Source organism: Nyctibius grandis, chromosome 8, assembly GCF_013368605.1.
Source record: "Nyctibius grandis isolate bNycGra1 chromosome 8, bNycGra1.pri, whole genome shotgun sequence".
Classification (NCBI taxonomy): domain Eukaryota; kingdom Metazoa; phylum Chordata; class Aves; order Nyctibiiformes; family Nyctibiidae; genus Nyctibius; species Nyctibius grandis.
This window is the reverse complement of record NC_090665.1, coordinates 49,616,386-49,893,882: the sequence shown is the minus strand read 5'-3', so window position 1 is coordinate 49,893,882 and position 277,497 is coordinate 49,616,386. Positions and strand designations below refer to the sequence as shown.

The 277,497-nt window shown below is 46.8% G+C and overlaps 5 protein-coding genes and 1 long non-coding RNA gene across 8 annotated transcripts; 3 read left to right on the top strand and 3 right to left on the bottom strand.

The window, feature by feature from the left end:
• Nucleotides 1-47,389: 47,389 nt before the first annotated feature.
• On the bottom strand, nucleotides 47,390-52,813 carry TYW3 (tRNA-yW synthesizing protein 3 homolog). Of its 2 annotated transcripts, none has more exons than XM_068406671.1 (6): nucleotides 52,599-52,813; nucleotides 52,022-52,102; nucleotides 50,293-50,391; nucleotides 49,717-49,788; nucleotides 49,302-49,435; nucleotides 47,390-48,483 (listed from the first exon to the last, which is right to left on the bottom strand). In XM_068406671.1, exons 1-6 carry the CDS (start codon nucleotides 52,770-52,772, stop codon nucleotides 48,261-48,263), a joined length of 783 nt encoding a protein of 260 aa, XP_068262772.1. In that variant the 5' UTR covers nucleotides 52,773-52,813; the 3' UTR covers nucleotides 47,390-48,260. The 2 variants fall into 2 exon arrangements, with proteins under 2 accessions (XP_068262772.1, XP_068262773.1); XM_068406672.1 differs by lacking the exon at nucleotides 52,599-52,813 and adding an exon at nucleotides 52,245-52,400.
• A 99-nt stretch (nucleotides 52,814-52,912) lies between these two features.
• Nucleotides 52,913-62,000, top strand: CRYZ (crystallin zeta). Of its 2 annotated transcripts, none has more exons than XM_068406700.1 (9): nucleotides 52,913-52,996; nucleotides 55,291-55,415; nucleotides 55,748-55,900; nucleotides 56,996-57,159; nucleotides 57,805-57,856; nucleotides 59,849-59,998; nucleotides 60,412-60,513; nucleotides 60,606-60,701; nucleotides 60,959-62,000. In XM_068406700.1, exons 2-9 carry the CDS (start codon nucleotides 55,305-55,307, stop codon nucleotides 61,118-61,120), a joined length of 990 nt encoding a protein of 329 aa, XP_068262801.1. In that variant the 5' UTR covers nucleotides 52,913-52,996; nucleotides 55,291-55,304; the 3' UTR covers nucleotides 61,121-62,000. The 2 variants fall into 2 exon arrangements, with proteins under 2 accessions (XP_068262801.1, XP_068262802.1); XM_068406701.1 differs by lacking the exon at nucleotides 52,913-52,996 and adding an exon at nucleotides 53,975-54,062.
• Nucleotides 62,001-72,036: 10,036 nt separating this feature from the next.
• ERICH3 (glutamate rich 3) lies at nucleotides 72,037-95,207 on the top strand. Its single transcript, XM_068407133.1, has 14 exons — nucleotides 72,037-72,071; nucleotides 73,044-73,169; nucleotides 73,782-73,853; nucleotides 75,577-75,705; nucleotides 76,199-76,282; nucleotides 76,768-76,923; nucleotides 77,930-78,148; nucleotides 78,802-78,982; nucleotides 79,312-79,498; nucleotides 82,058-82,353; nucleotides 83,797-84,018; nucleotides 86,894-87,439; nucleotides 90,788-90,937; nucleotides 92,932-95,207. Exons 2-14 carry the CDS (start codon nucleotides 73,095-73,097, stop codon nucleotides 95,205-95,207), a joined length of 4,593 nt encoding a protein of 1,530 aa, XP_068263234.1. The 5' UTR covers nucleotides 72,037-72,071; nucleotides 73,044-73,094.
• Nucleotides 95,208-101,787: 6,580 nt separating this feature from the next.
• Nucleotides 101,788-153,283, bottom strand: TNNI3K (TNNI3 interacting kinase). Its single transcript, XM_068406307.1, has 25 exons — nucleotides 153,244-153,283; nucleotides 152,502-152,610; nucleotides 148,390-148,475; nucleotides 146,749-146,846; nucleotides 143,204-143,314; nucleotides 135,519-135,617; nucleotides 134,281-134,419; nucleotides 129,829-129,973; nucleotides 129,637-129,741; nucleotides 128,893-128,987; nucleotides 128,103-128,252; nucleotides 126,888-126,974; nucleotides 126,333-126,389; nucleotides 125,199-125,291; nucleotides 125,056-125,113; nucleotides 124,746-124,940; nucleotides 124,306-124,410; nucleotides 112,496-112,548; nucleotides 111,387-111,439; nucleotides 110,652-110,784; nucleotides 108,186-108,295; nucleotides 107,559-107,618; nucleotides 106,148-106,317; nucleotides 105,578-105,657; nucleotides 101,788-101,864 (listed from the first exon to the last, which is right to left on the bottom strand). The coding sequence occupies exons 1-25, from the start codon at nucleotides 153,281-153,283 to the stop codon at nucleotides 101,788-101,790; spliced, it is 2,508 nt and encodes an 835-aa protein (XP_068262408.1).
• A 2,455-nt stretch (nucleotides 153,284-155,738) lies between these two features.
• FPGT (fucose-1-phosphate guanylyltransferase) lies at nucleotides 155,739-163,721 on the bottom strand. Its single transcript, XM_068406309.1, has 4 exons — nucleotides 163,643-163,721; nucleotides 163,272-163,439; nucleotides 160,803-160,895; nucleotides 155,739-159,987 (listed from the first exon to the last, which is right to left on the bottom strand). Exons 1-4 carry the CDS (start codon nucleotides 163,719-163,721, stop codon nucleotides 158,537-158,539), a joined length of 1,791 nt encoding a protein of 596 aa, XP_068262410.1. The 3' UTR covers nucleotides 155,739-158,536.
• A 4,308-nt stretch (nucleotides 163,722-168,029) lies between these two features.
• Nucleotides 168,030-276,495, top strand: LOC137666831 (uncharacterized). The gene is made up of 4 exons (XR_011048703.1): nucleotides 168,030-168,190; nucleotides 268,051-268,227; nucleotides 269,710-269,851; nucleotides 276,286-276,495. It is a non-coding gene; the product is annotated as an uncharacterized lncRNA (long non-coding RNA).
• Nucleotides 276,496-277,497: the final 1,002 nt, after the last annotated feature.

Below are 277,497 nucleotides of genomic sequence, written 5' to 3'. Positions count from 1 at the left end.
TGTAATCAGACAATTCCTCATTAACCCTTTTTTCTAACCTACCATTCCCTTATTGCATCATCATAAACTTCAGTATGCACGCATTCATTTTTCATTTGAGGACTGTAACATAGAACATTTTATTGCAGCTAGTGGAAGTTTAAAATTTAACCTCTGAAGTGGACTTTCTACAACCTCTATCTACATCTTTAAGACTCTTGGATAATCCTGACCGTGTGGGGGCAGAGGTGGCGGTGGGCAGCGCAGAAGGCAAGTGTTGTCACCATTCCTGCTCCTGGCCCCCTCTCCTTTTGCTCCCGGTGGGATTCCTTGAACCTGGTTCCTCTCCGTGCCTGGCCTGGCCTGGGGCTGTCAGTGGCTGCTGTCAGCAGAGCCCGGCTCGGCCTGGCCTGGCCTGGGGCTGTCAGCAGTTGCTGTCAGCAGAGCCCGGCTCTGCCCGCCCTGTGCAGGTGCTGCAGGGCTGTGCCCATCAGTGGGGACACGGCCCATGCCGGGGTCGCCCGTGGCTCGTCCCTGGCACCGGACAGCCCCGGGCCTGCTGCTCCCGGCAGCTCTGCCCGGGTGCTGCTTTGCCTCGTGCTGTGGCTGGGAAGCCGGACGGGGAAGGAGGAAGGCAGGCAAGGGAAGGCTGCTGTGTCCAAGTTTGGGGACAAAATACAGAGAGAAAGGTGACTGTGGGGCCCTGTGCTTTCGTGAGGAAAGCCGTGAGCGCTTGACAAGCCAGGGAGGCTGGGCCGGGTGAGCTGTGCGCTCTGTCTGGGGATGTGTCGAGAAGAGGCTGAGCAACATGGAGCTCAAAGCTGCCGTCTGAGGAAACAGTGCCAAGAATGACACACCCTGTGGAAAATAACAGCGCCCGAGGCAATGGCTGTCATCTGGAGACGGCTACGGATTGCGTCTGGGCAGGACTGTGTAGGTGCTGGGGAAAGAGCGTGGCAGAGACGGAGGGGATGAGAGGAGCGCTGGGGCAGCGCAGCAGCAGTGGACAGGGAGACCGATGGCCTGGAGGCCGGTGTGGCTCCGGGTGAGCTGGAGGCCGCTGCAGGCAGCCGTGTGTTCCTAGACGCAGTGGCAGGCGGCAGCTCAGTGCTCGCAGGGCTAATGCCTGTGCTGGGATACAGGAAGAGAAACAGACACCTGCTGCTGATCAAGTCCTGAGTCCTGCACATCAGGTACATTAAGTGAAAAGGTAGCAGTTCCAGGTAGCAGGGCACAGGAACAGGATTCCTAAATCGTACTCCTAGAAGTTGCCTCCCCCAAAGGCAGAAGCCAGATGTGAAGCTGTTTTGCCTTATTGGCTGGAGATCGGTGGTGGGCAGAAGAGCTGCAGCAGGACCAGGTGCCACCCATGGGGAAAATTCAAGAAACTGTCCGAAAATCCGCATTTCCAATCCGTTTGTAATACATGACAGGTCAGGTTTTTAGTGTAACTACTACAGTTACAGCAAGAGTTCCACCCTTAATAGATCCCAGAGACTCTCCAAAGGAGTGACAGTTTCCCTGAACACGGTGCTGACTTGTGCCTTGGCTAGGTACAGATTTTCACCAAAGACCCCATAATGCCTCCCTCGTGTGAACCCTCAGATGCTGGAGGCAGGCTTTTGTTGGACTTTCTCCATCAATAAGAATATTAGTAAGATCCTTCTGCTATTTGGCCACCTGATTTCACTGAGAATTGGGGAGATGGCTCTCTGTTCCTCTGTCAGAGCTAGCTGAAATTGGTGAGGGGTTACAAGCTGGTTAAGTGGGAACTGGCTGAGAGACTGTGCATACATGAATATACACAGCTGTGCTTTGCTAGTTAGCCTTATTTGTTAGGAAACTGAACTGAGTACTTGGTCCATTTTTTCCTGAGTAACTTTGCAGAGAGAACACTTTCCATTTCCTGGAGCGGAAGAAATTCAGGAGAGATGGCCAGTGCTAAAAACCTGGTGTTTCAGGTTCTGCCAGGTGCCTTTAGAAAAACAGATCTCAGATTTGTGCATGCTCAGTGGTTCCTCTGGGAGATGGCAGCTGCACGCTGCTGCTTGTGCTTGGTACCTGAGAGACGTCCCCACAAAATGCAACAGGCTTCTGATGGTCTTGAGGAAGAATCGCGGCTCTGGATAAAGGTAAGCAAATAATATTCAACCTTACGTAAGGGAAATAACAGACCTGGGATAGGTGTGAGCACAGCAGACTTTGAGAGGGTGAGACTTGCTGGTATGTGGTATCAATGGAGAAGAAAGGGATGCCAAGGTACATGATGAAGAGTGCAGGAAAACCGGTGTCTTTGATCTGGCTGCTGAGAGAACCACTGTGCGAAGCTGTCCTAGCTGAATGAAGTGTTTGAGGAACTGGAGGAGGGCAGCACTGTGTCTGAATTAGCTGTACGGTCAGTGCTGAATGAAGTTCTCAGAATAGTGTTGACACAGCCAGCATGAATGTGTTTATTGCTTGACAGCAGTGAAAAGCAAGTCCGTGCAACTGTGCAGGGTGCCTTCGGAGGCCTTTTTAACTCTGTCCTTAGTTTTAATTTGCAGGTAGCTTATATGTTCTTGAAATTCTGTCATGATGATTGATTGTTAATTGTTTTTATTCCTAATTTTGTTAGGAAATGCTGGTATGGGAAATCAGAATGAATTAACTGGAAACATGCTTGTTGCTCATGGCAGGCTCTGTAAGTCACTTAGAATTGAAACACTGGATGTAATAGGCCAGTGGCTTACAAGGTGATTACTTGAACAACTCCATGGGACTCAGCAGTCTGTGCAAGTGGCTTCTCAGGCACCTGTTGGGACTGAGCCAGGCTGCATCAGTGGCAGAAGAACAGGCAGAGGTGTCTGTGGGTGTGGGTTGTTAAGGAGAGGTGTACGTTACCAGAAAACCTGGCTCTGCGTTGTGGAGCTGTGGTTGTCTCCACACAACCTGGGGCACAAGGGTGACGTCCCACCTGGCAAGGCAGAAGGGCCCTGGGCTTTGCACTCTGGGAAGGGATTTCTTGGGCATGGAGTGATTCCCATGAGCTGCCCAGGAGATCAGAATCCATGTAGCACAGGACAGTTTCTGTGGGTTGCTGGGATGTAGAAAGCATGGAAAGTTCTGTAGTAAATTCAATACTATAGGTTTTGCACCCAAGTTGTGCAGTGCTTGTTACCCCTCTTCTGTCGTGAGAGCACCAGAACATCAATATATCCTTTAGTTGGTTGGGCTGAACTACTAAGGTGACCATGGGGGAACTTTGCTTTTCCTATCATGAAACCTCATGGGGTTATCTTTGGTGCACGTGTGCTGTTTAACTTTCTGCCAAGTGGACGCTGGTGCACAAGAAGCCCTCTAACAGTTTTCCAGCTCCGTTGCTATTTCATTCTGTAGAGCTGTGCTGCTTGGTGTCCGAGGCCCATCTCTGCCAACGAGGACTGCTGATGAGTGATGGCTAAGGCTATGAACTCCCCGGATCCCAGGGGAACGCCTAGATCCTTGGCACTGTGGCCAAGCTGGTATCACTGCATCTCTAGGGGCTGTGGGTTTGTCTGTTTGCCTAGTTCATTGACTTACATCAACAAAAAGTGGTTGAGTTCTGAGATAATTATACTTCTGAGAGCACGGATGTATGAGAGTCACCACACATCTCATTCCAGATAAGCTGAATAAACAGATTGTAACTGATTCCTGTCTCTGTTGCTCTTTTGCTCCTGCAGCTCACCTGACTGCACTCGATGCGGCACGCCGTCCGGCGGGAACGGCACACGCGCTGCGTGGCCTGGTGTTACACTATCTCATAGCTCCTTCCTAAGAGGCAGGAATGTGGAAATCTGATGAAACTGAGACAGGTCTGTCTGGCTCAATGAACGTTACACTTTCTGATTCCAGTTCACGAAGCCTCTCAGGAAAGGTTCTTGCGTGCATGCTTCAGTAACGCTGAAACCCATGGGGTTCAAGGGCCCATTACATCCTGGCCTGATTGCTGCTTGAGTTCAGCACGTGCTTGGGCTATTTTAGAGCTGGCAACTGGGCCACATGTTTGACACATGTGGTTATTTATCAAGAGAGCCAAATATATTCTGCTTGGGGGCTTCTGCCTATTCCATTCTAGGTTCAGGGAGACTTTTTTTCTCCATAAGGCAGCATGAAACTTTAATTAAATTTCACTGGTTCTTTAAAGCATATTAGCTATGTCTGAGACAAAATTCTGAGTAAACTGTGTTGGGTTTCTGGGGAAAACAAAGATATTCCCCTCGGATGTTGGTCTATCGGGTTTTGCCGCAGGCTCGTGATTCTAGCAATCATCAGAGCTGTGGTCTTCTTAAAGCAGAACCTTTTTGCATTATTTGCCTCCTTTCACAACCCTTGGTATGCAGCTCGGTTTCTGAAATCAGCTGTGTAAGTCTCTCGTATTGATTTCCTGCAAGCGTAGAAGTGTCAGGCAGAGGTGGCATGATCTCCTTGGTTCTCTGTTGGTAGCATGTGGTGTTGGTGGTAACATTTGGCTTAAATGGAGCCTTTGTTCATATTATAGCAGATACGGATGGTACCTTTTTGGGCAGTGATATGATAGAGTGAAAAGCGATCATTAATTGTCACTCTGTCTCTAATCTCTATGAACCTCTTAAATCCACCATCCGATGACATTTATGGCACCCTACGAGGGTGTGGTAGGTAGTACTCTAGACTTCAGCAGTGTGCATGAAAACAGGTTTTTGTCCAGTGTTTGTGTGGAACCTCCTAGCAATGCAGAAAGCAAGCAGTGGAGTGGGTGGAGGTGAAATTCGGTGTCGTGGCATCCGGGCAGCCCCAGTGAAGATCTCAGTCTGGGCTTGATGCTGCTTACCTGTGCCTTTAAAAATCCCTTATTAATAAAAGTTGAAATTTAATCATTAGTAATTATGTCATCAGCACCATCTGTTGGAAATAGTTGAGACTCAAGATGCTGAAGATTTTTGAGTAATTTTGTCTTTCTGCACCAGAAAGCGTGTGCAACGAATACCTCCTGTGGTTGTCTTTAAAGATCTTTATCTTCTCTTAATATTTCTTCTCTATCTCTGCACCAAAGTCCTATAATTATTGCTGAAGAGGAATGAGAAATGTCTAGTCTTTAACAGGCGTTACATAAATTTATGCATAGAGAGAATTATTACTGGAGATGGTACAGGAGGAGAGCTGTATTCCTCTTTAAAAGATCTACAGATGCATATTGAAAGTAAAACCTAAAATAAAAATCCTTGATACAGATGGGAATTTCATGAATGACTTTCTTTTCCTTTTTCCCTCTTCTTTAATGAAGAACACAAGTAAAATTGCAGATTCAAACACTTCTGAGTACTGGGGCAGGCAGGGGGTTGATTAGAGTTCTCTAATTATAACTAATGACAGAAATAACATAGGCTCCTGTTTTGCCTAGATGATACATGAATTGAGGCACCTCATATAAATACAGCATGTCTCCCCTTATTTTCTTATGGCAGATGATACAAAACCGACTTAGTAAACCATGCTGCTGCAGATCCTCGAGAACCAGACACCTCTGTCTCCCAATCCTGGGCCCGTTCAGCAGATTCTTGGCGATGTGAAACTGTATTCTACAATGATGTAGCAGCAGGCATTTGAGATTAAAGCTGTTCTTGGTGTACTTGCTCTCGTTTCAGCTGCAGCCTGTTCCTGGGCTGAGACTGACATCGTGCTTACGGCTCTGTGTAACTCCAGTTACTCTGACTTGAGCATTCTGGTGCTTCCATATGTTGTGCTGCATTAGCAGTTACAGGTAGACAGAATTCCTCTGACTGGAATTGGGAGCGCGGCTTCTGTGGTGCTGTTCTGAGACTCCTGGTGTGCATTTTAGTATGGACTCAAACTTCAGTCTCTGTGCAATTCCTTAGGAAGCGTGGGCCAGGAAGAATTGCTTTTTGTTTAAACATAGAACAAGATCCTGACAGATGCATTTATTAGCCTGCACCCACCCTGATCAGCACTCTCTCCTCGCTCCATCCAACAAGCGGAGCTGTCAGGTCCTCCAGTGCAGGACAGCTGCGGTGCCAAGGTGTGGGGAGCCAAGGCCCTGCTCTCAGCCCGTCCCTGGCAGGTGCCTTATTCTGCTCAGTGACTCCTTGTCCGTGGGTATCAGCCTGATACCGGGACTGTTTCTAAATAAGGGCTTGCATCAGCAATCCTATTTAAAAACATATCTTCTGATCCTGTTTGTTTTGTCTACTAATGAACATACTCACTGGAGCAGGCACCTTGTGCCCTGAACCAAAACCCTGAACTGAGGGAAACAAAAATGACAAATATTTTTGTTATGTATCATTCTCTGTCAATATTTATATAATTCAATTCCCCTGGTAGCTGTGGGTGATATTACAGAGGAGGAAAAGAATAATCCTCAAACCTGTACCTGACTCCAAAGGAAACCAGCCAGTGTGCGTTTGTAGCAAACTAAAGAGCAGGATGAAACAGGACAGTAAAATGCGAGGTGAGGAAGAGCTGTGAACAGAGCAGGGCTCTGGCTCTTTGTCTCACAGTGGCTCTTCGAGCACAGTTATCACCATCCTTCCTGGTGCGGAGGGGCTGCCCAAGCAGACGTCGCTCCGCTCCCACGCTGGGTCTCAGCCCATCCTTGTCCTGGGTCCCAGCCCCTCTGAGCGGTGGCCCTGGGGATGTGTGTGGGGCAGCCAGGGTGCGGGGCCCCTGAATTAAACAGTTGCAATGTAATTAAGTGTTTTTCTTGTTTTCGACATCTACATTTTAAAGCCCAGTCTGACCTTTCCTGGCCGTGGAGCTCCGGGCGCCTGGGTGCGGGTGTCTGAGCACAGCGGGGCCCCTCGCCGTGGTACTCCCCTGGTACTCCCCAGGGCTCGGCAGCCTCCGAGTACAGAAGTGTGGCAAACTCGTGGGTTGTGCTCCTGTCAGCAGGACCCCACTGCCTGTGGGGGACAGGTTTTTGACAAGGAAGGCAGAATATGGGAGAAAGAAGGAAAATAAGGGGTGGTAAATCAAAAAACAAATGCAATCTTTCAAAAGTTAATAATCTTGTCTCCTTATTTTCTTGTTGCTGTTTGCAGACTGAGTTAGAAAGAGCTGTTTATTGCACCGAACACGAGGGGTAGCTCTTAAAATGACTGCATTGGAAGAAACACAGATGTGTGTCACCTGTGGTGTATCATTGCAAGTTCTCATGTGTTTTCAGGCACTGGGTCACGTCTGCAGATGCAGCTGATCAGCGTGGGTCCTGTGCTGGGTGATTTTTCCAGGAATAATTGTGCATGCATCCCCTACAATGACAGTGACTGCTAATTAATCTTGCCATTTGGCAGAGTAAATTACAGGATGTAGAAGTTACGGTGTGGCCTGATGGCTGGTTAAAGCTGACATCCCCTAATAAACTGTAGTTACCTTAGTGGTCTCATTAACTGTGATTAGCGGGCATTTTGCAAATTAAGGCGACAGTGAGGGCAGTTCAGGTAGAGGAGATACTGACAGTAGAGAAGGCAACTAAATTTTAGAGGAGTCTGATTCTTGTCAGAAACTTAAAACATGAAATGTGCCTTTAATTTAATTCTTTAGTCTCTTTCAGATTAAGGCAATACAACATGCAGCTCACGTTCTATTCAACGTGCTTTCGTTCAAAGCACGTGAGCTACATACTCTTCCTCAGTTATGCCCTTGCTTATGCCCTAAGGCCATATGGTTTAGATAATAAGGGGTGTGAAATGACTCTTGTATTCAGTGAAATAGTTGTTTTGGTTTTGTTTTAAAGTCCCCCGCTTAGGGTCTCAAGATGGGATAAATGGCATTTCTGCTTCTGTGGTCAGAGGAACTTGAGAGACACATATCTCCATTAAAAACGATGTATTTATTAAGTTTCTATTAAATAGACATCTATTTATTTGTAATTTATATTTATACTTTGTATTTATTTGTATTATATTTAGAATTTATATTTATTTATAATAGACAATTCTATCAAATAGACTGGTGTGCCTTTGGGTCTTCTTGTAACGGGCGACTGTTGTCCATCGTGCTGGAGTTCCTGCGTGGTCTCTGAGCAGTTCTCTGTCTATTTAACTGGTCATGAACGGTCACGGAAGGCTGAAAGACTGCAAGTGTGAGCAGCACGTGTTGTAGGTACCTTCGCTCCCACCAGCTGAACCTTCACAGACGGCTGTAAGTAGCCTGTTGCCCCAAAGAACTCTAATAGTCTAAGAATTGATTAACAGTTGATAGAAATGTTTTTAATCATTTGCCAGCTTTTATGAACTACTCATAAATGGAACTTCCATATAAACTCCTGACTTTTTTATTTTTAACTCCCTAGTAGGAACTTAAATTCCATGTTTAATGGGAACTGGTACAGCATAGAAGCAATTGCAAGACAATAAAAATACAGTGATGTGAATTAAAAGCATAAAATCCTGGAATAGAGCGTGTAGGGAAATATGGTGTAGCTATAGGAAAAGGTTAGGATTTGCCTGGAAAGGTTTCAGTTTTTGGTCTCTGTTTTTGGTCCTGTACTGATCTTCTGTGTGCTGTAAGGAGTGTCATAATGCAGAAAGTAGCGTATTAAAATGGAGATACGGCTTATCTGAGTCTGTAATGGCCTGCTGTAAAAAGCCCTTTGAACATACAACCACTGATCATCACGGCAATTCCTTCTGTGTTTACTTCTGCTTCAGGCCGCATTATATTTCTGGGAGGAGTATCCAGATATTTCCCCAAGCTTTTATGTTTGCTGTTACTCCATTCAGTTGACAAACAGTGAATTCAAGTTGCGCGTGGTCCTTATTCTTGTTGTTTAAAATCAGTTGAAAAGTGGTGAGAATTCTGCCAAGTGGGACAGCTCGCTTCTTTAAAGCTGCCCATTGTCAGACCCCGCTGTATCAAGGCCAAGTACATCTGATGGTCTCATTCTGGCTGTACCATTTTACAGTTTAAGGGACGAGTTCTGCTGAGCTGTGTGATTGTCTCCTCCTCCTTCCTCTTGCCTTCCACCCGCAGGACTCCCTTGCGCTGTCACGTGTGCGCACCATCCCGTGCTGTGCTGCCGCGGGGGGTGCAGCCTGGGCTCCCCGCAGGAGCAGCTGCGAGCCAGCAGCGTTCTCCTGCCGCAGCTAGAGACAAGGCAGCGCCCGTACCTTCATTATCGGCCAAATTCATCAGTGCAAGGGGACTCTCTGGGCTGCCAGGGCAGAATTCTTCCTGTGTTTCTGATTTTGTGATAGCAGAGTATCCTGCTCTTGTGACTCTGTGACACTATTCTCACACTCACTGAACCATATAATTATTATTCATGGTAAACATGGTTGGTGCCATTTTAAGATTCACATAAGGACTAGGGTTCATTGTGCTATGCAGGTGAATCAATATACACAATAAAAAAGATTTCCTTGTTCCAAAACCATAGCAAGGGAGACTGCAGGGGGTGCTTGAGATCATCTTTTCCTACCTTTCCAAAATATGCTCCCTCTTCCATTCCTGCCCTTCCTTTTGGCTTTGAGACGCAATGCCCTGCAAATGCCTTCAGCACTTGTTAATATTTAGTGTTACTTGTAGGGCTGAGGAGTGACACTGGGTTGCTGATCGTGACGCAGACGTCAGTTGCCAATGCAACATCCCATTCCTGCGGGCTCCCTCTGGCTTCCCTTGGCCTTCTCTTGGCAGCGAGCTCTGCTCCTCTCTGCTGTGGTTGCTGGAGGCTTTGGCAAGGAGTTCTGGGATGACTCACCAGCGGAGCAGCAGAAACAGAGAGAAAGCAGATGAGAGATAGATGACTTTTTTTTTTTATATCACTTTACATGAGAAATTACTGTCTATCGTGCTGGGAAGGAAAGCAATGATTGGAATTGTGTCCTATGGCTGACTTCAGTGCCTGCCCCTTCGTTACAGGGGAGGGAATTTGGTTTGAAGCAAGACAAGGCTTCCCATCCAGCTGAGCTTTGTTATCCTCACTAAGTACTGGGTGTGTTGAGGTTTACTGGGGATAGCTCTTCATAGCCCTCCGCACAAAATATCCAGCATTTAAAGAAGGCATAAAGCTCTATATCTATAAAATTCTCTAATGCTGCGTGACTGTGAAGATCCAAGTCCTTAAAGAAAGGAGGTCTTGGGAAAGAAGACCTGTCTGCAATCCTGTTGAAGGTCTTTCAGTATCCATGAAGACCTGTCTGCAATATATCCTTGAATGGACAACGTATTGAAGGACAACATCCTTGTCATCCAGCACCCTGTGCTCAGATGTTAAGGGAAATTTTCTGGTGTGGACTGCACCAGCCAGCTTCCTGGGTGACTAGCCCTGGGTTTTTTCTCTTCCTCAGACATATAAATGCAGTTGTCAACTGCTGAAAATTTAAACTTTGTCCAAAAGTAATTATTATAAACAGTAGATATATGATAGAATAATACAAAAGGAAAGAAGAATAATTATTTAGCATTGCAAGTAAAATATACATCAGTGACGCTAGGGATATGATGTGTTTCACTCCTGGTGCAACCCCTCCAACAACAGGTGCATCTGGTCCGAAATATTTCTATTTGCCAGCAATAACACAATGCATATCTACAGTGCTTCCACTGTCAGCATTTTCTTCCATTTCCATGTTATGATTCTTTCATGGCTAATGTCTGCACGCATCAAGACACAATAAAATCTTTCCTAAAAAGGGGAACTTTGTAAATAGAAATAACCCAGCCAGGAAATGGCTCCTAAATATTGAAGAGGTCTCAGTCCTACTTACATGTCACGTCAGTAGGGGCCCTGGGTTTTATTCGTAGCCGTGATTTTGCCAGCGGTGGTGTTGCAGTGCCAGCTGGCGGAAGGTGCCAGCTTGGGCCAGTGAGACCCTCTCGTTCCTCCACCCGTTGTATTCTCTCCTAGAACTTGGTCTTGGAGTCCGTGGTTTTCAGTGGTCAGGAGAGCCAGCAAATGCAAAGCAGAGGTCTGGGAGCGGCAAACGGGAGCAGCTGGCTTGGGACCGATGTGGGAGCAGCTTCTGATGCCCTGGGGAGCGTGTATGTGTGTGTTAGTCTGGGATAGCACGGCACACTAACGCCCGGTGACTATAAAGAACAAAGAAGGGCTAATGTGTACAGAAACCAGAATTAGTCTGAGGCGAAATCATTTTGGGAATGATGATATAAGAGGCTTTACTGGGGTGGTGCTGGGTGTCTGCTGAAGGCCCTCGGGGTTGGATTTGGAAGTGGAGAGAGATCTCCCCGGTGTTACTAGAGAGATAAGTAGTGCCAGTAATTGTATCATTTTGGGAGACTCTTAACTTTCCAGATATAGATCGGAGAGCAGATGCTACTAGTAATTACAGATGCTTCTGCTTGTGTTGGTCTCTAGGTTCTTTGCATGTGGAAGAGCTTTGGAATTTCTTTAAATCAAAACTGTAAAAACTATCTGGAATCTGTATGGCAGACAGAGAAAAAAATGTCGTGGGGAATGACTCCAGACTGAACTGGATAAATACCTCAAAAGGACACTATGAATGAGTAAAGAGCCTATAATGAAAAGAAAAATCCAACAAAAAAGTCACGCCTTAGAGATAAAAAGTGCAAGATAAAGTCAAGATTACCAAAGGTTATGTGAGCTATATTTTTATGAGGGAAATTCTAAGTTTCTTCAATCAAGTCTGCACTGAGACTGGAAGAAGAAGTAAAAGGGAATTTAAAATATATTTTAAATATATTGATCATAAACTGATGCCCTAATAAACTAGCGCTTTGTCCAATTTTGCCATAAATACTGTCTCAGCCTTGTGGGCAGATGCTGGCTGGCTCATGAGGCAGAAGGACAGGGAGAAAGACCTGCGTTAGAGACAGCCTGTGGTGGGTTAACTCCAGCCAGGAACTAGGCACCTACCAGCCTCTCGCTCAGTCCTCCTCACCCCACAGCGGGATGGAGAGAATCAGAAGGGAAAAAGACAGAAAAATTAGAGGGTGTAGATAAAGACAGTTTGAGTTTGATTCTGTGAGTGAAAGGAGGATTGAAAAAAACCCCAAAAACCCCTAAGTGATGCAAAGGCAATCACTTAGCACCTCCCTCCAGTGGACTGATGCAGTGTGTTTAAGTACAACTGCTTTGTTGAGGCAGTACTACGGGATCAGAGACTAGTGGTTGCGTAACCCCGGGCAGAATGAGGAGGGGTGCGGAGGAGGTGGTCAATGGCTGCTGGCTTGTCAGCTGGGCCAACAGAGCAGAGTTAGCTTAACTTTGTAAAGGGTGGTAAAAGGTGTGGAGCTGAATGCCAAATGGGATGAAATACAGCATGAATTTAGCAAAGACGGGTCATCCCAGACTGACGTGGTATCTTTTGCTTAAAGAAGGATCCTATTCCTTCTTGGTGGAGTCTCCATCCTTGGAGATATTAAAAATCCAGCTGGACATGGGCCTGGGCAACTGGCCCTGGGTGGCCCTGCTTGAGCAGGGAGGTTGGACCAGATGATCTCCAGAGGTCCCTTCCAACCTCAGCCACCCTGTGGTCCTGTGGGAAGGGGCATGCTCGGGGTGAGGAAGTGACATGGTCATCGGGCTGGATGTGCTGACCTTGCCAGCCTCTTCCGAGGGCTGCGTCACCATCCGTAGAGATCTCCCAGAGGGATGGGTTGTCCCAGGATATGCAGGACTGCAATGGTATTGCGTAACCAGAAACTGGCAGCCAGCCTCGTGCAGACCGTGTTTGGGGTTATCGCTGATGTTAGCGGGTTTTGCAGAAGGGTGTGAGGGGTAGTGCCTCGGTTCAGAAAACTGCTGTCCCGGAGGCTCTTGGTGACTCATTTGCTGACGTTGGAGCATCTGGGCGAACTCCAGGCCTGCTGCATCAGTTCATCCTGGCTGTGGTACGGAGGGTGGCATGCATGACTGCTTCCAGCCCAGGTGCCAAGAGGTGCTGGGTGAGGTGCATTCATACCCCACGTCTCTATCTGAGCACTTTTATGAAAATAGAGAAAGAAATTAGCTAGAACTGTTTGAAGTTATTTGTTCAAAGTGGTTTTTTTTTGGGGGAAACATCTTTCTTCCAATTTTTTCCTCATGCTAAAGTGCAAGTTTACACAGGGGATAGTCACTTACAGTTAAGTTCTAGGGGTGTTACCACTGAGTGGAAAATATTTCTTCAATGATTGAAAGATGGAATGTCTTCTGCTTGGGTATTTCAAAGAAACCCCCAAAACTATTGAAGAAAAACATTAAAAGAAAAAGAAAACTTTTGTCACTTTCATCGTTTCCCCTGCCCTGGGAACTGAAAACAACCCTTGGCCAGCCTTAGGACTCCGCTGTCGCCTGCTCTGGCACAGCACTGCCACGCTCTTCCCAGAAGCAGAGCCTTGAGCAGTAACGGTTACAGGAATGTCCAAAGCCAGATGGTGGCATTGGAGCCTAAATGACTCACAACCGAAATGCTTTAGTCTTAAATTCCTCCCTGATGTTTCTCCATCAAAGCCAATTCATTTGGCCTCCTGAGCCAGCATCCTCCTAAACTTTGCCAAACCTCTTTGGCTTGTTACTGTTGCTTGCGAATGGTTTCAGAACAAGTCCTCTTCCCATCGCCTCCAGACGTGTGTTCAGAGAGCGCGGTCAGTGGGCAAAGACTCGTTGTTAGAGGAGTTGTCCCCGCCTAGAAATTTGCACTCAGCCTGAAGATACTTTTTATTATGTGTTAGCAGTGGGTCTGATAAAGCTGGAAGGTTTTTAGAGACAAATACCTAATTTTTACCTGTTTGAATTTGCTACTTTTTGCTTGCATCAAATTCTGCCAGCTGATATGAATGCTGTCTTCTCTGGAGAAGGGAAAGTAATGTAGCGAGAAGACTAAACCAGCACAGAAAACTCTCACATGACTGTCTTTTCTTAATTATTTTTTTAAGAAAATTTGCTGCTAGAACATTTATCTTTTCAGTAATTCCAGTGTTTTTAAAAGTTAAGGATCGCACTCACTGAGGTCCACAAACATTTGGCAGCAAAACTTGTGCTCAGATTAAGCAGCACTGGATGGCTCAGCAAACAACAGCCCGACAAGGCCCTTCTCTGCCGGCCACTGGTCCAGATCCAGAGCAGATCGATAACCACCAGCTGCTCTCTCTGGGGGAATGTGGTGTAGCTACCCAGGGTGAGCCAAGTGCTGTTGGAGCACGAGTGGTCCTCCCACCTACAGCCTCTGCTGCTAAGCTGATCTTCAGTCTCAAAGGCAGGGCCGTGGGTTGGAAAGCAAGTGGGCTGGGAATCACGGGTATGATCGGGCGAGGGTCAGAGTGGGGCTGGAAAGCTCTCCCTGCCAGTGCCACACTTTAAATTTATTATTTCCCTTGTAGATGCTTTGGTAAGCAGCAGTGTCCCACTGAGAGGGTGCTGTACAACTGTGTCTTACAGGCAGGGAGAGAAACAAAGAAGCTGTTTCCCCCGTCGCTTTTTTACTCCCACTGAGAAGTAACTTGAGTGAATTCCTGGAGTTACTCCAGTTAAAAACTGGAGAAATAGGAGAGTCTTTGTTTAACGCCGTTCTTCAGAAATGCCATTTCTTACGGCTTGTGTCACCTTACAGTGCCACATTAATAATTATGCAATGTAGTGATATTGGTTGGAAATATTTCTAACACTATAATGCTGAAGTCAAAGTAAAGTGGAAGACAATGTGGAAGGCTGAACATTGAACGTGTCTTCAGCCAGGCCCGTGTGTGGGGTGAGGGCGTCTGTCCTTGCGCCCGGTGTTTCCGCAGGCTTCAGTTTGGTTGTGTTTAGACTTGTACCCTGCCAGGCATTTCAGGTGGTTTTTCCCCGTGTTCCAGGAAGGGATACAGAAGCACAGCACCGGTGCCGAAATGAGCAGCAGACCGAAATGTTTTGGCAAGGAGTCACCCTTCCATCCAGAGAGCCAGGGCTCGTGGTGGGGGGTCAGGTCTCTGCAGATCCCGGTGCCCCTCACGTCCTTCTGTAATGCAATGCTGCATTTCCCTTGTGCAGGGGGAGAATGCCCTTACATCTGGTAATGATGTTGTTCTTATTGCATTCGTGTGTTGCACTGCTGTGCAGACCTTGAAAATATACATCCAGCCATCTGATCCAGCTCTTTTTTTACTATGCGCATTCACTTACTCCAGCTCTGAGGCATATTGACTTAATTCCCTCTGTTTTCTGATGCTGTGTGTGGTTTAATCACATCCCCAGGAAGAGGTGTAATTATTAAACCACAGGAAAGTTAATGACTGGTATTTACTCTTCAGCATAACCCATTTTGGTGTCCAGGGTTTGGCATGTCATCCAATGGGAAAACCATCTTGGAGACATAATCCTCAAACGACGCATGATTTTCCAGTGATTTATACGTCTTTTTTTCACATACTAGTTAAAACAATGGTTTTGCTGGTTGTTCTGGACAAGCATGGGGTTTTGATCAAGCTGTGCGGTGCTTACCGTGCGGCAGAAGGTAGTGCCTGCTGAAAATGCTCACCTGGAATTATCCTGTGTTTTATATGGGGGATGGAAACTTCACCATATGCAAACTAGATTTTACCTAAAATTTGCATACTTCTGTAAATGTTGCCTACAGTACTTGTCATTACAGAAATGCATAATTCAGGGGTTTTTTGTTAAATCAAGAGCTTCTAATGTACTTTGCTTATTATGTATGAAATCCCTAGGAAATTGGCTAACAATTGCTCAACATTTTCTGTACTGAAGGGATTTCCTGGCAATCTCGCAGTAGCAGTTGGTTATTAGTAACTCTCTGTGTGTCATATGAATTCTGTTTAACTAAAGATCCACTAAACTATATAAAATTTTATATTGGTCAAAAGGAAAGGAATAACAGCATTTCTGCATTTGGTTGGTATTTTATTTAGGAAACGATGATCTGGAATCAGATCTCTGCTTTTTGTCTGTGAGGTTCATTAAATGATAATGATAATAAAAATAAAAGCTTAGAAACAGGCAGTTTAATCATCTTTGTTAGTCCCCACACAAAGTCTGCAAACCAAAAAGAGATTTGTGAGCTGTGAGTGCTTGAAGAGCTGCTGCACTGATCCCATCGCCGCTGGCACACCCTGAGCCTGCCCCTGCCCTCTGTTACCCGTTCGGATCAGTAAATCAGACACTGGAGAGAGCCTCTGTGCGTAGAGGGTTAGGGAACAGCCCGAGTTTTGCTTTAGGGGTGAAGGAGACTCGTGCAGGGGTTGTGCTTTGTTCCTTACGTGTGAAGCCCTAAGGGGAAAAGGGACCCGTGGAATGAGGTGCTGTTGTGTGTGAGTAAAGGTATGAGAACTGCAATGAGTAAACTCGAAACAACCCTGTCTGCTTGAAGGGGCCGCTTGGTAGTTCTGGAAGTGGAGGACTAACAGTATTTTCGGGAGTGAAAATGACTGTGGTTTGCTTTCTGTTTCACGGAGCTGAACAAACTGGAATTCAACCGTAAAATTACCCAGTTGCACGCCGATGGTTCTGCTTCGTGAGCATTTGTGAGACTTCTACTCTTACTGTGCATGAAATTCACCTTCTGCCCTTTTTGAGATGTTTAGTCTGAGCTTTATATGGGACTGCTCTTAAAAACTGCAGGAACTTTAAAGGGCTCGTTCTGGGTTCACGCACAAACTTGACACTGGTGGTGTTTTACTACATTGGCTTTAAAAGACTGTTTCTGACTACATATATTTCAGTTGAAGAATGTCAAGATTCCTGATTTAAGCTGGCCTTCACGTCAAAAACAGGCTTTAAACTTTTGCTTAGAGATTAATGGTCATGTGCGGATTGAAGGGGACATGAAGCCCTTCAGAACACAGTGGCAGACTCTGCGTGGGGTGCACAGATTGCACATGACCTGGACACTGGAGAATCAAGTTGTGGGGTGGAAATCCATCCCCCCTCAGCCGGAATGCCTCATCCACCGCCTCATCCGGGCAGCTTAGTGAGGACAGGCAAAGTGGCCCCACCACTAACAAAACGTCCCCACCCTCTAGGTCTAGGTGAATTGCGTCAGTGAAGGTGGTCCTCAAAGAAGGTCCTTCTTCCCCACATGCCCTTTGACACTGGCGGGGGCCCAGAGAGCTGACACGCGGTGAAGCTGGCTGCAGGCTCTCAGAGGTATGTGGCAGAGCAGAACCTTCACTCGAGAAAATCAGATGATTTCTCAATGAAAATGTGAGTGGCATGGGAATTGTTTCCATCTTTTAGGGGAGATGACATCTAGGAATGTGCTTTTGTTTTTGTACAAATGGGGCTCAAAATAAAAGAATGTCATTGGGGAGCAGGGAAGCAGTTGTTCAGTTAGAAAGTTTGAAACTTGTTTTTGAAGCAAGAGCACATATTGGGGTTTTTTTTTCCACTCTATAAATAACTCTTGGCAGGCAGAAACAACCTTGATTGCATGAGATGAAGTAGAGCAACCAGCAGGCTCTACAGCAGAATAAATGGCACTGTGCCAAGAGCGTCATCAAATGAATAATAGTTTCCACTTGACAATCAGTGAAGTGCCTCTTCTCCTGTGGATTTAGTTTTTAATGATGATTAGAGAGGATGGGCCCCTAAAATTTCTCTGGTAGAAATGACCTCCTATTAATTTCTGTTACTTGAAATGCTGAATTTCAAAGCTATTTTACAGCTGCAAAACCAAAGGCACTGACATAAAGGAACTATTATCTTTGTAATTGTAGCAACAAGTACTAAATTTGTCATTGATTAACAGAGACTTTTTAACTTTGTGATCCTTCTGTTGGCTCTGTCCCTTACATAATGTTCTGAGCTTTCCAGATTGCCGCCCTTTGGAAGTAAAATGTTGTTAGTGTGTGAAAGTGTATCTCGTGGACTAGAAACCCTTTCTATACTACTGCCTTTTTCTAATTTAATTCCTTCACGTGTTTCTTTCTAACATTTGGTGTTGATCCTTGTGGGTAGCAAAGGGCGTGTTTCAGTACGTGTGGTGAGTCCTTCCCCGGTGCGTGTACGCAGGGGTGGGTAGGTGTGCTGTGTCAGTGGGGTGCCTCACCGACAGCGAGAACGAGTAAGTAAATCCCAGTTGTTGTCTCCCCAGGAACAAAGGGATCTTCCCTGCTCTGCTGAGTAAAGAAACGTGGGGGGTTTAATGCAGGAGGAGTTTAATTGCCTTGAAAACCTGGCCCTGCAAACATATCCCACGCCTCCTTCCCTTGTTTTTGTTTTGTTTTGTTTAAAGCAAAGTTGTAGAAAGACACTTTGGCGAGTGCTGTTAGAGCCTCCATGATGCTGTTTTAGTGGGGAGTTATAAAAAAGGCTGATTAGGTCTTACCTCTTGATTAAAATGTAGAAGCAAATTACAGTCTAGTCCAGGCTTCTGTCCTTGGGCTGCTACTGCTGGTGGTTCGGGACAGCACATGCTGCACAGTGTTTAATAACACAGCGTAATTTTACAAAGCTATAAACCGCTTTGTACGATCCCCCCAGTGTCGGCGATGTCCTGGAGGTGCCCATGTCCGAGCTGAGAAGTACCCCAGCATTGTCATGGGAAATTCTGGTGAGTGCAGGTACTCGGATGTGGTACACACGGGATGGGGCTGCCTCGGTGTGTCTGGCCTGGCCACCTGCATCCTGTCCCCTCTGTGTCTGTCTGAACTGTGCTAATAGGAAGCCTTGACAGCTATTGGTGGTACTTCGAGGAATGCTGCAGGGAAAATATTATGGGAGAAGACTTAAGACCACTGTCTGGATTTCTGGTTGTAAGGTTAGGATGTGAGGAACCACTGAAAAGAAAAAAATTAAGGCAGTCAGTTGTAACCACTTGCTTAGAATATTTTAAAATATTTTGTGCTGCATTTCATTTTTGTGTTTTATGTTACATTTTACTATAAGTGATCACATTTACATAGTGAAAAACTGGCTTTGAACAAAAAAATTGGAACTTTTCATTTAGACTATTGAAACTGAATTTTGAATTGAATATTGAAACTGGCAATTTGTCATAACTGACCTTTTTCCCTACATAAAAAGTCAGTGTTGATGAATCAGCACATTTTTTAAATAAACATTTCTCTAAGAAGTCTTGGCAAGCAATGTAAGTGTCCAGAGCAGAGCATGCGAGCAGAGATAGTAATTTATTTCTGGAACTGGCCATGCTATATGTGTACCATGGGACTTGGGATTTTCTTCAGCTTTGCCAGGAGTGAAAATTACTTTGCAAATCTTTTCTGTAGATACTTGTTTTGGCTGCCTTTGTGTGTTGCATGATACTGTGTTTTTTTGCCAAGCCAACAAAATAACTCAAACTAGGCATTTTGGAGTAAGAGGGGGTTTTGCAAGTTCAGATGCAGGGTGGTGTGAACCGTGCCTGCTCTTTGCCCAGAAGGTGCCGTGTCTGTGGTACCTGCTGCCGTGCAATCACACGGCGTTCTGTAGGGGGACATTTCTGTAGTGATGAGCCTCAGCTCTCGGATGCCCCTTTACTGCCCGTGGTCTTGGGGACCCCTGAGCGCAGCCGGGCAGTCGGCAGGTCTCCAGCTGTTGCTGTGTGCAACACCTGGGTGTAACGTGGAGATGCTCAGGGCAGTGTGCGCTGTGATGAGTTTGCAACAACGGGACGTGGTGTCCCGGGGACGTTGGTCATCCCAGCAGCACCTCTGCTGGTGGGACCGTGCTGTGTGCCTCCACCCAGTCTTTGCAACGGGATTACACGCTGTTTTTTTCTCCTTAGCTACTGGGACCTGTATTAAACACTTTTTATGATTATTGGCAGAAGTTGGCTTTCACTTAGCAAGTAGTGCCCTATCACTTCATCTAGAGTTCTCTCACAAACGATGTGTGATCAGCTAAAAGAGTTTAAATTACATTTCTATGCTATCACACATGGACTCCAGGGAGTTTTCACTGAAACTATTGCAGCTCTTATCAAGGCTTGGAGAATACAATAGAATATCCAATGCTGACAACACTGAATTGCTTTTGTGAGATGCCACAACACTTCAAAAATAATTTCCTGCTTTAAATTCATGGGAACGTGGCACTGTCTTGGGCATTGCTGTGCAGTGACTGTTAGCAAATACTTCTTCTACCACAGTGACCTGTGTGTGGCCAAGGCTACACCAGGCAGCATCGAGACAGTAATGTTTGCGGTTGAGGGGCTGGGAAGGAAAGCAGAGGCAAAGAAGTGTTCAGAAAATCAGGTGACACTGGTAGGAAGGACTTGTTTTCTCTTCTCAAAGGCAGAGGCTTTGTAGCATACAAAGTTCATACTCAAACGAGACGGTAGCAAGAAGAGTGCCTTTACAAAGTCCCTCCTACTGATAAATGTCCTTTGCATACTCATGCATCTTCAAGAAAATCCAGCATTTTATTTAGAAATTCATGACCCATTTGTCCTTTCTTTTTATGCCTTCATCACAGAAGGGCTTCCCAGTGTTTACACTGGGGCTGCAGTGTAAATGCTGGCACTGTCAGGACACACTTGGTAAGGCAAGGCAGCCTAATGTTTGTGCTTTTATGTAAAATTAAGTATACCTGGGCTATCTCAAAGGCACCAGCATTGTCTGTGGAGCTTTACATCGCTGTACATCTGTGAAAGGCAAATCAGGTTGTAGATAATACCCTACCAGGGATGCTGCCAACACTCAGACAAATTCAGCCCAAATGTGTTAAGAGTTTATTGTTTGGAGTTAATGAGTATAGCTTTAACTCAAGACAAAGGCAAGAGCTAAACCAGGTAAAGGTGGCTTTAAACCACACAAAGAGTTTCCCTTGTGTTTTTTTTTTCTGTTTAAATTTAGTTGAATAAAATAATCAAAATACTCTGTAAGAATGATTAGCTTTAAAGTGTTCTATTCCACTAGTGTGGTTTGGATGATTTGTGGCAGCCTGGAACTCAGAAAGTGGTCAAAATAATTTATTGCAGGTATAAGGAGTAAAAATTAGCTTTAGAAACCACCCCCTTGAGAAATTCTTGTGATTTCATCTTGTGGAAACTAATCAGACTCATTTAAAAAGCTTTGTCACAAACGTAGATGTCTTTTGTAGGTGATCAAGTTTTAGAGATAATTCATAATTTTCCACAAGAAATCTAACTCTTCTGTATGTCTTCATACTCTTTATAATTGTTAAGAACAACTGTAATTATTTTTCTTGACGATTTTTCACTCTTCCAGTCTCCATTGTCTAGCTACCTTAAAGAAAAAAAGCAATTGGTGAATTGTTTCAAAGACTTGTAAAGTCCTGAAGTCCTCTGAAATCTAAACAGGCAAGAAGAAGGAATCAAGAATTGAGCTTTCCACAACAATCCTACAACAGCCGGCTCAGCTGGAAACATGCTCAGAAGTTTTGTACTGCTGCAAGTTGTGAGCTGCTACACGTGTTGCAAAATAGAATTAGAGTCTTGAGGTTCATTCTTTTCTTAACTACAGCTAATGATTTCATGTTATGGGGCAGATCCTTCTCAGACAGATGGTCATAGTCCTATTTCATCAGCTGGAGATCAGGCCACGGATATTTCAGAAAATCTGCATGCAAGTGCAATTGAATCTACTTTTTATTATTTTGGATTTAGCACATTTTCTACAGGTTTTATAGGTCTGAGCTATATTTAGCCACTAAAGTGAGGGACTTTCTTCTCAGGGAATGAAATATGTGTTAACAAATTACAATAAAATGCTCCAGCGGAGCCTCTGCGAGGCTCTGAAGGGCTGCTTGATCATTTTTGATGCCTAAGACTTTCATTTCCTCTTAATAGGCAGATTTTTTTTCTTTGCAGTAGGCACAAGATCTTGAAATTAATAGAAATTCAACCAAGTAAAACTAAAGACAGAAATGAAAAATGGAGGGCCAGATCTTCAGCTGCTGTTAATTAGCTTGTGTCATTGGACTTTGGTGCAGCTTGTGAGCTGAGGGAGGTGGACTCTAGTGTGTCTGTTACCTGGAGTGCCTACATCTGCCAGTGAATTAGCTAGCAAGCTTCACTGAAATGAAAGCCAAATTATTTATGCATCTACTTTGGCACAACACCTCCACATCATCTCCAGAAGCATTTCAGATGTGAACTAGAACCCTGGAGAGCTGCTGTCGCGTTTGAAGCGGACGTGCCCTAGATCAGCAGTGTCTCCTTCCTCTGAGTGGCCGGAGGTGAATCCTGCCCTTGCTGCTGAATAGGGGATGGAGATTTGGCTCCATTGAATAAATGGCAGCAAAGTCTTCATTAACTTCAACGGACTTTTATTGGTGATGCAAAAGCTTCTTTTACAAGACTGCTTATGAATCTTGGCTTCTCCAACGTGGTGTTCCTGAAGAAGTGCCTAAAAAGGTGCTTAAACCACATTGAGGATGGAGTTTAATCCTTGCTGTTCTAAAGTGATCACTTCTTCCTACAAGACAATTGGCTAAAATATCCTAATATTTTCCTGAAGTCAGGGTGAATTTGTCTTGAACTGGTGAACTGCAAAGCTGTAGTATCTAGCAAGTGGGATGGAACAACAGTTATTCCAATATTCCCGAGGAGCCCTGAGTAACAAATGAACATGTTCAGGGCTCTGCTTTGTTAATATGGGAATAATAATAGATGTTCGTTGTGAAATTTAAGATCAGAACTTGCTGCCCTTGCTCTTGCTGTGGTAATCACAATGATCATATTTCCCTGGTATCATCATACTGATCTTCCAAAATGTGAAAGCAGTACATGATGCAGCTCACCCCAAAGAAAACAATACTTAATTATCTTTAATAAAAGCTGCATTTTTCAGGAAATTTAAGCCCCAGAACAGCCATGTTGAGGCAATCTGGTATTTATCAGTGAACAAGGTCCCTTGTGGGGCGTGTAAGTGTTTGCCACAGCGTATGGGGAAGAACTGATTGATCCCTGACCGTCCGCATCCGTGGTGGGTCTCTGGAGGGTGCTCAGCCCTGGCCCACCCCTGGGGCTACCAAGTCCCTGATCTGATCCCGGTCTTTGCCCATGTTTTAGTGTGCGTTTCCGTGAGAGCACAGACAGCAATGAGCTGTTAGAAAATCCTACTCACTATGGAAAGCTGCAACCACTTGAAGACCTACCAAAATTTAGGCTAATTATTTGCTAATTAATTAGATGGCAGAGGTACCTTTGAGGACAAAATGCATATCCAGGACCCCCACTGACAGCAGGGCTGTAAGGAGCTGAATTCTGCTCGTTGTGGCTGTGATGCGCTAGCACCTCTGTGAAAGGCTGGTGTGAGACCTACCTGTCACCGTAGCCTTATTCTAAGGCTGCCCAGGTATCTGAGACATCCCCTGCCCTTTGCTCAGTCACAGGTACGAATTGTTTGGTAGCAGCAGTACGTGACCTCTTTTTGCTACAGACGAAGCTGATGTCTCCTGCGCACCAGACATAGCTGGTTCCTCTTGCTCCCGGGACTTCCCTTTGCCTCCCCCTGCATGGTCCCATCCCAAACCGCTCAGACCATTCTCCTTGCTTTGGCACTGATTCTTAGGCTGGGGCATACGCTTCCCTCTTTGCTTCAATGGGACTTCAGTATGTGTTTAAGGTTAAGCTCATGCTTAAGCCCTTTCCTGGGTTAGGAACCATCGAAAACAGATAAAATGTCTTGTATAAGTCTGTGCAAGCCAAAAGCATGGTTGGCATGGCAACAGCGGAAAAATTCCCCCAGTGCAACAGCTGGAGTACGATGAGGAGGGGAATGCTTCTTCCCACCTTGCTTGTCTGGCTGATGGCTTCAGGCGTGCTCAGCCAGCCTCTGGATCCTCCTAACCACGTAAACGTGGCCAGCCTTCACACCTTGCTCAGTGCTGGATGAATGGTTAGAGACATCAGTGTCTCTTTTTTTTGGTCACTTTTGCTCATCACTGTATTATATTTATGTAATCTCCAAGTGGACCCAGTTTAGCCTTCACTCAGGAATTTTTTTGTGTTATTGCTCCTGCCTATTAAGTTATTTGTATGCGTTTGATCGTGGCTTTGTCTCTAGCCAGAGAAATATCCAGTGCAGCTCCAACAGGTTCTCAAGAAGACCACTATATGTCCTTCTAAACTGACAAGTTTCCCTGATTTTTAAACGTAGCTGTTGTGGGTACTTTTATCTTTGCCCAGCAATGTGTGTAGAATCATAGAATATCCTGGGCTGGCAGGGACCCGTGAGGACCATCGAGTCCAACGCCTGACTCCACACAGGGCAACCTAGAAGTTAAACCATATATCTAAGAGCATTGTCCAAAGACTTCTTAAACACTGACAGGCTTGGGGCCATGACCACTTGCCTGGGGAGCTTGTTCCAGTAACAGCAATTTTTTACGTAGGGCGTTGATTTTGATGGATGATTGTAATCCAGAAAATCACTTCAGCAAAGCATTATCTAAGCAAAGCTTTACTTAAGCCTTAGATTTCTTTATTTAACTCTTGTCCCTCTGTAATATGCTTCACACGCACAAAAGGAATCTTTTATCAGTTTGCTGAGACCTTTTAAAGAGAGTGAAGGAAGAGCCAAGTTTGCTTTAAAGACTGAGACCCTGGGACAGCATTATTGACCCAGCCGTGTTCCTCTCCTGGAGATACGATGCAGTCTCCAGATAGTCTGGAGTGACAGTCTGACAGCGTGAACCCTCATCTTCTGAGAAGCACTTATGAATTCTCCAGGATCGCTCTGCTGTCAAACGGGGAAGGTGGAAGAGATGTGCTGAGTCCTGTAATTCATCTCTGCTGGGTTCAGGTGTGAACGGCTCCTTTTTAACATGGATTTTGTAATGCTGTTTGTGCACTACTGTGAACAACAACACGACCTCAACTTATGTTCTCTCCCACTGTTGGTTCCATTTTTTTTCTTCGTAGTGCCCTGTAGCAAAGATGATAAGTTTTTATGTTTGCATTGAGAAACAAACACACAGGTACAATCTCTCACAGCATTAGTAACTAATAAAATTGTTATTTTTGTTATCGTAAGTAGCAAGTATGCGATGTTCCGTGTTGGTATTAGGCAACTACTCTATAGGTAAGGTTGCAGCACTCAGGAGTATATAGTATATAGTATATTGGTTTTAGAACCAATAGAAATAATTAGTGATGACTGAGGATGACTCTTTCGTTCAGCTGTTAACGTTAACTTTTAACACTGAAAAGCAAATAGGGGCCTGGCAGTCAAAAATGCTGAATAAATTGAATTTTACAGGAGATGCCATGATAAACAGTGCTATCGTGACCTTGCTGTTTATTGGGCTGGGTTTGCAATACCACGGTGTTTTGGAAAAATCATTTCCATATGAGTATTGGTGTGAGATTTTACTTTCTGGACATATCTTCCTCAGTTTGTCATGGTTTTCACTGCCATGGAGCTATGAGTAGGAACCTCTCTGTTTTCAATTGGTCGCCAGAATGCTCACATGCTTAGACTGTGCAGTTAAAATTGATTTATTTTGTGGATATGAAGTTGCAGTTACAAAGTTTTATTGAAGAGTCATCATTGGTAAAGAAAAAGCTCAGACACACTGCAGAGAGATTAAATACCTCTGAACCCATGGGCTTTGGTCCGAGTGATGAAATAGAGAGCCGTCTTCTGTCATCCCAAGGAGAAGGGCTGGGACATTCCATTGTCAACCTGCTAGGACATCTCAATTTCGTACTGAGTGTTGTGGTGTGGGTGGTAATGGGCGTTTGATGGAATATTCTGAATAAGGTCAAAATCACCCTTGGCTTTTCTTGCCGCAGTCCTTTAGAAGGAGCTCTGTTCGATAGCCAGGATACCACCATGCTACGTGTCAGAGTAATCTGAGGTGGACCACTGATGGTTACAGCTAGAGGGTAGCGTTAAACGTTTCTGTGCCTCTGCTTTTCTGCTGTTCCTTGCTGGAGTGCACATGCCTTAAGGCACAGATTAGGTGTGGAGAACGGGCTTGTGTTTGGCCAACAAGCCAAAGACTCTGGACATCAAAGCTCAGTCTGCTGCTGTGGCATGACTTCTCGTGTGCCCTCGAGTAAATCGTGCAGTCCCTCGCTATGCCTCAATTCACGGTCTGCAAAATGGCGCGCAACCTTGGGGGTTTTATAAGGAAAAATACACCAAACATGGTGAGTTGTGCAGCTTCTATGGCAATGCAAAGTACTACACAAGTCCTGGAACCGCGGTCAGGCCTCCCCTGGGTCCCCTGGGCGTTTTGCTTCTGCTGATCGTGGCAGGAGTTCACAGTCACTCAGCGCGGAGGAAAGGTTCAGATTAACAACTGTGTATTTCTTGTGCTCACATTCATCTGTCATCTTTGCTCAGCCTCCCAGCATGATTAAGTCATCCAGGAATGGGTTTGTAATTAAAACGGGAACACATGGCTGAGCTCGCTTTTACCTGTTGCAGAACATGGAGCGAAGGGCGTGTAAGACACGAACTGGATGTAAACTTCCAAGAAGGATTGAGTCATCATTTAGCGATACTGCCTGCAGCTTGCTCGCTTGCTTTTGATACAGCTATAGAGTTACCAGAGGACTGTGATTGTTGGGATCCTGGGATTCTGATGACATTTCCTTTCACTGTCTATTTCTCTTCTATTAATTTGTAAGAGCACATAATTTTTTAGTTTGTTTAAAGGAGCCCTAGTCATGTTTTTCCCTCAGATTCTTTCTTAAGGAATCAAAACCGAAAAGAACAGTCTTGACAGCATTTTGGCTCCAGTCTTTGGCAGATATTGAGTACAAATGCAGTGTGAAAAGGGTAAGCTCATACTATTTACATCTACAGTGAACAGCTGATAGTAATGGATTGCAGTGTCAGGGTTGTTACCTTTGAGTATCAGTTGCCTTTGGCAGCTCAAAACTCACCACTCGCACATGTCTCAGTGCCGGATTTTTCTGGGTCAGGTTTTGTCCACGGAGGCACAGGTAGGTACCCAGTCTGTAACTCCAGCTGGTATTTTCCTGGGTAGGCAGCAGGAGCCTCAGGGACGCTCCCTGTTACGTGTCTGTGTCAGCAGGTGCTCGGTGCCTGCGCCTGGTGCAGAGGTGGTGCCGTGTTTTGTACCAGCGTGGAGCGCCCGTAAGGTGATGAGGCCACCCTGTCTCCTCGTGGGTGGCCCTGGGGTTTCCCAGCTGGTCCCCGCAGCCCCATCCCAGCCACCCTCCACTCAGGCTGACCCACGGGGTGTCCTCAGGTGAGACTGTAATTTGGATGCGCTTTGTAAGAGCTCTGCCTGCCTCGAAGACCTCATTGAGCAGTTCTGGTACCTGATGCTTGCAAAGCAGCCCCCCGAAGCTCTGCTCTGAAGACGTCTTCACAGAGCACCGTGCCAGTGCGAGAGAGCTGGGTAAGGCGAAGGTGTCTGGTGCTGCGGTTGTTATTAGCATGTGTTTTACCTGCTGCTCTGGGTGTATCACTGTCACCCTTCGAGAGTAAAGCTCATGGTAAAAGGGCGACTGTAGATTGCTGTATTGAAAGACGGGCAAAATCCAGCACCAAAAAATGGGGAATATATTTAAAGTTGCACAGAGACTCTACAGGAAAGCGAAAGACAGAAATCAAGTCTCCCAAGTCCTGGCCTCAGCTAGAATCACAAACCTGTTGCACTCTCATTTACTTGTATTGTCATCAGGAGCTGATTTATTAAAATCCCTAAAGGTCACAGTGCTCCCTATAGCAAGAATGAGACAATGCAACAAATTACTGTCTGCTGCACTTGCCATGATCTGATATAATTGTTTGTGTTAGCATTTACGTTTATTTATATACCTAGGAAACTCCTTTTACAGTTTACTTTTGCTTGCTCCAGTTGTACATTCTCAGTGAAATAACTAAACCTTGATATCCCACTGGAAACCACCATCTATCCTCAGTTTACTCAAAGAATGACCTAAGCACGAGGGGTGTTTTGGTGTAGACCCCGGGCTCTGTCTCCGTGGAAGCGTCCCTCACGCTGACCCCGCCAGTGCTCCAGGTTGGATTTAGTTCTGTGTTCCAGGAACTCAGGTGCATGTGCTCTGTTACAGTTGTGTCATGATTGTTGGTGGCGCACGGATTTAGGCTGCTAAAGTAGCTGAAGAATTCAGAGCCATCCTTGTTAATGTCAGGCAAAAGATCAGTCAGATTTACCGAGCAAACATATATTTGTATTTGTGAACTGTCCTACTCTTGGTTTTGTCCTTAATCCTTTTTCTGGCTATGAAGGAAATTGTGTTTTCCCCTTCAGAAGGGCCCTGTGCTCAGATACCAGAGAATCCTGGTCCGAGGGCCCCATCCCCGTGTGTGACAGCCTGTGATGTATTCTTTGTGAATGTGAGTAGCTACTTTCTGAACCTACGTTGAACGCATCTGTCATCCAGAGCCACACTGGCTGCAGGTTCCCTAGAGAACTGCATGGCGTGTGAAGAGCATCTCCATTTGTTTTTTGGAGCTTGCCACCCGGTGATTTCACTTAGCCCTTGCTGCCTTGCTGGTTAACGGAGGCAGCGGGTTCCTGGCCTCTGGTGGCACTGCCTTGCACGCTTGCTGGCATGCTGCCCACCCTGCTCAGAGGTGGGGCCTCAGACTCGCTCTACCTTACAGCGTTCTTCTGCCTAACTGCTGCTTAGGAAGTCACCTGTTTTCCTACGAGCATTTGTAAGCTTGGAGAAGAAGAGACGGGAAGAGCTGGGGGGCTCTGCTACGTCAGGCTGCACGGGAGTTTAGTCCAGAGGCTGCTCCAGACCCTGAAGCTCTAAAGAGTCAGCAAAGATTTTGTTGCTTTTTATTGATTTCAGTCACAGCTTTCATTTTCATTGATGACAGTGGGTGACCCGTGCTCAGATGCAGGGGGAAATAATTTTACAGAAAATGCACGTTAGCTGAGGCTGTGCTTTGGGGTGGTTCTCGCCCTGCACAGCCAAGATAACCGGCACAAAGGCAGAGTTAGGAGCCTCGGGGAGAAGGGGAGACCTCACCCTCTGCCTCTCCGTTCTCGTTTGTTATGTGGAACAGTTACACTTTCCAGAGTCGCAGCGCTGTGCTGCTGCCAGGACCATTGATTTCCTTGACATCATTTCTACCCAAGGTTAATAATATCGCACTTTTTTGTTTAAAACTACTAACAGCAGTCTCCGTGTGCGCTGGGACTCGGATGTCTGAATTACAATGTCAACAGCCTCAGCTGTTTTACTTCTGTGGAATGAGCTGTAGTTACCAGAACTCAAATTACTCCCTCTGCTTCTGCTTTTCCTCAGGTCTCTCCTGTGCTGCCTTCCTTGAAAACTGAGCTGCTGGTCCTTTCCGTGGTGCCTTAGAGCCCATTCCTGAAGCTACTGTGGACATAACTGTGTGAACTGGGGATGATCACACAACTGCTTTGTTTATTAATTAAAATCAAATGACGTAGGCTGCAGATAGTGAAGACAAATGATGATAATCATCAAGCTGTTTTTCCTTCTTTTCAGCCATTTATTTCTGTCCATATTGAAACTTGGGATTTGGAGCTGAGACACGTTTGCTGTGCAGTGGTAGAACGAGCTGGCATGCTTAGGGCACAGCACGGTGGTTTGCTTTTTGTTAGCTCAGTTTTGGACATAGGTTTTGTATCTCCATATGCCGCTTTGATTGATTTATCTTTATTGTTTGCCTCTTGTTTTTTTTCAAAAGTTTCTACCTTACTACTTTCTGACCGTGGAGAACACACGTGCTAGAAATTTTCCATGACAGAAAGTTCAAACTCAGTACAAAGATTTCTTCTCGGAAAGCGCCTGAGGAAATAGGTTTTACTGTGTGCCCTGAAGATCAACAGACCTGCATCCCCATCAGTCAATGACAGAAGATAATTCCAGAGTCAGGGGGCTGAAAAACTCCATCTTCTCTCCCAGAATAGTTAAATGCAATGGCAATGAACAATTAGATGGCATGGAAATCCCAGGATCTCTCAATGCCTGTGCTGTGTAAGACCCTAATTAGATTAAAACAGAGTGAAGGACGAGGGAAGATGTTTAGGGGAACTAGGCTGAAATGAGTCTGCTATTGACATACTGTCTTGAAGAAGCTGTGCTGTTTAGTGAACGATAACCTTAGCTGAGAGATTTATAAAGATATATAAGAACATGTCTGGCACTTCAGGCTGTCTGAAATTTCTACCCTGAATTTTTTATTGGTTCCAGGTCTAAAATAGCGTAAGCCATTTATATAACTCTCTGAACACTCCTGGTATGGAGTAGCTATACATCCTATTCCTAAACAACTCTGCATGAAAAATGTTTTTTATTCGTCTCTGCAAAGGGGCTGGAGAACTCCACAATGATATGTTGCAGACCCTTAAAAATTAGCGAAAGTGGAAAAAGAACAGTAATGCAACAGTAAACCACAGATTCAAGGGGAGTGAGCTACAACAGTAAATCCAAAATTATTGAATGAGGGTTCATTTCTCTGTGCTGTGAGTGCTGTGTGATTAAAGAATTGGGCCAGCGTTCCTGTGCTACGCTGGTGTAATCACCATGATTTTGTCACAGCTGTGCCAATATAATGCAAAGGAAAATGTGACCCTAGAAATGTTTATGATTAGACATTAGCAGCTCAAAGGGAACAATCAAATTGTGTGGCTTCTAACGACACAGCTCCTGGTGAAGTGAGCAATTAAAACTGGTGTGTGCTCCGAGGGGTAACCTCTGCGGGTGGGAGTGTCGGGGAGCAGCGAGGGCAGCTGCTCCGAGTGCCTCGTCCTGTTACGTTTCTCTTGCATCAGGCCCCTGCTCCCGACCCCGACAGAGAGTTTTATGCCTGGTAATACTGCAGGGTTCAGTCCTTCAGCTGCAGATGAAGAGTGAACATCTGAAGTGAGTTATTCAGAATGGCTCTTCACAGACTGGCAGCATCTGTGCAGCATTCATGAAATCACAGAGTTTTCAGGGCTTAGTTTTCAGTCGTATCTGTGCTTTTCTGTAAGATTGCAAAGTTGCAACAAGCTGTCCAGCACTTTTGCAAGTTTTTACGTTAAATTGGTTGATAATAAACCAAAATCTTTTAGGAGAACCGTGCATGTCAACACGTTTTTGTAGCAACGTGCCTCCGTACCTCCTGTTCCACCAATAATGGAATTTCAGCAACTGGCTTTTAGTGATACCAGCAGTTCCTTGTGTCTGTAGGAAGCCCAGTGAACAAGAGTGACACGCAACTGTAGACAGCTGTGATTAATAACGTCATTGGTGTTACATGGTTGGCTGAGGCATACGTGTTCCTGTCTTACATTGCTTCCTCAGACCTGTGTGTGCAGTGACTGTAGAGGCACTCAGGCAACGTGTTTATTAGATCGCTTTGCTTGGCAGCATGAAGGTCTGCTCACTAGGATAACCTATAACCCTTACAAGGAGTTTTCAGCCTTACTCGCTGCATGTCCTTCTGGAAGGAGGCAGGCTAGCAAACAGTTACTTTTTCAGTCCAGTATTAACTAGAAAAGCTGAAACCAAAGGTGAGAGAATGGATCTCTCAAAGTCTCAAAAGCAAAGATTCGTGTTTGCTTATGTTTTAGCTCCCCGAGGACTGGTCAGTTTGTTCTGATCAGCAACTGCTGTTCATCTGATATCCTGAACCTTCCTGTTGAATAACTTTTCCTCCCTGATTTAGAGTTGCTCATTCTTTTTCTAAGCTCAAGTTAACTCCAGCTGGCATTACATGCCACTACATATTATGTTAGAAGTTTGTTTAACTCCGCACAGAAATGTGGTGACAGATTGATCCTCAAAGAGCTCATTGCTTTCACCTATTCTCCAGCTTGACGCTTTGCTAGCTATTTGGAGACCTGTTTTTCAGCGGGGATTGTAGGTGCTACCGGAAGAGTTAGGGTATCTGAAGGCACGAGTCACAGTCTCGTGCTTTGCCAACTGGGTGCAGTGCCAAAGCACAGCTGTCATATTAAAGGCAAACACACTCTAGACTTTTTCACATGTGATTTAGTGAAGCTAGGAATGACCAGTACATTCAATGGTGGAAAATATGGGACTAAACTCTGTTCTTGTTTTCTTCTTAAAACACTTTGTGGCCCTTCTTCCTAAGGAAACGTTCTGCTGTTGTGCAGGTTTCAGCTGTTGGAGCTCTGCCTCCAGGTGCTCTCAGAATCAAACGTTCAACGCTGACCCTCGTTAGTGCCAACGAGCGCTGCTGGCCAGGACCTCCACGCTGGGAAAGGAAGGCAAGTGGGCTTGGTGCAGGCAGGCTCCTGTCCTCGGGGGAGGCTCTCGCAGGTGCCTGTGGTTGGGAGAGACCCACAGCTGGGGAGGGAGGAGCCGTGGGTGATGGGCCTCCCGGCGAGGAGCCGTGGGCAGGGAGTTGCGTGCTGGGGTGCTGCTCCTCCGTGCTGGGGTGCTGTGGTGTGTGGGTGTGCTGCTCCCTGCCTTCCCCTTCCATCTTCTCCGGACTGTTCACCACGGAGTGCAAAGGAGTATATCAATCTGGGACACTGGACTCTTTCTCCTGCCTTTCCTGGAAAGTAACGTTTGTGGTGCTGGCAGCTGCACGTGGGTAAGTCATCCTCTGCGATGGGATGGGCGGTCCTGGTGCCGAGCATTCTCACCCAGCCCTGCGAGTGATGTGTGTTCTGGCGATGGCGTGGGGTGGTCTCTGCTCGGGCTCATCTGCCCCCTTCGCTGCGGTGCCTTTTCTCAGCAAGGGGAATTTTCACTGGCTGGTTTGGATTTTGCTTTGTGTGAGATTTCCAGTCTTGGGCCGTGGGTAACCTGCCTGCTCTAAGCAGTGACAAGTGCTCAGTGCCTGCGGTCGTGGTTGCGCCCTTACCTGTGTGAGCTCTGCCTCGCTGATGTGGTAATTACATTGTTATAACTTATTCTGGCAAACTTCTTTAAATGCTAATCCTCACTGATAAAACAGAATAACCACCTAAGTTGTGCCAGCCAGAGGGGTCCTGCTGGGAGCTGCTGCGGTTGAAGGCAATAAATTAGCAAATGACACAACAAATAACGTTTTTTTGGGTCACTTCTCGTGTCTTTGAACTTTGAATGTTTAGATACTGTCACAAGTGAACTTTTTTGTTATGACAAAAATGAATTGTATAATGGAAAGTTGCCTAAAAATGTCTGGATTGGGCTTCCTTAATGTGTAGAACACTGTCAGTGGAGAAAAAAGTGGAGGACACTAATTGATTTGGCAGGTCTGATCATTTGAAAGAATGTCTTTAATGAAGAGCAGCTCAAGAACTGTAACTCGGATCACAGAAAAGCCTTAAGTCTCAGACTTCAGAAACTGGTTGAAAACAGCACAAGGACAGATGACAAAGGACTACTGCCCTGACTGCCGGGTGGGCTTGAGGTGACAGTCTGGTTCTTGTGGCAGACAGGTCTTTAAAGCCCAGAACTTCACTGAACTTGCTTAAACCGTGGTAAACTATGATAAAAATCAGGTAATATATTAATAATAGCTTTAATCGAGTGATTCTGGGGTAACGCTTTTTATTCCCTCTGGGCTGGACCGATGCAAAGGGAAGCCCCTCTGCCCCTGGGGAGGTGCCTAGCAGTCAGAGTTTGCAGCACCCGGCTGCGTGTTACCTCGGCTGGGTCCAGGAAAGCGTATCAGCAACGTGTTGTTTGTTAAATGAAGGTTTGTGCTCTGTGCCAGACTGCAAAAGTGTCTGCGTGATGTGAGTCATCCCACCAGAAATAGACCCCAAACGACCAAAAGCTCGTTGTACTGTGTCAGGAATAACGTTTGGACAGGAAACAGAGGGTTTTTTTGGCTTCAGCAGACAAAGCGAACCCCTTGTGAAAAGGATTTGCAATTTCAAGTGGAAAATGTGGAAGGAGGGAAGAATGTACAAATAATGCCAAGAAACAGACTCACTTCTTTGGCACAAAATATGGAGAAGTCTTTCCAGCTGATGGTGGGGGACCCAAACGCAATGTAGTGGTCAGAAGTTAGTAACCGAGTTGTCTTTTCATTCTGGTGAGTATGAGTAGTTTTCAAGTAGGTTTTGAGGACCCTACAGTATGTTATAAAATCCCCTTTGGGTGACAAGAGCAAGAACAAAAAGCAGATTCTAAGTTTGTCAGACGCATGTATTCCTGTTTCACTGGTGAAAACAAACAGAAGGAACAGATCTTTTGAACTTGGGTGTAGGTGTATACAATGAGCTCATGTAGACCCAGGTGCAGCCGTTCAGGAAACATTCGATACTGCTGAGCTCCTTGAACTTCAAATGCTGGTCCTTCCAGAAAGGGTGTTATTTGATGTGAGCATACATACCAGGCGAGAAAGGGAACTGCTTTTTGTAGCTTGGGAAGCCATGTGCTTTCTCAATGATAAATGCAATTAACTATTTCATACACTTTGCACGCAGGAAGAGGGTTTTAATGGTGTAGGACCCGTGACGCTGTCCCCCTGTACGCTGCTGGTGGGTGACGCTGTGACAGCGTTGCTCACCTACCAAACACCACCCTTGAACTGTCTTCTGCCTGCGAACCCCCCGCTTCTGGGCTGTTCCCGGTGTGTCTTTGCAGAACTCATCTTGGTTATTCTCCTGCGTTTGTACCTCTGAACTCCTTCTTAGAACCAACTTAGAAAAGTGTCAGATTCATGTACCATGCCGACGGGTGGCTGCCGAGCGGGACGGTGGCTGGGCAGCCCGGGGTGGTGGTGGTCCTGCCGGGGCCCCGATGGCTGTGCCGGGGAGGACCAGCACTGCGGGGCGGCTTCCCCGCCTGCGGCAGGGGCTTGGCGTGTTGCTGCCAGCTCTTGGGTTTCAGCGTGGGGCACCCGGTACGCTCCCTGTAAGAAAACGCTGGTGGCTCATGTTCATGAATGTGTTGAGAACCACTCTTTGATAAGGAAATTACTTCGGTTCGGGCTAAGCAAAATATTAGTACAGTATTAATAAGGAAGACAGGCCTCCTCTTGCACGCCAGATTCATTTGTTTCAACATTGTAAAGCAGTAATTCATTTTTTTTTCACTGTTTTGTCTTATTTTAAAAATGATTTCCAACTTCTAGCAGCCTCTAAAGTTGGTAAAGAATTATGGCAGTAAATGGTCTACCTCTGTAATGGCGTTAAGTGTTGGGGGCATCAGCATAGTTTAATGTGTTTGTGGGGGCAATTACATGAAGGATAGTTGGTGAACAAAACTTTAAACCAAACTCTACTCTCCACAAATGTTTATGCTGTGAAATGTGGACACAAAATCTCTTCAGATTTTAAAGGCTGTGTTTCACGCTTCAGTTTCTCAGTTTCTAGTATTAAAGACAACTTCCTCTTAAATATTGCCTGAAATCCTTACATTCTCACCTTCGTTGATGTATTTAGATCCTGAAATGTATTGATTATATCTCTTAAGTTCCTCTGTGCAGGACTAGAAATAAATTACCCTAGGTCAAGTTCTGTTTATACAGTGGGCTGTTCTTGCAGAATTACCTTCTTGACTTAATAGCTTCCTTTTGGATGACATTTCTGCCAGAAAGAAGACAAATTGTCTAAGGTCAGCGTGCAGATCGGCTCAGAGTGTAGGAGGAAATTGTAGCGGATCAGCTAAATTGCATCAGGCCGGGCCGGCAGCGGTGGGCAGCGCGCCCCGGCCACGGGCAGGCACCGCGCGCAGCCCCCTCCCCGCACAGCAAGAGCCCTCCACTTCCCGGGGCTGTCGTGCTGCTGTTTGTCTGGTTCAGGCTGTTCTCGAGTCTGACGAGTTGGGCTGGCCTGGTGATGGTGAATTAGGTCAGCGTAGCAGCCCTTGCAGCCTAGTGTTGGCGTGTTCAGTGCTCCCCAGACCCCTGGCATTAAGCCTGGCAATTACCTGGCCGTGTTCAACATGGTCACGTTTCTCTGCAGATGTTACGTGGAGCAATTTTCCTGGCACTTTCCCACCCACTCGCTCCTGCGACCTTCCTTGAGGTCGTTATTTTACGAACAGTTGGGAGCTGAAACCTTGCGGCCAGCTCTGCTCTCCGCTGCACGGGGGCTGTGGTGTTGAATTTGTTCCCTGGTGGGTAACATCGGGGACAGGGATAAAGGACCTGGTGCACATCCCATAATCCTTGGTGAACTTGATGCTGTTCTATATATGTATGTATGTTATATAGAACACATTATGTTATATAGAACACATGCATATGTTATATACATAACATATTATTTGTTTTACGTATATACATAAACAGATATGAGTTGATGGAGAATAGCTCTGCTGAAGTGAGTGGCTTTATATCGTATGAAGTTTATGGTAAGAGAACAATCAGGGCTGCAGGCACTGATCAGAGTGGCACCAAATCCTGGGCACTTCGCAGATGTGCTTGAAAAACTAAGCTAGAACTTGACTCGGTGCCTGTCTCACCATACACGCTGCTCACTGAGGCGGGGGGTAGCCTGTTTCTCTGTTGTGTCGCTGGTTACTGCACCTGAGCTCTCTTCAAAGTGCACCTCCAAAGCCCTCGCACGGGGGAGAAGCCTAAAGCACAACTGCGTCACATTTAAAACGATGGAGTTACCTTTTCTCTTTGCAAACTCTCCTATTTATTCTATGTTCTACAGGAGAAGCAATATAAAAGTCTCCTTTTAATTAAGCCCTTTATCCTTTGAAGTTATTTTGTATTTTTTTCACATTGGTGATGTAATTTATGTAAATAATCATCTATCTATGAAAGGAGTGCGTCTGTCAAAAGCTAAAATAAAAAACATCCGTCATTTTGAAGTGATTAACATTCTCCAGATGTTTAAATCATCGGATTTCAGGAGTTTCCCTTTGTTGTGATAATGATATAGTATCCAGAACAAGAATGTTTACTTTTTTGTATGGGTCAAACACAGATTTTTCACAATCCTATTAAAGCATGCAGTTTATTGTAATTGTATGTGCAGATGAAAGCATATGCAGTTATTATTATTTCCCTTAATTGTAAACTGCTGCTGGTAATTTTACTGTAAAGCTGAGACAAAAGGAGCGTACTTGAAAGGACCACCAGTGCCCACTTATGTAGTCAGTTTATAGATGTCGGGTTTGTGCCGAGATGGTTATCCCCCTGCGCTGGAGGACCGGTGACATGCTACCACCCTGCAGCGCGCTCTCCCCTCCCGCGGCGGGGGCCTGCCCGGGCGCGCAGGAGATGTAGCTGGTAATGGTAAGTGACAGCTCTGAACCGCCGTAGTCAGATGTGCTCAGCTTTAGGCCGCGGGGAGGAAGTGGAACAGGCATTCCTGGCTAATGCCACGGACCTCGTGGCTGATCAAGGGAGCTTTACCCGTCCTCCGCCGGCCAGCTCGCTGCGGTAACCGGAGCCACAAAGCCGTGCTGGAGGTTCAGGGGGGCTTATAGTCAAGGAAAATGGCTACATGTGTATGAAAGGGATCGTTTCCTTTCCCTTCTGTAGTCCTTGCAGAGCAACACCCTTCGATTCATAAAACTAGCCAACGTACGAGAGAGATGTGTGGATCTTGCGTGTCGCCACACTGGCAAACTCTTCTCAAAGCTGACAAAACGCACCTGGGTAAAACTCTCGAGTGGGCTGCTGGGGGATGGCAACTAGCTGGCATGTTTGTTGTTAACAAAACCTCTCCTGGAATACAAATTTTGAAAAAAATTCCCTCAAAAAAAAAAATAGATAGTTGTACCAGATAAATAACTGCTTCTTCTTCCCCAAGATTGCATTTGAGCTGAAACATCAACCAAATGATTGTTCAAAATTCCCACCCAGGACTCGCGTTTCCCTACGGCCGCGCTCGGATGGGGTCTGCACGGGGGGAGTTCAGCCCTTGCCGATCTCTAGCACGTGCTGTGAAAAACGTGCCTGTCCCCGAGCGTTATCTCATCCCCCTCACTGGCCTTTGCACCTCAGGAAAATGGCAGATAAGGGAAAGCTGCGTTTTGTGCAAGATGAGGAACCAGAATTTCTCTCTGTTTCTCTCCAGGGGGGCCCCTAAGATACTGTACACGATTAAGTCTCTAAAATGTTTGTCTGTTTTTTTTTGTCTGGCTCCTCAGATTTGACCTTGCCTCAGGCAAGGGGAAAGAGAAACCTCACGGCAGTACAGCCTGTGAAAGGTCTGAGCCAGCCTGCAGTAAGGACCTTTACAGGGTCCTCAATGTGCTTGCTTAGGATGGCCAAAATAATTTATTAAGGACTTTTAAGATTTAGTTGGAAATAAAGAGCTTATTCCACCAGAGACTCGCTCTGCAGCCAAAAGACTCGTGCTGCAGCCAGATCAGCCGAGGACCTGAGATGTGCAGGGAGAAAAATACACACACGTGGTCAAACCCCTCCGAGTGCTGATCCCGGGGCGGCTGGAGGGAGGAGAAGGGACGTGGGACAGGAGAGCAGGGCGGTGGCACAGGGGGTGGCTGGCTGGCTGCGGTGCCAGGGTCACGGGCAGCCCCCCGGGGTCACGGGCAGCCCTGCTGCTCAGAGCCAGTGCCGGTGGTTTTCCAGAAGTGCCGAGGAAAGCCTCCGACCAAGAAAGTCGGAGCCTGGGGCTTCTCCCCAACCGTGTTTCGACGCTTTGATTGCTCTCGTGTTATTTTTGTCATGCCAAACTTGCTTGTAATTTTACTGACCGTAGACAGGGGAGAAGGACAAAGGGCAATTCTTCTGGGTCATGTTTTGCATCGTTTTGCATCCTTTTTTCTTCCCAGTCCATTGCCTGATGGTAACGGATGCGTTAGGGCAGTGCACGGAGCGAGCAGTGAGCGGGCAGAGCTCGCTGTCGCTTCCCTGCGCCCGTGCCCGTGTCAGGGAGCCTGGCAGGGGCTCGGTGCCCCGCTCTGCTGCGTGGGTCTGGCTCCCCATCCCCAGGGCTCCTGCGGGGCTCGGCTGCTCTGCCAGCTCCCCGGGCACACAAACCTCAGCGGTGAGCGGGGGCAGGAGCATCGGGCCAAGCTCCTCACCCCTCCCAGCGTGCTCGCATCCTCCCCGAAACCAGTGCACTTCAGAATGTGTATAATCAATTATGCAAATGCTCCCGTTACAGAGTAGGGGAGCCGCTCAGATGGGCGAGTGCAACCAGGCACATTTGTGTAAGTGCAAGGAAAGGGGGTGGATTGGTTCTTAGCACTGGGATCGTCTGGGAATACAGCAGTTCTCGCCTGGAGAGCTGTGTTAGCGGATCTGGCGTCACTGAAGGGTGAGCTAAAGCCAAAGGCTCTCTTCTGCCTTCGTCCTACCCTGGTATTTTCACGTAACAGTCCTGTGCCATTCGCTCTGGCCTCTCTGTTCTAATTAAAGAGGTAAATACAACGCAGCACAGTTTTCTGAGTCTGTATTTTGGGTTTGAGTGTGGTTTGTTAATTGCTGTAACGTCCTGCTCAGAATACGCCTGTTTCACCACTGGTTCATCGTGTCCTGGTTGCCTTTCTCTGAGCTGGCTCCCACGGCTGCTCCCAAGGGTTGGTGGCACTGCTTGGCCCCCCGGCAGCCCTCGGGGCTCCTTGCCCGCCCCTCGTATGTGCGAAGAGCGTGCTGCCCTTCGGTTGTGGGAGCCCAGAGCCCCGGCCCCAGCCTGGCAGGAGTGAGGGCAGCAGGATGCCCTGGTCCCTGGGTCGGTGCTTCGCCCAGGTGCTATCGGCTCCCTCCCTGCCGCTGCCCTGCCGCCGCTTCCCAGGAAAGGTGCACGTCGGTGCTCTACAAGAATGTGCTGTAAATACACATTTAAGGAAGCAAATGATTTCTGCTGTTACATTTTGGCTTCGCTGTGTGTTCCCTCCGAGTCTGACTAACGTGGGGTTTTTCCTGGATAACGCTGAGATTCTTCCCTTTTCTGAAGTAGTTTCTTTCTGTGAGTCTTCCATTACCTCATTCACACCAGCTTGCTAATCGGGCTGGAATACGGGCCGGCTGTGGAGCTAATTGTCTCCTTGAGGCACTGGACCCTCCAAAATGACGGCTGTGGAAAACAAATGACTGCTGAACAGACCGGGAGTGACAAACCCGCACTAACGTACCTGTCCTGCTGCGTTTGCGGTCTCTACACCCAGAAATGTTGGTTCTGTTGGTTTTACTCTTCCTGGTTTTACACACAGTGGCACGTACTGCCTTTCTAGTGCAGCACTGCGTTACAGAGCATGGTTGGGCTTCTGTCACGCTGCTGCAGCCGTGGGCTTGGGAGCGTTTCGGTGCCAAACCGCTGGGTTTAGGGATAGGCCAGTGGGCCACGGAAGGATGTTCTGTTAGTTGACATAGAGTCTCTGCCTGCAACATACTCTGAAGCAAAATTCAGGTATTTCAGAGCAGGAGCAATTAATTAAATAGATTTATTTGTTTTAAAGGTATTTGTGGCTTTCTACAGCTGTGTGTACGTGCTGTGTGTACGTGCATTTTGCAGGCTGGCACCTAGAGTGGGGCAGCCCCGGCGCAGGCTGTGCGGCGTTTCTGTGCCGGCTCTGCCCGCTGCTGCCATGTAATATAGGATATACCAGCAAAACAGATTATTTCTGGGAATACAAGTTCTTGGCTTGAATCTGGTTTGGGGGCAAACAAAACTCTCAACTCCAGCACCCAGATGCCCGCCAGTGCTCTTAGCTGGCCTCAGTCATCTGAGCAAGTCACTTCATCCCTGTTCCTCATGTAGCTGCAGGTTTGCTATATGCTGTGGAACCCAGGTGACTCCCCAGCCAGATTCAGCTGTCTTCTTTCAACTTCATACTTGGAATTAAAGTTCACACAATATTTTCATTCCCCCCCACCGAAAAAAATAAAAAAAGAGGGTGGAGGGGGAAGGGAAGAAAAAGGGTGAGGAAGGAAAGGGGCTGGAGGAAGAAAAGACAAACACAAAATGCCGTTCACTTAAAAATATCTCTGCTTGATGGAGGCTAAAAGGTGGCAGCTGTGCCAAAGTAGTGGACCCTAAATCGCTGAGCAAAAAAGAGCAGGGAAAGCTCTGATTGCTCCTGGTACAGTAGTGAATGTGTGCTCTCAGCCACAAATCAAGCAAGCTTAAAAAAAAAAAAAAAGACTCAATCAAGGCAGTAATGGCCCCCACTTCACAATCAGACAAGTGCTTCTACTTCAGAAATCCTACCGTTTATGGCTGATTGCTAACCCTGGCCTCATTTCTAATCTAAAGGGCGAGCAATAATTTGGAAAAGGAATTATAACGACTTCCCAACCATTTGGTAAATCGTTATTATTTTAAAGGGGTGTTGGGAGGCTGTTACTGTTTGTCAGATATTTTTTTCCTGCTGCTGCTCTACCCCTTCCACCACACCGGTTCTCGCTGGTGCCGTGCTAGAAGGACAGTAACGTTACAGCGAAAATATGTGAGAAAGGAAAGCCCAGAGCGATGTTCTGGGATTTGCCGTGTTAGAAGTGTATATGAAGGCACACAAAGGGGTGAAATGATGTGGCAGCGGTGCCCGGAGCCCCACGTCGGGACTGGGGCTGCGCGGGGGGGACCCTGCGCCCCCCCGGGAGCTCCTGCGGGTGGGTGTCGGTGGGAGGGCTTCGGCCTGGGAACCCTCCCGAAGGACGGGGCGAGGGGCTCTCCGCGGAGGGGCTGCCGCACAACCGGCAATGGGGCCCCCGGTGCTCGCCCTCGGCCGTCGGGCTGCCCGGCCCGACGGAACCGGAGCTTTACTGGCCTCATCCTACGAGTGCTGCCTTGTTGTCGGCAGTGTAATGAGCCAATATTAATCATCTAACCGACAGGGAAATGCCCGGTATATCAGTCTAGAACCCTGAGACCGTAACTGCGTTCATTGCGCTCGTTTTCCCGTTTCAAGCATGCAGAACTGCATATGTAAATATGTCAGTATTTATGTAAATATTTATTCAAACATCTTCTGCGAGTCTGCTGGGATTTCCACACATGCGTTTTCTAGGGAGAAGACACGGAACAGAGGATTCAGACAATGTGCCCCCAGCCATGGACCCGAGGGGTGCCCCGTCGCCCTGGGCAGAGCGCAGGGTTCTGTCCGGTGCCGCTGTTGTAAATGACAAAGCGTTTAAAACCAGACAATGGGATGCGGAGCAAATAACCCGGGGGGGACCCGTGCGCGGCTTCACCCGGGTTAGCTAATCCTGTTGAAATCATGATGGTGTTTTGACAATAGCAGGCATTTGTGATCAAAATACCTCATATTTTAGCGAATCGAGGGCAAATGGGATGCCATCATTTCCCCCAGGAACGTGATACCTTTTACGAAAGGGACGATCAGTGTATTTTGCAGGATGGCAAAATTTCATTCACTGCCTCGGGAGATAAAGACAGCAGCAGCTTTAATGCAGCAGCGTACGCCGTGTCTCTGGTTTGTGTTGAGATATCTGTGGCCACAGTTATTTAAGTCTGTATTTTAAATATGATTTGAAGAGAGACAGTTTCAAAAATTTTCAGTGACCCAGTGAAATCTGAACTACTATTGCAAGACAGAAAGTATAATGGTTCAATCAAAATAACAACTTGGAATGTGTTTTATTAAACGGAGCTCGTTTAATATTACCCTGGAGTGCTGTGGGTTTGAAAGCACATTCTTGAATTTGAACTTTCAAACGGGAACGAGGGAAAATGGTCATGTGTAATATTGCACATTTTGGGCCAAATTCTGATCCCATGTAGAACAGCCACGGCGTTCCTGCATATATTTTCCAAAAGTGCCATGTCCCTGGGTCCTGTCTGTCGTTCTGAGGTGAAGATGGTGCAGGGAAAACACGTAGATCCCGCACAGAACTCTACCTAAAATTCTGCTGTATTTTACTTTGTCATCACTGCTGTATTTCTGCAGTATTTCGGAGGTGAGTGTATTTTCAGCGAGGGAAAACAAAGCCACACTCAGTCTCAGTGGAACTGAAGAAAATTCTGTCTAAAATATGCCACTGAGGGATGCAAAATAATGGAAAAATGTCGATTATATGTATAACTCTGGGCGCATTTCACTTATAAATATTCCTTGATTTTTGTCAGCAATGTTATGCAAAAATATTTAAATTAGCAGATTGTAGAAGAGCAGTACTGTCAGTTTAACATTGCTACAGCATTGATCACGAACGGGGAAAGTTTCTTGGAAAGCAAAGGGATCCATTTACATCTCTATTAGTGGCAAAGCGGTGGTCATTGCAGGGAAAGCGCGTTTCCCAGTCCAGTATTTCAGGAGTTTAACCGACTCCTGCTGCCGGAACGCGGCGTATGTGAGAGAAATCACAGGAACTGAGTTTTCTCTTCAAAGGTAGTCGTGTGAGTAAAACCGACCCCGGAGTACATCAGGTCAGGAAAAGCGTAACCTGGCGATGAAATGGGAGTGCCGTATCGTTTGGGTTTGTGGGTAGCCCTAAGTAAGGCTGCAATAATCCCTTTACCTGCTCTGAGAGTTCACAGCTCCTGTAATTCGAAAGGTGTCTTTTTCTCTCGCCGTAAATACCGCACCGGTGACTGACTCTGCGGGATGCAGCCCCGTCTGCAGCGGGGCTGGGCTGTGGCGTGGGCGTCTTGGGGTACGCAAGGGGACAATGTGGCATCAAGCTCCCTCCGTGGATGATGGACCCAGAGAATTAGGGCAATTTCAGTGGAATAAAATAAAAACCGTGTCGGTTTATTTAGATGTCAGTGAATTACAGGTGCTGGGTGTAACAAGGAAGTTCCGTATCGCTTGTGAGCCTGTGTAAGGGAGAAGCGGGTTGCAGACACCCCTGGTGTCGGTGACCAGCCCCTCGGCACGGTGCCCCGCTCTGCGCTTGCCCGTGCCCGGTGCGTCCCGCGGGCAGATGCGCTGCTGCGGGCGGCGGTAACGCGGTGCCCGCCCGGCTCCAGGGGCCACCGGCGGGGCTCGGCCGGCTCCAGGGGCCACCGGCGGGGCTCGGCGGGCGGCCGGCGACGGGCAGGGAGGGGAAGAGAAGGGCTTTCGGGGGCTGCCCGCGGCAGGGCTGCGCCGGGCAGCGGCATCGCGGCTGCCGGGGCTGCTCCGCGCCGGGCCCCGGGGCGCAGGTCGGTCTCCCGCAGGGCCTCTCCGGGGCGCAGAAGGGGGCAGCCGGGGCCCGGCAGCGGGGGGGGGTCCCGGCCGTGTCCCGCCGCGCGGGCCGGCCACGTCAACCCAGAACCGGACAGTGCCGAGAGCCCGGGGGTGCCCGCAGGGACGGAGCACACGGCTCCGGGCCGGCACCGCACGGATCGTCGCGTTGCCGGTGTGATGTTAAAGACACTGTGAAAATGCATTTGAAAGGTGCGTAATGAGAGAAATGAATCAGCCTGTTCTACACGCGGAGCAAGCCCCGGCACGCGTGCGGACCGTCACACGCCGTTGGTGCGGGCTGTTCCTCACCGGCTGAACACCGAGCGCCCGGCGGTCGCTGCTCCCCGGCCGCCGCGGGGGTAATAACCGGGGCACGAACGTGTCTGCCGGCGGGCAAAGCCGTCGGGCAATCCGCCAGCCAGCTTGGCCGCTTTTAGGATTCTTCTTCAAAAAATCCGGTTACCGTAACTATAAAACTTGATCACAGCGTTGTTTGAGGAAAGGAATTATGTTCTTTTCGATAAAAATTCACTTGGTTTTGAGAAAAATATTTCTCTTTTCATAGGGTCGTGCAGAAAATGAAAACAAAATATGATTTTTTTTTTTTCCCCAGTATAAAATTGACCAAAGTCTTGTATCTGCTCCGTTATCATAAAAACCCTGCATCCAGAAAGCAGAATAAAAGCTTAGGTGTGATTTCTATATGGGATTTGATATTGTTCTCTGTTTTTAAAAAAGAGCTGAAGATTCTCTGATCTTGATGTCCAGGTAGTTGTCTGCTGTTGTCGCACCAGAGCTGGCAGGTTCCAGACAGTAATTCTCACAGGCTTTGCTTTCTCTTGGTGTAAAGAAATTAGGCGGGCAGGTAGGAAAATTTAGGCACATGATTATTTATTTTTTTAAAGACTCAAATTTCCTTTCGAAGGTTCTTTTAAACAATGCACCGCATGCTGCACTGGTGGTGTTTTCAACTGTTGGTAGAGCAGAAGTTAAACATCCTCCTTAATGTCACATGATGTGAAATCAAATTGAACAAGATATTGCAAAGTAATTGTGTTATTTTCAGTAACCAAAAGTACCAAGGACCTTCTGAAACTCCAGTGCACGGTATATTTAGTAGTACAAAGTTATTTAAAAAAATTGAGACTAATTTTATATGATTGCATGTTGTTAAATGCATAGACTCGGGGAAATTCAAGTACAGCATTACTAGGAGTGGTGGCTGAGAACTGCTAACTCTCCTATCCCCGGAGTTGTAACTCCATTTGGAAACAATGATTTCCACTGCAATCTGATGCTGTTACTGTTACGTTCTTGTAAACTGATTTAAGTGCTCAAGTTTCGGAGGAAGAAGCTGTTTCAAGCAAATACTTGTGACATCTGTGATTTGCACATAAAGAATTGTGTTGGTGGATCAGTCAGTGACTTTCATGCTGAAGTGCCTGCGGGATGCCATTTGTGAGCACAACCTGGTAACGCTTTGGCTCCAGTTTGAGGAATGACAACTTAAAGTGATTTTTTGGTGTGGATGTTGAATGTTGTGGGTGAGAAAAGATAATCAGTGACTAGAGGGAATGAATACATGTGCCTCCCCAGAAACTACTGAATGCAAAGTGAATGAAATTATAACCTTACATGTTCCAATATTTGAACACGGCAAAAGCAAAAATGAAAATTGGGCTGAAAATACCCTTTCATTAATTAAGTGGCTAAGCACACTTACAAATGGCAAAGATTTGCCAATTTTAGGAATCTTGTTGCTTATCAGTAAATTTTTCTTCTGCCACGAACCCCAGAATTACCTTTCCCAAGGCAGCTGCCTCCTGTTGCGTGTCCCCTTTCTGTCCCTGGGATCCTGTAGTCTGCAGCTGGATGTGGCATTTAACAGAACCAGTTACAGGAGCTGGAAATAAAACACAGCTTGACAAAATGAATCTCAAAAGGAACTTGTGAAATTTGGGTAAGACGGGAAAAGCGTGGTTATCCCGGGGTGGTGGTGCCTGGAGTGGGGTGGTGGTTCCCAGCAAGGCTGCAGGACCAGTGAAACACAACCTCAGTATCACCCTCCGAAACCTTGAGGGGGGTTAAAAAGATCAGAAAAACCTTGTAAAAACTGTTCCATATTTTAAGCAGTGAAGTAACACGATTCCCTAATGTTTCACGGAGAATCACGCGACTGTTTATTTTTCTTGTTGTTGGGTCTTGTTTTGTTTTGTTGTATGAGGTTCCTAACAGTCTCCAATAATTGGAGTTAACAGGTATAAAGTAACAAGATGGCAAGAGTTAGGGCAACCTTTCTAGGTTAAGACTGTCAAAAAAAATCTTCCTGAATTTGGTGTCACTTTTAAGAGGAAAGTGGGATCATATCACACGTCAGCTTCTGACAAACTGTATTTCTAAGAACACAAACCCTGTACACTCTGTTCCGTACTGTAAAGGTTTGGGCCATTATTGCAGTGCTTGGATTGAATTAAAAAAAAAAATAAAAGAAAAAAAGCAGCTTCCCAGGAAATGGAGTAGCTGCACTGAGTACCCTTTCCTCCCCACACCGGCTCCCCAGTGCTGCCCCTGCAGGCACACCGCGCTCCTGGTGCACGCACACAGTGAGCATCTGGGATCCCTCTGTCCCCACACAGACCACTCGTGCCTGCGCGTGGCTGGGGTTAACCTCGGGGCTCTGGAATAGCCTGTCAGAAACACGGGCTCCTTGGGCCGGGGTCTGGTGCAGTTTCTTTGCATCTCTGCTTTTTCAGCACTGAATTTTGTCTTCCCACATGGATGCAAGACGGCAGCACGGCAAAGCGCGGGGAAATGTGACGTTGGTTACCGCAGCTCAGCCCTTCCTGACAGGCTGGAGCTGGGCCCTGTGGGGCTGCTTTGAACGCAGGAGATGGTTCAGGCTGTTCTGGACAAACTCCATGAAATCCACCCCCTGCTTTGAACAGCATCAACTGCTGCCTCTGTGCAGGGAGGGTGGCGAGGAGGGACCCCACCAGCGGGACGGGACAGCCAGCCCATGGGCCGCTCCCCAAAGGAGGAGGCAGCAGAGCCGGCTCTTTGCTCGCTGTGCTGGCAGCCAACAGCTCAGGGCACCGTCACCCACCCAGCCTTCCACCTGACACCAGGGCAGTCTTCTTGCAAGGATGGAAACCTGTTGGCCTCACCTTCCCATGCCCCAGGCAGCTGCTGAAGTCTTTCAGGCCACCAGAACCAGGATGAAAGCAAGCACCCCGTGCTGTTCAAGGAACACAAACAAGCAACACAAAAGGCTCGGGTTTATTTTTGGCACGCTTGCCACTGGAAACGCAGCCTAACGGGTCTTACAGAATCTATTTAAAGCCCCCAGTTACTTCTCCCTTCAGCTGCCACCTAGTATGTCAATTTTTTACAGTGGAACTAAAATGTCCCCAAGACGTAGTAGCCTTATGTAACGGAAACAATGACAACTCCCTGCCTGCATGAACTGGGAGTCACTGTGCCAAACAAGCCGTTTCCTTCAGTCAGGGTCCTGTTTTGCAGCGCTGGAGATCACTCAGTCACAGAAGGAAAGGCTCAGAATCAACAATTTACAAATGCACCATTTTTCTGAAGAACACACTACGAGTATGGAGTGACTGTCCCAGCGGTTCAGTCCAGGAATGCACACGTTATTGAACGGTTTCACATTTAACATTTATTGCCCGCCAGCGGCTGGCAGCCTGGTGAGGAAGCCCGTTACTGTACGCTGGGTCGGCTTTCTCCCAGCCGCTGGGGCTGAAGCTGGGCGCTGGCCCCACGGGGTGGTATGCGGGTGAGCTAACGAGCCATCAGCACACGGCGCTGGCTAGAAGATGCAAAGGAAAACGACACTTAATGGCTGCTGGCCAAGGGAAGCAGAACACATAAACACGGCGGGGCTGGAGCCCGAAACAGAGCGAAGCGCAGGGAAGCAGCATCAGCTCGGCTGTGGGCGCAGAGCCAGAGGGATCCTGGACGCGGCGGCTGGAGCCAGCACGGAGCAGTACGTAACTTTGGCTTCTCTGTTCTAACCTCCCCAGCAGACGCTGTCCTTGAGCTGACTAACGTGGCTTTGCGTTGCTCTGAAAGGGCCGTCTGTACTGCTGCATGCTGTTCTGCAGAGCTCCTACAGGGATTAAAACCCTTCAAGGATAACAACCCAGTTTTTAGAGTTTCTGTGCTCTGGAAAAATCAGAAGGCCTAAACGCAGCACTTGGAAGTGAAATGCTTCCACAGAGAGCATGGCCAGAGGCTGTAGCAAACCAGTTATTTCTGTGGTAACTGACAGAGTAAAAGATCGTTAATTCAACAGTGCTGTTAAAAAAAAAAATCCCACAACATTCTGAGGTTTTGTTCTCTGTGCTTCTGTGTCATTAAACCTGTCCACAGTTCTGTTTAATTACCTTTTTTTTGGGTAAATCTCCATGAGAGTGTTACTATGTAGAACAGAGCAGTATTTGTATCTCTTACAAAGAGCATTACAATTATTATAGTTTGCCATTTGCTTTCAAATGCCTTAGTCTATATCACGATTTCAGCAAAAACATCAAGACTGCTTTCTGTATCGTCCTCAGGCTCCAGTTGTTCCTTGTGGTCCTTCGGAGAGGGCTGAACGCCTTGTTCTCGAATGGTCTTTTTCTTTCTCCTGTGCATGTACACAGGGCGGCTCTTCTGCGTCTCCTCAGCAGGCGAGTTGTCTGTGCTGACAGCAGTTTGCAAAGCTGACTCCAAGCCTTTGTAGAATCTAGAAAGAAACGATTGTGTACTTGTTATTTTTGTAGGTTTCCTCAGAACCTGCAAACCTCAGAGAAACACGTGCTTTTGTGACACGGTCAAAATGCGTTTAAGAGAATAAAATTGTTACTAACATTGCAACGTTCTAGCCAACACTGGAAGAAAAAATAGAAATACCAGCACCCGTCCTTGTGTTTGCCACGCCACTTCTCTGTGCAATGCTTCTACGTTACAGAAACCATAAAATGGGCTCAGGTTAAATGTCTGATGAGTGACAGCACTAACGATCAGATGGGCTGCTACTACGAGCAGTTCCTTTAACAACTACAGAGACTTTCAGTGGGCTTATAAAAAGAAACTGGTGGGTCTGTCTCCAGCATCCTTTTGGTCCTCGTGCTCTTCAGCTCTTCTGCCCATTCTGTTCCTCAGCTGGAGACACACGTAAAGACCCAAAGTGTGTGTTACCTTCCAGTGCCTTCATAAATCATCACTTCTGGAAACTACACAAAGCATTTGGCAGATTAAAGTGGGCACTGCAATCTGAGTGCTTCGGAAATGGTCACTGTGTTAGGATAACAAATGCTGTTGTCATTGAAAAAGAAACTTAAACCCTACTCAGTAACAAAGTCTGCAAACTCATGTTGTTCATAGGTTTTTGCTTAAATAGTTTATAGTCTTCAGAGCTCAAAAAGTAACTTAAGTTGTATTTTAGACTTCGAGGGGGTTGTCTAGTTTTGTTTGGTTGTTTGTTTTTTACATAACCTCTCCTATGCATTTTTCACTTTTGGATTTAGATGTCATGAACAGGATTGGTGTAATCTAACAGACCTGTCAATCCTCCTCATGTTCTCTTCCATTTTCCGATTAGCTACATGTATCAAAAATTCAATATATTCTTCAGAGACCATCAATTTTCCTTTGTGGCTCAACGGAACTTCTAGGCAATGAGTGCTCCGGACAGCCTGAAAACACACAGAGAAGGATTTATCTAGAATGAAGTTTTTTATTTTATGAAGGTTATTTAAATAATATGGGGAATTCATTAGAGGAAAAAAAAAAAACATATCCACCCAGTTGGTTAGTTCTCTGTCAACTAAAGCAGAAGATATTTCTTTGCTACAGCATGCCCTGTGATAGCTGTCGATCACATTACAATTCAGATCTTGGCTTGTAAAAAAAATGAGGTTAAGGGTAATGATGTAATTTTGTTACATTCCTTACAGGTAAGTAGAAAAGTCCTTACCATGATAATTTTTCCTCCTCTGCCAACCGTAATACCAGAGTTCCTGAACCCAGAATCGACAGCCACTGAATGCTGCAGAACAAATAAAAGCCTTAAACAGGTCTGACACACTTCCACAGCAAGAAATAATTACAACTCTCTCCTATGTTAATGAAGGAACAAACGCATCACCTGTTACTCCCCAGCGTCGTTCTGGAAAAGCAGAAGGCAAAGGTGCTACTCAGTTAGTTACAACACCAGAGCCAAGTGCCCTGGCTGGTGGCAAAGTGACATCCAGAAAAACTGTCTCTTTCAGCCAGCGAAGGCAAACCAGGCTCACTGGGAGAAACTTTTTACCAGGCAACCTGCTTCAGCTTGAAGAACTGTAGTTGAGTAATTTTGTTTTCTAAAATGTAAAGCAAAATCTCTACTAATTTTAAAGCTGTGTTTTCTTCATCAGCTTACTTTTACTACCCCAGTTATTAAACATACAGCACATCTGTGACTATTCAAGTGCTAAAGCTTACTCAGGAGCCAGCACTTTTACAGCAAGGAACATAACAGAACACGTAGCGCTGTTACGTGATGTGATTTTACCAGAAGCTGTGCATCTCGCAGCTCTCGACAGAGCACGTGAAGGACAAATGGTTCAAACTTGAGCACAACGTCACCAGTGGCTTTCTCTAGTGCTGTCATCTGGAAAATACACCGACATATTTATATTAATATGCAAGTGTGTACAGTTACTACAAAAAAAAAAAGAAAATAACAGCTAGTTAGTGTGAGAAACAAGCATTAAAAACGCAGCAAATGAGTTCCAAGCAGTCACGCTTGTTCAGCTGCTTTTCATTTTTCATTGCTCACAATACATAGAAATTCCACGGATCCCCATGATTCTGTTTGCTAAACTGGTTCGGGTTGACAGAAATTCATGGCAAAACAGGCTTTAAACACTTGGAGAAGTTTGCTTCCCTGTTTATTTCTCTGTACGTTCAAATGGATCGATACAGTCGGTACAGCATGGGGAGGGGACTGTTTTACTGCAATCAGCTGGAACCTGAGCAGCTTCTTTTAGTTTTTTTTTTTGAAACTGTCCTTTAAAATCAAAGACATTTAGTTTCTGAAGTACACTCCTCAACTTCAGAAAAATTTCTGGGGTTTAGCAGATCAAATTCATGACCCAGTGTACTTGTTCACACTTTAATCTTAGTTTAAATAATAATGCACAGCCTGCTGTATAAGATAAAAAATTCAGAGGTTGAAATTAGAGGCGTAAACCCACAAGACAAGAAAAAAAATAAAAGTAACTTCATAATTATGAAATTCAAGAGATTACCTTCAGACCCATCAGTTCTGCTGGAAGACTGAGGTGCTAAGTGGCAATTTGTGAGTGTGGAGAAAGCTGTGTGACATTCTGCATGGCTTACTCTTACAATTGCTCTACTTTTCTATGCTGTCTTTATGCAGAGAAACCTTAAGGGCCGATATTACTTTCTTCCATTCAGAAAGGTCGCTTTGAGGCAGTTATATATTACTTCATTGTATGATTATTTAATCATAAGCACTATTTGCCCCCCCTTCTTGTTTGCCTTCACTTGCTTAATTCACAGCACTAAAACATTTGCTGTGTTAACTGGAGAAATCTCCTGTTTTCCCATACTTTGTTGTTTTGTCTAGCCATTCTCATCTTTCTTGTAAAATGAAAATGTTCGATAAAATCTTCAGGAAATAATCAAATTCACATGCTTTTTAAAGACATGATGGCATAAAAGAGAATTGCTGACGTAACACTCTCTCCTTTAAACACTGAAAAGTATTTAGATGTATTTATGCAGCCTCCTCTCCATAAATGTTCTTATTTTATTCAGGAAAGGAAGAACACTTGCTTAGAAAAGCGTTATTTCTGCTTATTCTGAATAAGACTTAGAAAAAAATAGAAATCACTGTGTCTTAGATGTTCAGGAATTGTTTTTTGAAAGAAAGTCTTCTGCTGCAGAAGCAATACAAATTACTGACTTCTTGTTGCACTGTTGTGATATGGAGATTATGTGGCTCCAGACAGTCAGAAATTATCCAGGTTTCATATTAGCTGCTTTACAACTATGGAGGGAATTTGGTATTAAGATTAAAAGCATTCTCTTCAAAACAGGTCTTAAGAATTGATTAAGTAGAACACCTAGAGACAAGTTTATTTTGAAATCAGAGTGTCAATTCATCTCAGTAACAGGAACAAAAAAACTAAAAATTTCTTTATATTTTACGTGATGTTTTCCATTACATTAGGAACATTGTGTTAAATAAATACAATAGTTGTATTGCCGCTTACCACGTCGTCTTTGATGCACATTTCATGTGTAACCATGAGCCACGTGCAGTTTTTCTTCTGGATCTCACAGCTGTTTATATCCTAGCAGTGAAGAGAGATGATTACACTAGCACCGCAGAGAGGTGACGTTTGATCTTGTGCTTGTATAAAAAACTGGTCCGTCAGAATAAATAATGTCGCTTTTAGAAAAGCACGTTTTCTTAAGGTACGAAAAAATATTTACATAAAGGTAGTATAAAGCTGACATCCCTGCTCATCTATTTCTCCGCCGGGTGAAGCCGCAGGGCTGAGGTCTGTCACGGGAAGGATTTATGTCCCAGCAACCGATACGGAAACCGCCCCGGGGCCAGCGGCCGCCCCCCGCCGCTCTGCTCTCGGGGCTCCCGGGCCAGCGCTGCCGAACCCCCCCGCACCGGCACCAGGGAAGCGACGAGCCCCCCCGGCCCCCCCGGAGCGACCGCCAGCGGGCACAGCCTGCGGCCCGGCCCGGTGCGGAGCGCGGCCCGGGGGAGGCGCCGCGGGGCCGCCCCCGCCGCCCCCCGGCCAGGCTCCCCCGGCGCTGCCCCAGCGCACCCACCGCGCCGCGGCCCTGCGCCAGGACCAGGCGGCCCGAGCAGGAGCTGGTGGTGCAGAACCGGGCCCGCCCGTTCAGGAGCTGCACCACGGCGGCGGCGCGCTCGTCCAGGGCGCCCTTCCTGCTGGCGTCCGCCCGCGCCAGGCGCTGCGCCTTCCGCTGACCGAACGCCGCCATGACCGGGCCGCGGGACCCCGACCGGCGCCGCAATGGCGACCCCCGCGCCGCGCCGGCCCGACGGGCGCCCGCGAGGGCCAAACCTCCGCACGCGGCGGCCAAGGGGCGGGCGGGGCCGGGCGGGGCGGGGGACGCCCATCGCCGCGCCCGCCCCCGGCTGCGCCCGCCCCCGCCACCGATCGGCCCGAGCCCGCTCTCCGCCGCGGGGGCAGGAGCGCTCCGAGGTAGGCGGTGGGCGCGGGGCTCCCCGGTGGTTCCGGGACGCGGGTTTGCCCCGGGCGGCGGGGCGGGCGCTGCAGGGTGGCGGGGCTGGCGGCTGTCCCCCCGCGCGGGGCCGGGCTGTGCAGGCCGAGGCGCACACTGGCGCGGTGCCCCGGCCCGGCCCGGCCAGCGGGAGCCCCGGGGCCTCCGGCGGCGGCGGCTGAGGGGGCTGGCGGGGCGGGGCCTGGCCGCCAGGGGCGTGTCGGAGGGGCGGGGCCCGCCCGCCGGCGCTGAGGGGCCGCGCTCCCGGCGGGCCCTGCTGGGCCGCCGCCGTCTCGCCGCCGTGGGGCAGTTCCGCGCGGCGCTCCCCTCCCGAGCAGCCGGTGAACCTCCCAGGAGCCGGGTCCGGCCCGGCCCGGCCCGTCCCGTCCGGCTGGGCCCCCGCTTGCCACGGAGGACCAGGCTCCGCTTCCTGACCGCCCCGGGGCCCGGGCTGCCGGCGGCTGCTCTGAGGGGGGGTGCCCCGGGGCCGCCGCGCCCGCGCTTCCCTCCCGTCCCCTGCCCTTGGTGCCGGGGCAGTCGCAGAAGCCCGTCTGGGCGCCCTGCAATTCAGCCCCCGCTGGCCGTGGCCTTCCCGACGCCCTCCCCGCCTGCCCGGGGGCGCCTCCCGGGTCCCCTCGGGCTGCCGACCCCCGAGGAGCCGCGTTTGCAGGGGCCCGGGCCCGGGCGCGTTCCGGGGTGCGCTGGCCCGGAGGGGCCGCTGAGCTCGGCGAGGTTGCGCCGTGGCTCTCGGCCGCCTCTCCGGGGCTCCCCTCGCCCCCGTGGGGCTCCCTGAGGGGCAGCGCCCGCCCTCCTGCCCGGCGGCTGCGGCCCCGCTGCCGGCCCGGCCCCCGCCGCACGGCCCCGCGCTTCGCCGCCGCCCGGTCTGTGGCGGGGGCAGCCGCCGGCCCCGCATCCCCCCCCAGCCCCGGCTGTGAACGCGAGGGCGCCTCTGCCCTCCCTCTTCCTCCACCGGCGCCCGGACGCCGTCGCCGAGGCTCTGGGGAAGCCGCCGGGATCGCCGGTGCCCGCCCGTTGCCCCTGCAGCAGGTACCGGGGGTTGCTCCCGTTGTGCAGAGACCCTGTCCCCACGGTCAGCCCTCACCCTCCAGAGTCATTTACTAAAACCTGCAGGTCCAGTTTTTTTTCTGAGCAGAACAGAAGCCTTCTTTTAATTTGGTTTATTATCACGATGTATAAAAGTGACTTGTACTTCAGAAATTACTTTGCAGTATAGATTTTTGTCGTGTCCCAAGGGAAACGTTAGTAGTTTATACCCGCGTGACTAATACTCTTCCGGACTTGAACAGGTAACCAAAAGTGTGAAGCCTTACAGACTACGTCAGTTAGGAGAAAAAATTAGTGATTAAGTGAGGTGCTTTTAAAAGCTGTAATCATCTCTGGGAAAAAGCCTACCTCTGGCTGCAGCCCTAAAGTTCTGTAGCTGGAGTTGGCCAAAAGCCTGATCTCCTGGTCTCTGCGGTCACTGTGTGCCTGTTTGCTCTCCTGTGATTGTTTGCTGTGTACCCAGTAAGGCCCCTCTGTCTGAATCCATCGAATTCCTGAAAGAATTGTGTGTAGCTTTTCCTGTAGTAGGAGTAACTTACGGTGTTTTGTTAGAATACTTCACAAATTCATGCAGGGCTGTGAGCTGTGGCTGCTCAGGGCTGTGCTTCGTGGGCTGTCGCGTACGGCTGCGCGGTGAAATCCAGCTGGGACTGAGGATCGGCGTCTTGAATGTCTGCACTTCAGTTGTTCCTGCTTGTTTTAATGTCCTGGGGTGTCTTCTGGTTTTGATAGCTGATGAGTAGTTTTTTTGTTGATTTTTTACATACAAGTTTAATAGTAACAGGAGCAGTGACTGGAGTGTGGCTTGGCTGGATGACCTGGTCAGCCACTGTACGACAGGCTGTTTTGTCATAATATAATAGTAAATTCTCAAAGTTTTTCCCCAGAGTACATGTCTGCATAGGTGATAGCAGTGCAGTGTTCACAGGAGCTGCTGTAGAAATACTTCTACAGATAAATTATTTGTGTGTGATTCTCTTAATGCCCCTAAAGCCTTGCAAATGGTAGGGTTAATTTTCTGCCTTTTGTAAGACTTGGGAAAAAAAAAAACAACAAAGAAAAACCTCCCCCCATGCCAAATTTATATCAGGAGTGAGGCTCTATTTAATCAGTTGCTTGACAGAGGGTTGTTTGATTTTTTTATTTTGAAGATGCAAAATAAATTATGAAGGCAATACAATATTATTGTGGGTTTTTTTTTGTCCCCCAGATATTCTCATCGGTATGGCAGCCACAAGAAACGTGATGAGAGCTGTCAGAGTTTTTGAATTTGGTGGCCCTGAAGTGCTTAAACTCCAGTCAGATGTCATAATTCCTGATCCAAAAGAAAATCAGGTATATGCGAGTTCTGTGAAGTGAAATGATGATAGTGAATGATAATAGGTACGCTCAGAATTAAAAATACAAACCAAAACTTTCAATCTCAAATGTGTAGTTTTTGATCAGTGTATTCATGCGACCTGAGATATCATGTTTAACAAATGTGGGCTTTTTACTGTTATATGGGCTACATATTCCATATAAAGGATTTCCTGACAATAGCTTCAGTTCAACACTGAATTTTTGCTGACTCTGTTTAAGAATTAGTTAAAATGCTGTGATGCTGTGCCATGAATTCAAGTTCTAAATCTTTTTAATTATTGCTTAAGAAGCATCTTTTCATTTAGGTGTTAATTAAAGTCCATGCCTGTGGGGTAAATCCTGTCGAGACATATATTCGTTCTGGAAGTTACGCTAGGAAGCCAGCTCTACCCTATACTCCTGGCTCAGATGTGGCTGGTGTCATAGCAGGTGTTGGGGAACATGTGACTGCATTCAAGGTATTTATACACTTGTTTTAATTCACTATTGTTTGTTGGATCTTCTTTGGGTGATTGCTATACTACTGCTCCTGTTTTTATTGCTTATAATCATGGAATCTGTTTGGGGGGGTGGTGGAAGTGACCTTCACTGAGTGGTAAAGGCATGCAGTGAGGTGGTGTTGGCAATCCAGTCTGCAGATGAACCGCAGGGAAGTCTTTAGTGCTGTTGACCTCTGAGAGTTGAAAGGTCTCAGAAGAGGCACTTCAGTTTGTCTGCTTTAAGCAATGATACCAGGTGTACAAAAGTTGTGGTTCAGAACTATTCTTATGGCAGAAATATTTGAAGTTGGATGCTTCCTGTTTGAGAGTATAATTTCATGCAGAAATGAAAAATTTTCTGTGAAGTGTTTTTGGGAAATGGAATAGGACTTATAAAACCCCATAGATGTATTTGTTGTTAAAGCTGTTCAAATACTTTATTACTCCAGTCTAGTAATTTTACTTAGATTTTGTCAGGGGGAAGGTCCTGGGACAGGAGAAGGCAATTATCAGTTTGCTGGAAGATATCTAATGACATTTATTTAGTTTTTAAGTCTGTTCTTCCTTTCAAGTCACTAGACTGTTGGTCTCAGGCAAACATACAAATTGTAGTTAAAATGAATTTCCTGGCCTGGAATTTATTGTGGAAGAGATGAGATTTGGTTACCTAGAGAGAAGAATCATGTTTATTCATATTTTCAACAAAAATAATTGAGAAATGTTTCTTTTGTGTTTGTAAAAGCTTTTGGGGTTTTGCATTTGGAATCTGTGGATGGAATTCTTTATTGTTCAGGTTCATTAAGGTTAATATTAATGAGACGGTAGGTTTGTGTGTTACACTAGAGCGGGGTTATAATTATGACACTTTAAGGATATGAAATTACATAGTTTGTGTTGCATTGATTGTATGTATTAGCATTTATAAAAATCTTCTCTGTGACAAATATAACTGGTTATTTTTAATAGGAGAACTGTTAGAAATAGCCTAGACTTGTGTGAACTGGTTCTTAATGTGTGTTAAGGAAAAAATAAGGGAGATGATTAATTTCTCTATTTTCTTTCCCTCCTTTCTAGAAAGGTGACAGGGTTTTTACCACTGGCACGATCTCTGGAGGATATGCAGATTATGCCGTTGCTGCAGCTAACAGAGTCTTTCCTTTGTCGGATAAGCTGGACTTCAGGCAGGGAGCAGCGATTGGAATACCCTACTTCACTGCTTATCGCGCTCTTTTCCAAAAGTAAGGGGCCCAGTCTGGCTTTGTGCATTTTGCTTTTCAAGGTTTAAAATACTGAAGCCCGTATTTTCATTGTCCTGTAAAACGAGGGGGGATCAATGAGTGGGAAATGCTTAAAACACTTAAATTTGTCATACTGATGGAACTGTCAGATGGTTGTTACCTACAAGCAGCGACTGTGTTTTCCTCTTAAGTATTTCTTCTGAAGAGAACAGACCTGGAAAGGCTTCTTCGATAAGCATCATGTAATAAAATGTGTAACTTCTTTTCAGCACTTGTTGGTATTTTAGCTAGGGGAGAGCTTAGGACTGGAGATCTGGTTTAGTTTGATAGAACAAATGGTTAGAGCTACTGTGGTTTATTTTAAGATCTGTAACAAGTGAAGATCTTGATCTGAGGTTCAGTACCACACTGTTCCTTGCTGCTAGTTGCATGTTGACATAATTGCATATTACTTAAATTCATAAATGATACGGTTTATTTTGCGTCCTTGTTTTCCCAAAGAGGCTGATTATACCTGCTTAGCCATAACATAAATTGGAAATATTACTGCGTGAAAGGTGAGATTTGATGTCAGTGTGTGCGATCTGATGCTTAATGATTATGTACTGCAATCATAACACCAATATTTTCTGTTTTTCCATCCAGAGGGCGTGCCAAAGCGGGGGAGAGTGTGCTAGTGCATGGTGCCAGTGGGGGAGTAAGTATCTTGAGAAGGCAGGTTATAAGAAATGCTGCTTTCTGTCCACGTACGTGCTTTTGTCTGTGATATGATTTATGGTCACATTTATATCATTTAATGGATTAGCAAAATTAGGTTTTTATTTCAGACACTTTAGGATACTTTTTTTCTTAGAGCAAACCCTGTTATTCCAAATAACCATGAAACTGCACGAGTGATTGTGTGAGGCCCCTAATACAGAGGGTCACATAGTAAACTCATTGCTGCAGTTGGAAGTTGGTCTGGAAGCTTTATATCCTGAGAGAAAACTAACAGCAGAAAGCTGTAATTTTACAATGTGTACAAGTTGTTTTTAGTTCTATGAGCAGTGATCACTGGTGCATAGCAACTATGCTTTTCTGGGATGTTTTTGCCTATTAGCTAGCTGCACAAGGAGAGGTACTGGAACATACTCATTCGTGACTGAATACTGTGTGAAACTGAACATAAGTTTTCTTTGGTTTTACACGACAAGCTAACTTCAGCTCTCTCTCACACAGCATTCTGGTTTAATTTATCCCCCATACTCTGCACATTGTTGCTCAGCTTCTGCTGATGCAGGAAACAGCTGCTATAGATGGGCAAAGTTTCCTTAGTTATTTGGTAGACAGCAAAAAGGTGATTATGGCAGTCTCATATGAGGGGGAATTCAGATCTCATTCTAAGACACTAGAATGACATTCAGCATTGTAGCCTCTTTTTTTTTCTTAAACTAAATGTAATGTTTCTATTCTTACTTATTTTACGTTTCTTGAAAAGCTATATTGCCTTTGGTTTGCAGAAGTGTATAATGCAAATCTGTGGACCTGTGACCTGTTACAGGAATACTTGTAAGAGCAGTGAGATATGAATAGGTGTGAAGCACGTGCTGAAGAGAAAAGATGGCTTGTGCTGCATCTTTTCTTTCAAGTGATGCTGACTTCCATAATGATTCTTAAAAATGTGCCTCCTTTTGAAGTTTTCTCTGAAAATCAGTCTGGCCATGATCTGTTTTAATTAATGCTGTTTGTTTTTTAATTTAGTTGAAAACTGATGATCTGCTATTGAGAAAACAAGGTCGCATTTGGCAAGCACTTTGGGTAGATCCTGGCCAGACAGAAGGTCACGGTAGATTTTTTTTGAGAAGCCTGTCCATTTATTTTGTGTGTTGTTCATACATACAAATTTAAATAGCAGAGCCACAGAACGGAGTTTTTATGATCGTCGTTGTTTGTGTATTTATTTGCTTGTCCCCCCGCCCCCCAAAATATAAAACCGTGCATATGTGACCATGTCCTGGAGGAGGTACCCAGCTGTACCCAGCTGCTCCCTCCTTTGGCTTTGGCACTCTGTGCCATGGCACAAAGCAGACCCAAGAGGTGGCATTGGTGTGCCCCAAGTGATCACTGGCTCCGCCGAAGGCATCCCTCACCAGCAAACATCCTCTGGAGTGCAAAGCTGGTGTGAGACACTGAGAATTTGGGTTCTAAAGCTATCATTTAATCTCTTTGTGAAAGATGCAAAAGTCGTGTTAATAAAATTTGTGCCTGCAGATTTTCTTTGCCATATATAATGCTGGTATCAATAGCAAGTCATTCCACGAAGAGAAGAATTTCCTTGGCTTTGTATCAAATATATATGGCCAACTTTAACAGACAGACAACATTCTACATGGATTTATATCAAATGCTGATAGCTATTAAAAATCCCACAAAACTTTACTATGCTTCTGTAAATCTCTTTTTTTAAAAGACTATTTGGCTATCTTTAAGATACGAATTATTTACTATGGCCAAAAAATAAATGTTACCAGGCCAGCCTTTTAAATGGGTAAGTTCCAACTTGCTGGTAGAATATATAAAATTTAAAATGATAAGAAAAAAGATAAAAGAGAAAAAAGCCTTTTTTTTCTTTTCTTTTTTTTTAATTTTCCTTTTAAGTTTTTTTTAAATTTTCTCTTTTTATTATTTTCTTTTTTTTCCCCCCCCTCAGGTAGGAATAGCAACATGTCAGATTGCCAGAGCTTATGGTTTAAAGGTTTTGGGTACAGCAGGAACTGAGGAAGGCATGAACATGGTTCTGAGAAATGGTGCTCACCAAGCATTTAATCACAGAGAAGCTAATTACGTTGATAAAATTAAGGTAAGCGTGTATGAGGGCTAGGTGATGCAGTATGTGTTTTTCTTACTAACAAAATGTGAACAGTTGTTTGCAGAAGTTTTTTAAAGCAGATTTATGTAGGAGCAATACAAGTACTGCCTTTTTCATTTCTACACAAGGAAGAACTTTTTCTGGCCAGAAGAGCTGAGCTTTCTTCACGGGCAGTGGCATTTAGAAGCTCTTGCATTCCAGCAAGTTCCAATACGACAGCATATCATAATTCAGCATATCAAAATATGCTAAAATTAAACTTAGCTGTCAGCCTTAGTACAAAGGCTGTATTTAAAATTTAACATACATCTTACAGTTTCTTGTTTATCTGTAGCATGTGAAATAAACAGTGGTACCCATGCACTAATTGGAGTGATTTAAATAACTTGTTATGTCCTGTATAGGAATACACAGGGATGGAAGGAGTTGATATAATAATAGAAATGCTCTCCAACATCAATCTTGCTACTGACTTGCAACTGTTGTCCTGTGCAGGAAGGGTGATGGTGAGTATTTTTAGCACTGACTTTAGTTGGTGCATTTAGCAATGCAATTCAGCCGTTGTAACCTGAACTGTCTCTTCACTCCTTTGCAACAGGTTGTGGGCTGTAGAGGTCCCATTGAGATAAATCCAAGAGACACTATGAGTAAAGAATCTAGCATCATTGGAGTCAGTCTGTTTCTTGCAAGTGAGGTAAGAAGCATTTTTATTTTAAAGCATGTTTTATTGGCTTATTCCAACACCTATTTCCAGTTAAAATCATTTGTAGGGACAAAAGCATAATTTCACTTTAAGTAACTTGTTTGTTCATTCCGTTACATTTTGATTTAATCTCAGAACATCATAAAATATTTTTGGGTTGTGAAATTTGGTTTAACACTTGCATAAATAGTCAATAATTTTCTAAAACGTAAAGACCTTGCGGTAACTGCTGTCTTTATTACACACAGGAGGAGAGGCATGAATGTGCAACAGCACTGCTCGATGGCATAGAAGCTGGCTGGCTGAAACCAGTTGTAGGCTCTGAGTATCCACTGGAGAAAGCAGCTAAGGCTCATGCAGACATTATTCATAGCAGTGGAGCTCGGGCGAAGATGGTGCTCCTTCCGTAAAGTCTTTCTTCATTTATTTTGCAGCTGTTCCAGCTGCACCTTTGCTTACATGATTCATTGAATGGATGTTATAAAACATACTTTTGATCAGGTTTGACAGTAACAGCAAATGGTAACGTACGTTAATTAATTAACAATCTGTTTTCTTTTTGTAATAAGCAGAGTTGTGTATACTTTAAAGTAATTTTTGTAGCTTTTTTGGCTGATGTGAAAATAATACATTTTCTTTGCTGATGTGGCCTTGTGATGCAGGGGAAACTAATGTCTAAGGCAGAATTTGGTATCAGGCTCTGTGTGAAGTTAGACAGAGGCCACACTAGGTAATGCAAAATGAAGCCTGCTTTTTAAGCAGGTACATGAATGGATGTAGCTAACTATATGCACATAACTAGGACTCTGTCAATTCTTTAGCCACAAAATTTGTCTTATTCATCTTTTGTCACATAATTTACTTGGAATAAAAGCTTTTACTGCCAAAATAGTTCACTTTCCAGCTCAAAAGATGGCCAAAGAATCTCTCAAATATGAGCTGTTTGGAAGCAGAGGCAGTTTCATTTTGCTGTGTCTGACTTGGTGTCTGAGGTGGAAGTGTCCCAGTTAACCCAAAGGGACCTGAAGCTGCGTGCTGGTGTTTGCTGCTTTGCAACTGACCATACTGGCAGAAGCAGCTGATTCCTTGATGGTAAATGGCTGAGTAGTGAGGATTTAAATTCTTCCTGTGACCTTTATTAAATTTAAAGTCACCTGAATCCCTGGCTACAACGAAGAGAAAAGAGAGGCTGCTCTGCTTCCATGGGTACTGAGAATTCGTGTTATTTCACAAATGAATGTGTATACATTGTTGACTTGTTCCAAATACAATCCAATTAAGGAAGGACAATTTCTTTGATATGGTGACAGTTTTTACACTCAAAATACTGTTTGGTATTACAGGCACTTCCTTTTAATGATATAATTCTCTAATGAGCGCTGAAGTCATCACCTGCAGAAGAGTTTTCTCAGCTTCAAGGATAAAGAGGAAAAGTGAGTCCTTACTTAACAGAAACTTTTTAGAAGTGTTTTTGTCTGTGAAGGTTAATTGCTTTTTAACATTCGGTCTGGATTCATTTGGTGCCATGCTATCATAAATCAGCACACGTCCTCTGAATCCCTGTACAGTTTCCTCAGGGTGGTAGCTTCATCACACTACCATTTTCTAAGCTGTGATTTTTTTCTGAACAGGCATTTATTTCTACTGACATTGTGCTTAATCTAAACTAAGAAAATAATTGGCAGAATCTTTTGAAATGTCTGGATTTCTGCTCTATGTTTGTGATCCCTTGTTAAAATATTAAGGTAAGAGAGAGCCACACGATCTCTCTATAAGCCTCTTGATCAGATCTTAACATTTTATCTTAGTGCTTCATCGACCACGATTGTTCTGTGTGTGGTTGGGAGAAATCAAATCCTGACATGCTACTTGTCTCGAGTCTGAAAGTGAGTAGTTATTTTACCTGCGTGTCCTCTAGGAACATTTGGCTCCTTTCAGAAAACTGGACACTATTCATGTTGAACTCTTGCTGACATTCGAGTGTCTTCTGTGTACTTGGCAGACGTGTTTAAAACAAACAAAAACCTGTGCCTCATCTCTGGTTTTGCACGGTGGGTTTTTTGTTGGTGTTTTTTTTTTTGATTAACATAGTTGGAATTGAAATATTTCCCAAGCTTGTAGACATGGTAGCATATAAATACTAGGTATACTAAAAAAAAGTGGTAGAAAATTGTTGACATATTTACACAGAAAATGTTGCAGGATGTAGCATCTGTCACCTGTAAGATCCTTCTTCTTGCCAAGTGATGTCCCCTTGGAGGAAACCAGGAATAGTTGGATCATTACAACTGCTGCAGTGCCAGCTTGTTTAAAATCTGTCTCAGAAAATATCCAGTCTTTCTGCTTGATTTTTATTTTGTGCGTAGCTATGCAAAGAGATGCAAAATACTTGCTTGGAAATGAGATAATACAGCTTTACTTCCTCAATAGACCCAGAAGTGGGTCCTGGGCTTCACGTGGTCTTCTCCAACGGCCACGTCCCTTGTGCTGTCACTGCTAACTGGATGAAAATATTTTGGCACCTTGTTAGCGGAAAGTGGATGACTTATGGTAAGTGGATGGAAATCAAGAGAGAGTTTTCTTTAGAGCTCTGGCAAAAAGACTTATTTTTGTGTCGTTGTAGCTGATTTGGATAACAATAGCTGAAGTGACATGGAATCGTAGAATGCTTTGGGATGGAAGGGACCTGTAAAGATCATCTAGTTCCAACCCCCTGCCACGGGCAGGGACACCTTCCACCAGACCAGGTTGCTCCAAGCCCCATCCAACCTTGAACACGGCCAGGGAGGGGGCAGCCACAGCTTCTCTGGGCAACCTGGGCCAGAGTCTCGCCACCCTCATTGTAAACAATTCCTGCCTTGGATCCAACCTAAACCTGCCGTCTTTCAGTTTAAAACCCTTGTCCTGTCAATACAGGCCTTGGTAAAAAGTCTTTCTCCATCTTTCTTACGAGCCTCCTTTATATATTGAAAGGCCACCATAAGGTCTCCCCGGAGCCTTCTCTTCTCCAGGCTGAACAGCCCCAACTCTCCCAGCCTGTCCTCACAGGAGAGGTGGTTGTTGCGTGCATCAGCCTTCTCCATGCCGGTTGTCACCAGCTCTCCTGTCTTATTGACTGAGGTGGTACATTTCCTTTAATCTTCCTTTTCTGGCCAGCCTATCTGTAAAGGCTGTTATTATTCTTTGCATCCCTTGCCAAATTCAGCTCCAGCTGTGCCTTATCTTTCCTAATCCCGTCCCTACACATCTGGGCAGCGTCCTTGTGTTCTTCCCAGGATACCCAGGGAGTGTGTGTGCTCATGCTACTTCAAACCTAGCTAGCATAGTTAATGAGGCTGTTGGGAACTGTTCTTTGCCCAGCTGCATGTTGTTACTTTCTAACTTGAGAGAATGTGAGATAAATCATAAACATTGATATTTTTCTACATAACTGAGTATAGATGCTAATCTTCTTCATATTCTACATTTTAAAATTAATCCTAATGCTCACTCTTGCTTTTGGGTTAGGCATCAATGATAGGAAAAATTGGTGTCAGATGGAAGACAGGTGGCATCTGTCCTTCAGTTACACCTAGATTAATATTTTCTTTTTATTAAAGGCCCTGGTAAGGCCTCACTGGGTAGTATTTTCATAATTTCTCTAAACTGGGAACTGAGGCTTAGGTCTGAGACAGGTGACATCCTGGGGACAAATATTGTTGTGCAAATCGTAGTGCGCTGGGGGAGGAAATCAGCATGGTTTTCAAGAATGTGAACTTGTGAGCAATAACCAGGCACATACCACAAAAAAGGAAAGAAGATCTTTACAGTGAGGCTTATGAAACTAATTCAGTTAATACTGATGATAAAAGAGCAAGGTCTTAGTGTCAAATAGGGAAGGAATGTTTTTCTAGTGCAAGGTTAAGTAACGTAAGGAAGGCTTTGTCCAGCACTAAGTTGGTCCCTGGGGAAGTGCATCCCCTGTGTTTTAAATTAGTTTCTTAGTACATAGGAGACCACTTTAAGTTCAAGATCCAGGTTTGCAATGTCAGGCTTTTTCAGGTGTGGAAAGGTCTCTTAATGCCATGTTAATTTTATTTGGGACTGCTGCTTGAGTGATAATTTAAACTCACAAGTGAATGTTTTTTGTTAACATACCATAAGTAGACACACATCTCTACAAAGATATACATACTTTTTCCAACAATATTAATTCAGCAGGATTTAAGTAAGTATTTCTATTCCTGGTGGGGGTGGATGATGTTAAGATGTTATAGCTTTAAGTCTTGTTATTAAACACAGGACTAAAGGAATACGCTGGATCACTGAGCTAAGTGCTCTTTTCTTTCAAGCAGTTTGTCATATAATTGGTTTTATGAGCTTTGAGCTCTGTCTTCCAAAGCAGAAGATGATGCAGGTAGGGAATCTGCAATTCCACTTGACAACACTGTTAGAAGTAAGGTACTAAATAGCAGGTTAAGAGTAACAGTTGACGATGGATATGATTATGGAGCTGATGCACATATAAAAATTTATGTTTTCTTTATATATTGCATGTTTTCAAATATTTATTTCTTTTTAATTTGGCCTTTGGTCGGAGGGTATTATATGAGTGAGAGGCTTATGTTTTACAATGACTACTTTCTTCCTTAGTAGCTAATGCTTGGAGATGAAATTCAGACTGTGTGTGCATCGCTGCCGTTAACAAGGGTAGTGTTTGCTACGGGGTTGCTCACCAGAAGGTGTCAGAGTAGTTCTAGTTTTATTACATTGCAGGCTTCTCTCTGCAAAGGTAACCTGGCAGAATAAGACAGCATGACTTAGACTGCTTTGTGAAGAATTGTAATGTAACATTTAATTCTTTTGTCCTTTTTTGTGGTATGGTACAAGTGGAAGGGGTTGTTGTAGTTTTGGAAAAAGTAGTGTGAATAAAAATAATGACGTAGCCCTGAACACAAAGTGTGGGGCGGGGTGTGAGGCAGCTGCAGCGGGTGCTTTCATGCTGTGGGCAGGAGATACATATTTGAGACCCAGGTTATGCTGCTGGTGGTGGTGCAGAAATAAGCTGGGCTCCAGCTGGTGGGTGTAGTTGCAGCAGTGTGCGATCTTGTCACCGTTGTCATGCCGAAGGTGGGGGGCCATCGGTGTGCCCGTGTGATGTTTCTGGCTGACTTCATCTGTGCAAGCCACCCATCCAGAGACTCTGTCCACCTAGAGGGTCCTTGGTTCAGCTCTCCTTGTAGGACACGCCAGCCCCGTGGCAGAGCAGAGAAGGGTGCAGTTGTGTACACGTGCCATGGTCTGGAAGCTGCTGCTGTCCTGTTGCTGAAACAGAAAAGAGTGGAATTGTTCTGAAAAGCAGCTGCTATTTGTTAATCTAATTGTGCCCCAAATAAGTGCTGCCTATGGTTTCTTGTCATTAGAAGTATCCCCTCCCCATTGTAATCATGTGGTCCCCTGTGTGTATTCCTGATTCCTTATGTGCTACAGCATGATACAATAAATTAATGAGACTTTAATCACAGGGTTGGGAAGAGAAAAAATCCAGAGGATATTTACGTTCTTGATAGTTGCTTCCTTTTAAAGACAATTCAGTATCAAGTGCGGGTAGCTCATGGCACTGAAGGCCTGAGGACAGTGGAAGTCCTGTAACGTTTTGGAGCAGGTGCATCAGGGAGGGAAGGCTGTCCCTGCTCTTGGTCACCCTGAGAACCTACACTCAGTTGTGCTGTGGCCCTCGAAAGCATCACCTGTGTGTTTGGGCTTCAACTTGAGCTCACGGGAAGTGCAGGAAGAAGGGAAAAATAGGAGTGTGGAAGGGTGAATGTATCTATCTCCTTTGTTTGAGTAAATCCGGAGATCATGGAGATGTGTACGTGGGAGCTTTCCTGTCATTTGTGGTGAAGGGATGGAGATCAGGATGGAGATCTGAAGTGACTGGGCATCCCCTCACCGCGCGCTGGACTGTTCAGTTCATAGGTCTGTGTTGTGTCAAAATGCTGCCGCCATCCTCCCCTTCCCCTTCCCCGGCTCGGAGCTGTCGCCCTGCAAAAGGCACCGTGCAGCGGGGCTGGGCCGGGCCTGCCCCGGGGCTGACGGCGGGGCTGGGGCGGCCGGGGCAGGCGGGCGTGGGGCGGGGCGCGGAGCCGGGCACCGGGACCCCCCGGCGGCACCGGGACCCCCCGGGGGCCGGGCAGCGCGGCCGCCATTGGCGCGGGAGCCCCGCCCGCCCCGCGGCCGCCCCGCCGTGTCCTAGCGACCGCCGGGACGCGGCCGGCAGCGCCGGGGCCGCGGGCAGCGCCGGGCCCCTCGCAGCCGCCCCTCGCCGGCGCCATGAGCGGCCCGCAGCCGGGGTGAGTGGGGCCGGGGGCCGCGGCGGGCGCGGGGCTGCCGGGCCGGGCTGGGCCGTCCCTTCCCCGCGGCGTGGCCCCGCGTCCCTCGCCGCCCGCCGCCTCCGAGCAGGGCGGCGGCCCCCGCCCCGGGACCGCTCGGAGCCCCCCGCCCCGGGCTGTCCCGGCGGGCCGCCCGTGTGCTGGGGGGGGCGCGGGGCCGGCGGGTCCCGGAGCCGTGAGCCGGGCGGCCGCTCGCCTTTACCGAGCGTTTCCCTTTTTGGCTGTGTGAGAGCGGTGACACAGCGCGAGGGGCCGCAGCCTGGGAGGCCTGGAGGTGTTTTCTCGCACCGTGGTCGAAGCGGGGGTTTGGGATGTGGCGCTGGTGTGCGGTCAGGCTGCTCCCACCCGTGCGGTTTAGGAACCGGGATGTAGCTGTCGGCCTGTGCAGGGGTGAGCGCCTTCCAGCCCGCGACCTCTGAGCTCGGAGCCCTCCGCCACGGTGATACCTTACCGTGGGCACGGGTAGATGGAGTCACGGGGAACGGGGCCGCTGACTTCAGGCATTTCCCTTTGTTGTTGTCTAACTTTGGAGCTGCAGGTTGTGAGCTTCAGGGTATCCAAACTTCCCCAAGATGTGAATTACAAATACTCCAGCAACCATGCTGGAACACAACTACTGCACCAAAACTTGCTGAGGTCAGCAGACGCCTTGAAATTTAGACGGGGCTTTGGAGTCTAACAATAATTAATTGGTTTATTTCACCCCTTAAGCGCATGTGCAGTTTTACTCAGGTGACAGCCAAGGAAGGGAGAGGCCACAGTCTGTCCACAGCACATTGCATCTCTCCGTAAATATTTGCAGGACCCCCTCGGCCCTGGACATCTGACCTCAGTGAGACCACCGGTCGAGGCAGTGAGGATGGCCAAGTGATGTCCTGGGCCGAACTGAGGGGCACGGGCAGTAGGACGAGGGAAGGATCGTCCTTTGGCCCTCCTCAGACCCCATGTGCACGGCTATGTACTGTTGTACCGCCTGTGGATTCCCAGGGCCACGTGTGCCTGTTCGGCCGTTCCCAGCTCGGAGTCACGGAGTCCCTACCGTTGGGATTTAATGCTGAATCCCACTTCTGCAGAGAACCACTTTGTCACCACCTCTTACCTCTCTGGAGACCCTGACAGCGTTGTTGGTGGAAGTGGGGTATACTTCATGGTGGCTGAAGGGTTTCCTGAGGGAGGGGGTGGCAGAGAGCGGCCGGGTATCTGGGAAGTCTCCTCAGAGTGGTCTTCTCCCAGACGGAACGTGCTGAGCAGGTGCCCCTGCCTTGGGGGATGTTGGACTCGCTGTTTGTGGCTGGCAGCCTGTGCTTGGATTTGTTCTGCCTGATGAGCCTTCTTGGTGATGTCCAGCAGAAACAGTGCAGGATCCAGTAGGTTGTGAGTGAGGAACGGTCTCTGTCGGGGGCAGGACTTGGTTTGGCTGGAGGGGCGATGAACTCCGGCTGTAACATGCAGCACAGCGGCTGTGGTTCTCTGTGGCTCTACCAATCAATAACTACAGCTTTGGTGCTCTCTTAGATTATTTCTTTGGTGAGCAGTCACTGATTTAATTGCACTGTAAATTATTAACTGTGAAGATTTGCTTTACAAAACTAATGTAGGATGCCTGCTGTGACTCTGTCCTGATATCCTTTCAAATGAGTAAGAACGGTCTTAAAAATCATAGCGATGCACAGCGCTGGCTCTGCAGACGGTGCGTTGTGCACTGTAAGCTGATTAAACCCAGATGCTGTTAATAAATAACAACAGTGGCGATGATAATGCAATGAAAATCCTGTCGGATACAGAGTTCCAAGTGGACAGTTCCTTAATTTCACCCTAGTCATCATCTCTAGCGTGTTCTGTGGTTGCGTGCTCTGCCATCTGCACAGCTGGGCTCCCGCAGCTGCAGACGTAATCCTTCCTGGGCGTCTGGGACTGATGTGTGTACTCTGGCCCTCAATAAATTTTTTAAAAGCAAAGTAAATCACGGCCCTTTTGGTTTCTCTGGCTCTGTTCTCCCCGTTCTTTGGGTATTTGTACTTGCCTTTGTTCATTTATTACTTTTGTTAACGGGGAAAAAAGAAGAGCTGGCTCCAGCGACAGCGGTTTGTTTTTTTCTGAGTCAAGGCATCGCCCCGGGGTGTGAATGATACCGAAGGGTGAGTGTGAGCACCCGGGCTGCTGCGGTCTCAGAGGGGGAGGCCAAGCTGCCCACGCCAGGCACAGCAGATCTGGGACTGGGACACGTCTGCCTCGAGGTCCCACGGCTGGTCCTGGAGCTGGGGCGCTTCCTTCAGGCAAGGAGTTTCTCCACGGACGTGGTGGTCGTTGGTAGAGGGTGTGCCCTGGGGAAGGACGTCCCCGGGCGCCTCTTCCTACCCTTCTGGTGGTCCAGAAAGGCTTTGTGTTCAGGTGACTTCGTGGCTGCCCCTGATGGGAGAGCTCCTTGGCTCCTCAGTTAACTGAGCTCCAGAGGTTTGCTCCGATTCAGTGGTTATTAAAGGTAAATTGGGGAATTTTCCTTTTTCCTGTTGTCTGTGGTCCCTCACTGAAATTCTGGTCGGGTGAGCAGCAGAGGGATTTTTGACAGTTGACTCTCTGCTTTTAGAAATTTGGAAAATGTAACCTCTAGTGTAATGTAAAGTGTATTCTCATCTGATAGTAAGCAAGATGAAGAACATTTATTTAAAAAAAAGTGGATGTCTATTGAAAAGTTATTGTTAAAATAGGATGTTATGTTCCTCAGTGACTGTAGTGAAAGCCCTATGTCTGTAACACCCGTGTTGGAGAATTTGGGGAGGTTGCTTCACTTGAATCAGTCTTGATTGGGCATGAATTTGGGGAACTTGGCTCCAATTTAGATGCAAGTGAGGGAGGATTTTGAGCAAATCAATGAAAAAAAAAAGGAACAAACTGTGTACATCCAGGCAGTCTAAATAACTGTAAGTATGAAATTACTGCCCTAACAGTGGTATGTAGTCACTGGCTGTGATACCAAAGAAACAAATGTGATACTAATTTTGATAAGAGCTTCAAAACTAGTCCTGGAAACTACAGATCAGTCAGTCTAGCTTCTGTGCCAGGAAAATTGTCTGCAATTCTAATAAAAGCTAGAGTTTGTGGAGAGAAGAATAAACACGATAAACAGGCAGAGAAAAAGGAGTCCCAGAAATATCCAGAAAAATGGACTTTTTGGGCTCGTTTGAGAGCACACATGTACAGAGACTTCTTTGAAACTCGAGTTGCTCCATCACGGTGCTCAGATGGGAGTTGCATTTTAACTAGTTATATGGTCCATGAAATATTAGATGGGAGGAAGCAAATGAAAAGGAATGGGATTGTGTTTCTCCTCTGCCTCCGTATGCAATTGCCAGGTGATACCATAAGTCAACGCTTAGCACAACTGATGTAATCTGGTGGTTTCAAATGCAAAAACAAACAGTGGATTAAAAAAGTAACGTAGAACAGTTGCTATAGTACCGGTGTTAAATCAACATACGTAACAGGGTGAGCGAAATTGCTTGTTTAAGGTTTAATTTGTTGTTGGTAGGCTACCTGAGAGCAGTGTGAAACCCCAGATAAAATTCCTGTAAATCCATGATCTCTTTGGGTTTTTGGATTTCTTTTTTTAGTTGTCCTTTCTTTCCTTGATTCTGCTTTTGTGTGGGTAACTCAGCCTAGCAATAGGCATTGGTCTTGAATTGTCCCGTTGAAAGACATGTAACAGAGGTACAGTGGCTTTAAACTTAAGGGCAAAGGAAACAAGAGATCAATCTCTTGTTGTGTAATTAAAACATACCCTGCCTAGAGAGCGCGAAGGTCAGGCTGAACATATTATGCAATATGTATCTGAGTGTGTAGATTTTACAAATGCGAATGGATTTAGAGCATTAAAACCTTAAGCCTACTGTCGTTTGCTTGGTTATTTGTCCTGTTTTCCAGAGGGCGAAGTCAGATAAGGCTGTGCTAAGGACTGTTTGAAAATGTGTCTGCTACTTATGGATGCTTCAGTTCTTGTGTTCAGCTCTCGTGTACGAGGTTCAGTTTTTGGAAGCTCTGGTCTTTGGGGGCTGCGATGCTTTGGCTCTGTTGGCTTTGCAGAGACGCGTGACGTTTCTTGGGCAGAGCAGGGGAGGGCCTGGCTCCGACGGTCTCCACGGTCTGGTTCTCCGTGGTTGTTGGCCCTACAGTTTTCACCAACAAATAGAAGAGAGATGCAATCTGTTCACTTTGGTTTGTTCAATGTATGCATTAAAGAGAACCTTTAGTACATAGACTTGGGAACTGGCAAAGCTTGAGAGGTTCTTGCGTGTCATGTCGGGCCCATTTTTATTGCTGTGGGTACGGAAGAGGACTTGTGCACCCCTGCGTGAGGCGTCTTCAGGGGGGAGCAGGTGAGCAGGAGGTAGCGTAGCCCGGCCGTTCTGGCCGCTACCCAGGAGCTGTTTAGGCCCAACGGCCCGCGGGAGCCGTCGCAGCACCGGCTGGTCGGTCTCTTCGAAATCCTGGGAGCGCGGTGTGGTGAAAGAGAGCCGGGTCTCTGGCTTTGACGGGCGCAGGCTGGCGCCGGACAGAGCTGAGCTGCGGAGCTATCTTAGGTAGAAGTCACTTGTTTCTGATGCGGATCTTCTGGAGGCAGCAAGATGTTGCTTTTACATAATGTAACGGGCATTTGTCTGACAAACTGCTGGGTGTGATTCATCAAGACAGCATTTTGTGCAGCAAACTATTGGGTAAGTCTTTGTAACTTAAGCTGTAATAATTTGGCTGTCAAGGGGATTATATGCATCTGTGTTGATTTTATTTCAGATTTCTTGCGACCTACAACAGCCTTACAGACAAACACCTGGTTGGATATTTCAGCAATACCAGGATAAGACGACATCTTCAGAGATCAGGACTGGTGAGATCGAAAAGTTTCCTTTTCTGAGACAAAAAGAAGAGAATTCTCTGTTTCTTTTAATATTGCACAAGTCAAACCACTGGCGGTTCTGTTGTTTATTTGTTAGAGGTGTGTGTTGTCATTGGTAGCCAAACACGTGCAATGGCGCGGGGGCTGCTGGTGGGTGGTGATTCCATACTAGTGACATGCTAACTCCATAGCATGCCAAGCCTTGGCTTCCTGCACCTTCTGTAACGCAACAGTCGCAATGCTGATCTGCGTGGGGCTGGGGGCAGTGGCGGCCGTGGACTGACGACGTGTGTAAATATTGAGAGCCTTGGCTTAGCCCCGAGCTTCTGCTCAGCCACGCAGTTCCCATAAGTGGTTACATATGGCACTGTATTACTGCACAGTTACGGTGGTGGGAGAACGTTTGTCCATCTGCTCGCATGTCACATCCAGGCAGAAGATATTTCAGGGCGAGGTTTTGATAAATTCAGAATGTTTTTGTGTTTTTGCTCCATATTTCTTTTTGCTCATTGCCTCTGCAAAACCTTTCAGTTTGCAAACATACAGAGTCGTATTGATTCTCTTAGGTTTTTTAAACTGTGAAATCTAAGCATCTTTGACTCTACTAGCTGTTTAAATAGCTTCAGTGTTATTTTTCAGAAGTGTTTAATGGAAAACTGAAGGATTTGGTAAAGGTGAATGTGCTGAATATTTTAAAAAATACTTAAGCACTCCTGGGTGTGACTTTAGCACAGGCAGATGCAAGCCTTACCCAGTAGGAAGGCAGGTATTTCATTCCCCTCCACTGACTTGGGCAAAGGCCCATGAAGAGCAAGGCTGAGCCCTCACCTGTTAGAAAGTGTGACTGCTGCTCTCCTGCTTTCTTCATTTGCCTGACGGGGTCCACGGGGTCAAAGAAGCTACAGTTCTGTGCTGGGAAGGTGAGTTCCAGCACCATGGAGGGAGCAGAGGTGGTTGGTAGCTAACTGGGAAGAGAAAGTAGTCTTTCTGGGAAATTGCACTCTGTTTAAAGACATACTTTATTCTGTCTTCTCCTCTTCTTTTTAGTTATATTATATTTGTTTATGGCAGATCACAAGGAGTGGAAGAATAATACCTGAGAGAGAATACCGGCTAAACGCTATGAGGAGGGATCACCAAAGATACGTACAGGAGTGCCTGGCTCGGGCCATATTTCACAAGGTCCTTGACATGGAGGTACGCCTTCACTGGGGATGTGTGAGCCTTCTCAGATACTTCCCTACTGACAGCCAGTGCCTGTTAACTCGCACTGGGCTGTTTTCCATAGCTGTGGCCTCATGCTCCCCCGAAAGGCTCTCCTCTGCTGGGAAAAAGGGCAGCCTTTGTGCTTGACGTCCCCCCCGTGAAACCTCCTGTGGCCTCCAGCTGTTAAACCGTGCTCTGAGGAGAACATACACTGTCCTGGCTCCCTCACTGCCCTGTGGCAGTCATCCCATGATGGGGTGATAGTCACAGGGCCGGTTTGCTTAAAAAAATTCTCATCAAAACAAAGTAGTTTGAACACAGTTACATGTCTTATCTGAGTACAAAATTTGGGCACATTCCTGTTACGTATCAGGAATGGAGTTGGTCCCTACAGCTGCACAGATGCTCAGTTGTTCCCTTGCCAATGTCAATATACACAGGTGTAATGTGAATGGGTCGAATCACTGGTAGTTTCACAGTAGGGCTCCATGAGGGATCCCAGGGAGCAGGCAAGCGATAAGCAGGACAGAAGCAAGTGTGCTTATATTCACTGCCATCTCATAGTGCCCACTAATGAGATTTCTCTTTCTCTTACATTGATAGTGTCATCATCAGCTGGAAATAAAAAGGAAACTTGAAAATTCTGTGAGGAAGGAGAGGGTGCAGAAAATCAAGGTAAGGCTTGAGTGCTGCTGAGTACTGATGGGAGCTGGCAGTTTTGCCCTGTGCTAAATAAGCTGTGAGTCAGGCCAGAGATTCGTTGAGCCAAGTGTCCTGTCTCTGATGTTTATGGAAGAAGTACAAGAAACAGGCACGTGGAGGATGATCCTGCCCCAGGTTACATCTCCTTCTCCCTCTATCCAGCAGTTTGGGAACTTCCATTCGTGCACATGATTCCTTCTGAATCTACTTATTATTTTGGTTCTGCTGTGTTCTTGGTTGTACAATTTAATTATGAGTGTATAAAATGGCACTTCCTTGCATTTCTGCACAACAATTGATGTATCTGCTCTCTGATTAGTCTGTTTGATGCTCCATTGTTCTCGTTATGAAAAAAGTTAATAACTGCTCCCCTTTCCCAAGGCACTTGTGGTTTTACATACCTTTTCCATATTCCTTCTCAGTTTTCCAAGCGGAAGACCCTCAGACTATTGAGTCTTTCATACATGAGCCATTCCAGGGTTCTTCAGTGCTGTTGCCATTTTTTCACCTTTTCTAGTTCTAATATTTCTGTTTTGAAACGGGGAACCAGAACTGGATGAATAATTTAAGATACGTGTTGCAGTTCTTCTCCTTGTAATTCTAGACACTATCTGCTTTTGACTGCTGCTGAGCACTGAGCTCACGTTTTCAGCTGTTTGCCTCTCCACATGATGTTTAGCAGAACCAGCATGTGAGTAATGAAAAGAGGTTTCAGAAGTCTTCACTTTGGCGTCGTGTAGGTAAAGCTTGCTCCTGTCATTGTTAGTGTCATGGAAATCCCACAGAAGTCAATGGTTCTTCTCCCCATGAAGTCGCTTGGACTCACCTGGGAAAAGTTGTTCTCATTTTGGCTGAAATACGCTCAACATCTTATTTATTAGGAGCCTGCATATACTGAGAAGAATGCATTGAGAACCTAGCTGCTGCTTTGAGCCATTGAAGAACAATGTAAAATCTTTTTAATTTTAAATAATACATTTATTAATTCATCAGGTAAAGAAAGGAGGAGATTTTAATGAAAAACACTGATTGTTATGGTAATTACAAAGGCATTATTTACTGGCTGAGCTGCTGCTGGTAAAAAGTTGCCACGGTGGAAGCAGCACCTGAGGCACCCTGTCAGGGGATTCTGGACTTGGATAATTTTGGAACAGAAACCAAAACTGCTTCCTCCAGTGAGAAGAGTAAGGGAGAAGCTGCAGATATGTGATCTGTATCTTTGCTGTGATGCCACACTGGGACACAGGAACCTGGCTGGAATTAGCAGTGTAATTTAATACTCACCTCATACACTCAGTAAACTCGGCCGAGTAGCTCATCTAAAAGGACAGGAGAAAGACAGATGACTGGCCAGGGGAGGATGAGAAACACAGGTATCAATTTCCAGAAGGGAAGGTAGGGAGGGGCAGCAGTCAGAGCAGGGAAGTGGCAGATGCACTCAAATTTAAAAAAGAAAGAGACCTTCAACCCAACCAAGAACTGCAGGATACACAGAAACAGGCAGATGAGTTGAATCTGGGGGGATCTGCAGCTGGAGAGGGCTGCAGGGGAATGAATCAGAGATGGGAACAAGTCTTCCCTCTCTCATTCTCCTCTTGGTTTCCTTTCCTCCCTTAACCAGGTGCTCCATCGGGTCTAGGCGATTTGATCGTCAGAGTATTTAGTACCTCAGAGACACAAATTTCTCTTCTTTTAGGTGGGACAGTCCAGAAGACCAGTGGAAGGTGCTAGCCTTATGCATTGTCCACATCCACCACGCGCTCCAAGAAACCATTATGGGCTCCATCCTTTAGTGGCTGGAGAGCCAGCTGGTCGCTCACAACTGGTGAGTTTCACCAAATGCTCCACGTGCTCTGATGGAAGCACACCCAGCTGGAAGCGTGCGCATACACCTGTGACGTCTGGGCTTAGTCTAGAGCATTGGCTGCCCTGGTGGTTCCAGACTAGGGCCTCGTCCTTCATCGCTTGAGACTGATTTCCTCTCTGCAGGACTGTGTCATTAAAGAGAAATCTCAAGAAGCTGACGTTGCAGGAATGGCAGGCACATCACGTCAGAACGTTGGAAAAAATAGCTTTGCTTGTGATAAATCTGCTTTAATCTTTCCTTTTTATCTGCCTTATCACCCAAGGTTAGGCCAGTAACCTGTTAACAGGCAGAGAAGGAGTGTTAATATACTCTTGAAATATAATGATGCTAAAGTCAAAGGTCAAATATATAGTCCAGTTTTAGCTGGTTCTCCATTTCAGTAATGATAATTGGTGCAGACTGAAGAGCGACTTTCAGTCCTGAATGACCTTTTCCTCTCCACCCCATACAGAGGGCACCTGGACCTGTACCTGAGCGTGATGCTGAACGTCCTTCTCATCAACACCGAGCCAAGGAGCCTGCCTTTTCTGACATGGTGAGTTAGCTCAGTTAAACAGTTTTCTTAGGTTTTAACATTTTAAGGTGGTGTTCTGAATATACAAGGAAACAATGAAACAAAAAAGTCAGAGAAATGCTGAGTATTGAACAAAAACAGGCATGTTTTTGTCATGTCTTCTGTCTGTCCATGTGCTGAAGTCACCAAAACACAGCACACTGCTACGGTTTCTATGAGTGAGTTGTGTTTGCTTCAAGGCTGCACTGTGAGGAGACAGTAGCAAAACCTAGATTTATGCCCAAGAGTTATTTTGGGTGCTCCAGTTTTTGGATGCTCAGAGATGCCTAAAGGGCTTTGGCTCTTCAGAGGCAGACTAGAAAATTTCTTTTCCTGAAGGTACCTGAGGATTACTCATCATTTCCAAATGCCTTGATCAGTGCTGGTTTTTTTTTTCCTTATGATGCAGCTCTGCACTGGAAACTATACACTGAGATTTTGTAACTGTTTGCTTTTTCCTTTTCTAGACCTCCTGGCGACCGAACACAGCTCCAGGAAATATGCAGCACCCGTTCCGCCTCCAGCCGCTTCGCAGCTGTGCTGCAGCAGGGTCTGTACCAAAGACTTCGAGCTCCAAGCAGAAGTGCCATGCACTTGGAAATGATCAGCAGTTTGCCACTGGGGTGAGGCCATATTTCATTCTGAAAAGAATATCATTTTAGGGACAGCTTTATAATACTGCGTTAGGATTGTAGTACCCAGAGCTGTATACTGCAGGCAACATGCCTATCAGATGGTTATCAGCTTTTATCTAAACTCCCCTTTTTAACCTCCCCTTAATTTTCAAGATATTTTCTTACTGGTCTAACGCAGTTACTTTCAGGTGAGATTTGGACGTGTTTTCTGTTCTCGAAAACGTTCTGTAACTGGCTTTGTGTTAGGAGCTCCGTGGTACTGCAGGATTTTGGAACGGGGCTGTGACCTGCTACCCTTGACTGGCAGACACTGTATGACCAGCTCCCTTCATTTGCTCTGTATTGTGATGGTCACGTTCCTTTCTCCAAGAATTTGCTGCCTCTAAGTCTACTCCCATTATGGGTGATTTAAATGGTTTCTTTGATGCTCTCTGCTGACAAAACAGCTACATCAGATCCAGAGCATGCAACATTCGGAGAATTTATTCTCCAGAGATGTCTTGCTTTTCAGGGCCCTGGTTCTCTGTTTGCATTTCCTCCTAAGGAGGACTAAACCTCCACTGCAAATGGGAACAAAGTGTTTTGAACCACATCTTGTATAATTGATGCTAAACGATGTTACTGCTGGAAGATTCTGTCTGCTTTGGAATTTGCCAGCTGAGAGAATGCAGCGGTGCTGTGGGGTTGTGCAGTATTCTGTCTGTGTGAGATCAGAACTCTGCATGGTTACGAGTAGTACATGGTTTACAATGTTGTATATATCTGTGAGGGTGACATTTTCAAGCAATCTGCCTGTTGCTTTGCTAATTAAAAGAGAGCATTTTAGCACAGAAATGTTTTCATGAAGAAAACTGCAAGCACCAAGTTAGGGGTTTGTTCTAGAAGTATGTGTGTGTGTTACTAAATGTGAAGAGCAGTCAAAGCACAGTTAGTTCAGTGTGCTCGGTAGCTATTTTTGCATAACCTATTTAACCTAGTTAAAATGTTTTTGCAGGGGGAGAGGAGCGGGTTAAGACTTATGAATTCAAAGGAGTACGTGACTGGTACATCCGCATATCGACTCCCCGTCATTACCGGTTGTGTGATACCAGTGCCACCTCCCCCCCCGCAGAAAGGAGACAAGGGCGTGAACGCAGTGAGGAGTGGGGTGCCCAGAGGCAGACGGTTTCGTCCCATCACTGCACCAAATGGCTTAGAGCAACAGTCCACAAGTGTAAGTTCTCTCTGTCTACTTCTCAGTTTATGTGTAGGTGTATTACCTTCCTCATCGATGTATTCGCCTGATGGTGAAAGATGTGTGTACCTGGTTGGCATAAAGATTCACTGAATTTCTGAAAGAAAGAAAATTTATAACTATTAAAATATATAACTGCCACCCATCTCTCTATATACTAAAACATTTGATGTTTTTCATCAGCTGGGGAAAGAAAAGGTGCCTGAATAGAAAAAGCATAGCAACTCTTATGTAAAGCCTTCCTCCTTAGTCCGTCTGATGCTGTCTCTGACCATCTCTAGTGCCAGAACTTCAGAGGGGTGTATGAAATGCCCTGAGTGTGTGAAAACTTCATCTGCTACACTATAGCTCCAGCCAGTTTTGACCCTGTAAAGGAACCCAGGATTGGGAGGGACGATAGGGGTCATTAAACCTGGTCCCTGCAATTCTGGGCAGTTCAATGAAATGGGTTTTCAGTCCAAAATAGTTTCCTGCCCTTCTGCATCTTACAAAGCACTTTCCAATTTAAGCGGCTCAAGGCCTGTCTTAAAAGCCTGGAGGCCTCAAGTGTTACACCACACATACGTGATCTTTGTGTTCACCTTTGGTTAGAGTTGGAAGCCAAATGCATTTTTGTGTGTTTCCTGCTGCAGAATTCTGGAGGATTCCCTAAGCCCTCGTTACGCAGCAATGCACTTGTTACCATGGTCTTCCTAGGGAAAAGTGTGCATTTATCTCACGATGGTGCTGACTACAGAGATGAAATCAAAGTCTATCAGCAGCATTGTGGGGGAGAAAACCTTTGTGTCTACAAAGGCAAGCTGTTGGAAGGAGGTAAGGATAAAGAGTCAAAGAGTTCATAGTGATTCTGGCAACATCTTGTTTTTGGCTAAAATGTTGACATGATATCAAAATGATTTCTGCTGAGCTCAGGCAAGATATATGCATCCAGGGATTTTGATACCATCTGCCTCCACACTAAATCTGGATCCACTGTTTCATGATTACAAGTGAGGTTACACTTACTTTTGCTAATTAACACAGAAACAAAGTACCTGACCTCAGCAGGCTGGGTGCTTTGGTGGTGATGCAGATGAGATACAACTGCAGTAGGCTGACAGTAAAGCATAACCTTTTTCTTTGAACCCTCTCTGTGATTGCAGAGACCTTTCAGTTCGTCTCCAAGAGGCACCATGGTTTCCCGTTCAGCCTCACCTTTTTTCTCAACGGGATGCAAGTGGACAGGCTGAGCTGCTGCTGTGAGTACAAGCACCAGAAGCGTTCCAGGCTGGGAGGCAGACATGGATACTTCGGGTTTCTCACTGTGGAGGGAGCATCTCCCTGCTACAGGTATGGAGACAAATGCACTTTGCTCACACGGACTTAGCAGCCCAGTTTTTAGGGAGTTTATAATTTCTTTCCTCTTTTTTAATCTTTCTGGCACCCCACAGCTCTGTAGAACCTCGTCTGTTTCTCATCACCCCTCGACATGTGCAGAATTGAGCTTATCCCTCAGGGCCCCACGTCCAAGGCTGCCATCAAAGTCAGCTGCTTTGGTGCTGCCTCCTGAGTCCCTCCGTGGCGTACACACGGCGGGGGACAACGTGCTGGCTCTGTCAGCTGGTCAGGAGCTCAGCTCTCCCTCAGCAGCCGAGGAGGGAGGGATGGGTGTGGGGTGGTACACACATGCCACTCGCGTGTTTCTGGTGGAAGTGATAGTGAGATAAATATCAAGAGTGCTGCTGAGTTAACTGTAGTTTTCAGGGTTTTCTTTGTGACTGTGACAAGAAGATAATTTATTTTTGAACAGCTCTGCCCCTGAGGTGGGATTCTGCTGTAACACCCCTGGCTGCAGAATAAGACAGTACTGACTGTTAGCTGTGTTTCAGGCAACAAATCTGTGCAGAAGATTCTTGGTTTTGGGCAAGAGTCAATGCTGTGAGCAACAGCTGTGGGGTGCCAAGAAGCTTTAATTTTAATAAAAATCTTCCTTTTGTGTGATTGTTAAGTCGTGCCAGACAAGTAAACTTCTGCACACATGGATAATTTTAAAACTTTTTTGTTCTTTTCGTAAGTAATTTTTAAGAGAGCAGCAAGCAGTTGGAAGAAGAGAACCTCCACAGAGCTATACTCTATTTTTTAGATAAGGATCGAATTCTAGGAAAAAAACTTCTACTTTATTGTACCATATTTTTTCTACTCCAGTCTAACATTGAACATGATTTATGTAAATGTATTACTTAGTATGTTCAAAGTAGTGTAAAGCACCTGAATTCAGAATGGATATAGTGGCTATAGAGCTTAGGAAATGTCCAAATCTCAGCTTTTGTGCGATGTCTAGAAAGATTTGAAGTTAATTTTCTGTATTAATACAGTCTCCAGCAATTGGTTAATTTTTTCCTGCGTCACCCCCACCTTCTGTCCACCTTCGCCTCTTATTTCTAGTGATATCTCTGTTTCCCTGCCTCTTGTCAGTCCAGCCAACCTTATTTGGTGACTAAAAACTGTCTCCATTAACCAGATTCTCCCCGTAAATGGCAACTATTTTCACGTCTCCTTCAGGCCAAATGCAGTTGCATCAGTTTCCTGGTTTGAGTAGGACACCACATCCACACAGTCAATACCCACTCTGGGTCTCAGTGAAGATCCCAGGTGATTTTCCCTGTTGGGTTAAGGCTTTGGTTCACACAGAGGTGATGCCGCAGTGATTTCTACACCGATGCTGTGATCCTTGCACAGAGTTTTCTGCTGGCCTAGGTCCAGCATTTCTGTACAGTAGAAGTGCTTCAACAGCTCAAAGGTCCCTGAAAAAAATACCACAAACAGACTCACAGAATCAATGAGGTTGGAAGAGCCCTCTGGGATCATCGAGTCCAACCACTGCCCTGACACCACCATGTCAACTAGACCATGGCACAGATAATTAAAAGGTAGAGCTCTTTTCAGAAATGGTCACATTTACATTTTGTGCCAGCAAAACTAAAGGATTTCTAGACTGACTGACTGTAGAATATTTCACAGTAGCTTGTAAACAGCTGGGATGTGAGGGGAATTGCAGTCAAGTCTTACATAACAAAAGCAGTTTTGGTGGTGGAAAAGTTTTTAAGTCATAGTTGTCTGTGAAGAAAATACGGGTTTCCAGAGAGACTTGTGATGAGCTTAGTGAACATTGTGGTTTTGTTTTCACCCTCTGCTTTCAGATCTGAATCAACGTACTACATCCAGCACAGTGTCCTGACACCCAGGAACTCTGCTCTCTTGCCTGAGCCTCCTAACTGTGACACAGAGAGGCTGTCACTCCAGTTTATACAGGAGGAGCAGTCTCAGCAAGTCCTTCAAAATGCTTTGGTTCCCAACTGTTTGGGTGTCTGTTAGGAAGGAAAAACAGGACAGAAACTGAAAATAATTCAGTTTCAACCTCTGTCTTCCCCCGCAGTTATTAGACCCAGCAGACAAAAAAAAGTCTTATCCACAAAACCTGAGTTACCACTTTACTGGGTGTTACAGCAGGACCTGGATGAAGCTCACCTCTGGAGGTGGAGCTTGGCTGCCTTCCTCAGTGATTATATCTTCACAGATCGTGTTTGGTGTAGCTTGAAATTAATGGACACATGATAATTTTGATTTTAATCTGTTTATACTTCACTTGTCACCTTTATGTGCAGACAGTGTTACTCTCCTTCAAGGAGGAACTGCATCTGTGTTTGTGGAGCACTTGAGGATTTTAGGGTGCTTCTCCCAGTCAGTCATTATCAGTAACCTTGTTGTCTGAGTGGCAGTGCAGAGGCAGATACGTACCTGGTTCTGCTGCTGGTAGTGAGCTAAATAGCTGGCTGTGTCTGCTGCCCTTCCATTGTTCACAGCAAGGAAAATGTGATACTTTCCAGTTCTCCTTGTTTTTTTTTATAGGTGCATTATTGCAATGGGTCTGGACAAAAAGCCATCCCCTCCCAAGAGAAAGGTGGAGAACCATGAGGAAAAGCATGTGGGTTCCTGGAGGGATGGAGTGCGCAGTGAGCCAAGTAAAAGCAGTGTTGAGCAGAAATCAAGGAAAACTTCAGTGTTAGTCATCTTGCCAGGTCATGAAGCGAGTGTGGAAACTATTGAGGACAAAATGGAGACCAGCCAGGAGTACGGAAAAGAAGAAAGGAAAAAACTATCTGATCATGAGAGTGAAGATAGTCAGGAGGACACCAGTAAATGTGGTACAGTATTCCAAAATGCAAGCAGGGGATAAAAAATGGGAGAGGATGATTCTGGAGAAGGTATGGGATTGGGGGCCTCCAGCTTCGCCTGGAGCATCCTTTCTTAGGACACCTTGTGTGAGAAACGTGGTACCTGACCCCTGCCCAAACCCCCAGCTTCCTCGCTGCTCTGAGCACTTGTTCCCTCTGCTCCAGGTCTACCAGCTCACCTTTCCTGCCTGCTCTGCTCCCACCCCGCTGGGGCTGCCCTCCTTTCCCTGCACTGAATGCTCTGTTGCCCACCGTGGCTGCCTGACCTTGCCCCTTTGCTCCAGTCCCAACTGTTCCTGTTGACAGATTTAAAACGAAGGACTGGAGAGGGGCTGCCCTTGCTGAAAGTTTGCCCAAGGGGCTTATTGGGGCAGACAAAGATAGTATTTGTGGTATAAAAATGATGCGTGGCAGCCCAACTGCGTGCTCAGAATGTGCCATCTCCCCAGGCCACCTAAGGGCAGCCCCTGTTGCCATCGGGCTGCTGCGGGACGGGCCAGTGAGCCCAGCCTGCGCCTGCCCTCACTCCTTGTTATAAAGCCTTTTCCAGAGTAAGTCAAATTTAGAGGGAGATTTTAATGCCTACTTCCTATTCCGATTTTTACTTTCATAATACTGCAGTGCTACTGCTCAGCCTCCTCGTTAGTCCCTGTGCATGTGGTTTGTGATTAACCAAGCCTTTTCCTTCGGGAGGTGGGCACCTTTCCGACGCTTACCCAAGGAGGCCTCACTTCCAACAACGCAGGTGGAATCCCAGTTGGTTTTTAATACAGAAAATAAATCTCCTCATTCCCTGAATTCTCATTGTCTGGGTAACTGTTAATTTGCCTAATTGGTTCTGCATCAGATACTCTTCATTCGTGTCTGTGGCATTCTGTCACTTCGGTGCGTTAGAAGCGCTGATGGGAAGGAGAAGGGGTGAGTGGTAAGATCTGAAAGGTGAGGAATTGCCACGGTGAGGCACAGCCGGTGTGTGGGCAGCGACAGCTCTCCTCGCAGCTGAGGTTTGCTGCCTCTCTGCTGCACGTGCCGTGAGCTGGTGGCACGTGGAAGTACTGAATCTTAACTGGGAACCGCTGCCATCGCCGCGCGTGCTGGTGCCTGGGCAGCCGTGGCTGGAAAGGGAGGGGTTCTTTAATGCACATGCATGAAAACAGTCTTTGCCTGTGGATCTGAGCAAAGTTATGCTTTATTGCATTTTTGCTATTCTATCTATGAAGAAAGTGATGCTTTTTGTGATAATGTGCTTTTATGATTCCTGTCTGGCTCTGAGATTCTCTCATGGCTTTAAAAAGACTGAGCACATGCAAAGGCAAAAGGAGATTAATTAAGTTAACCTCTGTCTGCTTAAAAAAGAACTTTATTAGTTGTGAATTCAGTGTCCTGTCTCACAGTATGATTCCTTTATTTTAGAGTATGATGAAGATTTTGAAGCATATGAAGAAGTTAATGAAGAGGGACAGACTGGTGATCAAATGAATGGAATGTCAAAGTCATCCTCAGATGATAAAAACCATAATTTAGACGATGTAAAGGAGAGTAAAAACTCGTCACCGAAGGCACTGCAGGCCTCTGACAGTGAGAAGGATGAAGGCGGTGGATATTCTGACAGTGACTCAGAGGATGATAAACAAGGTTAGTTTTTTTCATGATGAGCCTTAGGGAAGTTGGCCTGATGCATGTTTTACATTTTGTGCGTGTCCGGTACGTATGTTGAGTCTGCATAGGGGAAACCATGCAATTCCTGCTGAATTGGTAAAAGATAGCTATTTTATCTGTTCTTACTGATTCTACCATGTGCCACTGAGACACAGCCAAACCCACTGGCAATGTGTGTGCCAGCTCGCAGCAGACATTGCTGACTACTGAGTTGCAGCAATGGAGCTGGAGCCACTCAGCGATGAGCTCTGAATACTCGGGGCAGATCAGCGCTTTGTGTCGGTGGTCACTGCCATCCGAGAAGCTGTGACCACTCACACCTGCTGGGGAGACGCACTGTTACCTGAGAAGTCACCAGGAAACCCAACACACCACCTTGTATTTTAGAAGTGCTGTCTTTAATGGCCCTGAATGACCAGAACCTCAGCTTTGTCCTCTGGTGCAGGCTCGGGGAGGAAACGCCGCCAGCTCAGGTGTCCGTTCCCCGTGCAGCGGTGGGGCACTCTGAGAGGGTCCTTGTTCAAGTCTGGCTGTGAATGAGTAAGAGTCCCAAGTCAGTAAGATCGTCTGTGATTCTTGATCCAAATTTAGATACAAAAGTGGGCAATGAAGTGTCCAAGACCATTATTATTATTAATTCAGAAAGATTAAACTGCTCTGGAGTAAATCTTTGTAGAATAAGTAGCATTTTCTGTCATTCACTTTTTTGGATCAGCACTTTTAACGTCTAGTGTTTTAACTGTTGGCCTTTGTGCAGTCCAAGCCTTGCATCTTCATAAATAATCCCACAGAAAACTTGCAGGCAATTTCTCATTTATTAGACAAACAATAGAACTCCATCCACCACGTGGTGAATAAGCCAAAAGCGACCTGCCGCTTCCCTCTGGCACCGTGTTTTATTTCTCTCTAACATTCCTCCTCTATGGCTTTGTTGGATCTTGAGCTGACTTATGTATCACTTGCTTGTCATAATGTACCAGGATTTCTCCATTTACTGCGGTTTTAAAATGAATTACTTTGTTTTCCTTACGTTTGACACTCCTATTGTGCAAACTGTTTCTCAAGTTAAATGGAAACATTACTTGCACATTTGTATTTCTAGGTGAATTAAGCAAAGGTAATACAGCTGTTTGTGAAAAGGTTGCAGCTGCAAGAAAGATCCAGTCTTTTTATAGGAAGTATAAAATCCAACAGGAAGTCAAATCAGGTTTGAAACATCCTTGCTTATAAAATCATTGCAGTGATCAAAAAGAATCTTAATTTTTGTTTCTCGTGATAATGAGAAATAGCTTGTGATTCATGAATAATCAGTGCAATTAAGCATTCTTTCCTGCTGCTGGTGTATGGCATTGCAAACTCTTTTGTGGCTTTAATCAGCTGCTGGTCAAGCTCTAGCAGCGTGTGTGTTAGTGTTGGTAGACCACGATTTTGGATAGCAAGCTTTTGGGCATAGACACTATGTTTTTGTGCTTCAGTAATCAGTACGCTAATCCACTGGTAACCTATGAGTACTGCTATAGTGGAACTAACATGCTGATAGTAATGGGATCTGGATTTTTATGAGTACGTGCTGTGGACAGATTTTCTCCCATCTTAGTTCAGCATATCATTACACTTGTTCCAGAGTGTCTGAATCCATCCGGCCCCTTGGGTCAGTTCAGCCAGCATATAGGGTTTTAGAATAATACCCAGATAACTGAGGTGCCCAAGATGTTACTTCTGCATGCAATATTATGAGTCAGACATAAATGAGCATGCAAGAGAGACCCTGGCAGTCAAATGAATTGATAGCCTGGCATCTACACAAGTCCATTGATTTAGAATTGCGGTTTCCATTCAAACTTCACTTTCTTTGTTCTTATTTTAAAATTAATGGGAGTACTTGACATATTTTAGGGAAGTTTTAGCTTCCATATTTGAGGTTTTTTTAAAAGCAGTCCTGCAAAGTTTTTGTAATACATTGCAGATGAAAAGGATAATTTAAAATATTACAAAAAATTGCAATGAGCCTTCCTCAGATCCCCAGAGGAAGAAGAGGCATGGAGGCTGCTGGAAGATTGTGGGTGCAGGAAGAAATAACGTGGCACGGACTGGCTGCTGTGGCTGTGAGAGCAGCTGTTCAGGGACGGACCGTGGGTCCAAATTCAACCCCTGGCCTTTGGCCAGCAGCGCATGCCTGGGAGAAATATAAGACAAGAGCAAGAATACTGTGCTGCTTCCTGCTGTGTCTTCCCAGCCCTGTAATTAGCTGGTGTCAGGGATGGTCCCTTTTACTTATTAGGCCTCACTGGGTTTTTCTTCCATGAGTTTGACGAGTCTCTTCTTGCACCCATGTGAGCTTTGGACACCAGCAACGCTGTGTAGCAGTAAGCTCTACTGTCCAGCTAAATGTTAGATGAAGAACTATTGCCTTTTTTTTCCCCCCTCAAATTTTCCATTTATGAATTTCATATGATGGCCCCTGTATGTTTTTTTAGAGGAGACAGTGAACTTCATCTCCAGTTCAGCTTGAATGGTTTACACATGATTTTGGAGATCTTTGTTGTATTCACTGAGATAACAGGAATGCACTAAAGGGCTGTTGCTGTGGTTGAAATCTTTTATCGAATGGAGCTCAAGAAACTGTTCTACAACCTGTCTGAGTCATATTTAGAGGTGCTTTTGGAGGTGTATTTCTGTGTGATTGATGGAGCTAATCTGGGTCATTTCCATTATCAGAAAAAGATGTGTTGAATGGCATTGATTATAACACTTGGACACATCTGGGCAATGTTCTGTTACGCTTACTGGCCGATGAATGCAGATGTCCAAGTGACAAATACTAAACCAAAATTATGTTTGCTATTTCTAGATGGGAAGCCTGCACACTCTCTCTCATCCATCAGTACTCAGTACAGCAGTGAAGATGACTCTCATCCTGAAATGATGGAAGACAGTGTTAAGGGCGAAGAGGAGTATAATATCAAAAGGGCATCTGATAACACAGCACATGCACAATATGGAAATGAGAATGGGGACAAGAAACTGCTCAGAAAGGAGGAAAATCAAGAACCTTCTGCACTGGAAAAGGAAGGAACAGAAGGGGCAGAAAAGGCAAAACCACAAGATCTAGCAGCAAGGGAAGATACTGGAATTTTTCATGCCAATATAATGGCAACACAGCATCAAAGTCCTGAAGTTCATGGGGAACTCAAACAGGCTGGGCCAGTAGAAGGTAACACAGGGGAAGATGGGGAGAAGAATGCAAGTACCAGGAGGGATGCTGGGGAGGAGAGTCGTCTAGTGCCTCTGGAAAGCGGTGTGATGGAAGCGGAGGGCGGCGAGGAAGAGTCTCCTCGGAGTGACGAAGGAGGTGGGGAGTACAGTCCCTCTGCCCAACTGAGAGGGGCTCGTGCACGTGAGTGTTGCTGTATTTGCCTTTGCACTAAGTCACGGTGCAGCACGGGGAACGCAGCTGCTGGGCTGTTCTCAAGCTGCTGGAGAGCTCTGTACTGCTGTGAGCTAAATAACCACCCAGAACGTAACCTGGGTTTATGGTCTCTGCTCGTGTTTCCAGTGTAAGGCCTTGGCTATTCTTTTTTAGTCCAGCAGCTGAGTTTCACATATCGTGCAATTATTATAAAATCCAAATAATTTATTACCTATAGGAGAATCTATATGCCAGATTGGGGGACTCTGTATATCATGTTGAAATACTAGATTAAAAAAGAACACAAAAAACCTACCACATGAATCATGGTGCAGCAGATGAAGATCAGAACGATGTCAGTTGGTCCACGGTTGTGTTGCTTCACTCTGGCATGGATTTGTAGGCAAGAAGCAAGTTCCTTGTGCGACACCTTGTTTTTACTGTTGATAAAATGGGCATCTTGCAGTTTCAACCTTATGGCTAATGGGCAATTAATAAAAGGTTGGCCACATGAGCAAGGCTTTGCATTATCGTATCTGGGGAATGGGAAAACATGTAAGCCCTTGCTTTGCGATGTCACCCAGGTCATGGGTGAAATGTCTTGGATGCAGTTAAGTCAGGCAGTATAAAAGAATAGTCATCTGCACTGGTGCTGACGAAAAGGAGAGCCACAAGCCACGGCAGATGACATTTCCAGTTGTCTTTCTGTATGCTGGATTTGCAGGGGCATGTAGAATGCTCTTCCTTTATTTTAATAGAAGTTTTTGGTTCTGTTTCTATCGCTTTCTGTTCACTGCAGTGCATCTATCTAAGATAGTGTGTGTGGAATAAACAATTTTAATGCCAGTGCTTTAATGCTTTTCAAGTGCAGAAGTAATTTATCAGAGAAAATTGTATATGCTGAAGAAAGCAGAAGGCGCAGAATGCTCCTCTGGGGTTGCTGAGTTGCAGGTTGAGTCTGGGCAAATGAGAACTGGTGGTGTGACAGGATCTGTCACGAGTATGGAAGCACCTGGGGCGGGCTCCTGCTGCGCGTCCTCTGGTCTTGCTGTGCTCTCTGTGACAAGGAGGTATTGCTGATCCCGAGGGAGAGAGTTACTGTGAGCAGTATTTGTCATCCTTCCCTGGGCTCTGTGCTTTGATAGACCGTCCGTTCCCTTGGTGGGATGTTACCAGGCAGTACGCTGCAGAGCAGGGGAGCTGCCAGCCAGTCAGCCCGCAGGCCTGGGGCAGGTCTGAGTGCAGTATGTGCCCTGTGCCCAGCAAAGCGCTCGGTGTTTCAGCAGGGCAAAGAAAGTGCTGCCTGTAGCTCTGCGTGAGGCAGCCAAGGGATGTCCTGGAGCGGAAAGCTTCTTGTCTTCTCTGCAGAGCTGGAACGTCAGAGTGATTCGAGCAGGTTGTGCTCTACTGCGCAGAGACCTTTGTCAGGATCTCGGGTCCCAGGAGGAACCTCATAAATGCTCTCCTGGGACCTTCCCTGCTCAACCTTCATGGTTCCTTGGAGAGCAGATCCTAGTGCTTCACCCAGGTGAAATGTGACAGCAAGGAGTGAAGCCATCACTGCTCTGTAGGACCTGTGGTGTAGGCAAAAAGGTGTTCATGCTGAGCAAGGGCCTTTTGTGCTGTAGGCTGAAATGGTCTTTTAAAAATTTTCTCACATTTCTGTTCAGAGCTGTGTGGGTGCAGAGTACTGATGGGGTAGGAAGGATGGGCGTATGCATAAGGTAGGAGGAACCACGGGAGGAAGAAGAAGAAAAAATGAAAACAAAAGTGAAAAAAAGGAGAAAAATAACATATACAAGGGTGAGCAGAAAGACAGAATCAACAGTGTAGAAAAAAACAACCTCATAGGAAAGGTGAGAGAGCACAGGGTGTGCGTTGGCAAGAGAGAGGCAGGGATTTGGGAAGAGGTGTCATACTGTGTAACACCTTCTTATCTAGGCTGTGAGTCACGAGTGAGCCAGAAGCACGTTATGTGGTTTATTGTGGCAGTTGGTTTCAGTCCCTGTATTTTTGCAGAAGGCCAAGTCAGGATTCAGATCTTTTTTTCTCACTGGCTAAACCCTGCTCCTCTACTCACAAACAAAATGCTTTGTCTAAATAAAATGCCATAGGCTGGTTCTGGGAAGCTCATTGGTGAGGATATTGCATAGCTGAAGCTGACCAGTGTACTGCTTCATGTCACATACAGCAATAAGATCTAGAAATGTTATGATTGTCTCCTTTATGATCTGGAATTTATGCTTGACATGAGTATCGAGTACAAGTAATTGACTGAGTTACTCCCTTTTGGTCAAAAGCTTGGTTGTTCCAAGCTGCAGAGGAGCAGTCTGAAGCACGGACCGCTGGTGGCACCATCCAGGCAGCAGCAGGAATGAGTCGCGTCTCACACCAACAGCCATAACACAAACAAGAGCAGGCAGCTCTTTCAGAGAGGTGCCTGAAGGTCTGTGGTTCCTGATGGACACAGCACACTGGCAAGAGAGGCCGTTTGGCAGTAAAACCAACTGCGAGATTTGACTTTGTGCTGTCAGTCCAGATCAGTGGCAAACTAGCAAGATTTTGTGTAAAACACTGAGCCAATGACTGCGACAGAAAAGGAAAGATACAGAAAACTGGTGGAACTTGAAGGGAGAAGCCTGGGTTGCTGGAGAGGAGAGCTCTCAGAGATGCTGAAGGGGTCGGACTGTGTACGTAGCTGGAATACTGCTCATGAGGAAGCTGTTTAGTATTACCAGCTTAAAGCCATTCCCGTCATCGTCCAGCAAATCATAAAGCAAAACTGGAACTGACAGCACGATCTTAGCAATAATGTCAAATGTGTGACTTGGCGGTGAAGCATCACAATCATTTACAGAGCAGAAAATACTCCCCCCCTTATTTATAGATAAGCACAGGCCTTCAGTCACTTGTGTGGGTTTGGGGAATTGAGGAATCATCAGGACTGTAGCTGGATGCTTAACATAGAATTTTTTTTTAACGTATTCATAGAACAATAACAATTTTATGTCTACAAAACAATGTTGTTGTGTGTATGTTGAACCCCCCTCAGACTGCCTGACAAAAGCAATCTCGCTGTTCTGTGAAAATGCTGAGGAAGGTTGCTGCTCTGTGTTTCAGTAGATGCTCCTGCGTGAATTTTCCCTTGGATTTATAATGGTTGTCTCCATTTGGTTTTAATCTACTTAAAAAAAAATGATTGCTGGTGAGGATTTACATGGCTCCAGTCGGGTCTGCCCTAACATTTCAGATTTTAAACCAAGCTGAGATAGCTGGATGACTTCTACTCCCCTTCTGCTTTTTAATGATTTCTCTTTCTTGCTCCCTCTTTTGTAGCTGTGATAGTTTTTGAAGATTGCAGACCAGTCCGGGAGGAGATAGCAAAGGCAATTGGAAATGATCATCATGTGGATGCTGAACCTAGGGATTCCCGTGCGGATGAGGAAGAGGAGGACGTAACAAGGACAGAGCATGATGCCAATGAAGGTGAGGTTGGCTGTCGATCAGGACATGGATTAAATGTTACTCATCTGAAGTCTTTCTATAGAAGTGTTTGCCCTTTCCCTTCTGGGCTATCAAACCCTCCTTTGCTCTTTTCTTTCCTAACTTGTATAAAATTGGGTGATGACTAGCTGGCTTCTGTAGTCATGTATAATTAATGCTTTTTTGGCAGCTATAATGGTCCTAGGTAAAGAACCCAGGCCATGAAAAAACTGTCTGCCAGTCAAGAAAATAGCTGTGGAAAGCAGGAATCTAGTGTGTTTCCCTTTGCTTGAGGCAGCACGGGGCCTCCTTGGGAAGCGCGTTGTCAAGGCAGGGTGGGACTGACAGACTGGGAATGAAGCTGCGCTGCAGACTTGGTCTCCATGCTCTGCCCTGCTTGTCTCCCAGACTCATCTCCCTCTTAGCAGTTGGCATAACTGACAGTGAGGAAATTTCAGCTTGATCTTTGTTCCCTCCAAGAATGTTTCTGGTCCTTGCAACCCTAGCCGTTTATTGCTGGAGAGTTGATCTGCCTGGCAGAAGAGCCTTGTGTGTCCTACAGATGGTGTTAAAGCCAGCCGTCCTGCTGCAGCAGTGACCCGTAGTGAAAGTAAATGTTAACAAACATTCCACAGTAACAATGAGTCTGAAAAGAGGAGAAAACCATAGGTTAAAACTGACTTCAGTCCCCACTGTTGCTCTTACAATTCCTTCTTCCATCCTCTAAGAGTCTTAACACCTGGCAGAACAGGTCATATATACTGTTTTTACATTGCTAGTTGTGCGCTGTCTGGTACTTTGGCACGTTAATCCAGGGTGCTCCAAGGTTTTCTTCTGGTCAGCTGGGAGCCTTTTGATCTTCTTCCTCTATGTAGTCTAAGAACATAGTCCTTGAAGGTCTGTTGTCTTTCATCCAGAAGGTGTATAGAGGAGGCTGGAGGTTCCTTCTCATCTCTGCCCTGTCAGTAATTGTCTTTTTCTTGGTAATTCTTTCTCAGATGAGATTGCTTCTGCCTTGGTTTCATCAGCTGTCTGTGAACAACTGTCTATAACATTTAATTTCAAAGTGCAGTAGTCTTAGTGTCTTGCTCTTCACAAGGATCTATGTTTCTGATGCATAGACCAGGGTAGAGAACATGTGGTTACTGGGCAGCCTGTTCTGTGTCAGTTGTCCCTCCAAATCAGGGTTAGAACACGTTTGCTCCCCAGGCAGGTGCTCTGTGCACTCTCCTCGTTGGTAACTTCTCAGGTCCGCGCGGTGCCTCATTCTGAATACTTTAATGCTGAAACAACCTCACAGCTGCCGTTATCGTTCCTGCCCAACGCAAGACCTCACTTACAGAAGGGAGCCCTTTTTGTGCTCCTTTCAGTGGCACAAACCTCCTCGTTTTCCAAAGAACAGGAACCTGTCACGTTTGGACAAGGCACTGGTGCGGCGGAGCGGGGTGCTGGGGGAGCCTGCCCAGGGACAGATCCTGGGGCCTGAGTTCAGTGTGGGCATTGCATTAACTCCCCGGGGCAGGAATCGACCTGGCTTGTTCCTCTGGTGTAATTACAGAATCTATAGGAAGCAATTACCCATTTTACGTGAGCAGTGGAGTGTTCTTCCTGTGTGTGCATATTTGACGTGAGCAATTTCCCACCTCTCTCTGAATTTTTGTACATTACTGTCAAGCTTACAGCATTTGGTACCCACACCTGAGCTCCCTGCTAGGGGGAGTAGGCAGAGCAGGCAGAGCCGTCGGAGCTGAAAGCTGGTCATGCATCAACATTTTTACTCAAATTAGTTACGCCAGATGCCAGAACGGCAGCTCTGGAAACGTGGGCAGAGCACAGGTGCGTGATGAGAATCAGCACAGCAAGTTTTCTTCTCGTCACCACGCTGATGATCCTTCATTCCTGGGGAGCGATAGCATCGTTAATAGTAACCCTGTAAAACAGCCTTAGCACTTAACACAGTTCTCAATAAAACTAATGTTTTTATTATTTCTTAATAGCACCAGATGGAGCTTTCTTGGCAGAAGGAACAAGAACACTTGACGTGCAGAAGGCAGCAGAGCAAGTGGTACGAGGAGGGCAGATGGCAGGGGAGAGACACGCACTTGAGCAGGAAGATCTTGTTGCTGAGGGAGGAGATGCTCGCACTGAAGAGGCAGGAGGAGAAATGGCACGGGCGGGAGATCTACTGCCCGGGGAAGACACAGAGGCTGTGCTGGCAGCGGAGGGGCAGTGTGCGGTGGAGGAGCCTGCACCTGAGGAGAGCGCCATGGCAGAGGAGGATCCCAAAGAGAAGGGGGCAGGGAAGGGAATGGAGTCTGGCACAGAGGTGGCACCTGGGGAGCAGGGAGTTCTGCTGGAGGGGACAGAGAACGAGGTGGCACTGGGGGAGCAGGCGACGCGGGGAGAGGAGCCGGCAGGGACACTGCAGGGCAGGGAGGCGGACGGAGCCGTGTCCGAGGGGGAGGAGGTGGCTGGGGAGGTCTCTGAGGGAGGAGAGGCTGCGGAGGAGGCCTCCGAGGCAAAGGAGGCTGTGGGAGCGACAGGGCCTCCGATGAAGGAGGTGGAGGGTGGGACAGTGTCTGAGGCAGAGGAGGCCACGGAGGAGGGAGGGTTTGCAGGGGAGGGCGTTGTGGTGGGTGCTGTGGCTGAGGGAGAGGAGGCTGTGGAGGATGCCAGCTTGGCAGAAGGAGGGATCGCCGGGGTAGTTGGCCCTGAAGGAGCAGAGTCTGTAGGGGAAGCTGTTTCTGAAGGGGAGGAGGCTGTGGAGAAGCCGGGGGCTCAACTGGAAATGTTAGGGGATGCAAATGTTTGCACAGGAGAAGCAATGCTTGGAGGAGAAGACTTTGTAAAGCCAAATGAGTTTTCCCAGCTGAAAGCAGCAGGGGAAGAGTGGATGGAGACAGGGAAGGCCTCTGTGGAGGCTGGCATGGGCCCCGTGTTGCAAGTAGTGCCTGGATTAGAGGCACTGGTGGATGCTGGAGGGGATCCCATCAGCGAAGGGTTGGTGGGTGCTGGAGGAGATCCCATAAGCAAAGGGTCATCTCAGTTGGAGGAGACCACAGCAGCGGAGGAGGAGGAGGGCTCAGCAGAAGCACTTTTGGGTGGAAGCCCATCTCCAGGCAGCAAAGCAAAGGCAGAGTGTGCAATGGCAGAAAACCCTGATGGAGGGGTGATGGGAACACCTGCGGAGAGGGCCAGGGCAGGGACAGGGGCTGGGGAGGGGGTCACCGGTGGAGCCGCAGGTCCGAGGGAGCGGGCAGCCGGGACGGGGGCGTTGCTGGGGTGTGCTGAAGGGAGAGGGCAGGAGCAGCCTCCCGGCGAGGGGATGGCGGGCGAGGCCGTGCTGCCGGCCCTGTGGCTGTGCGTGAGCCGGGCAGCCGAGGCCGGGGTGGTGGGGGGCCGGGCAGGGCGGGGGGCTCTGCCCGAGGGGGAGCCGGTGGGGCAGGAGGTGGCGGTGGCTGGGGATGGTGGGGCAGCGGCACAGGAGGGGGTGACAGGAGCAGGGTCGGGGGGACAGAGTGGGACGGGGGCGGCAGCGGGGGTGTCAGCTGATGGAAGGAGGGCAGCCAGGGAGACTGGGCGGGACGGGGACACGGTGGGTGATGGAGCTGCGGCCTGCGGGCGAGGGCAGAACCAGGAGGCAGCGGTGGGGTGCGAGGGAAGGGGGCCAGCGCCGGCGGGGGCCGAGGGCCGGGGCAAGGCAGAGCAGGAGTGGGGCACAGCGCGACTCCTGTCCCCACGGCATGGAGAGCCGTGCCCAGCGGTGTCCCCTGGGGAGCAGCCGGCTGTGGAGGCCTCCCCAAGCACCCCTGCACGTGGGGATGGGGCAGCAGAGCCGAGGGGGACAGGGTCCGCAGGAGGCGAGGGGCTGTGCCCGGGCTCCCCGCCGCAGCCGGCAGCTCCCGGGACAGGGGCACAGGAGGGGACAGAGCAGGCGGGAGTGAGAGCCAAGGGGGACCAGCCAGGCCTCTGCGAAAGCACGAGAGACGGAGAGGTGGCGGGTGCCTCGGAGAGTGCACGGAGCCCTGCTGGGGTCAGGGAGCAGAGGAAGGACAGTCCTGTTGGAGGGAACCCGGACACCCCGGGAGCCGCTGACACGGGGGACAGGAGCTGTGGTCCCCGTGAGGTGAGTCCTGCGGGGGTCTCCCGCTGCCCCCATGCCCGTTCGAGTCCCCAGACTGGTCCCTGCCAGAAGCAGAGGATGACCACTTCGTCCCGTTTCTTACACCATTCTCAAATACCGGCTGCTGGTAGCTGGGGAAAGGCGGGATAAATCCTTTTGGGTGGCAGCTTCGGCATTCCCTCCTGTCCCAAAATCTCATTGCAAATATCTTTGCTCTGGCACTAACGCTTGCAGCCCCTCCATCGTCTGCCCCTCGGGCCGTGCCGAGCAGCTCCTGGCACCCCTCGTGCTGCTGCCCTGCCCAGCCTTGCCTGCCGGCTCCGGCGCTCCAGGCCAACGGCAGCACTCAGCTCTCTGGTTACTCTGGCATCTGCTTGTAGGAAATCTTACAGCAGTACCTCAGTAGCTCAAGGTTTAGCACGTTTTCTGTAAAGCTAACACTTTTCTCGTTGTTCTGTAGGATGCTGTAAACCCAGACACAGTTGTCGTGCCCTCAGTGCAGCCCCAGGATGGGGAAGAAACTCTCCTCTAAGCTTTTCTGCAGCTCCTTCAGTGCTGTGTCCTGTGACATTTACACAAATCACTGTAGGTTTGTGCTGGTTGGGATGTTCACTCCTCTATTTTACTCCACGAGTACCACAACCGTCTGTCACGTTTTACTAGAGTAGCTTCTCGGTGTGCAGCAGACAATGGAAATAAGCCTGTATGTACCAGCCAAGGAAAGAGCAGCCCTTCGTGACTGTGAAGACAGTAATCGCAAGGACTGTCCCACAGCTGTCGTGCTTGTTTATCCCAAAACACAGAAAAATGTTGGACTGGCTGAACCCTCCCTGCTCCCCCAGGTCAGGGAGGGCCGAGGGTAGCTGTGCTGTACGTGATTCCGCGGGACAAGATGCGTGTCTGCGCAGAGCGCCTGTGTTTGCCTGTGCCTGTGTCTGCGTGCTGCCTGTGCCTTTCCCAGCTGCAGACTCCACGGCGAGCTGGGGCTGTGGCTTCGCTGCTGTGCATGTTAGTGCCTTGATTCTGGTGAGAGTCTGGGGGTGTTCGGCAGAGATGTGGGACGGCAGGATCATGGGGCGAGTGGTGGCCACTTCCACCCCGCGCTATGGGGAAGCGAATGTGGGGCGGGCGGCGCGCAGGGGGCTTTGCTCTCCTCGGGGATCCGGGCTTGCTGCTGGCCACGCTTCAGGGCATTCTCGGGACTTTGAGATGTTGTTGCAAGTTGTTAAATCAGAACAATTCTAACGTGTATTCGTAAATGAATAAAGCGTGCCCTTTTGCCGTCGCTGGTGTCTGTCAGGAGTAACTCCCTGGGCCCACGGCGTCTGTGCTGAAACTGCGGGGGCTGCTCGGTGTAAAGCTGTGTCAGCCCAGCGCTGGCTGGATCTGTGCTCCCAGTCTCCCTTCCAGCTCCCCCTCACCGCCGAGGGCTCCCCGAGACCCTGCCAGGCTGCGGTGCCCAGGGCGGGTGTGTGGTGGCCTGTGGTCCCTGGCAGGTGTCGCTCGGGGGGCTGCAGGATGCTCTGCCCCTGCACAGGGGGAACGAACTGCGCGTTCGGATCGGGAACGGAACTGAAATGAGCAGGATTGTGCATGGATTGTTACTGAATGTCACTTAAGATCAGTATACATGGGATAGGAAATGTAAAGGTGATCGAGTAATTCATACATGTTCCCTCCTATACTAAAGGTTGTTGCAGTTGTATATTCAATCCGGATACCAGGAAGTGCTTTGAAAGAGAAAAGCAGGCAAAAAGGAGTAATAACAGCTTTACAGTGCTCAGCAGTTTAAGTGAAAGCATTTCATCAACTGATCCTGAGCGGTGCGGTTGGAATTCTGGGCAAGATATGCAAGGTTTGCTTACAAAGCACCTGTTTGACTTTTGTCCATTCAACAGTGGTGTTTTCCTTTTAACCAGGGAGTGTCTGTGAAATCAGAGGCAGCTTATTCACTGGACCAAGACATTTTCAGTGTTGGTCAATATAAAAAAATGCAGTAAATAGGTAACAGGTGTTTACATACTCTACAGCTGAATACACCTGGTATGTGAAGTGTTCAGAGTTTAAACTCACGCTAAGTTGTTGTTTGATTCATTTCTTGTAGGCAAGCGCCAGAGCATCTCAAAATTCTCTTCAATAACACTCTTGGTCTGCAAATGGAGAGCACCGGGGGGGGTCCCCCGCTCCAGCCTGGCTCTGTGCCGCGCTAAGGGAGCTGCAGCCACGCCGGTGCCCCGAGCAGCCCTGCTGTGCCCCGGGGACAGGTCCCCTCCGGGCACGGCCCTGCAGAGCGTGTCCCTTCAAGGGGCTGCCCTGCAGCGTGTGCTGAGGGATGGCAGGGCCATGCGGAGGGGGGACAGTAGCACCCGGGGACAGGTAGTCCTCAGGGCTGGCAGCGTCGCTGAAGCAGGTTTCTGCTCTTGGGGCAGCCTCTCGCCAGCCCCGCTCCCAACACTTCAGCCAGGAGGGAGGGTCCTTTCCTCGGGGGTAGGAGCCTCCTGTAAAGGAATCCAGCATCAGGGCGTGCTGAGGCTGATGAAGCGGTGGTGGGAGTTTGCAGCAGCCTTAACGAGATCCACATCAGCCCTCTAGAAAAGAAGGCAAGAGCTGTGACCAAGAGGCAGATGAGCTCCCAGGGCACTCGGGCTGCAGAAGACCTGGGGCATCAGGGAGGTCCCAGGGGAACAATGCAGTAGTGATTGTAAGGAATGGGAAAGCTGACAAGTCATTATTTAAAATACTTAAAATATTTATAAATGGCACTTGTGTGTGTGATTTTAACAATTAGGGAAATGAATGATTTGGTTGGGAACATGCCAATTTGTACAAGTTCTTGTATTGCTCGAAAACAACCACACTTCAAATACTCTGGTTTTATATACTGATAGGAAAAAAAGAAATCAAATTTCCCAAGAACACTGTAATTTCTGATCTCATATCATAGCGATGAGATAATCTGGTTTCTCTCATGCGTCTCTCTCTGATGGCTGTACTTTCAGGATCGATCCAGGCCAGCTTTGATCTGCACCATTTGTGCACTTTCAAAACACGGGCACACCTGTAATCGGAGCAGGTGGAGGGTTGGTGAGAAGCAAAACCATTGAAATGGGTAATTTTGTGGTTTTGGAAATGCCACAGTAATTTCTGCTCTCCTACCCATTGCTAGTTAGTGATTAACTTCAAAGTGAAAAAACGTCGGTGGCACTTGGGGAAAAACAAGATGTGCAACAACAACAAAAAAGAGACTAATTATTGGACTGAACATATGGGAGCAAAGCGAACCGTCTAACAGGGTTGCCACTGGCAAAACTCATTTTTGGCTCATCACAAAGGCTGTTTTTAACTCCCCGAACTGTCAGGTGTTCTCTAGCTTGTCCTGGATGCTGATGGTTGTGCCTCCAATGTGTCCTTACTGGCTTACACAGCTGCAATCGCATGGGCTGCATAGGTGCCTCTCACCGGCTGACAGAAAATGCCAGCTGGGCACTGTGGACACGGTATGAAATAGATTATCCCAAGTCCAGCTCCTGGAAGTGGCGCCGAGCCCCGGCATCCCGCGGGGTGTGAGCTGGTGACCTCCCGCCGTGGCCGGAGCGCTGGCCAGGGAGAGCCGTGGGGGAAGCCTGTGGCCCCATGGGCTGCCCCGGCCAGGTCTCTGCTGGCACAGGTCTCTCCTGTTGCGGTGTGAGCACTTGCTTGGCTGGACACAGTTTACTTTGCTCTAGATCATCTGTTACTGACATGTTAAACGATCAGAAATACTGCCACAGCTACCAGGAACTGGCTGGTCTTAAAAGCAGGGTAAGAATCCTTGGAGCGCCTCATTCTCTATGAATATTTCAGCGTGCTGGGCTCCTTGGGCTTCTCTGGGAATGGCACAAACGACTGTCATTCCTGCAAACAACTTCAGAGCAGCATGCTCTATTCAGTAATTGACATTTTTCAGAGTTTTCATTTGTATTAATAACTGATCACTCCTATGAAACATGCTTTCCCCCTAAGCCTGATGTTTCTTCTATAGACACCAATTAACTAAGACATTGTTTTCTTCAAGGATCCAGTAATTTTAATCCCTAGTGAAATTATTTGCAAGCAGTTGGCCTTGTAAAGAGCTTTCTAAACTATAAAAGTTGTGCCTTCAAAAGCTTTGTGATGGTTTTGTTGTTTCTGCGTGTCCGCTTCTGACGCTTTCCAAGGAAGAGCTCAGAGATCCCATGGAGCAGCTCATGTCAGCCAGGACGTAGAGGTATGAATGCAAACAAAGTCTCCTTCCCTTGCTGTTTTCTGTTCTCTAATCCAGTTTAGTTCCTGGTTTTCAGGTACAGCTGCTGTATTAATGAAGAGTCATGGCATGATTGTTTTAAGCAAGGGAAAAAGACATAGTGCAGAGGTTTTGTAAGACAAAATTCCCGTTGAAAAGGAAACTTAATGCTGGAACTGATTTTTCAGGTATGACAACTGATCCTTTCTGCCCTGTTGGTCTCATACATTGGCCAGTGCAAACCCCAGGGAATGAGCTCTCAGCTTTGTCCACCCCTCCCTCCTTCAGCTGATTCCCTGCCTGTGCTGTGGTAGCTCCACTGCCTGGAACATCTGGTCAATGAGATGGTCAGGCAGGGAATATTCATCAGTGTCTCACACACACCTTGTCCCCTCTGCTCTGCACACCCCTCCCCAAAGCACGCCCAGTTCCAGTGTCACTTTTGCTGCTAGAAAGAATACAACGTGTTTCCTCCAGCTGCAATGAGATCTGGATGTTGTTTTGTTGCGGTTTGCAATGGGGACGTTGGATTGTAACGGTGGAAGGGCAAGAATGGCTGAGGTCAGCGTGTGCTGGTAACGTCGTGTGTGACCTGGAGGGTGCTGGCACCAGGGTCAGAGCTGTTTGTTTGTCAGCAGTGAGCTGGAATTTGGTCAGGGGACACCTCCTCTTTTCCCCGCAGTGATTTATCTGAGCAGGCAGAACACTAATGTCAGTGTGTTTTAAGCTGTTCTGCTTTCAGGAACTAAAAATGGGAAATGATGAAGGAGGATGTTTTTAACCTGAACAAATTCTGGCTGTTTGTGTCCTGTCATGCAATGTGCCTTCCCATCAGCTCGGACGCTGCAGGGTTAGTGGAGTCCTGCATCCCAGACCTTTCTGTGTATTTCCTCTAACATTCCCATCACCCCAGCAGGCTGTTGGTGTCAGTGAGGCTGCAGCTGAAGCGTGAACCAAACAGGACAGAGGTACCCGCTGGGTGGCACCAGGGGTGACAGCAGGTCTGCAACACCCGAGGTACAGCTTTAGTTCCCTTTCTCCCCCATCGAATCTTTCAGAAAGTGAAACAAAACAAATGAACAAACACCGGTAAGCTTTGCCAAGTGAAATCTTCCCGTTTTTATTGCTCCAGGCCTGTGAAATTAATGACGTGCACGGAGGATGTGAGGCGGTAGAGACCACTACGCATTTATAGCTCACGTGTGTCGCACTGCACGACGCCTCGTCACAGACCTCGGCTCAGGGATCACGGTCGTAAGAAACCAACACCCTGAGTAACATCCACAGAGCCACACACAGCGATCGTGAACGCTGATTTCTACTCAGCCAGGAAGACAGTTGTGTCTGAATACAGGTGAGGAATAATATTACAGCAGGATTGCTTGCAGCTAAATTGTGCTTATTTGAAGAAACACCCCAGAAAATAACAGCATAATTAACTCTGTAATTGCTTCTAGACGAAGAGTTCAAGTTCACCTGCCCTACCCCTTTTTTTGTTGTTGTTTTTTAATTCCCAGTGACCAGAGCTGCTGCTGCAAAGCCCGCTCGTGGCACTCACCCAGCTCAGCACGTGCGAGACGGCACTCTGCTGCCGCTGTGCTTTGAGGCAGCTTTGTGCTGCGTTAAGGCTATCACACTTGGGACACAATTTCCCATATTTTTCCTTCTGGTTTAAAGTTTGTTTTGCAGTACCTGTGTGGCTTTGGTGAGCAAATGCCTGAACGAAAGCTTACACTCTTTGGGGAAAATAATCACTCAAACCAAAACAAGAAAGTGGATAAGAAAACACAGATTGAGATGGTCACGCAGGTATGTCTATTCGCAGCGAGCAGGGACGCATCCAAAGATCAGGGCTCTGAAGAGCTGCAGCCATGGGGCTGCTGTGCTGGGGACCTGCGTGAGCCCGTGGTGATGACAATGAGACATGGGATGTGTCTGGGACTGCGGGGAACTCAAAAATGAAACCAGATCTGGTTCAGAAGCTGGGAGCAGGAACAGCTTTGCCTCCACGGTGGCCTGGATGGTGGTGGGGAGTGACAGGCTGCTCCTCAGCTTGATGGGGCTGGGCTGGCAGCTCCCTGGCACCTACCAGTCAGGGAGGGCTGACACCCCATGGCGTAGTGCAGTCCAAGGCGACAGCTTGCCTCGGAGCTCTGGGACTATAACAGATGCATTTTTACTTTCATCTCCTCAAACTATTAATGCTCGAGATGAAAGTGCAGCATTCCTGTGGCCATTGGCTTCGTTAAAGCGTAGCTGCACACCACCAAGAACACCCAACCCTCAAGGAGGTCAGCAGGGAGAGATGCTAGAGCAGGCCTTAGGGCAGGGACACGTGCCACCAACAAACAAAGCTGTTCGGTTTAGGGGTCCTCAGTGTAACACGCAATGCCCGGGCGTTAGGCTGGGACGGTGGGAGCTGTGGCTGCCGGGGGATGGCGAGTCTCTGCGGGCGGACGGCTCCTGCTGTCAGCTGCTTTCTTCAAAGCTGCCGCTGCTGCTGCAGGAGTGAAACCTCATGGTGCTCAGGGGGTCCGACACGTAGCCTGCAAGACACAGAGAGCAGTTCTTTCTTGATAACTAGGCATTGCACAGAGATATTCGTGCTTGGGAAACAAGAGAGCAGAGAGACTAGAACACGAACGCTTTCTGGGGTGCAGGGTGGGATGGGAGAAGGGTTAGAAAACATTGCTGAGGCTCCTGCACGCCAAATGCCTGTTGCCAAGCCAACATATCCCATGTTTTTTTCTTTTCCTTGCAGTGCCTGTGAGTTTGCCCACGAGGCTTCGTGGCTCGCCTCGTCCCTGGGGCCCTGCCTGCCTGCCAGGGATGCGTGGCTTCTCAGAGGGATGGTGCCCGGAGGGGTGACACTGTGCTGCCCCACAACAGGGCTCGTGCTGTCACGTAGCTCCTCAGCGAGTGCAGCGCTTCCCCGTGCTGCAGGACAGCTGCTGTGCTGCCAGCCTGGCCCGTGCTGCCTTTGCCATCGAGGGACTCCAGTGACTGTTGCAGCAGCACCATGAGCTTGTCTGCCAGCATCTGAGAGCTGTGGTGAGTAAGAAGCCAAAGTTAAACTCTGTGTTTGTACCTATGTTGAATTTTAGAGGATATACTGTTTTCTCTGGGCATTGTGTACCTGCCCTGTGTGATTTCACTGCTTTCAACGTACTGTTTAACTCACAATTGGTGAAACTTCCCCTGAAGAGCAGGTCCTTTGCTTTCATTGAAGGAGTCAGGGATGTGTTTGTAGAATTCCTATTTTCAAGTACACTCAACAAGGAAAATTGTTCACTATCAGAAAGGCTCTTGCAGAAATGGGAGCAGGGTGCTTTGGGGGCTTTTACTGAGAAAGGAGAACACTGAACGTAGTCTTTGTTGTTCACAGGCTGCAAGCACAAATGAGGATAATGGAAAACATTAGGCAAAAAGCAAATAGAAAGAAAAAAGATCAAAATGGACATGAATGGGGAGAGACAGCAGTGAAATTGGTTTATGTGGCTTAAATAGAGAGTGTAAATATTTGCTATGATTCGACCAAGCACTCTAATAAAAAAGGGCTCAGGGCTCCGTGCCTCCTGGGGTGCCGCTGTGCATTGCAATGGCTCCATCCCTCCACCAGCGCCTGGAAGCCTGGGCTGCAGTCAGCGCGAGGGGCGGTGGGCTGCAGAGCTGTGTGGGGCCTCCAGAGCAGCTGGGCCTGGTGCTCTGCACCAAGGGACGGTCATTCTGCTGTGCCTCGAGGTACACGTCCTGGTGACACTGCAGGACTCAATTTGGGGCTGCCTAAGCCTGCTGAAAGGGAGCGCGCGGCAAGGAGCAGCTTTTCCAGTCCGGTTGTGTCCAGCAGCCAGGACCTTCACTTTCCTTTGTACCTCCCCGGCTTGGCAGCTCTCAGCTGTGATCAAGCTGGGCTGCACGATGGTCCTGGTGTCCTGAGCAGCAACGCGGAGGTCTGGCTGGTGACGCGCTTGCTTTGGGTCCCTCTGTGGAAGCTATCACTCAAGGAACGGGTATATTTGAAAACAAATCTTGAGGTCTCGTGAGTGCAGTCTGAAATCACTCCTTAATCCCACAGTTTAAATGGAGCCGTGGAGAGTTTCTTCTCCACCAGCTCCTCATTCCCTTGTGTCCCTTTCTAATACAGACTTGAGAAACCCTCTCCAATCTTGCCTTGGAGTTCACTAAACATTTCTGTTTCGTTCTTGTTTTCTTCCTCCTTGAGTTTTCCAGTTGCCAGGTGCCTGATGAAAGCTGTGCCACGAGGAACTGCTTTCTGCAGCCCTGGAATCCGCAATTGACAAGTAATAACAAAGTTTTTGTTCTTTTGTCAGTTTCAAAGGTCATTACCTCACTACTTGTTATGACAACACCACTGCTGTTAGTGTTGTACTCAGTAAATATTTATATGACCAGGTTTTCTCTTTTTCTCACCCAACTACTCAGGTCAGAGGAGAGGAGGGAGTGCAAGAGTCATGCTGAGGCCAGTGAAAAACAGTAAAGACAATGAATTGATGAGCATCTGATAGATGCTTCAGGCAGACCAAACCACTGAATTCTCCTGGTGACAAAACAGGTTGGAGAGTGGTGGAAAAGGGAGCAGATGGCAGCAGAGGAGAGAGAAGGCCCCAGGGCAGGGGACAGCAGCAAACTCTGGATGAGGATGGCAACACTGTGAAGTCAATGGGTTCACAGCTGCCATGTGAACATACAGAAAAATGTGTGTAAGCATAGAGCAGACAGAGAAACATCCCTTTTCCTTGCACGTTCTCAGCAGGTGTGCCTTGGAGAAACAGAATTTACGCAGCACGAAACGCCTCTGCTCATAGCGAACATGGAGACACCTCCCTGCTGGGGCAGCGGCTGTGGCGTGCGTGTCTCCTCAGCAGTCGTGTGACCACCAAAGCCAGCCTCGCTCCTCCGTACTGAGGATGTCGCTGTCGTCCTCCCCCGTGTCAGCCTCACGGCTCCTGACATTTTTTTTTGCCTCCTTCGTCCATCACATCCCAAAGCCTGATATGAGTATTGATGAAAAAAACCTCTACCCAGCTTTCAGAAGAGACGTGGCCAGCACGGGCAGTGCCAAAGCCTCGTTCCCTGCCTGCTCTGTGGTGCTGTTATGAGTGTGTTGGAGTCTGGTTTTGCATCTGGTGTCACCGGGTGTGCTGCAGTGCCCTGGTATGGCGATCCCTCCAGCAATGGGTCCAGAAGACACCTTCTTGCATTGCTCTGTCTCCAGGGCTCCCTGGACCTTCACGTCTGTCCAGGGGGTGACGAGATCCAGAGCGTCTGCATGGTTTGGGGCAGATGGTGGCAGCACAGTCGTGGTGCTGGCATCAGGCAAAGGTAACTGCGGATGCTGTGCTGACGTGTGCTCAGCAAACACAGCAGCCACGACAGGCCCTGTCCGTGGGTCAGCGCTGGAACGGGGCAGTGCCATCCTGCTGATGTGGCCCTGGAGCAGCTTAGGTGTTCAGGGGAACCACCCTAGTGTCAACTACCTTTTCATACACTCTTTATTTTAAGGTTTTATTTATACATTATGCTGCTGGGCTGAAAACGGCTCTAAGCTGATAACTGTTCTATGCTTGGGGAACCGTAGAGAACCAGGCAGTGAGTTTGGAGCTATTTAGAAAGGGTGGATGAGAAACAGACTCCCAAGGAGCTCCCTGCGAGACAAGGCTCGAGCAAAGGCTGTTTAGCAAGAGGGGTTTACTGGGGATCATTGCAAACGCAGGGGCTGGGAAGTGCTGGAAAGCTGTTTGTGTGGTGATTCATGAACATACACTCGACTGTGTCAGGACAGAGAGCCAGGGAGGCAAGAGGAAGAAGCAGTCAGGGCATCTCTGTTCCGGAGGGGAGCAGAACGGCGGGATGCCGCTGAGAAAGGAGTGCAAATGGTGAAAAGGAGATGATGTGTCATTTCATGCTCCCGTGGCACTCCAGAAATGGGGCTATCTTGCCCCCTTTTTGCAGACACAGCCTTGAGGATACAATGCCACGTCTTCTCCCCATTCACAGACCCATGCCTGTAGATGGAAAGGGCCATCCCAGCCCCGATGTGCATGGGGAGCACATGCAGTGAAAGCAGCCACGAGCTGCAGGGAGCCCAGCGTGAGACCTCGCCGGCGCTGGCTGACCATAACCAGCAGCCTCGCTGTACGTTAGTTTTCTCATGAGACTTTTTGGTATCTCAGGAGACTGTAGCTCTGCACTGGTTGACCGCACCAAGGTTCTCAGAGGCTATTCTGCATTAACTCACCGTTTTTGTCTATGGGCGAGCACTGGAAGTTTCTCCTCATGTCATCCAAAGACAGGCCCTGAGAAGGGTGTTGCCCAGTGCTGCAATTAGAGCAGAGGTGTCAGTTTAGGTAAGACAGATAAAGTCCCATCTCCAGACTACAAGAACTTTTTCTACAGAGCTGGAAGGAAAAGGCAGTAACAGGGAATACATCAGCCTGACACGCAGCCACTGGCATTTGTGGTAAACAAAGAACAAAAGAAAAGTTATGAGAAGTCCTCCCCAGCTGGCTGCAGCTCCACGGCCCCGCCGAGCCTCAGCTGTCCCGCAGCGCTGCCCGGGGCCCTCTCCTGCGTGCGGGCACTGCTGCCCCGGCCTTCAGCCTGCTCGCGGGGAGTGGGAGAAGGGGATGGGCGGCACCGCGGCTGGGGCCTGTCCTTGAGGCCTGTCCTTGAGGCCTGTCCCGTGGGGCCTGTCCTTGAGGTCTGTCCCGTGGGGCCTGTCCCGTGGGGCCTGTCCCGTGGGGCCTGCCAGCCTGTCTGTCCCCTTCAGCGCAAGGGCTCTCCTCGCCCTGCGATGGCGGGTACGTACCTCTGCGACCAGGCAGCGTAAGCTCGTGCATTCAAGGCGTATTCCAACTCAAACCGACTGCGCAGCGCTGCGACGTGGCTACGGCCCGGGCCTGCTCGTGCCACGAGACAGTCTGAAGATGAGGAGGGAGACAGAGAACCGCTGCTGTTGCTGGAGGCTGGAGACATTAACTGGATTTAAAAAAAAAAAGCCACTGTTATTACATATTTACAAGTCTTTCCTCAGCTCTTTCTCATAAGTTGTGTGTCCCACATTCCCTTTACAGTTTGGCTGAAAAAAGCAGTGCCTTCTGACTTTGATCAGGGACCTAGACTTGCTGGCACAGAAGGTCCTTGCCACTCCTGGTTGCAGAGGTACTTAAAAGGGGCAGAAATGATTTGCTGAGAGAGGAGAAGAAAAAAGAGAGGAAATAGGGAGGTGGAGAGAGAAAAATCCACCTTCATCCTTCATCAGCTGCAGTACTTAACTTACTAGAGGTCTTGTTCTTTAAAACTCTCAAACAAGGCTTTGCCCTGGGCACAGGGAGCTTAGGTCTCAGTCCCCAGCTAAATAACGCTTGCTTTCTTTCTTTTTGCACGCAAGCTCTTGCCCCAGATCTCCTCCTGCATGCACTGCTGCCTGTGTATCATAGAAGCCAGGTCTCCCATGAGATGACACAGTTTCTTGTGATATAGTGCTTCGCTTTTGTTTTACACTTAAAAGCTTCCACCTACGCCTAGAGCAACCGGCTGCAGTCAGAGCATGAAGAGATGTAATAGATTATGGGTGTCTTTTCTGACCCTTAAGCTAAAGAGCAGCAATCCATTTTAAGAGGGTGTTTTTGGTTTTTTTTTTTTTTCTTTAAACCCTTCAATGCATACACACACACAGAGAAAATACCGTATCAGGAATCACAGCCCTGAATCATTTACTTTCTGTTTGACCACTTATCTTACACCCAGCTGAAGGCTGATACAACCATCTGTGTCAGCCACAGTCCAAAGCAGGAATTGCCTTTGCATTTATCCTTCTTATGTTTTCTCTTTTTACCTTTCTCCCAAGGGCCTTGGCCAGTTTGTCTTTTCTTCTTTTTAAACCAAGTGCTCTCGAATGGGATGAATGGGAGTAAAAGTTCTGCCCAGGACTCCTGTGAAGCACATCCCCACAGCCCTGGTCACGCTCTCTCTTCTGTGTCCCTCTCTGATCAGCTCCTGACACTCACAGCAGTATCTGGTCCCTGCCTCCTCCTCCTCCTGGCACCCCTATAAACCACCAGGGACAACGTGCCTTACAAACACGGGGTGTTGGCCAGCAGCAGCACAAAGCAGCTCGAGCGGCTTGCAGGCTTGAAGCCCCCGCTCTCCTCAGCTCCTGCTGCTCCCCCCCGCGCAGCACACACACAGACACGCCGCGGTGGAAGTGATATCCTTACCTCAACATTGCACAGACATTCCTCTAATTTCGTGACCACTTCTGAAAACTCTGGTCTCCCCTGTGAACGCAATAGAAAAAGCAGAGCTGTGTTAAAGCAGAAGGGGACACACCTTCTGTGATTGAACTGACTCACAGACGCGTGGTGAACCACAGCTCCCCTCTGCTCCCTTTCTCTGGATTTCATGGCATTGCTTTCAGTCTGCTTGGGAATCTGATGGGAACCGCCAGTTCCGTACTAAGCTGTGAAACCAAGAGGTGTGTGTATAACAACTTCAATGGCATTATTCTTCTCTTTTTCTGTAACAATTAGAGTTGAGCTAATAATGACTAGATCATAAGATTACAAAAATACTAACAATAAATTCTTGGCTCTGCTTATATATTAGGTATGCTAATGGCTTCCTCTTTGCCTGAAAATACAGAAAATATGCTACAAGTTTTGGGTAATGTGAAGAGCAAAACATACCCACATGATTAAAAAGTGTGCCAAGCTACACCTGGCACAGCCAGTGTCCTCGGCTCTACAGAAAATGGCAATAGATGGCTGGGCAGCGATACCAGCCTCCAAACGAACAGTGCTGTGCCCACGGGCAGGATTCCCAGGCTCCCCAGAGCGGGCACTCACCTCGGGGCAGGCGTTCCAGCCCCGCATCAGCAGCGCCGAGATGGGCTTGGGGATGGAGTAGCCGATGGGCGGGCGGATGTGGTGGTACGCCATGTCGGCCGCCGCCGCCGCTGCAAGCCAAGAGCCCCCAGAAACCCGTTAGCAGCCAGCAACCACACACACGCCGGGGAAAACACCCCCTGTTTACCATGAAATACACCCAGCAGGCCCAGAAACGCTGAACCCTGGACGGAAACACATTGCTGGTCCGACTAAGCGTGGGTGAAGACACTCTGATTTGGGTAAAACCCTAAAAAAAAGGCCTTTTGGGGAAAAAATGAGTTACCTTCAACTCACTTTAAAAACATTCTTCCTTATTAAGACAGGATTACAGGTATACTCCAGTTGCAGATAAGTTGGTAACAGACTCAGATCTCTTAAAATAACCCATGGTAGTTTCTTACAGCCTAAGACTAAAACTAATGCTAGGTATTTCTTCAGTAAAAATCTAGTGAGTGCCTTTTTATAAGTGAGAGCCACTAGTGACAGACAAAATTGCTAAAGTGTTTTCCTAATTGGGTTTACACGTTTAGTGAACCCAAATACATGGTTAATCCCTCTCATTCCTTTTGAGCAATATTTTTTCAAGTCAAAACAAATGTATTTTTAACTAATATAAAAAGTTAAGTAAAAACCTTTGTTTGCCTAACGCTTTAAAATGATGTGATCAGGGATATGCAGGGTAAGACTGCAACAAGAATGGTCTAATTTTTGTTAACCATATCCCATTCTCATCGCAGCATTCATCATAAGAATAGATTAATTTCAGCCATTGTCTGGCCTCATTGCAGCTTTTGTCTGCGCAGTGGCGTTCCAGAATGTGAATATCAGATGAAATCTGGGATATTGTAACTGATATTGTGATATGTAGGCAGGAGGGGCAAACACAGTTTGCCTAATTTTGGTTCCACTCTAACTAGGAAAAGAGGGCAAATGCAAATCAGATTAAGACAGCAATGAAAAATGCTCCTTTTTTTTTCTGCCAAAGGAAGAGCAACGTAAATGATATATTACCTGTTGGCAAAGTCTCATCTTACCAAAGCTAGCACGTATATTGTGCTCTGTGCTCACGGCGTCTCAGCCTGCTTGTGAATCCCAGCCATGTCCTAAACTGGCCACAAACCTTTGCAATGTAGCCCGGGCCTTAATTATGTAACGATCTGATAATGATGCAATTAATTATCAGCTGGCTGCCTAACTGTTATATTTGAAGTATATGCAAGCTCTCAGACTGTAAAAACCTCAGCAAAGATGTAATATCTGTATTTAATAAATACAAAGTTTTGCATTCTCCAGTTAATTCTGAGAACCATCATTCTTTATGGCTTTTTCACCTTGTCTGTTTGACAGGCGATTGCTGAGCACATTCCAGAGGTTTCCTTACTGACTAGAAAACTTTGGTTCAATACCTATAAAAATGTTTCTTCATATTCATCAAATAGAAATCTGATGAACAGATACCTTATTCTGTATAGAGTACACTCTTATATAATTGGATATTGTACTAGATTCAGTAGAGAACATGGAAATGCTTTTAATGGGGTGACTACTTTTATTTCAATGGGTGATGTCTAGTTTTTGTTATAATTAAATTTTATAATCATATATTCTTTTCAACACCTATTTCAATAAACCTCACCAGAATGGCCTCCTGGACCCCTAAGCCTGCACAAAGGTAACTATAAACCAGAAAAAAAAAAGTCAGTGATGCTTAATTAGTGTTCTGCAGATAACATACAAAAGTTTCATAAAGAAAATTCCTCACCTTGAAATACATACTTTGAGAAAAATATGGGATTTGTATTTAACTGACTAGTCATTATCTGAAGATATATCGTAAATGTGGGACTTTATATAGACTATAAAGCATGCAACATCCTCAAAGCTGCTTTTTTGCAGAACATGTATGTAAATCAGACATGCACATTCAATATATTTTTTTTTGTGCATAAATATATCTTTCACAAGCAGAACAGTTTGAGGTGCCACAGAGATTAGGAACCAGTTATAAACCATGACTGCTGCATCTGAAAAATCCCCTGCTTTGTGGCCTTGTACAAAGTCTCAGTTTCCTTATCCACAGAAGAGGGGAAATTACACTTAATTAGGCCACTGAAAGGACCAAAATTAGGTGCTAGGTGGGCTAGTGAAGTAGGCTTTTTGAGAAGGCTGACTCACTTTAAGGGGAAGAGACCTGGATCAGACCTGAGCACTTCTGAAAACTGCATTGCCATGTTTGTGGGCACCAACATGGTCTTTGGAAAATGTGTTTTATATAATTTGTATATGTATTTTTCAGTGCTTTTCACTGAATGCATTATCTTAGCACTTAATAAGACACTTCAGTAAAATATTGGTTAATATTATTCAGTGTATCTACTTCTCTCGTTCAGGTAAATTTAAATATTAATTCATTGAACATCTTACCTGGTTTCAGGTGAGCAAATGGAATTTCACCTGTTAACAGCTCCCAGAGGCACAAAGCATAGCTGAAAACATCGGCTTTTATGGTGTACCTTGTGCACTGCGTGAACACCTCAGGGGCCATCCAGCGTAGGTTCTGCGCATCAGGAAACATCAATAACACATTAACAGTGTTTACTTCCTCATATACGTGTCTTTTCCCATATTTGTATGTTTGTTTTCCTTTCTTTTCTTATTCCCTTGCTTCCATTGCTCCATAAAATAACTGGTAAATTTGCCAGGAAAAATTGTCACTAAAGCTTGCAAAATTTAGGTAGCAAATTATTGTGTATTATATGTAACAGCACTAGCACGGAAGCTGTCTCAACCCCATAAACCAGAACGATCAGGCTTTAAACACTAATTCCCTATTAGAAATAGGAACCACCTGCCAGCAATGTATGTATGTGAGGGGGGGAAGGGTGGATTAAAAAAATGACATTTTACTAAGGACTTTGGGGGCAATAGAGCCCCAAAGATAACCTTAAAAAGCCTTATTTCCTGTTGCAGATGTTCTATATTCACTCATCTCTGCCATTAAAGAGGCTTAAAGGAAAAAAAACCACACAAAAAACCTGAGAGATAAAATACTACACCAGTTCATCTTTTCCAACAAAAATATTGTGATGTCATTTTCTCCTAAACCGAGTTTGCCTCTACGTTTTATACTAATTATGTGCAACAAAACAAGAAACAAACCCCAGGTTGTTTTGTCATATTGTCTTCATCCAGGGATTGCAAAAATCTGGATTCTGAAACACACAGAACAAAAAAAGAAAATGACTGTCAAGCCAATACAGATACCCACCTTATTGTACAAAAATCTTGGCTAATAGGTTTTGTTTGTGTTTTTTTTTTTAAATAACCCTGGGGTTTTGAAAGCCCACGTGAACTGTGGTAGCTGTTTTCAGCAAGGGTGTGTACAGACAAAGAGGCTTCCCAAATCCGCATGCCAAGTTCAGCACTGGCTTACACCTGCAAAGCTCCATCGACATTAACAGCAGCTGAGGACCCACCTCAGGATTCGTGACCTCACGGTTATTTGCACTGGCTGCTATAACTGTATCCAGATTTACAACAAACAGTCGCTGAGCCCTGCACTAAAATGCAGCCCCACAGGAGCCTGTCAGTGTTATTTAATGTCAGAAACGCAGCCCACCTCAAAACGACAAGGTCTTGCACGAACACAGTGAAGGTGGTAGATCAGTCAGTCCCCAAGCAGGACTTAGATGCCTTTGACACATCAGAAAATACACTTAAGCGTGTGTCTGCATGAGCAGGAGCATCGTCAGCAACGCGCCAGGGAAGCAGCTGCTCCCGTGGCCGGAGCCTCGTGCTGTCCCAGGCGGGAGAACAGCAGGTCTGGGGCAGCGCTGGGCCCCTCGCAGACAGGCTCGTGCTGCTCTGTTAACTATAAAGAACGAACCCTGTCCCATTGCCGTGGGGCTGGCGGCCCACAGTAACGCTGTCCTCACATCCTGAGCACTCGCCATGGAAGAGGAGGGCACGTCTTCTGTCAGAGGCATTTTCACTCACTACTTGCCCTGTCCTACTGCTAAAACTCAATCAAATGGAGACGCATCATCTCACTGTCCCCTGGGCCTCCTCCTCAGATAAGCACTGGGGTACTCCACAGCACCTGCTAGCTTAGACGAGCAAAAAATAGGGGCATTCCCATCCCTAAAAGCCTTTTGTCTCCTGTGATAACAACAAAATGAAATCCAACCTCCTCAGCATTTTATTAGTCAGCATGTTTAGTTTTAGAGAATTTGAGGTTATTTTATAAATGTTTCATAAAAACTCCTCACCTCCAAAATCAGCAACAACCGCATGACCATCCTCATACAGGAGGATATTGTGACTGGGGAAAAAAAAATATGATAGGTAATTGTTTAATAGTGTCTAAAAGATTGTGAAAATTTTACAATTTTTGGTTCATAGCTAAACTCTTGAGTTCAGATCACCTGCTTAAGCAGATAAATGTCTACAGATAAACCACTTCTAGCTGCATCTCATATTTATCATTATGAAGTACACATTAGCTCTGAGTAGGCAAACCCAATAGCTTCATAAATGAGAATGCCAGTTTCTAATCAATACTAAACCAAAACCATTTCTGTAATTAGTTACAGATCAAGGGTAACAGCTTTATTCAATACATGAACTGAATGGCAGTGATGAAGTGAAAAAGGTGGTGTTTGAATATAAACACAGTGACGGCCTTTAAATAAAATTACATGGACTGATTCTTTTCTCTTTAAGGCTTACATAAGTGCAAATTCATAGTGGTAATTTATGCTGATGTGTAGAAGGGAAGGAAGAGATCTGAAGAGTCCCTATAGGATGGATCACTGGAAACCACTGCATCACCTTCGCCCCAGTTTCAGAGTTAGGAAGGAGGGAATAATGCAGGGAAATTCCTGTTTGGGCAGCACACGTGTGGGACGATCTGGGTCAGGACATCTAGAGAGCAGAGAAATGCTTTACCAAAGATAATTACTTGTACTGACACCTGTGAAAGTGTTTTGACTTCTGTGAAATCTTTGAAACCATAGCAACTGCAGGCCTCGGTGGGTGTGAGGGGTTGGACAACCAGACCTTCACCTTAGATTGTCAGCAGAGATATTCGGAGGCTTAAAGTTAAATCTACTGGATTTGTCCTAAAACTACTAGAACCAGAGAGGTGAATTAAGAGATTTGTGTGGTGGTTTAAACCCATTTATTGAAGCTAATGTGAAGAAAATTCAGCTTTATTTGTTCAAAGGCAGTGAGGGATATGGATAGCATCTGGGAGGAAATCTAACCCTACACATGCATCTTTTCTATTAATTAGAGGATTTAAAAGAATAAACTTCCAAGCATGAACAACTGCCTGAGACTATAAATATTTCTTACCCATTTTATACAAGTGTCACCTTGTGAGCAGGTAAGCAGGTAAGCCCAGCACATGCATTAAATTTGCAACTCATAATAAATCTGCAGCTGAGATGTCACCGCTATGATCTACAAAACAAAATTCCTCTCATCGCCTGTGGTCGCAAAGTCTAAAACGCTCATGCAGGACACATACACAGTCTTCTGGGACACCTTCTACATACACCTGTTTGATAAATACTCCAGATGTTTTGTATCATCTGCTCAAAGCCCATTATCTCAACACAACTACCTAGGAAGAGCACAACAGCACAAGGATGACAAGAAGCTAAAGGGCTTCTTGCTGATTTTCTGCTACCCGCTCAGCTTTACCCCTACGATGCATATGCAGAAACGTTAGAATCATTAACAAAAGGCCACTGGTGTGGTGGCATTTGCAGAAAATTGATAGTACACAAACAGAGACTAGGTTAATGTCCCAGGAAAAATTAAGCCTCAGAGGTCTCCAGGTATTTCTGGAAATTTTCAAGATTCAGACTTTTGATTTTGTCCTGAATTAAGATGGAAAGCAGACATTTCATAATGTGCTGTGCAAAGAAAATGACATTTTTTTCCCCCTGTAAGTAACTAAATAACCTGGCAGAAGTGTTCCTTTCTGAATTTACCCTCGAAGCTGCCCTACGTCATGGAGTAGGGTAGATCCTAGGAGCCTACATCCAACTATCAAACAGCCGCACGTAACAAGGAAAGTTTTGATAATTCCCAGGGAGAATTTCCATGAACTTCACACACGACTGAAAACGAAACAAACCCACAACTTCTCTGACAGAAAATACTTCCGATGGGAAGTTTCCCGTCAGCGCCCCAAGGTCTGTGTGCAGGGTGGTCACTAGAGGGGGATGCAATGCACAGGTTGGGAGCGCGTCGCCTCCGCTGAGATTTCTGGCATTGTGGCTCCCTGTGACACGGATCAGTTACGCCCTTTGGTAACACTTGTTTTAGCTTAAATGCACATGTTCGTTCTGGAGAGAGAATTCAGATTATATTTACTTTGCCAAAAGTATAGAGAAAAAGAGCAAACAGTTACAGAGCATGGGAAACATTGGAGCGGATAATACTTTCTTTTTGCCAACTGTGTTGTCTTACATAGCACTAAAAATTAAGATAGTTTTGTATGCTGCTTGTGCTTGTCAATATGTTGTGGAACTAAACCACTTGGGAGTAACAGGCTTTATCAGGTATACATCCTTTTTTAAATCTTATTTTATTTTTATGTGCCCAGTCCTTAATGGACCAAAAAAAAAAAAAAAAAAAGGAGAGATCCCTTTCCTCCTGTCAGTGTCTTTTAAGCCCCAGTGGATGGTGGTGAGCATTAAATCAGATCAGTCTCTTTGACAGCCTTGGTTACATCTCTCAAAGCCAGACACGTCCCTGGTCATTTAGGGGCCACCACTGCTTTTACGAGCACTGTGACCCTGCAGATGCGGCTTAGTGAATCTTCAAAACTTTGATCCTTAAAATCTCTCTCTCTCCTAGCAGCAGTCCCCATTTCAGGGCTTTTATTGGGCTGGGGAACCTGAAATTAGAGCTGTTGGCAACAGCCCGTCCTCTGCTGCGGTGCTGCTGACGGAGGGACAGAGAAGCCAAGGACTGAAGCTGTGCCAGCCAAAATGACCAAACTGAACCCAGCCCAGAATGCCTCCTCTGTGCTTTGTAAGGGCTCGGTCTAGTCTGCTGGGAGGGTTTGCTGTACGAAATGAAAGTCTGCCGGCAACAGGGTGTGAAGTGGCTTTGAGTACTGTTACTGGATGTCACAGAGGCATTTCATTTTGAAGCCAGTCCAACTTTGAGGAAGAGTTTGGACTAGATGATCCTGGAGGTCCCTCCCAACTCAACCGCTTTGTGATTTCATTAACCGTAGTTTTCCAGTGGTCTCCCTTTAATGTCTCAGCATGAAGCAGCTCATCATTCAACAAATGACACAGGGATTTGCTAAGGGAATTCGTTAATTCCCCAAGCATCGAGTAAACATCTCTATACGTATTTATATACATATGGGCTTTTGCTCCTGTGGATCCATAAATGCCTTCCAAATACACTTATTTCCCGCTCTTCTTTTTACTATATTGAGTACACAAACGATGTGTCATTTTACTACACAGCACACAGCTACGAGAACTGAAGAGTTCCCTCCCCACATACAAATAAATTTTAGCTGCTCATGCTCAGAACTGGCTATAGAAAGACGACTCTCTTCATGCCAGTGCAGCAGATACGAGCACTTTTGCAGAAGGCAGCTGACCAACAACAAAGAACCAGCACCTACGCTGTAGTCACTAGGAGAAAAAACACAAAGCTTGTCTAAGGAGAGAGAACACAGCTGCTTTGGAAGGCCCTTACTTTATGGTAAGAGAATAAAAGTCCTATGATAAGGTGAAGAAGCCAGTTGATAGCTGTTGGTAGATCTAGGGCACTTGCAACTTCTAAAGTGAAGGTAAGATAGGAAAAGATTGATAGATTATCTGTTCCTTAAAGTCTTGACTACATAGTGGTGTTCCAGCCACAATGCACGCACTGCTCAGCCCAGGTTACAGCCCACATTACACGTACCAGACTCCGAAATGGTTGGTTCTAACAGCAGAGGACTGGGTTTGTTGGCTCACATAAGGTCTCACAGTCCTAAGCTGAGTGGTGACTAAAATGATTATTTTTTGGTTTTATTATCTGCAGGGTGGGATGAACGAGAGACTAAGCACGGTGTTTGAAAAATACCCCCATATGAGAAAAATGATGTGCTTTCAGTCCTGGCTGTGTAGAAACAGACTTTTTTGAGTTTAAGTTTGTTTTCCCGTCTTCAGAATTATTTCAGGTTCATGTCTTGTTCAACATGACACTCTCAATTGAAGGTTTTGTAGAAAAGAACCTGAACTGTAAGATATGAGGGTTTGGGAAACCATAGTTTGAGGGCAGTAAATTGCTACAAATAAGGGTAATAGTTTTCAAGTAAGGGTAGCTACTAGCTAGACTAAAAGGTGATCTGATTCACTTCACTCCATTTACAGCTCCTGAGATCCTTTATCCTTAACCTCGCAGTGGATCATTGCAACAGCAGCGCAGAATTACAAATGGTTGTATCCTGCAATGGGCATTGATTCCGGGGTATTACTCTACACAAACTTCTGATGGGAGCCATAGTACTTATTGATTTCGTCAGTGTCCAAATTACTTTTCTTGTAATATTGACTTTTTTCTGCAAAAGCATATACATGTGAGCAGAGCAGCCTTCACATTAAAGAGTCTGGCTTTCAAAGCAGTTAAAAACATTTCTGTGCTGCCCTTCCAAACCCAGTTTCTGAAGCACGTGTCACCAGACTGAGTGTGACAGAGACATCAGGTTAAATAAATCATGAGCCAGTGCCTGTCCTTTGCCTCACGTACAGGAGTCCCAGCGAGCTCCCTGCGAGCTGAGGTTTCCAACACCTCTCCATCAGCCACCACTACGAGAAGTAAACATACACCCAGTGAAGAGGGAGCATGGTTATAGCTCAGGATATGCAGGAGAGCTAACATTTACTTCTGGGCTCTCTAAAAGGGCTCAATAAAATCCATTTATTGTGATGGAACAGCAACAACGGATCAAAATTCATTATTATGCTGGAAGGCTGTCTGGAGATGTAAGCTTTTCTTTCAGACTTTATGGAGCTCAGTTTCCTGGGAGAGGCTTTGTAGTAAGTACATAAAACAGAAAATGGAAGGCAAACTTGTGAAGAAGAGATACCAGGAATTAACAAAACTGAAGCTTTGATCATTTCTCTTTCTTTGTTTCTATGTTTGATCAAGATGAAGCACAGGCAGCAGCCAAGCGAAAAAGGAACTCAGGGTGTGTGTTCTAAACAAAACATCACATTTACCCCATTTGGAAAGATCAACTCGAGTATGTCAAGATTTTGTGAAGTCAGTAAACACCGAGGCAGCGATGCAGCGCGATGCAGCACAAATTAGGATTGCTTAGAAGGTGCCTGTGACACTAATCACCAGGGGAGGTTCTACATGACTAAGAGGAGTTAAAACACCTTTAAATGCGGGGCTAGGGTGAGTGCGAGCCACGCACGAGCACATCTTTGCACCCAGGCTGCCCTGAGCAGGGTCAGCTCTGCACAGGGATGAGACCCCTTGTACCCCACAGTGCGACCGCCCTCGGCTTTGATCCTGGCAGATCCATGACTTGGGGATCAGCGGTACTTTCCCAGGCAGCTCAGAAATAGGCTGAGGTGTGGCAAATATCACTGTTTCTGGGAGAAAAAGAAAATCCTGCGTTTCTACGCACTAATTCATTTGCTTTTCAGACCACTGTGATACTGTCACGAATACGTATTGCTGCAGGGAGAAGACGCCTACCACAGATGCTAGCCATCAGAAAAGCTGAAAAGAGCTGGAATAACATCACCTCCGCCCTTCGCCCTTAACTACGTCTAGCTGGACGTCTGGCTGAGACAGCCAGACACGGTGCAATTACTGTCACCCTTGCTAGAGAAAAGAGGAGGTTCTGTACCTGGTACAGACACTTGATGAGAGAGGAAACCTTTAACGATAACTGGACAATTGAGCTATTGCTACATATACAATCTTTTACAGCTCTATAAAAGTTGGAAAGAATCAAGTTTAGGGACAAAGACAAAACACTTGCTAATTAAATGTTTGCTAATGTAAGACATGTACTGTGTCCAAGATGCAGTGCAAGAATATAGCTCATGACCACACAGGCAAAGTATCTTTTGCCTTCTGCAAAATGTCATTTAGCAGGAAAAGTGTCTATAAATCTATTGAAAATTGATTTACAGATTCAAGAGAGCTATTGCAATTGATTTAATTTTCAGCAAAGAACACACAAGAGGAAGCAGAAAAACACCAGCTGCATGCAACAAATCAAGAGCAAGGCTTTGAGAAATTAGCATCACAAACGCAGATTTTCAAACACTGGGAATGTGGGGAGAGATTCACAAAATGCTTTAGCTAGGTCAAAAGCTTCCAGTAGCTCTGAAGATCAAGGTTTTCGTACACCAGTCACTATGCCTTCACGGCACATGGCTTTTGAAGGGCTGAGCAAATTACAACATAAAAGCATATGAATGTGGACACCACAATGCTTACATCGTATTTATCAAAACGTTGACTGATCCAAGTGCATTCAGGAGAGTGAGAAGTATATGGAACAAAGAAATGAAAAAGTTGGCAATGGCTTATGTGATGAAGTGAAAATAAAAGTGATATTGATGGTCTCAACAAAAAAAGCATAACTTGTCCATATTAGAGCTGTGGATATGAGCAAGAACAGTCAAGCGAGGAACACAAGTTTCACCAGATAATAGTTTTTAGGACAGAAAAAATTGAAGCTCTCCCAACCAGGACTCCCACAAATCACTGTCTTCAAGATGTCTAGCTTCACCTAAACCCAAACCTTGGGATGATAAATGTAATCATAAAAGTGTAGTGGGTTCATACAATGTAGCCACGACTCTTTTTAGTTTACATTTAATCTGATTTTAGCTCCCATATAGACTTTCCATAAAAACATTTAAGTGATTTGAGTATGAGATGTGGAATTGTTTTGAGACCCCCCCCACCAGATGTCAAACGAAAATATTAACGAAATGCAAGGCTAAACTAGAGAGCCTCTTGAAGGCTATACCCTGGGCTGAATGTAGGCACACGGATCATACAACACTACAGACTTCTGTGTGGTCTTGGTTCAAATTTGACCTCTGTCATAGGGACAAAAATGATCACCCAAAAATACAACCCAGAGAAATAAGGCTTGGAAGGTACAGCTCACAAAAGCTACTATTGCCTCAATGGCACTTGGAAATTTGAAAACCACAGATGAGAAAGGAACTCTTCAGCCTCTGCTTTAGGAAATACGGCAAGATAAGTCTGATCTGAGCTGAGCTGACAGAAGGTTAATAATGGGCTCAGCAGAATCAGAAATTAATTGTCTTCTGTTAAGGCCACACACAGTTTGAAAAGGTGAGACCAAGCATCGTTCTCTTCTTGAAACCAAGGAAGGCAAAACCCGAGGAAAGCACCAGCAGTGTGTAACGACCCCGGGTTTTACAGAAGGCAGCAGCTCCGTGGGCCTGCCTGCTGCAAGGGCTTCTCAAAGCTATTCAGTGCGTGTCCCCTTCCCAGAGAACAGGGCCGTGAAAAGATCCTTCCACCTTGAACACGCTGTGGGTTTAATGAAAGGCGACGGCTATTTTGAGATTTCAGAAGGGATTTTATCACAAAGAGGAGCTGCAGACACCATCCCCATTACCACCAGGCTCCCATCCTCTCTTTCATCGTTCTCACTGAGCCAGCTCCCAGAAACTTTTGCAGCTAGTTAGAGCCATCAAATAAAGGTTAGTCGCTCAAAGGCTTGGCCCAGCCATGCTCAGCTGTTATGGCTCAAATTAAGCTGATACTAAAATGATTTCTTTTTTATTAAAGTGCTATAATCATCGTGGCCACAATCCCTCACCACAGTGTAAGTAGTAATAAGCTCATGCATGTCACCATTGCTGATAGCTGTCAGAACTTCTTTTTCCAGAATTGAAAGAAAAATAAAACTCCCAATTATTCTCAAAATGGAAGGATAACCCCCTTTCCAAGGTAGGGGCATGAAAGATTCATTTTCTTCTCTCTTCTGTCTGGCCATATTGCAGATTTATTTAATGCATTATGTGCATTGCATTAGATTTCAGAACTCACAAAGAGGGTTACAGGCTATGTGAAAATTTAAGGTAAAAAATTTAAGGCTCCTGTGAAGCCACTGGCAAAACTTAACACAAGAGGGTCAGAATTTTACTCTTGTTTTTTTCTTTTCATCTGTCATAAAGATTTTCATCTAGTAATTGCGCCTGTGGGCTGACTGGGACTCATGCTGAAAACACGACTCCTGCTTTCACACTGAAAAGTTTCAGAAGTTAAGCTACTCTCAGCACCACACATCAACCGCGCTGATGTCCTTGTAGCAAATTATCTTTTGACCCTCACAAATATGATCTGGTAAAAGCTCTGTGAGGCAATGACGTGCTTTTTGCCTCTCTAGTGAGTTACTGGGTTTGCTTTTGTGGAAAACATCATTGAAAATACTTCAGTGCAGGACTATTTTTCTGACAGCCCGTGGTGACAAGGCAGAAAGCTGAAACACAAGGTTTGGCTCTTTGCTGTCCTAAAACAGCTACGCAGCCTGCAGCATCCAGCCACGGGGCTCTTGGCTTGCACCACAATGGGGCAAGAACTGCAGCTTCAGGAGAAAGCATCTCCTGCTGAGCTCCACAGTCTGGGGGGTCCGAAGGACCCTGGGAAGGGGGATGCAGGTGTACGAAGGAGACTCAGGGAGAAAGTGGAGGGTGCGTGAAGTCAGAGCCAGGGGAGTGAGGAGAAGGGAACCTTGATGGCAAGGAGGAGGAGAACAGGTCATGGACATGGACGGTATGCAATGGAGAAACGAGGCAAGCACGAAAAGACAGATGAGGTAGTAAGGAGGCATTCTTCCAGCCTGTCTTTTTTGTAGGTTGAGATCCAGGTTGTTTTCTGCACAGCAAATCCTACTGACAGGATACCTTATACTTGAAAAACTGGACACTCACTAATAAGGTCCGGCCTTGACAGCTTTTCGCTGTAACCTTTCCAAAGGCCTCTCGGACTGGCAGAGGCACGTTGCTGCTACCAACAGCTATTTATTCCTTTTTGAGAAAGGGTAATGTAGAAAACCTCTGTCCAGTGCCAAGCTTTTCCTCACAATTTAACGCACTGAAAGTTTGTTCCACCAGCAGTTTCTCCTTGCTCCCAATCCAGACCGTGTCGTACAAGACGGGTTAAGATCCATTTGCCATAAGAGCAAAGGTACCTCATTAGAAACCGTTAGCAATGCAGACTTGGGGCAAAGCTGAAGAGCTGGATGTCCACCTCAGTACTCAGGACTGACAGGGGATGCCTTGTAACAGCAAAAGAGATGGCAGCAAAGGTCAAGAGCTGTGCGGGAGGAAGGCTCAACTGTGCCCAGCTTGGATGATGTGCCCTTCGCGTTAATGGGCGAGCAGAGCCGAGAGTCAGGCTTTGTCTGCACCAAGAGGAGGCGTTTTCATCTAAAATCTTACAGTCCGATACAGTGAGGTATTTCACCACCCTTCCCTGAAATACGCACACCCTGAGACTATTTCCATAGCTAGAAAAGCAAGAACAGGTTTTCTCTGCGTACGTCAAGGTCTCGGTGCAGGATATACTCAGGTATCAGCACAGAAACTGTGTGAGTGCACACACCTGCACTGGGTTTCAGCTCTTAGAAGTGATCCAGCCAGAGATGCTTTTCTGTAACAAATGGGCCAAACAACCCGAGAAACAGATTATGGGAAAATATTTGAGGTAAAAAAGACAAAACAAACAAAGAAAAGGAAAAGAAATAACAACAGAAGGCGACAAGGCGTTATTTGAAAGCACGGTGCTATGCTGAAAAGGAACTGAGAATTCCCAAATGGAAAATAGAAAAAAAAAAACAGAACAGATTAAAGAAGTATTTGTAGCCATCCTTCAGGACAGCAGAAGAAAGTATTTGCCTGTGTGGGAAATCCAGTCAATAAGGACAGAAACCAATGAACTAAGTGTTCAGCATTTCATCACGTCAGTTATTAAAAAAAATTAGAGTCTTAATGACAAGATGTCAGGGCCGAGCGTGCTCTGCACTGAGGAGGAATAGCAAGACCAGGAGACAGAAAATGAAGGAGCCGTAGCTGACATTACCCAAAGGTGACTTAATTCAGGGCGTCCCCCTAAAGACTAGAAAACAGCAGTATCATGCACCACTAGCACACCAGGAAATCAGAGAGCATTTTTGTTTTTCAAGATTTATTTGATAAGTAGAATTATATTTAAAAAAACTTGGAATTTGAATGAGAATTAAAAAATAAAAAAACCTAGGAAGAATAGAAAAAATAAGTTGAAATGTCAAAATGAAGCATTTCAAAGGCCTCTGAAACGTGGGTTCAGGCTTTCTTAGGCTAAAAGAATTTTGATAAGTGGCATGGTTTTTGAAAGTATTTAGTCAATCCAAAATGCATTTAAAATACTCAACAGACAAAATTTATGTATCTCTGCTACAGTAAATATGGCTTATAGTCATATGCTTTGATTAAGCCTCCATATAGTCAATATACAGGGATGAATACAACGCATCAGCAACGTCCTTCTAAACATTCTACATCTCCCATACCCCTGCAGAAACACCGTGTCTGTGCGTTCAAATAAAGTAATTGGGTGTGTAATTGGCGATGCTTAACGTGGCCATTGTGATGTGCTTGCAGCAGTTGTAACAGGAGCAGATGGATGCACTCATACATCGGAGCTGATGAATAAAGCAGTGTGCTAAAATCTGCGGCCAGAGTATAAGCAGAATTTGTGGCAATATTGCCAACCTAGGGCACATAAATCCCAGAAGACGGTTTGAAGTGATAGGGTTTGTAGACTGCATTTTTCAGACTAAAATAAAGAAATATGCGGTTTCTTTTGCACTTAGTGATCTGATTTTCTTCTTCAGTCTGCAAGGATATTTTTCCTTTCATAACCACAAATAGAGTTATTCTTGTGTTTAAAAAAAAATGTGACTTCAAGAGCAGGTACTCATTTTTGAAAATACCCTTTTGAACCCAAAAGGACCAATACTGAACAAGCACCGGCTCAGCCCCACGCCTCCCTTTTCCAGCCAGACACCTAAAGCAAACGGCAGGGATTGCCTCCTGGGAGGCTTTCGCAGCTCTGCACTGACCTCAGTGGCACTAGTGACCAGTTTAAATTAAGCACTTAATTCTTAGAGGGGCAAAAGTAGGTGAAATGAATTAATTAATGGTTTGGATTCCAAAAAGATTACTGGGGAAATACACTAGATAGATAGCAGAAATTGTACAAAGGCTATCTCACAGCTCTAGTGTATATGCAGACAGGGGGGTAAATATTTTGTTCATTTCAGATAAGGTACCTGCCCATGAAATTATTATCAGCATGAAGTTGACCACTGCCTGTCAAGCCATTAAACTAAAGTGTATTAAAGCCGCCAGTGAATGTGAAAGCATCGTGCCTGTCTCTGTTCAGCCTGCACCCAGGGCTAAACACTAACCAGTTGTTCTATCACCCCAGACCCCTCCCCAGCTGAGAAAGGGAATTGGGAAAAGGAGGGAGACTCGTGGGTTAAAATTTAAACAGATTTAATAAAATAAGAAAACCAACATCAATGCTAATACAAAAGACACAAAATTATACTCAGCCCAGAGTGGTGGCAAGTTCCTTCTGGGATCACAACCATTGAGGAGAAAGAGGGAGGGGAGAGCAGAGCCAAGAGCCCCCATCCCCAGCACCTCTCCCATTTATAGTGCCCCTGGGGTCAATGTCACAGCACACACCTGGGGCCAGCCTGGGGCAGCTGCCCTGGGTTTAACTGCTCATGGCCTCCATCACCAGCCCACAGCTGGGCACACACTGGAACAACATGGGACAGAAAAGGGATTCTATAAATTTTATCCCCACAAAACCAGGACAATGCCCCAGTTCCCCAGGCCAACTGACACAAGCAGACCTTCCTCCAAGCTCCATCAGTGGTAGTGAGATACCCCACAACGACAAGAGCCTGCGAGTAGAGGTGAGACTGCAGACGACCACTGTCGCTTTGGGGCTTCATATTCCCTCAATTTTTAGGATAAAGAAAGAAGCTTACCTGTTCAAGTCACGATGTATGATAGGTTGTGTGAGATTGTGGAGGTACTCCATGCCTTTGGCAACATCTACAGCAATGATTAATTTAGACTGCAGATCAAGAGTTCTATATTTTGAAAAAGAAATATTGCTCAAAGTTATTAAAGAGACAAAAAATATCTGTAAATCATGGAATCTTTAAAATTGTTTAAAATACAAACTAATGTTATATAATCTATGTAATGTAAATGTATATAATGTAAAATAATGACTAAACAACAATTTTGTAATTACTTATTAATTTCCCTTGTACACCCAATAATCTGAACCAACGCTAAAATTTTTCTAGTGTGTTCCTTTCTCCATTGGTCTATACTGAAATGAATAACACTTCCATCAGCGTAGACTTACTAATCTTCCTAATTCTGTACCACGAGGCCAAGCAGAGAACGAGCGACATACCTCTTCTGCTCGTGAAGCAGGGAGAAGAGCGACCCTCCAGAAATATACTGAGTGACGATGGCAAACTGACTGGGGTCGTCCAAGCAAGCTCCCACGAACTGGATGACACATGGGTGGTTCAGTCGGCAGAGGATGGAAACTTCACGGCAGAACATGTCCACATCAGATTTGGAGCAGTAGGTATTGGCTCGATAGCTTGGCATTTACATGAGAGAAAACAGCAAGGCAAAAATATAATAAAATATGGGTTTTTTTAATGCTTCAAGCTAGGTCATCAACCAAACAAGGCGGAAAAGTCTGACAAACTCACCGTTTGATTGCGACAATTTTATTTCTGCAACGTCCTTTATATACCTTCCCAAAAGATCCTAAAAGGATTTAAAATAGATATGCACAAGGCTATTTATTATGACCATCAGACATCTAAAACGGATGCATTCCTATTCCCGGTACCTGAGCCGATGATCTCATGGAACTCTATTTCCGAGAGCTGAAGATGGAAATGGGATGGCAAACCAGCACGGAGGAGGAGAACGTCGGCCTTCTCTGCAAAAGAAAACACTTCTCCTGTCGGTAAAACGCGGGTCTCGGGGAAGGACAGGCTGTAAGCATTCAACTGCACAAAGCATCGCACAGTGAAAGCTGATTTTCCTCCTGTGAATTGTCCACTGGCAATCCTGGTCCCTTGTCCTTCGGTACCCACAGTAACCCCAACAACAGACAAGTACTTGCAGCGCTACGGCTGCCTTGGGCTTGGCTTTAGAACCTTATGACCGATGAACCCCGTTCCATAAGCACGTTCTGCCTGGATCATGGGATGGTCACGTAAAATTCTTTATACAGAGAATTAGTTCCCTTTTTCCCACATGGCTAGTGCTCATTGCTAATGCCAGGGATGCTACTCCGGGTCTGACTGACTCTTCAGTGACATGTGGAGTCTAAATTTTGCAACTTAATTTAGTTGGCAAACATCTCTACCTTGTTGATCTTTTTGGTTTGTTACTATAAGGTTCATCGGAACATTTCTAACTGGAACATTTCAGTGCTGCTGTGTAAAGGATGTAAGGATTTGATTACATCCAGAGTGAATATTTGAAGTGGAAAATTGAGAGCACCACAAAAAATGAAATATTTTAAAGTACAAATATTCACCTGAATGTTTTATCTATGTGTGTTTCAGATTAACACAAACTATTTTTGGGGAGAATTTTTCTTGTAATGATAATCCAGGCATTTTACAGTGGAATTCAATATGATATTTGTTTGCATTCATGGATACGTGTGTATTTGATTAGTATGAATGCACAATCACATCCTTTTCTCCAAAGAAATAAAAATAAATATATTTTTTAAAGTAAATGAACATAAGATAAATGCAGGAATTATCATGATGCTGAGCAACAAAGCTAAGTATGTTGTTTCCTAAAATTATCCTAGGGAAATATCACTGCTGCTTATGCACATCATTACATTTCTGAACAAAGAAAATTCCAGGAAGAACGAATCTTGTGTACTGTGTTTAGGCGGACAAACACCTTGGGTAGAAAGAGCCTAAAAGTTCAAGTAGTCCCTTGCCATTGAGAATACCTTTAGTCATGTTTTTAATCTTTCCTAGGGGGGATGGAACTGACACATAGGAACCATCTGAAATGAAAGAACAGAATGAGTTTCATGGAATTCAAAGACAGTATAAGCATCTGTGCTGATAAATTAACGAGGCAACGATTGCTTAAAGAATGACAAACAAAGGGGGGAGAACACACACACGCACACAAACACCCGTGATCGGGATGAGGCCTTGCATGGAGAAGGATCTTGACTTCCCTGGTGTTAAAGGTGGCCAGCGAGCCTTTCGTATCAGCTAGATTTTGTAAAGCAGCTCAGATGGGATTAACAAATTCTGACAACTGGGCTGTGACCATATTGTGCTGTCTAGATTTTCCTAAAGAAAAAAACGTACCAAAAATTTAATCTCTTGTTTTTCTGCTTAAGTGGGAGCTGAGTGCTTTTTGTCATAAATACGGGGAACCTGGCAAATGGGGATTCTCATGACTCTAATTTTCTCTGTGCCAGTCAGAATTGCTCCAAAGTCTTTGGATCTGACCCTTTAGGTAGAGAATAAAGTGATTTCTCAGACCATACCTCCTCCAGGTTGTGAGTATTCGTTACAGGGTGATTCATCTTGAGGTCTCTTATAATGCTTCAGAAGGGTCACAATGGCATCATGACCTATGAAAGAAAGAGGAAATATAAGGATTTGCAGATAAACGCAATAGTTTTTTTTTAAAAATTGATTTATACAAAATAAGGGGATTTAAAAAAAAATGTACAATGTGCCTATAAAACATGTAAACAAAGACACAGCGATGCTAATCTAAAACATACTATGATTCTTAACTACAGAAATATAGGGAGATACCTGCCAATAAAAACAAGCATGTTATTTTCACGAGTCCATTAATCCTAAAATGTGATATATGGCAACAGAAAAAACCCTGCTACAGAAATCCTTAAACGGAAGTTGACAATAGTCTTCAACGCACCTTACAAGGACAACTGGTGCCTGAAAATATTCCAGTCCTGGTGTCCTAAACCAGATGAAATTCGCACGCTGTGTTGCTGCGGACAGCGGCTGTACTCATCGTGCTCCTTCGCAAGGCACCAGAGGAGCGGGGCGTGCACAGCGTGCTCACCCCCTCGGATGTTTAATGCACAAACTTCTGCCTGGCAACATTCAAAATTCTTTTCCAAACCTTTCAAGGATGAGTTTTCCCTCAGTGATTTCCTACAGAGTATTTTGCCGATATCAGGTTTTTGGAAATCCGTAGTTTTACTATATTACGGTCATTCTCATAATACGTGGTGCTGCAATGCTTTTGGAGAAAGGGGGCATGTCCCAGGAGTCATGGAGTTAAAAACAGGATAGAAACCTGGCACGTTACTGTACCTGGAGGACAGTATAACAGGAACCATGAAAATGCCTTGCTTTGACCCATATTTGCAAGAATTTAAGGTTACTGACTCTGATTCATTGTAATGCCTCCTTCAGTAATAAAATTAAAACTCCTCAGGCACGTACCAGAGGGAGAAACAGCCTTTCTGAGCAGGCTGTATGGTTTCTATTTTAGCAGCATGTAAATACTCCTGTCCATGAGTTTGTGTTGAATTAAACTGATGTTTAACAGAATATCTGAGAAAATAAATAAAAGGGCTGTTTTTTATAACCCTTCATGCCAGGAACTGGAAAGCAGATGGTGAGAGCTGTCAGTACAAGGACTGAGGGGTTATTTTGTACTATTCTCTCTTTCGTGTACTGTTCCTATGGATTTTGTAGCAGAAACTAGAAAATTGAAATACCTTTCTCATAAGCCCACATCAGACAGGTCTGCTCATCCTTTTCTCCACTGGACCTGCTGGGATCACAAGCTACCAGGTTCATATCAGCTCCATTATCCAGTAAGAACTGTACCAGTCGAATATGGCCATGGTAGCAAGCACAGTGTAACCCTACAGCATCAGAGAAGCACGGTAAGCACAATGGTCAGAACAGCACGACAGGGCTTGCGGCAGCCACTATAAAGCACAAATTGATTTCCTCAATAAAGGAATATATTATCAAAAAATACTAGAGGCAATAGACGAAAATAAAATATTAAGGCTGCAAGAACAAATCTATTGCCTGCTACACACCATGCCAGCATTTACTCTGCCACCTGCAAATCACACGTAACAACTTTGTACGTGAGGAAGAGTAAGTAGAAACAAGGGCGGCTCGTTTTCATTGCCTGTAGTAGGGACACGGAGGCGTGCAGCCCGTCAGACACTCTAGCCTACATGCTCAGTCTCTCGCAGAGTACTGCTTGGGCCAATTCTTAAAACTACTCAGAAGCCTAACTACGGGAGAGTCAGTTCACATCAGGTTTTGCTACTCATACACAAGCTAACGAGCCTGACACAGCCTCACTGCACTCCTATCACTTCTATGCCTGCCTGCAAACATTTCAAGAGCTGGGATCTGTCTGAAAGGTAATTGGACACTGATCATCGAATTATCAGGGAATTACCCTGGAAGTCCTGATCGTGTACGGCTTCCAAATTTTTTAGTGCTGGTGTATGCACTCATACACAATAAGGGTGATGACGTTACCTGTATGTCCATCTCTTCCCTGGTGATTGATGCTTACAACATTCTGGTCAAGAAGAAATTTTACAAGTTCTATGTTCTTGCCATAGGTGCAAGCGCTGCAAAAATAAAGGGGAAAGTGAATGCTGTAGTCCATAAAAGGACAAATACTTTGGGGAGCCAAAAATTTAAAAAGAATTACACAGAGATAAAAATGTAGCAATAGAATAAAGGATCTTCAGAAATGTGCAAATGCATCAAAGCATGTTCATTGCTGTCATTTCAGAAACATTCTAATTATTTCTGTATAAATTAATTTTGTACAGCTATGCAAAATTAATACAGACTGTTTTGCAAAGTGCTTCTTAAATAAACACTTTACAAACTTACAGCATTGTGACCAAACCGTGTTCTGGCACCTCAGTTCTAACTTAGAGTACTTAGACTCAGCAGGTTCCTAGGCAGAAGAGGCTCTAAACTCAGCTTCCAAACTGGACAGAGAGAGAAGCCGTTACTGATCCTGGTGCTGAGGAGCCTCATGCCTTTCCTACCTCACTCTCACTTGCTCTCTCCCCACTCACTCTCTGGTTCTACCTCCCACTTCGCGTCCTCTCCCGTGTCTGAGGACAGGAGCTCCCCATCCATGCCGAGCTCACCGCTTGCCTTGTTCCTCCTCCGGCTGCTGCCGAGACATCTGTTATTTGGGGTGTTGTGCTGTGTGCACGTGCCAGTGGAATCGTGTCGATAACGGCGCTTTAAACATCTCACCTGTGGAAAGCTGTTTCGCTGAATATATTTTCCTTAGTGAGACTTTCTGTTCCCGAGAGCTGAATTATTTCCTTGACAACTTCAAACTTCCCATTGTAACACGCACTGAAGATGAAGCCAGTAAAGAGCTGTTACCACCACCAGCGTTCTGAGGGGGCCCAAACCACGTAAACCAGCCTTCCCGTGACTCACAGGTGCAGAGGTGTGTCCCCGTAGATGTTCACCACGTGCGGCTGCACTTCGAAGCTGCTCTGCAGTAAGAACTTCACAATTTCATGGTGTCCAAACCGACAGCAGAAGTGCAGAGGAACGTGATCTTCGTTGTCCTGAGCGTTCACTGCCATTTGACCCAGAAAAAGACCAAAGAAAGTATTTTACACTCAACACAGCTGGTTTTGGGTATTTAGCAATGCTTTATGTGCTGTGCATCTATGTTACAAAATCTCCTGCTAAAATATTTATGGTCCTATTTCTTTAAAATTGAAACTTCTCTGAGATTTTGTATATCAAAACTACATTACTTGGTGTCATCTGTAGTACACTGTCAAGATGATTTTTTGGACTTAGGGTATAGTTGCTTTCTTCCAGTAGCAGATGTGTTGGATGTTTTGATGTAGCTTTCCACGAATGAATCACAAGTTACAAATGACCCTTAGAAAGAACAACTGCTGTCAGTATGTCATAATGTGAAGCAAAAAGTAAGCTACATAGTCACTATATGGAAGAAAGTAATTCACTGAGTTATTCCAAACACGTGGAACAATAGTCATTAATTACAAATACTAGAAACATACTTCACTGCTGCTCTTAGGAAAGGAAAATCACGTTGGTTTTAGGGTTTATCTTACCTTCCTTGAGTAGCAGGGTCAAGGACTAAAATTAGTTATACAGTGATAAAAAAGAAATTTAAACAAAATAAAGGAGGCACAGTAAAGATGTAGTTTTTGTAGTCATTATTAAAATATAAATATATATGAGGCAAGAAAGGAAGAGGAGAACTCATTCAAACATCTGGATTTCCAATGTTTTCATTTTGCTCAACGTCTCCTTTCACCTGCAAGGATGATTATGTATGTGCTTCACGTATTTGAGAGGGTGGGAGTATTCTCTGACATAACATGAAACTATATAAAAGAATGGGCAAAATTGGAGACACAGTATAGTATTGTTGGGTGGGAATGGTAGTTATCTCTGTGATTCTTAGTATATTTCTTGCTATGTTTAAGGATAGAACAATCATAACCGGCTGATACCATAACTGATAGAATTGACAAATCCTGTCTGCTGAGACCTACATTCAGGTCTCAGTTCAGTCTAGCACCAGGTCTTTGAGACAGTTTACAAGGAATTAGCAGACTACTAAGGAATACTCTGTCCTTTAGAGGTGTCCACACTTGTGCTACGCAGGCTTTTAGGTACAACTTTGACAAACATCTCTCAGGACCAATTCCTTCCTCTAGCTGAGCCTCCTTGGGACAAAGGGTGAACCAAACACGTTCTGAGGTTCTGTCTTCTTTTGATTTCTGTGAGTATAAGGAGAAAATGAAAGTAAACCCCTGTTTTAAAACCTCGCTGAAGTAATGCTGAATGCCCACAGAAATGACCAGTCCTTTAAAACGAGCAGAACTGACAACTTCACTGATGTCTAGTGACAGATAGTTCCAAAGATGAATTATGTTTCAGGTAAAAAAATAAAAGAAAAAAAAAAGGAATTCCTGTAACTTATATTAAGCTTGTGGCCTGCAAATTTCATTAACTGCCCCCACTAACCTTCCTAGCAGTCTGATATTAAAAGGAGTAAAGAAAACTGTTTTATTTCTCTATTCTAAAATAATTCTTCACTTTATAGATTCATGTGACATGTTAGCCTTTAGTTTTTGTTATGATGCGGTACCAGACACAGATTCATTCTGAAGTGCAATAAATAAGAGGGGAATAAATGTCAAAGTCTCATAACAATAAATGTCAGGGGTTTAGAACATGTACCGACAGAACGGCCTGAAGGACATCAGGGGTCTGAGGGCCATGAGCTTCTACAACACAAGGTGCAAGAAGGAGCAAGGCAGGAAACGTATATCTTCTGCTTTGTTTATGCGTTGGAAATGCTGTCAAATGCCTGTAAGCCATTTCCTTTGCCTCTGGAAGGATATATAACTACAACACGGGATGCTGGGTTTTGTTTTAATTGATAGCTTTTTGATTCCTAAATGAAACACAACATTGTCTTAAAAAGAAGTAGTTCAGAGTCAAAACAAAGCAAAATCAGTCAAAAACACTTTAGAAGAGAGTTATGGCAAAAAAGTACATCATATTGATTCAGGAATTACTAAAGAAGAGTACGGGAGAGTTCTTCAAATTGAGATTTTAATGTATTTTTATATTAAATAGAGGATAGATAGTACAACTGTCGTGGTACTCAGAGACTAAAAATTCATGTTGCCTTACCAGTAAACAGTAAAAATGAGCAAATACTAAATTCTTGTTTGGAACAAAATTGAGTACTGTAGAAATTATTCTTAAGACTGAGACACTACGTAGCTAGAAAGCAGCAGCTGAAGCCATTTCAGCAAGCAAAAGGATGAAAAAAAGACAGTGCAAGTCTGTTTTAAAGAACTAAGGGAAACCGATGAAGTCCCGGTGAGTGATAACTGTTTAATATTCAGAGATGAATGACTGTATGTGCCTGGATTTTTAATACCAAACCCTGCTTTTAAATTTAAAATTGATTGTATTTGGCAGAGGTGACAGTGGCTTTCAAAGCTACTTGAAAAAAGGAGCTGCAACTCCAGGCGGCTCCGTACTCCTGCAAGCAGACAAATTTCATTAAAAGACCAATGTCTTTCCCTACAGTGTTTATGTTAAATCAAACAATGAGATTAGTATCTGGAGAAATGTACTTGAAACATGTTGGGTTTATATACATGCACATGTAAAATACAAACATTTGTGATGATATCTACATGAGTAGTACGTTTCTTTGGCACGATTGTCTCACATGCCGTGGTTGGGTTGCAGAAGAGCTTTGGCTGTTGGTAGGCTCCAGGTGTTGCTGTATTTCAGCAGTGTTCTGACCTTTTCAGCCTGACTCAGTGGTCACTTTTTCTGCAGCTGCCATGGCCTTGGAGCTGATCAACGAGTCAGTTGGGTTACGTTGAAATAAATAGTTCAAGTTTATGACACCAATGACTGCTCTGCGCAGAACATTGCCCAAGTTTCCTCAGGTTCTTTCACCAGTTACTTTCATTCTGGGGCATTTTAGAGTTGTTCCTCCACTGCTATATTTAAAACAGGTTTCAGAGTGTGATACTTTGTGAGTAAAAGACTTCCCGCTTCCAGCCTCCTTTTTCTTTCTCCAGTGCTGAAGATACTGAATTTAAAGAAGAGAATCTGAAACGGTGACAGAGTCACACCGAGGACTGTGGGCTGTGGTGCCCCTAGGTAAAACCCTAACCCCACGGAAATTAATGGGAGTTCTGCCACAGACTTCAAGGGGACTAACATTTTACCTCGTATATTGTGGGTATGAGTTAACAAGAGTAATGTAGTCCAAAGATGTATTAAAAAGCAGCACTTTTGCAAGTAACATACTGTTCCTTTTCAAAAAACTTTTCTTCTCTTATTCTGAGGATAAGAAATTAATTTCCAAATAATTTTACTGTTCTTTAATATTTAAGAATCTCTACATTAGTAATCATAATATGCATAAAATTTGACCTCTTAGGTTTAAGGTTTCTAAGACTTTGTAGGATGTGGCCACAAGTGTGCATGCACATGCCTATGACGCAAGTGTCACAGCGATGGAAAAGTAAGGCTGGAGTGTGATATGTTTTGTGCCTTCTACATTACTGAAACAGCGTAAGGAGAGGGAACAAAAGAGCAAGCGCAAGAATTCAGCTGTACTACTAGTTGCATGCTACTACTAATTACAATGGGAAATATTTTAAAACGCGGCACATGCAAAATACACAGCACTGAACTGTAATGTTATAGTCTTAGTGCCATCAGTGGAGACCACCTGTAGGGAGAACACCCAGTTTCCTAACTTCCACAGAACACCAAAAGCATGCCAATAGATTTTGTACCTGTCCAACCCATTATGTGCCCCCCCCTACACTTCTTCCTACAGAAAATGTCCCACAATGAAGCGTACGAAGCTCGTGTAGCATAATAAAGCACGTGCTGAAAAGGTTCCATATTCTGTGGAATTGTTTGTGAACCATTTGCAGTTTCCCATCTCAATTATTTTAAATTACTTGCTGTATAATTTCGACTTAAAATCCTTCATCTGTATCTCATTCACTAGGAGTTCACTTTGCATTGAAGTAATTTTGATTGGAGATACCTACCACATGGCCACGTGTTCTTTGATTGCATGAGTGTCTCAATAGCAAGCTGCCTCTGTATATTAATCTTCATTCTATTTTCTGCTGCTGTTTTTCACCTCTAACTTATTAATGGAAACAGAATGCACGTGCGATGACAAACCAAGCATACTTAACTGCTATTTTTTTTGTTTCAGTTGCCCAAAAATGTTACACAAACACACACAGAGTACATGTTAGGAAGTTAAATTCAAGATTCAAGGCTTGACTCTGTCTATAAAATACAATGTTAAAGTTGATTTTTTAAAATATCTTTTCTTACCGTCAGCTTTGCTCCCCTCTTCCATCAAGAGCTTTGTAATATTGAGAAAGCCTTTGGCAGAAGCCAAATGGAGAGGCCTGTCTCCAACTTCACCACTTGCATTCACATCAGCTCCAAACTTTAGTAGGAGGTGGGTTACCTAAATATTTGATCAAGGTTAATTAAAATACCACATGAAAATAAATCTTTTGACAAAATCAGGTAGAATATTGCATTGGGTAATATTATAATTGCCATGTCTTTAAAGTTGAAACAGGGAGAGGAGATCCCATAGAAAACTCATTTTTAAGTTACATATCTATAAAAATATTTAAATTCTCCAAAGCAAGTGCTCATTCATTCTCTCAAATGTTATGTAAGGTAGAGGACTAGGCACAAGACACATGTATTTGTTTCACTGACCAGCCAGCACAATAAAGCAAATGCCCTCCAAGTCCACCTACCAGAGCCTTGGCTCCCTTTCTGAACAGCATCTCACCACACAAGCACCGTGTGAGCTGCCAGCACAGTTTCACAAGACTCTGGCTATTTGTTCAGAAGTGGCTTACGGCAAAGTAGCAAACTAATCTCTCAGCCCGACACACAAGGAGTTTCTCCACATTACTGGGTGATGAGGCGCATGTATACCAAAGGAAGGATCTCAGGAACACACCCGTGGTTCACACCCTGGCTGTCCCTCAGCCACAGACGTGGAGCACGTTCAGTCATCTGTGCTTCTGGGCTCTGCTCTTTCAAAAGCTTCTCCTGCAACTCGTCAATGCACTCGAGGTAACTCGCACAGAAATGAAGAATGCACTCTACCTAGGGGTCATCCTTTGAAACGGGAAAATCTCCCAGAATACAGGCTTTTAGCTAAAAAAAGGTGCAGGGAATGACCTGCATAAGCCAAAACAGACCCATCATTACATTGTACATAAAAGGACTATTCAGGGCAAATGACTGGGCTGCTAGATTAACCACATGCCAATTATACTTCACTAAAAGAAAGAGAACGGGAAGGTCCAACGCCAGCTTTGGTCAGAACTTCACACTGTGTTTCAGTAAGTCCATGATCTGTGTGAATGAAGCAAGTGCAGTTGGACTCGGCATGGGCACGGCACCTCCTGGAAAATCCTGCTCTCTAAGTGATCACTTTTTCTGTTAACTTAAAATTGGCCCCAATTTAGTTTGTGACCTCCAGGGAAAAAATATCTAACACTAAACCCATAGTTGCCTCGGTGCAACCTGTTCATTATTACCTGTTCATGGCCATAATACGCAGCAATATGCAACGGGGTGAAAAAAACGGCGTCCTGAACGTTCACATACGCTCCGTGCTGCAAGAGAATGTCAACAGCCTGGAAGGAGACAAACAGAAAATTCCCATTGGAAGTACCACACACACGTGGTCAGCTGGTGAAACAAGATTGCGAAACCTTACATCACCGGTTAAAAAAAAGCAAAAAGCCTCAAACAAGCAAGTTATAATGGTGAAAAAACACGTCCAACGTGTAAAAGTGATTGCCTTACAGTTCTTTAACTGAACACTGCATGTCACTGATGCTGTATGAATGAGCCTGGAAGTGGGTTTGCCAGTAAACAGACTGATTTATGAAGTAAGAGGCACAGAAATGACTGTCTGGAGTTTCTCAGAATAACCTTTAATTTTCTTTTAACTGTTATGAACAAAGAGCAGTAAACATATCAGAGCTTTTAGAAGTAAAAAAAAAAAACAACCAAATGAAAGATCCTTTTAAATGCAAATGTGTGAAGGTAAATCCTCCAGCATAATTCCCTCCGTGTGTAAAGATTTCTTTGTATTTTAGAAGATAATAGCCCTTTCGCTTCAATAAATAACCCTAAGTGTTTTCTTTCAAATTTCCACTTGTTTGGTCTTCGGAGGCCAGTGTTTTCCTGCACAGCTATGAATTATCAAACCTGGCTTTCTGAATAACTACCAAAATATGAGTCTGAATGAAACCGCTCTGTGTTGAATATTGACGCCTAAGGGCTGCTAATTTTTTGAAGCACGAGGGAGTCTGTGCACGCTAAGGGCTTGTGCCATGGATTATTTGAGTAGTTCTACATATCCTTTTGATGGATGTTAATTTGAGTCTAACGATGATGAAGGATGCTGGGCCGTGCATCACCCCCAGTACAGCAGTGGTGGGCAAGAGCTCCCTGGCAGCTGGCAGCAATGACGCAGGGGAAATGGCCAGCTTGGTGCAATGCTCTGTGTACCCGCACCTCCCCGTGGAGGCTTCCACCGATGACACCAATTAATGCCAGCCGCGATGACGCACATTTCTGTCAACTGCTGTCTAAGCTGGGACCACCAAATCATTTCACACCTGCAACAATAGGGCCAGTCATTTAAATCCGTGTCATTTGCAAGTACTCGGAGAACGAGAACCTGTTACCAGGCAACATTAGTGTACAGGGATTATTTCTTCACACAATTTAAATTGAAATACATTTTTTCCATGAGACTGACTGAATACGTTCTCCGTGTAAGGTCCATTCCCTGACATATTCCAGAGTGTCTATTTCCCATCAGTTTTAACCATTTCACTGTGGTATCAGCTGTAAGCCTCCCCTGGAAGCAGCACTGCAGGGCCAGCTCTGTCTCTTCAAAACCCAAGGGCTTCAACAGGTCCAGCACATTATAGGAGCCACGTAAGTGTTGGCGAGGACTAAGCCCTTCTGTTGAAGGGAGGCTGGAGGAGGTGAGGATTGCTGTGTTGCTATGGAATTATTCTTCAGCACCTCTCTGAGTACATTTTTTTCTATCATAAAACTGAAGTTGTAGCTGCAGGCTCTGAAAAGAGATGTTTGGACCTGTAGCTTTGACAAGAATACGGCTGAAACTTCTTTGGATCAGTTTGGTTTTAATTCAGGCGTGCACCTGTGAGGCTATAACACACCCACAGAAGTGACCACAACTCCGATTCTCCTTCATCTCTTTGGAAGCTGGAATTCAAAATGTAGATTCATCTACAAGCTTCAAGGTGTGTCTTCAAGATGTAGAAACTGTGTTGAGCAATGTGGATCCGCCTCTGATGGTAAACTTAAAACTAGATGAATTTTGACACATTTTTCCAAGCTGTAGAAACAGGACCATACTGGCTACTTTGTGATCTCCTGACAAAAAGAATTTTGTGAGTCATATTAAGCAAACTCAACTGTAAATGATGAGAGTGGTACAGAGACAATCTCGCTAGTCTCACAGACAAGCTGCCTTGCTAAGAAAGAAGAACGGAATCTTAGAAAACACTGAAAATTGTCATAGGCTTTACAAGGAGGTGGGTATGCTGGAGCGGTGTGCAAGGATAAAATTATTTCCGAAAGCAAGGGGGAAATTTCTGATGCAAAAAGAGCTTTGAATTCTTATAGAAAGACCAAAAAAAGACTTTTATCCTCAGAAGACAGACTATGACTAAAGGTGCAGCTTGTAACCTGTGGGAAGTTTTCAAGCTTCAGAGAGAGCAGCTCTTGCTGACTGTGTTTAGTGTTGCAGGGGGTCAATAGAGCTGGAAACTGCAACGGTCAGCTGAGGTCTGTAGCCATCATCACAGCCCAGAGGGGAGGGGAGGGAAAGGAGGGGACGGGAAGGGAAGGCAGGGAGCTCCTCAGTGGAGCAGCTCTGCTGGAAGGGACCTCGAGACCCCGGCCGACAGCAGGCTGGAGGGCAGCTTCCCAGGCTGGGCTCACAGTGGCACAGCCCGGAGATCAAGGGGAACAACTGCTCCCCTTTCCCTCACATAGCCAACTTTTAATTCAAAATGATACTTAGAACAATACTCTTACTTTGTAATTTTTCTTAAAATTCACTTATGAAAGGTTTATTCAGAAGCTTTTGAACATTCAAGTCAATTATGTTCGCTTCAAAGACAATTAATTAAGCTGCTCTGAAGGTTAGGAGTCAACAAAATAAAACATAAGACAGACTACATAAGGACTTTGTCTTTTGGACAAAGGCAAGGGATAAGAAATCCTCCGAGAAAATAAAATCAATGATTATTGACTTTTTAGCAGATAAAATTTAAATGAGAAGACAACTTCAACAAGTAAGGCCTTTGCACCAGTGCTAGCCTCTGTACAGCCTTACACTAAAATATCTACAGAATCTATCAGGATTTTCTGAGTTCCTTTATTAACTAAGCTATTAAAATAAAAATATAATTAATGGCAAGCATTTGCCTAATTCCCTTCAATTTAGCAAATGTAGATATGATCAGTCATGTCCTGCAAAGTGTTTTTGCACTAAATTATTACAACTCCCAACTCTCCGTGTAGCTGTAAGAATTTTAGGACAAACTCTATCAGGCTGAATTAATAAATGGCTAAAGGGGGTTCTGAATGTTTTAAATACAACTTGCTGATGAATGTACAGTTAATTGTCTGTCTTAGGAAAACATCTACTGAAATTTTTAATACATGCTCTTCTGTAAGACACGAGGGCAGACATCAGACCAGCAATAAGCTTTTGCATCTGCTTTTATCTTCGCTGTTCCAATCAGACGAAACACAGGTCACAGATAAATCATTAATGAAAGATGCAGGTACTGGTGTCTTGAAATAAAATGCTCCTTTCCTGAGCCACAACTCTTTTGAGGCTTCTTAAATCATTCGAACGTACTCCTATTACTAGTAAAATTCCAGTGAAGACAGGAGGTGACAAGCATGCTGATGTAACACATGTCTTTAAGTGAAAAGGGATTTATTACTGTAGAAAATGTGTAAGATGGGACTAACTCCCTTTCCCCAACAGGTCCTTGCTACAAACACATTCACGCTTCAGATTCTCAGGTTTGCAGATGGCAAAAATTAAGTAGCACTGGTCCATCCTGACTGCAACCCTCAGCCAGTTCACACACCCGGAGGTGGTGTAATCTCAGAATGACAACTTCAGTTTACAGAATGAAACAAGCATTGATACTGGTTTTCCAGTGCAGTAATACTGGACACCACCTAAATGTGCACGAGGCACATGCATTATTTATTCAGCAATGACCTCCTCGGGCTGGAAACACTTAATGTTTTCAAAATAGCAGACTTAATGAGAGATTTGTGAGACTTATTTGGTAATGTTTCTAGTACGGTCATCAGCTTATTTTATAATTTTTCATTAATTTTTCATTCTTCCCACTGAGAACTGCAATTCCCACTAACAGATAAAGTAGGCAAACAGCATAGTTTTGGTGAAGCAAAATACAGCACTAAGTCAGAGAGCAGATGAAATATTTATCCACCCCACTAGCTCAAATGAGGTGGAACATCATGATGCTGATGGCCTTCGGTACCCTAATTTCAGAGAACTGACCACTCCAGTGGTTTCAGGTGTGGTGAAGAGCAAAAGCCATAGACTGACTCTTCAGGGAAATGGGGAACAAAGCAATTTTTTCCCCGATTCTCTCTTTCTCTTAAATATAGTCATTCCTCTTCTGTAGTAAAGGACTATGTTGCACAGATTGGTGTGTGTACCTCTGCTATTTATATTTCTTATTGGAATCTGTTTTCTCTTTCTTAAATTTATTCTGAAAAGATCCTTCCATATTTCCATGAAATTGTGGACAAAATAATCTATTTAATCTAGCAGAGGAGCTTCTCAGCTGACTGAAAATTTCAAAGCAATATAAAGAAGGAAAGACAAAGCTTGCACTTGGCCTATAAATCTTGAGTCCCCAGCCCAGCAGTTTAACCAGATGAGTCACACAGAGTGCCACTCCATCTATGGAGAATCCTTCTGATGAAGATCTGATCATTCCCAAGGAAGAAATAAGGGGCTTTTCAAAACCACTCACAATAAGTTATTCCTTATCACGTTAATGGTCTTAGCTCGTTGGACTCTGAGAACCCTTATTTTTCAATAAGCTGAGCAGGAGCTAAAGACATGAGACAAACAGCAAGGCTGTCCTTTGACATTTGCAGGACAAGGCCCAGACATTTTAAAAATTACTTGAGACCCCAATGCAGGGAAGAGTACTTTGCATTTCCCACCGAGGAAACATTAAATACATACTCCATAAAAGTGAAAGAGATCATTAAAGAGTTAAGACTCTGGTTAATAACTACATTATAATTCTTGCCTAGAACAATTAGATATGGTGGTTCCTCATCTGTTTTTTAGTAATAGGACACACCAGGGAGGATTTCCATAAAGCTAATAAGAAGAGCTGCGTGAGTACGTGGATGTCCCGATGCCCTGGGCGCTCAGGGGTGCAATGCCACAGCGCACACCCCCCATCCCCGCCTGCACACAGACACACCGAGGGGCCTGGCTCTTCCACCCGCAGAGCTGACCCGCCAAACACCAACGGCCAGCTCGCCCTGCTGGCGTGTCCTCACTCCCCGGCGTGAACAGATGCTGCAGATGGATTTGTCCCGATCCCTGCTGGAGCTGCTGACTGAACACTGAAGGCTAACAGCTTTTTAATTGAGTTCCTTGCTGGGACCACCTGTAAATTAACCTTCTTTCAGTCTAACCTTCTCCACACACACAGACTCTCTACGTAACGCAAGGTTGTCACCAGCTGTGTCTTTTACAAGAAGTGCAAACATACCTGTTGGATTTAAATCATTTTGGAACCAGTTTGGAGGCTGCAGTGTAAAGCTCAATTCACCAGTGTCCTCAAGCCTGGGAAGGGTCCCCAGCAGACAAAGTATACATACACACCCCCATACATACACACACCCCCATACATACACACACCCCCATACATACACACACCCCCATACATACGTATAGGAGATATATATATATATATATATATATATATATACCTTCAGAGGGTGAAACAGCATAATGTATATTTCCATTAGAAGTGGGGGGAACTTTTGCACTGACACAACTTCTCCCCTTCGTGGCACTCACCATGTCCTCATTACACTAGCTAGCACTAAAACTGCTGCTCCAGTAGATCTCTGCCTCCTTCCCTCTCACTGCAGCCTTTTGAGCCAAGTGATGGTACAAGATTTACTACGGGTACACAGTTCTCACTCGCAGGAGTGCTGGTGTGCAAGCTGTTCAGAGCTGGATGTGCAAAGCGGGGCTTGGTTCTCCCAGTGACCACTTCACCATTGGTACCATTATTTGTACCAGTGTCCACAGAACCTGGAGCCCTGCAATGACTACTGTGACGTTAAGCACTGTCTCTATCTATGTATACGTGTTGTTAACACACAAGGTGAAATACTCAAAGGTATTAACTGCAAAAGTTTGCAAAGACTGCTTGGTGAAATTTTCAAAAGCTTCAAAGTAATTCAGATATGTAATTAACTTAATTGGAAATTAAAGTCCTGACTGCACATTCCAGTAGGGATCTATCAGCATCTTTGAAAGCCTAAATAAAATGAAAATCTGGTGCATTGTTACTGACCCAGAGATTTGGTAATTTATCAGACTAAATGGAAACAATATGTTAAAGAAAATCCAAGCTGCATCAGTGAAGGAGCATCGCCCTTCCTCAGCTGAGCGCCAGTGGCCAGCCTCAGAGTTTCCCAGACCAGGTATTTAACTGTTGGCAGATTTCTTGAGATGGTACAGAAAATTTCTAAAGACTCATTTCCCCAACAAAACTGTCCATTTGAAAAGTGTCTTTTCTCCCTTTCAATAATTATGTAACCATTTCTATATGCATATGTAAATAGTTTGTGTGGGTGTGTATAAGGTGGTTGAAAATGCAGCAGAGGAGGTGGCTTTGCATCAATAACCTCAGTGCCTGCTCTAACTTGGCAGCTCATAAGCCATGTGTTCTTTCTTGCCATGTACATACACAGAGGTTCTTCTTTTCTGTTGGAAACTGCACACACGCTTTGTTCTAGTCAGCCAAACTTATTTTTGAAGTGAATTTGTAAGTCTAAGATGCACAATGGAACTCATAGCTTAAAGGCAAGTATTAATATCACCGATATTTCCCCCTTTGTTCTTAGTTATCTTTTCTTGCTGATTATCTCTCTTTAAAAAATCCTGATGTTTCTGTCTCCATAAATCAGTCCAGCAGTCTGTGTAAGTTAAAACCCTTACTCAAGCAGAAGACACAACCTTTGCTTGCTTAATGGACCCAAAGGAGATAAAAAGCGAAGTACCTGAATTCATGGCTACGTTTACAGTCATAAACCCTTCATTACCAAGGTAATTTTGCACACCCAGTACTTGAAGAGATTAAAAAAATAAATAAATTACACTGAGTGAGCTGTTGCCAGGGTGACAGAAATGAGGTGATGTGTGAAATGACTGAACTGAGCTGGTAGATTATAAGAAAACACATTCATGACTGACAGCATGTCTAGAAAGGGAAGGGCTTGATTATAGGCACCCAGGGGATCTCATCCCTCTCTCCCTTCCTCTGTTCCCCGTAGTGATGTCTCCAACCCATAGGAGACATCAATATGGATGTTTGAGACTCACGCTATAAATGACTTACCCTGACAAGTTTTCTGTGCACTAATCCGAAGGATAAAATAGCTCTGGACTGAGAACCCCTGTCCCTTTCTGAAGTGAAAATCACAGAGCTATGAAGTAGAGCCTGTGACACCCAGAATGGGGAATAAAGCTCTTTTTCTGTGCTTCCTTCACACAGAAAGACAGTATTTGGAAGCCTCACTCCATATCCGGGTTCAGAAATCCTGACACGTACCAGTGTTTCCTCATGTATTTATTGGTTAACGCTTTGATATTTAGAAAACAATGCCATACATTGCTAAGACATTAAAGACATTTATATAAAGGCAAGAGATGTACAAACAGATCTATGACCTTTGATCAATGCAAAAATACATGCACAGATGTGGTTTTCCCAAAATGTACAAACAGATAAATAAAATTTAGCTGTACTAAACCAATTCTGAGTTTTGTTTTGAACGCCATTGACCTAAAATGAAACGACCTGCTAATATTGGCACTCACTTATGTGATTTGCTGTACAGAAAAGGAGAAACGTACCTTGTGATGGCCGGCGATGGTGGCGATGTGAAGGGCCGTCAGGGCTCCGTACCCGACCTGCTGGATGTCAGCCCCGCCGTGCAGCATTGCTGTCAGCAGCTCCGCGCTGTCCTACGAGGCACGCAAATGAACCTGGTTACTGCTGGGACACAGCTCTGCCCAGGGCAGCCGGGGTCCAAAGCCAGCTCTACGTGTCCCGGCCTCCCCGGTTACACGGCGGCACTTCAGGGAAAGGGACCGGCCGTGACCCCGGGAGCACGAGAGTGCGAGGGAAGAGCGGAGGGAAGGCTTGTCCTGGGCACCACAGGTCTCTCTTTTGCTATACTAAAGCCTGTATCTTTGAAAACAGTCTCTATTCTGATTTTATGATGTCTTTAAAGATCTCTCAGTCTCCCAGCACTCACATAAACTCTTTAAATGTCAAAACATTATAGCACTTAACACAGAAGAAGGGCACCTGAGGAGCTCCCAGGATAAATATACAGCATGCATGCCCAATTCTGAGCTGTGAGCTTATTTTTCATATCATTTCACTTCTTTCCTATCACACACGCAATTTTTACTATGACTTCTTCCAGGTCTAGCAACAGCAAGGGGCACTGTCAAAGGACAGTAATAAAAATAAACTTGAGAAAGACATTCAGAGTCATAAAGCCCAGGCAACATGACTGTTAATAAATTCTCCTTTACAAACAGAGAAATTAAACAGGAAAAGTGAAATAATTTGTTTGGGGGCAGTGTCAGAACTCGCAGGAGAAACCAGGCCGGCTTTCTCACCATCACTTGTCCTAACTGCACCAGCTAGAGCTATCATAACTTTCACTGCTTGGGGATCTGCCTTCCATCATCATCCAGCCCAGAGACGAGCCTTCTCCAGTTCACTTTCATCGCTTCCGAAGAAGAAATGCACACACAGGGGCAAAAGAGATGCTAAATCTCCAAACCTCCTCGTTGTTCTCTACCTCCTTGAAGCAGACACTAAAAGAAGGGCAAGAATGAACCAATGCCAGGGAGGCAGCAGTTAAAATATGCCTGTGAAAGCGTAACATTTGTTCATACTGAAATGGTTTTCCTATTTTCAGGAAATATCAGGAGTTTCTCTTTGATAACAATGGACAGTAAAAGTTTGTATCACTTTTCCTATCAAATAGTTTTAGACCTTGAAACATGGTACTTGGTTGTGTAATGGATTGGACATTATGCAGCCTGGGAAGACAGGTTGAGTTTGAAATGTTCTGCTCTAATTAGTGACTCCGTCCAGTCTGCCTAGTTGTGCTTTACTGTTATGAAATTTCACAAAATATTCAGATTACAGATAAGAAGTAGCCAAGGAGTTTCCCAAGAAGTTGCCCTGTCTCAATATACATTGCTTTATTGTTTCTGAGGTATCTCTGGGCTCCTTTATATTTTACTTAGAAAAGAACTGTAATACAACAAAAGCTGTGAGTAACTCATGGTAAATCTTGCTTAGCTTTGTGCAACCTGAAAAACATATTGGATATCGTATCACATGACTTGAGTGATTAAATAAGTTGCTGATACAGTTTTTTGCCTAAGTGGATGTGAGAGATTTATCAACTTGACAGGGCAGGAAAACCAGACAAACGAAGATTTGATAGCATAATGAAAACTATATCCCAGCAATGAAACCATCCTAGAAATCTGTTATAAAAGTCCTATTAAACAAAGAAATTTTTTTTTCAGCTAAATTATTAATTGGAAACCATTCACTGAGATTGACATTAAAGAAAGGCAGAGAAATTCTTGTAGGCAATGGGCTAATTATGCAACATTGTGCACGGGGGAAAGTTTCTTTTATGACTGCTGTAAACCATCACTTCATTCCATGATGTATAAAATTTGATTATTGTCATCATTTTATAGCTTGCATATCTAAGTGGTACCAGTGGTTGTAAAATTAAACTAACACAGGAATTACAAGACATAATGCAAGATATAGCAAGTGCTCATATTGTAGTAAGTAGGAGAGGAATATGCTTATGGTGCAAATACAGAGCTAAGCCATGGAGCTGCAGAGCACGAGGCATCCACAGCATCTCATAACTTTTAGGTACCCGGCTCCATGACTGAGTCTTCAGCCTGTTTAGTGACCAGCTCTCTACACACACCTGGGGCAAGTTCCGAGTTCCAGTGCGGGATTCATGAAATCCAGCTTTTGGAGCAGGAAATTGGCTTAGCTTGTCCATAGCTAACACTGGGAACAGGCGGGGGGGTCTTTATTTCCATCTTCAGACAAAATGACAAAAGCTGCTGCTTGCATCTCTTCTTTCTTTCCACTCCTACCCTCCTCTACAACAGCTAAAACATTGGGGTTCGTGTCTTCCTCGCACAAATCGTACTCATGGTTGTATGCCACGTGTCCAGGCAACACCGTCATTGCTCAACCTGTGCTGGGCTTTCCCTTCCCTCTCCTGTTCTGATGACCCTCCCGTTCATTTCCACGGGAAAGCTGGTTGTATGGTCATGACGTGACAGCCATAGCTGCTGATTGGCAATATCAGTTTGAATTGTCTCCAAGAGAGACTTTGGTCTGCTCTCTGGACAACTATCCTAACTATCAGATTATTACCTAATAGAAGGCAAACCATCTCTCCCACAGGTGAGCTTTTGGAGGAGAACGACTGTGACAGTGATGATTCCTGCCACGTTTGGAGTGGGGTAGTTGGATTAAAGACCATCTACCACATCTGTGTGCTCTTGCAACAGAGTGAGGAGCACCGCTTATGGATCACAGAATCAATCAGGTTGGAAGAGACCTCTGGGATCATCGAGTCCAAAATCAAGAGTGGCACACAGATGCCAACCTACTCCACCTTCTATCAGCTTTGAGCACACAGCAAATCAGAACGGCATCTGCCGTGAGGGCTTTGCAGAAGGAACAGGCTGTTACGACCTTGTGGCACCTACGGGTCACATAAGGGTTGAACATTGCAGTCTAGAATACAAACTCCTAAATTTCATCTGAGTTCCCTTTAATAAGCTAAGTGCTTTTGGGGCTAGTCTATACATGGACTAGGTTTCTAAGATGCTCCATCTCAAAATAAGAATCACAACAATTCTTTAGGAAAATGCTGTCTTTGTTCATTCATTCCTTGCTACTGTTATTATTGAATCTTAAAAGATAAATATAATAGTGAAGAAAATTCATATTGAAGCTGAATGTGGAACTTGAGGAGCAAAAAAAAAAAAGGAGCAAAAAAAAGAGAGAAATTGTGAAATAAAATCCTTTGAGATAGTTTCTATTAATAGCTATAATAATAAAAAGAACACTCCTCTATCTTGAGTTGCATTGCATGATTTAATCAATATTTCCAAAGCAATATCGTATCATCATGGATGAAATTACAAAAGCACATGCTGATTTCCTGTGCATGGGCTCTTTATAGGTCATTTTCCTATGCACCGAAAATGTGAAATTTATATTTTCATGAGAAGTAGCAACTAGAGTGTTCAAGTAGAGAGTTCAGACAAATAAGCTGCTCAGTTCTGATTTCTTTTCATCAATTCTATTAAAAATAATTTACCTTATAAGCTGCCAAGTGCAGAGCTGTAAATCCATTTCTTGTTAATCTGGATGGGCGCAGCCCTTTCAGCATAAGAGTTCTAATATGTGATTTGTTACCTTTAGGATGGAAATTGGAAAACAAAGTCATTTACGGAAAAGAACGTGCAGACGAAGTGAGAAACTTCTGTGTGAGTTTGAAAGCAAAGAGAAATAGGCAGCTCATCTGCTGACCCGAGGCAAGTCATAAAACACATCTCGTGAACCCTCCGAAGGGAATGAGGCACCACCTCCTTGTCCACCGGAGCAGCTCCAGATCCGGCCATGTACCGGCTCCCTGTTCACACTTTGATAAGGATTTGTTAAGGACAGCCGAACTTCTAAAGGAGCAAACTCCTCCTTTAACATCCACACCATGCTGCAAGGAACTCCATGACTAGCAGATGCTTCCAGACTCTCTGGTTTCTCCGACACTCCACTCCTGTGCCCTCTCAGAGCAGAAGCACTGCTCTCCGTCTCCACCCAACATTACAGGGACAGTCGTTTTGAGGGATGCTAATGAACGTCAGCACGGGCAAGTACCTCTACTCTTACCTTCCCAACGCAGAGTGATGACCTCAAAAGATGCATCTGCCTTCTGAATACCTATGACAGTAATGAAGGACAATGTGGGGTCTAACAGCTTCTCTCCCTCCCTTGAGTGCTCACATACCGTACCTAATTAATTAACATCGTATGTTTTCTTAAGCTCCCTCTCAGCAACCCCACCGATTGCTCTGGTGTCAGCTTTGGCTACGATCTCGCGCTCTCTGAAATTAAGAGTAAAGATCCTCTTGCTCTTCAGCGGCGCAGGATCAGGCCCTCCTTCGTGACAGCATCTAACTAAGATTGAACAAACTGTTTATGCATGTTATTAGTGAGCACTTTGCAGAGCCGAAGCCTTAGGGTAAAATTCTCTTTGCCTCTCTCAGCCAATTTCTGCTGAAAATTATATAACCAGTGCAAAGTGTGTGCATGAGCTCATGACTCACTGCGTGGATAACCGAGCAGCAATGTGGATCAGGGTGGAAAATTCCACCATTAGCGTGTTTTTATGAACATCCCAGAAGACATCTTGCACTCTTTTCTTGCATACTCTGATTTGTCATCCGCAAAAATCCTATCAACTCATGTTTTTCACTAAAGCATGCGAGTCGTTCTTCTTTTAATCACCATGAAATAAAATACAGGTATTTTCATTATGCTAGAAAAATAGATGTATGCACGGCAAAGTGTTGCTAAAACCAGCTCCCTCGCCTGAAGTCTGCACCGTGGACAGAACGCAAATGTAGAGCAACACTCTGTGATGAGTATGGATTGATTAACTAATGCACGTAGCAAGTAATTCTGAACTAGGTGAACACCTGTAGTAAAATATGCTACATTATCAGCCAGAACTTTTCTTGTACTGAAGAGTCAGCTATAATGGGGTTCAGCGTAGCTTGATTCACCCCCCTTGGCAACAGAGTGTAGGTAACGCTGAGAGATGCTGGTCCAGCTGTCAACAAGGACAACGCGGAAAGAAATGAACTGAAAATACAATATTCCTGACAGCTATTAGACAGAACAAATCAACAGCCATGTAAATAGAATGTTTAAAGAACATTATCTTTCGAATACATACCCCCACATATGCAGCACAAATGAAGAAGAGAGAGCCCATTTTCTGTGCGGTAATTTAAATTGACTTTGCAGAAGGCTTCATCAGAGCTGAAAAAAGGGATTTTACAGATGATTACTGTTTTCATCCTTTAGCACGGTTTCTTTCATTTGGAAAAAAATTAAAGGAGAAATCTCAGTAGAATTTTTTTTGAGACCCAGGGCTAAATTTATACCAGTTTACACTCTGTAAATCTAGAAATAATTCACTGATATCAAGTGAGTAGTCCAGATTTATTGTTCTCTGAGCAATCCTACTGTTCAGTCACAGTATCTACATTCTAAATTCAGCTAAATTAGAGAAAAAAGGAGGAAAGACTGGTTAGAAATATAAATAATCCATACAAAACCAGTTTCTTTATTGATGCAATAATAACTAAGATATATATTTTAAATCTGTGTATTCGCCCTAAAATGATGAGCAGGACATGCACAGAACTAGAGGCAAACAAGCTGAGTAAAAAGGATAACCAGAAAAAGCCTTTCAGCAAGCAAGGTTGTGTTCCCTGGATGAGGTCACAGAACCACCACACAACCCATACGCAGAAAGGGGGAACATGGACCTTGTAGCGTTCAGCAGGCTGGTGTGATTTTATAGCGCTGCTTTTTGCTTTGGTTTATTGCACTCGGATGTGATATATTAAAATAGAATTTAAAAATAATTTATAGATCCTCATTTTCACTTCCCATTAACTTGTAGTCAAGTATTTCTGGTTTTGATATCAACAACTAAAATATTACGGTTCGTACTCACGTCCTACTAAGGAGATGCATGTTTGCACTCAAAATTCTCAGACAACCAAACGTCACTTACATAGCGTGACACTGGCAAAATGAAGCCCCATTTAATGTTTAATTTTCCTCCACATTTTTGGTAGTGTTACATTTTTATATAGCTTAATGATTTCATAGTGCCCTCTAGGCCACACAGTGATGAAATGAATAATCAAAATGAAGTAATTATTATTAATACGTTTCGAATATAATAACTCTTAAGAAGGATCCATACCAAGCCTGACCCATTAAATAAGACATTCAGCATTTGTATTTGACGCTCAGAATATACATAAAAACATTACCACCTATGCAATCTTATAATTCATTAATTTCACAGAATCACAGAATCAATGAGGTTGGAAGAGCCCTCTGGGATCATCGAGTCCAACCATTGCCCTGACACCACCCTGTCAACTAGATCATGGCACTAAATGCCATGTCCAGTCTTTTCTTAAACACAGCCAGAGATGGTGACTCCATTGTAATTAAATATTAAATATGTAAAAATTAAATATTTTCCTTGTGAGAAATTTTGACAATCTTTTTCTCCTGAAAACTAACTCTTTGGAAAATACTTTTTCTATCAGAAAGACCCCTCTGATGGAAAATCCTGAGCATCCGTTGTCAACACTGACTGTTTTATAATGTTCAGGAATGGTGAATGATTCAAATAGGACAAGGGCTTGATAAAAATAGAGCATAGCACTTATTTATAAATGCAAAAATTGAACTTATTTTGCCAAAACTGTGTGCTTCAGTGAGACTAATTCTTACCTCAGCCTAGACTGCCATATGCCTTCCCCAGAAGGGTATCACATGTTAAGGAAGCTCATTTTTTTATGTCCTAGATGTAAACAGCTATTGTATGGAACATTTTTTTCACACATTACGGTCACATTTACCTTTGGTGACAGCCCTTCATCTACCACTTCCACTTTACTAATGTGGAAAATGTTTTGCTCAGTAAAAATAAAATCTCATTCTCCAAACTTGTTTTATCTTTGCGCAACGCTTCTCTGACATACTGTGATTAATGGCAGCGATATAAGGCTCATCTATTCTTCAGGTCCACCTTCAGGGGCAGCTGAGGGAAAAATAAATTCTGGGTTCTGGGAAACAAGTCCTTTGGTCACCGTGTCCTTGCTGTGCTGTGTACGTGTGGATGCCCGGCCATACACGCCGAGGTGCCGCGGTGGGGAGTGGGCTGCTTTGTTTGAAGGGTGAATTCTGCAAGTCTCAAAATCACAGAGTATTATCATGCTCTGAAGTCATGTCTCCTGCTTCAATTTCCATCTTTAGAACTACATTAAAAATTCACATTCCTAGCACTTAATGTGTGCTTAGGAATCCAGGTTTTACCATTTTAGCTATATACTTAATTTTTCCTCTTCTTCCAGTTTGAAAAATAATAATAACAAGTTTCAGTGGTTTTCTTAATGATATTCAACTTTAATACGATTTGAGTTCCTATAAACTGGCAAAATTTTAACGTTTTTGTGGGAAAATATTGCAAGGAAGGTTCTGTATATGAAAAGCTGGGATTAAAAGGCCTGTATTGAAAATGACAACTAGCTCAAACGACTACACTCAGGGCCCAGTTTTATCTAGGTGTCCTCCTAACTCCTTTCTTAAGACTTAATTGCATGTTCTAGGGAAATTAAATTCCGACTTTTTATTTTTAGGGTGGCCCTTTTAGTAAACCATTGCAAGAATAGCTCTGAGATACAGGAATAGAATAGGGACAACTTTTATCCGAGAAGTGGCAGGTGCTACTTATAAATTTACTTTTCACTATTGCAACTGTTGTTATTTTCCCGTGGCACTGGACAATTACCCACTGACCTGCGCAGGTGTCCCCTAAATATAAATGGGGACGCTGACAGTTCTTTCCTCTGCTAGGCTTTGTCACTTTTGTCCTGATTACATTTCAAATCTTTCAGAGCAGGACTTTGACAGCTACGTATTTCATTTCCACCAGGCAAAATACCTTCTTTGCTTTAGCTTCCAACAACCATCAGCTTTCTCAGTCCTAAATTTTTTAAATAAATGGATTTGTTTTAACAATGGGAAAAAACCCCCATTAATTCCTCTGCTACTTCACAGATGAGAAATCTTCTGAAAATAACCACTGCTGCTGTAGAGAAGTTTTTCATGTAGTCGAGACTGATCTTTTACAGAGGCTGTATCTGGATTTTAGATACAAAACCTGACTGATTTCATTACCCAGGGGTGAAGGCAGCTTTTGGAAATGAAATCACTGGCTGATTCCCCAAGTCTTACTAAAAGAAGAGCCTTTCCAAAGTATTTGAGCTTTTCAGATAATGAACATGTAAATACGTTACCTGGTTGGGTGAACTTGGTTGTTAGTATGTGCTGTCCTGAGAAAGTGATTACAATCATGAATTTGAAATCCACCTGCAGAAGAGTCTCCATGTAGCAAACACCCAGGGCTAAACAAGAAGCAGCTGCTCTATCACCCAGTGACCCCTCCCCAGCTGAGAAAGGGAACTGGGAAAAGTAGGGAGACTCGTGGGTTAAAATTTAAACAGATTTAATAAAATAAGAGAACCAATACTAATACAAAGAACACAAAGTTATACTTAGCCCATATAGTGGTGGCAAGACCCTCCAGAGATGGTGACCCTTGAGGAGACAAAGAAGAGCAGAGCAAGGGAAGAGCTGGAGCAGCCCCAGCAAACTTCCCAATTTATAGTGAACATGAGGTTTATGGTATGGAATACACCTGTGGGCCAGCCTGGGGCAGCTGCCCTGGATTTCACTCCTCCTGGCTTAAGCACCTGGCTGACTCAAAACCTCTAATGGCCTTGATCACCATGGAAAGCCCCATACCATGGCTGGGCAGGAGCTAAACCAGAGTGTAACAGAAAATGGATTCTATGATTTTATCCCAGCGAAACCAGGACAAGAAGATAATCTACTTTTGTGTTTGTTTAAAATTTGCTACTTCAGCAATGGTCCTGTCTGAAGAAACACATGAGCAAAACTGAAAAGTACACAACAAAATTAGACATCCCATTAATCCTAATTAATTTACAAAAGTATATAGGTGTTTGTGGTAAAATATCAGCATTAGCAATTAACAGCCTCTAATTTTGGTACTATGCTGTGGGACTCTGGCCCAGAACTGTAACGACACATTCCCCAAAATAGACATTGAAGAACTTGCTTTGCATACGTGAGAAACTCTTTCCATAAGAGAACACCCGAAACTGAAAAAGCTGTTTAATAGCAAAGACTCATTTGAAAGAAATTAATAAACAGGTTGCCAGAATATTTTACCTAAAAACATGCTTCAGTTCTGCCAGCTCCTTTTCTTTGATTTGCAGGTCATCTTCTAATCGTTCTATGATTATAGCATACGATTCACTGACTTTCTTCTTCCATTCATCTAACAACAAAAAAACCTCGATTCATAAACCACTTCAAAATGTACAAAACCCATGAACTTAAACCATAATGTCCCAGCAACCAAAGCACTTGATTTTTAAACATCCAATTGTACAGTTTCATATATTTTTCTATTAAAGTATGAAAGTTTAAAATATTACAGCTATTAAACCACTCTTGCTGCAACAAATGTAGACACATACATACTGATTTCATAGACGACTAATACATATGAATCATTATCAGAAATATTTTTAACTTGAACAAGAGAAAACGTAAACCTTAGGTTGTATTTGTTAGCTCTTATTTCCTAAATCTTAGCACAGACACACAGCATAAAAAGGTTGGAAGCTTAGAGGTTTTTCTAATAAAGTACGAGTTAAATCAACATAATAATTTATGTTAATATGATCTTACACGATTGCACAAAGAAATTCAGTTTATACTAGATTTTGTCATCTGTTACAGACTGTATATGCGATGTGGGTTAAGCCATTCTGGTAAACCAAGAACAATACAATACCTTATCCTTGAACTCAAGAGTAAATTGGCAATGAATTATTTCCTGAAATATCATTTGCTTCTTGTAGATGGATGTATCGAATATTGCATTTAAAAAAGTAACATTAATTACCAGTGCAAGTTTGGGTTGGTCTAGATTTATAATTTCCCATTTGTCCAATACAACTTCTTTGTTTCAGCAAAGTTCTTGCAGTAACATGACTCCTTGTTCGAGAGCAGTGACAGTCCTACTGAAAAATACTTTTGATAGTCTCTGGCTAAAAATAAACCCTGTGCCAAAAGGAATGTCATGCAACAATGACACGGAGCAAACCAGTCTGTGCTGTCAACTGTAAAAAATAACACAGGTACCTCATCAGCTTGCTTAAAAAGCTGCTGTCTACATGAACAGGAACGTGTGCTTCAGTCTGTTGAGTACCCAGAACTGGTGGGAAGCGGGTAAGTTGGCAGCTTGCTGCCCCTTGTGCAGACAAAAAGGAATTCCAGCAGCTGAACCCCAAGCGTGCTTTCAGGATGCCCAAGGAGTGCTGGGGGTCCCCAGCTGGGAGAGGCCAGAGATGATCTCAAATCACAACATCAAGATGTACCCAAACACAGGGGATGGCTTTGGAGCACCTGCGTGTCTTACTCAGCGAGTGCAAACTGTTGTATCGGAGAGTATCGACGTGGTGCAGCTTGGCAACCCCAGCCCACCAGGCTGCCAACGAAGGCCGTGGGCTGGGGGAGCGGGGCTGGGCACCGCTCCCACACGGACGGGAGGAGCATCGTGAGGCCGCTCCGCTGCTGCTCCTGCTCCAGGCAGAGTCTCTCCAGCAATGACCGAGGACACAATCGCGCGGCTGCGTTCGTACTCCAAGCAGACCATGTACAACACAGCCAAAGACCAGGTTCTGCAGATACGTAACTAAACCCTGTGCTCCATCTGATTTGTCCTGTTTGTTAGTGTTTTCCCTTGGAGCCAGTGTCACAGCAATGCAGTGATACCCCCCGATGCGGCTAGCTGGAAGGGTGGGCTGGGCAAACGGGGCTCTGTGTGCGCACACACACATGTGAGCAAACCGTGACAAAACTAATCCAGGCTGTGCATAGATGCATTCCTGTAAGAGTCTGTGCTAAAGAACTGTGAAAGATTGGTTAATAGCAAGACAATACTGCTTTTCACGCGCACAGGCTGAATCTCCTCAGTAATGTGGTTAGCACAGATCTGCTCAGCTACTGTCCGCCCTTTTCACACCCATTTCCCTGTGTTTTCTATCAAATGCAACTACTTCACACCTATTGTCCCAGCCAGTTATGGGGCTCATGCTGGTTTCTGTGTGTGTCTCTTTTCCTCCTTTTATTGTTTTTTAAAATTTATTTGGTATATGTATATGTGTATAAATATACACACATATATATTTATACACTTTTATACATATATTTATATATTCAAAGTGTGTTGATTGACCTTGGCAGCTGTTCTGTGGATAAGCTACCCGTTTTCTCAGTTAAGGATTTCAGGCAAGAAGATACGTAAATATAATACACATATATAAAATCTTCCACATGCTGCATCCCGTTGTAAACAAACCTGCACTCCCCTGATAGGTCCTGGCATAGCACAAGCTCATTTATTTGCACTGATTTGGACATGAACCCAAGGATGTATTTCAGAAGTCTTCGAACTGCTTTGACAATACGCCCTGTGATATTCAACCAAATATTTGCAAAAAGGCACCAGCCTGGTGACTGATGCTCCATGTCTAGTTGCCAAGCAACGGGAAGAGCTGGAAGCGCATCACGGAGCCGGGTATCTGCCCCCTCTCCCGCTGCTTCGTTAGCTGAGCACTCTCTGTTTGCCTTCGGATGTCAGCTCGCAGGCACCTGAGGCTCAGCCGTAACAAGACAGAGATAAAATTAACTGCTTTAAAAGAAGTAAATGCCTTGCATATTATTTATATTCTAGTGGTGTTATAAATATTTGAAGTTAAATTAAATTTAATTTAAAATCATAAGAAGATAAGTTTAATAGAATAGGTATAATAATAGAAGAAGTGCTGTGTTCTGCTTTAGAACCTATAGAGTTAGCTATAGGATTGTTAAATTTTAACAGGTAACCATAGACACCCCACTAGGTAAGTTACTGGATTTGTTTTGTTAGGAGACCGACATGGATGCTAGTGAAATACAGTGAACACCAGTAATGCTACTTGGAAATCCCCTTACCCTTCCTATCTTGATTTAAATATTAAGGATATTGGGCAGTAGAGCTAACCAATGATTATAATAAAATTAAAATATTGATGTGATCGTGTGATGGAGAGCTAACCAATGATTATAGTAAGATTGGAATATTGATGTGATCGTATGATGGGTGAAACCAATCAATGTAGAGGTTATGTGACAATGACTTAACTGAAAAAGTGTATAAAAATCCTTAAATTTTGACGCTAAGGTGGACATGTAAGGTGGAGCTACCCCCTGTGTCCCCAGCGCTGCAATAAAGGTGTGCCTGCTGCTTAATACTGCATTGGTGTTCAGAGGTTTTATTCCCGATTTCGGTGACAGTAGCATATACTTTATGAAAACACATCAAAAAGAAGTCATCCATTTCTATGCCATATTTTTATTCACTCTTTGCAAAAGTTTGTGTGGGTGAAGATTCATTCACATGGACACTCGGGGAAGACTGAGTGTCTGGAAACTGCAGCGCAGGAGGTGATCTGGTCAGTCAGCAAAGTCAGTGCAACAGCCTTGTTCACCATGGAAGCAACTTCCAATGAACTCTTGAAGCGTTCACACCGTAGGCTATGTGAAGGAGTTGCAGAATAATTGAAACTAGGGGGGAAAAAAGACAAAAATTAATAATAATTGCAGAGCCTGTTTGCAGAGCGTTTGCAAACAGAGAAGAAAGGGATAACTGCACTGACTACTATGTTAGGCCCGTTCTAATTAACACCTATACAAGCAGCACTAAAATGTCAAGAGCAACATTTTTCAGTGAGTAAAGTCTTCAGATGCAATGTTTACCAAACACTGAGCTGTACAAATTTCTTTGATTAATTTTTTAGATGTTTTACGGCAGTTTGATGTTTGGAACATGCAGCTGTCATGTCCAATCTTACAAGAGAAACGTGAAAAATTCTTTTCCCATTTCTGCCTTTAAATGTCCTTCACCAGGAGCCTTTACAGGATCAAGTCTTTTGAAATGATCTTTATTTCAAATTAATTAGAATATATCCGTATCTATCATTTGAGAGACTGTAAGTTGCTCCTATACATTCCAATGTTACTCTGGTGACATTCAGATGTCACAGAAAATGAAAAGGACGTTAAAAGAAAATGCATTTTAATGAAAATGAAGCACAAGGAATGCCGTAGCCCATACACTGAAGCAGGTGTTGGCAATGGCTCCTCCGCGGCAGTGGATTAGAGAGGTGCGCAGAAGCACAGTACTGCTATTTCTGTTCTCACAACACTACAGTGGCATTTGCACAGGGATTAACCTCCCACGTGCGCAGAGAGCAGAAAATGAAGCTGTTGCGTCAGAGATTTTGAACGAGAAGAGGCTGGAGCCGCTGAGCTCCGGGACAGACAAACTCCCTGTCCAAGGCGAGAACATTTCTGTGCAGATCCCAATGATTGTTGGCGCTTACTTTCTTTCATCGCTTCCCCAAATCCTTCTGGCACAGATACCTTTCAGCTGCTCATTTTTATTTCAGCTGCCTTCCCTTGTGTTCTTTTTTAAGAGCCCAATTTCTCAGATTTCAATTTCCTGCCTAAAAGGTTACTGAAATAATCCTCCTCTCTCAAATTTCGTAGTGTAATATATACAGCACAGCTAAATCTCTGTTCATTATAGCATGCTCTCAAAGCATTCAGGGAAATCATTAAGAAGATGTTCACTATAAGCCCCATTATTGCACTACACAGCAAAAATAATTAAATAAAGAAAGCTGACATGAATAAAATCATTAAACACTCATCTTGGCTTTATTTGAGACTGTACCAGCCTGAGTTGCATTTCAGGAGAGATGGAGCCAGGCAACAATCTAGAGGCCCGTACAAAAACTGCATCCATCTAGGAAACTCAGTAAGCCTTCACCAAAATCAAACTCTGAATTTCAACAGATGCCTCCTGTTCTTAGGAGGTCCCACCTGACCGGCATTTTCAGCCTTGCATCCCTTATTATCAGACTAGAGGAATATCATGGGCCAGGATGCCATGATGGTCTTGTTTGCAGAATCTGACACTAGAAACCAGCAACCCCACAATAGCCCGCCCCGACCCCTGCCCATGCGGTGCCCGCGCTGCCCTGACCCCTGCCCACACGGTGCCCGCAGAGCCCGGCGGGCTGCACTGCCAGGTGTTTTGGCAGGCGTGGGCCAGGCTGTGCCACGCTGCCGGGATGCTCAGTGAGAGCTCTGCAGCTCTCCTCCTGCTTCAGAGATTCCCACCCCCGGTAGACTCTAGAAACCTTTACTCCATCAACACGCTTGCCAGGGGCAAAATCCTGGCTGCTGCTTAAATCAAAAGCAAAACCCTCGTGACTTCAGTCAAATAGGGAATTCATTTCAGGTTTTCAGGTTTTATTCTGAAGCTGATACAGGAGAATCAACAAAACTACTTTCTGTAGCTTGGCAGGGTAAAGCCATTTCAGCATATAAAACTCACAAAAAAAGCCTGCAGATATATATATGCCTTATGTTTACCAAATCCTTTCAACAAAATCCATCAAAGTGCAATGGATGTGCATTTCGATTTTTAAATACCCCCAGCCCTTGACGGGTGGATGCCTGCATTGCCAATCCCGTTATCAATCTTCACGCACTTGCATTCCCTACGGAATGGTCCATTTTCTCTGAATATTTCCATAAACTTTCTAATCTCTACTTCCCAATGATAATTTTATTGATAGTGAGAAAGAACACAAAGGATGATGGATGCATTAGAAATTTAACGGGCAAACATGCGCTTCCCGTGGCTCAATGGAAATGAGGGGAAGCTTAGATAGAAAAGTGTTTATGCCTCAGTGTGGAGTCCATGAACTTGCAGAATGTGTGTGTGAACATGCACACACATAACCCTACATAATATAAAAATATATGGGAAAATTCACTTGTCCTGTATCATATTCTTACTGACAAAGACTACAAAACATAATAATGTGCACCCCAAGGAAAGTCAACAATTAGTTTTCAGAGATCTGAAATATTTCATTACTTCGTTCATCTAAAGAATAGTTTATCTGCACGTGCTGCATTATTAATGTTATGCTACAACAATGTTAATGCAGTTTCATTATTTCTACGTCAGTGCAATCAGAGAAGAGATCTGTGTAGTTTTTTCTTATGATTTTCACAAGCTGGGAAGTAATCAATCATCCACAAATGAAAACAGGAAATTCGTTCAAATACTGTTTCTTCTACGAATCAGACTTCTCTTTTTGTCTCTGTAGATGGATTTCGTCATAAATTTGGTTCCTGAACTTCAACATGTCTTCTACATCCTTGTAGGTGAGCATTTCTTCAACAGACAAGAGCTTAAAGCCATTCAGTTTAAAAGCTGACATATGCTGCACAGAATTTAACATTTTTAATGACATTCTAACTGATTCACTTAAAGTAGAACAAACGGGGAAAATCCTAGCAGTCCACAACCCCAATTGTGTGTTCTCACTGGAGAACAGCTGCTCCGAAACCTTTACGCCCCAGAGGTCCAAGCATTCCAGTAAGCTGACTCCAAAAAAACGGAGTGAATGTATATCTGACAACAATTTCACACTCTTTTTCAAGTCATCTTCTACACTAAACACCATACTTACATACTTTAATTGATTGTTCATTTTTATACTTAATGAACTCAGAAAACAGTCTGAAGGTATGTCTACTTTGAAATTTATGTGCGAGCCACTAATAATGCTGTTCTGCCCTACCGAGACTTCAGGTCCAATTCTAGAGTACTCAACGATGGATCCAGGTCCTACAAAACAGCCAGGCTCCAGGATGCTTTGAATGATACTTGCTGGTTGCTCCAAGGTCCCGGCTTTGCCAGAAAAGATGCTAAAAGCCACAGACAGTAAGCCAAGCTCAAATTTCAGTTTGCTATCAGATGTAAAATGAAACAAGTACTCTTGGGTAGTTCCAATGTGATAGAACTTAGAGTTGTTTAAGACTATAACATTAAGCGCTGTTCCTTTCAGAAGGGAGTACAGCTTCTGCCGTACCTCTACTAACCGTGATTCTTCTTTTGTGACGTTACTTGTATTTTTTGCATAATCTTGAGTGGCTCCAGGTCCCAGGGCCTGGAGGAAGTCACCATACGCATCTATTTCACAGCAAAGAGGGCCCACCTGCTTATAAAATGTCAGTAACTGTTTTGCAGTGCTGTGATCCATGTAAAATATGCTGTCTGTGTACACACACTCTGAGCCCACTTCTGAGTCACTGTGGTCCCCAGAGGAGCTTAGCTGAGAACAACTCCCTCTCACGTGTACTGCACCACACTGGCGCATCGTCTCAACATCAGGCTTGTGCAGGAAACGACGGCAAGACGTGTATTCGAGTCCTCCTTTTCCTGAAAAACCGGCTGGATCTAAAACAAACACTCCGTGCGTGGTCCCAACTGCCAAATCCGAAGGGTGAGCCAGCGCGGTAAATCCCGGCTTATCAAACGTGACGGCTTCTGTAACTCCAGTGCTGTAAAGTTCTATGTCATCCGAACACGTGATGAGAATTCCTGGTTTCATGAGACTGGGGAAATCGATGTACATGGCCAGCTTCAGCTCCAGCATCTGGTAAACGGGATCGCCGAAAGGCAAAGCTGTGAAAATCTTGCCCAGGGCACTTGCATTCGGTAAACGCTGACTGTAACCACCTTGAAGAAAAAGACATTTTTAATTATACAGAGACACTGTATATAACCGAGCAAAAACTATACAGCTATTTTACATATACACAAAGGTGTAACTCCCACCCCCCTCCAGCTTGGAGATATACTAAGTATTCCTCAAAAAATGACAGATGTAAAAAAACTGTCAATCATTCCTCTTCAAACATTTCTCAAAGCAGATCTGACCTTATGTCTAAAATTCAGCACGCCTTAAATAGCTTATATGAAAATTGTGGTTGATTTCATCACCTTTAGTCTGCTTCAGAGCTGGAATATGGACCGCTTGTCTATATCTAAACTGAAGAAAGCAAATGACGCCTGCTTTTTGCTTGAAAAAAAGGAGGACCCCCGCACCCTTGCTGGGAATCTTAAGTCAGCGAGGAGTCAAATAAGCAGTGGTTTGGTCAGGGGACTTGTTATTACCTGGTTTCTTTTTCCTCTGCAAAACTGATGCACCTTTTGGAAGTGTTCTGACTAACTGGCTAAGAAGGCAGCTATTCAGCCTGCTTGCAGTGATGCTCCTTCAGTGGGTATTCAAGGCAGGAGCTTAATTCAGATACTCTGAATTACACTTCTTTCTCCACTGTTTGATCGAACAACTTAAGTGCTGAGAAGAAATGCTTAAGCGACAGTAATATCTCCTAAGTATCAAACTAAATCCAAATTATTAAATCAGATACATTTGGAATTACTTTTCTGAGGGAACTGTATATCAGAACTCTGACTCTGCCATCATCTTATTTTGGGGAAAAAAAAAGGAGGGTACAACTTTAGATTATGACATGTAAACCAGAATTTACCAGAATGAATTAGCAGCACAATAAAAGAAGTCCATTTATCGCCATACAGATCTTCCAAGCATCGAAGAACATGAAGCGTTGATCCACCATTTCCTAAAGGAAAAATATTTTAGTATCTGCTGCAAAGAGCACCGATAATACCTGCACTGACACGTGAGGCATACTGGGATGTGGTGCTGTGGTAGGGTGGTCAGGAAGCATGTTTTAAATGCTGCTTTCTGCTGTGGAAAATGTGTCATTTGTTTTTAGAAGAGTCCTTATGACTGCAGAGACGATCTTTGAAACAACCCGAGTGTCAAGGGATGCGCAGGTATCTATCTGGAATTCCCTAAACCCGTTCTGACCGAACAGTCTGGCTGCTGTATTGCAGCTGATAAAACCATGCAAAGATGGACAGCCACTTGGGAAGCCTCGTGCCCTCAGCGGGGAGGACACCTTGAGCAGACAGCTCTTGGGAAAATACAGTGTTTTCCCCTCCCAGCCGCCGTCGGAATGGCCCCAGCATTTGAAGCATTTCAACAGGCCGTAACTTCACCATAAAACCTAGCTCCAGGAGGAAGCAAGTCACACAGAATTTCCCTCCTGACCTGAAGCAAGCGTTCAAAAGTACTTTTGACATTTACAATATGAAAACGAGGAAAAATGTTTGGGATACGAGGAAATGGTTTGGGATATTTTTATGTGCTTCTACAACTTATAATTGCTAGATTTCTGAAAATTAATCTCTGCTTATTATTCTACCCTGAGACAGACTACTGAGATTAGTTACTTTCTACATCAAAGTGAACAGGTATCAAGAACGTAGGATGATACTATGGACAGTGAGACTACTTTCTTTCAGGTTTTTGCTGCACATTGGGTAATATATTAAACATATTCAAATTGTTTAAATTTCAACAATCAGGTTAAGGTAAGAAGTATGAATTTATAAAAGACATGAGTTAGTGACTCGATGATCCCAGAGGTCTCTTCCAACCTGATTTATTCTGTGATTCGGTGATTCTGTATTCCATACAATCCACTCACAAGGGCCATACAGCATCACCAACATGCACTCATCCAAAACCACCATGGTGGAGTCCTGGATATCATGATGGGAAGTGCGACGGCCAAAATTATCAACCACATGAAGTCCAAAAAAGCAGCTGACCCATGGTGCCAGCAGTTGCACAACCGAATCAACACTACCCACTATTTAACGGCATTAGAACCTACGTTTGTGGTTTAATTAGTGCTTCAGACTTTAGCAGCGCTCTGGACCCCGTCACTGCAGCAGACGGCTGCCATAGCACGTTAGCACAAAGCCTGCTTCCGCCTGACCAAAAATCACTGTCATTATACAAGGGTATTATATCAGTGAAAATGTATTAAAGGAATATATAGCGTATGAAGGGAGGGTGACTCGCACACTGTGCCCCTGCACACTGTGCCCCACGCCCCCATGCCATGCCCCTGATACCGGACAGTTTAGTAAAAGTAGGCCTCAAAATAAGCCCTAAAAGGCCCACTCTGTGTAACCTTTAGAGAGAATCAACTTTTCTTTCAGCAATTTCCTTTCAGCTAAAATAACTGCACGTTCTGAAGCTAACGGCATGTTTTGAAGACAGGGCCTGCTTCTGGGACTGAGAACACTTAAGAGTTACAGTCATCACTGACTCTTGCTTGCGCTTAGTCTTGGAGAATCCAAGGGCTCTGTTAAATTCCTCACTAATTACAAAGAAGGGTCAGATATAAGTAAGACTGTGAACATCTTTGTAGTGTCTGAACTGACTTGATTCACAGCTCTGGCGCCAGGAGTAGAGATAAATCCTGTAGGAACCAGCACAGGATCTTCTCCTCGGAGCCACCCGCGTGTGCCAGCAGAAAGGCCTCAGCCACGCTCGGGCAGGAGCGGGGTCATACGGCATCACTTTGGGGGGGTTATGGCCCCCAGAGACCACCCAAGACCCCTTCCCCAATTTAGTATGCATGCGCAAAGACAATTACATAATATATTAGCATATGCATAGGGTTTCTTGGAATAGGTGGGCTTTACTCGGAGTTGTATGAATATTCATTTTTCTATAACGTATATAACGAGTGTGCGTTTGCCCCTGGGTGTGCACGCTAGGAGAGGTCAATAAACCCACGCCGCCTTTCTAAGCTATCCCTGGGTGTGGAGGGTTTCCTCGGCTGCCATTTCCCACCAACACCCTCACGCTGTTCCCGCCCGCCCCGGCCCCGCAGGCGGGACGCGGCCGCGCGCGCCCCGCCCCGCCCCGCGCACGTGCCGCCGGGCGCCGCCCTCACGCCTCGGGCGGCTCTGCTCAAAGCCGGCCGGGCCGGGCCGGGCCTCCCGCGGGCGCCGGTCACGGCAGCCTCGGCCGGCGCCGCCGAGCGCCTTCTACCCCCCCTGCAGCGCTGGCTGCTCCTGACGAACCGCCGCCGTTCCCCGCGGGAGCAAGGAGGAAGCCGGCGGCGGGCGCGCACCGATTTTGGGTCCAGGTGGGTCCACGACAACGTGGTACCGGGCGCCCAGCGGGAGCTCCTTCCTGCTCAGCTTCTCGGCCAGCTGCTGCCGGTAGGCCCGCGCCTGCTCCGCGTCGGCGGCCGTCACCGCCACCACGTCCCAGAACTCGCCGGGCCGCGCGGCCTTCCCTGTGGGCAGAACGGCAGCCGCGTCAGGCGCCGGGGGCAGGGACACCCGAGCCCGCCGCCCCGAGGTCCCGCAGGGCACACCCGGCCCGCAGGACCCCGCAGCCGGCTGCACGGCGAGCGCTCCGCAGCCCCGCGCCGAGGGCGGCTCGGCTGGGCCGCGCCCCCCCCGCCCCGGGCCGCCTCCCCGCCCGGGGCCGCCCCACCTCTGAGCGCCGCGAACCGCGCCAGCCGCCGCCCCGTGGCCTCCCGCCGCGCTGCGCTCCGCTCGCCCGCCGCCGGCATGGCCGCGCCGCCCCCCGGGCCCGGGCCCGGGCCCCAGCGCTGCCGCCGCGGCGTGAGGCGTAGCCGGAGCGCCCGACCCGGAAGAGCCGGGCGGGGACCGGGGCGGGGCGCGGCGGGGGCCGCCTCGGGCGGCGTTGGGCGGCCGGTGCCTGGGTTGGCCCGCGGCGGCGGAGCTGAGCCCAGCCCTCGGGTCGCGCCCGCACGGAGGAGGGCCAGCCGCCTGCCCCGGCGCGCAGCGGGCGGGAGGCTCGCCTTGGGCCGCGGGGGAGCCGGCTGCGGGCCCGGACTGCGGGCCCGTGCGGGCGGCAGCGGCCGGGCGCCGGCGCGGGGTCCCGGCGGGGCTGGCCCTGCCCGCTGGCGCACGGAGCGCGGCCGCGGCTGCGCCGCTCCTCGGCTTCGGCTTCCCGTGAGGCGGTGCCGGGCCCGGGGCTCTGTCGGGGCTAGTGGGGAGAGGGCCGGGCCGGGCCGGGTGAGGGGCTGTGGGCCCTGCCGCGCTCGCCTGCGCGCCCTTCTCTCTCTCTTTTTTTTTTGCTTTAATAGTACCTGTTCACTAAGTTCTGGGGTCTAAAGATGTTGCAAGTGGCGTTTCATTCAAAAGAAAAACCCGCCGCTCCCGCTGCCCTTCCTTGTGGTGTTTAATGCAAACGGGGATTTGTGAGGAAAGAAGTTCCTTTCCCATTCTTTTGAGTTATCCAACTTGTAGAAAAGACGTTCACACGTATGGGCTCAAGTTTGGAAATGCTGTGCTGCCGCAGAATGCAGGTCCCGTGTTAGGAGCTCAGGATCTGAAGGGCTGGGTTCCCCCTTTGGGCTGTGTGATTGTAGAAACAGACCGCCGTTTTGAGGCTTAGGTTACATCTCCGTGGCAGTAGGATGAGGTAAATGGTTTGGTAATCTAATTAGAAACAGAATCCTAATTGCACATGAACTAGTCCTCTTGAGTCTCCCTTGTCCATACCTGACCTGTTTGCATTTGCTGCGGCGCTGCCCAGCCATACCTGCAGTGTGCTTGCTGAGCTGGGCTGAGCAGGGTCTGGGTTTGATGAATTGATCCTACAAGGACTTGGAGCAGGCTCTTGTGTTGTGTGCAATTATCTGATATCTACTGGCAGTGTTCACACAGCTGCAAGTTTTTCTTGCTGCAGTTCTTTGCCCTGGATATTGTGATTTTTTGATGTGTGGACTTCATCTCTCCTCCTGACTTTAGAGTCTGCTGAGACTACAGATACTAAATACAAACAGATGAAAATGAAAGGAGGGTTTGTCTTGATAAGATCTCATTATGCATACATCTTACAATAAAAAGTAGCTGTAAAAGCACTATAGGAGCTACTGAAAAGAAGAATTCAGGACGTTAAAAAAAGTTACAAAAAATACATAGCTTTTCATTACTGTAAACTGCTGACAGAGAAGATTAAAGAGAAAAAGATGAATACTTCACTGCTGCTTTATCAGTTAGAGACTTTTCTGTGATGCGTGTGATAACGGCCTTAATCAGAGCAATGTACTCCACAAAGACCTGTTTGATCCTTCCTTATGTTCTCAACTTACTCTAGGAAGGAGCGCAGTCTATTTTGTTGGAACTATTCTTTTACTCTCTTCTTTTGCGTTGCGTTTTCGTTGTTGACAACAACTCTATTGACCTCAGTGAGAAAAAGTTCCTGGATCCTAAGTCCAGCTTTAAAGATGTAAGGTTTAGTTACAGCAGGTGAAGATTCACTGCTTTTGCAGGTTTTTTAAATGCAGTTTTCCCCTTTCTCACCTTCTGGCTAATGTAGCCTTAGTGATGAATCCTATCAATCGACTGTGTTTCATGAACCCAATTAAAAACCACATCACCCCAATTACATTTAGAAGTGCTCTAGACATTAAGCAAGCGTTCTCTATTTTAAGTCAGAAGAATGAGTGAGTCTTATCAAAGCTGGGCACCCCCACGTCCTAACCAGCAAGTTTTCCTGTGTCCTGTTCCTTATGAGTGATTTATTTGCCAAGGGAGAATTCCTAGCTTTCTGAATTGGAAAAAAGGAATTGAAGTTGGGAAATCTTTTTATTGTGTTATGGTAGATCCCCCCTTGTTAATTGTGCTCTTAATCTATCCCTGACTTGTGTGTCTTAAGACATTGTGTGTAATAAATACAGTTTGGGAGAGGTGTCTTCTATAACTCATATATATTTCGCTCAATAGTGACACGGTTTTCACAGTGCGATTAAAAAAAATGCTAATTTACAAGTCATTTAGGAAACTACTAGAGATACAAAGTAATTAATGGTTTATTGACAATAATACTAATTTCTTTTTAATGGCAGCACGCCTTTGAAGCTATAATTGGGACTCTAATGCTTGCAATGAAATATTGCTGCAGTTCAACGGGGTTTTTGTTTTGAACTTTTCATCATCAGTCAGACTTCTTGACACACACGTTTCTGTTTGCACTCTCTAAGATAATGCAAGCCTGGGATAATTATTGAATCCAACTTTTTGTGGTAATAATTTATTTTAAAATTATTTCAGTTGGATGGTTATTCATACTTTTAACAGTAATATTTTATAATCACTTAACCTGATAGTTGATTCCAGGAAATAACATATTTTCATCAATACTGCATTGCTCTGTCCCCCAAAATGTCCAGTTATACCTAAGGTGGTGTTGGTGTTCGTTAGACTCAGTGGCAGAGCCAGTAACTGCTCCAGGAAACACGTTTTGTCCACGTGATGAAAGCAGAGGTGTTCACTGTTGGTGCCTGGCAAGGAGTCCCAGGAGAGCTTTTGTAGGAGCAAAACTGTTCACACTGGTATTTCACTGAAGTGTAAATCCCCAAACTGAGTTCTTCTGTGGGGACTGCGGCTACAAGATAGCAGAAAACACAGATGTGTGTCGCTGAAAGCTCCGTGACCTGCTGTCTGATGGCGCTGGTCTCCCTTACCCTTCAGTGCTTGGGGTGAACAGCCGTGGGCACAGCCCAGGTCTGCAGCCCGTGTTGGGTAGGGAAGAGGGATTAATAGGCAGCTCGTTGTATTTGTGTGTGAACACTGGTTGAGTAAATAAAATGTGAGTGTTGTGGAATCGTGCCAGTAGTTAGCAAAGTACTTTCTGTGACCTTGTGGAATGCAGTGTGTCCTATACAATAAGTTGTTAGCACAATAGTATTTCGTACTTAAAGAATTAGTGCCACTGGAGTTTGTTCTGCCCTGTGGGTGTGTGGTATTTCAGAAGTAGCATTATAACAAATACCTCGGTATTTTCTTTGGTTATCTGAAATTCTCCTTTTAAAGCTGAACACATAGCCTTGTACATAGTCTTTGTGTTCTTCTTTTCCTGGATCTCTGAGGGACGAATCAAAGAAGAGAGCTTATCACGAAGAAGTTAACTCAATACTGAACATCTTGTTTCTTCTTAAAAAAATCTGATACTTGAATGTTGACAAGCTATTGATCAGAGTCTGTTGGAAAAAAGTCAGAAGGCCTGGTCATAGCTCAGTTAAATGGGCTGTATCTAAAGAATGTGGGGCATTTGCAATACTGTTTTTTCATTTAAAATATGCATTCTCTCAAATAGGTATGTTGTTGGTATTGATTCCCTTGGTGGTGCGCTGGAGCTCCGTGCTCATCAGGTGAATAATAATACTTTGTGGAGATGCAAAAACAGAGTTGACTTGTCTTTTGACTTGTGTAATTGTATTCCTTAGGAGCAATGTATATTTTGAGTAAGGTATGATTTCTTCACAGAGGAAGCTCTTCTGACCGAGTATATTCTTTTTTTCACTAGGAACAGGCGGTTACATCTTGGGCTTACAGAATTTTGCAGTAAAAAGGCAAGTGTTTTTCCCCTGCCTACCCTGCTGTTTGGTGAGAAGGCCTGAGAGCAGGAGTTTCAGTGTTTGAAGTCTCCCTTCCTTGAAAAAGGAGCAGAAGGGATGATGGTGCTGACATGGTTAGTTACATGTGAATTCCAGATTTTTCAGTGTTGAAAAGGAATTGGCTTAAGGGCTGTAGTTTGAAAAAAAAAAAATTTTTTTTGCTGTACAGATAAAATGATAAACTTCTTGCAAGTATTAAGTACATGTTGTAAATGACATAAATAATAGGAAAAGTCTCTATAGCTTACATATTGTAAGCCGGTAATGATTGATTGTTCCTACTGTGCGTTGAAGTGCTTCATTTGTCTCTCTGTGGTTAAACCAAGAAGGCTTCTGCTGCTTCCCCTGTCCCCAAACTTAATCCCCAGGTTTGTCTGTAGATATTTGGTATACGTTTTCCAGTTCTCTGTTTTAATCTACTGTTAATCTACTATTTAATCTTTCAGTTCACGGAGCAAAAGTTGAACTTTAATCTGCAGTTTCACGTTTGGCCTGCTGAGCTCTGTGTGTGCTGGAGACAGAATGAGACAGAACAAGCCAGAAACAGCAAAACCCTGCAACGCTGCGTAGAACAGCCTGATCCACAACTCCAGTCTAACAAATGGTTTGTGGTAAGTCCAGCTTTGTTAGGTGCTGTGCTGAATGGCTCCAAGAGTGCCTGGTGTTTCATAGCTGCCACGGTGAGCTCCCAGTTCAGCGTGGTCACCTTGCAGGCGTGAAGACCAGGCTCAGCCCTTGTCTAGTTCGTAAATTTATTTCTATTTATTCCAGTGTTGAGCTGGCCTGTATATGATGGTTTATAATCTTAGGTGTTAATAAATTACGTTTTTCTGAAGGATGAATTTTCATCATTATTTCAGATAGGACATCTTCCAGGTCCAGTGTTTTGGGAAGTGTGAAGGAATTAAGTCTACTGTATCTTCGTGATAATGAAAATGGAAAAATGGCTAATGTGCATTCGTTATCTTTCAGTCCCAATCTGATAGGCCTGGCCTTGTTTGATACTCTACTGAGCCTGAAAATAGCCTGCAGGCATATTGTTGTTAATGCCGTTTTCTCCCTCAAAGCACTGGGTTACTGTCTAATTTCTGATGAGGAATTTGTTGGGAGATGGAAACTTCCTGACAAATAGAAAAGTTTTCGCCATTGTCGTCTTGACATCTCTCCTGTTGCTCCTTTGGTTGAACAGACAGGAGGTCGTATGTGACCTCTTTGTAGGTGTTAAACCAGCTGAGCTTCCCCATTTATTACACTTTCATTATAATTTCTGTTACTTTGTCTTTGGGGAGCCCAAGTCCTTTGCCTGAAAGCAGAGAGGGAAAAACTCGTTCTCCTGCCCCTAACCATTCCCTAAGCCTAGTAGTGGTTGTAAAATATTTCCTATTTTCTAGGCCACTGGGCGTATGATAAATCTTTCATCAAAACTGTCTACCTGGAGACATTTTGTGATAAAGCTATTTTTTTATTACAAATGTTCATCAAAATCCATGACTGAAATACAGATGGGCTCTCAAATTACTGTTTGTGTATAGGACAATATTTTTTCATATGCTATTTGTAAATTGGTCGTTGCCTTTGTGACTAAGGATAGCAAAGACACTACCAAAAACATTTAAACTGTCTTTTAAAATTCATAACCATATTTTTGTAAATCGTCACTCAATTTTACTCGAGTCCCTTTTGATGTAACAAAACTGTTGTTTATGGAAATAATTTCAAGGGCCTGTTAATCATTATTTAATCTATACAGTTTTAAATATGCTAGTGATTTAAAAAATAATACTTTCAGAAGTAAAAAAAAAAAGTATGAGAAATTCTGTGCATAGAACAGACCATGCTTTTACTGAACAGAGTTTAATTTGATTTTATAGGCTATGTAAATCCACTGATGTTATGAGATATGAAAATTTCCCTGTTATTTGCATACACAATGCAATGACACTACTGTGAACCAGAGCCCTGGGTCTGCACAGCTCTGAACTTGGTATCTTTTGTACCACAGGCTTTCAAGGACATTATATTAGAATTATATGTATTAGAATTATATGCACGCTGCATTCAGCAAGATACTTTTGTCATTGAGGATGAACTTCTGGAGTCTCAGCATTTGTTTACTAATATATTTAGTTTAATTTGTTAAAGTCAGGTGAATGGCAGAAAACAAGTACTGTAAATAGCATCTCTACTGCAGATAAAATCATTACTGCATTTTCACTTTATCTCTTACATTGTCAAGAACTTGATTGTGTTTCATTGTGAAGGTGTAAAATAGTGTTATTTGCATATCAAATTGCCCATACTTCATAAGTACAAGAGCAATCCCTCCAGTAATAATATTAAAAAACAAAGTATTTGAGATCTGTATTTATTCAGTTGGATGACTTCATAAAAAAGTCAGGATATCAGGATTTAGTGTATCAGGATTTTAGTGTCTTGTCAGATCGCAATGCTGAAACTATTTACAGAAGTTACCCAGACTTGATGCATTTTTACTGTTTGCTGAAGTTGATAGATGTAAATAGACGCAGTTCTGTTCAAAACATGTCTTTGTTCAAGCCTTTCTTGGTAAGCCAGAGAAGCTCGTCCCGGCTGTAGGTGACGTGGTGTATTTGGTGTGCTTTTCTCTCTCGCTTGTGTGTTTAGCTGTGCTTTTACCAGGTATGACAACGCGTGCTGTTCCCCACCATGCCTTGTGTGCTTGGGCCTGGAGGCTTTCTGCAGTTCCTTGGCATTTTAACATACAGTTGTTGCCTTACTATTTTCATGAAGTAGGCTATTTTCTTGCAGCTTTCTAGAACAAGATTGTTCTTTACACCTTTACTGTCTAGTATAAGAACATCTTAATGGAACATCAAAGTATTAGTATTCTTCAGAAGGGGGAAGAGGGGGCTAAGTGCATTTGACAGAATTTACTTTTGATTCTCCCAGGCTTTGGTAACCTGTGATGTATTTATGGGCTTTTCCTTGGGATGGAAGTGTGCTCCTGTGAGCAAGTGAGGCAGCAACGCAGAGTGCCTGTGGAGGGGTGGAATGCACGGTTACTGAGCGTCGTTAACACAGGCAATAAAAGGTTGGTTTTGAGGATAGATTACTCGTTCAGCCCCCACATAGGTGGTGGTTTAAGTGCAGCCTGAGCTTTGGTTACCAATTTTTTGCAGATTTGCAGTTTCAGGTATAGTAGAGTCAGTTTTGGCCTTGACCTTTCCGTAGTAACAGCTAAGGCCCGTGGAATTTACCCTGCGTAGGTCGTTGTTGCTGTCTTTAGATGATGTCGTGTTTGCCTTATACCTGGTTAAAAGCTCTTGGGGTTATTTTTTCCAGAGGAAGACTTGCATTTTGGGTGATCTTGTGAAAAATTCCCCGTTCACGATTGGTGCTATAATTGGATCTTTTTGGTATTTTTTGTATTTCCTCAACTCGCGTTCCTCTCCTGAGGGTCATTTCTTATTTGTATTCTGCCCATCAGAATTTTAATCAAGAGGATCATGGCATTATTTTTCTGCCTATTGATCCATCTTATTTCGGTTAGTTTCAGTGATATTTTAGTCTATCTTTACTTAGTGAATAAATAAAAAAAGATAAAAAAGTTCTGTGCCCCAGTGATAGCAGTTCAGGAAAACTAAGCTTGTGAGGAGTGGCAGCGTCTGTATTATTTTGAAAGATCAAGTTTTTCCTCTGGGAGAGTGACATTTTCTCACTCCAGCTACATAATTAAAAAGAATCTGGGAACACTGGTGCTGTTGGGTGTGCAGAGTAGTGTGCTGCCTTCGGGGAGAGCTGGTGGAGCTGGTTATTAAGCCCCGTGCTGTGGCTGGGACGTCGATGCGGGTACCTGGGGCACGTGGCGAGGTTCCTTTGGTGTCTCAGCAGCTGCGTTTGAAATGATGGGGAGGGGGTTTGCTCACGCTGTTTGATGCACAGTATCTGAAGAGCCTTAGTCTTCGTTGGCAGAGGTAAGCCGCCTCACTAGTTCACTAGCTGTTTGCAGCTCTTGAAAATGTCTTCTGGGTGTCTGAGGGGAAAAAACCCTTAAAGTGGAGAAATAACATCTCCAGAAGTTTCTGTTCCTCTGTAGTGGGCTGCCTGGTTTTGCTTGTTATTTTGTGTAATTCTCAAGTTACGGTAACTTCGTATCCAGGTGATCCAGAACAAAAGGTCTGTGATTTTTATTAGCTCGTGATTAGTGACGTGGAGGACAAACCACCACTGCCACGTGGCTGGAGGGTACGCGCTGGGTGAGGTTAGTGGTGACTTCCAATGGCTCTGGGCCGTTCCAGGAGAGAAGGGAGATGGTGCCGATGCCCTGATTGTTTTCAGGCAGAGGCCAGTAGCTGTAATCCCTAAACACAGCTGTACTCTTAAATGGAAGTTCAAACCAGGAACCTTTAACATTTTTGTTCTTCATGCTTTTATGGGTTTTTATTGCCATATAACATATTACCATAAAAACCTCGGTGTCTCCGTAATGGCTTGAAAACTGTTTCATTATTAGGTTAATATGAAGTTCTTTGCAGATAATGTTTTGTCAATCTTGAAGTACTGTGCATTGCATTCTAAAAATTATATGCTTATTCTTTATACTTACTGAACATGAACTATGACTAGCAAGGGTTTCCTTGAGATTTGAAGATCTCTTCCAGACCATGTTTCATTTGATTAAACTCTTCTTTTCATAACAGACCAGAGGCAAAGGTTTCAGGACAAAAAATATCTTTTTGTAAAAAAATTCCTGATTTTTCTCATTTCTGATACATTACAGTCAGTCTTTACATGGGTATTCCTTGCTAGTGTGCCGCCCTGTTAAAGTGCCAGCAGAGAGCAAGGAGGCAGTTTTCCTTCTGCTCAGAAACGTTGCTGCTTTGTCCATGATGTGTGGGAGCTTTCATTTCTGTTTTTGTTTCAGTCACTTTATTTGGCACTCAAGTGGGGCTCACTAGTGGTCCTTAATTTGCAGGATTGCTGCTGACACCTTAGAAAGATGTGTGGCTTTTACCATACCCTGTCACTCCTGTGTAGCCACTGATTTTAAACAAGAGAGAGTATTTTCTGTTAGCATCCCACCCTTGGGCCTGCACATCCTTCAGAGGACCCCCCCGTTAGTACCCCAGTTCTGCACTGGGTTACACGGGGTGAGGTCTGGTAATTGGTTTTGGTGGGAGAATCCCCTCTGTGTGTGCGGTGAGCCCTGGACAGGGGTGGAAGTGGTGTAAAGAGGGCTGTGGGGGTTGGTAGGAGTGACTGTGGGAGCAGAGAGCAGGAAGATTTCCCCTCCCTGCCTGATGATGGTGCTACAGCGCTGTGGGAAATATCGCTCCTGTTCATGGTACGTGGTGGATTCAGTTCTTGTTATCACTGCCATCGTTTCTTGGGCTGTGTGGGTATGAGATTGGCTATGTCTGATGCTGTTCAAGTGAGAATAAATATATAACTCGTTATACCTAACTAGGATTGTTGGATGTAAATAGGTAAGAGAGGGAAGACTCGATCGTGCTTGCCAGAGTACTGTATTTTTCATGTTAACATCCAGAAAAGGAAAGTAAACTCTATGACAAGTCAAGTAGTGACCCTGGGGCAGATTCCCCTCTTCAGTAGACAGGCTCACCTTAGGAGAAGGCTGTGCAGTTCCTAGTTTGGCCGGGTCTAACGTGGCTGATACAAGGAGACCTTTCTATAGCCTGTTTTTGTTCTTGATGGCAGGCAGTCAGTCCGCCCCAGCGTGGCAGACTTCTTGCCCAAGGATCTGAGGAGATGCTTGTATTTGTATTGGCTCTGCATATATCACTGCTTATTATACATCAAAAAATCCTTCATTATGCATGTTATGTTAAACATATTTAATACCTCTTGCTGAGATACGTTAGATAAGCTTTGAGGAGTTTAAATATGGATTTTCTTAAATTTCAGAGTAGGTATTTCATTAACATCAAATAAACATTCCAGTATGGCAGTTCACTTAAATTTCAGCTGCAACAAAAGAATTTACTCTGCTTTTTTCCAATTTTGAGTACTGCCTACTACTTTATACACTGTGAAATAGTCACAAAGGTTGTTTTTACAGTAGCATTCCTTTGCCTGAACTTCCACTTTGGAGACGCTACGTCAGAGATGAAGATAAACGAATTAACAGTCAAAGCACACCTTCAGCGTGTGATAGGAAAAACTTTATGTATCACATCATTAAACCAGAACAGAACACTAAGGGTGAAAAGCATTCATCTGGGAAATGAGTAAGTGCACTATTCAAAAACATTTTTTTCTGAGAAAAATGAGCTCTGCAAACAGAGGAAAGAACAATTCTAAGAATTCTGGGAAAGCCTGATAAAAACAGAGGCCGCATACAGGAAATTGTCACAGAATCACAGACCGGTCGAGGCTGGTGAAACTTGTGGAGGTCATCTGGTCCAACCCCCCTGCTCAGGCAGGGCCACCCAGAGCTTTTGAATCTCCAAGGATGGAGACTCCACCACCTCCCTGGAGGTACTTGGTCACCCTCACAGTGAGGAAGTGTTTCCCGATCCCCAGAGGGACCCTCCTGCGTGCCAGTGTGTGCCCGTGGCCTCTGGTCCTGGCCCTGGGCACCACTGGGCAGAGCCTGGCTCAGCACCCTCCCTGCAGGTGTTTTAAAAATCTACTTAAAAAATCAGCTGCTGTAGGAAGCTGTGAAACTTTCAGGAAATTATTCATTTTTACTTTGTTTATAGAGTTTAGGGTCTATAAATCATTCATTGAAAGACTTGGTTTGACTGCAGTGGGAACAGTGCTGGACTTCATCCTGGCAGTCACAGCGAGTGCTTGTGCTGTCTCAAGGCAAGGTCCTGACCAGCTTCTGACTCTGAGCCATGGTGTAGTCTCATCAGTGCGTTGGAATGGGCAGATTCTGGGAGATGGTGGCATGGTATATGGAGGACAACCTGTTTAAGTCATATCTCAAAGGACTGTAGTATTTAGTTCAACACAGCAAGACAGTAACTTGTCTTACACAATAAATTTGTTGTCGGCAAATACTAAATTCTAATAAAAAATGAGAATTTTTGTAATTGTACATTTTTATGTTCCAAGGACTGGATTTAATGCTATATTCTTTTCTTCATGGGTCCCTTGAAAATGGAAAACACTGATACAGGGAAACAAACAGAATGAAATTTGGCCTTTCCAGCAGTGAGGGCTGCGCTGACATCCCAGCAGTGCCCTGCAGGTCTCATCTTCACAGTCATTCTGCTCTGCAGGGCGATGCTGGACACCCAGTTAACTTGGAAAAGAGCAATTTTGCTAGAGTGTGAGGATCTAGAAGGTTTGACCTGTTTTATTTTGCTGATACTGCTGCTCAAGGAGTGAACAACATGACAGCTACGCTCGGGTACTGCCCAGGGTTACCCAAATGGACATGGAGAAAGGCAGCCAGTGTTTTCAAGAGTTTCTTGAAGAGAAACAATGCGGAATTCAGAAAAGGTGAAGAAGAGGTCTTGAGAACTGAGAGAGCTTTGCAGCAGCGTCAAACGAAGGGATCAAGATCATTGAACATGTGAGGCAAAGAACAGTCGGTTCTTAGGAAGCAAGAAACAAAAGCCATTGGAGTGTTCATTAGGCCAAGACTTCAGTGCTTGACGTGTTGCTTTGACACGGGCTTGGTTAACACTTGACAGACGGAGGAAACATGAAGGTACCAGAAAGAAAAGACAAAGAACTGTTGAGGAAAACAGAGAACAAATGAGGAAATACGAGCAGTTGATCAGAAATTTTAAGGATGAGCGGTGTGTCTCTCTTAACACTCCATATTGTAAATGTGAATGTATTGCACAAAAGGACATGATTTTTGTATACTTAAATGCATCTGTATGCTTGGAGGATATTTTCAGTAAGTACTTGTTTGTTGAGTAAACCAAATCACAGATAAATCATATTCAGCTTCACAAATAGATCACACTTTTGATTATAGTATTATAAAGAAAAAGCTCTTCTAAAATAAAAACACCCAAAAGAAGTGTGATGTCTTCTGCTCCTCCTCTAATTTGGAAGAACGGGATGATCTTGGGACTCTGGTAGCTCGTGTAGTCACATACTTGCCTCTGTGGCGGAATATTCATGCCCTGCCATGCTGCTGCCGAAAATATTTGCTGAGTAGCATCTTGCTTAGGTTAGACACAAGTACTTCAATCTCTTTGTTGCACAGTGCATTGTTAAACCGAATGCTGAATTGAAATTAGTGGTGCAAAACTTGGTGTTTCCTAACGTAAGCCATTTTGGGTGCAAAAAGAATGAATCAAGCGTGTCACTGTGTGTTTTGGAATATATCCTGGTTCAGTTAGGATAAGATCTTAAACCAGAGAGGTTGATTTTTTTAAATGAATGGTAAAAGTAAAGTGCCTAATACAGTTGTCTATACCCATAAATTGCTTTTTTATCATTTTATTTATAAGTGTTCTTTTCAAAGGCACTTTACAAGTTGCCATTTGCTCTGAAAATTGACTTAAAAATATATGTGAAGTTTGTGTTTGTTGCATCTGAGAGATGAGATAATCCATTTCTGTTCTGTGTTTCATTGGTGTTTGTAGAAGTTCTGTGGGATGAAGTTACAGCTGTGTCACTGACTCCTCGATTTATGAGCTCCGTGTCACCAAAGCCCATCGACTGTGGTCTTTTGATTTACACTTGTGATGAATAGTAAATTAATAAATGATGTGCAAAATGTAATTGAGTGCCGCTCACTCCCCTTAAGCTGTTTATTCTTCGGGCTAAGTCGAATAAGGAACAATAATGGTGTTGCAACAGATAAATCAATTACAGAGACATGTGAATTGATGGGAGCGGCTGGGCTTGTCTCGTTTTCCAGGAGACAGTGAGGAGGTGGCGAGATCCTGGTCTGTGAGAACCTGTGTGGAGAATTTCTTCTGTGAGTGGAAGCTGATGCTGTAGGCAAATCTGGGGAACAAATAAGTTGCAGTTATTTAACAGCCAGTGCAGTTTGCTGTAGGAACAGCTCACTTAGAGATGGGGTCGATCACTTGCAGTCACTAAATGAAATGGGATGGACGACTCTGCAGTAGTCAGCCAGAAATCATGGGCTTCCTGTGGGAATCACAGGATGAACGTTGGGTGTGGTGTCCAGAAGGTCAGACTGGATAATCATGATAGTCTCTTTCTAGCTGTAGAATCAGCAAATGCTCATTTTTGCCACACGTGTCGGTGGGTATGGTTCTGAGTGCTCCTTGTGGCTCTGAGGAGAGACCCCTTGGGCAGGTTTCTCCTGCTGCTGGGTTTATCCCTGAACAGGGACGTTACTTCACTCACTGTTGTACTAGAGTGTAATTTAATAATTGTGTTTCTCTACCAGGAAGAGCTGCCCTGCGTTTGTAGTATGAAAACCACTAACCTGTGCTTCCAGTGGAAGACATGTGGCTGCTCTGAGGCCTCAGATGAAACATGTTCAAACTCTGAATATTTACAGAAATGCTGAAATTTGATGTCACTTTTATAATTTGAACTGAGTTCTAATATGAACTCATAATAACTTCTATGTGTTATTATTAGTATTAACACCACTGGTGGTATTATAAAAAAAAAAGAGAATACAGTTCAGAATATTTGCCTGTAAATAGCCTCTTCCCCCCTAAAATTAATCCTTTGGGGTATAATCAATGAACTTTTTAGTAATACATTATTTGGTTAGAAAAAGCTTTCACAAAAATAGAGATAATATATTTTATAAAAATCGTGTGTTAGACAAATGTTAAGTATTTTACAAGCGTATCAGCTGTGCCTGACACTTCTTTGCTGTTCTTGGTTACCAGTTGAAGGTAATATCTGTAATTTATTGGAGAAAAAGCAATTGAAATACTCAGCATAAGATAAATGATCTTTTTAGCTGGAGTATGGAGTCCGTAATTACGGTGTGAACAGATTAGGAAAAACAACATTCCATCATCTCTCCTGTTCAGCGTTTGCAGAAATTCTGGGTATTTATTTAATATTTAAATAGCCCATCTCCAAGAGTGTTTCCATTGTTTGATGTGGTCGAGCAGCTCTCTGACACCCTTCATCATTCATCTAGATTATTTTTGTAGGCATACAATATTTTAAAACCCTGTCTTTTTATCTGCTGAGTATTTTTACCCAGGCGTTTTGTTAAACTGCTAATGAGTCCCATGGGGCAATATGTTTAAATTAAACATACATTAATACCTGTTATAAATTAAAGCCAAGAAAAAACCTCTCACTATATATATAAGAAAAACAAATACAAAGCTGAGCTGTGCTGTTAAATAATAGATGAGGAACAGGGCTGCCTTCCCCGTTCCTTTGGTGGAGGCGGGTGGGTGCGGTGGGGGTCGGGGAGCCGAGTTCGGGCTGGGGGACGGGCAGGTCCGGTGGCTCCAGTGATCGTGGAGGGGTTTGTCACCAGTGCCCGTGCTGTGCGGGGGGCCAACAGTGCGGCCCCCGTCCCAGCCTGGGTGCTGCAGCCTTGCCGGTGCGTGGGGCTGGGCAGCCTGCGGGGCTGTAACCTGTCCCGTGTCCCACCGTCCTGTGGGCCGTGTCCCACCTCTGCCAGAGCCCGTCCCCGTTACCTGCTGGCTCTCCATCCCCGTTACCTGCTGGCTCTCTGTCTCCTCCGCTGCTCCTGCCTCTCTGGGATGCGATGGCAGCGCAAGTGCCCGTGTCCCCGCGTGTCTGACCATGAGTGTTGTGCTCTGGACGAGCTGTTCTCATCCTGCGAGCCCTCCCTCTGCCTTGGCGGTGGGCTGGGGCCGGGGCGAGCTGGCAGCGAGAGCGCGGGTGCCCGTCAGCACACGTCTCCTCTTCAGACAGGAGCACCCTTTGCCGCTGGGCCGTGGGACAATCGTTAGCCCATGAGACTTCTCCACCCAAGCAGCAGCTTGGCTGATGGGGACCTTGGTCCCACCTCTTACCTTCCGCGGTGATCGCTTCCCCTCGCTGTGCTGCTCGTGCCGTGTTGGTGCTGATACCTGCTCCGCCGGCGCGGCCAGCACCCCAACACCCACCGCGGAGGAAGAGTTGGGTGCTGAAGGGCAAGGACTGAACCTCTGCTGACGTGAAGGGCTGGGTGAGAAGCATCAGTCGGCGCGGGGAAGAGATTCAGTTGTGATCAATACTTGGCATCTAGCTTGGCTTTGACACTGTTCTCCAGTTCCCTTCTCAGAGTTAGCAGGCTGTGAGGAGTGTGGCCAGCAACGCGTGAATCCCACCTAACTCCTTACTTACTAAGAGCTCAGACACGTATTCCAGGAAAAAAAAGTAATTTGCCTCTTTGTCCTCAATAGCAACAAGCAAAAACTTGCAGGAGGTGCCTCTGCTATGGGGCAGGCAAACCATTGAGGTGTATTAGGTAATTTTTTTTACCATTTTACCTTATTTTTCACTGGTTTAGGTCTAGTATTTCTATATGGTAGTGGTAAAATCTCTATTTCTTAATGGTAAGCAACAGAGTTATTTCTTTTGAATTCAGCAGAGCAACTGTAGGGAAGTAAAGCTGATCCCCTCTCAAGGTTTTTAGGGAAAAACACTTGAATTTTGCTTGATGAAGTTGTACTTGTCAGTAGATGGCAGCATATGGTCAGGCTTTATTTAAAAAAAAACCCCAAAGAAAGTAAAATCTTTAGAAAGTATGAAGGGAATGCTTGCAGAAGTCCAAAATATGATCTTTACAGTGTCGTTTACAAGTATCTATTTTTGATATAATCACTGAATATTTGATAGCTATTGGTCCTAATGTTAATAAATCCTTTTAGAAAGTGCTGTTGAGGAGCACGCTGCAGGAGCTCAACGGAGAGAATTCAGTGAAGAGTGCAGTGAGGGGCAGAAAGTCTCCCTTTCTGACTGTAGGGTCCTCTTCAGAGAGAAGAGAAGGACACGAACGAGGAGGACAGGGGTGTGGGGCTGTTTTTTCCTGCAGGAAAGTGAAGGCCTATGACCCATGCTGTGATCTAAAAGTAATGCTACAGCAAGGATTTGAGTCAAGTTCCCTGAGATCAAATGCACCCTGAGAAATGGTTGGGCTGTTGTGGGTTTTTTCTATTTGTTTTTTTATTTTTTATTTTTTTTATAACACATCTGGTGTTTGCAGTGCTGGCAGCGGGGAGCTGCCAGGGGCTGGGGCAGGGCCGGCTCTCGGCACCTGGGGGGCTCTGCCCCACGCACGGCTGGCCTTGTACCTTCCTACCTGTGGGGAAACGGGGCGTTTGTAACAACGCCTTGTGTGCTGTGCATTCTCTGGGTGCACTCCCTGAGCGGTGACGCTGATGCAGGGAGATGTGGATGATTAGTTTGTACTGCTCTTGGCAGTAGTTTCAATATCCTTATTTTCTGTTTATTGCCAGCACTTCCCTTTTCCCTTTTCGATACTGTACTTTTTTGCTTTAATATGTGGCTTTTGTTTTCATTACACTTATTTGTTATAAATACATTATTCTGCTACTGGTTGCACTGATGTCTTTTGGGGACTTTTTGCTTCAAAGACAGAGAAGGAAAGAGGGAAAGAACAGAGTTTTTCTTCTGCTTTTGGGGGCTGGTCAGGGCTGCCCACGGGCTGATTGGCAGCTTCTTTTGTGAGAGACTCTTTCACAAAGCCACGCTTCGTACCGCGCCCTGTCAGTGACTCTTGCTTTTGAGGCCATAGGAGAACTACCTGGGTACCCAGGTGTGTCCTTGGCCTTGTGTCGGTCCATGCTGGTAGAGGGGATCGCTTGTGTTGGCCGGGGCGTGGGTGCCCGACCCGCTGCCGCAGCTGCGGGATGCTGAGGGGAACCTGCTGCTGTGCTTACAGCCGACGGCACGGCTCTGGGAGCAAGGCTCTTGCTTCATCTCTCAAATCCCACATGTGTGAGTCCATCCCTGCCCTGCCCAGCTGCCCCAACACGAGGCCAGCCGGGGTTTGTCTCGCCAGGGCGATGTGAGCCGGCGGGGTGCAGCACCCCTCTTGTCAAGCGGTGCTTTTACACAGGGTTGTACGTGATCTGTTGCCCTTGTTCCCCTGCGCTGCGGAGGCTGCCTGCACCGGCTGCTCTGAGACGCTTTGCCTTCCTGGATCCTAGAGTTGTGCTTTCAGGGCACGTGAGATTGCTCCAGTTTGGAGAGGATGAAGAGACGAGGCAGGGACAAATGCTTGTGTTGGCAGGATGTAGTGGTTAGGGTTGATATACTGCGGCTGGTTAATACCTGGCCTGAGGAGTTAGAAGCAGCTTGTCTCTTTATTGTTTGTTTTTATTTTATAGCTCTTGGCAGATACCCAGAGAACTAGATGAGTCCCTCCTTTTGTTTTCTCCTGTCAGAAAAAAAACCCCAACACCCCTACGCTGTGCAGCACTGACACAGAGCGGTGCTGTGTTCCTGCGGGAACGCTGTGTCCCACCCGTGCAAGCCGGGGCAGTCCTGTCGCCCCCTGCACGTGGGTGGGGGGCGAAACCCCAGGGCGTCCTGGCTCTTCTGCGAGCAGAAATGGTGTCCCCTTGGAGACGACCGGGCTGCGGCGCAGGCGTGTGAGTAACTTCCCCAGCCTCCAGCAGAGCCAGGGGGTCGACGTCCCGCGTCTGAGCCCGGTTTGTTATCCACCACCCTTTCCTCTGTGGAGTTGTTACTGATCCGGAGAACACCTGGCAGACACACACGGTGAACTCTGCACAAGGGTGAGTGGTTCTGCGTGATAGAACTGGCATGGCTGTATTCAGTTTCCGTGAACTCACGTTTCTCCCTAAAATACTGGAATTCTGTGAACAGCATGGCCCAAATAAATCTCAACACGTTCATGGCATTTCTCAGAGTTACAAGTTTGCACGGGCACTTAGGCCAGTAGATGTCTATGTTGTTGGTTTTTTTATAAAAAGAGTTAAGGTGTTTACCCCAGCTGGGGTTCTAGAGGCTTTTGACTCTTGTATATTAAGGAGAAAATTGTGGTTTTCTTTTTTTTTTTTTAAATCCACTGATAGAATTCAAGAATACTAAAGCAGGACCTTCAGACCAAGAGACTTGCCAAGGGGGCAGTGAACCATGCTGTTGAGTCACCGATTCCTTCCACACTGGCTTCAACTGCAGAGGGACCGTGGGCACTGCAGGGGGACCGTGGGCACTGCAGGTGTTACCAAAGAGCAGCCAGTGAAGTGACCTTTTTTCATCCTCATCCATCCTCGGGCACGGCTCGGGCAGGAGGGTTCCCTGCTGACTGGAGGTGCTTTGCGAGATCTCGTGTGTCTATGAAACATACCAGTGCACACTGAAACAAATGTGTGCTGTGTTCTGTACACATACAAGTAGGTAGGTACGCATACCTACGTGCACACACACAGTAGCTGCCGTCCCCCCTTGTGTGAGGCCCTCCTGGTGGGATCCTGGTGTCTCTGCACGTGGCAGGAGCCCTGGGCGTCACGGCGTGCTCTGCCAACTTACCTGGGTATGAACAGAACAGAACGCGCGGTCCATTACAGCACTGAAGGTCTGTGTGAGTGATGTGGTGTGCAACCGTGCAGGGCCCATGGTGGGCTCCTGGGAAGCCGCACCGCCTTTCATCCCTGCTCGCAGTGGGGAGCAGCGTGGAGCAGTCCTTGGGAGGCAGGTGGAGTGCTGCATGGTGCTCTTGCTCTGCTCCACCTCTGTTTTCCCCAAGAGCCTCTTAAAGATAATGCTGTGGGGTGTGTTTTACATCTGTGTCTGTAGGGGATGTCGCCCTCGTGCTGTCAGGGCTCCTGCTGGCTGCCCGAGTCCGTTCCTACCCGTTGGGCTTCCTCAGCCCGTGGACCCAGCATGCCGCGTACTGTATGTGACAGATAAGCCAGGTTCTCTCCGAACTCTTCTTGAGCAATTTCTCTAATGTGTTAGGCATAAACAATCTTTCTTTCAGAGTCAGGCATGCGTGTCTCATTCTAATTATTTTTTTCCCCCCTCTAACCTGGTTTTGTTCAAGTTGTTGCCACAAGCAGTGGTGATAATGTTCTCTTTCCATTGTTACTATAGAGAGGGGATCTGCTATAAGTAGTGCTTAAACTGAGTTTTTCTTCATTGAAAATGTTAAAATATCTGTGGATGCGTGATAATGGGCCCATGCATCTACCCAACGTGCCATTTTCAGGGCAGGCAGAGATGCTGCTCCTGTCTCTGGGTCATCCTGCTGGGCTGTACCTGTGGTCACTGGGAAGACATATGGAAACACCTTCACGGCAGCTACTTTTCCCTTTAAAAAAGAAAAAAGTAAAAAGAATTACAAATAATTGTTTCTTTTCTGAGCCCTGTCTTTAATAGAAGTCTAATGAAACTATGTCAAAATGGGTGAGTAACTGTTAGACATATAATTAAACCTTCCTGTGTAATATGGGGCACTGCGAGACAAATGAACGATGAGATTTCCCTTCTGGATCTATTACCTTACTGAAAGCTGTCAATATTTTTTAACAAGAAAGACTGAAAAGGTGTGGGTTTTTCAAAGAATGGGAAAGTTATAAGCTGCTTAGCGCTCTAATATTAGCTCTAAAAGAAAGAAAGTGAAGTCTGTAGAGAAATATTGTTGGTTGTGTTGGCACCTGAGAGCAGGCGACGTCTTCAGCTGACTGCATACAGTATTTCTGAAGTGTCCTGTTGTTGTTCTGAGCCCTTTGTTTGCGGGTTCATTGCCAAGATTTAGTCCTGTGATGGTTTCTGGTTAGTAAAGAGATGAAGAATGCGATTGATGGCGCTTTAGATGTAAACAGGGGATGCTTGATTTTGCCCTCTTCATCACATCCTTAATGAAAGAATAAATAGGTATGAGGAGCCCTTCACAGCCGGGGAAGGAAATGTGGCTCAGGAAGACTTCTGAATGCGGCTCTAAACAGATTCCAGACACTGCAAAAGACCAAATCAGCTTCTAAAGTGCAGGGAAAAATAAATATTTTTAAAGGATTTCAACGTATTTAACATAAAACATGTTGATTTATAAGAGTGTAATTATTACAATCATTAAAAGACCATGATTATCATTAAAAGGCTATTATCGGAAATGAAATGCTAAAAACAAATGGTATATATTAAATAGGATCATACATATTTCATAAAACATATTATACTGTGAAAGAAGTTGTCATGTAGCCATGGCAATGACTTTTAAGTTACCCTTTTTGATGCCTTAATGCAGGGCTCTGCATGTTTTAGCGTCGAGCCTCTGAACACGGCAGCACTCGGGAGCCCCAGCAGGGCTGGCTGCGATGGGGCAGTGACACACCTCCCACAGAGCTCCCAGGACAAGGCATCTAAGCTTCAGGTGGACGTGCCTGGATCCCACAGACCACAGGCACATGTGTTTATTAGGACATAGATCGCCTGCACTTCTAAATGCCCCCAAAGTAAGAAAGTTTTCAGAGTATAATTAAAATGCAAAGGCCGATATTGACTTCTCAATTAAATTCAAGGCCAGGATGGGTAGGAATGGTTTTATTGTAGGCACGGGGACTACCCCTGATTGTCTTCGGTCTGGATTGGACATCTGGCTGCAACAACTTTTTTAGAAAAATTGGGGGTTCTGAAATGTATTTGTGCATTTAAAGTTCATAATATTTTTATAGCTGCTCTCTTCCTTTTCCATTTTGTGTCCGTCTCCTTTTATTTGGAGTGTTTTCTTTGATTTGTGTGTCAAAGAGCTGATAGGTACAGCGTGTCTGATAAGATCCAGCTGAGATTAAAATAAGCTCTGTTTTGTGGTGCAGAAGAGAGCAGTTTTTACATATCACATCTCATAACAGCAGAAGAGATGTTCACGTGGTGGGTGCTGAACTCTCATTTACCCTCTCATTGTGTCGCTGGCACGGCAGCCGGCGCTGCCGAGGGCATCGGGAGCCTTTATTACCGCGTTTGAACACAACCCGCTGCCTTTGTCACCAACGCGTCCCCAACGCTGAGGAGTCGGAGGTGTAATTACCCACGTGAGGTTCTTGCCGGCGGTGCCGAGTGCCTGTGAACGTCCTCTCCTCTGGCACACCAGGCTCGTCGGGCTCTCCGGGCTCTCCCGTGTCCCTCCTGGCTGGGCCGTGTGAGCTGCTGTGGCGTTTTCTTTCTTAATATTTCAGTATAAAGCATCATCATCATCTTTTTTTATGGGTATGGCGTGCTCTGTTGCTGTGCTTGTTTGGCTTTTATAAAGGCGTTGTAGGGAAATATCCCAGATTGTGCCCTCATTCTTCAGTTACACGTTAATTGCTGTGTTCAAGGCCAGGCTTTATGTCCTCACCTGTCTGGGGATTAAAATATGTCCGTCCTAAGCTGTTCCTGCAGGCCCAGGGCTGGAGAGGGAGGAGGAAGGCTGGCCCAGGCAGGGGAGACCCACGTCTGTAATTAGCAAAATAAAAGTAAGTGGGAGTGAATCACGGGAGAGCTTGGGATGCTCCAGGTACGTGAGTGACGTTTGCGTCGTTCACTTCAGGAACACTTTTCTTCCGTGGGTCGGTGTAAATGTTGTAGCTTGAATAAGAGAAGAGTTGGGAATCCTGTACTTTTTAAAGGGACGGAATTTCTTGTCCTATGTGTGACATTATAATTAATGCCTGATTAGGTTTTGGTTATTGTGGGCTGCATTTGCCTGTCCTAGCTGGCATAGGGCAGTGTGCTCTTCCAGGGCTGAGGAGAGAGAAGAGAAGAGCAGAGCCACCAAAGTCTGCCCACTCTTCATCCAGCTTCTGCGTGTCCAATGGACTGTGGTCGTTAGCTCAGGCTTGCCAAGCCTCAGAGAGGAGAAACAGCGTTTTCAAGGGTGTGAGTGCCCGTGAGGGAGGAGTTCAGGTGGGAGCTAAGCTGGCGGTGAGGGAAGCGGTTTTGGCTCGTGTTTGTTGTTAGCCGTGCGTTGGCTGGGGGCTGTTTGCTGGCGGTAGGTGGAACAGCGTCACGCCGCTGCAGCGACCGTGGTGCCTGCCTGCACCCAAACGGCCCGCCCTGTGTGCGGGGCAATATTGCAATCATGTCATCGTACCACCATCAGAGTGCCTCAAACGAGCTTCAGGGTGACACCGGAGTCACTCAGAAATTACACAGATGGGTTAGATGGTGACATTCGTGTCATCCCGACACAATGGTGACATTAGCATCTAATTATCTTGCAGTCAATTTAACATCAGTCACATCCTGTGTATCACATATCATACCACCTTTACTGACTGAATCTCCCAGGGATGTTAACTAAGTTCAGATCACTGAGAGTGCAGGTGATTGAGGAAGGGCTCAATGAATTCGATTGTTGTTGTGGTGCTGAGCTTTGTTTGGAGTGGCAGGGCGGTTTGCTGCGGTGAGGCTGGGGTAAACAGGGGTGCACACAAGGATGAAAATGAATGGAAAGAAAAATGAGGAGCTCGGACTCAGCCATCACACTATTCCTCCTTGGTCTTCTATCTGGCCTCCAGAGCCACCCAGTGTGCTGGGACCTGGTGTGCGTGGGGCAGAGGGATGGGCGTGCGGGAAGCAGGGCAGAAACCCCGGCTTTGCTGGGAGGAGGATCCTGGTGAGTAGCCCAGTGCAATTATAGCTGACCTGACTTCAATGTGTGCAGCTTCTTCCCATTGTTAGGGCATCGCTAATTTCTCATTAGCACCAGCTGCAGCCAGGGTCGTCACGGCATTATTGTGTGAGATGGCAAAACTTGGCGCGTGTGAGCGGAGGACAGGGTGATCGTTACTGTCATTACTGCAGACTGATCCTTTCATCCAGACACCCGAGACATCGCTGAGGCTGGTCAAGTAACAGGAGAAAACAGCGAGTAACGTATTCCCCAGCAATTCCAGTGTGAGCAAGATGAACGATCCGCATTAAATGATTCGGCCAGTTATGAGTCCTGGAGTCTTCAAATTCTGCTCTCCTGTGAGATGCTCATGTCTCCAAGAGGGTGAATTTTATTGAATAATAGTGAGCCCTTCTGTGAGAGCACATTACTCTAAACCAGTACCGCTGTTCTTGCTAATAAGCCCTCCTGAAGCACTGCTGCGGTGTCAGGTGCTGGGAGTCCAGCCACCAGAACATTTCCCTCTATTTAGTTAGATAACAGTCAACATACTTCAGAAATAATGTCTCTCCCTCAAGAACCATTCGTTGTAAGTGTCAAGTTTTCTGTTTCTCAATTACCCTTTAAGCATTTCTGGTTTTGATTGATCTTCGGTTGTTATTAAGGCCTTCCAGGCTATTTTATCCAGAAATGAGAACTATAAATTCATATCTCTGAATGTGATCGTACCTGTATTACAGGCCCATCGCAGAAAATGAAACAAAAAAATAAATACATCTTTACGTCTCAGTGTTACTCAAATGAGTTCTTATTTTTCTTTTTTTACGGGTGACCTGGTTTGGGGATAGTTTTATGCATTTTTAATGTGTAGGTAATCACCTAAATATTATCTTCCTGCTTAGTACTTAAGGTCACTTAAGGTAATTGCAAAACTTAGTTTTAATGACCTGGCTCGTAATGAATTGCATCGGCTATCCAGAGCAGTTGTCCTAATGTCATCAGTCAGCTGCTTAGATATTCACATGGGAAATCTTATCGTTCTTCACAGAGACAGAGAAAAAAACATTAAATTTGATTGCACTACCGAGCACCAGAGCCATAATCTTTATATGACAGTTAATGCTTTCATTACTTACCAATTCACTTATTATGTTACTCTTTCAAAAAGCTGAGCATCTAACAAATAGATCTTTCTCTTCTGTGTACGTAAAGACAGATAAATGGCAAAGAATATGATTGAATAAGTATACTGAATAATTTTATTTTATATGAATAGTTTTACTAACTCTTGATGGCATCTTTATACATCTTGTTAAATACATTTCGCTTTCAGATTTAGAAAACAGTTTTAATCCGTTTTACGTAGGCCTTGTTTCAACAGCGCCTGCAGTAGCTCGTTGGGCTCAGGCGGTTCCTAAAACCCGGCCTATTTCAGACGCATTCTTAGGCACAGACCTGGTTCGTGCCGCCTCTGACCCAGCAGGGTTCCTGCACGCCCTGTTAGCGTCCCGTCCGTGAGCAGTCCCGGGTGTGCTGGCGGTGTTTCTGCGTGTTGGAAAGCAGTCATGTCCTTCAGTGCCGTCCCCGTTGTTTTCCTTGGATGCACTTCGCTGAACGCCTGTTGGAGCGCTCGGAGGAGTCAGGTCTGTGAGAGAAGGAAGGGACAGCAAGGGAGTCACAAAGCCTCATGGAAATTTTGGTGCTGCTTTGGTGAGTTTCGTGAAGTTGTTGCATGCAGTTGTTTGGTGTAGCTGCAGCAGGTGCCTTCGGTGCAGCCTGGCCTCTTGCTGAGGAAACAACGCAAAGAGTGCTTGAAAATTCTGTTTGATATCTAGAAAGAAATGAGATTTGGCCACGTTTTCTGCTGCCCATTCATACGTGCATGATGGATAGAGGCAAGTACAAAGAGATACAGGATCTTATCAAGTTGCCTGCCCGGTGCTGAGGGACACAGGTAACCGCTGCGCGCCTCTGTCTCATGCTGGCATCAGAAGAGCTGTATCCATAATTTTGCCTTTAATTAAAACCGGGGGTTGTTTAATTTGTTCCCTGCAATGGTATTGGAGATGTATCCAACAGCAGGCACAGTACCTGCCAACTTTACTCCGATTCAGTAGTGCTTGCTGTGCACCTCTGCTTAAGCTCTGAAACCAAAACTCTTCAGCAGTCTAAGGCTTTAGCTTATTTTTAAGTGATTATAGTGCAGGTAATAAAGCTTTCATGTGGAGTGAGAGGGAGACGAACATTAAAATAGTCAGGTTAAGTGGCACAATAATTGAACCTGCTCACAAGTGGGAAGGAAGCCCTTTCTGTAATACTTTCTTTGCTTTGCGTAGTATTTGAGTCTAAAGCAAACAGGGTTTTTTTCAGTGCGCTGTTGATGTGTGTACACTTGATGTGCCACGTTAATAAAGCACCTGAAAATTGAATAATCGGCAGGTTGTCCTCAGCGCACAGGCTTGCCATTACCCAGAGCGCACACGGCAAATGAAGAGCTCAATAATTCATAAGCAGTGCTTTGTACCTGGCAGAACGGAGGAAGCGAGGGTAATCCTGCCTCAGAGTGCAAGATCACCCTGCAGTAAAGCCCTGCAGGAAGAGCAAACCTTGATCAACAAAAAGTGTCCGGAGCCGCTGATGTTTTTGTTTCAGACAGACAGCTCCTCTGTTATTACTTCCCAGACTCATCTGATCCTTACGGCTCGCCTCGCTCCCTCCCGGCGTGCCAGGGCTGTGTTCCCACCTCCCCTCCCGCTGTGCTCCTGTGGCCCTTCGTGGGCACGGGTGATCCGTGCCCCGGCCCCCGCGGAGGGCGGCTCTCCAACGGGCCAGGGCACCGCAGTGCCCGCACAGAGGTGACACGCCGTTTCCATCGCTGTCTGCGGATGCTGACATGCACAAACAACTTGGTAAAGTCCCTCTCTCGGTGCCGGATCCGGTGCGTCTCTGTCATTTTTAATACATCACCCGGTTTACAATCTGCAGTGAAATGATAACAAATTACCAACCTCATCTATTTTGTTGCATAGTTTGTTTTGTCGTTATCAGGCGATGGTGGTAGCTGGAGGGCAGGGCTGGCCCTGGCTGCGTGTCCGCCTCGGGAGCAGGGAACGCTGCCGACGTGACACCGGGCACTCGGTCACCCGCGGAGGGAGGCAGTGTCGAGGGTGGGTGGTTTTTCCTACCCAGAAGGCGCTCGGTGCTGCCGAGGCAGCGTGACTTATCCGTGCTGTACTGTGTGCATCGACTGTTAATCTACAGGAGTTAAATGCGCCTCTTAATTGCGCGCAAGATTTATGAACGCGGGGTTAAATTGCACGTCTGGGAGGGTTTTTTAAAATAACAAAATGTAAATTGGAAAGCTTTGCTGAAGTTTACAAAATACTGCTCTGTAGGTCTATCAGTTTCCTACCACAAGCCAGCCAGCCTTGTGGTACTAACCATCCATCTGGGTGGGGTACCGAGGGAAAATGGTCCAAATTAACGGTTATTGTAGTTTACTTAATGCATAAACTTTCCTAGGCAGAACTAATGCGGCTTTTCTTCGACTCAGCCAACCGTTTTTCAGTCTCTGTGTCAGGGAGCCGTGGGGTTTGCTTGGAAGCCGAATCCAAGAGAGGGCCGTTGTCCGCAGCCGAGCCCTGCTCCACGGCACCCGCAGCATCTCCCTCCGGACAGCTCTGGCTGCCCGCAAGTCCAGAGGAGCCCTGAAGCTGCCAGGTTAATGTAATTTGTAAGAGAATTAAGTTTAAGGCAATCAGGGGAATTCTATTTCTGAGTAAGAGTGTCCACACAATGAGGTTTAAGTAATCTGCGCTGGACTCCCAGCTCATGTTGGTTTAGATCAGCATCTGCCAAGCACCTTCTCGGGGATGAGCACGTTGGCGCGGGGAGGCGTTGGGTTTGCTCGTGTTCCAAGCAATGCCTGCGTTAATCAGCAAATGAGTTTGCTCTGCCTGTGCTAATATTGATTTTTTTTTTCTTCACTTTTTGCAAATTCTGGCTGATGAATTTCCTGGCAAGAGTGCTGGCCAAAAAAGAAAATTTTGGTCAAATGTTGTAGGATTTTGATGGCATATGATATGAGGGTTTGGATCCCAGAGTATATTTGCTAGAACCCAATTCTAAAGTTCACCTTGCCAAGAAAAATACAAAATATTGTCTGACTTGCTTGCTAACAGGCAGCAGACAAAATTACTTCCAGGATGAGTTCAGTGAATGGCTTAATCTGTAAAAGAGAGCTGCGGTCTCCGAGGCAAAGGCTGTTGAATAGTTAGAACAGTTACTTGCTGTATTTTATTTACCCAACTCCCAATGCACATTGTGACCTCTCAGAGTTTCACAACTGAACATAGCTCAGGAGCACCTGCTGTATCTGAGTGCTTACGATCAAGGTAAAGAAAATCTTGTTTAATTACAGCAGCTTTGCGGCCTGTCTCCTCCGTGGCAGGGTGACTGTGTGATCCCTGCGTGTCCAACAGGGATGTATCAGCACGGTGGTTGCCCACACACCTCCTCCCTCCCTGAAGGGCTGAGCAGTGGGCGCTGCAGCTCTGGTCCCTCCGCTGGCAGGAGCTGGTGGCTTGTGTCCAGGGGTCTGGCCCTTGCCAGCACCCGAGGACTGGACGGAGGAGGCTCGTGGTGGGAGCCCATTGCTTCCAGACGGGCAATGTGAAGCAAGAGCTTGCGGCTAGAGGCAGACATGGTCAGGGTCTCAATGAGCCTCTGTTGCGTTTGATGTCGTCGGAGTTATTCTAATTTTAAGCTAATTTTTTATATTGTCAGACTCAATATCATCAGTGTCACTACCACGCCTGTCTGCAGCAAGGCCATCGCTGCCGCTGACACCGTGGTCACGGTGTCACTGCTGATAATTTAAGTCTGACATTAGAAAGATTAATTTGCTGTGAAAATGACCCTCGGGAGACTAGTTCAGACACAGGATGAATCATATTTGAAAAATCGGATGTCTCATTGTTTCAGAAGTTCTAATTAACTTTTTCTAACCATCAGAAGTGGTGGATGCAGATGCACCGTGGCTGCCCGTGGGGTGGCACAGGGAGCCAACAGCCCCTTTCACCGTGCTGTGGTGGCGGGACGGCGTCTGTCGTGCTGGAGCTGCACCACACTGGTTCCATCTCAGCATTGTCCCTGGGAAGAATGAAAAAATAAGTCTTGGATAAATTCGGAGCTAAGTTTTTTTTTTCAAACATTTTTTCATCTTTTTCTGAAAAACCTAACAGCCAAATATTTGTGCAAATCTTTTCCTGCTCTTTGTGAGCTCGCGTCAGGTACTTGGTCTGATCAAGTACTTACAGCTGCCTGTGGTACCAGGCGGAGCAGAATCAGAAGACAGAGGTAAGGTTTTTGCATAGACCTTGCAGGTACAGGAGGGTTTGTCACATCTAAAGACGCCAACGTTCACTCTAGACTGTCTCCAGCCAGAGGTCTGTGAAGCAGTTTCCTTCTGAAAAACATTTGCACAATGCCTGTGTTGTAGCTGGTGGTGACACGGACAGTTAGGAGCAGAAAACCTAAAATAGTGGTTTTGAAGTGCAGTGTTATGAGAATGGCCAGCTCTGCACGGCCCTCCGAGGGTGTGCGTTCTCTGGCTGATGGCAAGAGTCTGTGTTTGGTACCTGGGAGTCTGGAGAACAGGAGACATTAAACCAAACTTATTTCTTAAATCTGTAACTTGCCAAGTTTTCTGATAACTTACCTGCTTTTCTTTTTTTCTGACATTATTCTCATTTTCCTCACCGTCTGTCGTGATGACACCCTTCATCCAATATTCTATAAAATATGATAATACAAAACTCTCAAGATATGGAGACTATAATAAGACCCAGCAGCAACTCTAACTAAGGAATTTCTGTATTTTTGTCTTACTATATTGACCTGTTTTATATTCCCTAGGAACTTCTTTAGGAAATTTTGTGTGTCAGTGGTGCAGAAAAAGCTGGGATGTCTCTGAGATATGTTTGAGGTGAGCTGATACGCCTGCCTGCACATGAAAGGTGGAGGAGGAGGAGAAAGAGGATGTGACACAACCTGCAGCATGAATTTAGCCTAGCGGTCTGCTCAGAGTAGGTCAAGAGGAAAGGAAGACATATTTCCCTCTTTATTTTCTCAAAACCTGTTTGTGAAGTGGGGTCACGCAGTGCCTCCGAAGCACCGTTCCTGGTGTATTTTCAGTCTGAGAGTCTGGGTGCTGAGAGCCCTTCTGCAGCAGAGCTCCGGGGTCTGCTCTGCTGGTCTCTGCATCCTTGGCTCGATGCTGTTAACTGCCCAAACCAGCATCTGAACATTAATAACGCATTCTGAGTAAGCTCTCCAGAGCAGTGATATAACCATAAGAAAATCCCATGTTTCCCACGCACTTTCCTCTCTCTGTTCTCCCAGGATCAAAAAGCATGAGCTCAGCTCCCTGCAGTTCGAGTGCCAGCCCCAAGGAGCGTTTGCACAAGGCTGCTGTGGGTTTATGGAGCAGGGACTGCTGAGTTCAGCTTGTCAGGGCTGAGGCTGGGCTTGCAAACCCTCCCGTCCTCTGTGAATCGCCGTGTCTGTTGAGGTAGGACAGCAGTTGAAGGGAGGGATTGCTGGGTTCTGGTGCCAAGGTGCTGGAAGCAGGTTCCTTTCGTTGGGAGGTCTCTAAGGTGAGACCTGTTGTTTGAGAAGGACCCATAGGCTGGGTCTGTGCCAGCCAGGATAACCAGTGTCTGCGCTGAGTTACTCAAGGATGTGCAATTAAAGGGAGCTCTGAGCGTGCTCTCACCAGGACTGCCCTCCCCGCCCGCCTCTGTCCCACCGCACAGCTACAGGTCACACCTGAGGCTCCTGCTCTCCCTCACATCCCTGCTAATCAGCAAGGGCCTGCTGGTGCCAGCGCTGCCAGCCGTGCCTGCGAGCAGTCCTCTCCCTGTGCTGGGATGTCGGTGGGATTTGTGTTTCATGTCATATGTAAAAGCTCTGTCTTGAATTTCTATGGTTGAAAGCTTCCTGATGGCTCTTGCTTGGAAACTTGGCACTGATGAAGTTGGAGGACAGGCATCTCATGCATAAGATTTCGTAGAACATCTTTCTTGTTTAAAAAGGGAAAAAAAAAAACCCAAAACCTAGTCACAAAAAAGCGTTTGGTAGCATGTGTCAAATCCACCTGCACGTGCAAAACGTGAAAGGGGGGTGAAAACTGTTATTAAAATGTGAATGTGAAAATTCTGCAGGAGATGGGAGATTCCAATGACCTTGTTTCAGCAGAGACCAACCCTACGGTGCCCAGTGTATCGGTACATGTGTACAACAAAGACACCTCCCTGGGCAGAGGGGAGCTCTGCCCGACGTTTGCGGGCACCCTGTGCGTGGTGCCCAGGCTACTCGCATCCGCTGCGAGAGGGGTCCGTGCCCTTCCCAGGCCCTTTGCCTCTGTTCACTAACGCACCTTGATTTTCTGTGCAGCTTTTCTCTGGCCGTCTGCTGTGGGGTTTTATCTGAGGTTTTGTATGGAGGTGTTAAACGAGGGCAAACACTTCTTGTCGCTGAGAGATGCTGAAAGGTGATAGGCTCCTGAAGATGCAACTACGTGCCCACTAATGACCCTTGCTGAGAAGAAATGCTTCCTGATGTCCAACCTGACCCTCCCCTGGCCAAGCTTGAGGCTGTGTCCTCTTGTCCTAGCGCTGGTTGCCTGGGAGAAGAGGCCGACTCCCACTGCGCTACAACCTCCCTTCAGGTAGTTGTAGACTGCACTAAGGTCACCTCTGAGCCTCCTCTTCTCCAGGCTAAACACCCCCAGCTCCCTCAGCCCTTCCTCATAGGTCAGACCCTCCAGACCCTTCCCCAGCTTGGTCGCACTCCTCTGGACTCGCTCCCTGTGGCTGCCCAGCCCCGCTGGCTGCCCGGGCCGGCTCTGCACGCCACGGTCGGGGCTGGGAGAGCGGGCAGGGAGTGGGGGCTGCCGGCGCCTGGTGCTCGGGAGGGCTGGAGCGGTTCCCCCTGGGCTGGGGACCCTCCTTTGTGTCGCTCTCTGCTAGACCGAGAAGCTCTTGTAGAAGGTCTTTTATCTTGGCACCCTTTTAAATTCCTTCCTGTCAAAACAGCCGCTGCCCGTGGGGAGCGTGGGAGCCGGGCACCGTGCAGCAGCAGCGGCGCGAGAACTTGGAGCAGAGATATTAGTGGACAATGTAATAAGGGAGCGAGCAAATGAATACCTGGGGCCATTCATCATGAGCCAGGTCGGCAGGCAGAGCGCTCTGCAGCTCTGTTAAAGAGAAAAACAGCTCCATGACAACTTGTCTGTCAGTGTCAAGGAGACTCTCTAATTTACTGACGCCTGGGGAGAGCTGCCTCCGGGGGGAGGAGGCTTGTGGTTAGAGCGTGCCGTGCGCGGCGTCGGGTGGTGCTGGTAGCGCCGGGGCACGGGAAGAGCCGTGGCTGGTACATGCGGTGCTGAACTCGCCTCTCGAAACGGCTCCGGAGATGTGCCTGGGTGGTGGCTGCGGTGCCTCTCCAGAGCAGCAATTAGTGCTTGAGCAGGCAGTGCCCAGGCGGGAGCAGGCTGGGGGCTGGTGCTGGCATGGCTTGGCATGGCTCAGCACGGCTCAGCACACTGCTGGCATGGCTCGGCACGGCTCAGCATGGCTTGGCACGCTGTGCTGCTGGGCGTCGGGGGGTCTTGAGCCACCTGCCCGTGGGCAAGCGAACGAGTTCACGTGGGGAAAAGAGTGGTTCAGTTCTTGTTCACCTTTGCTTAAAAGGTGAAGGTTTGGGGAGGTGTGAGAGGATGGGAATGTGCCTCGGAGTAGTTTGGGATTGATGAGGAATGATAGTGTGTTTGTGGGTACAGAGGGGAGAAAAATCAACCGCAAAGGGAACTCGATTTTATTTATCCGTAGTGTTGACTCGCTTCAGCAGACGTTTGCTGGGAAGTGTTTTAACCTGCTTAGTTTGTCTCTGTGTAATGGGAAGCAGATAACCTCAATTAAAAGACTGATTAGTAAGTTCTTTAATGACTTTCAGTAGTTTTAGTCATTATTGCTGATACGGGATGCTGCACCCTGGGAGCTGGGATTTAAATATTGCGTAAAATCCGGAACACGTCACAGTTTGTCGGCAGTGGACGTGCTACCCGTCTGCTGCTCTCCTTGGCTGTGCGGAAAGTTGCCAGGTATTTGCTACACGTGATCTTAAATTCTGAAGTTTGCAAAAGGTGTTTGAAATGTGTGAAGTCACCCGCTTCCCTGGCCCTCCTTCGGTGATGCCCGCGGGGAGCTGGTTCTGCTGAACCTCGGGGAGTCCACGGCAGCAGATCCCTCCGCAGGAGCTGGGGTACAGCATTGACACGAACCAGCTGGGGTTCTCCTGGCTGGTTGTTCCTGAAGCAGCTCTCACCAAGAAGGTACAATAGCCAAGACGGTGCAGTGAAACCTCACGGTAGCGAGTGTGCTTCACAGGGTGTGTTACACGCAGCCCTCCAGGTGTCTGCTGTGTGTGCACTCTCTTAATGCCCATAACTTACGCATCAGATACATCCTGCGTACATTAACGGGTACATGGTGTAACTCATGGCTGTTGGTTTGTTCTGCATCCCCTGACAGTCAAACCCTGTGCTGTGAGACCCCGCCGTGCACAGACACGCTGGCCAGCCTCAGCCACCACCCTGCTTTCGCGGGCGTTTTACTGCCCTGTCCTTCTCGACAGGTTTCTGTGTGCTTATTTTTGTGTTTCTCTGAACAAGTCCTGGCAAGTACCGTGAAAGCTTTTGCCCCATGCAGTGAAATCATGGAAGTTTTTTTTCCATGGTGCTATTTTATGAGAGCATAAAATTTCATGGCATTTATGGAAGTTTGTGTCGTGAAGCAGGTGGCTTGTTAGCCTTGGTTTTATTTTACTAGACTCATTTGCACACATAAAATATTAAATGTCTGTCATAAGTTTGTGAATTATGCTGAGGTATTGTCTGGTATTGCTATCTGAGGAATCTTTGTTGATGGTGACTGAGCAGGTGGGTGTAGTTATCTAGTCTGGGTCTTGGTGTAGTGTTTAAACACTCCGTATCGCATAGGAGTGATGGGACGTAGGACAGGAGAGCAACCACGAGGCCAGCGAGTGGCAGCCTGCCGCTGATGGCTTGTGTATAAACTTAGCCAGCTAGTTCAGCTTCTCTCTTCAACCTGTTCTTGTTCTACCTGCTTACAGGCATGCTGCAAGCCTGAGCGAAGCAGGGACAGTGTTTCCCTGGTCTCTGTGAAGTGCCGTGGTAGCTCGCCTGACAGCGATCTCGGTAGGCACGGAGAGAAGTAAGGGAGAGAAGTTCAAGTGACGCTGACAGCCAAGACCCTGGGCTGCCTCCTGGTCCAGACGTTCCCCCACGGTGCTGCTGGGGCAGCAGCAGTAGAACCCCACCGAGCACTTCTCTCTCTGCGGGTTTATTCAGCATCTGCCAGCAAAGCCCTTTGTAAAGGTGCTCCACTTTGACCAGCCGGAGGGGTTGTTAGAGATCTGGGGCGCAGGGAGGGCTGCTGGCTCTGCTTGTGCAGAAGGCAGTTGTCACCTCACTGTTTGCCTTGGTTAGATGGTGATTGTGGGTGTCCTGCGTTGCAGTGAACCTGTATTTATGCCCCCCCTGTGCTTATGGCCACCTGCTTTAGGCGGTCACCGGTGTTAACAGCCGATGAAACCTCATTCCCCGGGAGATGTCCACCTTGTGCGTCATCCTTCACCCCCTAACAGGCAGCGCCCGCCCGGCTGTGCAGGTTGCATTGCAGTCAGCGTGGCGAGGCGGCTCCAGAGGCACCCTCGGCGCCGGCAGATCACTGTGTAACGTGTTGGCAAGCCCTTGACTTCTGCATTGCAAACAAAGTCTTTTTATTTGACCTTTTAAATGCTCTGTTGCAAAACGCAGGGGAGGTGCAGTGACAGCACGAACGTGGAAATTGCTGTCATGCTGGTTTTTGGTGTACTTTGGTCCATTACAGCGGTTACAGAGGTTTATTTTCTTTTTTTTTCTTGTTTATTTGGTGGGGGGTGGTTCCCTGGGGTGTCCATTATTAACATGTTTAATCCATTAACGGCATCCCTGGCTGTACTCCCAGCAGAGACATCTCTAAGTCTGGAAGGAGTGACAGGCTTGTCATCTCAAAGACACATCTTCCAGCCCTCCTGCAAGCGTTCCTTGCTTCACTGCAGGTCACACGTGTGCCAGGATGAACTTTTCTCCAGGCACCTCACCTAGCACAAGGGATTAACTGCTCACCTTGTGCCACCGACCTTCCCCCGCGCCGCTCACCAGCTGAACGCTGTTTTCTGTCACCGTTCCTGAGCCCTGACTGAGGAGCTCTTCTACCTGCACGTTACCTGCCCTGCAGCCAGAGGGATCAGGCTGGGAAGGGCTGGTCCAGCAAGATGCTGAAGTGCACACTTAGTGTGACTACTCTGTGCTTAAAAAGGGGTGCAGTCAAACACCGGGCCAGCACCGTGTTCTGTCTAGGCGACAAGCTGCAGGGAGGGGCTTTGATTTAACCAGATGCAAGAGCTCACTTTGTCCTGCTTCTGCCTGTAGCCTTTGGTCAGAGCTTTTCCCCCGGAGCTCCAGCGCGGGGTTCTGAACAGTCACCCTGCTCCCGCTGCCCTGGGACGCGAGCCTTGCGAACGGGGTGCCTGTGGACTCGAACACAGCGATCCACTCCATCTCCTGGGAAATGCCAGGCTGGCAAATTGAAGCCAGGGCTTAAAAGGGAAAATTGAGAATAGAGCCAGAACCTGCACATTGCTTGGGACTGAGAGATCAGTTTCTGTCCAGCCCTGGGGCACTGGGACCTTGGGCGCCTGGCAGAGGGGAAGGAGGAGGGAAGAGAGCTGGAGCAGGCTTTCTGCTAGAGCGGCTGGGGGTGAGGAAAGCCAAGGCTCCGTTCTGTTGTGGAACAGTTTTATATCCCGATTCTGAGCTGTCTTCCAGACCAAGACTCTCGCTCGTCAAAGGGTTATTGACGAGCGCTCAGCTAGGCGCAGGCTGGGGGCACATTTCTGTGCTGCAGCAGAGCCACAGGAGCTGCCCGGGATCTCACTGACTGGGGATTTTCAAAGAAATACAAACCAAGTGTGAAAAGGAAGGTGCTGTTTAACAGGGTGTGACAGATGTATTCACACCAGCAGAATTACATTGTGTTTTGTACTTATTTCCACCAGAAAGGGAACTGGAGATCTTGGCCAAGAGATTGCAAGTGTGGCCGCGTTGTCTGAGGAGTTGTTTTCCCCTCCCCGTGCTCACCCAGGGTCCCGTTTAGGGTGGCACAAGTGTGGCTGCTGAGCACTACCTGAAGCGTGGCCGCAGCGGCAAGCCCACACGTCGAGGGTCTGGTCCTGTTGTGACCCTGGGATACGAACAGCAAACTGCTCTGCTTTGCCTCGGGCTTTCCACTAGATTAAATCTCAGTTTCTCAGTTCACTGGTAACACTTCAGGCAGCAGAATACCTGGTGGTTGGCTGTTCGCTGGGTATTGAGTGTTTCAGCCGAGTGCTATTAAAACATGTCAGCAGCATAAGGTAGCGTGGGGCATCCTTTGCTTGTAGGTATTAATGGCAGAGGGAGGCTGACTTCAGGTCTCCACTAGAACTTCCTTTTTTCCATAAATGATGACAACGAATAACATTTGCAGCGTCTGTTTCAGTTCTCAGGTGGGTGCTGTGAGTATTTTTTCCAGCTACACCAGAAGTCAGCTGTTCATTGACTTACTAAAACATGTTATTCCTCCCAGCAGATCCTGCCTCCTTTCGCCAGCAGGGTTGGCACAGCAGCTCTGCCGAGGGTATTCGCATTGTTTTGTTGTTTTTTTTTTTTAAATGAGCTGAAAAAGTTTCAAGCTGACCACACAGCGCAGTCAGCCATTGCTGGAAATCTTGACCAGCAATATTTTGGCTTTAGACACATCTCAGTTTACACATGCCAGGGCTGTATCCAGAAGCCAATATGTGCTTTGATCACTGAGGATTAAGTCAATACACGACTGTGTAGGAAACTCAGCCAAGGGGAAGACCCAGTCCTTACAGCAGCGGTAAAAAGGTGTTGATTTATTTGTTTGTATTGTCACCTGAAGAACGTGGCCACAGTCACATTTAAAGCGTTCACCAGATTGTGGCTGAAAACTCCATTCTAGGCAGCTGAGGCAAGTTTTTCTGTTAAAAAAGTAAAATAAAGCAAACATGGGAAAGAAGCTCTGGGAGAAGGAGCCACAGGAAAGCAGTGGATCTGCAGAACAGAAAGGCAGAGCTCACCGGCCAAAACACGTTGTTCAAGATTTATGGTGGACAATGGTTGAGTACTAATGAAACAAGGCACTCGCTCCTCAGCCGACTTCACTTGTGTTTAATGGTTCTCATTGGGCTACAAGATGAGACCTTGACGATCTCAGTGTGTAGCTGAACATTCATGTCAGTAATCTGTTCTCAAGCCTCTTTCTCTGGAGAGCTTGAGAGGGGAGTTGTGCTGCGGCGAGGGGAGGGTGCGGTGGTGAAGCCTCACGATGAACCTGCTCGTAGGTGGTTCGAGCTGCAGCGTTGGGCACAAATCGTGGCTCCTGCATGGTGCTGCCGGCAGAACCGCCAACGAGGAACTGCAGCAGTCCCAGCCAGGTGTTACTGAACTGTGCAACAGCTTCCAGAACAGTGAGGGACCGGCGAGATTGAATCCAGGAAACGCTTCTAAGAAGCAAAAGGTTGTTTCAGTTACGTCTTAACGTGTGAGGCTCTCGCCTCTCTCTTCACAGGCGTAGCTCCTTGACTTTTTGCAGATGTGTAACGTGGGTATAATCATCTCTGGAAATGTGTTTTGAGTAAACGATTATTTTCAAGGATAAGAGAAAGAAACAAAACCTTCACTTGTGGTTAGGATTTTGGTTTCGCCAGTCAAAGCTCTGCCTCTAAACCATCACAAACAATCTCTTCAGCTGCAGAAGGGCCTGTCGAGAGGTGGATATGAAGCTGTGCAGTCACAAGTGGAGTGGCACACATTGACTGTCCCTCGGGCTGGTCTCGTTAGAAGGTGCTGCTGACGTACGGATCACAAGTTTTCACGGAGAGGGGTTTTTGTAATTGTTACATCAACACCTACGATCATTGTAGCAGAAAAGAGACCCAGAAGGATTGATTTCTTCTGCAGGTTTAGAGTCTCCTTATTTTGAACACTTAACACTGTGAATTTTCTGTCTCTCTGTTTCTCAGTGAGGCTGTTGCTGTGCCTTGAATCCCTCCCTGAGCCCAGTGGGCCAGCATCCCTGCCAAGAGCTCAGTGTGTGGGTGAGAGCGGCTGCTCTGGAGCTGGAGCTGGTATTCCCTCATTTTTTAGAGATAATGTTGCAGGGAAGATGAAAGTTATCCTCTTCAGTAGGGAAATGGGGTGATAAGGCAATAAAAGCGGTGAAGAGACCTGTTATGAATCGTGGCTAATGTGTACATGGAATAACCTTATCTAAACATGCAGGAGCTGGTTGTTCTGAGTGGAGGCTGAATATATTCCGCATCATTCTGGTGTCCGGGAGTGAAGACCTGAGTCCTGGCCAGCCCTTCAGACCAAAGGGGAGAACCTGCCCGTGGTGATGCTGGTGTGGGCTGTGGGGAAACAGGACAGGTCACGTCAGAGCGCAGGAGGAGACAAAGGCACGTCAGGTCGTGAGCTTTGTAATTGTTCTAAAAACCGTTCTTCCATTTGGACAGAATTACAAGGATTATTTCTAACAGCTGAATGACAGCCTGATAATTCCATTTTGATTTGCTCTGGCGAGAGCATTTTTAAGGGCACGTGAACAGTGGGGAGCTCCCAGCACACGTGTGTACGTGTGTGTATGGAGCAGTGCCTGCGTGCGAGGCAGCGGGTCCCTGCCCCACGGCCTGGGAGTCACCAGCGCTGTGTCCCATCCCGCAGCCCCATCAGCCCTGGCCCAGGGAGGGACGCTGCGGAGGGGCCTGCAGCTCCGTGCTGGTGTAGTTGTTTATCTGGTCAGCGCCAGCCTGTTCTGTGGGCAGCTCGTGCTTGTCTCGAGGTATTTGGATCTGATAATCTGATCAGTGCCAGTCCGTTCTTGGCTTCTCTGTCCACCTGCTGACTCCCTTGTCTTACCCTTCTGGTGCTCCATCCATCTGTTAAGAATTTACTTACAAAATGCATTAAAATAAATCACGATGATTTTGTGTGCATAGGGATCCTGTTTCCAGCATTTCAAAAATCCTAATAAATAACTGTGTCTGCTAGTACCAGCATCATAGTCTTGTGTTTTATCATTAGTGATGTACAGGGAATGCCACGATACTCAGAAAACAGCCTTTTAACATTCAAATTAGGTGGTTTTCAGAATTCATTTCATTCTTTGTTGTCAGTAATACAGTTTTTCAGACCAGGTCGATGTTTTCAAATAGGGTGTAAGTTCTTTTTGTCTAATTAATCTATATCTACCAATGTGTTAATGAGAGGGATGCACAGAAAGCTGACTGCCACTGAAAGGTCCCCAGGGCTGAAGGAAAACAGTCCCAGCTTGTGGCTAATTATTTTTTTTCCTTTAAATTTATACCCTGAAAGATAAGCAAACATGGTGTTTATTTGACCTGTGCACCTTGGACTAGACTCTTTTTCCAAATACCGTTCTTTAAAACAGCAATTAAAATGATGATAGAAAGAGAGAGGAAGATGCTGCTGAAAACCCAGTGAAGGGAGGGGATGGACACAGCCTGACATTACAGCAGTTGCTGCGTCGAGGTGTTCATGGTCCGTGGGATGCAGGACGGGGGCTGAGCTTCCAGCGCTGCTGACTTTCCTCCTGGCTCTCAAGACGTGTTTTCCTCCCGAGAACCCAAGCCTGGGGTGTGTTGCTAAAGGGTGGTCTCAGCCTTCCTTTAAGAGGTGCCTCTGCCCCGTTTCTCAACCGGCCACGTCGCAGGGGGTCCCGGCCCCACGGCCAGCATCTGGCCCCTCGCGCGTGGCTGTTACCCCGTGCTCGTTGGCAGCTCTGCATCCCTCCCAAGGCAGCTGTAGTCCTTGGGGAGCTCTCAGCATGTCTGATTTGTGCGGGAGCCTGTAATAAACTCGTGGCAGTTGTTTCTGTAGCTGATGGGAATGTACAAATTCAGATAACGTGCTAATAATGATAAGCAAAATCTCTGATGAGAACCCCACCCCCAAAAGGACAGGCTGTGCTCTGGCTGCCGCGGTGCCTCTGCCCTGTGCTTCAGAAGCTCTCCTGGAGGTGGGTGTGTGGGACCGAGGTGGGCTGGCAAGGCCGAGGGCGGCTGTCACTTGCCATAGACCTTGCTCTTCCCCAGCAGCAGTCAGTTGTGTTGCATGGTGACCCCGCTCAACCTCAGGTGAGGTGAAGAAGGGGACCTTCCCCATGGGCGTTGTGTTGCATCTTTGGGAAGCAATTTTAACCAATAAGTTTCCCAGTGAAGGCTGCTGGAGGTGACGGTGGTGGCTGCTGCCCACAGCTGCTCCCGCTGGTGGCCAGCAGGAGCCCCAAGGCTCGACACGGGGCTTTGGGCATCTGTTGGGGCTTTTGGAGTGCACAGCTTTCCTCCTGCCGTCCTCACGGCTTTATGGCTGGATCATCATCTCCCCCTTCGGAATGAGGTTAAGAAGGGGCTGGCTGTGTTGCTGAGTAGATGACTGGCTTTGTGGTGTTTCCATTAGGCTTGAAAGGAAGTATCGCTGCCTTGCCTAAGGAGAGGTTTCTATTTCATATAATAGAGGATATACATCCTGATGTGCGTGCTGTTTGTAATGCATTGGTAGAATCTATCATAGGAGCATCCAGACCTCTTAAACACGCACTAAATTTAACTTTAAAGCAATGCTAATTCAGGGGGAAAAACAGTATGCATCATCTGTCGTCAATTTGATAGTCTGTGATATGTGTAACCAATTGTTCTTATTTACATTAATTTGCATTGTGAAAAGCAATTTTACAGTTTCAGTCAGACTTAATAGGCAATTTGCAGCTCCCTGCCTAATGGCGCAGTTACTTAAGCCTGCCCCCAGGGTGCTTTCTAGACCTGATATGAGACTAAACCTTTTAAATGTTCAATTGAACATCTTAAAAAGTCAAAAAGTCCTCAGCTATTAGACCTGGTTCAGCCTTGCCTTGTCATATCTGATATTATTGCTACAGACGCCCTTTGATTCAGATGTCTTTTGCCCTGGGCTGCAGAACTGGTGATGTGACGCTATCGTGGCATGGACGGCTCCCCGCGCCCAGAGGCACTTTGCTGGAGGAAGAAGGTGAAGGTAGGAGCGTCCTGGCAAGCCGAGCACCGTGGCATTTGTGGTTCAGTAGATCTACTACCTGCACTTAGTGACTGACTTTTCACCAAGGCAACTCTTAATGACACATTTTTGCGTTTACGAATGCATGGGCCATCTCCGGTAGGTGTGATAAAAGCTAATTTTACAAGGCGACTGAATGAAAGCCCTTAATTTTTCTTTGGGTTGAATGTATCGGGGGCAAACTGAAGACTAAAATTACCTCCATTTGGGTGGTGCTGCAGAGGCGCTCGTGATTTTTGGCGCTCCCGGAGCACTACCTAAGACAGGTTCTTTGCCCTGTCGAGTTACATTAGGAGCTTGTCGTTCTGCTAACAGCATGTTTGATCGTTGAGGAGGCGCTTTGAGAAAGCGTGGAAGCGTAGGGAAGGTCACTGGTTCTGAGCGTGGCAGGTGAGGGAAGAAGGAGCAAAGATGTTCTCAAAAGGTGGAGCCCCACTTCGTACTTCCTTACCCTGGTTACACGCAACAAGTGAAGGTCATGGAGTGTTTTAAGCTATGTATGATATGAAGAGTACAATGCACGTGAGACTGAAGCGGGCCACGGGTGGTGGATGGATTGAGCAGTGACCATGGTTGTATCTCTGGCCTTGGTATCTAGTGGGTCATGTGGGAGTGGGTTTTGTAAGAATTACACAAAAGATGTTGTGTTTGGTCATCCTTGCACTAACGGTTAATGAAGGCAATAGAGAGTTGGGTACTCGCTTGTTTACGTGAAGGTGTTGACAAGTGTGAGATGGGGATGAATCAAGAGCTGTGTTATTGTTGTTGAGATGTTTGTTTCTAACCCGTGCTGATATCACACAGATGTATGCACTTCACAACAGATTATGGAAATGTGTGAATGTTATTGGAGTTCTGTCTCCTCTAATACGATAACGCAAATACAAGGGTTGCTAAATGCCATTTTCTAGGAAAGAATATTGTACCGTGCTGAACTAATGTAAGGCCACCGTCCTTCTTCAGGAGTCTGCTTTATTTCTGCAAGAGGGTTTTACTTCAAAAGGTGTCGCAATTCACTTCGCAGTAGTATACAAGGGAGATTAAAAACCATTGCTCTAGCTGTGTGCTGCTTGGCATATCTTGTGTTTGCAGCGTTGTGCGGAGTGTGGAAAGATAGTCAGGGAAAGTTGTGTATCGAATCACCCCGTGTCATGATGCAAAAAGTCCCTTATCTACAACGAGCTCAAAGTATTTCAGGCTCTGAATATCCCAGCCGGTTCAGCAAAAAATAGCTAGAGTAAAATTATGCTTTTATAATGTTTTTCAGCTCGATCTGGCTAGTTTGAGGCCATCAGCCTTGTGATGCACGGAGGTGGTGTAGGTAGCCAGGCAATCTGGTGCTGTCTATATTTGTCCTTCAGAGTATCAGTGCTCTAACCTACTTTCAGTTCTAAACCTTTTTTCCGAGGTGGCCTTTGCTGTTTTCTCGCTGCCACGTAATTAAAGAGCCCAGAAGTTCAGAAATCGGAGTGTGAGAAGTTGAAGACGGCCTTTCCAGATGGGAGGTGTAGGACACTTTCACAGCACTAGCATGAATCTTTAGCACTTTTCGGAGGTTCACTTGTAACAGGGCCAATATTTTTATCTTTTTATGAGACAGAGTGACAGTTACGGGTGCACGCAGTGTGAGCTGCGTTCCGTGGCTGAGGGTGGCGTTAGCCCGGGGCAGGAGGAAGGCTGGAGCTCCTCTCCCTCCACCCGTGCCCTGGACGGCCTTGGCTGAGGTCTGACGTACCCCACCGGGACCTCGCCCCAGCCAGGGGCTCTCGCAGGTGACTTTGCTGTCCTCTCACACCGGACACTTGTGACCCTGCTGCAGAGTCTGCCACCAAACCCACCAGGGAATAATGAGGTTTTCAGCCTGCTCTGGGTTCTTGCTCTGCGCTTGCCCAGAAGATGTCCATACCTAGTGACAAAGGCTGGTGGCCTGAGACAGCCAGGCACAGCCAAGGCTGGGCTTGCTCCCCGCTCCAGGGTCTTCACTCAAAACCTGAGGGCGTTGGGAGCGGTCACTGCTGTTGACCACACACTTTAGAAGAATGATTTGTGGAACTGCCACTGGTCTTGTCCCGCTTCCCAGACCCCCAGCTGTCTGTGGGCCTCTGTAAGTCAGTTGGGTTTTGGGTTTGGAAGTCTGTATTCTCCAAAATGCAGAGGTAATGCTTAAGAAAAAAATCACAACATGGAGGATTTTGGATTAGTTGAGTTCTTTTACCTTTAAATCAATGACCGACAAGGGCAATTTCTATTGCTACAGCACAATCCAGACAACAAAAAAGTTGTTTTTTGTTGTTTATTGATGTTTAATAAACAGCAACCTGCAGATACAAGAGGGAACTTTACGAGCTGATACTGCTGTGGTATTGTGAAGATGATGCACTGTGTCCAACCCTGCTGGTAATGGACACTGGTCTTTTCATCTTTCATTGATTTTTGCAAGATGGATTTTATCAGCTGAGCTACACGCGCTCTGGGTTCACGCTGAACACTGAGTGTATTCATTAAAGCGTAGGGAAGAGCTGCGGAAAGGCGTTAGTCCGTTAATCACTTGCACAGGTAATGACCTTCATGCCTGTACGGCCAAGAGCCCGCAGCGTGGTTGGTGTGGGGCGCCCCGGCAGCCCCCGCGCCCGGCCCGCCCCTCGCTGCGGGAGCCGGGGGTGCCGCGGGGGAACGCAGCGCTGGGGGGTCTGCACCAAGGGGATGTCCTTGAAATGCTGATGTCCACAGGGAGAGGGGCTGGTGTTCGGACACACCGAAGTTACCTCCTGTGCAGATTGCTCACAACTTGTGTGCATGGACTGTTCTGTGTCCAGAGTCCTCGACAGCGGCTAAGGACGATCATTAAGGCTCCCGCTGCGGTGGGAGCCGCGGTGGGGAGCTGGGGGTGGCCCTCGGGGAGCACGGGCATCGGGGGGGACAGGCAGGAGGGGTGCTCGGCAGAGAGCCGGAGCGTGTGCCCCAGGGAGGGGTGGGTTTGTGAAGTTACACAGCGAGCACTTGGGTAAGGGGGATGTGGGTCTGACCCAGCTCCCCGGGGTCCTTGCGCTCGCGGTCTGTGGGTACTCCAGCCACATCCCCCACCACGGAGATCAGCTGGGGGAGATCAAACCTGGATCTGGAAAGTGTACTTTCCAGATAGCTCCAGTGACTTAATTTGTCAGCTCTTTGTTTTCCTCTACCAAATCTCTGCTAGACTTTGAGAAAAGGAGGTGACTCTGTCAGCTTTACGGGCGAGGTTTTGTTGGCTGTCCTCCGAACGTGCGCTCGAGCAGCTTGTCTGTGGGTTTGTGGTTAACTGCTGGGGAAGCTGCTCCGTGACAAAAGTGTGATTAATGATTGCTTTTGCATGTTTCTTATAAATGAGATGCTCTGTCACTGAATAAATACACAAATAAAGGGACTGGGTGTAAAAGAACATGTTTTTCACCAAAAATGACATCCTTAGTTGTAAATTATAACAGATGTCATGAAACCAAAGATATTATAATCTATTACAAAAAGCCTTTGAAGTTCTATTTTAATTAACTTGGAAAGCCATCAGGACTCTTGGAGAGAAGATGATGTGTGTAGTGATCTCAAGAACGGCTTGAGTGTGATGTCGAGGACGTGATGGGCATGGCTGGAGAGTGGAAGTACAGCAGGGCAGAAGCTGCGAGCAGGACAGAAGCTAACTCACTGCTGTGGCTACGCAGAGTAGATACTTAGCAGAGCAACCCTGGTGTGGAAAGCAGCTGTGAAAAGATTGCTGCCGTGCTCTTAAACACCCCTTCTCATTCCGGCAGCAAAAGGGGAAAGGCTGTGGAGCTGGAGGCAGGGTTGGAAGAAGCTGAGCCTTAACGGCAGCAGAGGATGGTGTATCCCGGGTACAAGAACTTCACACGCAGGTGGTGAGTTTCTTCTAAACCGTTTTCCCTGGGTGCTCTTGCTCTTGATCGCTGTTGGTGGCTCGCAGCCCGCCCACAGGCCCCTGTGCCCTAGGAGCAGTGCGGGGTGGTGGGGTGATGCGGGGCGCGGGGCCGTCAGCGCTGCCGTGGGAGCGAGGGCTGTGCAGCGGCCGCGGGAGCATCATCCTCCAGAGCAAAGCCCCCGCCGGGCTTGGGGCTGGCGAAGGCAGGAGCCCCAGCGCCAAAGCAGGGCTCAGCATATCCTAAACAGAACATGAAATGTCTTGTACTTGTGCTGGCGGTGCCGGCCGTGACCCTGAAGCGCCGCTCAGGTGGAGCGAGTGCTCGGAGCAGCCAGAGCTGGGTCTGAAGGCCGTTCTCCACACGCTCTCCTCCTGTGCCTCCCAGCCAGAGCCCGGCACGGTGCGGGTCGCTGCCCCTCCACAGCCGTTGGGCAGCCCCGGGGCTGATCCTGAGCAGACGGGGTGGCTGGTTCCTGTGCCCGTGTCGGCGGGCGCTCCCCCGCACGCTGCAGACACCCTGCAGCTTCTCTTCCAGCAACCTCTGAATGAAATCAGACTGGGTCCATGGTGGATTTGTCCCTTGAATATATTACACTGGCTGTGGATGGAGCTCCTGCTCGCTTCATTGCTGGGCTTGGACTGAAGGTGCCCATCTGTGCTGTTTCCATGGCGTGTGGCTCGGTGGGATTCCCACAGAGAGCAGAAGGGCGTGCTCCAGGCTGGCGGGGTTGTGTCTCTGTGGCACCGCTGTGAGCCCCAGTGTGGAGCCGTGGAGTAGATGGCACTTCAGGTTTGTGTACGATTAGCATGTTTTAAATAGGTTTGTGATTCCCCTAGCTCATAAATTCCAGTTAATCACTCTTCTGAAACCCCAGCGGCACTCCCACAGCCCGCTGGCTTTCCCCTTCCATATCATCACTCTTTTTGCTCCTGCTGGTGCCGTCGTTGGCTGTTCGCTGCCGGAGCATCGCGGGGCTCTTCCAGCCCGGGGCAGACACGGTGCAGGTGAGGCTGCAGCGGAGCGAAGGGAGCGCGAGCTGTGGCAGTGCGTTGGAGCACCGTTGGAAGTGAGATACCTGCAACCCCTCGAGAAGCAGCATTGCCATGTTCAGTGCTCGGTTCTGCTGCCTGCAGCCGGCTACCCCTGCCCTCCCTTCCCCTGCCCTCCCCAGCCCAGCCCCACGCCTGGCTCTGCCCCTCCGTCCCCCAGCCTGTGTTCCCATCACCGCTTACTGCCCAGCCACGTGCAGACCGTTTGCTTTCACCCCCTCATTTTCTGGTTTATTTGATTCTGAAATAATTGTGCTCAAGCATTAAAATAGGGTGATTCAAATTATTTTTAAAGAGCTACACGAGTGCTCAGGGGCTTACATGAAAGAAATAATGGAATGAATAAATGGATTTGAGTTTTAAATGCAAAAAAAAAGAACCAAGTTCCCTCTGTCATGAATGTGGGATTTGTAAAATCTTATTTGAAGGTTTATCTAAAGGGTGTGTGTTTGGTTATGTCTGCAATTTACAGATTGATCCCCAGTGTGAAGTTTTGCGGAGAAAAAGCTATTATTTTAGGGGCTGGGAATAGTAAGTGGGGCTGGATCCACCCGAATGAGGGGGATTTTCAGGACGGAGGCAGGCAGGCAGCCCTTGCCCTTCGTTGGTGCTTGAATGTGGGCTCTCAAGCAGCAAAGCCCCCCCCAGGGCTGGCAGAGGATTGTCTCCCCAGAAGCCCAGGGTATTGCACGGAGCAGCCTGCGCCGCTGGTTTTACACCCACTTAGCCAAGATAGAGATCGGAGCAGTGCTTCAGCCTCCGGAGGCAGCCTGATACCATTAGCAGGAGTAACTGTGTAAAACCATCTTCTGATGGCTGGCGAAACCAGAAGAGTAAATACAGGGAGGAGGGCTTCAAGCCACGTTTGCTCTGGTGGTGTAAGCAGGTGTGGTGACGCTGAAACACGTGGAAGGGCTCCTCGTGTGCACCGCCCCAAGGCCTGACGAACTCCCGTGGTTTGGGGCTGTAACAAATAGGCATTTCATGGGCGTGAGAGGAGTTCAGGTGCAAACCTTAGTTTTTAATTTCCTGCCTGTCTCGCTCCGATCTGTACAGCACCCGGCATTATTTCACTGTAGTTGTTCTGAAAATCAACTTGTGGTACGCTCTAGTCATCCCTTCCTACCAAACGATAACTTTTTTTAATTTAAATTTTGGTTTTTAGATCAACATCCTCATTGTAGTTCATCTTCATTCCCACTAGATGCTCAGTATTGTGACTTACGTGCAGTGTTTAATGGGCAGACCTCTCATACAAGCTTTGCAACCACCAGTAATGAGCTCACCCGGGTGCGATGCAGGGAGCAGGAACCTCTGCGGGCGTCGGGGACCGAGGCACAGCCGCGTGTTCCCGTGGAGCAGAGGGAGCTCGGCGGCAAAGTTCCGTCATTTCTGACCTTGCTGTCCCCACCACAGCGCAACCACGGCCGTTTGGGACAATTTAAGGTACTTCAGAGTGTTCTGTAAGAGCCAGCAAACCCTTCTAGCATCATCATTAGCTGTCTCCGCCGTGATGGCGAACACTTGGGCAATGCTGAGCAAGAGCTCCTTCAGCATCGTTTTCTTTCCCAGTAGTCTGATGCCAAATAGGAATTTCCATTTATTACTGTACTGAGCAGGATCATACACTTCTCGGGGTTTTGTTACTGTCTTCCAGGAGCCCAGAAAAGGATAGATTTGTCTGAACCTATAATTTGTTGGTGTAATGACCAAGGATTAAAGACTGAGGACAACTAGCAACATCAAGCCTTTGTGATCTTAAAAATATCTCCCATTTTCTGAGGTCACTTGCCACGTGCTTTGCCGTGTCCAACAGCCATAATTTGGGTCTCGGTTAAACTGCAGTTTGGGTCAGAAGGAACGACAGGAAAATCAAAAGAGTTCAACCAGCAGGAGATAATTGTGAGTTCCTTACAAGGCGGATGGAAGAGAGCAGGAGCTACAGCTGTGGAGTCAGACTGCGGAGGCCTGAGGGGGCTTTGGAAGCCGTGAGCGTCCCCCGTCCGCAGCGGGCTGGGTCGTCAGGGAGAGCCATCCCAGCTCCCCGCCCTACTCAGACCCTCCTGGCAGAGCCGTGCCTGCCCCGAGCTCTCTCGGTGAGCTTGCGTAGCGCATCGCTGCGGTATTGCGGAGCGGCAGGAGGGAGATGGGCAGCGGTGCTGGCACCGGGCTGGGTGACGCTGGGGGGGACAGAGACCGCGCTGAAATGTCGCAGTGAAAGCGACATTTACTGCCCCGAACTTGGAATCCTATAAATGATCTCTTCGGAAGATTTTCCTTTTGATGTTTTCTCCGTGCTGTCCGTAAATATCTGTTCACAGACAATGGCTGCATTTGCCTCTCAGCCTTTGAGTGAAGTGCCTGGGAAAATGTGTTCTGTAGCCTTCCAGGGAAATGATGGGAGGTCCCTCCCTCCCGGCTCACCACCGCTCTCAACAAAACACCCAGGTTTTAGCGCTGGGTTTATCTCGACAATGCACAGTCCTTTACAAGCTTCCCGAGCCGTTTGCACTTACGAGGAACGTTTCCAACGCAGCTTCAGAGCACACAAAGTAAATGTGTCTGGCTTGGCAGAGGGCTCGGAGAAAACCTGCTTAGTCCAGTCATTGGGTCAAGCCAAGTGAATTTCTGTCTTCTTCAAAGAAAATTACTCGTGAGTGTCGAGGCTGAAGTGATTTTAACTTCCTTGACACGGAAGATTTAGTTATATCAAACAATAACGAACAGCTCAGAGCTGTAGTTTTGGTTATAAGAAGAGTGCAGCAACGGCACATTCAAAGACAGAGTGATTCTGACTGTTCAGTGCACCATAGTATTTAAATACTTAGGGCATTAAGTGCTAGTAGGAGTGTCAGAGGCAGCTGATGGCTCCGAAGCTCAGTCCCTACCAGGCTGTCAGGTCCTCGAGCTCCAGAGGACAAACCGTGCAGGAATCTCGCTCTTCAGCCGTGCTTTCGTTGTGTCACCGACCAGTGAACGGCAGCACAGGAGCTCTGGCAGTGGGGAGGTCGCAGTGTGGAAGGGAAAGGGCTATTTTGTGTCACGTTTAGAGGCTTCTCTTTATTTATTGGTGTGCGTTATGCAGTGGCCTCAGAAGAAAGTGCTGTTTAGGTAAAATAGCTGTAGTTTGTGGGGGAATAACTAAATCAGCAGCTCTGCAAAGCAACAGCGTGTTCTCAGGCATCTGAAATGTATCTGCTGCTAAGAGCAGAGCGATTTTTTCTAATTCCAAGATCCCAGTTTGTGAGGGTGCTGAATCATCCTCGGGCTTAACGTAATAGTCTCTTGGCAGCTGCAGGTGCTTATCTTGAAAGATTCATTTTTACAACAGATTGAATTCTCAGAGAAGAGGCCAAACATAAAGATGTTAGAAATCAAAGCAAAAATCCAAACGGATTTTGAGGCTTGATTTGGTTAAGCATCCAAGTGTTTGGATATTTATTTGAAACTTATTCAAGCTGCTTAAATCTAGAAAACTGGTAATGGGCTCTGTCCTTCTTGATCCGTGACGGAAAGTCTTGGCACAGGCAGTTCCAAATTGCACTGACCTTTTTTTGCTGCCAAATTCTATTGCATTTTAATTTCTAATTTCCTGTCCCATCCAGCCCCAAGGTCTCCAGCTTGTACTGCCTTTCTAGGGTTCCATTTCCTAGTCAATATGTGCTTTTCCCCCTTGCTTAACAGTTTTCATTTTTTCCCAGTTAAGCCTCGTCTTGTTACTCAGAAATTTAGGGACGGATGTATGAGATCAGCCTGGCAATCCGTCCGTTTGGTTATTCTTTCTTCTACAATATACCAGGTTCAGATGCCTCCGAAGGCACAGGAAAAACAGAGATGGATCGTTATGGGAACCTTTGTCCGCAGGGAAAATCCATAGTGTGTTTCTGTGCTGATGCAGAAGGGGTTATGTCCTCTTCTGTAATACCCTGCTGGGGTAAGTGCTTCATCTCAGCACCTCTGTACGCACCTGTATTTTTCTGAATTCTGTTAAATGTTCACTCTCAGTAGCACCCGCTGGAGAGACTCACGCAGGTTTATTCTGGAGGTTTGTTGGGTGTTTCTGCCTACATTTGTATTTCCTCTGGTGATACTGGTGTCGTTCATCTGGTTTGCTAATTTTCCAGAGTAGGGTCACTTGTGATTGTCGTTCGTATGCTAAATGTCCCTTCCTTTGGAGAGGCAAGGAAGATGCTCTGTAAAATGAATTACAGTCCACATTCTCCCTTTAATTTTTGAAGGATATTTTAAAGTATATTGTAAGGCTTTTCTCTGAGGTGTGCAGGTGGGGTTACTCCCTGGCCCTTCTCCGTGCCCTTCGGTTTGTTTCTTTATTCCAGCAGCCCAGGCTGGCCAGCCGCGCCGCGCTGGTGGGCCCTTCGCAGACCTTCTGGGCAGCGCTTGCCAGCTTGCACTCGGCTTTCTTGCTCCATGTTGGATGCGTTTGATCTGTGCTTGGGATTTATCGGTTTAATTAATCCAATATCTGCAGTATCGTCTGTGCTGACTGAAATAATTCCTGACGGTTTGGTGATCCCTGTCATTGCTGAGTGCGAGTGAAGCTCTGTGGCAGCACATGGCAGTGTTTCTTGTCCGTGATGGCCAAGTTTAGCGTTTTCGGGGATTTTTTTAGTCCTTTTTTAATCAGAGCTGTTTATTTGCTTAGAGAACAGGCCATTTTGGAGTGTTTCCTCATTGATAAAACCATGCTTTTGAATGTTCCGTAAAATCCTATTGTGTTCCCACAGGCGTTTGCAGGAGCAAACTTCACACGGTAAACCACAGGGCGTTGCTGCAGTGAAATGCACAGCAGTGCTGTGGTGCACGGGCTTGGTTTGGAAGTATTAAAATGTTTTGTTTCTTTTTAAATGTTTGCAGAAAGAACAATGTTTTTTAAAAAAGTACACGGCTAGATTAATCCGGGACTGCTCCAGTAACGGCAGTGGTGTGCGTCCGGCCCTCGGTGGTTGTGCCGACAGTAATTCTACGTTGGTGAGGTTTGTTTAGTTATCAGCTGCTGTCGTAGGTGGGATCTGTGATAATCCTGCCTTCCAAGGGTGTGGAGAAGCGTTTTGGATCCTGCTGCCTGGTATTTACGGGAGGTTTTTATAGTGCAGGCTCAGCGGTTTGTGCAGTTTGCTGGATTCATTCAGAGTAACTCGTGTGACACCAGGCTGGATCTGCCGGTCTGTTGAAGCCATTCTTCTTCAAGTACATCAGACTGTAAAACCCCACAACACAAACCCTGATGGCTGGCTTCTCGTGTCCTTCCAGCTCTGCTGAAGCAGCGGTGAGTAACTCACGGGTTGGTTAACACAGGTCGCATCAAAAATTTACTCCCATTTGATTTATTTTTCACTTGCAGACCAGAGAATCAGTCTGCATATTTTTAATACAATCTTTTTCCCCAGGGACAGGCCAGTTTCATTCTCCATCTCTTCTCTGGGGCGTGCAGGGAGCCCTCCAGTGCTGTCGGGAGACTTTGTGTGGCAGAAATTGCCTCAAGAGAATTTTCTGTTGTGCGTTATCCCACGACGTGCATACAGCTGTTCCGCGCTCTTCCACCAGTTACTGAAAGGAGCTTGTGCTCGTGTGCTGTCCTCTGAGCGTGACTTGATGAACAGACCTACCGGCAAATTTGCTGGGGTGAAGCAGATTGCTGCCCTGGAGAAGATCCAGACAGCGTGGGAGTGGCATTTTGGTTTGTTTTCCACAGAAAAGTTGTGATTGCCTTGATATAAATTAACCCTACGATACTGGCCGTCCCTTTTTGCAGTTTGTTCATTTGAAATCATAGATAACATGGAGAGAGATTTTTTTTTTTTGCAACTCCTGGTCTAGGTTCCCTGTTAAAATTCTCTTTTTTTGCCCCTAGAAGTAATTCTGGCCCTTGTTCACCTCGAATGGCCATAAGGAGCTGAAACTCTCCTGCTCCCTACACGTTTTTAGAGGAGCAGCAGGGTGGCCTGTGGTGGCTCCGGTCAGCGCTGGTACCTCGTGCTGGGCGGTGGTTTGTGCTGCTGACCTGCCACGTTTGCTGGGTGTCACCAGGATTTGTGTTCTTTGTGTCAGTAGTTACCTTGGTTCTCACAGGTAAGATAGTTCAGGGTGGGGGAGCACACGCTGTGGCTGGTCCTGGGGCCCTGGTCGGTGTGACGCGGGTCACGCGGGGCTGTGGGGACGTCACTGGTGCCAGGCACGGTCACGGAATAGCTGGGATGAGACTTGGTTAATGAATAATGAATTGTAATGTGTTCTAATTAGTGTCAATCAACTTATGGGGGTGGAAAATAAGACCAGTAGATAAGATTGACTTCTTTTTTTATGAGATGACAAATGGGGTAGATGGGGAGAGTACGGATACACCAGCGTCCGTATGGCGTTTGCTCTGACACCAGTGTGGCTTCTGGGGAGGAACTGGGACGCTGCTGGACCACAGCGCAGGGAGGCGGCGGCTGAGGGTGGGAGGTGGGTGCACGGCCATCACCCCTGTGCAGGGCCTGGCTGGCACCCACCCTGCCCATGGGACGGGGGCTCGGGGAGGGCCAGGAGAAGCAGCCGGGCGCCGAGGGGCTCGGAGGCGGGGGTCTGCTGCGTGCAAGGGTGAGATGGGCAAGGGGTGGTGGGATCTCAGCCTGTGAGCGTGGGCACAGGGAGCAGGAGTTTGTTTCAGTTTGGTGCACAGGGGAGAAGGAGGAGCGAAGCTGGAAGCTGAGATGAACGTACATTTCATGGTCGGTGGGGTGATTTGGTACATGGAGCGTCCCACCAGAGCTGGTGGCCGACCCTCACTGCCAGAATACCTTAGTGGGGGTGGGTTTGTGGTTCTCTGGGAGGGTGCTCTGCTTGGGAGGGAGGTAATCCTGAGAAGTTCTGTGTCCCAGCCACAGCAGCCCTTCCTGGCCACGGCCCCACAGCTCCTTGCTCCAGCTGACTCCACCGGGAGCCACGCTGGCGAGTGGCACCGGTGCAGCTCCGCGGCCCGTCGACACGTCAGCTGAAGTGGGTTTGATTTTGAGAAGTCTTATGGACCCCAATAAAGATCAGTAATCATTAAAATTAACCACGCACTGATTTAATCAACATATAGCTTTGTTAATTACTAGCTCTTCCTTCGTGTCCATCTGTTTTAAAGGTTTTAGTGAGCGTGCAGCAGATGTTCATGTAAATATAATAGGCCGGTTGCCATGTAAATACAAAATTTTCAGGAGTGTTTGTTTAACAGACTTCCAATCGATGTGTGCTGTTGTCAGTATTGCGTGTTCAGCGGCTTCAACACCAAACTGATGACTGTTAAAACCCCCATTAGAGCCAGTCTGCGCCATCAGGTCTGTCCCTCTGCCTGGCCTCCCCTGCGTCCCTCTCCTGCGATCTCTGTTAGAGTTGAAGACTTGGCTTTTGAGGCCAGCTTCCCAGCGAAGCCACCGAGGGACGGAGGACAGCGGGTGCGAGCCCAGCGTGGGTCACGGGTTTGCCCACGGTGTGATGCTTCCATCCTGGTAAAACATCTGCAGCCTGGCAGTCGTGTCTCTCTTGCATGGCTTTGTCTTTGTAAAGCGTTATCCGGCAGCTGATTCTGCATTCTTGTTGGAGCTGACATGGAAAATGAAACGTATGTTTTGGTGCAGGTCGGGGGAGTAGAGGGAAAGATGGATCTTAACGCAAAGTTTCCTGCAGAGAGCTGAGACTGGAGTTATCTTTTGTATGTCTGCTCTCAAAAAGAGCTCCGCTTCCTGATTTCTTCTCTTATATTTCAGCTTCTGAGGATCTTAGTTTCATTCTCCTATGGAGACAGGCTGAGAGAGCTGGGGCTGTTCAGCCTGGAGAAGAGAAGGCTCCGGGGAGACCTTCTAGCACCTTCCAGTGCCTGAAGGGGCTACAGGAAAGCGGGAGAGGGGCTTTTTATAAGGGCCTGGAGTGACAGGACGAGGGGGAACGGGTTTAAACTGAAAGAGGGGAGATTGAGATGAGATCTGAGGAAGAAATTCTTTGCTGTGAGGGTGGTGAGAGCCTGGCCCAGGTTGCCCAGAGAAGCTGTGGCTGCCCCCTCCCTGGCAGGGTTCAAGGCCAGGCTGGATGGGGCTTGGAGCAACCTGGTCTGGTGGAAGGTGTCCCTGCCCGTGGCAGGGGGTTGGAGCTGGATGGGCTTTAAGGTCCCTTCCAACCCAAACCAGTCTGTGGGTCTGTGATTTAGCTCTGCATTGGCAATGACTTCTGCAGCCTGGAGAGGAGGATGAGGGAGAGTAGAGGCAGATGTTTAATGAAACAGCTCTCTCCAGGTGCCTTTTGGTACGTGCGATCCCTACTCTCAGATGGGCCAGATCGGCCCCTCCTGCCATGAAAGTCCCCGGCATGGTACAAGATTTACGATTGAATTCAGAGAAGGGAGCACAAAGAGACGCCCGCGAGTGACTGGGAAGTCCCAAGAGCAGAGGCGTGAGCCCTGCCGTGCCCTCCCCAAACGAGCACCAGTCAGTGGAGGTGGGCAGAAATCTGGCGTCTCAGCAAGGACCAGTCAACGTCAGCAATGAAAAAGGAGTTTAAAGTTGATAGGAAATAGTCAGCAATGTGAGCAGAAGTTAATCTAAACCAAACTCGTTATTATATAAAGCAGTATTTTTACAAGCCCTAGTAATCTTTGCATAACACTTGCTCGTACTTCTGTTGGGCTCATACTAAACACGTGCCATTCTTGGCTGTACACAGCAAATAGAAGCTTCTATTTCCCATCACAATTGAGTCTTAGTACGTCAAACCCTTCGATTTCAGCTGACAGTGGAAATTAATAGCAAGAATAAAATCTTATAATTGAAACTGAAATGAAACTAAATCTTACAGATGGGACATTAGCCCGAACTTCAGGCTGGGTGTCGAAGGAATCACTGTGCATTTTTTAATTCTTCGACTCCTCTCCATAAATGTTTTGCTCAGAAATTTATCCTCATTATTTAGGCTGCTAGATCATCACGTACTGATGACTCCAAAGTCAAAATTTTTACTTGCCATTTACTCAGAAATAAATTTCCAGCTGGCAGTCCACGCGCCGGGCTCGTTTCTGCTGTAGTCCCTGGAGGCCATGCTCTGTCTGACGCCGTGGGGCTGCCGGTGCCTGTGCTCTGCCCGGGCGGCCGGGACCGTCCTGGCCCCCGCGGGCGCTCGGGAACAGCCCCGGTTCCCACCAGGGCCAGGGCCCCGCATTTTTATTATCGACACGAGCAAACTGTTTGGTGAGAACACGGCACTCGTGTGATGTGTGTTCTCTGAGCATTGCTCCTGCCGAGCAGCCCTGGTAACTGCTCTGCTTGAGAGAAGGTATTTATAGGTTTAGACCATATGGATATTTTAGTGAAGAGGTTCAAGACCTTCCCTTTTGCACCTAGGTCTCTTCAGCCCTGCACTTTTAGGTGTTACGTGTCTCTTGTGTATGTAATTAAATACGGCCTTAAGCGTGCAGGGAGCGCGGGGCTGTGCGATGGGGGGGGGATGCCTTTAGTGTTGTGCCTTTGTCCCATGATGGTGTTCTGTGGGTCGGGAAAAGAGCTTCCCAGCGGTGCGGGTGTGTGCGTGGTGCCGGTGTCCCGGTGCGGGGCTGGGCCGGTGCCGGGGGCTGTACCTGCTCCCAGGGCAGCACAGCCAGCGCCGGGCCCGCGTTCGGTGCTGGGGGCTCACAGAATCACAGGATCAATGAGGTTGGAAGAGCCCTCTGGGATCATCGAGTCCAACCATGGCCCTGACACCACCATGGCAACTGGACCAGGGCACTAAGTGCCGTGTCCAGGCTTTTCTTAAACCCCTCCAGAGATGGGGACTCCACCACCTCCCTGGGCAGCCCCTTCCAACATCTAATGACCCTTCCTGCTCCCTGCAGACACCTCAGTGCTGTGCTGGGAGCTCGCTAAGCCTCCTGCCTTTGGAGAGGAATTAAGGTAATTGTGGGACATAATGGAGGAAAAGCCCTTCAGCATCTCCTTCTTTATAATTCATATTTCTGTAATATCCTTTAATTTCCGCTAAGCTCCTTAAATGCCCGTGGAGCTGAAGAGCGCAGATCCCCTCTGCGCCGTGGCGTTACCGCGGTGTGAGACGCGGGGCGCTGCCGGCGGCGATCCCTGCGAGCCCTCGGGTCCCTGGCCCGCTCCCGGCAGCGATCCCTGCGAGCCCTCGGGTCCCTGGCCCGCTCCCGGCAGCGATCCCTGCGAGCCCTCGGGTCCCTGGCCCGCTCCCGGCAGCGATCCCTGCGAGCCCTCGGGTCCCTGGCCCGCTCCCGGCAGCGATCCCTGCGAGCCCTCGGGTCCCTGGCCCGCTCCCGGCAGCGATCCCTGCGAGCCCTCGGGTCCCTGGCCCGCTCCCGGCAGCGATCCCTGCGAGCCCTCGGGTCCCTGGCCCGCTCCCGGCAGCGATCCCTGCGAGCCCTCGGGTCCCTGGCCCACTCCCGGCAGCGATCCCTGCGAGCCCTCGGGTCCCTGGCCCGCTCCCGGCAGCGATCCCTGCGAGCCCCCGGGTCCCTGGCCCAGCCGCCGTGCGGGCCCGGGGCTGCACGCTGGGTGCTGGACGGCTCCTGGGCATCGCGGGGGGTCTGGTGACCTCCACAATATGCAGTAGCGGCTGCTAAGTGTTCCCCTTCTCGGGGCTGAGGGATTTATTGCAGCGCTTCTGGGTGTTTATTGCTAGTTCTGGATTTAATAACGCCTTAAACGTTGTCCAGTTAAAACATTGATGTTAGTAATACGTAATGCTTTCAAATCTGAGTGGTAGGAAACAGGTTAAATATCTCTGCTGACAGGCGTGTGGATTATGTGGCCAAAATGCCTGTTATGGTCACCGGGTTGGACCTCTGGCGTAACAGATGCTTTAAAATCAAACCTGCAAATCCCTCCTGAGGCCCTTTTTGTTTCTCTCATTTAGAAAAAAAAATCCATTTTGATTTATTCACAATTGTTTCATTTCTGCATAACATGAAGGCGGTTTTGTGTGCAGTGCTGACAGCACGAGGTTCAGGATTTCACTGCGAATCTCACAGTGGAGGTGGATGGAGTTTTTCAACCTGTAGTTTTTCTGCTTTAAAAGAATGAAAAGTTAAAACCGAATTAGCGTGTGCTTTGTCAAACTGTCCATCAAGCGTGCCGTTCGCAGATCCAGACAGTCTCCCAACTTCTCTTCAGGTGATTATTTCTTTTTTTCAAACACGTTTTCTTTAGACATTCCCCACGTTTATTTGGTAGAAGGCGTATCCCCTTTTATTTTTACTTTGGTGGCAATAGCGAATACTTTGATCCAAGTCAATCTTAAATACTTTTAAAGTTATTTTTCAATTCAGCCAGCTAATCTGATCTTCTGAAAACCAGTTTTTAAAAGAACTTTATTTTTTATCTTCCTTTCCCATGATTTGGGAGACGATGACAAACCTTTATGTCTAAACCATATGCGTTTTTATAAAATGGGTGTCAGGCAGAGGTAAGTTCAGAACTTGGAAGGTATTTCTCAGGCGTGGTGGGGAGGTGCTGGTGCCTCTCCCAGCACATACACACACGATGGTGAAATACTGGAATTATTCAAAATGCTGAGTCGAGGCATAGCAACACGAGAAGAGTTTAATGGTTCAGCACAGCAGTCCCTTGCAAGGATACCTAAATGTGGAGCTAGTTTCTGGCCTAATAAAGATAAAATGTAAAAAGCCTTTTTCTGTCTGCCCGTGTATCTAATCTCAGCAGGTAAAATGTGTCTGCAGTTAGGTGTCCAGCTCCTGTTTAAATAGGAATAATCTGGGGTTTATTGTCTCTCTTGTCGTTTACTTCATTTTTTTGGGGTGAGATTTCTCTTCTTCCAATCTTGCTCCCACCTTGTCATTTTTCTGCTCCAGGGAGGTTTTCCATCTGTCCGTGCAGTCCTGGGATCCATCGTGCTGGGGTAGGACGTGCCCAGGCTGTTTGGAGCTGCCGGCAGGCCCCGGGCTCTGCCCCGCGGCCGAGCAGATGCTGCCAAGCTGCTGTGCCAGCCCGATGGAAGTGGGGTAGGGACATCTCGCACCGGGCTTGTTCCCGTGCCAGGGCTGCACTCGCACATGGTGCCCAGAGAGCTGAGGGAGAGCAAACAGGCTTTTATCTGTGCGCTCGTGAGCGTGGCACGTTATGGTTTGACATTACTCAGCTGGAGGTCACAAGCTGTGCCCAGCTGAAGTGAAAAAACTCTGCTGGCAAATACTTTAAAAAGCTAAAAACTACTCAATTAGACACAGAAATTCCTTGAGAGAGGATGTTAATGTCTTTGTCATTTCCTCACTGAAATTTTTTCTCACCTTTGAAGCAGACAGGGTTACGAATTAAAACTCTCACTTGTAAAGGCTGGTACATCCTGTGCTGTGGAAGTTTTTTGACTTAGAAACATCGTTCAACAGGACCGTTATCGTATCAGATGACTTCAGCTGGTGTGATGTGTAAGAGCAGAGAGCAGCTCCTCGGTGAGAGGCAGCAGGGGCGCCTGGGCAGGGCTGCAGCCCACGTTGGACGGGGCTTGGAGCAACCTGGTCTGGTGGAAGGTGTCCCTGCCCGTGGCAGGGGGGTGGAACTGGATGGGCTTTAAGGTCCCTTCCAACCCAAACCGTTCTGTGAGTCCATGGTTCTATGAGATGTCGCAGAACGAGAGGATTCACGAGGCGTAAAGCAGAGCAGTTACTAACAGAATAAATGCCCTAGGGCCACCCTGTTGCAGCCAGGTTGCTCACACTCTTCCCTGCTCTCTCTTGGAGGGGCAGCAGAAATGAAATCGGGTCTGAAGCAGATACGAGCCGAAGGGAACCACAGTAACTGTCCCACAATGAACTACTGAGACTGTACTTGAGGGATAAACAGGTGAGATGGGGCGTTTCATGCACGAGGATGGTGCAGAAGGGAGGAGCCGTTTGCTGTTGGCTGACAGTGCCCAGGTTTGCTGAGGGGACTGCAGAGATGTACGTGACCTGGGGACGTCGTGCTGGATGTGACTCCGTGTAAAACAGTCCCTGCTCCTGACTCCGGAGGTAGGAAACGCTGCACGGTGCGATCTCTTCTGTCCTGTGGTGGGAATAGCTACGGGAATGGAGAGTGCAGCAGGGAAACTTCCCTGAGTCATTCTGAGGAAGAGGAGGGGATGAATTAAAAAACCAGACCAGAAGCGATGCCTGAAGGACAAACCCGGCAGGCCTGCGGGGTCACCGGGCGAGGTGGCCTTCTCCTGCTCCTGCTAAAGCCTGGTGCCATCGGAGCGCTGTGGGCACCCTGGGAGCACTGGGGACTGCTGGTGGCGTGAGCTGCGGAGGCTTGGTGGAAATGCTGATTTCCCCGGGGATGAAGGAGGTGCCCAGGCCTTGGGGAGCAAGTCCCGGTCCTTGGCAGCTGTGCTGGGGTTTCAGCAATTCCCGTAGGATTTGTCACTCTGATTTCTCTCTCCTCCTTGGCCTTTCTCCCAGCTGCAAGCCAGCCGGGCCCCTCACGGACGGGGGGAATTTCCCCAAACCCGGAGCTGGTAAATTTGAGTGTTTCCTTCTGAGGAAACAATTTCCTCACAAATACATTTTACAGGTATGAGAAAGTCACCCGGGACATGTGCCCCAGAAATGTGAGGTGTTCAAAGCTTCTGCTCATTAATTCACACTCTTTTTGAAGTGCTGAAAACATTGCCTCCATTGTCCAAGGGAGATTTATGTTTCCTTTAATGCTCTGGGATATTGATATTATAAATATTTACAGTGTGAAATAAACCTATATCATAGCTGTCCTGTTTCTCTTTCTCTGGTCAACCCTATTTAACATCATCCCTGAGAGACTGATGCAATTACCAACGTGCACTGTGTTCTGTGGTGAGGTTCAGATTCGGCTTGAAGCTGCCTGTGTGTATTTCTCCAGAGGAAAACAGCGCTGCAGGGACTGGGAGACGCGTCCGGAGCCGTAAGGCCCTGCAGCACTCAGGGTTTGGCCTTGTGCTTTCACATTGATACTCTGATGCTGAATCTAGGCCAGCTTCACTTAAAGGTCTTTTTTTTTATGCTGTCTCGCTTGTTTAATGACTGAGCTCAGCTCTACAAGGGGTTGACTCTTTGTTGTGCGGCAGCTGCAAGCAGGGCTGTTTGAACACCAGGCTGAGGACAAGGCTGGTGGAGATGGGTGAAGCGTCAGTTGTTTCCTGTAGATGATGAGAGCCCTCTGCGGCCGGTGGAGAAGCTCCTGTTAGTCTCAGTAGGCTTTGGGTCGGGTCCTTAGAAAGCAGTTTGGGTAGCGAGGTGAGAAATGTGGGATGACCAGCGTATCAATAGCACGAGCATCGAGCTCCACTCTTTTCACTTCACAGCCAAAATCCAACCCAGGTGCTGAGCAGCTGATCTGCCGCATGTGGCCAAGGCAGATGGGGCTACTAAAAGGTTCATTTGTAAATGGGGCTTTTTAATGCATCTCTCTGGTGCGTTATTTTTGTGCATTTATCCTGAACTTGGTCACGGGTTCTGGTTTTAGTTACTGTCCTAGGGCGATGCTCTGACTGCACCGTGATGGTCCATTTCTGCCTCTGCAGTGAGTTCCCAGGTGTTTGTGAATGCTCGTTCCTGGATTCCATGACTGCCCGACACACTTTATAGCAGTCCCTACTGACCTGTACCTGGGCCAGCACACCCCGTGTCCTTCTGGGTGACGTGGGAGCAGGGTCACACCAAAGCGCTCCAGCTTCGCCCGGGGAGGGCAGGGCTCCGCTCCCGGGCCCCCCCTTACTGCACAGCCTGACTGTTGTCTGCCAGCATTAATTATTTCTAATATTTTTTCACAGTTAGTCACAAATTTAGCCTTGCAGGAAGGCCTTGCTCTTGTCCTTGCCTTGTAACTTGGTAAAACAGGTACAGGACAGCGTCCCTGGTCACGTGTGATGGCTGCTGGATCAGCGCTCAGCGAGGCCGAGGAGGTGATGAGAAGAATATAAATATCAGTTTTAGAAAGAGATGTTACTGGACTCCTGTGGCGATTTCCTATGGTAATAAGCATCCAGGAGGATATTAAAAATGTCATTTGTGCTTAAAAAGTAATAATAATTGAAATAGATTCTGGCATCTTTTATAACAACAGAGCCAACAATTATTACTGGGGGTATATTAAAAGAAAACAAACACATTAAATAATTAGTTAATTGAATTGCCAACGTGCTGATGCTGCTGAAATTAATCTGAGAAATATGAGATGAGGAGCGTGGTTTTGCACAATTATCGCTGGTTGGAGACAAAATTAAGAGGAGGACTGGGATGGGTTCAGCTGGAAAGCAGACTCGGTCTGCACCAAGCCCCGTCTGCGGCGCGGGGTCCTGGGGGGTCCTGGGGGTCCTGGGGGGTCCTGGTGCTCAGGGGCCTCTCCGTCCCTTCCCGAGGGTGGTGTGGAGCAGGGAGCGGGCAGTGCATCTGGCCTCGCCGGGTGCTGCTGCTCTCTCTTTTTATAGAAATTATAAAATACAGCAAAAACATTTCCTTGCTGTAAGTCTGAAGACATGACCATTATTTTTGACTGGTGTTGAGAGCAAAGAAAATGTCTTTATTACAACTTATCAAGCCGTGCCACTTGTCAATTTTATGAGTTTTTAAAATAACATCTAATGATAACTTGGCAATAAATCTGTCTTAAGACACACTGCCCACTCTCGTTTTATTTCCTCTGTTAAAGGAAATGATGTATAAACACTGCGGGAAGGCACGGACCAGCCTTTAGCATCACACGTACCGCCCAAACCCGAGCAGCAGGAGCTGGAGGGACGGGGGGGCCGTGCACGCCTTCCTCTGCCTGCAGAGACCAAGGACTATTCGTCTGGGTCCAGCTGCACAGCAAATGGGAACAAATGCCCCGTTGTGGAGAGACTTTATTTTTGGTTTCACCGTATTCACAGAGAGTGGGTGTTGCTTTGCTGTAGAAAGTATGTTTAGGTGAGATGGTTTTGCTTTAACATTTTATTTTTGAAACTTTATGATGACACTGTTAGACCCTGATGCATGGGTGACCTCCATGCAGGAACCCAACTTAAGGCATTCAAATAGTGCTGTTGATTTGGATTTTACCATGGATCATAGTGGGGTGAGGTGGAAGTCAGTGTAAATAAAAGTAATATACAACGTGCCACCATCGTTCTCCAAAACACAACAGTGGAATTACAATTGCCTCTTGCTAGAAAAACTAGCAGGCTCCCTTTTTCTGATGAGAGATGGGTTTTAATCACTCTTGAATACACTGAAGTTCAATGAATTCTGTTTTTTCCTTCTTTACAAATCCACACAAAAAATACATCTTTTGCATTTCTAGAGTTGAGAGTGTCAGTGGTTCTCTTGGCTCTGCTCTCCCCTCCCCTCCCTCTTTCTCGTTCCCAGCAATTGCTGTTCCTGGAGCAAGTTGCCAGCGCTCTGGAGCTAAGTATAGTTTTGTGTGTTTTGGATTGTCATTGATATTGGCTTCTTTATTTTATTAAATCTGTTTAACTTCAAACCCACGAGTCCCCCTCCTTTCCCCAGTTCCCTTCTCGGTCGGGGAAGGGACGTTGGGTGAGAGAAGAACTGTTTGTTGTTTAGCCCCGGGTGTGGGCTGAACGCAGACACCAGGTTGTAAGTGTAGCCGTGTATTCCTGCTCCTGGGGTTCTGCAGAGAAGAGGGAAGAGGTGTCTGCAGACACATGACCTTTCTGGAAGGTGTGATCACACCAGAGTGGCAGAGAAGAATGAGATATGGCAAGGGAGAGAGGAGAAGCTGCACCAGAGACAAACACAGGGCTTTGGTTGGGGCGCGGGGGTGAGCACAAGGAGAGCGCGCGGGACCCCGGGGAGGGGCTCAGGAGAGGAGCTGTGCAGGCTCCTACATTTTAGAGCCTTAAAGTGTTGCCACAACAACGTATCCGTCCCCTTCCAGCCCAGTCAATCTGCTAGGAACAAAGAAAAATGAAATTGCAGAGTAACAGTAATCTCATTTCAGCTAATGACCTCATATCACAGCTTGTTGGTGGCAGAACTCATCTCTTTCTCCCCAACGCTGTTCAGCCACTAAACTGGGGGATCAGGATCAATCTGTGGGATAGGAAAGAACATGTTCTTGTTTGTGTCATTTGAATTTCTCTCTTAATGTGTCGGTAATATCTGCAGTGCCCACCGCTGATGTAATATAGATCTAATTCTCAGCTCATTTAGTCGCTGCCTCAACAGGAAAACAGTGCCTGGTGGGAGCGATGATTAGGGAGCAGCAGCAGAGATACGAGCGTGGGTAAATGAAATCAATTGCAGAAAAGTTACTGATGACGTGATCCCTGGCCACATCAGTCAGCTGGCACTCTGATGCTCTAAATTGCTGCTTTTTTTTTTTGTTTTTTAAGTGATAGCCACATTATAAAGCAGCAAAGGGGAGGAAAGCAAGAGAGAAAGCATAATACGTCCTCTCCTCCCGACCCCAATGTCATGGGAGCATCGAGTGTGGAGGAGACAGTCTCATAAAAATGAATTGCGTGGAGCGTGTCTCTCAAGCTGTTATCTGTTATTTATAAAGAATTAAAATGAGCTGCTTATTGCATATGTGCCAGAAAAATGAGTCCATCAGCACTGTGCTGGAATGCATTATGACTTACTGATTCCTGGTGTCGTAGCTGTTGTACTTATTTGAAAACATATTTATACGCTTTGCATCAACCGCTAACCATTGAATTTTTATTGTACATTACAGAGACAACTCTCGTGCTTCAATTTGCATCCCCCTTGATTCATTGGCGTACAATGCGTAATGCTGGTCTTGTGTGCTGTGCTTGGGGAATGTCTGCCCATGGGCTTGCAGATAAGCCTGTGGCAGGCGGGTACGGCCACCCGTGCCCATCACGTATTAAATGGAGCTCCAGTCTCTGCCCACAGCCAAACCCAGCGTGTTAGAGATGACTTTATTGACGTACAGCCCGGCACAAGCTACACACTGAACAAAAAGCGACTGAAAATCTGCAGAGCTCATGCAGGGCGTTGAGCAGAAGGGAAGGAGATGGGTGAAGAGGTGGTGGTCCCGTGCCCAGCTCCGCTCTCGAGCAGCTGCTCGAAGGTGAGCGAGAGCAGGGAGCGTGGGCAGGAGATGGAGCAGTCTCTGCTCTTGACGTAGGTGACACTTAAACTCGGACTCCTCTGAGACTGGTCCGTGGATCAGCAGTGCTTGGTGACCTCCACATCTGCGCCAAGGGGTGCTCAGCAGGGCCAGAGGATCTAGGTCAGTATCTTCGTTAACTTTGAAGTTAACTTTGAAGTTTGAGGTTGATTGAAAGCTGGGAGAGTCCTTTCCTTTCTGTCCCACTCCCAGGTAACAAGTAGTATGTTTTTTTTTTTCAAAGTTTTTCACTTGTGATTTTGTTCTTCCTTAAACCCTTGTCAGAACGTTTCTATTAACTTTATCCCTAGCCTCTGGGCACAGACAATGCCCAGAGACTTGTAGGTCTGGGCTGTCAAGGAAAACTGATTTAAAAATTCAGCTGCTTTTCTTAAACTGAGTAGCTAGACCCAAATTAATATAATCAAGGTGTAGAAGGGCAAAAGGGCCTTGTTGGCAAGATCACCTGGAATGAAGGGTACTGTAGTGCCTGTGGTAGGGTGAGTGAAAGCATATTGCTGAGAAAGAGCCTGCAATTATAATAAAATAATGACCTATATTTAATCTTGTGAACTTAAATTATTTTCCTTTCTAGGGCATGTCTCCCTGCAGGTGTTTATACACACGGGTGAGACCCCCCGAGCCTGCTGTGCTCCAGCCGAGCAGCCCCGGCTCTCCCCGCCTCTCCTCGTAGGAGAGATGCTCCAGGCCCCTCAGCATCTGGGAGTTCCTTAATGGTTACAGAATAAGGAAACCTGCCTTAAACCTTCTGAGTTCCCAACATCCCGAGAAGGGCATCAGAGTGACAGTGGGGTAAGTGATTTACCTCCTGCCCATGGCTGCAGAGCTCCTTGCAGGCTTTGCCTGGCGCCGTTTCTCAGCAACCCTGAAAGGAGAGTTTGGGTTTTGAGGAGTTTCTTCTGATGGGTGACATTAAAACCACCCCGTGCTGAACGTCCAGAAATGGCTGGAAAAACACATATAAAGTGCTTTTACGTTAACTATTTCCATAAGGGAAGAAAAATTACACTCAAAGGAAGGTTAACATTCAAAGCCTTCTGCTACACTTGCTTTTTAGTTGTGCAAGTAGTGCTTTCTTCAGCATCTCTTTAACCCTTTACTCTCCACTGAAACGGCTGTACCTCCACATCAGTGTATGGAAAGTGATGTTATATTCAGGTAGGCTAATCCTCTGCTCTCTTACCTTGGTTTTGTATCAGAGAAACGCCTTTGGAATCAAAGGCAGGCAGCTGCCCGGAAAATCAAACGTGGTGTCTGCTTCCCCTTGTACAACGGGCCAGGCCCATCGGTGCTTTAGGTGGCCTCAGAGGTTTAACAAGCCAGGGAGGGTCAGGCACAAGTTCATGTCTCATAACAGAGGTGGCAACCAACTTAAAACTGCTCTTACGTTACATCAGGAATATCTATTGGATTCGCTGTGCAAAGCTGTAGTCTGTGTCACTGTCAGCATCCCGTATCCAGAATAAATACCAGGAATTCCCAGGTACTGTAACTATGGAAAATACAGAAAATATTTAATAATATGTGTTACTATTAGCTAGAAGCTTCAGAGCATAAATGACCATTGTGTGAGAGTAGCTTTGTTGTGCATCTGGTATTGTTAACTCTCGGCTGCGGGGGTTTGTCGCCTGCCCTGGGACACCTCTGACGCTGGACACTGGGGAAGTGGGCACCTTGGGTTTGCCCGTCAGTGTGGGAATTGTGGTGGTCCTACGGAGAGAAGCTGGTGGAAGTGGAGGGATTGGGTTACAGAGAAAGCAAAGATTCCCTGCTTGCTTCTGCAGCCTGACATAAATGCCTCCAAAATTCATTTGAGAGTGGGTTAAGAACGGGAAAATGCACTTCATAGGTTCACATTATTTAAATATGATTTTCTGACTTAATATCTATAGCATCCTTAAGGTAACGTGTCTCACACTGAGCAAATGTCTCAGAAGGGCCAGTTTACTTCCAGACCCTCTCCTCTCCCCCGTGTCCGTACGTGTCGGGGTTCACCCACCCTGCCGCCTCTCCTCCGCCTCCGCCGGGGTCAGTCGGGGCCAGCGGCGCTGGGCTCGGTGGGTTCTGGGCACGGTGCGAGCTGGGGGTCGGCTATGGCCGAGGTCACGATTACACATCGCTGTCGTTCTGCGCTGTGATCAGTGCTGCATGGAGTAAAAATTCCAGAAGAAATAATTTCATTTAGAGCCCCTTAACAGACTGAATTAATATAGCCATAAACCCCCGGTGTGACACAAGCAGCTTTTCCAGACTGCCCCTTCCCCGCAGCTGGGTTTATTTTCACTGGCTTCGGGAGGTCCCGAGGGCAGTGCTGTGCCCTGCAGCCTGCACAGAGCCTGTGCATTCAGGAGTTCATCTGTGGTGGGAATTCAGTAATGCTGTACAATATATCTGACCTGAATGCGACAGAAAGTAAGAGAAATCTATATTAATGCTTTATAATGGGTTTATAGTTAAATAAATTTTATGAAAGCATAGGGGTCTCATTGTTACCGAGCCAGCTTTCCCCATAGCAATATTTTCCCATGATTAAGTTAGAGATCAGATAACCACCTTGCGCAGCATATACCCAATAGCAATTTAAAAAATTCAATATCGGCTGTATTATTCTAAAGACTCATTCCATTTTCAATGCAAAACGAGTGCAAAATAAAGAGATAAACTACATATAAAATGTAAAACATGGAAAAATTTATCACTTGCAAACATAAAAGCAAAAAGGATAAAAAAAGAGAACAAAAGCAAATGGAGGCTATAAAAGGATACAGAAAAAAAGATAAATCTGCACTGTTCTGTTTTCTGTATGTAGCTCAGCCCGGCTCTTATTGAGGTGCACACACTTCAGCACAGGAATGTAATCACCGCTGTAATGCACTTTACTACTGCAGGCGGAATTAATTTATGCTGCACTGAAAGTTCTCACCCCGCAGACACCAACGGCCGGGCTGTGTTGGGTGGGTCTGCCCTGGCCCCGCGGCAGAGGGGAGCGGGCGGGTGTCGGGGGCATCCCACCAGCCCACCGTTGCCGTAAGCATTTTTTCCCATGGCAGCACGAACGCGGGGTGATGCCCAACACAAACATTCATGGCTCAGCCCGCAGCCCCAGGCGCATCCTCAACAGCACCCACAGAATCACAGACTCAACCAGGTTGAAGAGCCCTCTGGGCTCATCGAGTCCAACCATTGCCCTGACACCACCATGGCAACTAGACCAGGGCACTAAGTGCCATGTCCAGTCTTCTCTTAAACCCCTCCAGAGATGGTGACTCCACCACCTCCCTGGGCAGCCCCTTCCAATGGCTAATGACCCTTGCTGAGAAGAAATGCTTCCTAACATCCAACCTGAACCTCCCCTGGCCAAGCTAACAGCACTCAGCGACACCTCGTTCCTGTTGCCGCAGTTAAGGCCATGCCAAAGGCTCCGTTACTCCTTGCTCTCAGGAGTTATAATTACGATATTTCATCTGCAAAAAGCTGCCCTGAGCTGACGTTGTGCACACATGGCTGTCACCCAGGCATGAATCGGTTTGGTTTCGTTCCTTTGCTAAATTGCTGCTCGTGTCACAAAATCTGGCCGGTTGTACCGTTCATAAACATAACAGCAGGTTTTTCAATGAGCGTTGGGTCCACACAGCCTTTTTCTCAGGATATAAAAAAGCTATTTGTGGAGAAAAAACCCCATCAAAACCCAAAAAACCTTTCAGAGAGAAACTGGACTCCTGTGCGTTACCCAGTGACCCTCATTTCACAGCACATCATCATTTCTGTCCCAAAGTTGCCCATTTTCTACTCACTTTTGCTCTTCAGAATTTGCTATGTCAGAAATAAATAGTTATGAAACTGAGGCAGTAGAACGAACTATTTACCCTAAAAACAGACTCGGCGGTATGTAAAGTTCTTGCTTGGCTACGGACGGCGTGTCCTGCCTGTTGGGTCTCTCTCATGCTGACGTAGAGCGTGTCCACGCTGTTGGCTGGGGCTGACCTTCAAGACCAAACTTTGGCAGCAGCGGTGTGGGGGACTCCGTGGTTTTAAGCATGTCCAGAACCCCCCTGTGGTGGGGCAGGGGGAGCGGGAGCCGCGGAGCTGTGCCGACAGCTCTGCTCCGTGTGTGGAGCATGTCGGGGTGCGGGTGAGACGCGCTGACGTGCCGCGGGCACCGCGGGCAGGACGCGTGTTCTGCCCTCCCTCACGTCTGCATACCTTTGCATTCGCCCTGTTGAAATCCTTGAAGGAAATCTGAATTTACTGGTCCTCGAGCAGTTGTATCGGGTGTTGGCCTGGCGGATGGGGTGGGACAGGACTGGGCATAATGAGGCTGGATTTACACTGACTGTGACTTCCCTCCCCACCAGGCTGTACCTGTGCTTTCTGATCCTGGCAGAGCTCCCGGTGAGTTCTCAGGCTTACGGGACCCAAACCGAGGGATTGCCGAGGGGCTGCTGGGGCTGCGTTAATCCAGAGGTGACTGGCTTGTTTTGTCTGTTGGCTACCACTGATGGGCCAGCAAGGAGTGAGCGTGGCGAGAGCTGCCATCCCCACAGCTGGGTGCGGGGTGCCCACCGCTCCCCCCTACTGTCCCCACATCTGGGTGCGGGGTGCCCACCGCGCTCCCCGCTGCCAGCAGAGCCGAGGGTCTAGGGCTGACCCTCCCGCAGCGAGCCCGGGGGCTTAGGAGCCCCCCGGTGCACCCCCCGACCTTAGGGCCACCAAACATCAAGGCCCCTCACTGGGGATAGGTGTCTTGATAATAATAAAAGAGAGCAATAACCTTCACACGCACGGACCCCCCTGCCGTGAGCAGTCCCGGGTCGTTTGCCATTCCCGTGGTGCTGAGCCGTATCGCGCTCCCGTCGCCGTGGGTCTCAGCGGCTTCGTTGTCATGGATACCAGCACGTACCTTGTTTTCTTTGAGATCTATCAAATATGTGCGTTTGGGTGTTTGCTGTGTTTGCCTGAGTGTTACAAACACATTTTTTACACTAGTAAATAACATTAAGCCACTGTGTAATTTATGCTGGCAGACTGAGCACACTTCAGCTCAGTGTTTTAACACCCTTTTTTCACCCCTGAAATCTCACATCCAAACACCCTGCCCAGACGCTGTTCTCGTCGCGACTGAGCACGGCTTGCAGGGACCTGTGCTCTTGCTGCAGGGCTTTACCACGAAGGGCCCTGTCCCTGCCCACCAGTCTGCAGCCCGTGGGTAAGGGAAGGAATCCGAAGCCTTGTTTTCAAGCATGAGCTGATTCCTGTTGAGATAATGCTTCAAAAAATACTCCCAGTCTAAACAAGCAAATCTCGCGGACTCTCTGTGCATCACAACCCCTTCACACTGCAGTGAGACAATGAAAATACTGCAGCCTACAGGCGAATCCTGGAAGGGGGTCCCCCACCTCTGCCCTTCTTGCAGACCCGATCTCCCCTGTGCAGGTCACAGAATCACAGAATCACTGAGGTTGGAAGAGCCCTCTGGGATCATCGAGTCCAACCATTGCCCTGACACCACCATGGCAACTAGACCAGGGCACTAAGTGCCATGTCCAGGCTTTTCTTAAACCCCTCCAGAGATGGTGACTCCACCACCTCCCTGGGCAGCCCCTTCCAATGGCTAATGACCCTTGCTGAGAAGAAATGCTTCCTCATGTCCAACCTGACCCTCCCCTGGTTCAGGTCCCATGCAGCTGCCGTGGAGGTGTGAAATCCCAGCAGGAAACCCAGACTCATCCCTTTGCCCCGTACCCATTCGTTAGTGCACAGTGACCTTCACGGCACCTTCGTGCTCGACAACATGAAGCAAAACACCTCATTAACAGTGAGTGCCAAAACCCCACTCTTGTCTTACAGTGCCAGGGCTTCATGGATTTCATAAATGACCCAACACAGCTGAAGGTGTCCTGTCCTGGGACTGGTGCTGGTAAGAAACTGGGGAGATCTTAGTCTCTGCTGAGTCAGCAACTAAGTTGTGAGCTCCCTTGTTGTCTGGTTAGTTAATTTACACCAAGGAGTACAGTTCAGGTAGCTCAGGCTGGCTAATGGGCTTGCTCCTGTGGCTTACAATATTAAATTCAATTAAGATTCATTTATCAGCAGCAGAGAAAGAAGGCGTTGGAGTAATGACAAGGGAATGATAATATTATTAGTAAAGAAACAAAATTTGTCATGATTAAAGAATGAAATCGCAGTAGAGTTGACTCCCTTATCTGCAGCTGGTGAAGTCAGGAGTTTATCAAGTAAACACGGGATAGGTATTTAGGGTACGCACGCGCAAACCTGTGCCTCAGGGAAAAAACATTTTCCTTAATGTGGTGACTTGTTCCGTGCTTCAGAATGGCTTTTAAATCCCACCTCAGCCTGGACGCTGAATGTCCCCAGCCCGGGCTGCCCCTCCTTTCAAAGAGTGATCAAAACCTGAGTAACCCCCTAATACTTAAGGGAGGCTGGTGTCTCTTCTCTCCTTTGTACAGAAAAAAAAAGAAACAGTGAAAAGGGAAATGTAATTCCCTTTCATTTGTGTGCGCATGAACAAATTAGCTTCAGAAGCAATTTTCCAGTAATTATGACCATCTCCAATGGATTAGGTTTTCAGAAATACTCACTCTAATGTCATGATGACAACTATCACATCCTGATTTTTTTATTTGATGTTCTGGCAATCTAAAGGTTCCAATAATTTGTGTGCATGACTAGACTAGAACAAAAACACATTTACGACTTATAAGCTTTGTGACACTGAAAATTTTATGGTGAAGTGATTTTGACCTTTGGAAGATATGAAAAAATTCAATGATAACACGAACTTTATCTTCTCAGCATGGCATGTTGATGTAGTCTGTCATTTCAGCTCATCTTCCCTGATAATGAGCTATGTTTGATCTTTTATTTCTCGTAATACTTTAACTGTGTCATAATTATAAATTTATTCGGTAATCACTCTGATAGTGCTGATACAAGGATCCATTCAGCACTGCTGTGTCTGTCGTACTTCCTTTCACAGGTCACACACTGTGATTTCATCACGAGTCCAAAGCTTGCTTGTTTCCTTGTACGTGGAATTTAATGTGAATAAACTTCAGGCAGGTTTGGTGAGCTTTGGAGAGTTCTGCATGGAAGGTATCTCGTGCTCTTCTCAATGGTTACTCGCTGTTTGTCCGTTTTGGATGGCTTTTGTGCTCAAGTAATTGTCTGCCTGACACTCCGCAGTGGTGCACCATTAATATATGGATATTGTTGTAATATGTTTGAGAAACTTGTATCTACCTTTTCAGAGTTGGGTTTTCTTTTTTCCAGAGTAGCTCAGCCCTGGCTTAATTGTGGTGTTGGTTGAGAACGTACAGAGATTTTTGGCTAGGAACAACACACTGAAACACCAGCAGACTGTGTTTGATACAGGGCAGCCCCCAGCCCCAGTGCATTTACGTTTCAATTCAGAGGCAGCCAAGACAGTCCTTGTGATGGTGTAATATCTGACATGGCTGGTGACCTTGAGGACCTTCACGGTATGTCCCTGAGTGCTCTCAGATCCCGGTGAGATCAACGGGAAGAGAGAGCATCCACTGGCCGTGGGTGGTGGGCATCGCCCCTGCGCTCGGTGAGGCTGGCTGGAGGCCGCAGAGGTGTTTGGGCTGCGGTCTCTGCCAGAACAGAAAGGCTTTTTTAATTGGCGGGCTGTTTAGTTTGGAGTGCAGACAGTATACGTTAAAGGTTTTCCTCTGGAGGATGCTCTGTTCGGCACGTGCCGAGGAGCAGCCGCCGCAGCCGGGCTCGCTGCAGGCCGTGGGCTCTCGCTCTCGCGGGGTTCCCGCGTGTCCCAGGGTACTGTCATCGATATGCGTGTGGTGACCCGGTGCAGGGACATGGGCACGAGCTGGCAGGCGGCCTTTCGGATGCAAGGGCACACGGTGAACTATCCCTTTGCTGCTTGCTTGCCCTGGAGTGCTAAGGACGTCACACAGTATGGGTACTCCTTTCTGTTTCCCCGCTAGGCCGTCCTGTTTATTGTTCATTTTCCAAAAATTAAATATAGTTTTAAAAGACATAGATGGATAAGATGCATCTGGGGTTATTGCATTTACAGCACATAAGTTCTGCTGTTGATCCTAATGGCCCGTGACAAAATACAATGAGGATTACAGCATCAGACTGCATGCCTTGGTAAAACACACAGATTAGAATAAGTCCTTATTGTGTAAGCAGGACGTGAAAACGAGATCAGTGCTACTCCTTGAAGCAGTTACCTCCAGGTACCGACTCTTTCTAACCAGCGACAAGCTGATGCCAAACAAGGCATTTCCTTTAAATTTAAACATACCTGCTGATCTTACAAGCAGCAATACCTACACGTGAAAACCCATCAGGCATCACCATTAATATTTGAAACGATTCATTGTTTGGTTATTTACATTGACTCAAGGAGAAGCTGTCACACCAGTGCGTCAGTTGTTGGCATTCCTCAGGCTTACAGCCGTGTGTGTAGATCATAGGATCATGGACTCACAGAACGGTTTGGGTTGGAAGGGACCTCAAAGCCCGTCCAGTTCCAACCCCCTGCCATGGGCAGGGACACCTTCCACCAGACCAGGTTGCTCCAAGCCCCATCCAACCTGGCCTTGAACACTGCCAGGGAGGGGGCAGCCACAGCTGCTCTGGGCAACCTGGGCCAGGGTCTCACCACCCTCACAGCAAAGAATTTCTTCCTAATATCTAATCTTAAATCTACCCTTTTTCAGTTTAAAACCAGTCCCCCTTACTGCGCAGCTGCTGCAGCAAGCAGACACTAAACTGGTCACATTTTCTTTCATTGACTCCAGAACTGCTGCTGCAATCGCTGGCTTCAGAGCTGTCAGGACCAATATTCGGCTCCCCCCTCTTTAACCCTGTGCTCGTGATCCTCCTTCTCCCCCACAACCAGCTCCCCCTGCTATCAGAAACCTGATTAGCAAATCACAGAATCACAGAATCAGAATCAATCAGGTTGGAAGAGCCCTCTGGGATCATCGAGTCCAACCATTGCCCTGACACCACCCCGGGTGCCGGTGCCAGGACTGGGTTTCAGCAGCTGGGAAGGGCTTTGACTGAAACGGGCTGATACAATATTTATATTTTCTGCAGCCTGGCTTCCTCTCAAACTTTGACTTCAGCTGTCTCCGGAGTACTATTTATTGCTGGTTGCTGGTGATGTCTTACCAAAGGAGAAGCGAAAGAGCGGGCAGAAAGTGTAAGAAAATGATCTAGGGAGAAGTAGAACGGTCTGAGACTTTTCATTTGTGAAGGAACGTTTATACGTGATGCTGCAGTAATTTCCCTCCTGATGCTGTCAGTTGATCCCAGAGACATTTAGGTTTCACGGTTTAGAAGCTGTGTGAGCTTAATTAGAGTCAATTACGTACATGCACGAAGAGGAGGACAAGAAAGGAGAAAGCAATGTCTGGTTTCGGTGTTTCGGCGCCAGGCTGACATCCCCTGGTCCCAGCAGAGGGGGTTTCTCTCTCGGGCAGCGGTGCTGGCCCTGCTCTGCAGGATGTCTCGGGGTTTGGACACATCCCAGGGTTCCCTCCCAGGGCACACCCGTGCCCGTCGATGGTGTGTCTGGGGTGATGGCTGCAGCTCTCCCGTGCAGAGCATCTCACAGGGCGGTACGGAGGTCTCGTGGCTGCGGCGAGCCCTTGTGCCAGCACGGCGCGGCGAGGGGTGGCTGCCGTGTGTCATGGACAGCTGAGAGTGGTGGTCCCTGGGTGTGTCCTCCCTGCCCGCAGCCCGGTGGTTGCCCCTTGGTGGTGCCAGGGTGGCTGGAGGCTCTCCAGCCTTGGAAGCCAACGCGGGGATGATTACAGTCGACTTTCAGCCCAAAGTTCAAAAGTAGGGCAGCACAGAGGATCCTGATGGGGCTTTTCAGGATGCTCGAGGCTGCTCAGCAGACTGCTGGAATACGTAAAAGCAGAATTAGAAAAGAAAGGAGAGTTTGAGGAAAATCCTGTTGTCTGATGTTGCAGATTCTTTACTAAGGGGATGGAAGATCTTGAGGTTTGAAGACTACCTTATAGGAGCAGGAGGTCAGGCTTGTGGTGAGTTGCTTTTTATGTCAACTTGATAAAGAAAAACATTTCCCTGCCTTGTACAGATTTTTCTTTAGCAACACTTGCATCTTTTTGAAGTTGAAATGTATATTTCAGCAAGTTTAAGAAAATGAAACAAGCAGGAACTGGGCAAGCGTTTCAGTAGAGTTAGAAAGATATTTCAGTTCTTGTCAATACTGTACTATGCCCCTACACCCTGTGAGCATAATTGCAAGTTAACACATACGTGAGAGCTGGAGCTGAAAAAATGTTTGACTATTGATCGTGGTATGAGATTTAAAGTGAGCAGAAGAGCTCCTTCCGTGGCAGAAGACACTGGTTCGTTTAAAGCATGCTGTGTAACTGGTTCCCTGGCTTCTCCTTCTGACATCTGGGTTCCTAAAGCAACGCTAAGGGCAGCGCTCTGGCTGTTGTTCCTTTAATTCGCTGTTTTCCTTCAGTTACTCCTTGTTCAACTCACGCAGCCTTGGTGTGAGCGCGCCTTAGAGTGACTGGGCTGGGCACTGCGAGGGCGTGAGGAGAAGGGCAGGAGCCAGCGCACGGAGAACGAGTCTGGATTAACGCCTCCTCCTTAGCCAGCTTGTGCAATACTCCCCCTGATGGGTAATTTTTTTTGCCCTGAGATGTGTTTGAGAACCATCTTCGTTTTTATTTTGACACGAGTGGGATGTATTTTGTCCTTCAGTTCTTGGAAGCTTTTGCTTATTAAGTAACAGAAATGAGTTTCTGGAAGAGTGTGGTAGGAAATCTCTTACTTCCACCCTTGTTCTTCAGCCAGTCCCTCTCCAGTGCACCCAGCAGCGCCAGGCTGCGGGGCCGTGGGAGGAGTATCTGTCGATGTCTGCTGTGTAAATACGCTCCAAGGGGTGAGTTACTGCGTGTGGCGTGATCGTAGTTGGACCTTTGAAGAGTAAGCAAAACAGCTTTTAATTAGCGGTAACCTTGAAAGCACGGGCTTGGGAACCTGAACAATGCACTTGGAAAAAGCAGCAGTGACCGTGAGCTCGTGTTAACCGGAGTCGTTTTTACGACCAGATAATTCAAACGTATTCTGAGCAAAACGGTGGCGTGAGAAAGTTGTTAGCGAGCTCGTTAGTCCTCTGAAGCTGCCGAGCAGAAGCCATTAGTGGTAAGAATGGTATTTGAACAGAGTGGTGTTTGCAAAAGCAGTCTCTGGGGGGCTCGGGATGTGAGCGGTTAGACGGGGCTGGTTTCCCCAGCTGACCTCAGACCCCAGACAGCCGAAGCGCTCGCAGAGCCGTGCCCTGGCGTCGGCGCTGCCGTGTCCCTGCGGGGTGAGCGCTGCGGGTGCCGGTGTTCCTGGGGCGCCTCTTCGGTCGGCCAGCAGCGAATGAGGCACTCAAATAAGTAAATAAATGCTGAGCTGTGCCTGCCTTTCCTTCCACTATTCATTTCCCATCCTGTTTTTATTAACCTTGTTCTATACATTTCCCTGGGCCCATGCTGGCTGGGTGTGATAAAACTTTCACTCCTCCTCCTGCCACTCCATCCCTCACTTTCACAGGCTGGTGTTATCTCTGCAGAGGGGTTTCTCCTCCGGGGCAACCTCGCTTTTAGAGGGTCTTACATGAGCTGTGCCGGCACCTCCGCTTCAAGGTAAAGGGGCTTCCCAGAAACTGTCAGGAGCCCAAAGCTGCAGCTCGTACAAAGTACCCAAAGCCAAATGCACGAGCGTGGCATAAATCACGGTGGATGGGAGGGCTTGTTTAAATAAATTCAGTCTTATTGTGAAATATGGTGTGTGTCTGGGGGGTCTTGGGGCACTCACGCTGGTTTCCATGGCCAGGCCCTGGAGGGGAAGGGGCTGCAGAGCAGGGGGTGCGCAAAGCCCCCGTATGGCACATGCAGTACAATAAACACCAAGAGGTGTTGGTGCCCTAGGAAGGAAAAAAAGGCCAGGCACAGCAGACAGCATTTTGTGGTTCACTTTCTCAATGTTATAGTTCCTTTTTTTCTAAACAAAGCAGTGTAGGCTTTTCTTTCCTGGGAAAACACACCCCAAATAGTAAGTGGCAGTTCAGCTTGAAAGTAGCATGTTCAGCCTTGAGAGGAATATGCTTAAATACTCTCCAGCATTTAATATTTGCTGTATTTGCACAGGGCCAGTGTTATTACTGATGGGAGGGTGTGATCAAGCGTGAAAGTAATTATTAGAGTGATTTTATGAGCAATGTGGTGATAAGGAAGTGCCGATCTAATGCCAGAACAGGGGCCTGAGGCACGGGAGAAGATGGTCACTTTTAAAGATTGATCTGTAGCACCAGTGACTGTTTCAGGGGCTTGGGAAGGAACGTGCCCCCTCCTCTCAGCCCAGACCCTGCTTGTCCTGCTGTTCAAGCCCGGGTGTTTTGTTTTGGGGACAGGAGGGGCTGTGTGACACCGATCCCAGGCCAGTGACACACTGCCAGGGCTCATCCATAAACCTTACACACCGCGGGTTTGTGACACAATTTCCCCAGCTCCCGAGCCAGGGGCTGTGGCAGACGCCGCTGTGAAGCGTTACGTGTGTTTGTGTGCACGTACACAAACACCTGCCAGGTACAAACCGGCTCAGAGGGCTTCTGACATGGGCTCCTCAGACAGCACTGAAACCCTGGGAGGAAGGCGAGTGGTGAGCTGCGGAGTGCAACAAAACCAAGGCTGTGTTTAGGTTTCAGGTTTGGTAGGGAATGGATAAATAAATAACAGCTGGTCTGGGAACGGTTTGGGCTGGTTTCCCCTCCACACCGAGCGAAGTGAGCGAAGGGCCGTGCTCCCCCGCGCAGAGGAGCTGCAGCCGCCGTTGCCTGGCATCCCCCTCAGTGGGCTGAGCGAGGGCACGGCGAGCTTTGCTCCCAGATTATCAGTGCTCAGACAGCGCTGGGGGCTGCGCTGAGCTCCCCGACCTCGGCGTTATCGTGAGACAACCTTCGTGCAGAATCCAGCTGCCTCAGCAGCTCCGCAGGCTGTCGTACTTGAACCACTCGGGTTAGCGGTGTTGGTGATCACTTTCCCTTAAACTCTTGCAAATTTGGGTCAGTTTTTGCTTCTGGTTTCAGCTTGGCTGTCAGATTCGGGCCGAGGTGGGCAGCACTGAGTTGGGATCCCCTCCTGCAGCGGTGCCGGCAGCTCCGGGGTGAGCGTTGGGGTGCTGCGGGGTGCAGCAGCTGCCGGGGTGACCCACTGCTGCGGTGACCCACTGCTGGGGTGTCCCATTGCTGGGGTGACCCGCTGCCGGGGTGACCCACTGCCAGGGTGACCCACTGCTGGGGTGACCCACTGCCAGGGTGACCCACAGCCGGGGTGACCCACTGCCAGGGTGACCCACTGCTGGGGTGACCCACTGCCAGGGTGACCCACTGCTGACCCCCCCAGAAGGGGTCTGCATTAGTGCCCGGGCTGACCCGCAGCCCCGTTCCATCCAGGGGTCTGAGCGCTGTGCGTGTCTTTAGGTGTCAGTGTGGTGCCTCTCTCCTCGCTTCCCACCTGACTCTGGCTCAGAGGAGCCTTTCAGGAGAAGCAGCAAATAAAACTTGGCAGCAGCACACAGATTTGATCGTGGGGGTGTTTTGATTTTTTCAGGAAAGCCTTGGCGAGGTCAGCCGGCCTCGCAGCCCTCGCCTCACAACCAGTTTTCCCCGTTACATGCTGGCTGACTGGAGGGTTTATTTAAACCATCTTTATGGGCAGCACTTCAGGTGCAGGGTGGTCTGTGCCCTTCCTCGGAGGAGATGGGGGCTTAGTCTTTCTCCTTATGTTTTGGTTTTTTTTTAATGTATTTTTTTACTGCCACAGAGGCAAGTGGTGTATATGAAAGGTGTGTGCTGGATCTGAGACGTGTTTTGGGACTAAGCAGTCAGTTCTGATCTTCCCTGCACTGGTGCAACTAACTGCACTCCCAGGGATCCGGGTTTGCGATTGCTGCTGCAAGTGACAAAGTCCTGAGCAGAAATCGGTCTTATTATATCAGCTCCTGTATGACTCAATCCTTATTTTGGGGAATTTACAGGCTAAACCCATACTTTGTGTCTTGAGTTTTTTTTAAACACAGAGGTGTCAACGCCGTGTATAAAATGATAACTTTTGTGATGTGTTGTCCTGCCCAGCCTCCACGGGCTCTCGCTGCTCTCGGTGGACTTGGCTGCTCTGGCTTTCATCAGTTATCCCAGTAACACGTGATAAAACGAACAAGGCATCTGCTGTGGGTACAGCATGGCTAACACTCCAGAAGGCTCCAGCCTTCGTTTTTTTCCACTCGTCACGTGTAAATTGGAGGATGAAGATCATCCAGATTTTATTTTCCTGTTTCTACATTTTGAAGAAACAAAAGCTGCCGGTTGTGTTTCCCGTGGTGACACCAAGACATGGATTCCACCCCAGAAATCAGCTGGGGAAAGGCTGGGAAGGAAAGGGAACCGTGCAGGGAAAGGCTGGGGAAAATATTCAGATTTTAGTGCGAAACGTGGAATCAATACAGTGCTGAGGTTAGGAAATGGAGACTGGGGAACTTCAGGAGTGGGAAGATGTGTTCAGCGTGTGTTCATCTGCATCACATGAGGCTGTGAGAAATGATAGCTTTGTTCTGCTAAAACTTTCAAGCTTTTGGACTTCATTGTCATTTTATTTTAGAATGAAAACTAAATAAAATACATAAACCACGCATATGCACATGGATACACACACATGCACACACAGAGGCACACGCACACGCACGCAGGCGCCCGCCGCCACGGCGCAGCCCCCTCTGCACCCCCTCGGGCCACCCCACACCCTTTCAGAGCTGCGAAGCCGCGAGCGCATCGAGCGCCGGGTTTCACAGCGCGGAGCTCGCAGAGACGCTTCTGTGACTGATGGAGTGGGAAACTTCACAGCATCGCGTGGGCCGCGGGTTCGCACCTCCACACGTGTCAGAGCCGAGTGCTGACGTGCTGTGAGCGATAACAGAACACGTGAGAGCGCTGGCCGGGCAGCAGAGCCTGCCGGTGCTCCCTGGGCCGTGCGGGGGGCTCTGGCCTCGCTGGCGGCCACGGAGGGCTCGGTGACACAGGGTGACAGGGCTGCCCGGCCCTGCCCTGCGCCAGCGCGGCCGGCACCGGCACAGAACGGCTCAGGAACGGCTGAGGGAGCTGGGGGTGTTTAGCCTGGAGAAGAGGAGGCTCAGAGGTGACCTTAGTGCAGTCTACAACTACCTGAAGGGAGGTTGTAGTGCAGTGGGAGTCGGCCTCTTCTCCCAGGCAACCAGCGCTAGGACAAGAGGACACAGCCTCAAGCTTGGCCAGGGGAGGGTCAGGTTGGACATGAGGAAGCATTTCTTCTCAGCAAGGGTCATTAGCCATTGGAAGGGGCTGCCCAGGGAGGTGGTGGAGTCACCATCTCTGGAGGGGTTTAAGAAAAGCCTGGACATGGCACTTAGTGCCCTGGTCTAGTTGCCATGGTGGTGTCAGGGCAATGGTTGGACCCGATGATCCCAGAGGGCTCTTCCAACCTGACTGATTCTGTGATTCTGTGTATTTGAAGGATTTTTGACGTTACCGTAAGAGCAGCACTTGATAAAGGAAATATGTGGAAAACATTGTTGAGTTCCATCACCTGTTCGTGCTGAGGTGCTGAGGGAGTCAGTGGATGAAGGTTCTGAACCTCGTGGCAGCGGATTTGGAAAACTTGTAGGGAAGAGTGTTGGAGCCAGCAATGGAGAGGAAAGCAAGTGTGGAACTAATATTTACAGAGGAAAAGACGGCCGATCCCAAGCAGGGGGCACTGGTTTCCCTCTCAGGAGGCTGGGCAGGAGCAGGAGCCCCCGGGCTGCGGCTGGAGCATCCTCGGGTGCAGCGAAGCCCTCAGGATGGAGCCCTGGAGAGGCTGGGCACTGGGCACGGCCCGCAGAGCCCCTTCGTGCCGGGCTGTCCTGGGGAAAGAAATATTTATGGGGGAGAGCCACAACCTGCCGAGTTATCCTGCAGATTATCAGCGAGCTGCAGCACGTTGTGGAGGGAAAAGGTGTTTTCTGAGGAGGCCTTTCAAGCACAGCGCCTCGTTCTCTGCGATGTTCATCTTCAAAAACCAGGAGCGGGGAAGGATTAATGGGCCAGGAGCCGGAGAGCTCACACTTCCCAGAACAAAGGCATTAAGCCTGTCTGCAAATGTCCCTGTTTTCTACAAAGGAATATAATTTTGCTCTGTCATCATTTCAAGAAATACTTTCTCCACAGTGAGTTCTTTTCCAAAGTCAAAGAGTTGAAATCTTGCAAAAAAAATACGCTCGCATTTTCTGGAAAAACCCCAGCAACAGGCTCTTGTTTTGCTGGCAGAGGCAGAACTTATTTGAAACAAGAAGAAAGGGGGAGAAGCTGAACATGTTTCAATTAAAAAAACATTATTAGCTCCCAAAGGAGGAGATAAAAAGGGTTTGCTCTTCAGGAGAGCGCTGGGGCTGCGGGCGTGCGAGCGGTGCCTGTGGCGGGGGGCGGGGGGGCAGCTTGCACCAGCCCCAACACCACGGAGGAAAGAGCGAGGAGAGGTCACTGCTGGCAAAACATCACCAACACAGTCCTCGGGGCTGGACACGAGCGAGGAGCGACAGGAACTCCTCTGGTCACAACCCCCCGTTCTTTTGAGAGACAGTTTTAGGATTTTGTGCCAGTTTGGGACTGTGATAGGGTCATTGCAAACTTTATACCCGCAGTTACAAGACACTATATGATTGCATACAGCTAAAGCTCCCTCCCGAGCCCTTCCTCTCTCATATAACTGGGTTGGCAGGTTAATTTTAATGCTCTTCCTGGAGGGTTATTGATGGGTTTTGCTCAACTTGTAGAAATGGCGATGCTCTGTAGGGCAAGAGCGGTGGAACCGGCTCCCGTCTAGACAATAAACAGGACTTTTTGTCTGCCGTCCCAGTACTTGGGTATAAATTAATCATCAGCCTGCGGTGGTGGAAATGTTCCCATTTGCTTGGCAGCGGAGGGATTCAACCCTTGCTTCATGAATTCTTTATCACTAAAACTTATATATCATGTAAATTAACTGCTGGTGCCTGCAGCGTGCAGACGAGCGTGGTGCGTGTGTGTCATGGGCAGTTCTTGCACCTCTGAGAGCTTGTGGTCAGCAGCCAGGGAAGGAAATCAAGACTCTCTTTGAGATCTCAGCTGAGATCACTTGTTCTTCCTGAAGCCTCTCCAGAATTTCATCCAGCTCTGGCCTGTTCAGACCCTTTGCTGTAGCTGCCCCTGTGGGGACCAGGCGGGTTGGGATGGCCGGGCAGGTGACAGGGCAGGTCCGGGGCTGGGCTGGGCTGTCGGATGGAGCCCAGGCTCCTGCGGCTCCCCTCTCGAGGGGGATGCGCCGGTCCCGGCCGTGAGCGTCGCGGGGCTCGGTGCAGTCAGCGAGTCACAGCGTGCTGTGGGTCCAGGTGGGAGGCTGCTGCTGGGTCTGGGGGGGATTCAGCTTCACAGAGTCTCGGGGTGGTTGTTGGAGCAGAGGGGTAACCCTGCCTGCCTGCCGGTGACCCGCTGCTCCTTCAGATCCACCTTTACCCTCTCGTGCGCTCTGACGTGTGCTCTGTGTGTGGTGGTTTAACCGGCTGAGGGACTCATCACTCATCACCAGCGTTAGCTGCGGGGATTTCTGTCCGTGCTGGATTTTGATGCCTTGGTCCTTACCTATCCCTTCCCATCTTGCACCGTAGATTACAAGCCTTGTTTGTATGAAGCCCAGCAGAAGGGGCATATGTGTTCTTTACAACGTACCGTCAGGCACTAAAAAATACAGAGCCTTGATCACGCTCTCCTGGACCCTGACCTTGAGTTTGGGAGCACCGTTCCCTCTCCTGCTTTGCAATCGTTCCTTCTACACGGCCCTCGGCCGCTCTGGGGCTCATCCTGCCTCTTCTTGTGCTGAGCCTCTTCTCTCTTCCCATCAGAGCACCTCCTGAAGCAGTTTGGGTCTCTTCCACCTGAACCATCCGTGTTGTAAACCAAGTCCCACGCCGCTGGTTTGATTATTTTACTGGTCTGGCCAGATTCTCACTGACTGCCCTTGACCTTGTTCGTGGCGAGGGCAGACAGCACAGACACAGGCCACCCAGACGCGTTTCCCCGTGCGCCATCCCGGTCTGGCATCAGTCATATCAGTTGCTCTAAAGGTGGGTTTGAGGAAGGGCACAGCGTGATTTTTTTTTGCATCATCATTTTGGCGTCTTCTCCCAACCTCCTCTCCCTTTTGTGCCTCACCACGTTCGGCTCCAGCTCCCAGCTCTGCAGCAGGAGGGCAGCGTCTGGGATACAGGCAATCATCTCCCTCCTTTTCTCTCTTGCTTATTGTAGTTTTTTTTTTTTAAACACCAACTCAACCTCCCTCTTCATACACGTATTCTCTACACAATAAGCCCTGTGGAGGTAGCATCTTCAAGTGTTCGGTTTAATGATGGGAGCACTGAGGCGGCTATGTGGATAATTTATTTGATTTCAAAACGCTGCCACATTTATACATGGAAAACTTTAAAGAAAATTAAACTCATTAAAAAAACCCCACATAAATTGTTTTTGCAACAAAGCAATTAAGAAATCTCGCCTCTCCGGCACGGTGGGCAACATTCTAAATAAAATAAAGCCCAAATTACCTTTTGCTGGAAACAAAGTAAGAGCTATCTCTTGTGACTTAATAAGAAATGGAGGTTTTTAGAATTAATACAAAGATTTAGCAGCTTCCTTCTGTATGTGTTGCTAAGCAGTTTGCCGAAATTGCTTCAGAAAAAAGGCAAACAATTCAAAAGGATCACATCTATGAAAGGACTGGGTTTTTTTTCCCCCCAACTAAATTAGTCTGCTTTACAGGATGCAGAGAGGAGTCAAGGATTTTATTTTCTCCTCCCAATGCATGTATAGACAAAGGTTTGACAGGGGGTTGTTTTGGTTTATTTTCATTGTCTTGGCTTCAAACTGCTCCTTAAACCCCCCTGTTTCTATGGGAACAAAGGAATAATACTGAATCAATGGACGGTGGAACGTGGGGCCTGTCCTGTAAACCCCGAGGAGCAGGTTTTATTTGTACCAACAGCCCCTTTGGACACCAAAATTACTGCCATAGACAGGAGAGGGGGGAGATGCCGAGGGGGCATGGGACGGCGGCAGGCGGAGGGGCACGAGGGATGCTGGTACCCAGGGAGCGCCCTGCCCCTGCCCCTGCCTCGGGCTGCTCCCTCCTGGGGTGCGCCGGGAGCCGGGGGCTCCGCCACCGCTGCACCCTGGGATGGGTCCTGCCTGTCCCCTCTCTCATCCCCGGGCTGTGTGCTGCGGGGGGCCGGGGTGTCCCTGCCCAGCGTGGTGGCACCGTCAGAGCACGTCGGAGTGCTCTTCCCCAGGATGCTGAACACATCGTTTACATGGATCTACCGAGGGCTTTCTGTGGGGTCATGCTGTGCCTGCCCCTCCGGGGCAGAGCCCGATGGACATCTCCTCCCACCCTGGCAGGGACGCTGGTGCTCCAGAAAGGGCTGGAAAGGGCTGTAACCCATTCGGTGCCTCTCAGAGCTCTGCCGCCAGCCCCACCATGCACACTGCCTGTCTGATGTGTCGGGCTGCTGGCATAGAATCATAGAATGTGAGGGGTTGGAAGGGACCTCTGGAGATCATCGAGTCCAACCCCCTGCCAGAGCAGGACCAATCTAGGGCAGCTCACACAGGAACGCATCCAGACAGGGCTTGAAAGTCTCCAGAGAAGGAGACTCCACAACCTCTCTGGGGAGCCTGTTCCAGTGCTCTGTAACCCCTACAGTAAACAAGTTCTTCCTCACGTTGAGGTTGAACTTCCTGTGCTCCAGCTTGCATCCATTGCCCCTTGTCCTGTCGCAGGGCACAATGAAAAGAGGTTGCCCCTTTCCTCTTGACACCCAGCCCTCATCTATTCATACACATTAATCAGATCCCCTCTCAGTCTTCTCTTCTCCAGACTAAAAAGCCCCAGGGCTCTCAACCTTTCCTCCTAAGGCAGGTGTTCCAGTCCCTTCATCATCCTCGTAGCCCTCCGTTGGACTCTCTCCAGTAGATCTCTGTCCCTCTTGAACTGGGGAGCCCAGAACTGACCGCAATACTCCAGGTGAGGTCTCACCAGGGTAGAGTAGAGGGGGAGGAGGACCTCCCTCGATCTGCTGGACACACTCCTCTTAATGCACCCCAGGACACCATTGGCCTTCCTGGCCCCAAGGGCACATTGCTGTCCCATGGAGAACTTGTCCACCAGGACTGTCGCTCCCACTGAGGGGCCAGCGCAGGGTGTGGGTGCCATGGCTGAGCGGGCTGGCCAGTCCCTGTGGCAGAGCAGCCCCATGGACCTCGTCTGCACAGAACAGCCCTTCCCTGGGCTCCGCACGGTGAGAACAGCACCTCGGCGGGCAGGGCGGTGGGCACGGGGGGGCAGCCGGGTGTGCCAGCCTCTGGAGGGCGGCCAGTCCTGCAGGGTCCCTCCCGAGCCTGCTTAATTGCGTGAAATAAGATGAGAAGACAGGCTAATGAGGGACCCCATCTGCCAGCCAGCTACGATTACGGCTGCCTTCGTTAGCGAAACGCGCTCCGCTGTCCGTGTGCCTTCATACAGCCGAGCAGGCTGCGGGCACGGAGCGGTACCTGGCTCAGCTCTGGTTTTGTCAGTGCTCCTGGTGTGCCCCTGAACAACGGTAAGTGGGAAAGGTTGGCTGAAGGGTTCTGTTTCAGCAGGAACTTGTTTAAGTGATCATCAGCTGATAAACGCTGCAGCCCAGCCTGCTCATTGTTACGTTGTATTACGTGATTCAGTGAGTCGGGATATGGGATTGGTCACGGGTGCGGTGCAGCAGGTGGGCTCGGGGCACTCCTGAACTCCCTGGACAATACTAGGACAGAAATGCAAAGGGAGAAAATTCTCCGAACAGCTCTGAGGGTATTTGTGTAGGGAAAGGACAGACAGGAGGAGAGGTCTGTATTTCACTCCGTCTGCCCTATGCTCCCATGCAACTCCTGCGCCCCCGCGTTGCCCGTTTGTTTGGTTTGTCTTCCTCATTGCTCTGCTGGTGTCCGAGGAGAGGCATCTCCTGCTGCCAGGGGCTGACAGCCAACTGCCCGTCTCCTGAAGGATGCGTGAGGACGGAGCCTGGCCACAGCCGCTCTGTCCATCCCTCTGGGTGCCCACCTGACGAGGACAGCAGCGATGGGGCGTGGGGACCATCTCGTGTCGTCTGCGAGGAGGACGGGACATGCCGTGAAGGGAGGTTGTAGCGCAGTGGGAGTCGGCCTCTTCTCCCAGGCAACCAGCGCTAGGACAAGAGGACACAGCCTCAAGCTTTGCCAGGGGAGGGTCAGGTTGGACATGAGGAAGCATTTCTTCTCAGCAAGGGTCATTAGCCATTGGAAGGGGCTGCCCAGGGAGGTGGTGGAGTCACCATCTCTGGAGGGGTTTAAGAAAAGCCTGGCCATGGCCCTTAGTGCCCTGGTCTAGTTGCCATGGTGGTGTCAGGGCAATGGTTGGACTCGATGATCCCAGAGGGCTCTTCCAACCTCATTGATTCTGTGATTCTGTGGGTGCTGAGCGGAGCTGGGCTCGTTATGATGCACACATTGTCTTGCTGTTAAAGTCGAGCCCAGCTGACCAGTAGTGGCATCTTAATTTTCCTTTAACCATCACTGGTGTAAATTAGGAACCACTTCAGTAAGGTGGTAAAAGTTACAGCAGTGTAAGATCACGGACACGAAAGGAGAATCTATAAAACCTTAGAAACAAATAATTACCACTTGGAGATCACACAAGCACAAATTCTTAAAGCAAATTGCGCCCATCTTTGGAAAACGTGTATTGATTTTTACCATGCCAATTGAGAAATAAATGTCTAATAACTTTTTCATGGATTAAGGCTGAGGGAAAACGTGTTTTTTTTCTCTCCACAACCAGTTGTTCAAACAAAGTAGTAGAAGTTAATCAATCTTGTGATAACAGCTTTCAGATTAACTGCTGTATTGAAATTCTTCTTTCTTCATTTTTCCATACAGCAAAGCAAGAAGAGCCAGGTATGGCAAGATGAAAATTACACAGATATTTTTAAATTGTAATTATTTTAGGACCGGGATTTCGGCGCTTTTTGTGGTTCTCTTTAAGGACACAAACTTCTTGCAAACTGAGAAGGTTTCTTGGGAAGCGATGAAGCCCAATTCCTGACTGCAGAGCTCACAGCAAAGGTTTTGTCAGCTCTGGTGAGTGACTGAAGTGATGAATGTGTATGAGTGAACGGTGAGTGACGTGTCTGCCCGCCCAAGCTGCACAGATTTCCCTTAAACATTTGATTTCGCTTTGTCTTGACGCAGGATCAAAGCAGGAGGGGCTGTAAGTCAGGGCAGACCGCTGGGTTCCCAGGTTTTTCCTGGGCTGATGCGTTTGTTCCCTTCCCTCTGCCCCAGGATGGACCCGTGCAGATGATCCCCCCAGCTCACCTTCCAGAGGGGCTGGGCACGGGGAAGGGAGAGGGCTCGGCCCTCGCCGCGGCACGTGGGGGGAACGCTGGCAGGGAAAAAAGAGCCACTTAAAAACTAAAGTGGAGATGAAAGCGAAGAACGCGGGCAGAGCTGGAAGAGCCTGCACGACATGATAAGAGCGTGTTTTTAAGGAGTGCTCATTTTTGTGAAAATTAGTGCTGGATCCTCATCAGTGTGTTCAGGAGAAAAATATTACTGTAATGTCTATAGAACAGAGATAAAAAGGAGATCTACTGAAGGGGAAATAATGAATTCACACTTTTAACATCCATTCTGAGGGGCAGGAGATACATTACTCTACATTATGCCTGTATTAGACTTAAATAAATTTCATTATGAAAACAAGATTAGAGGAGAGCGGCGCAATTTGAAAACAGCCAGTGCTTATATGATGGCTTAAAATAAATAGCTTTCAGGGTGGTAATGCGTGGCTATGTTTTGGGTAACCACGTATGAAATATATATTAAAATGAGGTAAAGGGACAGCACTGAATACACCCCAGCAGGAGGATTCGGGGCTGTCCCCAGCTCTGCTGTCGCACGCCGCAGCCCCTGGGCTTTCTGGGCTGTTTGTGGCCCTGCTCGTTATAGCCAGGCCCACCCACCCGCGGTGACAGACCCTCTGCAGGCAAAGTAACGAGCAGCCGCGATGGCTCACGTGTAGACAGTCTCATCCAACCATTGCCTTCTCCCACAACGGGCAGCTCTGCAAAATTAATTCACGTTCTTATTACGCAAAGCCACTCGGTATCGGTGTTGCGAAAAGCTGTCTGCTTTCTGGTTGAGATCCATGCTTATTAAAAAATACTTGGGATGGTGTGGCAAAAGATCTTCCATCGGAAGTGCACTCGTCAGAAGTGCACCGCCAGCTTCTCAGCTAGTTTGTAGTGGCCGTTTTATCCAACCTGTGTGTACAAGCGGGGTGGAAGATGCAACCTGATGATTCTTAAAATACTGCTTGTTACAGATCTTGGATAATTAGCGAATATAATATTAAATGTATTCATGCCATGATGAGCAAATACAGAAGATTATAAAATTACGTGAATGTGCAAAACTTAACAAAAGTCGCAAAGAAATCAAAGATCTGACTGCAGTAACGGCTTCAGCCGGCTCCTGTAAGCGCACTGGCTGCAGCAGGTAGGCAGTTGCCAGTATTTATGGTATCGCTTTCTCCCTTCCTTATTCTTCTGGCTAAGCCGACCTATCATTTCAGACTGACACCGGCAGTAAAGCCCCCAAATCTGTGTGAAACTGAGAATCACTGCAGCCAGCTCTATTTATTACCGCCGGCTGTTAACAAATCACCTGCCTGATGCTCTGATTCACTGTCTCTGTAGGCACTGAGTGCGGATTGACTGGTTTGTAATTCCCTCGGTCCCTCTTTTTAAAAATAAATACTCCTGTTCCTTTCCCAGCCCGCTGGGACTCCGTGAGCTCCTGAAGATAATCACGCACGGAAGCGATTGCTTCCCTGAGTCCCCAGGTCTGCCTGGGTGAATGTCACGAGCCTTCCTGCCTTTGATTAACACCTCATTTAATTTAAATATTTATCGATCTTTTAACTCCCTACTTTGACGTGGGCTCTTACTGTCTTGCTGTAAAGACGTGGCTCTGACAGCCCGCAGAGCCGGTGGCCAAAGTCACGTACAACTGCGTGTACTGAGCACGTCCTCCCCCATCCCTGAAATCCCTCTGTCTGATGAACAGGTGCTGCGGCTTTTCTGGTGAGAGAGAAGGTCGTCGATAGCACGTCAGTTAGGCTTAATTACATTCTTAATTCCCTGAACGTTACAAATATCTGCTCTGATTTCAACACCTCTTCAATTAAAGGCGAAGGATGACCTTTCAGGCAGCGCTCCCCAAACATTCGAGCGTGGCTGTTGTTTAGTCTCAGCCGTCCCATCCGTGGGTGGTGCAGAACTCGTGTCCAGCAGCGTTCCCACAAGAGGTTTCCAAACCTTTTTTCCTTCACATTACACACTGAGTTAGGAAGTTCCTGGTGTGCAGTTGTAAATAGCTTGTTTTTCTTCATTTTAACAAAGAAATGGATTTAATACACTTTGGTATTTATGCGAGGATTATCTAACGAGCAAAAGAATTCATCTTCCTGCGCAGGCTTTTAGCCTGTCAGATGGCTAAATGGAGAGCGTCCCATCAGGTGGGTGAGCTGAGTGAGCAACTTGCAGCGCGTTTTTGCCTCCATGACTGCACCTTCTTTTGGTTCAAGAAATGTCTTCAGACAAACTCCAGCTCTCTAAGTGTCCAGAACGAGCACAGACGCCATGCGCGTGCTCAGCTGTAGTTGTGGGAGTAGCTGGGTGGCTTTCACCAGCCCAGCTGTCGCTTTGATTTCCTTCTGCTGTAGCCTGAGAGTACCCTTGGCCCGTGGTCCTGAGGGCAGCAAAGGGCTGGGGGCCTCGGGACACCCTGTCCCCCCATGGGCAGTGCCGTGAGTCTGTGTCCGCCTGCCCGGCAGCCAGCGCCGGGCCGTGGTTGGGCAAGGAGGTGTCAGGGCTTCCTGCTAGGAAGGACTTCTCCAGCCCAGAAAAGGCTGCTGATGCCAAAGGAGGAAAGAAAAATCCCCAAGTGCCAGCGGTCACAGCCGAGCAGTGTCAGTTTGGGGTGAGACACCCCGTTTTCTGTTCCATTACAGCACTCTGCCCCCTGCGCCTGCTTTGCAGCTGCCGCTCCAGAAGGTGCAGCTCTAGAAACGCAGAGGAATTATTACACACACAACTGCAGTTGTACTTACACGGGTGGCATGAGTCTTAGTGGTTTGATAGCGTAGCTGTTTCCAATAAGTTGCATTTATTCAGGGAAAATAGGGCAATAACTGTCAACAGCCGTAAGTGGGAGCGCTGGCAGGAAGAGCCCGCCTCAGAGGGGCACAGTGCAGGGACCTGTGCAGAGCTGGTCCGAAAACGGAGTGGGAGCACCGTGTCACGGGAGTGCTCCTGTAACGCTGCACAGCGACAGGCAGCGATCACTGTTGGCATTTTCCTGCATCATGATGTATTGCTGATAAAACATTGAATATCTTATGAGATTTTCGTTTTGTTTGGCAGAGATTGTTAAAGCCCCAAGGAGCTTTTGCTGATTTCCCTTCAAGAGGACAAACAGAAGTGATAACAGACGATGCCTTTTTAAATAGGAGGTATATCCCTGGATTATTTGACCAGTACAAACCAGGGTGCTGTACAGCAATTTTAGTTTCCATGACACATAAAGGATAATAGTTTTGAAAATAGGTCACACATAATAATATGAATACAGAAAAGAAAACTGCTACCATAAAAAAAAAACATTACCCACACGCTGACAAAGGGCAGTGAGCAGGCAGGTATCTTAATTGCACTGTGCTGAGATTTGCAGCAATTAGCACTTACCATTTTTCATCTCCTCTGTCAAATTTGCTCTCCATTGCCTGGATCTTCGCTGCTTAAATCTGGTGTCTCCTACCCTGATCTCACATGTCCAAAGCTCCCTTGTTTTCACTGGAGTTAATCTGGATTTATGATCCTGTGTCTGAAAAGTAAATAGATGGCAGAGCTTAGTTATTATTTAAGATACAGCAGGATCTTTTGAGGTGAAAAATGATAAATAGTCAGCAGAGCTGACACGTAAGCTGTGTTTGCACCAGAAATCCAGCTGGAAGAGCTCCTTCCCTTCCAGTGACATGGCGTGAAGGTACAATGCCATTTTTGTACCTCTAAATTCTGAACGTCAGCCTCACAGGCAGAGGGATTGCTACTAAATTTCATTTGAAAAATGCACAAATGAACCAAGTAATTCAGAGAATAATTTCAAAAGGATCATTGCATTCACGAGAAGTGACCCTAGACAACAGAGACAGCAAAAAGAGGTGAAAGTAATTGATTATACTATTCACTGTGCATTATCCACACAGAGACAGTGCTAATAAAAATAACAACTTCCATCCAGTTTAAGACTTGGAAAGGATCAGAGCAGTTCTGCACTCTGCTTTTCTCTGTCACAGCCCATGGAGCTGCACCTGGGACACTTCTGCACACAGGTTTGATGTGTAACATTTTACATGTTACCTGACGCTGAGCGCTGGAGATTTCACAGGGTACTGCAGATTTCTGATTAGATTCATTTGATGGCCTTGTGCTGATTTTTTTTCTGCATGGATGTCTCATACACATTTGTTGTCGAATGTGTAGTTTCTCCAAACAATGTCAAAAAGGGAAAGCAAGAGCATAGATCTCTGCTGGCAATTTTGCTAAGCTTTGCTTGAAACAACCAGCTATAGCCACGTAAATTTGCTTAGGTGCTGTACTCAATAGTGAAAGTTCAAGTGGGGCCAGCAGTGATTTGGGATATGACTTTTCTGCATCACATTCTTGCTGCTTCAAAAGCGGCAGCCACTGGAAAGCAGGCTGTGCTGTTCTGGTGTGCCTGAAACAGTTCATTCTCTTGCCTAGCATGCAAAAAAATTAAACTCAGGAAAGAATTTAAGTTAATATTATAATCTATTTTAAAATATTCCTCGAATTTTTTTTTCCCCTTAAATTCCCATAACAGCATTACTGCATTTTAATAAAACCATGGTGAATACTGGTGTTCTTGGACCCCATAGTTCCCAGGCGCATGTTTCTGTGCTCAGCTGAGTCAAAAAATAAAATAAAACTCCAAGCCAAATGTGCCCCCAGCCCCAAACCCCAGGACACCAAGCTCCAGAGAAGGCAATTTAAAACGATAACAGTCCTCCACCTAGACAGACACATCTTCTAATGCAGACCAACAAAAGGTTATTCTCTGCTTTGTTTAGATGCTATAATTGTAGAAGTCGCTGGCAAATTAAGCATAAAAGTGCAGAGGTGTGGGGAAAAGACTTTATATTGGCGAAGTGCTATGATAAGTGAGCTGCTTGAAGTGCAGTCTGGGGTTTTTTTATTAGAGTATTTACCATTAACTTAATCCCAAGTGGCCAATTACTGTCCTTTTTATGTCCTTTTATTGTGAGATTCAGAGAACACTCTGCAAACAAACCCCTTCTGACATTCCTCGGCAATTATGGCTGTGATTACATGCCTGCCTCCTCCTCCTCCGTGTGTGCAGTGTGTGCAGAGCCGCGGGCCAGCGGAGCCGCTGCTCCCCGGAGCATCCCTGGAGCATCCCCGGAGCATCCCCAGCTCCCGCTGTCCCACCTCCCTCGATGGCAGCACGGGGTTACCCCGGTGTGCTCAGGGCTGGCCTTGTTTGAAGAGGGCAGGAGGACACTGTTTCCTCTAGGTAAGCCCAGCCTGACCCTGGTCCAGCTGGAGAGCATTAAGCCCAGCCCAGGGCGGGTCCGTCTGTGCCTCCCTACCTCCAGCTGAGAGAGCCTTCCTGGACTGGGGCTATAAAAGGGTTTTCCACCAGTTCTCCTTCCTCTGCTATGGTCACCTTGAGGTGGGACAGTCTTAGCTGGAGGTTCAAGGTATGTGGTACATTATCCCTCCCTAGAGCAGCTGCCATCAGCTCGGTGGTGGGTGTTACAGGAGTGAGCAGTAAGGGCTAAACAAAAGTTTTTTGCATTAGTGGTAATACACTATGGAGAGAGGAAAATCTGTAAGACTTGAAAAAACCTGTCTGATACACAGAGAATTTAAAAGAAATTCCTTTTACTTAGTGCAAGCTTGACCTTTCTGCTTGGCTAAGCTGCTGTTTTAATCTGTGTGTAAGTTGCTATTTCTGTGTGCATCTGGATGGGCAGCGTTCTGAGACAGTGCGTGTGCCTTCGTCTGGGAAAAGTCCAAGGGGTCCTTGAGCAGGTGCTGGACTGCAGAGAGCACCGGGGTGGTGAATGTTAGAGGGGAGGAAATAAAAACTAAGTGCGGTATCGGTGAAGATATTCATCTTTGAGGCACTGTGTATTTGTACTCAGTAGATAGATACTACGTGTTAGTAGTCATTGCATTACAAACCCCTTGCAGCAGCTTTGTTATGGCTTCTTTTGCTGATTGTACATCAACTGTCTCTGTCTGAGCACCTGGATGTCGGGGTGCTCGCTCACCCTGCCTGTGAGAACGGTGTGGGGTTAGAGGGAAGGGTGCTGAGATCCTCGGAGTAGGTTCTTGACCATGACAGACGTGTTCAATAACGCGGCTCAGCCTGTTGGAATGACCCCTTCGCCCTGATCCATCTGGTAACCAGGTTAAACCACGTCACATCTGCATTCAGGCAGTGCTTTTACAGGGTGTGTTGATGTTTCACCCCTCCCGTGCTCAGCCGCTCTCCCCGCTGGGGCACCATCGTTCATGGTGAGGATCGCTGTGATCAGGGATATCTCATTTCTAGCAGTTCAGCCTGTACAGTCCCCAAAGGCTGCACACGAAATGAGCCATGCAGGGCTGTGAGATGTGTGTGTTAGCGAGCACTTAGCTTTTTACAAGACCCCGAATTTCAGATAAGCTGCAAAATACGGGAGAGCAGCAGGGGAGCACCTTACTCTAAGTGATGTGCCTTAAATATGTATGTTCAAGAGCTGGTTTGGCAAGTCTGCTCCGACCTCGTTCTGTTCTCTATTCATACATGTTATTTTTGGTTCCAAATTCTGACCTTGGTGGCAATGTGTTGTGCATAAATACAATGTAAAGACAAATGCATATACATGAAGACAGATATAAAGTGCTGCAGCTGGTTTAGTCTGCTTTAGATGTTGATACAGTGTTTATCAACTACTATTCTTATCTTTTTATTTATTTTTTCTTATCAAAAAAGAATTTTATTAACCAGGACTCCAACACAGATAAAGACAGTGCCCAGCCTAAAAAAAAATAAACTAAAAAGACAAAACCCACAAAAACTCCCAACCTTGTGTATCGCCATAGTTACCTGACAGGAAAAACCATCATGTGCTCAGGGAGACTCAGTTCCTGATGAGGAGGTGACAACATAGTAAGAGATTCCTTGTGTTTTTAATATGCACTTATGAACTACTCGTGTTCCAAACAAAATATGAAGAATGATAAAATATGTCCATAAAAGCATTTTCTATAATGAAGTATTCAGCTTTTAAGCATGCCTGTAATGTCACGTGCTCACAGATATGTTACTGACAAGAGCAAACGGAATTTAAAACATGTACCAGAAGAAAATGTCCCCTTTGCAGTCTATTGTTTTTAAATGATTAATTATTAAACCACATTTCACATTCGCTAGCTTCTTCTGTCATTGTCTGTAAAAGCCCTTGGAGACGGAGCAGGAAAAGTAACACCTGTGCTTGTGCCTGCACTGCCCAGGGTGACTTTGCCGGAGCGTGGGGCAGTTCCCTGTGGCTCATAACCCCTGGAAGCTGTCAGGTGCCCCTGTCTAGGAACTTTTAGCCCAAGAAAATTATTAATGCATCTTTCCATCAGCTCACAGCAGCTGCAAGCACCACGTTGTCTGTCCAGAGCCTATTTTGTCTTTATTTTTTAATCTTGTGACTAAGGGAAATCTCTGATCTTGTCTCCATTATAAATAAATTCAAAGGGACTTTACATAATAATGCTAAAAATCTGGCTATACTTTTTTTTTTGTGGGCTGGTGGTCGGGAGGGGCAACAATTAGGGGAGAAATTGGAGTGCAGAGGGTTTCTCAGGGTCCTTGCTGTGAGGTCCTGTCCCCTTCGTCCAGACCCGCTCTTGGAAAGCTTGCTTGGGCCGTTGCGATGTGCAGGCTGCTGTAACACCATAACATGCCTCTCGTACAGGCTCTCCACGTGAAATGGTTTGAAGGTCATCTCCAGCTTTGAGGTGCAGCCACGTGACAAAGCCGTGCTCTGTTTGTGCATCACAAGCTTGCTGCGAGCTTGGGCTGTTATCTCTGCTTCACAAAAACGTAAGCAGCAGCAGCTCAACGGATCTCCAGCAAAGCTGGATTCTCCTGAGCTGAACCCAAAGTGTCGGTGCTGGAGCAGGTTGTTTTCTGAGGTGTCTAACACGCGAGGGGAGGTTTTTAAAGATGAGCAAAACCAGAAGTTCACTTCAAGGTAAACCATTCTGGGGGAGTGTAACTTGTGTCCCCTTGTGGGGATGTTTTGTGGGACTACAGGCCAAAGGAGAGGATGTCGGGGGAGAAGATTGCAAAGCAATATGTCCCTGGCAGGTCCTGATCCCTGGCTGAGAAACCCTGTGTAACGTAGTTGTAAAGGAAGATGATTGTGCTTGTTCTCCTCTTCCTTAGAGGCACCAGTACAGAAGGGTCCTGCTGGGCAGCTTGTGCAGACAAAGAATGAACTGTTGTTGGTTTAAGTGGTTTCAGGACGGTTCCTCCAGAGCGCGGTGAATCGGCGTGGGGCCGCGGCGGTCCTGTCCCAGGATGCTCCTGGGGACTGGCACCAGGAACTCGTCTGCTAAAGATCAGATCCTATTTCCTGGCAAAACATGTCCCATCTGCCACATCAAACTTTACTCGTGGTGCTGTTATAACTGTGAGCATCGCTCTGCGTGCCCAGAATCCTGTTGTGAGCTACTTCTTGATCTCCAGGCACGAGGGGGTTCGCTGCCTCTTTGCTCTCCCCCGGCAGTCACGCTCCCAGCTCCCCAGACCCCGAGACGTCGTGCTGGCATCGCTCTTCAGGGGCCTGGGATCGTGCTGCCTTCGTGGCCTGCTACAGCAGCATAAAAGCACTGCTAAATGCCCATCGCTTATATGGTTTTAGTTCCAGGCGCTCGATGTCTGACTTTAATATCACAGGTTTTTCTTGGATCTTGCCCTGAAAAAGAAATCCCTGCTCTGACGTACCCACTGCTTGGGGGGTGAAGAAGTGTTTTGGCCATTTTATTTTATTTTATTTTTAATAAATTAGTATCTCTCTGCACTGGAAAAAAATAACACTTTATTGAAGCGTTCCTTCCCCAACCATGGGACTGGGCAGCGTGGCTTGACATCTTACAGCAGAAACAGGGATGTAAATAATCAGCCAGAACTGTGTGTGAGCGGGGATGGGGTGTGAACCTGTGCTGGCATCACCTCCTTCGCCCTTCCTGTGTGCACCCCGCGGGAGCATCTCCCTGGTCCCCCCGAGCCTGGGCTCCCACAGCACGCTGCCCGTGCACGAGTACAGCCTTCAGACCTAAACCTCTTTGCATTTATTTTGATTACCAATGCCTGTGAACATATTAGACCTCAGCTCGCTGCAAAAGGTAACTATCAACGGGAGGCCGTTTTTAGTTATCGGAATCCAAAAATAAAAGCCATCTGCAATGTCTAAATATTGACTCTAATTTCAGGCTGTGACATTAGGAAGCCTTCTCTCCCACCTCCAGGCACAGGGCTGTGATTTAAGGCGCATATACAACTCTGGTAATTAAAAATGGCATTCCTGCTAGAGCTCTTGTAACTGAGAAGTACTTAAAAGGATCTAAAAATCAGGCTGAAGCTGTTCCGTTATTTTCCTTCTCATGTTGCTGCTGAAAATCTGGCAAGCCATTAAAGGTAACAGGATGTTGTAGCAAAGCCAGTATCTGTTGCTAGTTGGATCTCTTGAAGAGCAAAGCATACATGAAATAGTTTTAACTTTATTCTAGAAAAAAAAAAATTGTATTTTGATAGTGTGAAAAAAATGTTCATGGCTCAAATGTGGCCTTTAACCGTTTCACCTGTTTTACTTAATCGACTTTGCAATAGCTGTTGGGGCATAAATGCCCCATACAATCATAGAATCCCAGACTGGTTTGGGTTGGAAGGGAGCTTAAAGACCATCCAGTTCCAACCCCCTGCCATGGGCAGGGACACCTTCCACCAGACCAGGTTGCTCCCAGCCCCATCCAACCTGGCCTTGAACACTGCCAGGGAGGGGGCAGCCACAGCTGCTCTGGGCAACCTGGGCCAGGGTCTCACCACCCTCACAGCAAAGAATTTCTTCCTCAGATCTCATCTAAATCTCCTCTCTTTCAGTTTAAAACCAATGAAAGAGGAGTATGCAAGTCTGCTGCTGATCAATACTTTTACTGGAACAAAAACCTTTAAAGCTTATAATCGATTTAAAAAGTTAAATCCGATCCCTTTAATTTGATAGAGACCTTTTCCTCCCCTCCGTGCAGGTACCTATTCCTTGTGTTCCCGTAAAGGTTAATCAGCTCTGGGCACCTCTGTGCAGAGAAACGCTTCCCATAAAAGCATCACCTGTCGTGGGCTGAGGTGCTGTTCAAGCACACATCATCCCACACAGCCTCTTGAACAAAAGGGCTAAGCTCTGTGCTCTTCCCCTGTCTTTCAGGCTGGTAGGAACCAAAACGTTGGTAGGAATCTAAACATCAGGGGGACCTTTCAAATAAATTTATACAAGTCTAGAAGTGAAGTGATGGGAAACCTCTGTTCATGATTTATTCATTATTTAAAACAGACATCCTGAGGACTGTTTATAGGTTTCATGAAATATTTGTGCCTCGTCTAGATGTGAACGATTGCCCAGTGTATTCACTGAAGGAGTGGGAGTGGAGTGCGAAGGCACATGGATAATTTTGCAGATGAGTTTCCCTGACTGCCGTGTCCAATATTCTCCCCTACCTTCCTTGTATCATCTACGTGGGTGATGCTGGATCACTTCCACCAGCTCCACCTTCCCCCTTTTTACTCTCGATGCTCTTTGCACTCTCCAAAAGTATACACAATTTCATGCTTAACAACTCCTGCTGTTGGAAGTGATGTATAATAGGATGTACATATTGATGAGATACTCTCAGGGCACTGCCTGAGAAAGCTTTTTACCTTTTTTTTTTTCCCCAGCTGTGATCTCTTGTCCACCCTCCCGTAGGCTGGAGTTTGGCCATCCCCTGCCAGGAACCACGAGCACAGCATGGTGATGGTGGCGTGCTAGCTGGAAGCTTGCTGCTAGAGCCTGGGGTGGGCCCACAGGTTCACCCTGGCTGCAGTGTGCTGTGGAAGCTGGCTTACTTCAGGGATCATAAAAATTCATGACTGCAAGTGACTGCAAACCCCCAAAGCCTGTCTTCCTGCCTGTGCATGCACTTACCTAGCAGATTCATAGGGAGTCTTGCTGGCAAACTTCCAAAACATGTATTTCCATGGTGCACATGGTCTTTAGTTTTTCCCTCCTAATGTCTAGGCTGAGGATTGCATCTAAGTTGGAGTCTGAGCCCTTCTCTGTGGGTCTCAATGGGTTTGAGCAGATTATCCCACCTTTGTTACAGAAACCTTGTATGTGTTTCAAGACTACTGTGCCCGTTCTCTTTCAGTTAAACCCTGTTCAATCTTAATAGACAATCTTCTTCTAGATCTCACCATTCGATGTTCCATGCCCAGAAATGGTTGGAGTGCTCTAAAAGCATACAGCAAGCAGGTGCTCTGCTGTCTTTCAGCCTGTGCTGTTTTGTTTGTTCTCTGTTCCTAGTGAAATGTATTTTTTGCCATTTCTGAACTTCGAGTGGGTCACCTGGCTTCTGTTAATAGCTCCTAACATACTAACTTTGCAGTTCCCACAATCTACTAGCCTATAGCTTGCAGATTTTAAACAAAAACATTAATGAAACCGATGTAGGATGCACAGCTACAAAGCTCTGCCCTGTCCATTCTTCTGTTTGGATGATTGTTATTCTCCAAGACAGGTTTCCAGGGTCTTTGGACCCCATCTCCAGTGCAATGGCTTCTTCTGGGCGGTGTTTGCCTTGCTCAGTCAGGAGAACACCTTGCTCAAGGCACAGCTGCTCCTCAGCATGAGGTCCACCACTGTGCCGCGGAAAAATATCAGAGTGAATCGACAAGAGGTGCTCCTGACAAATCAATGTTGACTTTTTATTTTCCCTTTGTTTCCTTGTGAGGACTTCCAGTTGGTTCAGTTGTTTATTTCAGTATTTTTCTGGAAACTGGAGTTAAGTTTCTGCAGGTTGTGGCCCTTCTGTTGACCTTTTGTGTCTGTGCGAGACTTCTTTCCCATGGAAAGTGCAAGAGGGGAATTAAATCTCAGCGTGAATCAGGACGTCTTAACATCTTTCTTATTGTTCTCACTGACCAATAGTCACGTAGAGTAGGAAGGAGAATTTTCAGTAACTTTAAACTTTCCAGTCATTCTTAGACTCAAATTTTGATGAGGTCAAGTGGGCTCTCTCAGCAAACAGTAGATTAAGAATTAAACAAGTCAGGATTATTTACTCCAGTTAAGTGGAGACGTGAAAGACATGTAAGAATGATCTTGCCAAAGTTTGGCTTGTGAACTGGGAGAGATCTGGCACAGCCCTTCCCAGGGGAGCCCTGCTGCCATCAGACCCACTCAGCAGTGCCTGGCATCACCCCTCCTTGTCTGCTACCCAGGGGCTGCCAAAAAACACATCCATGTCTGTCACGACATGTGACACAGCTTTGTCCACGGAGCAAACCTCAGAAGCCAAGTGAGATGCTGTTCCCATACAGCCCTAAACCAGCCCAAAACAGTACGCCATTGCTCAGGTGGCCTCAGTGTCTCTGAATCTGCTGTAGGAACTTGTTTCTCTGAGACCTGCAGGACTGGAGGCTTGCCCTGGAGAGCTGCTCGGGGTCAGCTCCTCTCCTCTGAAGCCCCCACGGCCGCCTCTCTCCTCCCCAGCACCCACTCGCAGCAGCTTTACAAATGGGAGAACTGCACAGCCATGTGCGAATGCTCGTAAAAGCACCACAAGTAAGAAAATTCGTGTCATTAATCAGTTGCATAAACATTCACGTCAGAAAATGCAGTGAAATATATGCAAAACCCATTGCTGCAGATTGCCTTCTGCGTAATTAGAAGTGCAGAAAAATGTGTAATAAGTATCAAATCTGTTTCCAAACAATTAAGGAGAGAATGAAACTTCAGTGTACGCTCAACAGGTTTATAAAAAATGTTGCAATGTTATGAATGTTAAAAACTGTGCACACATCAATTTGCCTATATCCATACATGCGATTATCTGCATTAGTACAGGCAATAAATGGACTGTGATCTTCTGTACAGCATGAGCAAATAACTGATGTCTGATCCTACTGCTTCTCTTAATGTTTATTTCTTTTTGTCTCTCATTTGTGCGTGAAGACAGTTTGCTGCTCCCTCCTGAAACTCAGGTGTGCTGGGAACAAGGTTACCTGAGCATATTTGTGTGTCTGCGTCCAGGCATTCCTGAGCGACTGAATCTCGACATTTTCCTAGATGTTTTGTAAGTGAGAAAAAAATACCATTGTGTAATGCATAAGATGACTAGATCTGAGTGTTCTTACCTGTTCTGTGATTAATTCCTCTCTCTAATAACGGCAACATGTTTAAGGGTCCTGAAGAGACTTAACTAAAATTTCATTTTTTGCTATGATAGGCACTTAAATAACTTTTTGTTTGTTTTTAACAAAAAGCTATATGGAAGAATTATACTAGAATTGCAATCAATAGTGCTGTGGAAAATATATATTGGCTTTTGAGTCTAGCTGGACCCAAGAAAGAGGTTATATCCTTGGTGTAAAGAACACAAAGAGAAGATGTAGAATCCCATCTCTCTCTGATTCGTAATTTCTTTCAAGAGTTTAGTGATGGTTTTTCTCATGCATGGACACATTTTACAACTCAGGCTAGATACACTAGGGCTCTAGCATCATCCTCACGCTGTTGGCGGTAAGGGCTGCTTGGGGTGCTGGGCACACCAATTCCCAGGACACTTCTGGGACACACGTTTCTTTCACTCCAGTGTTTGCTGCCCTCTACTTTGGCAGTAGTCATAGCGATGATGTTCTGGGTACAGCAAGGAAGGTGGGTGTTGCTGGGAAAATGTAATGTCCTAGCTGGAAAAACGCAGACATTTAGGTATGTATGAAGGTTTCATTCAACTCCTAAGTATTTATTCAAAGAGTTTGGTTCCTTCTCCAGAGCAGAAAGCAGCTTGCTCTGGTTATTTATGGCTCTGACGCTGTAGCTTGTCCCTCGTGGGTGAACCTTGTTCCCCGCTTTGCCCAACAGGAGCCCTCCCTGCATGGGCTCGGGAGCCCCTCTGGTGCAAACACGTCTGTCTGAGAACCGAAAATACATCTTCAGTGAGCGCTGGGGTGTGTGACTGGGAAATCTGCTTGCTGTTAATGTTTTCACAGCAAGAGTTGACCTGTAGGTCATAAGAAGAAGAAACAAAAGGGATGCAAATATGGCCTCACTTCTTTACAAATGTGAGTAATTATCTGCAAGCAAATTTTGTTGTCGCAGATCTTATTTCTGTTTCTCCCCAGACACACTGAGCCTTTTTGTGTTCGCACTGGTAAAGACATACACCCTCCAGTCAGACGACATGTGTCACTTAAACCTACCCCAGATCTGGATTTGATGTATGTCAACACATTTAAAGTTGTTAAATTTAAAAGGAGTTTCTCGGCCTGCTCCTCAGTCGCCAAGGGAATGCAGAGTATGTAGTTTGGCTTTTAAAGCCAAACCCAAACATCGCCGAGTTATCCATCTGATGGTACAGACATATCTGGATGTTTATTTGATGCGTGTTAGCAGACGGGTATTGATGTTTCAGCAAAAGCTCTGTGACTGCGGACAGGGGTTTAGGGAGCTGCGGAGGTAAAACCGCCGCGCTGGCTGTCGGGGCCTGTGCCTCTCGGGGCCCTCCTGCCCTGCCTCCTTCGGCCTCAGCACCCTGAGGGGTTTCCGACCTCACCCGCAGCTCGGCCCGGCGTTCCTGAGTGCTTTGGGCTGGGTGAGCAGGTCCCCCAGGCACCTTCCCTGCGGGGTGCCCACGGCAGGGACGGCAGCGCCTGGGCCTGGGTCCTGCTGGAGCCGCGGGGCTGGGCACAGCCACAGGGCCCTGCCTGCCCCTGCCCAGCGCTGCTCCGGCCTGCGGTGGGATGGAGCCCCATGGCGGCAGGGCACGGGGTGTCCCTGCCCAGGGCTGCTCCGGCCTGCGGCAGGATGGAGCCCCATGTCAGCAGGGCACGGGGTGTCCCTGCCCAGGGCTGCTCCGGCCTGCAGCGGGATGGAGCCCCACGGCCACGGGGCCCTGCCTGGGAGACAGGGACCGGCACACAGATGGCAGGCAGTGGGTTTACAGGCCGTGCCCTCTCCCTTTGCAGAGGCTGCACGAAAGCTAATGAAATCCATGCTTTTGCCGTTATCTGTCCGTTTATAACTCTGCATTTAGAGCAGATGAAACCAGAGCGTTGCAGTCTGCCACTAATTTTGGCAGGGGAGGGACAGCTGGAAGGAGGGTGAGCCTGACAGCCTTGTGCCAAGCAGCGCTTACGGGATGCGCAGGCGAAGGCGGCCAGCCTGACCGGCACCCACGGGTGCTGCCCGCAGGGACCGAGGGCTGGAGGACGGGTCCTCTCCTTCTGAGCTCCAGCCCCCCGCTTTTTGGCAAACATGGTGCTCTCTGCAGCCCAGTAGCTGCAGCTTAGTCACTGCTTTATTTTCGGTTCAGGGGAAGAAAAGCAGAGCAACTTGTGTGTGACAAACGCCCCAACCAAAAGCTCTTTTGGAAAGCAGACTATTAGGTTAGATTAAAGTAATGGTGAAATTAAGTCATTGACCAAATCAGTACCTTGTCTGCTGTTGATGACACACCGCAGAACCACACAGCCCCCACCGTCAGGTACGATGCTTTGGCAACACGGAAATTTGCATTCATTACCACCACAGTGGTTAATGAAGAACTTTTCAATCAAAACACCACTTCAGCTGCCTTTTTGCCATCCAGAGCTAAAAGATATATGAAACAGAGTGAAGAGGTAGTTGGGCTGCAGCAAACCATAAAAGCCTTTGGTAGAGGCAATGGGACTGGAGCAGACCAGCTCCGTTCCTCGTTTCCACCATCTCGCTGCACCCACACAGACCTGCCGTGTTGGCCATTGAGCTCCAAACAGGGGAGGGTTGAACACTCTTAAAATATATATACATTTCCTTAGCTGTCAGTAAATTGTTATCACTGTTTTCAGGTGTTCCTCGTAGAATAAGAAATAGATTAAAACAAAATCAGGAAAAAAAAGGTTTTATATAACATGCAAACAGGCTTTGTCAGCCGAGATGGTTGCTCTTTGCAGTGGGGCTGTTTATACCAGCTTTAGCCTCTCCGGAGCAGCTGTAAAGCTTTGTGCTTTAAGTCCTGATGAGGATCTTTCGTTTGAAGTTTCTGCACTCCAGTATTAATATTAATGCATGGGGAAATGATCATTTTTCTTCAAGTTTATTTTTTTTTTTTGCTGTATTTCTTCAAATGTATTTTATTTGCTGAATTTTCAAGCATTTAATCTTAAAGCCTGAAGATCTGTCAGAGTCCTGCCTCCTTCTCCTAACTCATCAGCTTGACACCAGGGAAAGGCAGAGCCAGAGACGTGGCAGGGAGGGACCAGCAGAAGCTGCTTCTTTGGGTCCTCCACCGGTGCAGAAGGGAATGCTGACTCGTTAGTTAGACGTGTGTGATTTCTGGCCTCCTATTCTGTATTTTACCATTGCTTGTGCATGTTTTTCCTTTTATTTCAATGTATTTATATTTTTAAAAGAAAACCATGAAAACTAAATGAAGAAGAAAAAGACATCAGTGCCATGTTATGGCTGAGATTTTACACACATAAAAGCCCTGAAGCAGAGCTGTGTAAATCTCATTGGTTTCACTTCACAGGGGCTAGTGACAAGATTTGCTCTGGCTTTTGATCCAGCTCGGCCTGCACCCTCTGAGTGCGGCTGTGAGATTCAGGGCTGAACTCATTCACTCTCTCAAGGCCCAGTTTACTCAGGATCAGTTAGTTTAGACACCTCTGTCATCAGCTGTCTCTCAGACTGCCCTTTGCATGTGTTTGCTTCACAAAATCACCTGGGTTTCTTTCAGCAATAACAACACCTGATTTTATCTAGAGATTTATGGACCTTAATGAATAATTTAAAGAATTCTGAATTTATAGCAAAAGATAAAGGACATTTGCATGATGCTGTTGCCAATATTTCAGCCTGCTGTGAGCGCAGTTTAGTCACAGAGTATGTTTGTACTAAGTAGGCAAACACTTCTCTGCCGATGAGCTGATGCCTAGAACATCAAGCCAAAAGAGCCATGGGAGTTTCTGAATGCCCTGATTGTGAGTATGCAATATAACCCTGAGTGTTGTTTTTATAGTATAGGGCATTAGTTGGTAGGTTGTGCACATAAATCCTGTGCCATTTTCCTCTCTGTTCCCCCCTTCTCTGCACGGGGAGCTGTTGTGCTGTGTGGCTGGAGCCAACACGCCTGCCGTGGGGGGTGGCAAGTCAGCGCTGTGACCTCTCTTTTCCTCTTCCATTTTGCCAGCTTAATCCATTGTAAGTCGCTTTGCAGTGACTGGTAAGGTAGGTGTAGCTCAAACCACGTAAGCCCCCATGGAGAGCATCGTGGTGGGGCGTGGGATTGCCTGGGGTCTTGGTCTGGGTGACGCTGCAGGCTCCATCCGAGAGTCCGGCGAAGCGGGATCGAGGGACTGCCATCTGGAAAGCTTCCAACTCGTTACCTGGTCTCTGGTCCGGCTGCCAGAAAAGGTGATGCTGAAAAAGAACTGCTGGAAAAGAATAAAGAAGATTTTAAGTTGAAGATGTCGAAGGAGACAGAAGGGATTCGCAGGCAGCAACTGGGCGTTTCCCAGCCTGGATAACTGTAGCACTCAGCGGGCAGCCTGAGCGCAGCTTTTAATGAGAAAGTCATATTGTTTTCCAGAGAAAATTGGTTTTCTTTCTCCTGAGTTTTTGCTTGCTTTCCGAGACATTATCTACAGATACACTTAGTCACCTTTCCAGCAAAACATATTGACAACGAGGTGCATCGTGGTGCTGTTCCATCCTATCATCTCCTGAGGGAAAGGCAGAGATGTGGAGGGGGTAAACACGGTGCGTATGAGACACAGCACAGCTGAACACAGAGAGTTAAGGCTTCAAGACATAGCAGATGATCCTCAGCACACAGGTGACAATGCTGAACTCTTGGAAAATAACAGGAAAGCTTTAGCAACCACTTGGGCACAACAGAAACAGCAGCGGGGGTACGGGCAGCAGCGAGCGCGAGCGGGTCCTCGGGGAACGGAGGAGAGCGTGAGAGCTGAAGGTGCTGGTTGGTAAAATAAGAACAAGGGAAAGAAATTATCTACACATCTCAGTAGCAATCAGAATCCTGTCTTACCTACTTAGGGACAGTGACGCTTAGAAACGCTCGCATTGACATGATCAGACAGCTTGTACGTAGGAGAATTAAATTAATTTAGTCGAATACTCTAAGCCATTAATAATTTTTAACAAACCCTGGAACAATGGGTCAATTCCTAAGGAGGAGAAATTATATTAGTATCTGTGCTTAAAAAGGGTAAATATTGGTTCTGGTAACCAATGACCAGTTGTCAGGCACAGAAATAATAATGGAAAAACTCATGTGAGGTGTCATCACTAACGAGTTCTTCAGTTCTATAGTGCAGTTAATGCCAAGCAAAGCGGTTTTATGTAGCATAAGTCTTAAAGAAAATTGCCATGGGAGATGATGACTTTGCTGACTGAAGGTAACTGTCACAAAACAGGTTTCCTAAAATAATTTGATTTACTGCCCCAGGCACTTTGAAAAATTGCCTTATATCCAGTAATGCCTCAGAAATTAAATGGATTAAAAACAGTTAACTGATCTAAAAATGTAATCAAACCCAGGAAGCCATCGTTCTTTGGTGTGTTTCTAGCAAGTTGCCATAGGGATCTCTCCTTAACACAATACTGCGTTGCAGGGGACATACATCATCGAGTGCTAATAGCCTGGGTGGCAATAGCTCAGCCACGCGGGTTAGCTGCGGCGGGGGGCTCATGTGGACATCCCGCTCCGTGGAGCCCAGTCTGGGGTGTAGGTGTGGAAAAGAGGAGGAGTGTGCTGGTAGGAAGGAGGCAATGCCCAGGAATGCAGCAGGAGTGAGAATTTACAAGGGCAGAAGGAAGACCCAAGAAACTACAGACCTGTTAGTCTGACCTCAGCACCTGGAAAAGCTCTGGAGAAGATCCCACTCCAACCTCAGCAGCTGGAAAAGCTCTGGAGAAGATCCCACTCTAACCTAATGAATTTACTGAAAGAATATGTGGGGTTTATTCCTTTATTAAAAATGACAGATTCATCTAATTTGATTAGTTTTTCCCCATCTTTTGCAGCTAGCACAGCATCTTGCTCGCAGGCTTAGCCACAAGCCAGCCCTTTGCTAGAGGACAGCAGCAGAGGACAGCGGTCCTTGTCCTGCTCACCCCATGGCTACAGCAGAGCCACGAGCTGCATCCTGCAAACTAACGAGGTTCCAGAAGAACAGAACTCCCCTGTGCGAGGGGGTGAAGGTAGGGGCAGCTGCACCAGGCACATCGCGGGGCACTGGGACGGGGTCTGGCTCGTGCCCTGCGTGCTGTACGCTAACGCATCGCTGGCACCCCGAGGGCTGGCCAACACCCGCCCCGAGGCACTCCACAGTGGGTGTTATTTACGCTAAGCTGGGCTCTGGCCCCACAGATGAGTTTAGCAGTCGCTAAATTATCCATTTTGGCTGTCATATTGTTTTTATTTTCACGGGTTGCTTCCTGTTGCAACAAAAAGTCATCTTTCCTCTGATGATTAAAAGTGCTCAACCCCAAACCTATGGATTAATGATCATTACTAATGGAAATCGCAAACATTACCCTGAAGGTTAGATTTAATTTCATGGGTTTGTAGACAATGGTTAGATAATGCAATCTGGGAAAACACACTGAAGTTAGCAGTGTGCTTCGTGCCAGATTGAAGAGAAAAAGCTAAAAAGCAGCGAGCGCTGGCCATGTATTGGGGATGTGGCGGTGAATTGGCAAGGGAGTCGGCCTCTTCTGCCGGGCAGCTAGCGATAGGACAAGAGGACACAGCCTCAAGGTTGGCCAGGGGAGGGTCAGGTTGGACATTAGGAAGCATTTCTTCTCAGCAAGGGTCATTAGCCATTGGAAGGGGCTGCCCAGGGAGGTGGTGGAGTCCCCATCTCTGGAGGGGTTTAAGAAAAGCCTGGACATGGCACTTAGTGCCCTGGTCTAGTTGACATGGTGGTGTCAGGGCAATGGTTGGACTCGATGATCCCAGAGGGCTCTTCCAACCTCATTGATTCTGTGATTCTGTGAGGCATGCGGGCAGTGATGGATTACCCTGACCCCATCACACACCGCCCGTCACTGCCTGATGGATGGCCTTTTGTCTGCTAATTAGGCAAAGGGGACAGCGCAGGGTGTTAGTTTCCTCATGAGTATCATATTAGGAAAGTTGTCAAAGTGACACGTGTAACAATTAGGTGGGTTGTTTGAGTTATTTACCTGGCAATAGTGTTAATGGAGGCATCACAGATACATTCTATGGATCTTCCAAGAAGTCATCTCCATCTCGTCTGCGGAGTGCAGCTCGTTACCGGTCACTCAGCATCCCTCTGGCCACGGTGGGGGAGGAGGGACTGGGCCCTTGTGTCCCAGCACCTCCCCTCTTTTACGAGGTGCAGACCTGACGTTCTCTCACACCAGCTTTTGTCACGTGTTGACGGTGTTGTGCCCATTCCCAAACCTAGAGCAGAGAAGCCGAGGTTTCCTGCGGGCAGCCCTGGCGTCCCTCCCGGTGGCAGCCCCCCCAGGGACAGCCCAAGGCTGTGGAGAGGCGCTCCCAGATCTCTTCGGGGCTGCTGGTTTTGCCATCTGAAATTTTTTAAGTTTCTTTTCTTTTTTTTTAAAAAAATACCATATTTAAATGGAAAAGTGAAACCAGAAGAGAATTTTTTTTTCCCGTGTGCTCATGCTCTTCATCTGTAATTATTTTCGCAGCCTGGAATAAATTCACACTGTGTTCCTGGGAAAGCACCTCCTCATCCATAAAGAAAGCGATAACAGCTGAAGATCAAAAGAGCAAAAGGTTCAACCTGGGACACGCTTCTGCTGTGAGAAAACCCAGTGCTCTCCTCACTGAGTAAGTAACCATTTACAGACGACTTTGTCTTCTCAACAAAAATGTCTAATAGGGCCACACAGGAAATTTGTGCCGCAGTAATCAAGTTCTCTCTGTAAAAAGAAAACAGAAAAGAAACTTTTAATAAAAGCCCAGCAATGAACGGTTTTGTATTGGAAGATTGAGGTGGCTTGTGTCAGATGGCACTTACCTGCCTGGGTCTGCACTGCAGGGCTGCCAGGCAGATCTCGGGTGGCAGCCGGCACTGGTGGTGCTGTTGGTGGTGGTGGTGCTGGCAGTGTGGGTAGACCTGGCAATTAAAAAATTGTAAGAGGTTGGTTACTCGTTCAATGTTCTCCTGGTGCCCCCAGCGCCGTGGGCGATGCGTCCTGCTGCTCACGGCTGACCCAGCTCCTCCAGAGCCGTGAACAGCCGGTCTGGGGGTGATGCACGACCGCTCGGGAATCGCCCTCGGAGGTTTCCATTACCGCTTGCATACACTCAAATGAAGTGTATTGTGTTTGTTTAAAGATTCAGTCATTTAAATTTTGAAAATATTATTCCAAAAAATTTCCCCGCCAGATTTCTTTTGACAATTATATCAAGAGGATTCGGCTGGTGCCAAGTCTGAGGTTGCTGTACACTAATTCTCAATTGTGCTTCGCAGGCGTTGGTTTGCTGACAACCATCTGTTCCAACCCAACTATTTCCCTTAAAGTCAGCCCGAGAGAAATTAAAATATCAAAAGGAAATATTTCAGATGGAGCAGGAAGGAAGAAAAAATAAGGGTGCTGAAGCTGTAAACGGCTTTTGAATTTAAGTTTAGCTTAAGTCTCTTTTTACAGCCGATGTGCCCGTGGGCGAGCTGGGGACGGCTCAGCCCGGAGCATCGCCCGCACGCAGCAGCGTTCAGCGGGCGGGCGCTTTGAGCAGGAGTCATGGGAGCTCTTTAATATTTCCCCGGGGACTGGGGGAAGCTGATTTCACCTCAAACGGCTCCAGCCCGAGGTGGTTTCATGGCTTTTCCAGGTTTCGGCGCAGGAAGGGACCCTGCGTCGCTGTGGGGGTGTGCAGGGCGCTGGCCGGCTTCTCTGGCTGGGAGCAATTCACCCCGGGACTAAATTAACCATTTATAATTAAAGCAGTGCTAAAAAGCAGATGGAACATATTAATTAAATGTCACGGTTTGCTTCCTGTAGCCTTTTGGTGTTGAATACTGAGCTGAATACTTAAATTAGGAAAAGGAAAAGGCGTTTTTACAGGCTCCACGATACCCCCTCTGGAGGTGCTGGAGAACGAGTCTCACGTGGGCAGCGGGATGGACAGTGTCTGTCGGTGCGGGCACGGCGCTGTGTGGGCGAGTGGCATGCTGCGGGGGCATGCCCCTTCCCAGCACGCTGGGCACGCTGGGGACACTGGGCACACTGGGGACGCTTTGGTAGTGCTTTTGCTTCAGAAGTGGTAAATCGTGTGGCTCATTTTTTCCTCAGCGGAAGGTCTAAGAACAATGAAATTCCTTCACCGAGTATTATTTTATCAGAACTCTGTCTCTCTCTCTCTCTCTCTCTGAAATACTTTTGTGACAGACAGAATTGCTGTCACTTGTGTCAAAGCATAATTTCCCCTGTTCAAACAAGGTGCGTTATGCCCCGTCTTTATGGAACAACAAAACAGGATTAAAGGTGTGATTTATATATATATATCCCGGGGTGGGATGGGCAGGGGAGCCCCGTGCCCCCCTGCCCCGCCGCTGCCGCCCTCCCCAGGGTTTCAGCCAGAAACCGTGGAGCTTCTGCTGCCTTTCCAGCTTCACCTCTTCAGGTTTATTAATACTGTGAGAAATACATGAGAATGCGGATTCAAATGAATGAGCAGATGATGGAGATCTCAGCTGTGTGTTTTCCTTTTTCAGAACTATATTGTCGTACACATTAAGACTTGCTGGTATCTGCTTAAGTCAGGAATAGCCTGGCTCAGATAGCCCTGAAAATTTATACCCTTTTTTTTCCCCTGAGTTCCTGGGGGTCCATCGGTGCTGCCAACAGCGCGTGCATGCACCATCAGCCGTGCAAATACAGAGCAACATGGCCTTAAAATGAGACACCCAAGGCTGCCGTCCCCCTGCTCCACATTGTAATTCAATATTCTCTATATCCCTAATATAATTTTACTGCCACGGATTGGATTTTCCATGGAAACGAAATATCGATACATAACAATAATAAAAATGAACAGAGAACACTTCATCATCAATAAAGTGAAACAAATACTGCTGTGCTTCGTATGAGGGAAAAATAAATGATGGTGGGGAATTCTGAGAGTCACGAAGATGGGGACTGTGGGAGAGAAGCTGCTCAGAGACGTGTCAGGGAGGTTCAGGTTGGACATTAGGAAGCATTTCTTCTCAGCAAGGGTCATTAGCCGTTGGAAGGGGCTGCCCAGGGAGGTGGTGGAGTCACCATCTCTGGAGGGGTTTAAGAAAAGCCTGGCCATGGCACTTAGTGCCCTGGTCTAGTTGCCATGGTGGTGTCAGGGCAATGGTTGGACTCGATGATCCCAGAGGGCTCTTCCAACCTGGTTGATTCTGTGATTCTGTGTCGGATGAGGATGAAGAAGAGGGACCCTTGTGAATGGAGGGTGCCCTCCTGGCATATAAAGCTGAGCCCTTTGACAGCATCCGCATCAAAAAGCTGAACTCCTGATGAACAGCGTGGGACTGCACTGTGAAAACACCAGCAGGGGAAGATGGATAGCGCTGGCACTAATCACTGTGAAACCGCTGATTTAATTGAATTATAGCACACTCCCAGTCAAACAGATAAGCCCTAATCCTGTAATGCTTTAATTTTCTTTCTAATATTTTTCTAATGTTCTGAAACACCACGTTCCTTACACTGCTTAATCGATTTCATGATGAATTGGTGAAACTTTGATAGGGTATTGTTGTTTCTAAACAAATAGGCGGGTTGCAATTTCTGAAGGTGGTCGCGGCAGCGAGTGAGTGAGGGGATCGTGGTCAAACTGTGAAGCTCATGACTTGGTCCTACATCCACAGAAAACACATGCTGAAAAAAAAAAATAACAAAAAAATATGCCGTAAATAGGATGGGAAGTGTTTGTGTGAAGCATTTTGGTTTCCTTCCCTTCCTGCTGCGTGGGCCCCCCGTGTGCCCGCGCTCCCGGAGCAGATGCTCCCCAAATTCAGCACCGAGCACGGAGGATTTTGGAGCTTCTTAACTGGCGTGGGGCCGTGTGTGGGCCAAGCCCGGGAGCTCACCGGGATCATCGCAGAGGTGAGGCAGAACCTGCAGGCGGAGGCATCAGTGCTCTGGGCTCCTCAGACCTTTATTCCCCATCGGCCTGTGCAAAACTCAACAGATTTAACGAAAAGGCAAAGCTTACAACACATAAACAGACCCAATAAATCCTTCTCTTCCAATTCATTACGCCACGTCAAAGATGGAAACCAGAGTGTACAGCACAGCCCGAGGTGTGCGCAGAGAGCGCGGGCTCGGGAGCAGCGAGTGCCTGGGAAAAGCAGACACTGGTAACGAGTGGGTAACCTCTGGGAGAGCACACACTAGTCTCCCACAAGCAGAGGTCCGGGCTGCTGTGTTGCCTGCGCTGTCAAACGCTCATCAGTTTGTGTCTCTGCTGGGTTCATCACCGTCCCTGTTAATTATTATTATTCCTCCCACGTGAGGACTCTCTCACGTCCCTCACACCCCACGTGAACCCGGCTGGGGAAGCCAACGCACCCGCTCGGCGCTTTAGCAACGCACTCTTGGGTATAAACAAAGGAGCAGAGGGGGAAGCAGTACAGATCCAGGTTTCTCTCACCCAGCTGCTCCAACGACAGCTCGTTCGTGCGTCACCCCTTGTTAAGGCTAAACCTAACGACAGCCAGTCCCTAAATTTTCTTTCCAAAGTGTGTGTATGGGAGATGCCCTCACACCTCATTCAGAGGGAAGGAAAAGTGGGTGAGCCGTTTGACCAGTATTAATTTTGACTATTCATGATCAAACCAATGACTGAATGTTTTGAGAACATCTTTTCAAATGCATTTGTGTGTAGCATAAATACCAGGGCACTCATATTTCCTTCCAAATAGCCTCCACAGAATAAGATGCTAAATTTACTGACTAAATTATTCATGATATGATATTCTCTTGATCTTAATCTTTGACTCTTCTATGCCAGGTAGCAGAATACATGCTGAAAACAAACATTTTTCAAGGCTGCTGTCTGCTACACACAAAAAATGTACCTTCAGAGGCAGGAAAACACCGCCAGCACCCAGCAGCGATGGAGGCAGTTCCCCCCCCTCGCACAGGGGTCAAGGCTGCTGTTCGTGTCACTGTACATGGGGTTCCCCGGGCATTTGTGGGTCTCAGGTCCCATAAGGAGCCTCATGACTTTTGCATTGACTTCCTTGGCATCGGCTTTCACCCTGTAGGTACCACTTAGCACATGGCCGTGCCTCGAGGTCCGCAGAGGAGGATTTTGGCGTGGCTGCCCCATGTCCTGCGAGCAGCCGGTCCGTTGGGGCTGGGAGGCAGCAGACACACCAACGCCACCTTCAAGCCAAGCCAGAACCTGGTGGGCAGCTCAGACAGGGGCCAAGGAGCTCCTCTGTGTGCCGTGCTGCCAGCTTTGGTCCAGGAGAGCTCGTTTCAAACTGATTTAAACACCTCCATCCAGTATTGCAGTCACAGACCTGTCCCAGTTGATTACCTGGAGGCCTACAGCTCTCCAGCATCTCCCAACCCTTGGCTTGGCACTAGATGGCACGTTCTGGTGCTGAGGACAATTTCCCTCGTACGTGGCTGCAGCCTGGACGGCAGCTATAAACCTCATCACAGCAGCACGAGTGTTGGTCTCTGCCAGGGGAGAAGCCATCTACGTGATTTCATTAACGAGCACCCCACAGCTGGGTGGGGGGCTGCCTTTGGAGCTTCCCCTGTAGGTAGCATTCCCCATCCGCAGCACGTCAGAGCCAAAGGCTCCCGACTGACAGACACGGGCGTTTCACAAGACGCCTTCAGGCATCTCTCTCCAGAAATTGGCTGGTGCTGGGAAAGACCATAACACATCTGCTGAGGGGCTGTCGTGGGCTTTGCTCCTCTGACAGGTAGAAGTCTATCTCTGAAAGGTTGGCTACCGGCGCAGGGGAAGGCTCGTTTTATGCAACAATGTGAGAAACGGGAGCGTGCATCCAGAATTAATGCTTTCAAAGAGCAGACAACTCTCGTCTCACCTAGAGCAGCCCTGCACCTTCAGCTGCAGACCAAGGGTCTGTCTTTCCTCCTGACATCCTGCCTCTGCCGTGATAAACACAACCGGTTTTGGTGGGGTTTGTTTGTTTGTTTGCTAATTTTTGTGCTAAAAGCTTTGAAAGGATTCTGAGGAGCATCCGTACACTCCAGTTACACTGTCTGGTGATTTAGGATGTGGCACAACGTATCTGATAATAGGGAAATTATGTCGTAGTTGTTAAATTGAGGGTTTAGTTATGTGAGTCAACAGATTTAACATCTTGGGTAATAAACTGCTCTGAGATGATTTCTGACTCATCCTGCTCTCGCTTTAGAAGCCGAATGAGGACCGCAGTGGGGATCCTGGCAGGGGGACACCCGCTGTGCTGAGCCTCTGCCCCGAAGCACTTCGTGTTACTCATCCCCTGGGGCAAGCGGGATGTGCAGCCCTGCATCATCCTGCCCCACGGATGGGTCTGCGCCAAACCCAGGCAGCCCAAGCCTGGGCTCAGTGTATTCATCCCTCGCGTGGCATCTGGGCAGTCGTATCAGTGACTTCAGGGCTCTGCTCCTGTTCCTCAAACATCTCTCTGACATCGTGGGCTTTTCTTCCTCTTCCTGGGTTTGGTTTGGTTTTTTCTGTGCAGGTATTGATGCGATTTAATCGTTGGCCTCAGATTACACTGTGCTGATTTTTTCAGCATACCCATGTTCTCCCTTTAAGATACGAGATGGTTGTTGGTGCAAGAGGAAGGAAAAAAACCTCCATGGACGTGCAAAGAGAATTTGAACAGAAAACTGCAATTCTGAGGCACATCCAGCTTCCATCTGCCCCTAATGAAGAGCCATCACCTTGCAGGGCCTGACCCGTAACCGGGAACGTTCCACCTCAAGGTTCTTTAAACTGATAAGGCTCTGAGGGCATCACAAACACATTTATCATCTCATATTTTCTCTCCCGCCTTCACAGACAGCCCAGATAAGGCAACACACTGAAAAGTTATTTATGGTCGGTGTGACCATTAGCTGCACATGTGCACGTAACTTATAGTTTCTGTAATGGGACTATAAATCATTTCAATTATTCATCTTTGCTGTATTTACAGCAGTGGCACTTTTTAATATTGCAACTTCTTATTCATCTTTGCTGAATTCACAGTACTGACGGTTTTTAATATGTAACTTCTTTCCCTACAATAGGCAGCCACGGATCTCTGTCTGCCCGAGATGAAGTTCTTTGGGAAGCGGCGAGAAGAGCCCGGTGCGGTTAACCAACAACGAGATCGTTATGCGAGGAGCGTCCCAAGGCAGCTGATGAAGAACGATGTGCCTGCTTGTGCATGCAGCGAACCCGGCACAGACGACTCACCCTTTGATCAGGAGTCATTTGAAGTAAGGAGCCGCCTTTAAATGAAGCAAAGTATCAATGGAAATTAAAACAGGAGAAGCAGCGTGACATGTTGGTCCCAGACCCGCTATTGACTCCACTAAGAACGAGCTGAGACTCATTATGTACCCAATTAGCCAGACCCAATTAACACCAGGAGGGGGGGCGGCAGCGCTGGCCCCACGCTTGGGCACCGGCTCACCCGGGCTCTCCCAGGGCTGCTGGGGAAAGGCTTGGCCCAGGCTGGTGTCACCCATCACCTGAGCACCAGAGTCACCTTTATCCGCGTGTTCAATGTGTGTCCTCCTGCACAGCGTTAATCCAACCACAACGCCATGTACGGAGAGACTAATGACAGGGTTGTTTAGAGCAAGAAAGGTGGGAAGGAAGGAGGTTGATGGTTGCACAGCCAGAAGACTAACCATAGAATCATAGAATCACAGAGTGTCAGGGGTTGGAAGGGACCTCTGGAGATCATCGAGTCCAACCCCTGCCAGAGCAGGACCAATCTAGGGCAGGTCACACAGGAACGCATCCAGACGGGGCTTGAAAGTCTCCAGAGAAGGAGACTCCACAACCTCTCTGGGGAGCCTGTTCCAGTGCTCTGTAACCCCTACAGTAAAGAAGTTCTTCCTCATGTTGAGGTTGAGCTTCCTGTGCTCCAGCTTGCATCCATTGCCCCTTGTCCTGTCGCAGGGCACAAGTGACAAGAGGTTGCCCCTTTCCTCTTGACACCCAGCCCTCATCTATTCATACACATTAATCACATCCCCTCTCAGTCTTCCCTTCTCCAGACTAAAAAGCCCCAGGGCTCTCAACCTTTCCTCCTAAGGCAGGTGCTCCAGTCCCTTCATCATCCTCGTAGCCCTCCGTTGGACTCTCTCCAGTAGATCTCTGTCCCTCTTGAACTGGAGAGCCCAGAACTGACCGCAATACTCCAGGTGAGGTCTCACCAGGGTAGAGTAGAGAGTATTTACCTTTCTTTTTGCTCTCTGAATGCTCACACTTTCTCCTCCCAGACATGC

Excerpts from the sequence above, each read along its gene's own strand:
- TYW3 (XM_068406671.1), bottom strand. The coding sequence starts at position 52,772 with ATGGCGGCGTTCGGTCAGCGGAAGGCGCAGCGCCTGGCGCGGGCGGAC. Across the intron at positions 50,392-52,021 it reads TGTGCATCAAAGACGACGTG|ATGACAGCACTAGAGAAAGC; the intron begins GTAAGCGGCAAT and ends TGTATTTTCCAG. Across the intron at positions 49,789-50,292 it reads TGCGAGATGCACAGCTTCTG|CATTCAGTGGCTGTCGATTC; the intron begins GTAAAATCACAT and ends TTTGTTCTGCAG.
- CRYZ (XM_068406700.1), top strand. The coding sequence starts at position 55,305 with ATGGCAGCCACAAGAAACGTGATGAGAGCTGTCAGAGTTTTTGAATTT. Across the intron at positions 55,416-55,747 it reads CTGATCCAAAAGAAAATCAG|GTGTTAATTAAAGTCCATGC; the intron begins GTATATGCGAGT and ends CTTTTCATTTAG. Across the intron at positions 60,514-60,605 it reads CCTGTGCAGGAAGGGTGATG|GTTGTGGGCTGTAGAGGTCC; the intron begins GTGAGTATTTTT and ends CCTTTGCAACAG.
- ERICH3 (XM_068407133.1), top strand. The coding sequence starts at position 73,095 with ATGAGGAGGGATCACCAAAGATACGTACAGGAGTGCCTGGCTCGGGCC. Across the intron at positions 73,170-73,781 it reads ACAAGGTCCTTGACATGGAG|TGTCATCATCAGCTGGAAAT; the intron begins GTACGCCTTCAC and ends TTACATTGATAG. Across the intron at positions 84,019-86,893 it reads CTCAGAGGATGATAAACAAG|ATGGGAAGCCTGCACACTCT; the intron begins GTTAGTTTTTTT and ends TGCTATTTCTAG.
- TNNI3K (XM_068406307.1), bottom strand. The coding sequence starts at position 153,283 with ATGGGAAATTATAAATCTAGACCAACCCAAACTTGCACTG. Across the intron at positions 146,847-148,389 it reads TTTGTGCTGCATATGTGGGG|GTAACAAATCACATATTAGA; the intron begins GTATGTATTCGA and ends TCCATCCTAAAG. Across the intron at positions 126,390-126,887 it reads ATACTCACAACCTGGAGGAG|ATGGTTCCTATGTGTCAGTT; the intron begins GTATGGTCTGAG and ends CTTTCATTTCAG.
- FPGT (XM_068406309.1), bottom strand. The coding sequence starts at position 163,721 with ATGCCGGCGGCGGGCGAGCGGAGCGCAGCGCGGCGGGAGGCCACGGGG. Across the intron at positions 160,896-163,271 it reads CCCACCTGGACCCAAAATCG|GAAATGGTGGATCAACGCTT; the intron begins GTGCGCGCCCGC and ends TTTTTCCTTTAG. Across the intron at positions 159,988-160,802 it reads TGTGCTGCTAATTCATTCTG|GTGGTTACAGTCAGCGTTTA; the intron begins GTAAATTCTGGT and ends TTTTTCTTCAAG.